General features: G+C 44.3%; 1 protein-coding gene, 2 long non-coding RNA genes and 1 pseudogene across 10 annotated transcripts; 3 read left to right on the top strand and 1 right to left on the bottom strand.

The window, feature by feature from the left end:
* Nucleotides 1-17,841: 17,841 nt before the first annotated feature.
* Nucleotides 17,842-20,732, top strand: LOC103347675 (uncharacterized). The gene is made up of 3 exons (XR_016230332.1): nucleotides 17,842-18,042; nucleotides 19,430-19,537; nucleotides 20,457-20,732. It is a non-coding gene; the product is annotated as an uncharacterized LOC103347675 (long non-coding RNA).
* Nucleotides 20,733-46,004: 25,272 nt separating this feature from the next.
* Nucleotides 46,005-89,454, bottom strand: PAPOLG (poly(A) polymerase gamma). Of its 3 annotated transcripts, none has more exons than XM_089326396.1 (22): nucleotides 89,276-89,454; nucleotides 85,719-85,880; nucleotides 82,874-82,940; nucleotides 79,862-79,943; nucleotides 79,517-79,626; nucleotides 77,153-77,206; nucleotides 74,832-74,943; nucleotides 71,167-71,256; nucleotides 64,606-64,744; nucleotides 63,914-63,986; nucleotides 63,079-63,199; nucleotides 62,668-62,752; nucleotides 61,955-62,008; nucleotides 57,635-57,754; nucleotides 56,747-56,856; nucleotides 54,907-55,028; nucleotides 54,043-54,212; nucleotides 53,827-53,915; nucleotides 53,528-53,748; nucleotides 52,948-53,013; nucleotides 52,703-52,759; nucleotides 46,005-50,007 (listed from the first exon to the last, which is right to left on the bottom strand). In XM_089326396.1, the coding sequence occupies exons 1-22, from the start codon at nucleotides 89,338-89,340 to the stop codon at nucleotides 49,909-49,911; spliced, it is 2,268 nt and encodes a 755-aa protein (XP_089182522.1). In that variant the 5' UTR covers nucleotides 89,341-89,454; the 3' UTR covers nucleotides 46,005-49,908. The 3 variants fall into 3 exon arrangements, with proteins under 3 accessions (XP_089182522.1, XP_002709901.1, XP_089182523.1); XM_002709855.6 differs by lacking the exon at nucleotides 89,276-89,454 and adding an exon at nucleotides 88,760-89,020; XM_089326397.1 differs by lacking the exons at nucleotides 71,167-71,256; nucleotides 89,276-89,454 and adding an exon at nucleotides 88,760-89,010.
* LOC108176392 (mitochondrial import receptor subunit TOM5 homolog pseudogene) lies at nucleotides 57,873-61,414 on the top strand (annotated as a pseudogene). The gene is made up of 2 exons (XR_016229676.1): nucleotides 57,873-57,900; nucleotides 58,526-61,414. The product of XR_016229676.1 is annotated as a mitochondrial import receptor subunit TOM5 homolog pseudogene (transcript).
* On the top strand, nucleotides 89,083-178,473 carry LOC149128093 (uncharacterized). 5 transcript variants are annotated; one of them, XR_016229352.1, is made up of 5 exons: nucleotides 89,083-89,294; nucleotides 115,404-115,500; nucleotides 144,828-144,933; nucleotides 146,995-147,071; nucleotides 177,962-178,473. It is a non-coding gene; the product is annotated as an uncharacterized LOC149128093 (long non-coding RNA). The 5 variants fall into 5 exon arrangements; XR_016229349.1 differs by lacking the exon at nucleotides 89,083-89,294 and adding an exon at nucleotides 114,422-114,476; XR_016229353.1 differs by lacking the exon at nucleotides 144,828-144,933 and having other exon boundaries at nucleotides 89,084-89,294.
* The last annotated feature ends 90,712 nt before the right edge of the window (nucleotides 178,474-269,185 follow it).

Below are 269,185 nucleotides of genomic sequence, written 5' to 3' on the forward strand. Positions count from 1 at the left end.
ACCCTCCTTGGTTGTTTTTTTAAGATTTATTTTATTTGTGTGAAAGGCAGAGTTACTGAGAGAGAGAGAGAGCGAGAGAGAGAGAGAGAGAGAGATCGAGAACCAGTGGAGGGAAGATCTCTTTCTCTCTATATTGCAACGGCTGGGGCTGAGCCAGCCTGAAATCAGGAGTCAAGGACTTCCTCTGGGTCTCCCACATGGGTGCAGGGGCCCAAAGACATGGCCATCTTCTGCCACTTTCCCAGGCACATTAGCAAGGAGCTGGATCAGAAGTGGAGTAGACCAGGCTTGAACTGGCACCCATATGGGATGCTGGTATTGCAGGCAGTGGCTTAACTTGCAATGACACAATGCCAGCTCCAGCATCTTCCTTATTATATGCTTCTTAGGAAGTGATGTTACTGATAACCTCCAAATCTAGCCTTGTTCTTATCCTAGGGAGTACCTGCAATCCTGGAGCACAGGGAGTGCACCTGGATCATTCCCACAGCTCTAGTCAGACACTTCTTTTTGTGGTTTTGAGGTTCTCAGCTATTACATGCTTTCATTTAAAAATATGAGTATGTCACTTACCCTGAGGAAAAAAGGCTAGAAGTCATTCTATACTGGAATGAATGGTGCTTAGCTATTTTGGACATTTGGGCACTTCATAATATTTCTGAGATTCTAGAAAATGGGCTAATTTTTGTTTGCTTCCATTCTAAAAACTTAAAAAAGATAGAACATATAAAGATCCTATTACTAACCCACTGCTGAAAGAAAAAAATGGTAAAGCTCACAATATGGATGCCACCCCTGGTTGCAGCATCAGTCTGGGACATCTCAGCAAAGTTTGGGGGTTTAATGGATTGTCCGATACGTACTTAAAGGGCAGCTGGCAAAGTCAGGCCAAGCCTGAGTTGAACTTTCTTGAGGGAAAGGGAAGGTTCTTGGAAGCAGAGATGCTTCTCACTTGCTGTGAGGCGGTTGTATATGTTGTATGAGCAGTAGGAGCATAGAGTTTTCTCGAGAACTTCCTCTTTATTCGCTTCATCTCCAGCTGAGCAGTTTTTATGTTCAGAGAAGTGCTGTGCGTCACAGAATCACAAAACATCACAATGGAAGAAGTCTCACTTCCTCTCATTTAGTGGATGATGGAACCGAGGCTCCACACGGTGGAAGGACTGGCCCAAGATCACTCTTTCAGTGGTCCCACCGACGTGCCAGGCCCTGAGTCCTAGACAGGAACAACGCAGACATGCTTTGTCTTCTGAGAGAGCATCGAGTCTCATGGAGGAGGCAGAAAATGAGCACACACACACAGATAATGGTTCTAAGCGTTCACCCAGGACGAGTGCTGGAGCCCCAGGAGGGCACAGCCAAGGCTGGGAGCTGGGGCAGAGTGAAAAGACTGGCCTGGGGACATGGGGCCTGAGGGGCATTCTGGGCAGGTGGAACCCTGTTCGCTGGTCTCAGTGGAGGGGAGCAGAGTGGTTTCAGGGAATGGAGAGAAGGTCGGTGTGTTCGGGGTGCTTTGTGTGAAGCCCATTTAGTTCTTGCTAAGGTGAGCAGGAGTTAGCTCTCGCAGGACTTCAAGCCATGGTGAGCATTTGGACTTCAACCTAAGAACACATGAGATCCCAAAAAGCTTCTAAGGAGGAGAGTATCATGATCAGCTTTTATTTTAAAACACGTAAAAGGCTTTGGACACTGAGTGAAGAATAGTCTAGAAAGTGGGGCAGAAGTCAGGTAAGATCATTTGTCCAAGACTGCTACTATGGGCCACGCAGGAGCTGGTTGGAGCCGTGATGATGGAGAGGACTGGATGGATCAATGACCAGTACAGACAAAACCTACAGATTTGAAAATCCAAGTATGTAAGGGTGGGGGAGGGACTAGGATCCTGGATTGAAACAGGGAACAGTGGGATTGACCTATGTCTGGCAGTAGAAAGACAAAGATTTTGAATGTGGCATGGGTAGGTCCAATCTGAGCACTTGTGAAATGACGCAATGACTTCCTAAATTGGAGTATGAATCTGAGAGTGGTAATTTGGGTTTAAGTGGACCAGTGAATAATGCCCCCCACCTTCTGAATTCAGAGCCAACTGAGAGAGAGATACTGCTCCTAGCAGTCAAAGTCTCAACTTTTTAATGAGCTATACCGGATTGTAGAAGGCAACGACAGCTGTAGAAAAAAAAATGGGCTTTTAAATATCTTCCCTCTAAATGTCACCTTTTAGTCTCCACCTATAAAACAAAGCTTGGCCCAGTGACATCGCATGGCCTAGAAGAGATGACTTGGTGCTTGCTGCAGGGGAACCAATCCAGAGAGTGAGGGGGAGGGGAGAAGAGGGAGGCTTGCAAGCTGCATGTGAGTCACCCCTGTGGGAAGGGCTATGCTCCAACAGGAAACAGATGGTGCCCTCAAAGCGGTAGTTGAAGAGAGTTTAGCAAACGGATGATTTGCAGAGGTGTGGCCAAGGTTAAAGGTACTGATGAGGGATGCAGATGCTCCCAGGAACTGGATACTGGGAAGTTCTGGTAGGGACAAGGACAGGAAGCTGTTGCCAGCACTCAGTGAGAGCTGAAGCCAAGGTGGAAGTGCTGCCCGACAGGATCAAGGTGGCAGAAAGAAGCCAGTGTCAAAACTGGAGCCCTCAGGGCCCAGAGAGGGAGGGTGCACTATTCTTCCTACCTGCTGAACTCCCTCCCACCCTCCAGACCCACCGGAAGCCAAAGGGGTGAGATGACCAGGAAGTGTGGGCTGTCGCAAGTGGCCCACCCAGGCACAGAGCCAGACAGAGAAGGGTGGAGGAGGGACCAGCAGAAAGTAACCAGCCTGGGTAGTGAGGACTAGAGAGAGGGCAGGAGTCTACGGCCATCACACCCTGAACACGCCCACTCTCGTCTGATCTTGGAGGATAAGCAGGCTTGGGCCTGGTTAGTGTTCAGATGGGAGAGAGGGCAGGAGTGGTCCTGCTGTCCTGACTGTGAGCTTCCCTGAGGTGAGGACTGGACACCTGTGGTTCTGCTTCTGCCTTCGTGAGGCTCACCTCTGCCTCCCCCTCCACACGCTCACTGTACCATCTGCTGTTCTTTGAGTACCTACTTCAATCACTGCTGGGTAGTTTAGCCTTTGCACCCAAGAAGGCTTGAAATGAGAGCAAAATAGTTTTTTTTTAATATTTATTTTATTTTATTTGAAAGGCAGAGGGAGAGAGAGAGAGAGAGAGAGAGAGAGAGAGAGAATATCTTCCATTTGGTTCCCTCCCCAAATGGCCACAGTGGCCAGGCTGGTCCAGACTGAAGCCAGCATCTAGGAGCTTCATCTGGGTCTCCCATATGGATGGCAGGGGCCCAAGCACTTTGGTCATCGTCTGCTGCTTTCCCAGGCCATTAATAGGAAGCTGGATTGGAAGTGGAACAGCCAGGACTTGAACCAGTGCCCACATGGGATGCCAGCACTGTCGGCAGTAGCTTAACACATTATGCCACAACACCAGCCCCAAAACAGTCCTTTAATTACATTATCAATGCTTTCTGCACCCTGGGCTGAAAACTCATCACTGTCCTGTTTCTTCATCTATTACCCCAGCTACATTGTCTGATAGGCTCACCAGAAGATATATAATGGGATAAGATGATAATAGGAACATATGACAATATGATGTTTGACAAGAACAGTAAAACTGACATATCCTAAATAACCTTTTTCCATTATAGTATTTTACTGATTCTAAAATATGCATTTTTTTAAAAATATTTAATTATTTGAGAAGTAGAGCAACAGAGAAAGGAAATGAAAGAGAGATTTTCCATCCATTGTTTTACTCTGCCAATAGCACAACAGTCATATCTGGGCAAAGTCAAGCCAGGAACCAGGAACTCCATCTAGGTTTCCCCGTGCATAGTAAGGACTCACGTACTTGAGCCATTTATCTGCTTGTTTCTCAGGCACGTTAGCAGAAGGATGGGTTGGCACCAAAACATCTGGGTCTCAAATGAGGCACTCTCATATGGGATTCAGGTGTTCCAGTCTGTGGCTTAACTTGCTGCGTGACAAGACCCACTCTAAGATGTGCATTTTCTGCCTTGATGCTTTAACTGCTCTGAAACTGGGATTTGGATTACAATCTCATCAACCAGGCTGCAGGTATAAAAGAGTTGTTGTTGCCTGGACATGTGCATCAAAATTTGTAGACAGGCATTTAGCCTAGAGGTTAAGATGCTGGTTAAGGGGCTGGCACTCTGGCATAGCTGGTAAAGCTACCGCCTGCAGTGCCAGCATCCCATATGGGTGCCGGTTCAAGTCTCAGATGCTCCACATCTGATCCAGCTCTCTGCTGTCGCCTGGGAAAGCAGTAGAAGATGGCTCAAGTCCTTGGGCCCTTGCACCCACATAGGAGACCCAGAAGAAGCTCCTGGCTCCTGGCTTTAGATCGGCGCAGCTCTGGCCCTTGTGGCCAATTGGGGAGTGAACCAACAGATGGAAGACCTCTCTCTCTCTCTCTGCCTTTGTCTCTCTGTAACTCTACCTTTAAAATAAAGAAATAAATCTTTTTTTTTTAAAGATACTGATTAAAACACCCACATCCCACATCAGAGTGACTAGTTTTGATTCCCACCTTCAGCTCTTGACACCAGCTTCCTGCAAATGCAGACCCTGGGAGACAGCAGTGATGACTCACGTGGTTGGGGCCCTGCTACTCACTGATTGACTTCTTGGCTCTGGGCTTCAGCCGTGTCCGGACCATTGTGGGCATCTGAGGAGTGAACCAATGGATGGGAGTGTTCTCCGTTTCTCCCTCTCTCAAATAAATACAATTGTAAAGACTTATTCTGGGAAACCTTGCAGAATGGGTATGAACAATGTGGAAGAAAACCATACAGACAGAACAAAAAACTTTTCTTATAAAATGCTGTGTTGGGCAGCGCCGCAGCTCACTAGGCTAATCCTTCACCTGCGGCGCCGGCAACCCAGGTTCTAGTCCCGGTCGGGGTGCCAGATTCTGTCTCTGTTGCTCCTCTTCCAGTCCAGCTCTCTGCTGTGGCCCGGGAAGGCAGTGGAGGATGGCCCAGGTCCTTGGGCCCTGCACCCTCATGGGAGACCAGGAAAAGCACCTGGCTCCTGGCTTTGGATTGGCGCAGCACGCCAACTGCAACGCATCAGCCATAGGGGCCACTTGGGGGGTGAACCAACGGAAAAAGGAAGACCTTTCTGTCTCTCTCTCTCACTGTCTAACTCTGCCTGTCAAAAAAATAATAATAATAAAATGCTGTGTCACTAGTGTTTTTAATAACACAAAGGAGACACTAGCTAAGATGCATCTAGGCCATTCTGAGCTAACAAGTGATTAGTCTTGGAGACAGAATGTTGGTAAGAAGCAGCAGGAGCTGGAAGAGCAGGAGGAGTAGAATGGGGAGTGACAGTTATGGGCACCAGGTGTTTTGCTTTGTTTGGGTGGTAGAAATGTTCTAGAATAAGTAATGGTGATATTTGCACACTTGTTGAATACGCTAGAAACCATTGAACTGCACACTTTAAATGGGTGAATTTTAGGGTATGTGAATTATGTCAGTTTTTACAAAGTGATTCAAAACATGAAGAGAAACTAGGTAATGGGTTCACAAGAACTCTGTACTATTTTTGTATTTTATTGTACATTTAAAATTATTTCAAAATGAGAAACTTAATAATGTCTTTGGAATAGCATTCAAAATTGAGATACAGAAAAGTCTAATTCAGCATATATTATAAATACGTAAGAACTAGCTCTTAAAAGCATAAAATGATATTCAATAAAATTATTTTCCAACTTTGAAAACAAAGGATGATTCAGAATATTTGGATGCTGAGTATAAAGAACTTCTAAGAATACTTTGCTATTTACTTATCTTTTCCCTTTCAAGTATGTAGATGATAAAAATCTGCCTTGAAATTAAGTTTAAACAGCTTAACTAAGTGCAACATAAATATTTTAAGTGACAAAAAAGCATTTTGTCAAAGTTTTGTTGGCAGTATTTGCCCCTTCTTTTTGGTGTGTTAGATGTTATGAAATGCAGTATTACATTCCCAAGGGGAAATACCTCCCAAACCAAATCTCATTTCCCTTATAAGGTTAAGGCCACACACATTAAAGGCCACAGGTATCTCCTGCACAAACCCACATTCTCTTCAGCCTCAGTCCAGGGGTCTCACCCAATGCCTGAAACAGTGGGTGCCCTCAGTGACCACAGCCAGAACCTCCTGAATGTTCCGTGTTTAGAATCCAATGGGTTAACAGGACATAGAAGATTATCCCAGTGCTGGTCCCACACCCAGGAAACTAAGAACACATGGGCACATCTGCTGGCTCCATCGGCAGTTAGACCAGTTCTATCAGCCCTGATTCTAGATAGTGAGCCACAGAAAGCTCAATACCTTTGTAAGCTTGACTTACACAAAGAAGGAATATATGGATGGTGCATTGGCTAGCTGGGGGGGGGGGGGGGGAGTCCACAGAGAAGACCTGCCAACCCAGCTTTGGGTAGTGTGACCTCGGAGCTGGGCCGGTGAGGACCTTGTTGCCGGCTGCTGAGCTCTGGACCCTGTCATAGAATTCTCTTTTGGCTTCATCTGTGCATCACTGAGTCCTGATTGCAAGTCCAGGGCAGATGCGTCTCATTAGCTAAGCCTTGATCATGTGGCTGTAAGGGATGCTGGGAAAGTAAGTGACATCTGCCGCTTCTAGAAAGGGAGAGAGACTCTGCTTCCCATCAAGACTCTTAAAGGGGAGGAAAACGTTCACCTGATGGACAGCCAAAAACCATGTGATTGTCTACTTCTCAAGTTGAAATAAAGTCCTTGGAGCCCTGGAAAACACACCCTGCGCTGGCGGCTGACAATGCCCGCAGAGGCCAGCAGGATTGAGAGGAGGGTAGGCAGAGAAAAAATAAGAGAAAATCTTGCAGACAGCAGCCTCAGAATTTGTCAATTTTCTGTTGTTCTTGACCTGTGAACTTTATACTGTGTTAGGAGAAATCTGTTAGAGGTTAATTATGGCCTAAGTTTATATCTGGAAATTGAAACCTTCCTGGCCTCTTGCAAAAATTTAGAAATTTTCAGTGATGCTCCAGAACCAACTTTCTTCCCTATTCTGCATATTTAAAACCCCTTATTTTCTATTTTCCCTGGGTGTTTGTTTTCTGTTGCTATAACTGGATACCACAGATTGGAAAATTGATACATACAAGACTGTGTTTCTTACAGTTCTGAACGTGGGGAAAACCAAAGCCAAGCAGCCACACTGGCAAGCACCCCCTTTGCTGGTGGGGACTCTGTCCAGGGCATCACATGGTGAGAGTGCAAGCTGGCCACAAACAGCACCTTTTATTTTATTTTTTGAAGATTTATTTGGACCCAGCACTGTGGCGTAGCAGGTAAAGCCTCCACCTCTAGTGCTGGCATCCCATATGGGCACCGGTTTGAGTCCTGGCTGCTCCACTTTCGATCTAGCTCTCTGCTAGTGTGCCTGGGAAAGCAGCGGAAGATGGCCCAAGTGCATTGGCCCCTGCACCTATGTGGGAAGAAGCTCCAGGTTCTGGGCTTCCAATGGGCCCAGCACCAGCTGTTGAGGCCATTTGGGGAGTGAACCAGCAGATGGAGGACCTCTGTCTTCTTCTCCCTCTGTAATCTCTGCCTTTCAAATAAACAAATAAATCTTGTGTTTTTTTCTTAAAGGTGAAATGGCTTTTCTTTATTTTCTTAAATATTTATTTATTTATTTGAAAGTCAGTTACACAGAGAGAGGAGAGGCAGAGAGAGAGAGAGAGAGAGAGAGAGAGAGAGAGAGAGGTCTTCCATCCTCTGGTTCACTCCCCAATTGGCCACAACGGCCAGAACTGCACCTATCTGAAGCCAGGAGCCAGGAGATTCCTCCGGGTCTCCCACGTGGGTGCAGGGGCCCAAGGACTTGGTCCATCCTCCACTGCTTTCCCAGGACACAGCAGAGAGCTGGATCAGAAGAGGAGCAGCCGGGACTAAAAACCAGCACCCATATGGGATGCCGGTGCTTCAGACCAGGGCATTAACCTGCTGCGCCACAGTTCCGGCCTCTTTTTATTTTTTTAAAGATTTATTTGTTTATTTGAAAGGCAGAGTTAGCGAGAGAGAGAGACAGAAGGGGAAACAGAGAGAGATCTTCCATCCACTGGATCAATTCCCAAATGACTACAATTGCTCAGGCTGGGCCAGGCGGAAGCCAGGAGCCAGGAGCTTCATCCGAGTCTTCATCTGATGGTCTGGAAGAGCTGGATTGGAAGTGGAGGAGCTGGAACTAGAACCAGTGCCCATATGGGATGCCGGCACTTCAGGCCAGGGTGTTACCCCACAGCGCCACAGCGCCAGCCCTAAGACATTGGTTTTTCAAATATACTCCTTACATCCTGTCTTGTGGGGGCCACACAGTAAGCAACATGAAAGTCTGAAGTTTGGATTTTGCCAAAACCATAGCTCAAACAAATCTTGTCCTCTTTTCTCCTTCCAGGATGGTGGTGGTGTCCTGGTGTCACTACCGCTTTCCCACTAGGTTCATCCACCACTCCTTCCCTAAAGTCCCCTCTGAAAGTTTCCTGGGTATGTTCCTGGGTATGTTTTTGCCTCCCCATGCATCCTAACCGAGCCACCTTGAAACCCTGGCCATGCTAGAAGCATCCTCTGCTCATCCTCCCTGACCCCCGCCATCAGGTCTGGCCACAGTTGTATGACTAACTGGTATAACTGCCACCATCTTTAAAAGGTGATTCCCCAATTACACTTGTTGTTGACTCCTTATCTGACCTTTGAAGAGGGCACTTCTCATGAGCTTCCTGGAACTGCACTCCCTGGCTGGGGGTGGGGAGGTTGTGTAGATTATTCCAGTCTGTTCTCTGAAATTTCTCCTCCCTCTATGACTGTTCATTTGGACCTCAGGCACCCTTTCTGGTCCAGTAATAACCAAAACAAATGGGTTTCTAGTATCTTCTTTGAGAATGGTTAGACCCAAGAATGTCTCCTATGTTTTTCTCCTTTCATATTGGACTAGCCTCGACACCAGGATCAACCCTCTCTCTTAAGGAAATTCTCTCTGCATGGCAGTGGTGGGAAGGCCCAGTACTAGCCAATCAGCTGGGACCTCAAGATATGTCTCTCACTGAACCCCAGGCTTCCCCTGAGCCTCCCCCCTACCCGACCTCATTAGCAGCTGGATCTAGTTCTCTTTCTTCAGCTGCTCTCATTCTGACTTCAAAGTCAAAGTGTCTAAACAATCCAGCTCTTCCTTGATTCCTCAAGATGGTATGCTCCTGGCACAGGCCTTCTCCTATTCTTGGTCTTTGGTTTTACTGCCATCTATAAAATCAAGGTCCTTGTTCTTCTATCTGGTCATTGATAAGAAGCCACCATCTTCTGTGGCTGAACCCCAAATCTGAGTCACTGATCAAAACCACAGCCTGGCTTAAGAAACAAATCCAGGGGCCGGCGCTGTGACGTAGCGGGTAAAGCCTCTATCTCTAGTGCTGGCATCCCATATGGGTGCCGGTTCGAGTCCCAGCTACTCCTCTTCCAATCCAGCTCTCTGCTATGGCCTGGGAAAGCAGTAGAAGATGGCCCAAGTCCTTGGACCCCTGCTCCCATGTGGGATACCCAGAAGAAGCTCCTGGCTCCTGGCTTTGGATTGGCACAGCTCCGGCCATTGTGGCCAACTGGGGAGTGAACCAGCGAATGGAAGACCTCTCTCTCTGCCTCTCCTTCTCTCTCTGTGTAACTCTAACTTTCAAGTAAATAAATAAATCTTTAAAAAGAAAAAAATCCAGAGACTTTGATCCATGCAGTGAGGCTTAAGAATGATTCTGTATGGAATCAAAAAGTTAATTCCATCAAGGTCTTGCCACTAAAAACTGGATTCAATTCAATATAACAGAATGAGGAAGAGAATTTGAGGCAGGTGATTTAATGCACCTAAGGCTAGAACCTTACATGCTAACATACCCTAACCCTGTGCTTCCAAATTGGTCCTCAGACCAACAGCACAAGCATCACCTGGGAACTTGTCAGAAATGCAAATTCATATGGCTTACTCCGGACCTACTGAACCAGGGAGTGGGAGACTAAGAAAATATTTTAATAAGTATCCTGGTTGATTTTTACACGTGTTAGAATATGAGAACCACTCCTCCAACTTATATTGAGCTTAGTTTCCTTTGTCCTATTCATGTCTGAGAAAGATGGTAGGAACAGCAAAAAGTTATCCCACCCACAAAAACCTAAAGAAATTTGTTTATGGAAGATCTGCATGTTTTTCTTAAAGATTTATTTATTTATTTGAAAGGAAGAGTGTCAGAGAGAGAGAGATCTTCCATTTGCTGGTTCATCCCCCAACTGCCCACAACAGCCAGGACTGAATGAAGGTGAAGCCAGGAGCTAAGAACTCCATCAGGTTCTTCCATGTGGGTTGCAGGAACTCAAGTAGTTGGGCCATCATCTGATCCCTCCCAAGCACATTAGCAGAAAGTTGGTTCAAAAGCTGAGCAGCCAGGACTCAAATAAGGCACTTCAAGACAGAATACCAATCAGCTACTTAGCTCATTGCACCACAATGCCCGCCATGCTTGCATGTTTTAAATGATCAGTCAACTTATCAAAGCCCCATGTTGGGTACACCTGTTCAGATCTATCAGTTGCAAAGGTCTACACAGCTAGTATATACTGTGGTTGCAAAGGTATGGATTTTTTGAGGCCCTATGATGCTCATTAAACTGCTGTGTCCTAGAGAAGTCAAAGCCCTAGAGGCCCTGTGCTCACTAAAGTACAGACATCTCCAGTCCAGCTGCTCCTGCAGCATCCCTCTGAGTATAACTCAAGTCTCTGAAGTCCTGTCCTTGTGCCTGTTCCTTAGACTTTTCTGGTTTGGTGGGTCACGTGTAGGACTTGGGGATGCAAGAGAGGCACAAGTTATCACCCTCCACTGAGTTAGAACCAAGTGAGTAGTAGAATTAGGCCACAGCTAAGGATTAATATCCCAGTTTTATTGCTGATAACTTTGAATTGGAAAAGGTAACTGGGAATCTGGAGCCACCATTGGACTTCCTAGTGCCTTCTCCTTGAACTGAATCTCCCCCACCCCAGCTGCGGGTCTCTCTGGTACTCCAGGACTGTTCTCCCTGGGGTGGATGTAAGGATAAAGGACCAAAGTCCTCCACAGTTGCAGCAGTAGTGTTTGAGTCATTGAAAGAGCCAAGGATGGAAAGAGAAGAAGGACAAGAAACTCAAATGATGCTCACATTTAAGCATGGTTTCAAGGAGGAATCCCCAGCCAAAGAAACTGAGAAGAGACCACAGAGTAGGAGAAGGTACCCCAGGAGTGGGTGGTATGACAGAGGCCAGGGGAAGAGCATTTTAAGGAGAGAGTGATCAGCAGGTTCAGAGTTTCCTGAGTGGGCCAGTAAAATGAGGAACCAAACCGGTCCCAGGATGTGGCCACATGGAGGGCAGGAAGGGGAACTGAGTTTTCAGGTCATCACTGGAGGGAGACATGTTGTCCAGAGGGAGGATGAGGGAAGCTAAAGGTTGTTTGAGAGGCGATGGGGAAGGACAATTGAAAGTACTCCTAGGGGCCGTAATGGGGGTGGTAGGCCCCAGGGCACGTTCCTGGCTAGGTGCCTTGGGTGCAGGATGCTGTTGCTTGGTCTAGAGCACCTTTCTCTAATTTGCACAAAGATATAGCGTGAGCTAACAGCAGTCCTGAATGGAAGGATTCTGGCCCACAAAAGAGGGAATGAAGGATAGTAGGTACATAGTCACCTGCAAAGCAGAGCTCCTGGCTTCAACTAGAGGTAGCTACAAACCCCCTTAGGGCAGAAGCAACAAAGGTACTTCTTCACTTGCAGAGCTTACCTGTGCTTTAGGCAATATCTAATTATTTTATTTTATTTTAAAGATATTGGGTATTTTTAAATGTTTTGTTTATTTGAAAGTCAGAGTTACACAGAGAGATAAGGAGAAGCAGAAAGAGAGAGGTCCTCCATCCACTGGTTCATTCCCCAGTTGGCTGCAAGGGCCGGAGTTGCAATCATCTGAAGCCAAGAGCCAGGAGCTTCCTCCGGGTCTCCCACGCGATGCAGGGACCCAAGGATGCGGGCCATCTTCCACTGCTTTCCCAGACTATAGCAGAGAGCTGGATTGGAAGTGGAGCAGCCGGGACCCAAACTGGTACCCATATGGGATGCTGGCACTGCAGGCAGTGGCCTTACCCACTACACCACAGCATCAGCCCAAATCTCTAATTACTTTAGCACCAACTGACCTGAAATTGAAATTCTAACCTGGTAAGATGACCAGGATCCAGTGATCCTAACCCTCCCCTAGATGGAGACAACCCCTCAGTTCCCTAGGAACCCCCACTTCACACGAGGCCACTGCCAGGGTAGCAGAGCTGCTCTGAATCTCAGGGTGGTGTCTCCCTGGAGCAATTGGTGTTCTCTCTCCTATCACAGATTCTTGGATCTCACATCCTCTAAGAGCTGGTTTTCAGATGCAGTTTTTGTAATCAAGGGTTTAAGCCTTTTTTTTTTTTTAGAATATCTTACTCTTTTTTTTTTTCAATTAAATAACATCCAGCTATGATAGCATAGCTGACTATCAGGGACTTCTTAATGATAAGCTTCCCTCTACCTCCCAACCTTTCAAATGAGTAAATCATCACACTGGGTGAGTACCTGCCTCATGTACCTTTGTGGTGGGAGAACTGGCTGACAATTCTGATATCATTACTGCATATAAATGAGCAAAGCCAGCTGCCCTGTCCGTCAGACACCGCGGCAGTCAGGACCGCTCAGTCCTCTCCCTCCTTTGATGGGATAGCTGATGTTTACACTGGCTCTACTGCATTTCTTCTTAAGACAAGCCACTGAGGGCGCTGGTGTTTGGGCGTAGCAGGTAAAGTTGTGTCTGTTACACCAGCATCCCATGTGGGCACTGCTTTGAGTCCTGGCTGCCCCACATCCAGTCCAACTCCCTGCTAATACACTTGGGAAAGCAGCAGAAGATGGCCCAAGTGCCTGGGCCCTGGCACCCACTTGGGAGATTGAGAAGAAGCTCCTTGTTGCTGGCTTCAGCCTGGTCCACCCTGGCCATTGCAGCCATTTAGGGAGTAATTCCTTGGATAGAAGATCTCTCTCTGTCTCTATTCTCTCTCTGTCTCTTTGTCTCTCTCTCTCTCTTTGTAACTCTGCCTTTCAAATAAATAAAATCAATCTGAACAACAAAAAAGACACACCAGTGGATGATGGATACACAACTAGATGGTGGACACACCATTGGATGATGGATGTTTTTAATAGCAAGGCTGTGATACAAGCTACAAGAAGCACCACCTGTGATACAACCCAGCAGGAAATGAGATGAACCTGGAGGGGCAAGTCCAGTTCTTCTGGGCCATGGAACCATCCTTCAGTTGCCATCCTCTGTCTTCCTTCGCTTTCCTTTGCCTCTCCCCAGCCTCCATCCACACTCCTTTCTGGGTTCTCATTAAGGGGTATAAGGACTAGAAAGAGATTACTGAGCCAGGCATGGTTAGTCTTTGTTAAGAAGAACTTTCAGAAATAAAGGGGAAAACCAAAACTATTTTCCCCTTCAAATATGTTGTGTTTCTCTCAGGCCAAAGAACCCTTGGGGATTTCCCCCAGGACCTCTTTTCACCAGGGATCTTTGTTTTGTTTTTCATTTGTGAGTAGGGACCAATTCATTCATTAAACCAACATTTACTGAGCTTGTATTGTAAGCAAGCACTGCTCCAGGTGCTGGGGAAAAGGCAGTGAATTCAATGACAAAAAGCCTGCTGCCATACCTCATTCATTCTACAGGGAAAACAAGCAGAAAATGAGGTCATGATAGCATGTGCATGTATGTGTGTGTGTGAAGAGTGGTGGGGAGCAAAGAAAGGAGGGTACAGTATAAAGCACAGTGGTCAGGGAAAGTCTCACGAGAAGTTGACCTTTAAATAAGACCTGAAGAAAGAAGGAAAAAGGCCCAAAGTTATCAGGGAGAAGATTCTCAGAGGACAGCAAACTGCAAAGCCTGGAGGCAGGAGCATGCCTGGCAATTTAGGGATCAATACACAGGCCAGTGTAACTGAGTTAAGAACAGGATGAGCATGGGGAGAGTAGACGAAGGTCAAGTCACAAAGGTGTAGGTGGGCAAGTGGCTAGCTGGGAACCATCGAGGGTTGTTGTTAGGACTTTGATTCACTCTGAACATGATTGAAAGCCACTGTATGATTTAGGCAAAGGAGTGGAATGATCTGATTTGCATCGCGATACAATCACTTGGGCTGCTGGGTTGAGAATAAGCTGTGAAACAAGGGTGAGTCCAATTAAGAGACTATTGCCAACAATGCAAAGAAGATAACAAAGGGTTTTAGGCGATGGTGAAGAGTGGTGAGATTTGGGCATCTTTTGAAAAGAGTGAAAAAGACTTGCTAATAGATTCTTTGTGGGGTATGAGAAGAAAAGGATTCAAATGGAACATCAAAGTCAGTCACATCAAAGATGACTGTGAGCAACTAGAAAAGGAGAGTTGCTGTGAACTGATTAGGGCCTTAAGGAGTCTAGGTTTGGGGAAAGATCAGAAATTCAGTTATGGGAATTTATGTTCTAGATGTCCTTAGCTGTCCCAGAGGGAAGGCAGAGCGAGTAGTGAGATATGTAAGACAGGACCTCAGTGGGGAGGGCAGGCTGGAGATAAACTTTTGGGGGTCTCCAGTGAATACATTGTATTTAAAGCCAAGGGATGATGAGAGTTTTGAGGACATAATTGTAGATGGAAAAGAGAAGTCCAAGGCATGGGTTCTGTAACAGTCTATTGTTTATGGCTAAGGAGAAAAGGAAAAATAAGCAAAAAGACACAGGCGCAAGCCAGAGAGATAGGAGAACTAGGAGAGTGTGGAGTCTCTCTTGGAAGGCGAGGAAAGAAGACATAGCAAGAAGGAGGGAGCACCGTGCTCTGGCTGCTCATAGAGCTGGCAAGACAAGGAATGAGGATCAGCTGTTGCCAATGGGGTGGCGAGGCTGAAAGTCTCATCGAAAAGGTTTACAAGTGAGTGAAGAGGAAGAATTGAAGTCAAGGATTACAGTTCTTTGAAAGCCACTGGTTGTAACTGGAAGGGAGAAATGGGACTCAAATTAGAGGAGGAAGTGGGGTTGAGGGAATTTTTTTAAGATAGAAATAACTGACTTGGTAGGCTGATGGGAAAGATCTCGTAGAGAAGGAAACATGGAAGATGCTGACCTAATGGACTCCTCTGGCTTAGTAAGAATATCTGCATTGCACTGAATGCTTAACATGCATTAGATTTGGTCCCAGATAATTCCTTCAGACATGAGATGCAGCTTAGCATTCCATTTTACTGATGAGGAACTTGAGACTCAGAGAAGTCGAGTCCTTTGCCCACGGCCACCTAGCAAGGGTATGGAAGAAGAGCTAATCCTCTGCCTGCGGCGCCGGCACACCGGGTTCTAGTCCCGGTTGGGGCACCGGATTCTGTCCCGGTTGCCCCTCTTCCAGGCCAGCTCTCTGCTGTGGCCAGGGAGTGCAGTGGAGGATGGCCCAAGTGCTTGGCCCCTGCACCCCATAGGAGACCAGGATAAGCACCTGGCTCCTGCCTTTGGATCAGCGCCATGCGCCGGCCATAGCACGCCAGCTGCAGCGGCCATTAGAGGGTGAACCCACGGCAAAGGAAGACCTTTCTCTCTGTCTCTCTCTCACTGTCCACTCTGCCTGTCCAAAAAAAAAAAAAAAAAGAGAGAGAACATAATGAAACTCTGGGGCTGGAAATAAACATCTGGCTCCGCAGGTGCCTCTTGAAATGCTGGCATTGTGTGCGGCAGGTTGAGTCACTGCTTGTGATACCAGCATCCCATATTGGGGTGCCTCTGCTTCAGATCCAGCTTCTTGCTAATGTGTACCCTGGAAGGTACCAGAAGGTGGTGGCCCAAGTCCTTAAACCCCTGCCACCCATGTGGGAAGCCCATATTGACTTGGCTCCTGGCTTCAGCCTGGACCAGTCATGACTGTTGTGGGCATTTGGGAGTGCACCAGCAGATGGCACATCTCTGTGTCTTTCTTTCTCTTTCAGTGTGTGTCTGCCTTTCAAATAAACAAAATACAACCCTAGAGTATGGGGCGGGTGCTGTGGCATAGTAGGTTAAGCCTCCAGTGCCAGCAGCCCATATGGGTACCAGTTTGAGTCCAGCTGCTCCAGTTCCAATCCAGCTCACTGTTGATGGCCTGGGAAAGCATGGGAAGATGGCCCAAGTGCTTCAGCCCCTGCAGCCACATGGGAGTCCTGGAAGAAGCTCCCATCTTCAGCCTGGCCCAGCCCCAGCCGTTGCAGCCATTTGAGGAGTAAACCAATGGACAGAAAATCCCTCTCTCCTTCTCTCTTTATCTCTGCCTTGCAAATAAATAAATAAATCTTTTTTTTTTTTTTTTTTTTTTTTTGGCAGGCAGAGTGGACAGTGAGAGAGAGACAGGATTAGCCTATTGAGCCTCGGTGCTGGCCTATAAATAAATCTTAAAACAAAACAAAATCCTAGGGTATTAGAATTCAGGACAGGGTTTACCCTTGGAGAAGATGGATATAGGGGAAGGCATCAGAAAGGCTCCCTTCTGGTTTATTTCACTTACCATAATACTGTAAAGATTCATCCATGTTGTAGCATGTTTCAGAATTTTGTTCCGGCCAGCACCGCGGCTCACTAGGCTAATCCTCCACCTTGCGGTGCCGGCACACCGGGTTCTAGTCCCGGTCGGGGCGCCGGATTCTTTCCCGGTTGCCCCTCTTCCAGGCCAGCTCTCTGCTATGGCCAGGGAGTGCAGTGGAGGATGGCCCAGGTGCTTGGGCCCTGCACCCCATGGGAGACCAGGATAAGTACCTGGCTCCTGCCATCGGATCAGCGTGATGCGCCGGCTGCAGCGCGCCAGCCATGGCGGCCATTGGAGGGTGAACCAACGGCAAAGGAAGACCTTTCTCTCTGTCTCTCTCTCTCACTATCCACTCTGCCTGTCAAAAAAAAAAATTTTTTTTCGTTTCTTTTAAAGGTGACTAACATCCCATTATAAAAGTATCCTATGTTGTTTTACAGTTTTTCTGTTGATAAGAAAAAATATTGCTGTTTAAATAGGAAAATATCTTTATCTAAATGCAATAAAATTATTAACCTCCCGTAAAAGGGCTCCTTTGTTGCTAGTAACTGTGTGTATCTTTATCTCAATAATTATGCAAGTATGGGGGGAAGACAACATTTTGTGATAATTCTGTGGGCTGCACACATGGTTTGTGCACTGTTTTTAGCTATGTGTTTTACTTCCATTAAAACACAAAATCCCTGGGGGTTGGCGTTGTAGGTTAAAGCCCCAGCCTCCTGTATGGGTGCTAGTTCGAGTACCGGCTGCTCCATTTCTGATCCAGCTCTCTGCTATGGCCTGGGAAAACAGTAGAAGATGGCTCAGGTCCTTGGGCCCCTGCACTCGCATGGGAGACCCGGAAGAAGCTCCTGGCTCCTGGCTTCAGATCAGCGCAGCTCTGGCTGTTGCAGCCAATTGGGGAGTGAACCAGCGGAATGAAGACCCCTCTCTCTCTAGCTCTACCTCTTTCTCTAATGCTGTCTTTCAAATAAATAAAAATAAATCTTTAAAAAAAAAAAAAAAACCAACAAAACTCCTGCCTAGTCCCCACCCCAGACCAATGGAACTGGAATCTCTGGGTGGGGCCTTGGCATGAGCCTGTGTAGGAGCGTGGCCAGGGTTGAGAATACAGCCCTCCTCCTTTGGTGGTGCTGCGCCTCCAGGAGGGAAGAGCTGCAGCTGAGGCTACTGGATGTGCTTCTCCGGGAGCGGAGGGAAGCTTGAGGCCTTGTGCTGACGGCAGGTGGCCGGCAGCAGGACTGGCCGCCCCAGCACAGCCGGGAGGGGGAGCGCATGCTTCTCACCAGGGCCAGTGACTGAAGCCCAGCTCCCTTAACAAGCAGTTCCTGGATTTCGTTTCAGGTTCAGTATTCAGAACAATCACTGCAGTGTTTCATTGTTTTCACTTGCCTGGCCCTTTGTGGAGGTTTTGTCTCTTCATTGGTATTTTTGTGTTTTACAGTAATGGCCCAGTTGTCTTTAATTCTTTTCTGTTTTCCTTTTAATACAGTGTTTTAGTTCATACATTATCCAAGCACATCTGATGACTGTGCCATATCTGCAGGTGGTTTGGGCTGGCTTTCTAGCTCTTGTCATACCTGTGACAGACAAGCAGATTCTAAATGCTTGCCACTCTAGTCTCAGTGTTACCCCTTGAAGAAAGAGATAAACACTGAGAAGCTTCAGTGTCTCTTGATCATTCTTTTTTAAGGTTTATTTATTTATTTGAAAGTCAGAGTTATATATAGAGAGATTTTTTCATCCGCTGGTTCACTCCCTAGATGGCCCAAGTGGCTAGGGCTAGGCAGGGCAGAAGCCAGGAACTAGAAGCCATGAGCTTCTTCCAGTCTGCTACAAAGGTGGCAGGGATTCAAACACCCTAGCCAAATTCCACTGCTTTCCCCAGGCCATTAGCAGGGATAGGAAGCAGCCCAGATTCAAACCAGTGCCCGTATGAGATGCTGGCGTTGAAGGCAGTGGCTTTACCTGCTCCATCACAATGCTGGCCCCTTGATTATTATTCTGATTTCATAAACAGAAGTGGAAGATGGCCCAAGTGCTTGGGCCCCGCACCCATGTGGAAGACCTGGAAGAAGCTGCTGGTTTCTGGCTTCTGATCAGCTCTGCTCCAGCCATTGAGGTCATTTAGGGGGTGAACCCATGGATGGAAGATCTTTGTCTCTCCCTCTATCTATAACTCTTCCTCTCAAATAAATAGTCTTTTTTAAAAAAGTGAGCATTTCCTCGAGATAAAAAAATTAAATGAATTAGATAATTTAATTTATTTCAAAGAGAGACCTTTCATCTGCCAAATGCCCACAAGAGCTGGGGCTGGGCCAGGTTGAAGTCAGGAACTCAGAACTCAACCCAGATCTTCCATGTTGGTGGCAGGGACAAAAAACTACTTGTGCTATCACCTGCTGCCTCTCAGAGTGCACGTTAGCAGGAAGCTGGAATGGAGATAGGGGCGTGGGCTCAAATGCAGGCACTTTTATGTGAGATGAAGACTACCTAAGCTGCAGCTTAATTATTGTAACCAAATGTCCACCCACTTTATAGATTTTGATATAAGAGACTTGAAACACAATGCATAAATATCTTTCTAGATGTAAAAATGCTGTTCACACAGCCATTATTATTTCTGAAAGAAAATCTGCATATAAATATGTATACTTATTGTTTATTGTGACTATCATTGGATTATGAATGATGTAAAGATTTTCATTTTTGTTTGCATTTTTTGCTCCAGTGGAAAAAGCGCAGAAAATATAAAATACGGGCCTCATGTGGCCTTCGAACCACCTGCCCAACGCTTTCTGGCCTGCATGCTCTCCACATGGCTGGCTCCCACTGCTCGGTATGAATCCGGATTTCTCTTTCTTCCTTAGACAGGGCCCTCATTCTCCTATGCATTTCTCCCACTAAGTAAAAAGCTTGAAAACTTAAAAAAAAATACAGGCCTCTTCCACATTGCAGCTAGGGTCTTCAGAGCAAAACAAGTACCTTCAGGGACCCGAAGTATCAGCCTCACCTGAGACTATGTTAGACCTGACTATTAGCCTAGGGACAGGCCCAGGAGTTGCTTTAAGGAGCCTCCCAGGTGATTCCATGCAGGCTGCAATTTGGAAACTACTGCTCTTAAAGAGCAGAATGAAACCAATTTGGCAAACACTTAAGAAATCCAATCTGGGTCCAGTGTTGTGGCGTAGCGGGTTAATGTCCTGGTCTGAAGCACCAGCATCCCATATGGGTGCCAGTTCTAGTCCCGGCTACTCCTCTTCCAATCCAGCTCTCTGCTATGGCCTGAGATAGCTGTACATGATGGCCCAAGTCCTTGGGCCTCTGCACCCACGTGGGAGACCCAGAAGAAGCTCCTGGCTTCAGATCGGCGCCACTCCGGCATCTGGGGAGTGAACCAGCTGATGGAAGACCTCTCTCTCTGTCTCTACCTCTCTCTTTAACTCTGTCTTTCAAATAAATAATCTTAAAAAAAAAAAAAAAAAGAAAGAAATGCAATCTGAGAATAGGTGTTTTGGTAAGATTGGATTTTGCCTGCTGTTCATCTAACCCCTACTCAAACCTGTACCAGGAGGTCTCAGGCTGGCTGGAGAGCCAAGACGTCTGCCCAGGCCAATGTCATCTGGGACGGGTCCCACCTTCCAGGTGCTGCTGGTGCGCGCTGGGCCTGACAAAGTGTTCTATATTCAGGTACTTCTGCGGTTGAGACAGATCATTGTTAGCACCTGCCCTCAAGTTCTTTCACTTGCTTCCTGCAGGCTCTGTGAAGCAGAACTTGAGCCTCTAGTGACTGCTTGTCCAGATCTAAAGGTGTTTCCTGAGAGACGATTCGGCCTTGCATGCAGGTACTTCTGCAGACCACAGCAGCGCCCCAGAGATGTGACTCCCTCTCCCTGCACGTACACAGGGCTGGCTCCTAAGCGACACATCAAATACCAGCTCTACTGCCCATGCCCGATACCAAGTGAGATAATGTGTGTTCAACCCTTACGTTGCTGCACAGAGAAAATGTCAATAAATGTTAGCTCTCCTTATCTTCATCATCTACGGTACATGGATCACTTCTCACTGAAGCACACAAGGTACCAGCTCAGCAGGCCCATCTTGCTTGTATCCGCTTGAATTTTGTACCCCCCCCCCACAACTTTCATGCAAAGATGACTGCTGGCATTCGTGAGAGTTGTTCTAAGCCAGTGGTTCTTAAAATGTGAGAGGGGAGTGCAGGGTGGGCAGTGTAAGTCTCCTGGGATCTTGTTAGAAATGCAAACTGCTGAGCCCCACCCCAGTACTACTACAGCAAAACCTCTGTGGGGGCCCAGCCATCTGCGTGCTCACCAGGCCTCCTGTTGATTCGGATGAACTGCTGTGTGCTTCAGCTGCTCCAGCTTGTTAGAGATGCAGACCCTCAGGCCTTGCCCGATGACCTGCAGTAGCATCCCCAGAACTCCGGGTACAGCGTTGGAAGAGCACTGCTCTAGTTCTCTCCCAGCTCAGGGCTAGAATGAGAGCACCGGAGAGGGCTACCCCTGGATCACCGCTGGGCTGGCCACTGAAAGGGCACATGAGGCCATCATGGAAGGGCAGAGACAGACACGTGGAAGGTCTCTCTGCACCTGTGGCCAAGAATCTTGTGCCCTCGGATGGAGTCCCCCCTCTCAATTTTCTTAGAGTTTAGAGAAGGCATCTCTCTCTCTCTCTCTCTCAAGGTGAAGGTGTGAAATTTGTACTTACATTGCCAGGACACCTACATTTTAGCCCAATTCTAACAAACAATCTTTATCTCTGTTCTCCCATATAGCTCTCCCTTCCTAAAGCAATCTTTGCGTTTTAGTTCTTGTTTTAGCAGTCTATCACGGCTGCATTTTTTCCCTTAGCCTCACATACCAAGCGATGATATGAGGAGTTGTAGGGGAGGAGAGGGATCTTTTCCCTGCCCACGCACTGCTGACTTCTTGGTGGCGACTTTCCTAACAGGACGCATTACCAAGAGCATGCACGTGGAACAGAAGCTACACAACACGCAGGAGCCCTAGTAAGGAAATGAAATCGTTAACTCAAACTGTTAGACTTGTGTGGCTTTTGCTTACCTTTATGAAGAACGAGCAGTGGTGGAGAAAGAGAATGGGGTGGAGGGGGATCTATGGGTGCTGAGCAGGGGAACCCGCGGCGAGCTTGTGGCCCTGGGTCTCCAGAACTAACAGCGTTCCTTTTCTCTGGGTGCATGGAGGGCATCTCTCGAAGGGGGCGCTCATGACCTGCTTCAGGGAGAAGGGCAGAGAGAAGGGAGTTTTCCTGCATCAGCCATTTTCTCAGATTCCTTCAGCTTCTAATATTCTGGATGCCAAGGGGCCATGTGTTTGCACTACGGCGTCCCGAGCCCAGCAGGGCTGCTAAGAAGTCAGGGTGGGAACTGTGACTCGGAGCACCTCTGCTGGCATGAAGCAAAGCCATCCCAAGGCTCTGCAAATCCCCTCTGCTGCACCAAGCTTTCCTGGCCTATCCCCAACAGCCGCTAATGACGATGCTCTGATAACACTGGTTTTTATCATTTCACAGCATACTGTGCTCTCTATATATATTTAAATATTAATTTGCAAGGCAGAATTACAAAGGGAGACACACATACACTTCACTTCTAAATGATCACAATGGCCACAGCTTGTCCAGGCCTAGGCCAGGAGTCTGGAACTCTTTTCAGGTCTAACATGTGGGTGGCAGGGCCCCAATTGATTGGACCGTCTTCCACTGCCTTCCCAGGGATGTTACAGGGAGCTAGATCGGAAGTGGAGCAAGTAAGTACTCTTATAGGATGCTGGCGTCTCAGGAGGCAGCTTAACCTGCTGTGCCGCATTGCAGGCCCCTGTGCCCTGTATTTTATGAGTTAATGTTTGTGAAGCACTTGGAACAGAGTAGGAACATGGTACTTACTCACACGCATATATTAGTACCATTGTCACTCTTATTGTTGTTAATACACATATATGCATGTGATACCAAGTGGGCTGTAAGCCTCTTTGGGGTGAGGAGAGGACCTTATCTATATCATTGGCTTCCCAAGTAATCCTGGTTGATGTTATGTTCATAACAGGTTCTTACACCTAGCATTAACAAGAGTAAGTATTACAGTGCTGAGAGGGAAAACAAGATGAACTGCTGTTATTTGGAGCACTGGGTCTCAGTCCTCTCCAAAAAGAGAAATTGTTTTGCCAACAAGAGCAACACATCCCTTAGCCTCAGTTCCAGAAGGCACTAGAAAAAAAAAAAAAAAAAAAAAGGAAGTGAGGGATAAATGTCACCAAAGTTCTCAGTGAAACTGAGCTCAGAAGAAACTCTGACCAAAACCAAAATGGAACCAACTGAAAATGTTAATGGTCATTTTTAGTAAGTCACAAGAATTTGAAGAAAGGCTATTTTAATAAGTAGAATGATTTCATTTTCCATATAGCCTGGGGAATTAAGATCGAGACAGTTTCTCTGACATACTCTCTGGTCAAATTGGTACCTCTTTTGCAGAAAGCATCATGGTTTCACCTTCAGTAATTTGTGGGGGAAAAGAATCAAAAGGGTCTCTTGAGTAGTTGTTTACAAGAGAAAACCACAGTGGACTGGATGTCCTTTGTGGAGGAATCCAATATGGTTTTCTGGGGAAAAAAGATTCAGGCAAGAGATGAAAATGGAGCCAAGAATCAGGTTTGCATGGTGTTTAGAAGTAGGTTCTCGGTGAAACCAACAAAGGCTGAGATTCGGGGCCCTCCCTCAGTTCAGGCTCTTCTAAAGTGCCCAGGGGCCCTGACAGTGTCGTGTGCCTAGTTTTGCGTTAGTGTTCATGGCTGGCACTTCCTGAGTTGTACGCATTTCAGCCTCTGTAAAACTGGAAGCGCTCCTGGTGAAGCAATGATTTCTGTAGCTCTTGCTTTTGCAGATTTAATTTTCTTTTTTCTTTTTCTTTTGCCTTTGCCAGATGAGGTGGGGCTACAGCTGGGTGATTGGGTAATTAGGAAGAGGGCCTTGGAGACCTGCTGGGGGAGGGGCAGACAGTCCTGGCTGGGCTGAATGGTGAATGGCAGACACCAGTATGTTTCTCATCAAGGGTTATCATTGTCTTTGGGGCAGTGATTTGCAATCAGGGGCAATTTACCCCTCGGGACATTTGGCACTCAACATCTTTGATTGGCACATCTGGGGGAGGCGGTGGGGCTGCCATTGGCACCTAGTCGGTAGAAGTCAGGGATGCTGCTAACTGCCCTGGGATATGTAAGTCCTGGGCTCCAGGGTTCTCCGACTGCAGGTCAGCTGATGGCTCATGTTGTCAAGATGGGACAACCAACCAAAGGGGGAAGGTAGCTACTCAGAGGCATTTTTTTGTAGTTGTGTCTCCCTCGTAAACCACTGTTAGCATATATCAGTTCTTCCTTCTTTAGGATCCCTCCAACACACGCAGACAAAGTCTGTTAAGTCCATGGCTCTCCTAAAACACTGGTGAAACGTGGTCTGGCGCTGATGTGTGAGAAACACAGAGACCCTAGATTCACAACACTGGTGTGGCACTGGGTTGTGCAAACCCCATCAAAAGACCAACTTCCCTAAAACTAAAACAACCAGCTACTTCCTTCAACAATGCAGTGCTCCTGTGACATCCATGGAAATGCTGGTCCCACTCGCAGGCTGCTGAGCCCCTACTGGCCCGGGTCCCAGAGTTACCAATGGGCCACCCTGAATTCCTGCCCCCTGACTCTAGCTGGCCTTGCACTCTCTGCTGACCTTCCTTCTAGGCACCTTCCGGTGGCGTTGCTCTCATTGTCCTGAAGTGGCTCACTTCCCCCCAGGCCCTAATCCATTCTCTCCATGCTTTCCTCTGTAGCAGCCCTGGCCTCCTGCTGTTCTGGGGCGAGTAATAATAATCGCAGGTGTTAGCGATGGTGCAGCAGCCACGGGGCAGGCTGCAACATGTGACAGCAACGCTTCAGCTGCCAGGTGAGTTGCTTGTTTTGCAGATGAGGAAACCGGGGTTTGAAGAGGCCTCTAACTTCCTCCGGGTCAGAGTGCATGTATTTGGTGCCAGGATTGTCTGATTCCAATAGGAACTTCAGATACGTCTCTCCTTTGCCCCTGAAAATATGCTTTTTAACTTGGTCCCTGGATCTTAGGGAAAGAAAAATTCTTTTAATTGAAAGTTGACTCCGCCACCTCAACCCTGTCTCATGCTGCACTTTACTGCATCCTCTCCCTCCCCCAACTCTCTTTTTTAAGATTTATTTACTTACTTGAAAGTCAGAGTTACACAGAGAGAAAAGGAGAGGCAGAGAGAGAGGTCTTCCATCCACTATTTCACTCTCCAGTTAGCTGCAACTGCCTGAGCTGCACCAATCTGAAGCCAGGAGCAAGGAGCTTCTTCCAGGTCTCCCACGTGGGTGCAGAGGCCCAAGGACTTGGGCCATCTTCTACTGCTTTCCCAGGCCATAGCAGACAGCTGGATGGGAAGTGCAGCAGCAGGGACTAGAACTTGCACCCATACGGGATGCTGGCACGGGTGGCGGCAGCTTTACCTGCTACGCTACAGCGCCAGCCTCCTCTCTCATGTTTGCCAGGCTCCCCTCCCCCCACACATTTGTTCCTTCCACCTGGTTCACTAACGCCGCTGCCTCATCTGCTTCCTCCCGTTCTGTGTCAGCTGGTCAAAATGAACACTGCCTCAGGGGCCGGCGTTGTGGCATAGAGGTGAAGCCACTGCCTGCAATGCTGCATCCCATGTAGGTGCCCTTTCATGTCCTGGCTGTCCCTCTTCCCATCCAACTCTCTGCTAATGCACCTGGGAAAGCAATGGAAGAAGTGCTTGAACCCCCACCCCTACGTGAGAGACCTGGAAGAAGCTCCCAGTTCCTGGCTTCAGCCTGGCTCAGGCCCAACCATTGTGGCCATCTAGAGAGTGAACCAGTGGATGGAAGATCTCTCTCTCTCTCCCTCTCTCTCTCTAACTCTGACTTTCAAATAAATAGATGTTAAAAAAAAAAAGGCAGACCACCTGAGTTTGGCCATCTCTTTTGTTCCTTCACCTGTCCAGTCATCTCCATGACTAAGGTCCAGCTAGCTCCCTCCTTGTTGTCTGCCTTGGGACCTCGCTACTCTGGAGAGATACCAGGTCTACTTCCTACCTTGGGTTTCTCAGGCCTGGGCACTGGTGATGACCTCACATTCCAAACAAGGCAAGAACCAGGCTTCTTGCAGGAGGCCAGGCAGACGGCTGAAGCAGGGCTCCCAGGGGAATTCCTCTAGGCTGGAACTGTGTTGAGCAGAGTGACGACACACTGCTGGCATATTTAGAGCAGTGATTACCAAATGGAAATACCCTATTTCACCAGGGACTGCTCTCCGAAGTCACTGGCTTCATCTCTAAATGTCATTCACCTCTTCACAGTAACTGAGGCTCTGAGAAACAGAAGCACATGACCACATGCTAGGGGATTCAATTCCTGTTTTTCCTTCCTGTTTGTCCTCTGCCAAAATGCAAAAAGAAATACTTAAGAGAAACTTCTTGGTATTGTTATCCTGATAGATTTTGCTGTGATATGTGTGGATATAAACTTACATGAGACAATAAGTAGTTTTTGAGCTCTTGGCATTCAATGCCATCAACATTTTTTTTTAAGATTTATTTTATTTATTTGAAAGATGGAGTTACATAGAGAGGTAGAGTCAGAGGTCTTCCATCCGCTGGTTCACTCTCCAATTGGCCACAATGGCCAGAGCTGAGCCGATCCGAAGCCAGGAGCCAGGAGCTTCTTCCAGGTCTCCCACGTGGGTGCAGGGGCCCAAGGACTTGGGCCATCTTCTACTGCTTTCCCAGGCCATGGCAGAGAGGCAACCGGGTCTTGGGCCGATAGCCATATGAGATGCCAGCGCTTCAGGCCAGGGCTTTAACCCACTGCACCACAGCGCTGGCCCCTAAAAGGCAACAAAGATCTGGGCCCTGAATCTATAGTTGATTTCAAAGGTCCCTTCTGTAGGTATTTCCTGCAGCTGGTGTCAGTAAGCTATGTCTCATATTCATCCGTCTATCAATTTACTGGAGCAAATATTAACAAAACTGAGTGATCCCTAGGCAAGATAGCCATGGTGCCTGTCCTCAGGGAGTGCAGTTTAATGTGGCTCCTGTGACTCCTTGTGATCGGTGCTGGAGAGGAGAAATGTAGGTGTGATCAGGAACGTTTATGCAGACACCCACTGCGGACTTGGGGCTGGCTAGTCAGGGCAGTTTCCAGGAGAAACTCCCATCCGGGGTGGAACCTGGGTGTGGCAGGGGAGAATGGAGGGGAGAGGTTGTGGGGAGGTGTCCCAACATGGGAGAATGGCATTTTAGAAGAGGGAGGGAGAGAGCCCATGCTGCGGCTCAATAGGCTAATCCTCCGCCTTGCGGCGCCAGTACACCGGGTTCTAGTCCCAGTCGGGGCTCCGGATTCTGTCCCGGTTGCCCCTCTTCCAGGCCAGCCCTCTGCTGTGGCCCGGGAGTGCAGTGGAGGATGACCCAGGTCCTTGGGCCCTGCACCCCATGGGAGACCAGGAGAAGCACCTGGCTCCTGGCTTCAGATCAGCAGCGCGACACGCCAGCTGCAGCAGCCATTGGAGGGTGAACCAATGGCAAAAGGAAGACCTTTCTCTCTGTCTCTCTCTCTCACTGTCCTCTCTGCCTGTCAAAAATTAAAAAAAAATAAATAAAAAAAAAAAAAGAAGAGGGAGGGAGAGACAGAGAGGAGAGAGCCTTAAGGGACTAAAGTGTTCATTCTCAATGGACAAGAGCAATTCTCATCCTCATCTCAGCAAGCGCTTCAAGTACGTAAGGTGGGTGCTGTTATTATTTCTATTTGCACGTGTGGGAACTGCAGCACAGAGAGCTTAAGCAACTTGCGCGAGATCACCAAGCTAGTACATAGCAGATCCCAAGTCAGCTGAAAGTCTGCGCCCTCACCTGGCACAATACTGCCACCCATGCTGCCTTGCAGACAGTTTTCAGAGCCCCCCTCTAGCCTTGGTTTGGAGGCCCCAGGAGAAAAGGACAGATCGAAGCAGTGGTTTTGTGTTCCTCAGTGGCAAGTCTGAGTACAAACGTCAGCCGGGAAGAGTCAGGGAGGGTCAGCCCTGCCTCACCTGCTGTCTTCCATCAGTCAGGTCAGGGCAAAGTCACCGCCCTTCCAAAGGAAATTTTCGCTGAAACAAGGGAGGGGTGCCCATATGGGATGCCAGCTCTTCAGGCCAGGGCATTAACTGCTGTGCCACAGCACCGGCCCCAAGTGTCAATTGTTAAATCAACAACAGGAGTCACTGAGCACTTGCTCCCCATGTAGGATCTCTGTTCTTATTGTGTTGTACTATGAGAATTATTGGTAAAACTAGTCTTCAAACATTACTTTATACTTTGTGTGTCTGTTGAAATCTTTACTTAGTATATGCTAAGTTGATCTTCTGTATATAAAGCTAATTAAAAATGAATCTTAATGAAGAATGGGGTGGGAGAGGGAGTAGGAGATGGGATGGTTTGCGGGTGGGAGGGTGGTTATGAGGGGAAGAACTGCTGTAATCTGAAAGTTGCACTTTCAAAATTTATATTTATTAAATAAATTTAAAAAAACAAAACAAAACAAAACAAAATTAAGTGAGCAAGTAAAAAAAAAAAAGAAAAAGAAAGAAAGCTGGTCTGCAGAAGGGCCTGACAAGCACGCCAAGCCAGCATGCTAAGATGGATTTTTAGTTCCAATTTCCCAGTTCAAGGGAATCCTTTTGAAAGGATTCTGAGGTTTTTATGCTCCTGTGGTGGCCTGGGTTCTTAGGGTCCACTGGTTAGATTCCCCTTCTTCGGCACGTGCCCAGGTGGCATGATATCTGTTTTGGGTTCCATCTGTGCACGTGTGCTCATGTCCTAAGGAAGCAGGGATTTAGGGGCCCATGTGGTGGCCATAGCATGTTAAGCTGCTTCCTACAATGTTGGCATTTCATGTGGACACTAGTTCGTGTCTGAACTGTTCTACTTCCTATCCAGCTCTCTGCTAATGTGCAGGGGAAAGTAGTGAAAGATGGCCCAAGAACTTGGGCCCTTGTGCCCAGTGAGAGACCTAGAGGAAGCTCCTGGCTCCTGGCTTTGGCCTGGCCCAGCCCTGGCTGTTGTGGCCATCTGGGGAGTGAGTTAGAAGATGGAAGTGTTCCCTCTTTCTCTCTCTCTCTCTCCCTTTCTCCCTTTCTCCCTTTCTCTCTTTCTCTCTGTAACTCTGCCTTTCAAATAAATAATAAAAAATAAATTTAAAAAAGAAAAGGCAGGGACTTAAAAATACAATCAGATCAATTGTTAATGCTTAAGATGGCAGGGGTGCTGGTGTGGCACAGTGTGTTAATCTGCTGCAGGTGACACCAGTATCCCATTATCTGAGCACTGGTTCGAGCAGCTGCTCTGCTTCGGATCCAGCTCCCTGCTCACGCGCCTAGAAAAGCAGTAGAAGATGGCCAGGTACTTGGGCTCCTGCATCAGATGAAAGACCTGGATGGAGTTTCAGGCTCCTGGCTTTAGCCTGACCCAGCCTTGGCCATTGTGGCCATTTGGGGGTTGAACCAGCAAAAGGAAGATCGATCTCTCTCTCTCTCTCTCTCTGTCACTCTGCCTGTCAAATAAATAAATTAATCTCTTTAAAAAATAAGATGGAGTTTCTTTCAGGAAAAGAATAGGAAAACATACAGGACTTTTTAGTAAAGGAGCAGTGTGCCATTAGCTTCCTGGCACAGGTACAAATGACATTTGTGATTCTGGTCCCGTTTCCTACCACCCAACTCTTGGGTCTGATTGCGCACAGACTGTCTCAGGCATCCCTGGGATCCAGCAGAGACCCTTGACTCTAGAGGCTGGCATTTGCGTTGATGCACCTGTGAAAGGGAGCCCAGAAAGCTTACACAGCTAGATCTTCACTTCATGATGCGATTTCTGGTAACTTCTGTATATCCTGCTGAACTCAGCTCAGGTCAGCCCTGGGACACCTCCTCTCATTCCCCAAGACTGGGGACGTGACACTTTAGTGAGGGAGATCTACCGCACCTGTCCTCTCAGGCTGTTCTACTCACCCTGTTGGCTGTGAGTGGTGACATATTCCCTCCTCTAGCCCTGGCCTCTGGCAGAATTTGGCACAGAATAGGTGCTCAAGAAATATCTGAAGCCAAGAGCCAGGAGCTTCTACCAGGTCTCCCATGTGTGTGGCAGGGGCCCAAGCATTTAGGCCATCTTCTTCTGGCGCTTTCCCAAGGATATTTGCAGGGAGCTGGATCAGAAGTGGAGCAGCCAGGACTCGAACCGGTGTCCATATGTGATGCTGGCATTGCAGGTAGTGGCTTTACCTAGTATACCACAATGCCAGTCCCCTGTACTTCAAATTCTTTAGGTTCATGTAGTAGGTACAGGGGCCAAGAAGCTAATGAAGCCAGTGAGTATCTTCTGCTGAAACTCGTGAGCAGTGTGTCTCAGAGTGCAGTGTCAGGACAACCTGCACTGGAATTCCCTGGGGGCTTACACAGATTCCAAGTCATGTCCCCACCCAGTAGAGTAGGTCTCTGGATGGGACCCTGAAATCCACATCTTAGTAGCCACCCCTGGCCAGATTATCTTAAAAAAAAAGCATTTGTTGACTGATTGACTTGAGAGGCAGAGAAACAGAGAGTGAACTCCCCTCTGCTGGTTCACTTTGCAAATGCCATAGTGGCCCTGAGCTGGGGCTGAAGCCAGGCACTGGGAACCCAATCCAGGTCTCTCATGTGGATGACAGGGACCCAACAACTTGAGCCATCACCACTGCCTCCCAAAGTCTGCATTAGTGGGAAGCTGGGGTCAGGAACCAGGGCCAGGAATGGAACCCAGGCCTTCCCAAATCTTAAATAGCTACCAACCAGTAGGATAAACACCTATCCTGGATTTTTTTTAAAGGAGCCTTCGATGATCTGTTTAAAATTTTAAGATATAGTTTATACAGTTAAGAATTTATAAGTTTTAAATGTATAGCTAGAATTTTTATTTAAGTATATGCATTTCTTCTTAATCACACACCTGCATAACAATGCCTCAAACCAAGATAGAGAAGGAAATTTCCTCTTAAGTCTTCCCAGTGCATACTATTCTGTCCACGGGTGAATTCTACTTGTTCTTGAACTTTGTAGATGTGGAACCACACAGTGTGTTGTCTTCCCCATCTGTTCTCTTTCCCCTACATTGTGCTTTTGCAATTCATTCCTGTCACTCCAGGCAGTAGACAGTCCCTTTCATTGTGCTAACACTGAGTGTATGACTATCCCCTCGTCTATTTACCTACTCCCTTGTTGAAGGCCATTTATATTACTTACAGCTGTTGGCTGCTATGAATAAAGCTGCTATGAATTCTATCGTAATAGTCTTTTTTGGTGGTCGGGTACATTTGTTTCTTTTGAGTAAGTACTCAGGATTGAAAATGCTTCAGTCTTAAGGTGTGAGAAGTGGGTGAGGGTTCACCTATAACCATGGGCAGCAATTGCAGTGTTAAGGTGCAGGCATTTGGCCAGCAGTTAAGATACCTGCATCCTATATTGGAGTACTTGGGTTTGATTCCAAGATCCGGTTCCTGACTCCAGCTTCCTGCTAATGCAGACCCTGGTAGGCAGCAATGATGGCTCACGTGCTTGGGTCCCTGGCTCCCACTTGGGAAGCCTAGATTGAGTTTCTAGCTACCGGCTAGAGCCATGGCCCAGTTCTGGCAATTATAGGCTTCTGGGGAGTAAACCAGAGGATGAGTGGTCCCTTGCTGTCTCTCCCTGTCTCTCTCTGCCCCTCAAATAAATGCTAAAGAAAAAGAAAAGAAATGCAGTGTTGGGGTAGGATGTCAACAATCGGCACCTCAGAGGAAGGAAGAGCAGGGATCTCAGCTGTGGGCCTCACTCATAGACTCTCAGTTGGTGATGTTGCCCCCAAGGGTGAAAAATCACTTCTTGAAAGGTGTGTGTATGTGTGTGCACACGCACAAATGTGGAAAACCTTAACTATTACAGTGGTGTGCGGCCTTCAGATATGCTGACATACAGTATGAGGGGAAGAGAGATGATTAGGACAAAGGCATCTGATAAGACTCCCTAGGAGTATGCATTAGCCCATTTTTTTCATGACTATAATGAAATGCACGAGGTTGGGTACTTATAAGGAAAAGAAGTTTATTTAGCTCAGAGTTTTGGAGACTGGAAGTCCACACAGCCTAGCCCCAGCTCTGGCGAGTGCTGCCTTAGCTATGTCACCTCACGGTGGCTGACATCACCATGGCGGGAGTGCATACAAGACAGAGAGATCACATAGCCAGACAGGAAACCAGAGGGGGAAGGGGACCAGTGCCCTCCCACTAGGACCTGACTCTTGAAGGCCCCGCCACCCCTCACCTGGCACCCTGGTGGCCCGGCCTCCAGCACACAGACATGTGGTGGTCACATGCAAGTCATATCCACACCACAGCTGCACCATAATGAAAGCAGCTTGACCAACCTTGCTCTAGGGAGAACTGGACTTTCTCAACACTCCAAAAGCTGGACTCTCAAGGGGTGATCTCATTATTTTTTGGTCAAGAAGAATAAATCAAGAATATTAAGCAATGCTCTCCAGAGATTCCCCGGGGAAAACCAAACAGCTGAATTCCTGCATGTGTGCTTTGGCTGGGGTGGGGGCTTCTGCGCACGAGGCCCCGAATGCCCAGGTAAACAACCAGAGCCCACAGAGATCTTGCAGTCAGCACAGGGAGCAGCCAGCCCAGGACTTGGAGGCGTGTCTTTCATTTGCACCTTCTGCTGAGGGAGGAAGTGATGCGTGTCTCCATCGCCCTGCTGGGCGTCACTGGAGATGTGATCTTGCCTAGAGGAAGCCCAGGAACCACAACGAAGCCACCACAGTGAAGGCTCCCTCAGCGCTGTGCGCCCATCACGCTCCTGTAACTCATGTGTGATGTTTCCACGCCAGCAGCCTTCCCCTGTAAGCCAGTGGAAAGAAAGTAAAAACACTGGAAAGAATGATTGCGCCAAGGGAAAGCAGACACCGTGAATCGACACGCCCAGGCCCTGGACCCCAGGCAGGACTGAAACCCCTCAGTTCTCCTTCGGCCGCCTCTCTGCCATGCAGGCTCTGAGGGCCATACACCCCTGCTGTGGTTTGTGATCAGCTGTGAGAAGGGCCACGCCCAGGCCCTCCCTGTGTCGGCCCTGAGGTCCACTCACCAGCTGGGTGGTACGGTGGCCAAACCCACTTATAACGAGGGTGGCTTTGACAAGTTCCATACCCATTCTTTTTTTTTTTTTTTAAGATGTATTTATTTATTTGAAAGAGTTACACAGAGAGAGGAGAGGCAGAGAGAGAGAGAGAGAGAGAAAGAGAGAGAGGTCTTCCATCCAATGGTTCACTCCTCAGTTGGCCGCAATGGCTGGAGCTGCGCTGATGTGAAGTCAGGAGCCAGGAGACTCCTCGGTGCAGGGGTCCAAGGATTTGGGCCATCTTCCACTGCTTTGCCAGGCCACAGCAGAGAGCTGGATCAGAAGTGGAGCAGCTGGGTCTCGAACTGGCGCTCATATGGGATGCTGGCACTAAAAGGCCAGTACGTTAAGCTGCTGCGCCACAGCACTGGTCCCTCATACCCATTCTTTACCTGTCTGTGCCTCAGTCTCCTCATCTGCAGAATAGGGGTGAGTGCAGTGGTGCCTTCCTTGTAGGGTTGCTATGAGGATAAAATTAGTGAATAAATGCAAAATGCTCAGAACAGAACTAGATGAGTGTTGGCTTCTATTATTACAAATGACAAGCGGGACACACCCTCAGCTGTTCCCACACTAGGCGAGGTACAACCTGCTAATTTCGTATTCAGCTGAAAGGTAGGATTTCAGTCCTTTGGCCTGTTCCTCTCTGAACTTCAGGCAGGGATACTGCTGCCCCCTGGGGGCAGTCATGTCTTGCGTGACTCACTTTACTCTCCCTCTTAGCAGCCGAGACCCAGAAGGGGGAGGGGCGGAGAAGCACTGTCCCTGGGGTGGGGTGGGGGTAGGCTGTGTGGTTGGGAGGAAATTTTGATTGAGCCCCTGATGACTCATGAGGCCCTGCACATCTGGCTCAGCAGGGTGAGGTCACAGAACAGGCAGGGAGCCCAAGCTCACGTCTGCCTGGCCAAGAACTGGAGCTGTTGAAACAGGCTGACTGCGGATCCTGCATGTCTCACTCTTCTCTTCCAGGGAATTTTACTAAGAGGGACGAGCTGGGGTCCTGCACACATAGGTGGGATCAGCTCATCTGGTTGGTGGTGTGGCTGCCAAGGACCCAGTTTCTTTGTTTCGTGTCCAGTTTCCCAAAGATTTGCCAACCTCTCAGGAAAGCCATTGAATGACCGACTGTGGGCGTTACAGGCTGATGCCTCAGGAGCATTTGGCGAGGGAAGAGAGCGAGGTGCACAGAGGGGGAAGTGGGATGCTGATGCTGTCTCCACAAAGGCTTCCGTCAGTGCTACGGGAGCTCTGGGGCCTGGCTGGCCTTTTTTTATTTAAGATGTATTATTTTAAGATAATTGAAAATGAATCTTGATGTGAATGGAATGGGGGAGGGAGCGGGAGATGGGAGGGGTGTGAGTGGGAGGGAAATTATGGGGGGGAAGCCATTGCAATCCATTAACTGTACTTTGAAAATTTATATTTACTAAATAAAAAATTAAAAGAAAAAAAGATTTATTTTATTGACTTGAAAAACAGCTAAAGAGTGAAGCAGAGCAGCTGGCACTGTGGCTCACTTGGTTAATCCTCCGCCTGCGGCGCTGGCATCCCATATGGGCGCCGGGTTCTAGTCCCGGTTACTCCTCTTCCAGTCCAGCTCTCTGCTGTGGCCCGCAACGGCCAGAGCTACGCCGATCTGAAGCCAGGAGCTTCTTCTGGGTCTCCTAGGCGGGTGCAGGGGCCTAAGGACTTGGGCCATCTTCTACTGCTCTTACAAGCCACAGCAGAGTGCTAGATCAGAAGAGGAGCAGCTGGGACTAGAGCCAGTGTCTATATGGGATGCCGGCGCTTCAGGCCAGGGCTTTAACCGGCTGCGCCACAGCACCAGCCCCCTGGCTGGCCTTTTGAAACCAGAGGGAAGGCAGGCTTGCTGCTGCTGCCTTGACCTTTGGGGGCAGGCCACCCTGGGAGGGGGCAGGCCACCCTGGGAAGGGACAGCGGCCTTGGGTGCAGCCTGGAGAGGATGCAGCTGCAGGCACTGGCTGTGGCTCCCATAGCAGGAGAGGCCCCGGGCACTGGCCTCAGCACCCACCACGCTGTGCAGAGGCTCCAGCCCTACTTTAACACCTGTTTAAATCCTTCCCACCCTCTGAGTGTGCAGAGCATATTCATGTAGGGTGCAGGTTGTGGAGTGAGACAGACTTGTGTTCAAATCCCGCTTGTGTAACTCAGCTGACAGAAGGTACAGAGTATCCGTATTTCATTGAGGGTACAGTGGGTAAAACAGATTAAAACCCTGCATGCGGACTTAGATTCATTAGAAAAGAAATATATAGTACACAGTGGCTCATGCATCTAACAGGAGACTTGCACACTCATTATTAGACTTTTGAAAATTAAGGTAGGGGTTGTGGTACAGCAGGTTAAGCCATTGCTCGGGACAAACATCTCATAGCAGAGCACCCGATTTGGATCCTAGCTACTCTCATTTTGATCCAGATTCCTGCTAATGTACACCCTGGGAGGCAGCAGGCGATGGCTCAAGTACTTGGGTCCCTGCCACCCATGTAGAAGACCCAGATTTGAGTTCTTGGCTCCTGGCTCCAGCCTGACCCAGCCCTGGGGGTTGCAGGTATTTGAGGAGTGAACCAGAGGATGGAAGATCTTTTGCTTTCACTCTCACTCTGCCCTTCAAATAAATAAATAAACTGAAAAAAAAATTATGTAGGGCACGTGGAGGAGGGGGGAGGAGTGGTGGGAATGCCTCCCTGAGCGCAGCGCAGAGCAGAGACCTGTGGCAGGGCCGAGAGTAAGGAGGAGGGGGTTTCGGGTGCAGGGACAGCTGGTGCCAGGGCCGTGGGCGGGTGGGAGGAGTGTGTGCTGCAAGTGTTCAAGGCACATGAGGAGCAAGAGAGGGAGATGACAGAAGGAGTTTCTGGAGCAGAAAATAAAACCAACGAGGTATGCGTGAAACGTCCCGAACAGGTGACCTGTAGACAGGAAGCAGGCTGCCAGGGCTTGGGGGTGAAGCTGGGGGGAGATGGGGCAGTAATGATGATTTGGGACACAGAGCTTCTTTCTGAAATGATGAAAATGTTCCAAAACTCAGGGTGCTGACAGCTCCACAGCTCTCTGGATAAGACATGCAATTATACGCTTTAAATGAACGAACTGTAGGGTGTGTGAATTCTGTCTTCACAAGGCTGTTTAAAACAATTAAAGGGATGACTGATGCGGGGCCAGACCAGGCAGGGCCTAGTGCTGAACTGTGAGGATTCATGCTTTCACTCCGAGATGGGCGCTACCAAGTGGTTCAAAGCAGAAGAGTGGAATGGTTGGATTTACATTGAACAGAATCTCTCTGGCGCTGTGTTGAGAATAGGCTGAAGGGTGGGGAGAGCGTGAATGGATGCAGGGAGATAGGAAGGAGCATATTGCTACAATCCGGTGAGACGGGATGGGGGCTCCTAGCAGGTGCTGGAAGTGGAGAGTAGGTGGTTGAATTTAGATGCCCTTTGATGGTGAGCTGGCAGGAAGTATCAAGACGGTGACAGGGTGTGTGAAAGAGAGGAGTCGAGGTTTTTTCAGTTCTAATGGGTGGAGTGGAGTTGCCATTTACCAGAATGGAGACAACTGTGGGAGCAACATATTTTGGGTTGCAATAGAGGAAGTTTGTTTAAAATTTTTAATTAATTTGCTTCAGGGCCAGAGAGAGATGTTAATCTCATCTGTTGGTTCCCTCTCCAAATGTCTGCAATGACTGGGGCTGGGCCAGGCCACAGCTGGGAGCTGGGAACTCAATGCGGGTGTCTCATGTGGGTGGCAGGAACCCAACTACTTGGGCCATCACCAGTGCCTCACAGGGTCTGCATTAGCAAGAGCTGGAGTCAGGATCTGAACCGGAAATTGAACTCAGGCTTTCATGATGTGGGATGTGGGCATCTTAATCACAAGGCTAAAGATCCACTCCCTGAAGTTTTGGCTTCGGTTAAAGATACCACATAGTCAGTTGGGAATTGTGTCTAGGGTACAACTCCGGGCTGGAGACAAAATTTGGGAGTCATCAGCATATTCATGGAATTCAGTCTTGAGATTGGATTTAGTCTCGAGACTCCTCTGAAATGGAGAGTATAGACACAAGTCATGGCTGAGTAGCTCTGGCCCTTTGAGAATAGACCATGTGCTCAGTGGATAGCTCTCTCCACTGTGGTTTTTTTTTTTTTTTTTTTTTTTTGTCTTAGAATTCCTCAGGCATTTAGGCCGGCGCCGCGGCTCACTAGGCTAATCCTCCGCCTTGCAGCGCCAGCATACCGGGTTCTAGTCCCGGTCGGGGCGCTGGATTCTGTCCAGGTTGCCCCTCTTCCAAGCCAGCTCTCTGCTGTGGCCAGGGAGTGCAGTGGAGGATGGCCCAAATCCTTGGGCCCCGCACCCCATGGGAGACCAGGATAAGTTCCTGGCTCCTGCCATCGGATCAGCGCAGCGCGCAGGCTGCGGTGGCCATTGGAGGGTGAACCAACGGCAAAAGGAAGACCTTTCTCTCTGTCTCTCTCTCTGTCCACTCTGCCTGTCAAAAAAAAAAAAAAAATTAAAAGAAAAAAAACCAAAATAATTCCTCAGGCATTTATTATTTGCTCGGCTCACACTGGATCTTAGCATTTTCAGCCTTATTATTTAAGCACTTGATCAAGTTGAGTACTGAGAGCTGAGTGCTAACTAGGAGCCAGTGACTCCCCTGGGAACATCAGCTACCAAACGATCTTGGTCCCCACTCCCTAGATCTTGGTCCCCACTCTTAAGAGTGCACCCTCCAAAGGATAAAACAGAAAACTTCACCTGCTTAATGGTCGTACATGGCAAACTACAAGACCAGAACAGGTAACATTGGGCTGGAGTTGGGGAGACATTATTTCAGACTGGGGATACTTGGGAGGACTCAGCAAGGAAGCGGAAGGTGAGCTCAGGCTGGAGAGTTGAAAGGGATATGTTGTGGAAAGATGAGGGCAGAGGGAGAGAGCTGGTAGAGAGGACAACCCAGGCAGATGTGATAAGAACAGAGCCTTGGGGCTGAAACATGGTGTTTGTGGTGATGGGAAGAAAGAACTCAGACTGGCTTGCATTGGCCTGGGAGGGTTAGGGAGGGTATTCCATTTTAGAGCTGACACCCCAGGCATACCCAGCTCATCTGATTACCCAGAACATCTCTCCTGGCATCTCTTCCCCACTGTACCAACTCATCAGCTCCATTGAGACCCCATTTTCTGCCCATCCAACATTAACTGCCCTCCGCTTGCTCCCCTCCTGTGGTTCCATCTCTTGCCAGCATCCTCAGCTGATTTGCTTCTTTGGCTTTCTGTCCAATTATCTGCTAAACTCCTAATCCGGGATCATTCCAATAGGCTCTCTCCACTTTTATATTTCAGGATTTCAAGATAATTGGATAACAGTCCATTGGTTCCATATTGCAGTCACTTCAGCCTTGTTGTCACCTGTCTCAATGGGGCCCTTAAGAGTACTTACTAGTCCCTACGTATTCTGAGCCAGCTTAATTTCCCATCTTCTACTGCGGCCATGCCAACTCCTTGTTCCTCTTAACTTGCTCTCAGCACAGAAAGTGGAAGGCTTCAGGCTCATGCTCCCTCAGATGTTGGCTTTCCCTGCATGCAAACTTGTCTACTTATTAGTCACCGATTGCTTCATAACACTAAACTACCCCCAAATTTAGTGGCTTACAACAACAAGCACTTGGTCTTACAGTTTGTGGACTCTGAGTGTGGCTTAGTTGGGTGCCTCTCCTTCAGGGTCTCTCCTAAGTTTGCAAACAAGCTAGTGGCTGGAGACACAGGCATCTTGAGGCGTGACTGGGGCTGAAGGATTCCTTTCTAAGGTCATTCACAAGGGCCTTTACAAAGGGCTGGTTTCCATCATGACAGCTGACTTGGCCCAGGGTGAGCAACCCAGAAAGAACGAGACCAGAGCGCCCAAGATGGAAGCCAGCATGTTTTTACAGCCTAATATCAGAAATAACCTGCCATTAGTATTCTGTTCGTTAGAAGTGAGCCAGTAAGCGTAGCCCCCAATCAAAGGGAGATTGCGCAAGGGCCTGGATCCCGGGAGGCAGAGATCGCGGCCTCCCACAGCTTCTCCCCTCCTCTCCGAAGTCCTGCTCCTTTCCAGGACTGGTTCCCCTACAGGTGCAGATGCTCCTGAGTTCCGGATCTGACTCTGTAGTCTTGGTCATCATCTCATTGGTTCCCTCCCTCAATAAGGTACATCCAGAAGTCTCCAAGTTCAGAATAAACCTTCTCTGCACCTTGATCTATGACCCTTGCTCTCTGCTCCCCTTCCCTGCTACTCTTCTTGAGAACGTGACCTTTATTCCCTGCAGTCACTTCCACCTCACAGCTCTGCTCTGCTAAGGTCATCGATGACCTTCTAAATGCCAGGCCACATGGCTACCTTTCTATCTTTGTTGACCTCTGCAGCATCGAATGCCATTAACCCTCTTCAGCTTCTCTTGCCTTGCTGACTTCACCTTTTCAGCCTCCTCCTCTTTCACTAACCCCTAAATCTGAGCTCGCCCGCATTCCTTGGCTGCACTCCCTCCCCACCTCCAGGACTCCTAGCATCTCTGTTCTGATCGCTTGCAGTTGCACTGTGAATCTGTCTCCCAGTGCTGATGTGAAGGAAACCACACACATCTTTGATTTTTTGTCAGGGTCTCAAGCCCGAGGCTGGCCCCTGACCAGCAGGGGCAGTACAGGCACTCCCCAACAAGGCGAACGGGAGAGGTAAGGTCGACGGGTGAAGAACACACCACAAGTACCCCCGAGTTCTGTTGAAGCAGGAACCACTTTATTGAGGAAGCGTACAGGCGTATAAGGCTTACAAAAGACATGCGCAGTAGGGGAGCCAATCAGCGAAAAGGTCATGCAGGCATGGGTGGACCACGTACAGGGGCATCGTAAGCAAAGTATAGGAATCACGCACTGTCCGTGTGTCCAGAGTGAAGGGAAACAGCAAAACAACAACAACAACAACAACAACAACAGCACTGGTGGCAGTTTGGCAGTGAACTAAAGCCAACCTATCCCTGCCGGTGGTCTGATCTTACGTAGCTTAACTGCAGCAGCCGCAGACACACCCCTCAAACATCCGCCAGGCGCCATATTGTAATGGAGATTTTAGGCAATGCCCAACAATTTTTTTATTTAATCATCTTTAAGCTGACACTGAGCCCCCATTCTGCTGAGCTGGCAGAAATGTCATCTCAGTAGTTGTTCAGTGTTGCCCCTTCCACTCAAGGAGGTGCCAACCTCAGCTCCTGGGGGTCCTTGCTGGGGAAAGCCACTGGTCTCTGGTTCACACTGCTGAGAAAGAAGCTCCTTTAAGTTCCATGGCCTTGCTGCTTAGAGAATAAGAACCTTTGATAAGGTGAGTGTTCCTGGGGCGGGCGGCCAGCCTTCGCAACTGCAATGACCAGCTGCCCTCTTTGAGGACATGGGGAGCTACAGACCCCGGTTTTCCAGGACCTGCTGACATTTCCTTTCTCCTGTTCCTGGGGAAATCCCTTCTCTGTTTCCTCTTGCAGCTTTCGCAGCTCCCACCCCAGGAACACCAGGCATGGACAACCAGTGTGGTTTCATCCTGCAGAAACATCTCAGGCAAGGAACCACCACAGGCCTGGCTACCTGCTTGGGATGCAGAGTGAAGGGAAACAGCAAAACAACAACAACAACAACAGCACTGGTGGCAGTTTGGCAGTGAGTTTCAATCCACAGCTCTCTCCTCCCGCGCAAGTTTGTATGAGACACGGAGATCAACACATTTGCACTGTGGCGCTAGGCCTGGTCCAAACAGGCTCGCTATGAAGCCCAGCCCGGCCCCTAGACCCAGAGGCCCCAGGAGGCACAGGACTGGACCTGTCCCGGGGAGAGCCCCAGGAGCGTGGCTGCGCATGCTCAGCTCCTGCCCAAACAGACCCAGCAGGTGGGATGCTGGCAGAGCAGATCAGGGGAGGTTCCTCCGGCCAGAGCCCCTCTGGCTGGGTAGAGAGCCCGCTGGCCCCCAGCAGATACTGATGAGAATGCGTCCGCCTCACTGCGACCTGCGGCCCCTCCAGCAGCTGGTGTTCTCAGAGGTGGCTGGTGACCATTCAGCGAGCCTGCCCAGCGCAGGGGGTGGGCCTTGGCCTCCACTCTCCCCGTAATTAAGTCGCTCAGCAGATCCCATCCTTTGCTCGCCCCCAGAGGCTCTCGAAACCAGTACCTTTGGGTTACCTAGGTTTCCTCTGCCCCCATCTCTTAGCGGGACAGTAGCAGAAGCCTCCTCACCATCTCGGTGCCTCTGCCTCTGCCTCTCCCATCGTGGCAAGTGGGGCTGCCTGTAATTCCAGCTTCTTCCTACACCTTTCCCCCAAGTGCAGCCGCTTTCACACAGCAAGCGGCAGCAGACTGTTTCCAGATCCTTCTGTCTGGGCGCGTGTGGTTTCCTCTGTCCTGCGTGCCACCCTGCCACCTCCCACTCCTCACTGTCCTACCACATTCAGCCAACACCCTCCTCAGCCAAGGGAGAATGAAAGGATCCCTCTACGGGACTCCCAACAGGGCTGCATCGTCCAGGTGTTTGTCAGCCAACTCGCCACCAGTGGACAAGTTGGTTTCTTGTTTGTGCCCTGAGGACCTACCTCAATTCCCAGGGGGCAGCCAGGGGCGCCATAAACATGTATGGAGTGATTGGCCAGATGCGCACACATCCCCGTTAGTCCCAATGACAAACTGATCTCAGGCTCCGGTCCGCCCTTCCTCCCTCCCTGCGCCCTTCACCTGGTGACCTTGTGCGGCTCGTTGGTTGCAGAGCTCACAGGGAATTTAATGGTGCTTTCCCTCGGGTGTGCTCGGTCGGAGGCCGGCAAAGCAGAGGACTCTGCAGGCAGTGAGTGGGCCCTGTTGGGGAGCGACTGCTTTGTACAACCTCAAGGCCCCTGCAAATCAGGCTCAATCGCCTTCACTTCCTGTGCTCAGGGAGATTAGATACTGCCTAATCAACACCGATTTTTCTTTCTTTTCTTAATATTTGAAACTACCAAGTACCAGATGCCATCCTGGTGGGTGGCTTTCAGAAATCCCCTTTTCTGGCGTTTGACTTTTTTTGGTGAGTTTTAAGAAACCAGTGTATTTGGAAAGAACCTGTACTTAGAAGTTCTTTGAAACGCTGTGAAGTCTTGGCAGGATGTGACTTGGGATCTGGGTTAGACTGTCACATCTCACCCCCAGGAGAGGTGGGCGTGGGTGCGTGGGTGTGGCTCTAGCTCACAACCTCCTCCACCGCTGTCCAGTTGCGGTTGACTGGAAGCCAGGATGCCTGTTTCCCTCTGCAGAGCGTGGACTGCACGTGGGTGGGTGCCTGCTCCGCCAGCCACTCTGTCTTGGGCTGGCAAAGATGGGCTGGATAAGCTGTCTCTTCTCAGCCTAACCTGTTGTCATTCTAAGCGGACTGAAGTGACATTCTCTAAGAACTCAGTGAGTCCTACACATTTTCTCCTGTGAAACAGTCTGCTCTGAGACGCTTGCTTGCAGCAGGGCTTGGTGGCAGGGCAACGGCCTGTATCTCCACTCTGTCACCCACTGCTGCCGGGCAGACAGGCAGTGGCCTTCTTCCCTGGTTCTTGGGATCCATGTTCAGGAGAAGGGGACCGCCCATTGTGACCAAGCATCATACAGAGTGGTGCAGGCATGACTTCCACTATCCCGTGTAACTCAAAATGCCAAAGCTACTTGTTCAGCTCTGCTCTTCATGAGGAACTTTTGGTTTGTCTCTTTTAACCCATCTAGCAACTCTTTGTGGTGGGTTCTCTTACTGTCATCACCAGTTTTCAGAAGAGAACACTGGAGCACAGAGAGGTGACGTAGCTGCTGCTGCCTGCACAGGTAGCGTGTGAGTGCCCAGCTGGGATGGGATCCTAGGCAGTCAGATGGCAGAGCTCCTTTCATGAACTAGCTTCTTTCATGAACTAGACCTTGATATTCACATTTCAAGATTTGTGACCTGGAACCCAAAGAGTTTAAGCAACTTATCCAAGGTCCCACAAGTGGTAAGAACTGTGGCTGAGTTAGCTCCCTCGTCTATCTGTTTCAGTCTATGACATTCTCTGGCCCTCCATACAGGTAGATAGTGGGTATATGAGCTTAAAATTCAGAAAGCTCTACAAGGCTTATTTAAAAAGAGAGAGAGAGAGAGAGAGAGAGAGAGAGAGAGAGAAACAACCACTTCCTACCTTTCTCTTCCTCATTCTTGTTTTTTTTTTTTTTTTTTTTTTTTTTTTTTTTTTTTTTTTTTTAAAGATGTATTTATTTGAAAGGCAGAGTAACAGAGAGAGAGGGAGATACAGAGATATCTTCCAGTGGTTCATTCCCTAAATGGTTGTGATGGCTGGGGCTAGACTGCTCTGAAGCCAGGAGTTTGGAACTCCATCTGGGTCTCCTTATGTGGGTTCAGGGGCCCAAGGACTTGGGCCATCTTCTACTGCTTTCCCAGGCCACAGCAGACAGCTGGATCAGAAGCAGAGCAGTCAGGACTAACCGGAGCTCCCATAGGGGATTCCAGCATTGCAAGTGTTGGCTTAACCCACCACGCCACGATAGTCTTCCCTTATTCATTCTTGATTTCTGCTCCCTAGAGACAACCGTTTTCAACATTTTGAGACTTTTTTCCTACTATTTAGCCATGTATTTCTAAATAAAATGCTTATACGAGTCTAGTTTTTTTGGTTTTAGGTATTTTCTACTTAGTACCATTGAAGATGCAGAGTTAACTTATGTACTGTGCTCTTCACTCCCACATCCTTCTCAGAATAGTGATAATTTTTAGCAGTTTTAATATTCTTCATTTACATTATGGAGACTATATGAGTATTCACAGCTGAGATAGGTGATGTACTTTAGTTTTACTTCTTTTTAAAAAAGTTATTTATTTGAAGGGCATAGGGACAAAGAGATCTTCTATCCACTGGTTCACTTCCCAAATACCTACATAATAGCCAGAGCTGGGCCACATCAAAAATGGGAGTCCAGAACTCTGTCTGAGTTCCCCATGTCAGTGAAAGGGACCCAAATGCGTGGGCAATTATCTGCTACCTCCCAAGGTGTGAATTAGCAGAAAGCTGGATTAGAAGCAGAGATAGGACTTGAACCCAGTCACTCCAGTATGGAATAGGGGTGTCCTAGTCAGCAGGTTTTTTTTTTTTTTTTTTTTGGTTTGCTTGTTTTATTAAAGATGTATTTATTTATTTGAGAGGTAGTTACAGACAGAGAGAGGGAGAGTTAGAAGCAAAGATGGGACTTGAACCCAGTCACTCCAGTATGGAATAGGGGTGTCCTAGTCAGCAGGTTTTTTTTTTTTTTTTTTTTTTTTTGGTTTGCTTGTTTTATTAAAGATGTATTTATTTATTTGAGAGGTAGTTACAGACAGAGAGAGGGAGAGTCAGAGAGAAAAGTCTTCCATCTGCTGGTTCATTCCCCAAATAGCCACAAGGGCCAGAGCTGGACTGATCCAAAACCAGGAGCCAGGTGCTGCTTTTGGGTCTCCCACACAGGTGCAGGGGCCCACGCACTTGGGCCATCTTCCACTGCTTTCCCAGGCCATAGCAGAGAGCTGGATCGGAGGAGGAGCAGCCGAGACTTGAACTGGTGCTCATATGGGATGTTGGTGCCACAGGCAGTTACCCAGTACGCTGCAGCATGAGCCCCTGCTCAGCTTCTTAAGTGTTATGTCAAATGTCTGCCCCACTGTTTTTAGTTCTTTGATTTTTCTGAAATTAATGTGTCATTAAGAAAATTTACTTGGTTATGCTCAAGCTCTTTGATGGAAGTGTTAATATCTTCTCACTGTGTTCAAGCATGTTAGGTAAGCCTTCGTTCTTTTTCTTTCTTGGCAATATTCCTCCTGAATCCCATTGTCTTTCAGCTCCAACCTGGTCTGAGGGCTAAGAAATGCCATCTGCCTGTCTGCATCCTGTTGGGAGAGCCCTCGCTGACCTTTTGGGTATAATCATGGCATAGCTTCCTCTGAGGTTTCAAGGGCAAGTGTTTCAGATGGGAGAGAACAATGTTGTTCACATAGATGGTAAAAGCTTTGCTGCCTACAATGCTGTCATCCCAAACAGGTACTCCACTTCTGACCTAGCTCCCTGCTAATGTGCTTGGGAAAGCAACGGAAGATGGCCCAAGTACTTGGGCTCCTGAAACCCACAGGTGAGACCTAAAGAAGTTCCTGGTTCTTGGCTTCTGGCTTCGGCCTTGCCCAGCCACACCTGTTGCCATTTGGAAGGTGAATCAGTGGATGGAAAATCTGTTTATCCTTCTCTCTTGCTGTAACTGCCTTTCAAATAGCCTTCCTTTCTTTTCTTTCTCCTTCCCTTCCCTTGGCTTTCCTTCTTTTTTCTCTCCCCTCCCTCCCTCCCTCCCTCTCTGGTTATCCACAGATGCATCAATACCTAGTCTTTGTAATTAGCTTAATGTCAAACGTGTGGCTTCCTAATAATCATACTGATGCAGACACAGCTTTCACTGTGAATTCAGTACTAGGATGTGGATTGGCTACTGCTCATTGATACAAGAAGTAAAATCATGTAACAAGACCTGTAATAACGTGCACCCAAGGCTTGATTGCTAAGTGCTCTGTGTCCAGCCAATAGTACAGAGCTCTGGTTGCCAGGCTGACCACTGGAGTGACAGAATTTCCCCAATACTTGTCACAGATGCCTCCAGTGATTTTCATGAAAGTGACTGGATCACCTACAAGGACCGAAATCTGGCACTTCTTCAAGCTTATAGGGGTTAATTCTTCATTAACCGTAAAAACTTGTGCTAGTGCTTGCTAGTAGGTTGATTAAAAAATGTATGTAAATAGTTAGCAAGTGATTCTGTATGCAGCAAAGTGAGTCTGAGCTTTGCCTTATTAAGTGGTTGGTGGATACCAGTATCTCCAAAAGGAGTCCAAGTGGTAAATGACCAAACTGGCTGTCAGCTTGATAAATAAGACTTCTGGTACTTTTGAGTTATTCCCAAATAACATCACTCAATCATCACCTATTCATCAAAGCAAGTTTATTTGAGTACTTATTGCAGACAAATAATGAGGCTCATGTGTACAACTAAGAATTAGACAATCCAAATGAAAGGCAGGAAAAATATGAACTACACAAATGGCTACCTAGAAAGGAACGGCAGCTGCATTCTCTTTACATAATACTGTGGAGTGATGTAGCACCATTTACATCAACATACCCTACGTTGTTCATAAGGTAATTTTGAGTATTTGCTAAAATGCAGCAACAGCTTAAAAATTATAGCCAGCTTAATAATTATTTGTTCAACTAACTTCAAATATAAAGTTATATCAGAAAATTATTTCAGAAAAAATAGGGAATGTGGGAAGGATGTGAATTTGCAGAATTCTTTTAAAAAATCCTAAGGAAATAGTTACCATTATTGAGACTGATTTTCTTCCATCATCTGCACTTAAATTCCAGGCTTTGGACAATTTAATAGATAGATGTTTAAACACACATGCTTTTTTAGTCAAAGCTCTTCTATTTACTGGTCTGTTCAGGACTGGACTACAAAAATGGAGGTGGAAGTAAGAACTTAATGTTTTGAAATCAAAGGATTGGAATCTTTAATGATTGTTTTCTGCCATTTTTTTTTTTTTTATTTGACAGGCAAAGTTAGCGAGAGACAGAATGTTTTCTGCCATTTCTAATGATCAGACTTTGATCAATCTCAAGTTGAAATTTGTTGAACTGAAATTTAATACTGTTAATAAACCTAAGTTAACATGAAGACATTTGTAAATCCGATACTGAGCACTTTGTAAATGTTGATGAAACCACATTTCACCTTAAGTAAATAGACACTTCCAAATGTTGTTTCTCAGAGACCTCCACAGTATACTTATAGACATACAGCACAACATCAAATGGAGAAAATTCTAAATATTTCAGGATTATTCCAACCCAGTAGTTTCCCCCTTTTAAGGTCATGAATCACTTTGAGAAGCTAATGAAAACTATGAACTCCCCACCCTACCCCTGAAAACTGCATATAAATAAAAATTTCTATATACAAATTACAAAGGTTTCCCTAAGGGATCATGACTCCCAAGTTAAGAATTCCTATTTCAAAGCTGTAGGACATAGTGAAAAATAAATTCAGTCCATTTTGACATAGCCCATTTCCACTTAATTGCTGCTATAATCAAATAAGCATTTGAATAATGCTACTAAATTGCTGCCTTAAGACAAAGTTACTCTTAATTTAAGCATCAACATACTTTTAAAATTCATCTGTGCCAATTTTTACAATTCTAATCCAGGCACCTTCTATCTCAAATTGGTTAGGTGCCTAAAAGTTTAAATAGCAGAGAACTGTTTTCCTTTGATATATTCTCCAGAGCTAGTCACTAAAAAGTGAGTAATTAAAATTTAACACCCTTGTGAACATGAACATGTTTCTGTGTACTGAAGAACAGGCTGTCTTTATAAAATGTATTTCTGGCTATAGGTTCATACTTAAAAACGAACACATGTACTTAGTGCTGCAGAATATAACATACAATCCCAGACCATTACCTCTCCTTAACTTACTTGGAATTAGTACAATGGAGATCTCCTACTATGGTAATGAAATGTATTGAAAATTCTTCGTGCTGGTCAAGATAGAAAACACTTCAACTCTGACCAAACTCATCATCTCAAAAGCATCCAATGAAGTCCTCAGTTAGTTATTAAACAGGTTGAATAATGCTATCTTTGAAGATTCTAATATTGAGACATTGACCACGTCTTAATCTTATGTTGGATGGATCTTGAATTCAAAATAAATGATCGTACTAAGGTACAAGATTAGGCTTATTGCTTTCTTGTTAAAGAAAACTCTATTAGTCACTTCCAAAGAATCTGTTTATATAACAAGGCAAATCAAAGGCAAACATAGATTATGGAGAATTCTTAAAGAGACTTGAAGGTTGATTTAAAAGTAGGGGATATTAAATGCAGAAACGCACACAAATGAAGTACATAAAATTTAATCAAATCCCTTACTAAAAATTTTTTCCAAGTTTGAATTCAGGTGACAATTTTAAGTCCTTTCATAGTTTTTCACTTTTGTTCTAATAGAGTATTTGCAGAATGAATGTCAAAATATGTGAATAAAGAAAGGGGTAAGCTATGCTTTACCAAGGAAGTTACAACTTGGTTATGTATTTCATTCTTCTGCTAAAAAGTGAATCATGGAACAATCATTTTTCCTTGCTCTTCTTTTCTTAAGGAGTTTTTTCATGTTTTCCTTTGTACAAATTAAACATTAGAGTTGGCATTTTAGAGACTCAGTGGTCCTAGAATAGGAGTAAGGAAGAATATTGTTCTCTGACAACCATAATTCAAAAATTTCAACTCAATGTATTTCTCCACTAGCTAGATGGTGTCTTGTAATTCTATAAAATATACAACCAGGTATTTTCCTGCACTATTCAATACACCATTTTTTTTTCTAATGGACCTACTGAATGCTGAATGAAAGCTGGAAGAGGTAATATATACTGACATTCCTGGTGCAAACTATACATTTTCATCTTAAATATAATAATTCAAGCATAATCCATATTAAAAAAATTAGACTAAAGAGAGACAGTAAAGGTTTTAAAGGTTTCTCTTTGAAAAGATGGTATCTTACAGTACATACAAAAATACTCTGAAAATACATACGACTTCATTTACAAAACACTGAATCAACATATTACAAGAATTACATGGTTATGGATTTTAATAAACTGAGCATGCATTCATGAAACTTAAAAAATATTAAGAAATGCATTGAAAAAAGCAGTGTAAAAAAAGACAACACATATAGTCAAATAAAAATTACAAAGGTCCTGAGCCAATTAATGGTTGGTAACAATGTCACTCAAAAATGCCTTTAAGTTTCAATAAAATCCACTACTTATTCTGCATGCCTAGTCTGTGAAGAAACTGTTTGAAGTTGTGGGGTAAATTATGGTCTGGAATTATCATGCCAAATTAATGTTACACCTCAAAAGTACAAGTTTGCCATACTTAAAGGTATCTTATTGATGTTGGAATGCACTGTTCCTCAGGAAAGGAACCAGTCAACTAACAAGAATGGCATGAGACAGGATATGTAACAATTTCACCATTCATATACTGACTTTCAGTATCCTGGTTATATTTTGATTTTTAGTAAAGATGCATTTCAAAGGCCTCCATGGGAGGCAAAACAGAGAATTTATGGTGCCCAACTCTTATTTAATCACTGGACTAATCCTCCCTGGTAACTATGCAACATTTGGACAGAAAGGCACAAAAAAATAATAATAAAAGTTTAAATAGTCTATGTGTCAATCTGGAAAAAATAATTTAAATCAACAGAACAGACAGTACATCTACAAAACCGAGGAAAGCAGAAAAAATATCTCACATTCATTTATCTCGGGTTTCACAAAGTGGCTTCAATGCAAAAGTAAATTTGTTAACATTTGGAAAATTACAAGACAATTTTTTTTGTTTGTTTTCATTTTTTTCTTAAGCTCTATACAATGATTACAGACATAAGACTTAAAAAAAAATAGTTCGGGACTTGTTTTATCAGTATCCAAGTGGCCAAGAACTGGTTCCCATAACAGAGAAACAAGCATTGAAAGTTAAGGCAGTAAAACCTCCAAATGCAAAGCCGTAATACTGTAGATGACAATTTGATAGCAGGTGATCCTCAGAGAAGTGTACGTAGCAATCAGTGAGAGAATGCTACAGCATCTGCAGGTCAAAGTGTGAGAGTTCAAAAACCACTTCAAGGTCGACAAGGCTGATGACTGTAACTTTCACCTTATTTTATGTATGACAGCCACTTCTATTCTGAAAAGAGTGGCTCTGTCTATGCCACTAAATGATCGCATGTTCACTTTAGTGAGGAGGCACTGCTTTTACCGATTAAGTGTCAGTCGGATGGAATTTTTGATGACACGGATGTTATTTGCTGGAACTGGAGATGATGAATCTGGAAGTTCTTTACTAGGTAGTCTCTATTGGAAAGAAACAAACAAAAAAGGAAAAGCATATAAATATTATAAAGGCTCAGCTAAGTAAGTCAGTCATAAAACTACAAATTTTTCTACAAATCCCTTAAACTACTAAACACTCAAATGTGTGCTCAATGTTTCCTACTGGTGTTCATAGGTATTTCTTGCTTTTTTTTAACTGTCTAAGGTGAAAAGCAGAATAGAGGAACAGAGTAAATTAGAAAAGTATGTATGAGAATGGCAGCAAGCATGTTTAGGAAAGAGGACCCTGTTAAATCAACAGTCACTTCTGAACTGAGAAATGCATAAAGAACAGTCTTCCTTAAAGTCAGGATGGTACTGAGAATTAGGAAGTGCCTGGCGAATAAACTTGGGTGAGAGGTGAAAAACGAGTGTTTTATGAAGGAAAATTTGATATCCCAGAGTTCTATTCCTCAATTTGTTTCAAGGAGAACACTATAACCTAACTATGATATGTAAGCTTTCAGGAAAACTAAACTTTGTTATCAGGGTATACAACTTCGATGAAAGTGACATTCAGGGACATCTGTGTAAGGGATTCTGAGGATACTAAAATTATTATATAATGAAGGTTAAGATCTCTGAAACTGAGAAACAAAGGACCCCTAAAATACAGGCTTTTATGTAATGGAAACAAGAGAAGACTAGCAAGAGTTAATCCATTCTCCTCTTACATTACCTTATACCCTAGTCACACCCATTTAAAAGATAATGAAAAATTTTACAAATACAGAAAATAAAACGATAGGCAACGAACACTCAAATGTCTTAACTCAGCCTGACACTTAAAATTTTGCCACATTTGGCTTACAAACTTACTCTTCATACTGAATTATTTTAAAACTCAAGATATGTCATTTCACTCTTATAATTCAGTATCATCCCAAAATTTTACTCTCCCATTACTACACATAATAAAATTATATACCCATACCATTTATAACTTAGTATTTTAATGTTAGATGAAAGATTCTATAATAAATAATTGCTTTTGAAGACATTATTTTGCTTTCAAATGGCCAATACATCCTGGGGAACCTTGCAGAGTAACAATCAACAGCAATGAAAATCACTATTTCTTAATGTAAGGAGTGAAAACAAGAAGTCATTTTGTTTATTATAAACTCCAAGAAGAATTTTCTCTCATTTAGACATGGTTGATTTTTTTTAGCACTTGATTAGCTTACTATGTTTAATATTATTTTATATTTTTAGTTTCAACTTTAATTCTTTAAAGAACAAATTTTAAAATTAGGTTTAGGGATTCTTTAGCTCATATTTTAAGGGGGCCGGCACTGTGGCATAGAGGGTAAAGCCGCCACCGGCAGTGCCAGCATCCCATATGGCCACCGGTTCAAGTCCCAGCTGATCCAATTCCAATCCAGCTCTCTGCTGTGGCCTGGGAAACAGAAGATGGCCCAAGTCCTCGGGCCCCTGCACCTGTGTGGGAGACTGGGAAGAAGCTCCTGGCTTCGGAATGGTGCAGCTTCAGCTGTTGCGGCCAATTGGGGAGTAAACCAGCAGATGGAAGACCTCTCTCCCTCTCTCTCTAACTCTTTCAAATAAATAAATAAATCTTTAACAAAAAAAAGGTGCTGACTATATACAATATTACATTGGTTTTTCTAAAATATTAATCACCAAATCTAAATTTGACAGTAAGCAGTGGTGTACAACAAAAGCTACACTGTCATCTGTTGAGCACCCAACTGTTTCTTTGTTTTTGTTTTTGTTTTGACAGGCAGAGTGGACAGTGAGAGAGAGAGAGAGAGACAGAGAGAAAGGTCTTCCTTTGCCGTTGGTTCACCCTCCAATGGCCACTGTGGCTGGCGCACTGTGGCCAGCGCACCGCGCTGATCCGACGGCAGGAGCCAGGTGCTTATCCTGGTCTCCCATGGGGTGCAGGGCCCAAGGACTTGGGCCATCCTCCACTGCACTCCCGGGCCACAGCAGAGAGCTGGCCTGGAAGAGGGGCAACCGGGACAGAATCCGGTGCCCTAACCAGGACTAGAACCCGGTGTGCCAGCGCCGCAAGGCGGAGGATTAGCCTACTGAGCCACGGCACCGGCCCCAACTGTTTCTTTAAAGATAGGCGCCATGGCTCACTTGGCTAATCCTCCGCCTGCAGTGCCAGCACCCCGGGTTCTAGTCCTGGTTGGGGTGCTGGATTCTGTCCCGGTTGCCTGTCCCGGTTGCTCCTCTTCTAGTCCAGCTCTCTGCTGTGGCCAGGGAGTGCAGTGGAGGATGGCCCAAGTGCTTGGGCCCTGCACCTGCATGGGAGACCAGGAGGAAGCGCCTGGCTCCTGGCTTCCAGTCAGTGCAGCATGCCGGCCGTAGCAGCCACTTGGGGGGTGAACCAATGGAAAAGGAAGACCTTTCTCTCTCTCTCTCACTGTCTAACTCTGCCTGTCAAGTAAAATAAATAAATAAAAGACAAAGGGTGAACATAATCTAAACAATCTTCTTAAACAACTACCTCACGTCTAGCCTCTTGAGATACACACATTCAGGACTTTACTCTGTTTGCTATTTAAACACCCAATCCCCATTATATTGCTGGTCTTTGAGTACAGGGACAAAATCTTACCCTTCCCCAAAGCTAGAATATTAAGCTTTTGTACCTGTAGATCACCTGTGAGTTCTACCAATGTATCTCATCTAGGAATAAGACTATTACCTTTTTACGTGATGTATCAATAGTTGGAATAGGCATAGATTCTCCTCCAATGGCATCCTAAAAACAGAATTACATACAAGTGAAAACTTTCTTTCCTATATACAAACATGTATTCCTACCTGAAATAAAAGGTAACTACAACATGACAGTAGATCTAATCTGACCGGCTTTCTAACACTGTCTTTTTCCTGGCACACAGATCTTTTAAAAGTAAGAATTCTGAAGCACATTATTAAAATAGTTACCAATGATTTTCTTTTTCTCTCTTCAGCAGCACGGGAGTCCTTAAATGCTGATTCAAGTCGAATAAACTAAAATACAAACATTAATATGAATTGTTATTATGCACTTGCTAAAACCTTACAATCTATATAAACCAGGAGGCTAGTTAATCATCAAAAACTTAAACATGGATTGGTGAGGGAAGATTTTAAATTAGATTGAATTCAAATGCCACCCTTAATTTTTAGCTTGAGTGATCTTTTGGTTAAATCAATTTGGTTTCTAGCTAAAATAGTTTTACTACCACCTACTGGAAGCAGAGGAGATTAACACACCATACAACACACACACAAAAATATCATCATTTAGTTACCAGGAGGGTCTTTTGAAATTAAGGAGAAACTCAAACCAAATATTCAATTTTCAGACATATCAGTAATTTGAATTTAGGGTGAAGAATATATTCTTTTAACGTCTGAAACATAGTCAATTCTTGCCACAACACTAACACAGCAATGGAGAACTGTGAGTTTTCTTAGTATTAACTTTAAAAACAACAACAAAAAATCAACTACTTAATCACCACCAGAGTTATAGTTTTACCTTTTCTATGTCTTTCAACCTCTTAGAAGTTCCATCTATGGATGGTGAATGAGATCTTTTGGGTGTAACATTCTTAGTTATATTTGACATTCCATTTAGATGTGGTTGTCCCTGGGCAGGGTTGTGAGGTGTTGTAATTCGAGGAATGACATTTCGTCCTACCACAGTAGGAATGGTACACACAGCCGGGGATGATGCTGTTTTTACTGTAGAGTCAACTTCTGAAAAGGACAAAAAATATTTTAATGAATAAATACTTAAATGGTAGTATCATTAATAACAGAAGTTTAGATACCTACTTGCACCAATGACTGGAATAGAAAGTCCTTGAGCTGGTGGAACACTCAGTGGCTTCTCCACAATTACAGCAGCAGGCTCAACACTATTCCTAAGAAAATTATTAAATTATCATTAAGTGATTGAAATTACTTCAAGTATTTCTAAATAAGGAACTGACTAGTAACTGGTAAAGTAAAATCTTTTTAACAATTAAAAGATATTTTTGAAATACAGACCTTTCTGTTTCTCCTGCAGGAGGACTATCCAGTTTAGAAGGCTTGTTTGTAGATACCGGGGAATTAAAAGGTGTCCCATTATCAGTGTCTCTGGAGCTATCCAGACAATTGCTATCTAGAGATGATCTTTTGGATTGAAGTCCACTTCGACTGACGTCAGAGAGACTTTGCTGAAAAGGGGGAAGGCTTTTAGGATTTCAAAAAGCAAATGAGAATATAAAGACTAGCTTTAATTCTGAAGAATATAAACAATCTATTTCTTGTGATAACCAAAGGTCAGATTTTAGTCCTAGATTGAACTATTTTTTTAACAAGGTTTAGAACTCTAAAAATGCACATTTGGGCCCAGGACTGAGAGGAACTATATACTGGAGAGTTAAGATTACAAGCTTGGGCTCTCCCTCTCTCTCTTCTCTCTCATTCCCCTCTCTCCTCTCTCTCTCTTTTTCCTTCCTCGCCCCTTCCCTCCCGCCTGCTGGGTTTTCCCCAATAAACTCTTTCCCTTAAAAAAAAAAAAAAAAAAAAAGATTACAAGCTTGGGGCCGGCGTTGTGGCACAGTGGGTTAAGCTGCCATCTGTAGTGCCAACATTCCATATGGGCACCAATTCAAGTCCCCACTGCTCCTCTCTGATCCAGCTCCCTGCTAAGCAGCAGAAGATGGCCCAAATACTTGGGCCCTTGTACCTATGTGGGGAGACTCAGATAAAGCTCCTGGCTTCTGGCTTGGGTCTCACCCAGCCCCGGCCACTGCAGCCATTTGAGAGTGAACTAGCAGATGGAAGGTATCTCCCCCTCTGTCTCTCTTCTCTCTGTAACTCTGCTTTTCAAATAAATAAAATAAACCTTAAAGATTACAAGCTCACCTTTTTCTTTTTTTGAAGAATCTCTGCTGGAAGGTAGTGATGAAGCTGCTTTTTCTTTACATGAGTTGCTTCAATTTTCATTCCTTCCTTCAGCATGTTTATGTTGTTTGCCTGTCTGTACACTGTAACAACGTTAATACATTAAATGGGAAACTTCTTTCTGAAACAAGGGCTGTTTTCTTTTTCTGAAATGCATATACTTTCACTTAGCATCTCTCCAACACACACACACACACACACACACACACACCTCTTACAGAACAAAATTTCTAAAACATTTCCACCACATCGTAATCCTATTAAAACAAAACTATAGTATTTCCATGTCTCTCTTCTGTGATTTTCTTATAATTAAGCCTTATTATCAAAATAAATTTATGGGAAAAAGGTTTCATTCAAATCTTATTTTATGCTATTTTCCCAAAGGCAATCTCTCCTCATAATTACTTGATGAAGTTTAAGCCAATTCTTGTATCAAATTATCTAAGATGCAATTCAAGCTCTCCCTCCTCCAAGAAGCTTCTTTTACTATGGTAGCTCACCTAATTCACAGGAGAGCAGATTTCAGAAACTATCTACAAGTACACTCTGATTTACAGGTAGTGAAATGAAGTTCAGTAGTTCTGAACACCTTGCTGGGATCAGAACACACACAGCCTAAAGTTCCCATTCTAATGCTTTCACACCTTATTAAAATAAAACACCCAGTTTTATTAATTATCACAGAAATTACTTAATATGCTTTAATTGTGAATACCCAATTTTAAGTCCACGAAAGACAGGGATAGGAGGCTTATTTTGCAAAGCAACTACTATGAAATGTGGTAAATTATTTAATCTCTCAATTGAGTCCCTAAGTTTCTTTGGAAAAGAATACTTTATAAATCTGTAATAAACAAAACATCCCAACTCCTCCTAGAAAAATTTGAACCCAAAATAGAATAGGAAAATTTGTATGTTTTCAATTCAAACATATTGTTCATAAAATAATTACACCAGGAGTGCTTGCTCAAGTCACAAGTTCTCTGGCTTCATCCCAAGAGAGATTTATTGGTTCTAGGGTAAAGCACAGGAATCTGCATTTTTATAATAAATGTGACAGTTAAAAATTCAGAAAACTCAGAAGAGCCAAACCAAGAATTCTTACAGCACATATGTATAATATTCTAGATTATTAAGGCAACCTCACATTTACAGCAGATACATGAAGATATTTCAGAGATGTGTTGTTAAGGTCTTAGATGTGAAAGGCACTGTTTTCACTGATCCTTCTAAAACATATTCAGCAAGTCTGTAACTACTAACATACCACATAAAAAACAAACATCAAGTCATCTTTATAACTGTGATGATAAACCATTGGCTGTGAACAATCACCTGTAGAATTTTAGTTTTATTTTTGTTTTACAACAGAATACAATCACACAGGACAAATTTCAAAGGGTTGAGAAGTTTTCAGGAAGTCTCCTTATCCCTGATCTAAGCACACTGATTCTCTGACCTAGAAACTACCACCTTCATCAATTTTTTTAAACCTTTTAATCCTTCCAGAGATGTTCTATGTATTTTTCAGCAAACATGTCCACATTTTTGTTTATATAAATGGTAGCACTCTATACACACTGTTCTGCAATTCCTCCCCATCACCCCACTTAATAGGACTTGGAACTGCTTCAACATGTTTCTTTTTTTTAATAGCAGCAGAGATTCCTACAATATGGATGCACCATATTCATTTAACCAACTGCAGACTTCAAAAAATCGTCAGCCAGATCCTAGGAGATGATACTGAGTTACAGCCAAGGTTGAGAACCACAGCTCTACAATGACAAAGTCTTACCTGTATCAGTAAATGACTGTATATCATATGTCAAGTCTATGTTAACACTTTCTGCATTTTCTACTCTCCGAAAAATTATTCCGAGGAACCACATTGACACGTAATTGTTGCTATAAAGTAAAATTTAAGAATTTCCATTAATTGTTTTTACAATTTTACAGACACTATTTGGTAACTAAAAGTTGGTCTCTATGCCCCTACCTCATACACACAGACTTCAGTGGTTTGGCCAAATTCTTAAAACTGACATCCAGAAGACTGGCAAGGTACTCAACATTGTTCTAAAGAGGATTAGGTAGCTTTGAAAATGACTTATTGAATATACACTTAAAGATGCTTCAAATATTGCTCTGGAATTTTTGTTGTGGCTTGTGAGCTACAAAGTAGTGTGTACTGGGGCCGGCATCGTGGCAAAGTTGGATAAGCTACCAACTGTTGATGCTAGCATTCCAGAAGAGTCAATTCAAGCCCCAGCTGCTCTACTTCTGATCCAGCTCCTTACTAATGTTCTTGGGAAAGCAGAAGAAGATGGCCCAGGTGCTTGGGTCCCTGCCACCCATGTGTGAGACTCAAATGGAGTGCCAGGCTCCTGGCTTCACAGTGCCCCAGCACCATCCACTGCAATCATTTAAGGAGTGAACCAGCAGATGAGTTCTGTATCTCCCTCTAACTCTGTTGTTCAAATAAATAAATAAATCTTAAAAAATAAATACAAAGTAGTATGTACTTAATTTTAAAAGCATGGCCACTCATACTTAAACTCAAATATGTAACACATCACCCGCCCCCCCCATCAACGCCTGTTAAAAACAATTTCATAACTGATCTGAACAATATGCGGATTCACATTATTTAGGAAGTGTAACTCTAAAAAAACAATTAACTTACTCTTTATGATGTTCCTTATTTCCTGGGAATGACTGGGGATTTACATGGGCAAGAGTAATAAATTCATTCCGTTCCAAGTTTCCAACAAGTACACGGATTTTTGATTCTACTAATCCAACCCTAAAATGAATGACAAGATTTTTCTTACAACAATATTAAGTTTGGAAACTACACTCATGTAAACTAAGCAGCCTATTAGCTATGCAGCTTAAACATCATTTAAAAAATTTAGTTCAATATGATAGAGACTTTAAAAATACTATCAAGTAAATGACAACTTCAGTGATTTTTTTTTTAAAGAAATGGTCTATTTAATATTTAATGCATTCTTTTTTTTTTTTTTTTATTTTTTGACAGGCAGAGTGGACAGTGAGAGAGAGAGACAGAGAGAAAGGTCTTCCTTTTTCTGTTGGTTCACCCTCCAATGGCCGCCGTGGCCAGCGCGCTGCGGCTGGCGCCACCGCGCTTATCCGATGGCAGGAGCCAGGAGCCAGGTGCTTTTCCTGGTCTCCCATGGGGTGCAGGGCCCAAGCACTCAGGCCATCCTCCACTGCACTCCCTGGCCACAGCAGAGAGCTGGCCTGGAAGAGGGGCAACCGGGACAGAATCTGGCGCCTTGACCGGGACTAGAACCTGGTGTGCCGGCGCCGCAAGGCGAAGGATTAGCCTAGTGAGCTGCGGCGCCGGCCTTTAATGCATTCTTGAAGATGAAATAGCCATGACTGGAGCATGAACAAAAACTATTGTTTAATCTGATCCTGATTCTTCTTCTATTTTTGGATCTTATGTCTAAGTGGAAATGAGGGGGCACAGACAGGAAGTGGGGTTGGGCTGAGTGCTAGGTGGCCACTGAGAACTGGAGACCACAGCACTAAGGCTAGAAGCCGTGAGGCACAGTGGCACTAGAGGGTCTAGTACCGAAGCTGCACTCAGAGGAGATGAAACTGCAGATGCACAAGGATGTGATATCTTCTATAGGGAATTTACTCATCTACGTGGCCCTGCTGTGAGTCATTCCTTTTATCTTAAAGAAATTGGATAGCATATGAAGATTGGGCATCACACTTGGATAAATGAGATGAAGAACCTGGTTATAGTTTCTACTCCTTTCTGCAAATGAATAGGCCCAGAAAGGTATTAGACTCTAATAGAAGAGAAATAAAAATTTTGCTAGTTAAGTTTGGCTCTAGTAATAGACCTTCATAGCTAAAATACAAAACTATTTAGGAAATATGAAGAGACTTGTGGTTACAGTGAGCCCTTCGGCCTGTGACAGACAGCCTCCATGAATGCTGCTGTAAATGTAAAGAATATCTGTCTTCTAGCAAATATAAACTATAAGGGAATAATATCTGAAATGGCCTTGTCTTGTCGATCATTTCTGTTTACCTGTTTATTTCTGCCTCGAGTATATTTGTGAAGAGCCTTTTGCAATTAGTTATGTTTTATGGAAGTCATAATATGCCCACAGTGATATTTAAGCACAAGACCATTAATCTTTATTTTTAATAAATGTACCAATTTAAAAAATTATTTTAAAAATGTGTATATTCCCTAAGGTTAAGATATATTTAAATTATGCAAACAAAAATGCTAACATTGGCACATAAATTCTGAATCAAACATGCTCTGATTTTCACAAAACACTAGCCCTTCCATTTAAAAAATAATTCACAGGCTGGCATTGTGGCATAGTGGGCTAAGCCTCTGCCTGCAATGCCAGCATCCCATATAGGCCTTGGTTTGTGTCCTGATTGCTCCACTTCTCATCCAGCTCCCTGCTAATGGCCTGGGAAGGAAGCAGAGAATGGCCCAAGTGCTTGGGCCCCTGCCACCCCCGTGGGAAATCCAGATGAAGCTCCTGCTCCTAGCTTTGGCCTGGCTGTTGCAGCCTTCTGGAGAGTAAACCAGAGAATTAAAGATCTATTGATCTCTCTCTTTCAAATAAATTATTTTGAAAAATTCACTATCATTAGGATGATAACAGTATTCTGCAGCTTCGTTTTCACTTAAGAAATGTTGACTAATGTTAGTCCTATTACCTTACTGGTGACTTCTGTGAATTAGAAATAACTAAGAATTAAAAAAAAATTTTTTTCAAATGCTGACAAAGGCTTACACATTATAATTGTGTTTCATGGGAGCTGGCGCTGTGGAGTAGCAGGTTAAGCTGCTATCTGCAGCACAGTGCCAGCCTGGCTGCCAATCCAGCTCCCTGCTAATGCACCTGAGAAAGCAGCAGAAGATGGCCCAAGTGCTAGGGCCCCTGCACCCACATGGGGAGACCTGGAAGAAGGTCCCAGCTTCGGATCAGCCCAGCTCCGGCTGTTGTGGCCATTTGGGGAGTGAGCCAGCAGATGGAAGATCTCTTTCTCTGTCTCTCCCTCTCTGTAACTCTGCCTTTCAAATAAAATTAAAAAAAAAAAAAAAAATTGCGTTTCACTAGTAGATACATGAAACTTTTTGATTTATTCCAGTTATCTAAATGGGAGGTTTAGGGGCTGGCACTGTGGCATAGCGGGTAAAGCCGCTGCCTACAGTGCAAGCATCCCGTATGGACGCTGGTTCAAGTCCCTGCTGTTCCACTTTCAATCCAGCTCTCTGCTATGGCCTGGGAAGGCAGTGGAAGATGGCCCAAGTCCTTGGGCCCCTGAACCCCCAAGGGAGACCTGGAAGAAGCTCATGGCTCTTGGCTTCAGATCAGCCCAGCTCCGGCCGATGTGGCCAATTGGGGAGTGAACCAGCAGATGGAAGACCTCTCTTTCTCTCTGCCTCTCCTTCTCTCTCTGTGTAACTCTAACTTTCAAATAAATAAATAAAGGAGGTTTAAAAACTTTTTCTGTCAAGTTTGGCAAATATTTTAGTTCTCTGAGCCACAGTTTCTGTTGCAACCATTCAATTCTGCTATGAAGCATGGAAGCAGCCACTGTCATATGTGAATGAAGAAAGGCTGTTTTTTTTTTTTTTTTGACAGGCAGTTAGACAGTGAGAGAGAGAGAGAGAGAGAGAGAGAGAGACAGAGAGAAAGGTCTTCCTTCCGTTGGTTCACCCCCCAAAATGGCCATATGGCCAGCGCGCTATGCCGATCCAAAGCCAGGAGCCAGGTGCTTCTTCCTGGTCTCCCATGCGGGTGCAGGCACCTAAGCACTTGAGCCATCCTCCACTGCCTTCCCGGGCCACAGCAGAGAGCTGCACTGGAAAAGGAGCCATGGGGACAGAATCCGGCGCCCCAACTGGGACTACAACGCGGAGTACCGGTGCCACAGGCGGAGGATTAGCCAAATGAGCTGCGGCACCAGCCAAGAAAGGCTGTTTTAACAAATGTTATAAAATATAAATAGCAGATTGAATTTGCCCTAGACAATAGCTCCCTGACCCTCGATCTATAAAAATACACTGTTTCAATGAAAGGATTATTTACAAGGTCCCTTTAATTACCAACAAAATAAGCATTAAAGCCTTAAAGCAGGGTCTGGTTTTATGGTACAGCAGGTTAAACTGCTGCCTGTAGCACCTACATCCCATATGGGCACTGATTCAAGATCCAGCTGCTCTGCTTCCGACCCAGCTCCCTGCTAGTGTACATGAAAAAACAGCAGAAAATGATTCCAAGTCCTTCGGCCCCTCACCCGGAAGAAGCTCCAGGCTCTTGGCTTTGGATTGGCTCAGCTCCAGTTGTTGTAGCCATTTGGGGAATGAACCAGTAGATGGAAGATATCTCTCTATCTCTGCCTTTCCCTCTAACTTTGCCTTTCACATAAAATATAAATAAATGAAAAACCTTGAAGCAACAGTAAGACATTACTGTGTTTATGCCTAATGGGAGTCTGGGATGTGATAATACTGGAGGCAGAGATGAATTTAGATGGAATAGAAAGATTACACTGCTCCTTGACCAAAAATATATCCTATCTATTTACAGAAACTTAAAGCTCTGAAGCCACTCAACCACCCTCTTCTAAAATAAAAGGATATATAAAATGTCTTTTTCTTTAAGTTTTGATGGAGGAAAACATTACAGTAAGGAAATTAAGAAGAATCTGGATATCAAAATCGTCCAAATTATGTCAAAATTTTTGCTTACATCTCATCCTGAAAAGCAACAAAAAGCAAAATCTGTACATATATCTTTATATCACTCCTGACGCTGGAATATTAACTTGAAGGCATTTCTTAAACAAGCTTGTTCCATGGTTATGTATATTAGTTACCAATTTCATAATTCTGAAAATCAAGCACTTACCATTTTATAAATGGCAAAGCACCATATAAATATACTAGTATATATTGTAGGTAAACAAATTGAAATCTAAGTCTTACCACTCTAGATGGTTTTCTTCTGTTGATGCACTGGCAGTCAACACTATATAATGTCTATGAAGAATTTCCAGCAACAATCAGAAAGAAAAAAAAGGCAGACATATTGTTAGGGTCTGCTTTTCCATCATTTCTTTTTCTCTCTCCTTTCTAATGAACAAAAGAGTTAAATATGCAAACAACCTATGAAAACTACAACATTCTCTGACTTTGACAAAATTAATTCTATACCTGCAATTTAAAATCAATTCACTTGGGGCAGGCATTTGGCTCAGAAGTCAAGATGCTGGTTAACAATCCTGCATCCCAAATTGGAATGTCTGGGTTTGATATAGGGCTCCTGACTTGTCTCCAGCTAATGTGGACCCCAGGAAAGGCTGGGTCTTTTCTATCCACATCAGGAACCTCAACTGAGGTCCTGGCTCTTGGTCCAGTTTGGTGTTACCATTGGGGAGTGAAACTATCAATGGGTGTTTTCTCTACCTTTTTCTCTCTGCCTCTCAAAATATATTAAATAAGACCAAAATAATCCACTTAAAAATCATCAATACTGCATTAGATAATACTAAAGAAATCCTGTTATCACTTAGATTTATGTTAACCTATTCTCTACCTTACTTAAATATACAGGTGAGCTGTCACCTATATTATTTAACATTCTTCTTAAAGAAAAACTAAAACACTCAACACACATACAAAATGCAAAATTTCAATACCTATATTTTTGAAAGAAATTTGGTGGTTCAAGTAGTTTGGACCAATCTGATTTCCCCTGAAGAATTTCATCTGTGACTGCAAGACCTAAAAAAAGAAGGCAGTGATTTTGAAAACTACCAGCTGTTCTATCACCTGACCCCCAAACAACTAACCTTATCAAATTTCTTGAGTAATAAAATGTAAATAAATTATGCCTTTTCTCAGAACATAAAAAGTAAGTTCAATCAGACTGGGCTGGCTTCATTTTTGGCCTTAATATTACATACTTTAGAAAACTACTGAAAAAATATTCATATGCAGACAAATCTTTAGGAAGAATAGGTGTTATAACTCTAACTGCAATAGAGAATAAAACTTTCAACCAAAACCATGTGGGAATATGAAAAGGGCAATAAGGCCAATATGTTTACCTTGTTTAAATTCTTCTACCATTACTGTTCGAGTTGATGTGGACACATTATACGTAGAATTCTGTTGTGGGTAGGCAGGGGTGATTATGGGCATGAGATGATACCTATCTGATGGATTTACCTGTGAAATTAGAAGCAGAATAATTGATCTATTCTCCTATTTCAGTTGTCCTCACTTCATTTCCCCACAAGTCTGAAGAATATGAAATATAAATTTAATACTACATTTCCTTAATTCTTACAAGTTCATCTCCCCCCACCTGCATTTCTTTCTGAAGTTGGAATGTGTCTGATAGTCAAAATCAAAGGAAACTCTGAACAAGTTTATTTTTCCTCAGAACAGCTACTAACGTTATCTGGTCCAATAATTCTCAATCCTTTTTCTGCATCTACTCAATAGATGACTTCCTGTTGGTTGCCCAGAGGAATGCATACTTACTCTAAAAGCAAATTAAAATGCAAGGAACATGGGAATTATGCTATCTTGAAACCATGAACCTGCTTTAAACTGCATGCAAAGTAAATCTTTTTTATACTTTAATACACTATTATTAGTAACTAATTACTTGTGAGGCAGTTTTCCACAATGGATTATGACACTGTGGTTGACATATCCACTCATCTAGTCCTACACGGGTGATTTTTCACAACATAACATTTGGATCAGCATTAGAGGTTTAAATCATTTGCACAAAAACCACAGCAGAGAACAAAAAGACTACAGTTATACAGAAGGAAGATAAGCAGAAACAAGAGGAATTATCTTTAACTAGACTGTAATCTAAAGAAACATTTTTCTAAAATATTCAATGACATTCCATTATAAATCACATACCCGGGGATCCCAGACAGGCAAATTCAAGTTGCTTTCTTCTGGCTGCTTCAACAGCACAGGATTTGGCCATTCCCTAACATGAAGAAGGCAAATTAACTCACGTAAGATCTCACTTCAGGTATCAAGAAATACCAAAATCATTAGATTGTTCTAATCTTCATATAAGCAGATGTTCTAGATATTTGGTATTAAAAAATGTGTATATAGGAAAAGACTGCTTATTTTAAAGCAGTGATCTTAGAAAGGGCAAACATTACTTTGTCCATTAGCTGCTAATTAATTTACATCTGATTCTTTCCCTTCCTTCTCATTTGTTTTCATGGACTTAATTCTGATGTTTTAATAAAAGCATCAGCTAATATTTACTGAAAATACTAACAGAATAATGCATCACCTATCATTAGTATCTTGTTTAACAGATAAGCAGAGATTAACAGTCTCACATTGCTAGTAATTTGCAGAGCCAAATCTATCATAACCACTTTTCCAAACTAAAGGCCCACATTCATAGAACCCCGGCAGAAAGTTGCCATCTGGATGTCCCACTATTGCCTCAAATGTAGTGTTCTTACACTTTTAACGTAAGGAATGTAAAACAGAAAAAGTGTATGCATGGCTCTTACATTTTCAAGTAAATTTATATATATGCAGCAAGTTAGTAAATAGTCAAAAGTATGCATATGAATACTTACCACTTAGAAAAAACTAAAAAGAACTTATGAACTAAAGTAGAAGCTGCTGCATTTGGATATAACTGGCAAGTTCTTGCAACCAGCATAGCCCAGGAGACACCACCAAGGAATCCAAGCATGTTGGAATAAATACCACGCCCTAGACAATTAAAATATTTGTTAATTATTATTAAGATCTTCTTACTATCCTTGACATTCAATCGAATGACTGTAATCTTAAGACTGCTTCTGGGGCCTGTGCTGTGGTGCAGTGGGTTAAATCCCCAGCCTGTAGTGCCAGCATCCCATATGGGAGCCAGTTCAAATCCTATCTCTCCTCTTCTGATCCAGCTTTTTGCCTGGGAAAGCAGTAGGAGATGGACCAAGTGCTTGGGACCCTGCACCCGCATGGGAGACCTGGAGAAAGCTCCTGCTTCGGATCAGCATAGTTCTGGCCATTGTGGTCATTTGGGGAGTGAACCAATGGAATGGAGGATCTCTCTCTCTCTCTCTCTGGCTCTACCTCTCTCTCTGTGACTCTTTTCAAATAAATAAATATTAAAAAAAAAAAAAAAAAGACTGCTGCTTCGAATTTTTCCCCTATGGACATTAAAATTGGTAAGGAAACCTTCACATTAGGCCCACAGTCTATGAGTAAACCATAAGTTCTCATCTTACTCCCTCTACTTTATACTCTATAAAATACCTCAGAGTTCCAACTGCCCAACTAGGCCCTTATTGACATTCCTTCTCTTTGAATATTTAGGGTTGACAGAAAGATATCTGGAGAGTCTAAAAATAAAGAGGAATAAATATTTCATTAGTAATCATATTCATGAATAGTATTTTACTTTAAAAGTATTTATTTGAGAGACAGAGCTCCTATCTGCTGGTTCACTCCCCAAAAGCTTGCAATGGTTGAGGCACTGAAGCCAGAACGTAATGCAAGTATCCCACATGGATGGCAGGAATCCAACTTACTTGAGTCATTACCCCTGCCTCCCAGGGTCTGCAATGGCGGGAAGCTGAAATCAGCAGGTGAAGTTGGAATTAAACCCAGGCATTCTGATGTGAGTATCCTAACTGATGTCTTAACTGCTAGGCCAACTGCTCACTCCACAAGTAGAATTCTGAAATCAAGTATAAGCTTGAGGACTAACTTCAGTATTTCACAGAAAATGGACACTTCTTCAAAGTAGATCACTGATATTAACTCATTTCTTATATGACAATATGACTTTTTTATAGCAATCTGTAAAATATTATTACCATATTTTATCAAACCTAGGATATCTTCAACTATATAATGCAGCATGATTTTATGGCCCACTAAGCAAACGAGAGAAAAACATACAAAGTATCAATTTCAGACATTAAATATGAAAACCATGCCTCTAAGAATTGACAAAGCATGATATTTAATCTGTAAGAAAAGACAAACTGGGTTATCCCTTCACTGCAAAATATTTTAACTTGACTACACAAGATACTCCAGCCCAAGGACAAATTCTACTTGCTTAAGGTTTTTTTAGACTTTCACTGTCCCACACAGTAGTCATAAACTACTTGTGGCTAATTGTTTCTAACAGTTTGTTTACATAATCACATATAGTATGATCCATCCATGTAAAGTACATTATTCAATGAATTTTAGTACATTGTGTTGTACGACCACTGTCATAACCACTTCTAGAACATTTTCACCACCTCAAAAAGCAAACTTTTACAGTCATACCTCTCATCTTTCCCCACAGTCCTACCAGATATAAGCAACCATTAACTTACTTTCTAACTCTACAGATTTACCTGTTACGGACATTTCATATAAATGAAATCATATAATATGTGGTCTTCTATGACTGACTTCTTTTAATTAACATAATGATTTCAAGGTTCATATATGTTGTAACATATGTATGTATTTCCTTTTATTGCCAAGTAATATTTGACAGTATGGATAGATCATTTGTTGACTGATTCACAGTTCATGGGCATGTGGCTGTTTCCACTTTTTGGCTATATCATGAATAATGGTGCTGTGAACATTTGTGTTTTTATGTGAACATATGTTTTCACTTCTTTTGGGCACTATTTAATTTTAAATATACTGAAATGAAAACTTAAAAATTCAGTTCCTTAGCTGCACATTTCAAGTGCCAAAGAGCCACATGGTTACTGTATTCGGCAGTAAAGACATAAAACATTTCTGTAATCACAGAAAGTTTCATCAGATTGCTATTTTAGAGTATGTAAAACCTGGTGCCACAAGTACAGCACAACTTATATGTATAGTCATGTGCCACCTAACAGTGTTGTGGTCAATGGCTGAGTGCATATATGATGATGATACTACAAGATTATAATAACGGAGCTGAAAAGTTCCTATTGCCTTGTGGATGAAAAGCTGAAGAGACAAGGGAAAAGGAAACTGCAGGGGAAGAAAAGTCACAAAGAATGGTTTGGCAGACACCTTTGCAGACCTCAACAAGTTTGTTGAAAAGTTTGAAAACAGGAGGCTGGCGATGTGGTGTAGGCTAAGCCTCTGCCTGTGGTGCTGGCATCCGACATGGATGGGATTCATATGCTGCTCCTCTTCTGATCCAGCTCAGGGCTTATGGCTTGGGAAAGCAGTGGAAGATGACCCAAATGCTTGGGCCCCTGCACTCACTTGGGAGACCTAGTGGATGCTCCTGGCTTCAGATCAGCCCAGCTCCGGCTGTCGTGGTCAACTGGGGAGTGAACCAGCAGATGGAAAACCTTTCTGTCTCCCCCACTCTTTAATTCTGCCTTTCAAATAAGTAAAATAAATTTTAAAGAAAAAAAAGTTTGAAAACAAGGATCCCAATACTTCAAAGTTGTCATTAACAGAGAAGAATGTAGGGCCGGCGCCGCAGCTCACTAGGCTAATCTTCCGCCTGCGGCGCCGGCAGACAGGTTTCTAGTCCCGGTTGGGGCGCCGGATTCTGTCCTGGTTGCTCCTCTTCCAGTGCAGCTCTCTGCTGTGGCCCAGGAAGGCCTTGGAGGATGCCCCAAGTGCTTGGGCCCTTTACCCGCATGGGAGAGCAGTGTGCCGGCCTTAGTGGCCATTTGGGGTGAACCAACTGAAGGAAGACCTTTCTCTCTCTCTCCCTTACTAACTCTGCCTGTCCAAAAAAACAAAACAAAACAAAAACAAAACAGAGTTTATAGTGCATTTATCTGCTTACAAGCTAACCGATGATGAAAAAAGAGGTTGCATCATAGCATAGTGGGTTAAGCTGCTGCTTGTAATGCTGGCATTCCATATGGGTGCCAATTGGAGTCCTGACTGTTTCACTTCCAATTCAGCTTGAAGCTAATGGCTTGAGAAAACCAGTGGAAGATGGCCCAAGTGTATGAGTCCCTGCCACCCATGGGGGAGAGCTGGAAGAGGCTTGAGGCTCCTGGCTTTGGCCTGGCCCACCTCCAGTCATTGCAGCCATCAGGGGAGTAAACTAGCTGATGGAAGATCTCTTTATCTTTTACTCTGTCTCTGTGTAATGCTGACTTTTGAATAAACAAATCCTTAGAGGGGAAAAAATCTAACCAACATGGACATCTTTCTGAAAACAGTAATACTTCAAGAGCCTCAAGCAAGTCTTTCAGGGATCCAGAAGGCAGCACTGCAATCACAGGAGACAACAGCTACATGTGTGTTTTTGTCCTTGAAGACTTTCTAGCAGGCATGTGAAGGGTGATAATGATACTGATCTTGTGCAAACCTAAGTTAAAGTATTTCTTAGTTTTTAGCAAAAAGAATTTAAAAAAATTAAAAATAGATGAAATCTTGTAGAATAAGGATATGAAGAAAATAATTCTTGTACAGCTGTATGTTTAAGCTAAGTATTATTGATAAAGTAAAAAAGTTGAAAAAGTTAACACTGATAAAGTAAAAAAGTTTCTGTAAGTTAAGGTTATTGTGTCATTCAAGAAAAAAAAACTTTTTGGGGCTGAAGTTGTGGCACAGCAGGTAGAGCGCTGCAACACTGGCATCCCATAAGGGCACTGGTTCATGTCCTGGCTGCTCCACTTCCAATCCAGCTCCCTGTTAACGTGCCAAGGAAAAGTGGCAGAAGATGGCCCAGTACTCGTGCCCCTGCCACCCACTTGGGAGACCAGGATGAAGCTCCCAGCTGGCTATTGTAGCCATTTGGGAAGTGAACCAGTGGATGGAATAGCTCTCTGTTTCTCCTCATCTCTCTTTATGACTCTGACTTTCAAATAAATCAATCTTTAGTAATAAAAAAAGAAAAAAACTTTAAAATAAATTTTGCATAACTTTATAGTGTTAATAAAATCTATAAGTAGTGTATAGTGATGTCCTAGGCCTCCACACTCAATCTATTTTTTTTTTTTTATTTTTATTTTTTGACAGGCAGAGTGGACAGTGAGAGAGAGAGACAGACAGAAAGGTCTTCCTTTGCCGTTGGTTCACCCTCCAATGGCTGCCGCGGCTGGCACGCTACGGCCGGCGCACCGCGCTGATCCGATGGTAGGAGCCAGGTACTTATCCTGGTCTCCCATGGGGTGCAGGGCCCAAGGACTTGGGCTATCCTCCACTGTACTTCCCTGGCCACAGCAGAGAGCTGGCCTGGAAGAGGGGCAACCGGGACAGAATCTGGCACCTTGACCGGGACTAGAACCTGGTGTGCCGGTGCCGCAAGGCGGAGGATTAGCCTAGTGAGCCGTGGCACCGGCCCACACTCAATCTTAATTGACTCACCCACAGCAGCGTCCAGTCCTGCAAGCTATTTCAAGTAAGGGCCCTACATAGATGTGTCATTTTTAGTTTTTACACATTATCTTTATTGTATCTTTGCTATGTTTAGCTATTTTTAGATAAACAAGTAATTACCACTGTGCTACAACTGCCTACAGTATTCACTTTAGTAAAATGCTATATGGGTTTGTAGCCTATGAGCAATAGGCTACACCATATAGCCTAGGTGTGTAGAAGGCTATACCATGTAGAACTGTATGATGTTCACACAATAACGAAATCACCTAAGGACACATTTCTCAGTGCATATCTTCATTGTTATGTAACACATGACTGTAGCTACAGATAACATAGAATGTGTTATGCTAGCTCAGGATTAGGTCCTTTTTTTTTTGACAGGCAGAGTTAGACAGTAAGGGAGAAAGACAGAGAGAAAGGTCTTCCTTTCATTGATTCACCCCCTCCAAATAGCCGCTAAGGCCAGCGCACTGTGCCGATCCAAAGCCAGGAGCCAGGTGCTTCTTCCTGGTCTCCCATGCACTTGGGCCAAGCTTGGGTCTCCAAGCACTTGGGCCATCCTCCACTGCCTTCCCGGGCCACAGCAGAGAGCTGGACTGGAAGAGGAGCCCCGGGGACAGAATCCGGCGCCCCAATAGGGACTAGAACCTGGAGTGCCGGCGCCGCAGGCGGAGGATTAGCCTAGTGAGCTGCGGCGCCGACCCAAGGATTAGGTACTTTTATGAACCATATATATTAAAAAATATAGTTCTAGGTTTTATCAGGAAAATGTTGAAAGATAAAAACAAGTTAAAACCATCACTACAGGCTCTTTATTTAATAAGTTAATTGAATCCTTATGAATCAGACTCTTGGGGTTAGTGTTGTGGCTCAACGGTTGAAGCTGCTGCCTTGGATGGGAGCATCTCATAAGGACACCTGTTTGAGTCCTGGCTGCTCCATCCACTTCCAATCCAGTTCCCTGGTAATGATCTGGGAAGGCAGAGGAAGATGAACTAAGTGTTTGGGTCCCTGCACCTATGTGAGAGACCCAGAGGAAGCTCTTGGTTTTGACCCAGACATTGTGGCCATTTGGGTAGCGAGCCAGTGGATGGAAGATCTCTATCTCTCCCTCTAACTCTGCCTTTTGGATGGATGAATGGATGTATCTTACAAAAAGAAAAAAAAAATCAGGCTCTTTGCTGTTAGTAGAGATACAAAGATAAACAAGATGGTCTTTCCCACAGGGAGCTCAAAAACAAATGAAGTTTCATTCTTCAAGTTCTGACCTTTTTTTTCTTTTTAAGACTTATTTATTTGAAACGTGGAGTTACAAAGGGAGAGGCAGAGAGAGAGAGAGAGAGAGAGAGAGAGAGAGAAAGGTCTTCCATCAACTGGTTAACTCCCCAAATGGCCACAACGTCCAGAGTTGTGCCAATCCAAAGCCATGAGCTCCTTCCAGGTCCTTGCACGTAGATACAGGGGCCCAAGGACTTGGGCCATCTTCTACAGCTTTCCCAGGCCATAGCAGAGAGCTGGATTGGAAGTAGAGCAGCATGGACTCGAATCAGCGCCCACATGAGATGCTGGCACTGCAGGCGACAGCTTTACTCACTATGCCACAGTGCTGGTCCCAAGTTCTGACTTATTTAAACTGCTATCCTGAAACCCTAGATGGAAAGCTTTCAGTTTTCACTCAAGGGAGGAGGGAGAGTCACACATCGGGAAACCATAACCAACGCACCTGAAAAGCTAAGAGCTATTCCAAAGTTTATTGGCCTTAGATAGAATCAATAACTCTGAGTTAAAATTTTATAACGCAAACATAAATGACTTCAGATACTTACTTTTTGCCCATAATTTGACTGCTCTTAAGGTGAGTCTAAAAGTTTCTTTATTTGGCACTAAATGCAAAATTTCATCAGTAACTCTACATCCTGTGAAAGACAAAAGTATTGATTTTTTACTATGCAACAAAATCCAGCTAATTCAAATACCCTTATTTTCAGACTTCCAAATGTTAAAAGTATGAAAGTTAGTAACATATTGGGGTCTATTTTCTATAACTATTTGAAATTCAGCACTTAGGAGAAATTACTTTGCTTTCGAAGGAATAAAAAGTACAGGATACTGCAATCTAAAATTAAAATAAAAGTGAGTTTGGCTGGTGCCGTGGCTCACTAGGCTAATCCTCTACCTGTAGCGCTGGTACCTCAGGTTCTAGTCCTGGTTGTGGTGCTGGATCCTGTCCCTGTGGCTCCTCTTCCAGTCCAGCTCTCTGCTGTGGCCCGGGAAGGCAGTGGAGGATGGCCCAAGTGCTTGGAGACCCAAGCTTGGCCCAAGTGCATGGGAGACCAGGAGGAAGCACCTGGCTCCTGGCTTTGGATTGGCGCAGTGCGCCAGCCATGGCAGCCGTTTGGGGGGTGAACCAACGGAAAAAGGAAGACCTTTCTTTCTCTCTCTCTCTCTCACTGTCTAACTCTGCCTGTCAAAAAAAAAAAAAAAAAAAAAAAAAAGAGAGAGAGAGAAAGTGACTGACAGAAAAACCATGGTGATTCACAACTGGGTATTCACAGACACTTTGTTAAAAGTGAACAAAGTAGGGGCTGGCGCTGCGGTGCAGTGGGTTAACGTCCTGGCCTGAAGCGCCGGCACCCCATATGGCCTCCAGTTTGAGACCCGGCTGCTCCACTTCCAATGCAGCTCTCTGCTTTGGCCTGGGAAAGCAGTAGAAGATGGCCCAAGTCCTTAGGCCCCTGTACCCATGTGGGAGACCCAGAAGAAGCTCTTGGCTCCTGGCTTCGGATGGGTGCAGCTCCAGCTGCTGCGACCCATTGGGGAGTGAACCATCAGATGGAAGACCTCTCTCTCTCTCTCCTCTCTGTGTAACTCTTTCAAATAAATAAATAAATAAATCTTTTTTTAAAAATGAACAAAATAAGCCCCTCATTTCAAGGCAAACATTTGACAAAATTTGCTACCAGTAATAAAATTAAAGCTTTCAAATTAAATTAGAATTTTGGACAACTTACATAAACTTGACACCTTTCTAACACATAAAATTTTTCTGATGAGACTGTGATAATATTAATGGATATGACTCAAAGTTTTATAGTGATGTGTGTTAACATTTGGAAGATTGAAATAGCTTTGTGAATCATCATTTTCTAATAGTTATTTTCCAATCATTATTTTCTAATAGTCCAAGTTATCTTAGCACAATAATCATACATGGGTAAAACATCCATGCAAACAAGACAAACCAATGGATTTTAAGTTAAAAATTCACTGATAAGAGTTTTAGATTCTATATTCAAATTAACCTTTAAAAAACTATCACTTGGGGGCTGGTGCTGTGGCATCGTGGGCTAAGCCTCTGCTTGCAGCGCCCGCATCCCATATGGGCATTGGTTCCTATCCCAGCTGCTCCTCTTATCCAGCTCTCTGCTGTGGCCTGGGAAAGCAGTGAAAGATGGCCCGTAATCCTTGGGCCCCTGCACTCGTGTGGGAGATCCAGAAGAAGCTGCTGTCTCCTGGCTTTGGATTGGCCCAGCTACAGCCATTGTGGCCATTTGGGGAGTGAACCAGTGGATAGAAGATCTTTCTGTCTGACTCTCCCTCTCTCTCTGTAACTCTACCTCTCAAATAAATAAAAAAAACTTAAAAAAATTAAAAAAACAACAACAACAACTATCAGTTGGGAGTGAGAGCTTAGTATAGATATTAAGACATTCACATCCTTCTCATAGGAGTGCCTGGGTTCACTTCCTGGCTCTCGTTCCTGACTCTGGCTTCCCACCAACACGAACTGTGGGGAGAAGCCACCCACATGGGAGATATGGATCATGTTCCCAGTTCCTGGCTCCAGTCCTCGCCAAGTGAACCAGCAATTGGGAGTTCTCTCACATCTCTCTGCCTCTCAAAACAAAAAAACTGAGAGCTGGCATTGTGGCTCAGTAGGCTGAGCCACCACTTGCCACACTGGCAACCCTTATGGGCACAAGTCCCAATCCTGGCTGCTCCACTTCTGATCTAGTTCCCTGCTGATGTGCCTGGGAAGGTGGCTGAAGATGACCCAGAGTGCTTGGGCCCTGACACCTAAGTGAGAGATGAGGATGGAGTTCCTGGTTCCAGGCTTTGACCTAGCCCAGCCCTGGCTGTTGCAGCCATTTGGGGAGTGAATCAATGAATACAAAATCTCTCTCTCTCTCTCATTCTGCTTTTCAAATAAATAAAACAATTAAAAAAAAACCTATCACTTTTATCACGAATATGCTAAGTGAAAGAAGCCAGACACAAAAGACTGCATATTATGATTCCATTTATATGAAATGTCTTGAAAAGGTCAATCTATGGAGATGGAAAATAGTGGCTTCCTGGGACTGGGGGTTGGAAGAGAAAATATAAATGGGCATGAGGGATCTTTTGAAGGTGATCACAAGTTCTAAAATTAATAGTGCTTAACTGTGCAAATATATAAAGTAGTTACCTATCCGTACCTCTGAAAAGGATGAATTTGTTATATAATTATTATTCCACAATAAACTCATTAGCAAGAAAATTTGTCACTGGTCAAATTTTGTTGATTCAAACAATAACCACAGAGGCCAGAGTTGCTGCACAGTAGGTTAAAGCCCTGGCCTGCAGCACTGGCATCCCATATGGGCAGCAGTTTGAGTCACGACTGTTACACTTCCAATCTAGCTCCCTGCTAATGTGCCTGGGAAAACAGGAGAGGATGGCCCAAGTGCCTGGGCCCCTGCACCCACATGGGAGAAGTGGAAGAAGCTCTGGGCTCCTGACTTTGAATCAGCTCCAGCCATTGTGACCATATGGGGAGTGAACCAGCAGATGGAAGCCCTCTTTCTCTCTCTGGCTCTACCTCTCTCTCTGATTCTGTCTTTAAATAAATAAAATAAAAATTAAAAAAAAAATAACCACAAATGTCTGGTATTATAATACTCTTTCCCTTCCCAACTACAATATCTCTAAGAGGCTGGATTTTCCTACTATAAGTTAACCAAAACAAATTATTACAACAGGTTGAGTGTAGAAGCAGATATGACAATCTGGCTATCTTCTAGTAAGTTAAACTAAAGAAATTTGCAAAAAAGTACAAAAAAAGTGCCATTCTTCACACATAAGAATTTGCTTATGTTGATTTATAAATGATTTATTATTATTGTCATTTCTAATTGACTGATATTTTTCAAATGTGTTTTATTTCTATAATACAGTAAATATCAACAGACATAATCTATATAAATTTAAGAGCTTTGGGATTCTCAGTAACTATGAAATCTAAAGATGTTGTGAGACCAGTAAGTTTGCAAATCACTATTATAAACAAACTTTAAAATAAATCTGTGTTTTTTTAGGATACTTAAATGTAGTCAAATTTACTGTATAAAGAAAATTACAAAGCCATTTTTGAGTTAGTTCAAACCCTAGAAAAGTTCATTAATCTATTTGTTTTCAAGCAGAGATCTAAAATTTGTTTCTAGAAGCTTACCATTTAGGCTGCGAATACACCTTATGTCAAGGCTTCTCAGGCGAGAGTCATCTCTTAGATCTAAATTATCTGATATGGTTTGTATTGCCAGTCTTGCAAAGACTAGATCAATCTTTGGAAAGAGGCAAAAAAAAGAGAAATATTACATTTCCTCCTTTCTAATCCATCCTCCCTCACCCTCAAAAATGTAAAAATTCTAATTATTAGTTTGGGAAGTTCTACCAAAACTTCAAAAAGTCTATGTAGGCAATCTCACATGCAAATCATTGAAAGTTTAAGGTAATTAAAATTTCAAGGAAAACATTTTAATTTTAGCATATATGCTGAAAAAATAAAAAACCAAAACCAAGACATCAAGATCTCTTTAGTGGATTTCTAGATGAAGATGGGAGATTCAGCACACACTTACATTCACTCCTTCTTGAATTCCCACTATTATGTCAGGAAAATTTTGCTTTGCATTTTTGCTCAGTTTTAATTTGATGTTAAAGGCATAACCCATTAAGAATAATGAGAGGGGCTGGCGCTGTGGCGTAGAGGGTAAAGCCGCTGCCTGTAGCAGGCATCCCATATGGGCAGCTGTTCAAGTCCCAGCTGTTCTACTTCCAATCCAGCTCTCCTATGGCCTGGGATAGCAGCAGAAGATGGCCTAAGTCCTTGGGCCCCCGCACCCACGCGGGAAACCCAGAAGAAGCTCTTGGCTCCTGGCTTTGGATTGGCACAGCTCTGGCTGTTGTGGCCTACTGGGGAGTGAACCAGCGGATGGAAACCCCCCCCACTTCTCTCTGTATAACTCTTTCAAATAAATAAATAAATAAATCTTTTTAAAAAAATGAGAATAACAGAACACAAGAGCAAAAGCTATGAAAGCTAGAAAGCAGATGGACAAGCCTTAACAGATCCAACAGATGTTAGAAAGCAGATAAATAATGTTATACCTAGGAAATAAAGGAGGCCATAAATACGTATATAACCACAACAAAAATATGAAGACGTGGGAAGAGATTAAAAAAAAAAAAAAAGGCAGCTCTGATACATATGAATGTTAGGCTTCCAGAAAAAAAAGAGAAAATAAAGGCAGAAAATCTAATCGAATTCAATATATGTTCCATGAAGCTAGGAACAAATGTTTCCAAATTCAAAGAGGATCACTGAGTACCACTACACTGATTGAAAAAACAGATATTAAAAGAATACTCTCATGAATTTTACAACTATGAAGGCAAAAAAAAAAAAAAATCATGTAAGTTTCCCAAGGGAGACAAAAATCAGTCTTTTCTTTTTCTGTTGGTTCACCCCCCAAGTGGTTGCTATGGCTGGCGTGCTGCGCCGATCCAAAGCCAGGAGCCAGTGCGGGTGCAGGGCCCAAGCACTTGGGCCATCCTCCACTGCCTTCCTGGGTCACAGCAGAGAGCTGGACTGGAAGAGGAGCAACAGAGACAGAATCTGGCACCCCGACAGGGACTAGAACCCGGGTTGCTGGCACCGCAGGCGAAGGATTAGCCTAGTGAACCATGGCGCTGGCTCAAACTCAGTCTTAAATACAAAGAATGAGGAGAACATTATTTCTCAAAGGCAGCAAAGAAGGGAGAGGACAGTAAAAGATCTTCAAAATTTTGAGAAAAATTCTCTTAAAACCTAGACTATTACACTTGGCTAAATTATCAAATGTAAGAATAGAATAAAGACACTGTTAAAGCAAGACATTGAAAAATGTACTCTTTCTCAAGAAGCTAGTGAATGAACTCCACTAAAATGAGAGTAAAAAAACTTGAGAGAAGCAAAAGGAAATTCCAGGATGGCATTAAAGGAAGATGCCCAGGTGACAGCTGTATACCAGTCATGGAGTTCAGATTTTTGCAACATGATAATGACATAATACCTGATCAATCTAAATTTACTTAAGAGAGTTAGACAAGAAGAGATTGGGTTTGAGCTGGTCATAAGTATACAAAAACAAGCAAACAAAACTCTGGAAGAAACTCTATTATACTTAGGGATAAGCTTTGAGTACTGTTTCTAAGATCTTAATAATGTAAACACTGAATATTGTTCCAACCAAAATTAAAGTAACACAATTATTTTAAAGAGATTATAGGAATGAAAGGGTGAACAAAAATAAAAGTCACGGGGATAGGAATAGAGGTTAGTTCATTTTCCATGCTGAGGAAGTCAACAGAAATAGAAAACACTAGTATTTAATTCTTTAAAATATGTGCCTATGTTGTCTAATACAAAAAGAAGCCAAAAAAACTTTCTTCTAACAAAAAATTCTTAGGTTAAATAGTTCAAATGAAAGAAAACAATATTTAAATACTTACTTCAATACCATCAAATTCAAATTTTATAACAGGTACAAAGGCATCTTCTACAGCCTACAAAAAAGAAAAAACAACTGTTAACACAAGTGTAATTCTTTTCTATTTTTTTATGATTTTATTATTGTGGCCAGTGCTGTGGCACAGTGCACTAAAGTCCTGGCCTGCAGTACCAGCATCCCAAAGGGGACCAGGTTCAAGTCCTGGCTGCTCCACTTCCAATCCAGCTCCTTGGTAATGGTGCCTAGGAAGGCAGCTGAGCACTGCCCCAGTCCCCCGAAGAAGTTCCTGGCTTTGAATCAGCTTAGCTTCAGCTGTTGAAGCCATTTGGGGAGTGAACCAGCAGATGGTTCTCTCTCTACCTCTCTCTCTAACTCTGCTTTTCAAATAAAGTAAATAATAAATCTTAAAAAAAAAAAAAAAAAAAAAAAGGTTTTACTCATTTGAGAAGTTTAAGTTACAGACAGAAACATCTTCCATCTGCTGGTTCATTCCCCAAATGGCCACAACAGCTGGAGCTGAGCCGACTGGAAGCCAGAAGCTTCTTCTGGGTCTACAACATGGGTGGGAGGGGCTCAAGCACTTGGGTCATCTTCCACTGCTTTCTCAGGCCATAAGTAGAGGGCCAGATAGGAGGAAGAGCTGCTGGGATATAAACCAGTGCCCAGGCAGAGGCTGGGCCAGGAACCAGAAGTTTCTTCTGGTTCTCCCACATGGGTCCAGGGTCCCAAGCACTTAGGCCATCCTCTGCTGCTTTCCCAGGCTATAGCAGAGAGCTGGATCAGAAGTGGAGCAGCTGGGACCCAAACCGGCACCCATGACATGCCGGTACTGCAAGTGGTTGTTTTACCCACTACACCACAGCACCGGTCCCAAATTTTTATTTATTTATAGGAAAGTCAGAAAGAGAGAGAGTGCACAAGCGAACAAATCTTCCATGCAGGCGTTCACTCCCCAAATGGCCATGACAGCAAGGGATGGGCCAGGCCGAAGCCAGGACCCAGGAGCTTCATTCAGGTCTCCCACATGGGTGCAGGGGCCCAAGCATTTAGGCTATCCTCTGCTGCCTTCCAAGGCACCTCAGCAGGAGCTGGACTGGAAACAGAGCAGTCAGAACTTGAACCAGTGTCATATGGGATGCCAGTCTACGCAGATGGAGGCTTAACCTGCTATGCCACAGTGCCAGCCCCTTGGTTAAATATTTATTTAGTTAGTTGAAACAGTTACAGATAGACACAGATGGAGACAGGGATCTTCCATGTTTCCCTAAATGGCCGCAATATCCTGGGCTGGGCCAGGCCAAAGCCAGGAAGCTGGAATTCTCTCCCTCTCTCTTGCTGTAACTTTTTCCAAATAAATAAATTTTACAAAATTACTAACTGGGGGCTGGCGCAGCGGCTCACTTGGCTAATCCTCCGCCTGCCGCGCCAGCACCCTGGGATCTAGTCCCGGTTGGGACACGGGATTCTGTCCCAGTTGCCCCTCTTCCAGTCCAGCTCTCTGCTGTGACCTGGGAATACAGTGGAGGATGGCCCAGGTGCTTGGGCCCTGCACCTGCAAGGGAGACAAGGAAGAAAACACCTGGCTCCTGGCTTCAGATCGGCGCAGCGCCCGCCGTAGCAGCCATTTGGGGGGTGAACCAACGGAAGGGAGGTCCTTTCTCTCTGTCTAAAAATCTGCCTGACCAAAAAAAAAAAAAAAAAAAAAAAAAATTAGTAACTGGGGCAGATGTTGTAGAGGAGGTTAAGCTGCTGCCTGTGATGCCAGAATCTTATATGGGTACTAATTCGAATCCTGGCTGCTCCACTTCTGATCCAGCTCCTTGCTATGGCTGGGAAAGCAGCAGAGGAGGGCCCAAGTGATTGGGCCACTGCACCCATGTGGGAGACTGTGAAGAAACTCCTGGCTTCTGCCCCAGCTCTGGCAGTTGGAGCCATCTGGGGAGTGAACCAGCATATGCAAGACTTCTCTCTCTGTAACTCTGGCTTTCAAATAAATTACTAACTGAACTTCACACATAGTAGCACCCATAATTTGACGCACATCAATCCTTTATCAGACATTATAGTAAATGGCTTATGTAAATTATCTCAGTTCTGATGAAAACCTTAGAAAAAGGTTGTGTCTCTGTTTTACAGATGAGAAAACTGAAACTCATAAATAACAGGTAACTTGACTAAGGTCTAAGAGCTGACGTGGTAGATTCTGGATATAACTCAAATCTCTATAAAGTCCATATTTCTTAATTTTTATGCATTATTTTAACAAGACACAGCAACTTTCTAAGAAATATTTTAATAATCATAAGCCTTGCTTTTCCAGGTATTTGCTACTATGACTAAATATTAAATGCTGGAGGATACTTACTCTTAAGTTTCTAATGCCATCTTGATGTTTCAGTTTTTCAAAAAAAGACTGAAAAAAATCAGATCTCTCTACATGTCTTGGAGCTACACAAAGTGCATCAATATCAGCTCCTGCAAATCAAAGTATTTCTTATCAGAAGAGTATATTATGTATTATATTGTTAAAGAAGAAAAAATAAACATACAAGCATGTATACAGAAGAAAGTATGAAGATGAATATAAGAAAATGTTAATAATGGTTAGCTATGAGTACCAGGAATTGTGTTCTTCAGTCTTTTCTAGTTATGAACAAGTAAGACTTTACTACTGAAAGTTTCTATCACCAGAACATAAAAAAGAAGTTACCTTTGGTGTGTACTCCAAGCCTATAGGATCCAAATGTGAAAATTTTACCACCAACAGTAGCCACAACTGAAGGTGGGAGATTCTAGAATAAAGCAAAAGTATTCAAGATATTTAGCATAAAAAACATCTAAATACTTCTGCCATTTAGTCGACCACATGATACATAGTACATTAATCAACCATATTAACAGGAAATTTGTAAAAGCACTTCAGGTTGCAAGTTGAAGCAAAGAGGATATTCTCAGAGACTCAGAGAAGACAAACAAAGTTGATGACCACTACACAAGCCTATATCTCTATTTTAAGAAAAAGATTTTGTATTACCTGACTCTACTTGACTCCAATTGTCTGTGTTTGGCTTCAACACACTCAAATCTCCAAAGTATGATCCTATGTACTGGTCTTCCTTTCTGAAGGAATTTAATCTCTTTCTATTTATCTGTCAATGTCCCTTGCTCATCCTTTCTGGATATTTTTCAAAGTTCATTTGAAGTTCTACATCTTCTATAAAGCCTTCCCTGATTATCCTCATTCTTTAATAAGTTCTTTTTCCTCTGTGCTCCTCAACCATTATAATCTTGAAATTCATTTATACTATTTTACTGAACTTTTTTTTTTTTAAGACAGGCAGAGTGGACAGTGAGAGAGAGAGACAGAGAGAAAGGTCTTCCTTTGCCGTTGGTTCACCCTCCAACGGCCGCCGTGGCCAGCACAGCGCGCTGATCCGATGGCAGAAGCCAGGTACTTATCCTGGTCTCCCATGGGGTGCAGGGCCCAAGTACCTGGGCCATCCTCCACTGCACTCCCGGGCCACAGCAGAGAGCTGGCCTGGAAGAGGGGCAACCGGGACAGAATCCAGCGCCCGGACTGGGACTAGAACCTGGTGTGCCGGCACCGCAAGGCAGAGGATTAGCCTAGTGAGCCGTGGTGCCAGCCCTTTACTGAACTTTTTTGTATGTAAATTATCTCTTCACCAATATTTAAATCTCTCAAAAATGAGAAATGCATCTACTAGTTTTCAGTATTTCCATAATGCCAAGTACAAATACCTGCAGCTTAACTAGAAAAATATCTGTATTTTTATGTATATTATGCTACATGCTGTTTAATGCATATTAAGGATTCAAGAGTATCACAATTTTATAGCTAGAAAGGAGTCACTAAATTTATTGATGACTAACATGAATCAAAAGGATACAGAAGCCCAGGGCCTTAAAAAGTTTATTGGTTTGCCTTTCTGCTTTTAAAAATATGATCCTTGTATGATTTGAGAATGATATACAAAATCCAGGGTATAATGCTTTTTCCCACAGCTATCCTATTGAACCAAAATGCCTAGAACTGGGGTTCAAAATTATTTAAAATTTATCCCAATTGTGTATAGAATACTCCAATGATTTTTTAAAAAGATTTATTTATTTATTTGAAAGGCAGAGTTACAGAGGCAGAGAGGCAGAGAGAGAGAGAGAGAGAGAGGTCTTCCATCTGCTGGTTCACTCCCCAAATGGCTGCTCGGCAGGAGCTGGGCTGACTGAAGCCAGGAGCCTGGAGCTTCTTCCATGTCTCCCATGGGGGTGTAGGGGCCCAAGCACTTGCGCCATCCTCCACTGCTTTCCCAAGCACATTAGCAGGGAGCTGGATCAGAAGTGGAGCAGCTGGGACTTGACTGGCGTCCATACAGGATGCCGGCACTGCAGGCCAGGGCTTTAACCCACTGCACCAGCTCTTCCAGTGATTTTTAATCTAACTCCAACCCTTATTATTTTTCAAACTAAAATATACAAAAAAGCATAGTGGACAGAGAAAATGACCAATTACCTAATCTATTCAATGGAAGATGTTAAAACAGACTGAATTTTCTGATTTATTGTAACTAGCTTTCACCTGCTCAAAATCTGACTTATCCAACAACCTCAGCTATCAATAACCCTGCTGAAAGCTCAGATTAGCCAGATAGGCTTCTGGCAGCAGAAATAAGTAGCATAAAGACCATGTTAAACTCAGTGACTGTAGTCTTAGGAGACTCATAACCTTATTAAATCCACTGTTTAAAAGAACCAATTCCATACATTCATCCTGGATATAAAAAAAAAGTTGTAACAGAATTCTCTAATAGGTGATTATATAATTTCTAAAGTCATGCAAATTAAAATGTAATCAATTTCAAAGGAAAAACAGTTAAGCTGCAGGAGGGGCAAGAAGTTGCACTGTCACAGGAGTAGATGTTTAGCACAGTGGTTAGGACACCACATTCCATATTGAAGGGCCTGAGTTTTTCCAGCTCTAGCTCCTGACTTCAGCTTACCACCAATGCAGACCTTACAAGGCAAGTGGTGAAAGCTCAAGTAATTGGGTTTCTGCTATCTATGTGGGAAATCTGTACTTCAATACCAGCTCATGGTTCTAGTCCCAGTTAGACTTAACTGTTGCAGGCATCTGGGGAGAAAACCACTGGATGGGTGCTTTATTTTTCCCCATCTCTCTGCCTCTCAAATCAATAAACAATTTTAAAATTTTTTGGAAGTTGTGTATTTGCAAACTCCTATGTCTCAAGGGCCCAGCAGTTATGGAAATAAGGGAATCTCACCTGAGAAACAGAAACAACAGGCAAATGGTAGTCATAATATCAGAGAGAACAGGAAATGGTGAGGGCCACAGCACTGGGGGACAGGAGCCTAATCCCACTCAAGCTTTTTTCTGCTGTGCACAAGAGCAGGCTCATTGCCACCAGATTTTATACTTCATAAGAAGTCTGAAATCTGGCTTGTAACAAAAGTAAAACCTTGTGAGATTCAAATTTTGGCTCACTTCATATGGATTGAATAAGAAATTTATATGGACTTGCAACTATATCCTCTACTAAGAAATTGAACTGTCTAAACCTATTCATTTCCAAGTACACCAGAGGTGACATTTTAACGAATTTTAGATAATTCTCAACTCCTGCATCTTAATGCCAGTACAAATGACAAGAATACAGCGAACAAAGAATTCCATGTAGTTTAGTTTTACCTTACTCTCACTGACGTCAGAAATCCATTCCTTTACTAAATTATTCAATTTGCCAAGAACAACCAGCCTGTAATAAAACATAAACACTTTAGATTAAAAGCATATACACACATAAACTGTATTAAAGAAATAAACAGACATTAACTTTATACTGGTGCTAGGGTAAAAGCATATTACACATGTATTAATGCTACCATGTATTGCTACATGGCATTTTTTTGGGGGGGAGGAGGGGAATCCTAGATTCCTAAGAGAGCCAAAAAAGATGTTAAGCATGGGGGCCAGTGCTATGGTATAGCAGGTAAAGCCACCGCCTGCAGTGCCAGCATCCCACATGGGCACTGGTTCAAGTCCTGGCTGCTCATTTCTCATCCATTTCTCTGCTATGGCCTAGGAAAGCAGCAGAAGATGGCCCAAGTCCTTGGGCCCCTGCAACCACATGAGAGACCCGGAAGAAGCTTCTGGCTCTGGCTTCAGATCGGTCCAGCTCTGGCTGCTGTGGCCATTTGGGGAGTGAACCAGCAGATACAAGACTTCACTCTTTTCTCTGCCTCTGTCTCTGTAACTCTTCCTTTCAAATAAATAAATCTTAAAAAAGTTAAACATGTTAGTATTTTGGTCTTTGAGCTATTTTCAAAATTCAAAAAGCCTAATAAAAATAACAGTCACCTTCCAGGAGGTTGCAGAGGCAAACTGAATTATCAACTTTCTTGGCCTTACCATAGAATTCAATCAATTCAGTGTGGTAATAAAGGCTGGCATTCTCTGATTTATATTAATCATAGGTCTTTAGATAATCAAAAATGGGTGAATTATTGGCTAATATTTGTGAAATACTACTTAATAAAAGCAGTTTGATATTACTAAAACAAGTATGCAATTGATGGCTTAAAAAAATCCATATTTAAAAATAAGAGTGGGGCTGGTGCTGCGGTATAGCGGGTAAGGCCACTGCCTGCAGTGCTGGCACCCCATATGGGCACTGGTTTGAGTCCCGGCTGCTCCACTTCCCACAGGCTCTCTGCTATGGCTTGGGAAAGCAATAGAAGATGGCGCAAGTGCTTGGCCCCCTGCACCTGTGTGGGAGACCCAGAAGAAGCACCTGGCTCCTGGTTTTGGAATTGCCCAGCTTTGGCCACTGTGGCCATTTGGGGAATGAACCAGCAGATGGAAGATCTCTCTTTCTCTCTGCCTCTGCCTCTCTGTAACTCTGCCTTTCAAATAAATAAATCTTTTTAAAAAATAAAAGAAAAAGAAAAAAATAGCGTTTAGGCATCTCAAAGATTTATATATATAAAACTGAACTGATCTCTCCAAACTTGCTTCTCCTTCATTCTTTCCCAGCTAATAGAACTCTACCCTTCAAGGTGAGGGAACTGAAAATTTTGGCATTATACACTGTTTCTTTCTCATATTAGGATCATTAAACTCTCAGAGGTGGGTGTTTGGCACAGTGATTAAGATGTTGCTTAGGGATATAAAGATAATTGAAAATGAATCTTGATGTGAATGGAATGGGAGAGGGAGCGGGAGATGGGAGGGGTGCAAGTGGGAGGGAAGTTATGGGGGGGAAGCCATTGTAATCCATAAACTGTACTTTGGAAATTTATATTTACTAAATAAGAGTTAAAAAAAAAAGAAAAAAAAAGATGTTGCTTAGGGGGCTGAGGTTGTGGCACAGTTAATTAAATCACAGCCTGCTACACTTGCATCCCATGAATGCCAGTTGAATTCCGCTTCTTATCCAGCTCCCTGCTAATGTTCCTGGAAAAGCAGTGGAAAACAGCCTGAGTACTTGGGCTCCTGCCACTGATGTGGGGAAGATTTCCTGGCTCCTAGCTGCAGTATGGCCCCGCCTGGGCCATTGCAGCCATTTGGGGAGTGAACCAGCAGATGAAGGATCTTTCAAAAAAAAAAAAAAAAAAAAAAAAAAAAGATCTCCCTCTCTTTAACTCTGCCTTTCAAATAATTAAAGATACCACTTAGGATGTCTGCATGCTATACTTGAGTGCCTATATCTGAGTTCTAGCTCTGCTTCTGATTCCAGCTTCCAGCTTCCTGCTACTGAGTACCCTGGAAGGCAGTGGTGATGGCTTGGGAGGTAAGGTCCTTGCCACACACATGAGACCTAGATGGAGTTTTGGGCTTGGACTGGCTGTTACAGGCACTTGGGAACATGAACCAGCAGATGAAGAACCTCCTTAAATAAAGAATAACACTCAAGAAATATCAGACAAAAAAAAAAAACCCTTCCAGATAAAATATATCCAGAATTCTAATACTTATCACTTCCACTGATGTCCCGCAGGTTCTAGCCACCATCATTCTCTCCTGGGGTTTTTAATTAGACTCTACTTTTGTCCTTGTGCCCTTGTTTCAGACTACTCTCAATAAAGAAGCCAGAGTGACTGTGCTAAAACATGAGTCAGATCAAGTAAATCTTCTATTTAAAACTAATACTTTCCCATTTCACTTGGAGTAAATCAAAACCTTTATAATGCTTAGTAAGGTCCCAAGTGTCCTTGCCTTCCAAGCTCCTTCCCATCTCACTTTCTTTAAGCCCAAATTTCCATTTACCTACTCTTCTTCCGATACCATAGTATCTTGCTATACGATCCTCAAACATACCAGGTGTGCTTCCACTCAGGCTTTCTGCTTTCTGTTTACCCATCTAAAATATAAGTGCCAAGAAGGCCAAGATTTTTCTGCCTTTTGTCATTCCTATATCCTTTGGTGGCAGGGATAGTGAGTACTCAATATATGCTTGTAGAATTAAAGATTAAATAAACATTAAATTATACCAAATGTTTAAATTAAAAAATTTTTGCGATTTTTAATGACATACCTGTGATTTAATTCTTCCTCATCTTCAAACACTCCAAATGGTTTCATGGCATCAATTAATTTCTGTGTATAAATATGATCAATTTCTTTAGGACATGCCAAACTAATTGGAGAGGTAATTCCATAGTGCTTTTGTTGGCGCTGGCTGTCCAGCATGGTGTTCCTGTTCAAGAAAAATGAAAGAGCAGAGAAAGTTCTAAGTGTCACATCATACTGATAACTGAGTATCTCTTGGGTTAATTTAGCAACCATAATTTACTTTAATTCACTTCATTTACCTTTACTCATTTGAGTTAATTTAGCCGCCTTAAAAATTGACTTAGTACTAACGGGGCAGGCACTATTTTTGAAAAGGAAAACTGAGTATTTTGTGTTTGTGAAAGGCTATTTGTACTGCCTCTAGTTTTCAGGGTTAGGATGCCTTTTCAAGCTAAAAGCAGCATGTGTTGGCAACTGTACCAACACCACTCAGTTCAAATGCAGAGAGTCTGAATGGGATCCGTGCCAGGGCCACCTCCACTACACCCTGCAGACATAAGTCAAGTACTATCTAGAGTTTAGAATCTTTGAAAAGCACCAAATGCTTGAAAGAAAGCTCTTGTAAAAACAATAGTCTCCCTACCCCAAGACACAAAAACATCCATTAGAAAGGTTGAAGTAATAAGGCTTTTAAAAAGAAATAACAACTAGTTGTCCTTGGGAAACCTATATTAATACTCATTGCTTGAATCAGAGTTTATAGTCCTAACTGTTCCGTGACTCACATTGAATAATTAACAATTCTTTACACTAAATGGCAACCTTTTATAGGAATACAACACAAGCCACCCTCCAAAGACACTAGCCAACAGCAAATTAGTCTTGAATGAAGTGCACCTAATTTCTGGTATTTTTGGTTTACAAAGACAATAATTTTAAAGCAAATTTTGGGACTAACAGTAATTGATAAAACTTTTTATTTTGCTACGAAAGAAAGTAAAAACAAGCACACAGATAAGCCAACCAACTCTACTATCCTCACCATGCTTTCATGAAGGGCCATTAATACCAACAGTAAGAATGTAATCTCAAAAGGCAGTCTTTTAAGTTTGAACAAATTGGTCCTGTGAAAAATTAGACACACAAAAATATAACAGTGATTACTTAGTTGTTTTTGGATTTTAACTTGCGAAAACACCAGCTTATCACTACTAAGCTCAGGGAGTCAAGATGCTTGTTAACTAAAGATTTCACTCAGGAGTTGGGTAGGAAGAGTCTCAACGGAAGATAAAATTGCCTCTATGACTCCTAAAAGGACTCAAAGAAAAAAGAGAAATGTCAATACCAGTTGCTTTAACTTCTCTTCATTATTTATTTTGCTTCAGAACTAATACAACTTCAATTCATCATTTCAAACTATACTTATTAAAGATCTGATTTAAAAAAATTTCAACTTTTTTATCTCTAAGAGAACTGCAGGAGTGTTCTGGTATTGTGTGCTTGTTTGTATGTATATGATAAATGGATGGGACAGATCGATTCTTTACATATGATCATTCTATCAATCTCAACAATAATCCTGGGAGGTAATCACTGAGTAAGTGCCATTTTAAAGGTATGTACCTAAGGTTCAAAGAGGAAGAACCAGAATCTAACTCCAAATCTTTCTACCATGCCATTCTCCCTTCTCACCTTCATAACTACTTCAGTTCTGGCACTATGATCCTAGATGTCAGTTTCTTACCTGCATGCTGAAAAATTAGGATACCTAGGTTCTTACTGGCTCTAAAATTCCAAACCAAGGATTCTGAAGTTCCCTTATCTAGGCAAGAAAAGAAGTAAACTACTAAACCTCACTTTTCCTTCAACCCATCAATGTCACAAGCAAACACCCCAAAGAAACTCTAGTACAAGTGTACAAGATGTGTAAAAAATATGCACTGCTACACTGTAACACTGCACACTTAGAAATAACCTCAGTCAATCACTAAGAGCAAAAGACTACATTAGGATGTACCCCTACAGTGGAATACAATGAAATAGTTAATATGAATTAGAACTAACAGTATTAACAAAATATTAACATGAAAGAAGCTCGAGATACCATGTTGCTCTACAGAATCAAGTTGCAGGATGACAAGTATGATACTAGTTATATAAAGTTTAAAACCAAGTAAAATAATGCCAATTTTTAAGAACACATGGGTATTCAGTAATAGCATAAAAAATGCAGCAACAATAAACACCAAATTCAGAATTGTGGGTATCTCTGGGGAGGGAAATGAATGGGACCAGAGAAGGTAGGACTCCTTCAGATGCTTTTTTAAAAAAAAAATACATAGCTATGTGTACACACTCATATTTATCCATAATGTTATGCTTTTGAGAGAATGGGTGGTGGCTACACAAATGACGTTTCTATTCTCTGCATGTCTGTATATTTAAATTATTTCATTATAAACCAAAATTTTAAGAAGCTACAGCAAAACCTGCCAAGCACGAAAACTACTTCTGACTTATCAAAGTGTGAGGAGCTACGTCCAGATCGACAGATACCGGGGGTGGGGGGATGGGGGGCTGGGGAGACCCGGGGGTGCGGGCGGCTCAAAGACCTTCGCTTTTTCTAGAGAAAGCCCTGCGCCGGGAGAGGTCATTCACTCCGGAGGACCAGGAGACAGCCGGTCGCAAGCGGGGAGCGAGGCAGGGGGATGGTATTTGCGCCAATGCAGACAGGAGCAGACAGTCTCAGACGGTGCAGGGGGCAGGAGAGTGACCGACAATTTCTCCTCAGACACACGCCTCTCAGTCCGCAGCCTAGTCCGCGGGCGTCCTCACAGGCGCGACAGCCGGGGGCACAGGCTCCTGGAGCCCGGGCAGGGGCGGCCAGGTGAGCCGCTGAGGGTAGGGGAGGTGCCCTTGCAGCCGCCGGCCGGGAGTCCGGCCGGGGACCCCCGCGTGAGCAGCGCGCCGGAGGAGCGGCAGGAGCGGAGAGCTAGCCCTGGGCTGACCACCTCAGCTCACCCCTCTCCACCTCGCCCCCAACCGCCGTCCCCCACCACTTACGCAGACATTTCTTTCATCGCTTCCTGCGTCTCCCTCTCCCGCGAGTGTCTTTCGCTCTGAAGTCTAGTTCTAGCTCTTCCTTCTCCCCTTGTCCACTTTCCTCCCGTCGCTTCTTGCTCGCTTGCTCGCTCACTTTCTCACTTACTACGGCCGAGGCATCCAACCGAGTAGTGAAAACACCACAAAACCGGCTCTATTTATGACAATACAGCGCGGCCGACGCCAATATGGCGCCCCTTCCCAGCCTGCCTCTCGCCCGCCACGGCCCCGCCCCTGGGAGGCCTGGGCCCGCCCTCGACCACACCCCCTCGGCTTTCGGGTCCCCGGTGGCTCTGGCGGCCCCGCCCATAGGGTTGAGGGCTCTCACGCTCCGAACGCCGGTGCGTGGAAGCGAGTGGTCTTCTTTGTCCGTGGACTGTCTAACCAGGCAAACCGCTTGGAAGATAATTTGGAACTATGTTTTCCTTGTTTCTCGAATGAAATCACATAACATGTTCTTTAAAAAAAAAAACAAACCAGCGGTCTTCCTTAGCAGGTACTATTTTAACTCTTCCCGCGTCGGTGGTTGACATGAGCGTCATCAATGCAGCGGCTGAGGAGATTTTAGTCAGGAGAGAGTCACACCTAGGATCGTGCGGCTGTAATACAGTTATGCCGGGGAAAAGCGGGCTTGTGAGTCGGAGGCTGTTGACTTCGCTTTTTAAGTGCCACCCCCTGATTGATGACGTCTTGGCGTTTAGCTTCGAGAGGTTCAAAGTAATTGCTAGCACTTTGCGATAGGATAAATCCAAGACGGAACAAAAATCTTACACTTTCAAATAGTTCAGACTGTGTTCCGTGTGAATGCAACGATGAAAATGGGAAATAGTGATCAATTTAAAACGGTTAAAGGGTGGAAGTAATTTCAGCTATTCACTAAATCATCTCAAAGGTTGACCTGAGCTGCTTGCTCTTGGGATGAGAGTGCTTTACTGAATGTTTTATTCATTCATCCAGAATATTTACTGAAAACCTGATTTGTGTCGGGCATTGCTAGGCGCCAGTGAAGGTGCATAAAACCTGAGGAATTCTTTGACCTTAGGAAGTTCAGAGTTAAGTGAGAGCAATCACATATTAGTGATGTTCTTCTATTGGAAACTTAAACGCCTACTCCATGTCAGGTGCTAGAGGTATTTAACTCTTGCCCTCCAGAGTTCGCTGTCTAGTGGAGGGGGTGTATGCACAGAAAATTAAGGTATGGGCTGTGACACAGATTGGGCCAGGGTGTTAAGGAAGCCCTAGAGAAGACCACCTAAACTTGAGGCCTCAAAAGCACCCGCTTAGAACAGGAGATGTGGCCTAAATTAGCAAGATTTGAGAGTAGGGGTTAGGTGCAGGTGGTAGGGAGAAGGTAAAACCCAATTCCAGACAGCAGAGTGGTAGCTAACGTGGGATTTTCTGCTACAAGATAGACTCAAATTTGAGTTCTAGTTTGGCTACTTTCTAGTTTGGTGACATCAAAAACAAAACAGAGAAAAAATCTTAGGCTTAGAAAAGCATTTTCCTCATCTATAAATGAGAATAATAGGATTGTAAGAAAATCAAATGAAAAAACATAATCCAGCAGCTGAAAAGATTTTGTCAGGAGGGAGCCATACTCAGGAATGTGTGACCTTAACCCAATTATGACAGCACTTCAAAAAGATCATGGAAAATGGAATTAAAAGGTTAAGTTTATTTTGGTGCAAAAATATTGAAAGCTATGCATGCTTTTTTCATAGTATGCAGTTTCCATAAACTTTTTGAACTACCCTAGTATGTATAGTCAATATGGATCTCAAGTTAAAAATTCAGTCATATAAGGAAGACACTTTATTTTCAAAAATGTAATTTTTGAGTTAACTGTTACTCTTCGAAGCTAACAGATAGTCGGGTTGTCCTGGCCCCCCCAAATGCCAGCCTTTTTTGTGATGGTGCCAAGGCCCCACGGGAGGGAGGGTAGAGTGTGTGTATCCAGTCCTGGGGCACCTGTACCTGTCTGCCCCACAGCTTAGGGAATTATAGTTTCTTCAAGGTCCCAGGTGCTAAATATGTGGTCCCCAAAGTTTTATGTTAATGATTAATGGATTAAAGGTGGAGACTTGATCCAGTTATGGTGTCTAAGCGGTAACCCCAGTGGGAGGTCTTTAGGGCACTGGGGGCATGCCCTTGGGAAGGCAGTTCTCCCAAGAGGGCTGGTTATCTAAGTGAGTTGAGTCCAGCTAGCTGCTCTCTCACCATGTGATCACTCCTCTACTGCTCCACCATCCTCCTGCCTCACCAGAGAGCCCAATCAATGGAACCCACCTGGTCTTGGACTGGGAACTACAAAACTCAAGTCAAAATGAACCTTTTCCTTTCTAAGTTAGCTTCTCTTAGCTATTTTAGTTGCAGTGACAGAAAACTAAGACAAAGGATTAGCCTTGTCTCAGACACAGAAGCCAGAAACAGTTACAGTCTGATCCTGTTATCTGCACAGTGTAGAGCACTTAGCACAGTGCCAGGCACACTACGATGCAATCAACTTAACTCTTATTTACATGGATTACCATAACTCTTATCTCTTTATTTTTATTTTTATGTGTTTATTTTTGAAATATTTCTTTCTTATTTTCTCTATACACTCATACAATGCCTTGTTTACTATTCTCTGCTGCAGCAGTTTGGAAGGGAAATGAACTCTGTTTTTAATTCTACTAATTCAGGAAAATCTTAAGGTGTTTCAAAGACTGCTTTAAACTTACACCAGATTGTCAAAGTCAGTATCACAGCAATATGTATTTATTTCCTGTATGTAATTTGTACAGTGGCTCTGTTTTGATTGCTTTTCTTCCTATTTTTCTCTTTGTTAATATACCTGTAATTTAATGCCAGTCCCTAAACCTTGTTTCAGTAAGGATATTTTCAGTTTTTTATTTACGGTATACATTGTTGTATTTGTTAAACTAAAATTTTCCAAATTACAAAAATAACCCATACTTGTAAAAAAGAGCAGACATCTGTCCTTTCCTTCCATCCCTCCCTCCAGTTTTACTTCCCAGGGGAATCATTGTTAACAGCTGTGTATCTAGCCTTCCAGAATTTTCTCAATATGTCCCAAACCGCATATAAACACATACCAGAGGTTTTTTTCTTATTTTTAATTTTGAAAAAAAAAAATGTGATCATACTATATGCCTAATGTCCTGGCTCCTTACCTTTAAAAATGTATTTATTTAGTAAAAGATTTATCTATTTATTTGAAAGACAGTTACAGAGAGACAAGGGGAGAGAGAAAGAGAGAGAGAGAGAGAGAGAGAGAGAGAGATCTTCCATCTGTTGGTTAACTTCCCAAATGGCCAAAATGGCCAGGGTGTGGGCTGGGCAGAAGCCAGGAGCCCAGATCTTCTTCTGAATCTCCCACGTGGGTACAGGGGCTCAAGCACTTGGGCCATCTTCTGCTGCTTTCCCAGGAGAAATAGCAAGGAGCTGGATTGGAAGTGGAGCAGCTGGGTCTCCAACCTGCACCATATGGGATGTCAATATCACAGGCATCCCTATGCCACAACACCGGCCCCGGCCCCTTACTGTTTTTTTTTTTTTTTTTTTTTGACAGGCAGATTTAGACAGTGCGAGAGAGAGAAAGAGAGAGAGAAAGGTCTTCCTTTTCCGTTAGTTCACCCCCGAAATGGCCGCTACGGCCGGTGTGCTGTGGCCGGTGTGCTGTGGCCGGTGTGCTGCGCCAATCCAAAGCCAGGAGCCAGGTGCTTCTGCCTGGTCTCCCGTGCGGGTTCAGGGCCCAAGCATTTGGGCCATCCTCCACTGCCCTCCCGGGCCACAGCAGAGAGCTGGACTGGAAGAGGAGCAACCGGGACAGAATCTGGTGCCCCAACCGGGACTAGAACCCTGGGGTGCCAGCGCTGCAGGCGGAGGATTAGCCAAGTGAGCCGCGGTGCTGGCCAACCGGCCCCTTACTTGTAAAGATTTTGACACACATATTTAAGGACACTTTCCTACACAGTCATAATTAATACACTAATTCCTCTAGTTAATCCCAAAATATCATTTGCACCAAGTTCGTTCATAGCAGGAGCCAATCAAAAACCATAAAATTGCATTTAGTTGTTGTGTCTCTGAAATGTATTTAAAAAAAAAATGCTGGGGCTGGGTGTTGTGGCTCAGCAGGTTAAGCCATGGTCTGCAGTGCCAGCATCCCATAAGGTGGCCAGTTCCAGTCCTGACTGTTCCACTTCCCATATAGCTCTCTGCTAATGGCCTGGGAAAGCAACAGAACATGGCCCAAGTGCTTGGACCCCTGCACTTACAGATGAAGCTCTAGGCTCCTGGCTTTTGACTGGCCCAGCTCCAGTTGTCAGAGCCATTTTGGGGGTGAACTAGCAGATGGAAGGTCTCTCTCTCTCTCCCTCCTCTCCCCCCAAACTCTGCCTTTCAAATAAATAATCTTTAAAAAAAAAAAAAACTTTTGGGTCTGGCGCCATGGTGCAGTAGGTTAATCCTCCGCCTGAGGCACCGACATCCCATAAGGGCGCCAGTTCTAGTCCCGGCTGCTCCTCTTCCAATCTAGCTCTCTGCTGTGGCCTGGGAAAGCAGTAGAAGATGGCCCAAGTGCTTGGACCCCTGCACCCACATGGGAGACCCGGAAGAAGCACCCGGCTCCTGGCTTCGGATTGGCATAGCTCTGGTTGTTGCGGCCATCTGAGGAGTGAACCAATGGATGGAAGACCTTTATCTCTGTCTCTCTCTCTCACTGTCTGAAACTCTACCTCTCAAATAAATAAATAAAATCTTAAAAAAAAAACTTTTATTTTTAAGAGCAGTTTTAGGTCCACAGCAAAATTAATAGGAAGGTACAGAGATTTTTTTCCATATACCACCTGCTTTCACACATGCATAGTCTCCTCCAATATCAATATCCTGAAGTGCATTTTTTGTCTACAACATTCTGGCAAGATTTTAAAAAACATTTTATTTATTCATTTATTTTTACTTGAAAGGCAGAGACAGAGAGAATGAGAGACAGATATTTTCCTTCCTCTGGTTCACCCAAGTATGCTTAGCAGGAAACTAGAATCAGAAGGAGAACCAGAACTCACACCTAGGCACTTTGATAGGGGATGCGGGTATCTCAAGCAGAATCCTAACTGCTGTGCCAAACACCTGCCCCAAGCCTAGATTTTTTTTTTTCTATGACACTGACTTGGAGACAACAGGCTAATTTTTATTTGGGATGTCCCAACTTGTAGACTCTTCTGGTTGTGTTTTTGTTGTTTCATTTAACAATAATCTTGGTATTTTCTATTATTAGAAGTTGGAACTAAAGGCTTGATTAGATTCAGGCTACACACTGCATCACACCAGGAGGCACATAATGAAGCTCTGGTTATCCTATTATTAACAGTATTATAATTGATCATTGGGTCTTTGTGGTAGCAGTCATATTGAAACTAAACGGTAATTTGTATGGTGAGAACTCTGGCACCAACTGGTGTTGCCTGCATATTGTGCCTGCTGGGGGCTAGGCACAATAAGTATGAGTAATGGGATGTGAGTATAAGTATGAGGAGTGGTGTCCAAATTTAGATCATCTCTGGATGAGTTTCTGCCCCTATGAGAAAGGACTGGAACGTATTTATTTACTTATTTGCGTGTATCTCATACTTAAAACATTAGGAACATAGTAATTCTTCCCACCATACCCACCCTCCCATCTACTCCCCACCCCTCTTCTTCTTCCCTCTCCTGTGCTGTGTCCTATTTTAAAGGATTGGAACTGCTAAGGGCCCCTGAGATCCTCACGTACTGGATAGATGGCTCTCCCAGATAACTATTCTTAAGAGCTGGCACTTAAAGTTAGCCATGCTGCTTCTAAGTAGTCCCTTTGTTTGCCTTCTGGCATGACTGCTTTCTCATAATTTTATTCTAAGAAGGAGTCAGCTGAAGATGGGCATGTGCCTGCCTGGAATATATCCAGCACCTGGCCTCAGCATCCCTGTCTCTGGGATGCTAGGAGAATCTAGCACCAAATCAGTTTCTCTTGCTGACCCTTGGCTTGTATGTTTCCCCATTAAACCTGTTTCTTATCCCAAACTGAATTCATCCTATACTCTGTTTCACAACAGATAGCACCCATGAAGGGACTCCCTACTCATTCTGAATAACAAAAATAAAACCCATGGTTGAATTTGTAATCACCATTGGGAGCCATCCATGTTCTACTTTTAAATTAATTTATAAAGGATAGATGTTTATTTGGCTCATAGTTGTGAAGGCTGGGAAGCCCAAGAGCATGGTGCCAGCATCTGCTTGGCATTAGGTGAGGGCCTTTCTGCTGCATCACAACATGGTGGAGGGCGCTGTGTGGAGAGACAGAACAAGCCCACATCTAGCCTTGCTCAGTTGATTTGAAACACATAGGAACTGAGTTAGAGGTTGTCAGAAATTTAGATTCCCAATCAGATTTTATCAGCATGACATCAGAGTCAGATGAAATAAAGAAGAAATAAGCTGGCAGTAATGACATTTAAGAAATGCAGTGACATGATATGCAATTGTAGTGGAGGAGCAGGAGCAGGAGCAGGGTGGGGTGGAGTCACACCTGAAGCTATATCTCTAAATGTGGATGTTATGGCTGGGCAAAGTAGCCAATTCTTTAGGGTTTTATGTGAGGTTGGCTAATTTGTACCTCTTTGAGACCTCAGCCCCTCACTGAGGGTGCCAGAAGAGGGAGGGGCACCCAAGTGTTGCAATTCCTAAAAGGCTTCTCAACCCAGTTTTCCTTTAGCCCGGGACAGAGTGGCTTCTATTTCTCCATATTATGGATGTCAGAGGGACTCTTATAGCATTTCTTGTTTATACTTATAATTTTTTTTGGTCTCCTTTTAGAGGAAAAATTAACTTCCATGGTTTTGTTTTGTTTTGTGCTACCCAGTTCATTGAGCATTGAGTTTTAGTACAAATTCCTCAGTGTTTCTAAGATGAAATTTCCATTGCTGATTCAGATACAGTTGGCCCTTTGAATTCCTGGATTCTGCATCCGTGGATTCGAACAAATGCAACTGAAAATATTGCACATGTGCAGACTTTTTCTTCTTGTCATTTCCCCCATACAATGTAGTGAAACCGCTATTTACATAGCGTTTACATTGTATTCAGTATTAGAAGTGACCTAGACATGATATGAAATATATACTGGAGAATGTGCCTAGATTGGCTGCAAATATGACACCGTTCTATAGAAGGGCTTGAACATTCTCAGATTTTGGCATCCTTGGGAAGTAGGAGGTGGCGGGGGTGGGGGATTGCCTGGAATCAATCCCCCAAGGGTACTGAGGGACAACTGTATTTTGTTTATGCGATTAGTTTCTTTAAAAAAAATGAAAAAAATACACATAAAAACACAAAAAATGTAAAAAAGGAGGCAAGCCTGTATGTAAAACAGTATATAAAGTCTTGGACATGCTTTAAACAATTCCAGAACCCATTGATTAGGTGAGTTTGCCCTTGAGAACGACTCCAATTTCAAGTTTCTGGATTTTCGTGGTTTCTACTTGTGGGGTGAAGCTCCGTGGGTCCCAGAGTACTTTCTCACATTTTAAAACCTGCTAACTTCAATGGAAGAGTTTTTGTATGCTTACATGCCGCAAACCAAGCAAGGTAGCAATCAACAGCTTTCCTGGGAGGCGTCTTAACCGCCTGAAGTTGGGGATCTCAGCATCCCCTCCCAACTGTGTGTTCTCCACACATTCAGAAGGGCAGAAAAAGCCTTTAGACCAATTTAAAAACTTTTCCCCAGAACTCAGGGGATTAACTTGGAAACTCAGCAGACAGGGAGGTAGGTTTTCTGCTTCCCTCCAAATTGAAGCCAAGATTAATTACGGTATTCACCTGTTCCTGAAACAGGCTGGGTAATGGCTCCTGGCTGTGAGCTCCTCCGAGCAGCAGTGGTGCCACAGTTCTTAGGAACTCAGTTGCTTTGATCAACTCATTCTCTCTCAGCAGGTCCAAACGGTAGCCACAGGACACAAGTGCTTAGTTTACAATCATGTTAATTTTGCTTTTTGTTTGTCTTTAGCAGTTGGAGATTAATGAGTAAAAAGGGTGTTTAAATTTTCAACCAGCCTTCTTCTAATCACTTGACCGCACTGTCGCTGGCAGTCCTATTACTTTGATTTCCTGAATCAATCAGGTATACAGGTTCTTTGTCCAATATAGATTATGGTGCAGTGCAGGAAAAGACAGTCCTACCAGGAATTACTGCTACTGCTCTGGATTCCACGAAAGGCTGTTGTGAAAATACTTTAGCACCTTTGTAAGACTTCTCATAGGAGATTTCCTTGCCGGTTGCATTTCTGGCATTTAGAATAAATCAGACATTGCCAAAGCATTTTCCATTTTACACAGCATTTGCTATGCCCATATTTCATAGCTAGAAAATCAAATTAATGTATGTCTGTTGGAATGGTGAAAATTAATTCAGGATTTGGAGCAAATTCTTGAGGAGCTAAGTTTGTTGCTACTCCAACTCCTGACTCTGTCTTGTGAATTGAGGAAAACAAGCTCCAGTCCATTGCAGGGTCTCTTCAGTGTGTGTTTCCTGGTCTGTACATTGACAACTCAGCCTGAGTGGTCCTCTCTCAAAGGGGCTTCATATCAAGAAATTCCTGATGGGCCTAATACTTTGTAAATGAGATTTTGCACAAAAAATGAAACTGAGTGCATTGTTCCTGGTATTAAGGGTCCAGAGTATCTTTGCTCTAAGGTAGTGAGGATCTGTTTAAAGCGCACACTTCCTGCCTTCACATCTTCAAATATTCTTTATATCCTTGGGATGATACTCCCGACAAATTGACAGGTGCCTCTGGCCATTGTGAGTCCCTTGGAGAGGAGTGACTTCTTCGTTTAGCATCGCACGACTAGTTTCTGACACAGTTCTGGGGGCAGAAGCCTTCACTGAGATGTTTGAGACACTTGGGAAAGAGCTTCATCTTGGAACATTGTAAGGAAGGTACATTCAGGGGTTGTCCAGTTGTCCCAAGCATGTGGTGGCATTTCTCTAGCCTTAGTGATGTGCACACTCATTTCTCAAGCCCACTGGGCTTCTTCCTCACTCTCCAAAACTCTCAGGAGGGTGTCTGAGAGACTGATCCTGAGGACAAACTTGACTCCAGTGTGTGGCTATGCAAGAAGGGGATTGAAGTAAAAACTGGCCTCTGTCCGTGGGGTCAGAGACAAAAAAGGAGCTAGGGACCTCGTGCAGACAGGTTAGAGCTGGATGTAATAGCAGAGATGGTGTCTGAGCTGGCTGCAGCGCTTGTGGGGGGCATTTTCTAAAGATGGCCACAGCAGTAGAGTATAGCTCCTTTCACGTGTGCTCCTTATGGTGTGAGTTAATATTCTTTCATTGGGAGTCAAGTCTGTTTTCCCAACCTTGGAATTTGAGTAGGATTTGTAACTGCCTCAACCAAAAGAGTATGATGGAATGATGCTATGGGACTTCTAAGCCTAGGTCATAAAGAGGGCGGTACAGCTTTGTCCTACCTCTCCCTTTCAGCACAGCTTGTTTGAGCGGCATTAGAAGGAGTCCAGCTACCCTGAAGCCACCCTGCTGGAGATACCACATGAGTTAGAGATTTTTCTTTTAAAAGATTATTTATTTATTTGAAAGGCAGAGTTACAGAAAAGGAGAAGGATAGAGAGAAGAAGAAGGGGGGGGGACGGAGGGGGAGGAGAGGGAGGGGAAGGGGGGGAGAGGGGAGGGGGAGGAGAGGGAAGGGAAGGAGGAGGGGGAGGAAAAAGAAAGGGAGCGAGCGAGCGAGACAGAGAGAGAATGAATCTTTTATTTGCTGGTTCATTCCTCAAATGCCCAACAGCCTAGGTGAGGTCAAGCTGAAACTGGGAGCCAGGAACTCCATCTGGGTCTCCCATGTGGATGGTAGGGTTGCAAGTACTCAGGCCATCATCCATTGCCTCCCAGGTGCATTAGCAGGAAGCTGGATCAAAAGCATGGAGTAGCCAGGACTAGAAATAGACACTCTGATATGGGATGTGGTTGCCCCAAGTGGAGGCTTAACTTGCTGATCCACAATACCCACCCCCAGTTTGGGGAATGGATATTTTTGAGGAGACCCAGTTGTTATAGTTTCCAGCTATTGGAGTCTCCACAGGCATGTAAAATGAAGAAGCCGTTGAGATAAGCCAACCCAACCATCTAAGAGACCTTGAGCCAAACTGCCCAGCTGAGGTTCTTGAATTCTTAGCATAGAAACCATGAGAGGTGAAGAAAATTATTGTTATTATTATATGCCACTAATTTTTGGAGTGATTTGTCACATAGTCTCTAGTTTCTGGAAAAGGCAAAAAGGAAGTGGAAACACTTAACTAAAATTGACCTTAACCTGGACCATTAAACCAAATTATAGTTAGGTTTTAAAAAATCATTTTGGAATAACTGTGTTTAGCCTTAAAAGCAAGGACCTAGCAAAGACCACAGCAATTGTATATGACTAGGTTGGGTTTATTTCAGAAATGTAAGGTTGGTTTAACATTAAAATGTTAATCAATATAATTAAATATATGTACAGAAAAAGGGAAAATAATATCAATTTAATAAAAGCAGAAAAGCCATTACACATATATGTATAAAAGTATGCATGTATCTCTATAATTGAAAAATGAAAGTCTAGGACCAACTAATAGGAAAAGATCTCTAATCTGATAAATGGTCCTACAAAAAATTTATAGCAAATATTACACTAAGAAGTAAAATATAAAAATCTTTCCCCCTGAAGTTGGAAACAAGGAAAAGATATCCACTTTCACCATATCTAATATTGTTCTAGCAAGTACAAGAGGCAAGAAAACAAAATAAAATGTATAGTCTTAAAATAGAGGAAAAATAGTCATTCTATGGAAATAACATAGTTTATCTCAAAAATTAAAAATAATCTGCAGAAAAATTATTAGAGTGAAAAGATTTTTAAATGAATCAAAACATTAAAAATTACAGAGAAATTGTAATCTAATAAAGTTATAAGATATCAGGTTAATGTACTTTATCAACTGATTTTCTATATATTCCCAATAATCAGAAAATGGAAACCCCTATGACACATCAAGTAGGGTATATAGATTACAGTTGAGAAACCTGGAAGACAGTACCTTAATCAAATTATCAAAATTAATATTACCAGTGAAGGGGAAAATTGACATTATGTACTTGTGAGTATGCACCAAGAAAGACATAAGGTCATGTCTATGTTTTTTTCTTGCTCCAAATGCATACTCAATTTAATTATGAGAAGATATAAGATAAAGCTTTATCGAGCCTATTATACAAAATAAGTAGCCTCTATTTTATATTTCTTTTTTTTTTAAACTTTTATATTTTTTTCATTTTTTTTATTTTTTTTATTTTTGACAGGCAGAGTGGACAGTGAGAGAGAGAGACAGAGAGAGAAAGGTCTTCCTTTGCCATTGGTTCACCCTCCGCCGCTGCAGCCGGCGCACCGCGCTGATCCGATGGCAGGAGCCAGGATCCAGGTGCTTTTCCTGGTCTCCCATGGGGTGCAGGGCCCAAGCACCTGGGCCATCCTCCACTGCACTCCCTGGCCATAGCAGAGAGCTGGCCTGGAAGAGGGGCAACCGGGACAGAATCCGGCGCCCCAACCGGGACTAGAACCCGGTGTGCCGGCGCCGCAAGGTGGAGGATTAGCCTATTGAGCCACGGCGCCGGCTATTTTATATTTCTTTAAAAATATTTATTTATTTGAAAGGCAGAGTTACACACATACAGAGAGAGAGAGAGAGAAAGAGAGAGAGATCTATCTGCTGGTTCACTCCCCAGATGGCTGTAACAGCCAAGGTTGGGCCAGGCTGAAGCCAGGAGCCAGGAGCTTCATCCTGATCTCCCATGTTGGTGCAGGGGTCCAAACACTTGGGCCATTTTCCATTGCTTCCCCAGGCACATCAGCAGAGAGCTGGATCAGAAATGGAGTAGCCAGAACTTGAACTGACACCTGTATGTGATGCTGGCTCTGTAGGCGGTAGCTTAATCTGCTGTGCCACAGTGTCAGCCCCTGGCCTGTATTCTTAAAAATATTATCAAAACAAGTGGCAGCCATTGTGGCACAGTGGGTTAAGCAGCTGTTTAGGATTCCCACATCCCATATTGGAATGCTTGGGACTTAGTCCCAGCTCCTCTGCTTCCAATCTAGCTTCCTGCTAATGCACCTGGGAAGGCAGCAGATGATGGCTCAAGTAGTTGGGTTCCTGCTGCACGCAGGAAACCTAGATTGAGTTCCTGGCTCCAGACTGAGTTCTCAGCTCCAGACTTTGGATGTGCCCCGCTCTGGCTATTGCCAGCATTTGGGGAATGAACCAATGGATCAAAGATCTCTTTCTGTCTTTCCCTCTTTCTGCTACTCGGCTTTCAAATGAATAAATACCTTTAAAAAATGTCAAAACAAAAACTGGAGAGCTATTCTGGAATAAAGACTAAAGAGAAATGATGTGGTATAATATGAAACATATTTGTTATTTGTCCTGTTTCTGCCATAGAGCTTCTAAAACCCTAGAATCTCCCAAGTGATAGAACTATGCTGATGAGGTGACAGGGTGGAGCCCTAGATAGCCTCAGGACAGATCCAGTCACCTGAGAGACCAATAAAGAGTTAGGGTTGGAACTTTCAGCCCTTCTCCCGGACCTTTGGGAAAGCGGGGAGCTGGGAATCAAGCTCTGTAAATATTCTAGAACAAGAAGATTTGATGAGCTTCTGAGCTATGAGCATGTGACAACAATGCTGGGAGGTGGCAGGCACAGAGAGGTGGTTCCTCTCCTCCCTGACTCTAGTTCGATTTTTCTTTGGTATCCTTTAAAATAGCCTTTATGAGGAGCTGGTGTTGTGGCTTAGGGGGTAAAGCTGCGGCCTGCAGTGCCGGCATCCTATATGGGTACCAGTTTGAGACCCGGCTGCTCCATTTCAGATCCAGCTCTCTGCTATGGTCTAGGAAGGCAGTGGAGGATGGCCCAAGTCCTTGGGCCCCTGCACCTGCATGGGAGACCTGGAGGAAGCTCCCGGCTCCTGGCTTTGGATTGGTGCAGCTCTGGCCATTTTAGCTGTCTGGAGAGTGAACCAGTGGATGGAAGACCTCTCTCTCTCTCTCTCTCTCTCTCTGCCTCTGCCTCTGTAACTCTGACTTTCAAGTAAACAAATAAAAAAAAATCTTTAAAAAAATATCCTTCATGATGACCTGGCAAGTGTTAGCAAGTTTTCCCTGAGACCTGAGAACCATCCTAGTGAATTAACTGGACCTAAGGAGGGAATTGAAGGAATGTTGGCTTGTAGCCATTTGGACAGAAGTACTGGTGGCCTGAACCTGTGATTTGCAACAGAAGTGAGTGTCGTCTTGTGGGACTGAGCCCTCAACCAATGGGGTCTGACATAATCTCCAGGAAGATAGCATCTTAATTGAATTGAATTATAGGACACCGCACTAGAGAATCCACTGAAGGAAAGAGTGCTTGATGGGAGAAATTTCTACACATTTTGGTGACCAGGGGTCATAGAATTATCCTGTTTATTCTGAGTTCTGGGAGAAAAAAATTCTTTTTCCTGTTTTACATGACAACTAAATGTAATATGTGATTCTAGATTGGATCCTGAACCAAATCCACAATCAAATAAAACTAAAACAGAAAGAAAATAAAACACACTTCTTTTTTTCTTTTGATACAAGGGGCAGTAGTAGTTAGATATTTGATGAAATGTGAATAGGTTGTACAGATTAGATAATAGTACTGTATCAAGTATTTTGATGTTGATTTCCTGATTTTATTAGGTGTACCATTGTTATATAGGGGGATGTCATTGTCTTTTCAAAATATACATTGAAGTATTTAGAGGTAAAGTGTTACTGGTTTTTCGTTACTGTAAAGTAGCTGAGAGGCGCTTGTTGGAAAGGAAAAGCTCTATTTTGAAAGTGTAGAAGTTCCTAATTCAAGATCTGGTGGCCTCATTAGTCCAGGGTCTGGAGGGGGCTGGCAGTGGCAGAGTTTGTGCAAAGGAATGATCACAGGGTGAGTCAGGGAGCAGAGAAAGGGACACAGGAAGCACACTCAGCTTCTGTAACCAACCCTCTCACAAGAACTACTTTGGGAGGGCAAGTCCCCAGTGACCTGAAGGCAGTCTACCCAGGCCTACCTCTCAAGTGTTGTAATTAGATCAAGTCTCCATCTTAATCCATCAAATGTTAACCTAAGACAGAGGTTTGAACAGCTCCATGAGTTTGGGGAGCCAAGTCCTGTTCACTCCCTAAAAAGTGGCACCATGTCTGTAGCTTACTTTCAACTCTAAATAGAGGGAAACACCATGTTCATGGACTGGAATACAGTTCTCCTCCAATGGATCTATACTTGTATATTTAATACAGCCCCAGTAAAAATTTTAGCAAGCTTTCTGTTTGCTTGTTTGGGTGGGTTTTTACAAACTGATTAAAATAGTTATATGGGAATGAAAAGGGCCAAAAATAGTCAAGACGGTCCTGAAAAAGAGCAAAACAGGACTTGCTACTGGGTATCAAAACTTACTATAAGCCTATACTTAAGGATAGATAAATAGACCATTGGACAGAATAGAGTGCCCAGAAACATATACAGACTTGCAGACACCTGATTTATGACGAATGTGATACTTCAGGTTGGATGGGAATCTTCAGTAAATATAGCTGATTGGATTGTCCTTATGGGTTGAGGGAGATGATATCTGAACTCTATGTAGTATGTCTAATAGAAAACTAGATTCTAGAAAATTGTGTATTAATTGTAAGAAGGTACTAAAGGTAACATAGGAAACTGAGACAGAGAAAAATAGAGAGAGAGAGAGAGAGAGAGAGAGAGAGAGAGAGATCTTCCATCTACTGGTTCACTCCTCAGATGGCTACAGTGGCTGAGGCTGGGCCAGTCCAAAGCCAGGAGTCAGGTGCCAGGAACTTCTTCTGTGTTTCCCATGTGAGTGGAGGGGCCTAAACACTTGGGTCATCTTCTGCTGTTTTTTCCAGGCCAATAGCAGGGAGCTGGATTGGAAATGGATCATCTGGGACACTGTGCCATAATGCTGGCCCCTGAAAACTACTTCTTAAAAAACAATATAGAGCAGGCACTGTGGTGCATTAGGTTAAACTGCCACTCAGGATGCCCATATCCCATTATCAGAGTGCCAGACTTGAGTCCTGGCTGCTCTACTTCCTATCTAGCTCCCTGCTAATGTACCTGGGAAAGCAGTGGAAGATGGCCCAAGTCTTTGGGCCCCTGCCCCCATGTGGGAGATGTAGGTGAAGTTCTTGGATCCTGGCTTCAGCCTGGACTAGCCCCAGCCACTGCAGCTATTTGGGGAATGTATCAGGGGATGGAAGATCTCTTTCTGTATCTCCCTCCCTCTCTCTGAAACTCTGCCTTTCAAATTAAAAAAAAAATAGAAATCATCTTCATGACCATGATGAAGACTTTTTCTTAAAAAATGTATAAAATACACCAACCAGGAAGGAAAATCTTGATAAATTAGACTGAACTAACATTAATAATGTCTAGTTATCAAATGACACTGTTAAGAAGTGAAAGGTGTGCCTCAGGATTTATATCGAGAACATATAAAGAGCTCTTTCAAGTTAGCAAGACAAATGAAGGTAAGCTATTTTAAAAAAGGGACTAAAGAGTTGAGCAGACTTCACAAAATGACTACTAATACTATATGTGAAAACAATACTCAAACTCAGTAATCAAGATAATTAAAATAATAATAAAAGACACTCTACACACCTGCCAGGAGACTAAAATTATAAGGACTGACAGTACTACTATTGATGAACATGTGGAGCTAAAGGAACTTTCATATATCCATAGTAAGGAGGCAAAATGGTTTCAACCACTTTGGAAAACTGTTTGGCAGTAAACCCAATTGAACAAACACACTAAAACCCAGCAGTTTCATTCCTAAATATATGCCCTGCAGAAATATGTACACATATATACCCAAAGACATATACAGAAACACTATTCATTTTAGCCCCAAACTGGATAAATAAGCTGTGGTATATTCATACAGTTGAACAGTAGGCAGTAAAAATGAAGTGCAACCATAGTCAATCATGTGGATGAATTTCCCAAACATAAAACCGAGCAAGATACAGAAGGACCCAGGCTGTACGAGTTCATTTACACACAGGAAAAACCATAAGCTTTTTCACATGTTTTGATTTAAAATAAGAAAAATGCACAAATAGCAAATGTACAAAATTCCTACTTAGGAAAACACTCATAATGACCATCCCTAGATCAAGATAGGGGAAATTTTATCATCCCAGCAGGTCTACCCCTTCCAAGATAATAACTCCAATCATTCATCACTATTCAGACCTGTTTTAACCTTGAATTAAGTTTTATGTTGATTCTTATTTCTTGACTTGATTGTTGGATACTTAGATTTGGTCACCTTTTTATTATTCATCAACATATATTCAACTTAATATGTATGTATTTAGAATTTGTATACTTTTCTGTATTTATTTTATATACAGTAAAACTTAAAGTAATGATTCTTTGAGCCCCTCAACTTAGCACAGAGACTGTAGAATTTTATTCAGGCATATCTAAGGACTAGCATCTTCTATTTCTGCTACTAAAAACATATGTCATGACTTAATGACTTATTTTATGAATGTCTACTTAAAGAAAGACTCATGCTAAAACAGGAAGAGGAATAACATGCAGAAACTACTATATTATAAAATGATTGTTTTTTGTGAGGAGAGGTGGTGAATATATGAACTGTTTTCTCCTTCAGCTCCTAGTCTTCTGAAGAATAACCTGAAAGATATTGTGAAGAGGTGGAGAAGTGGGCTTCCCAATGGCCACACGAAGTGTCTTGTTTGGACCCAGGGTCTACCTGAATGCTGACTCTGGGTCAGCCCCGTTTAGATTAAGACACAGTCCCAAGATGGTCTTCAGCATTCAAGTCTGACACTAACACCCCAATGCAGAATCTCTTGTTCTGTCTAGTGCTGTTCTTTGTCATGAATTTATTAATTTCATGCTGGAGCTATATATAATTCTGTCAGCTGCTTGCAAGAAGAATGGATATCGATATTATCGCCAACTGTGAAGTTTTATAAAGGAACTGGCTTTTATTTTTACTTCTTCTATCTCCTTATGATGCTCAACTTTCCTATTCAGATAATATTGGGTCGGCTTTGGTGAGTGGATAAAGCCACCGCCTGCAGTGCTGCTATCCCATATGGGCGCCGGTTCTAGTCCTGGCTGCTCCACTTCTGATCCAGCTCTCTGCTATGGCCTGGGAAAACAGTAGAAGATGGCCCAAGTCCTCAGGCCCCTGTAACCACATGGGAGACCCAGAAGAAGTTCCTAGCTCCTGGCTTCAGATCGGCCCAGCTCTGGCCATTGCAGTCCCTTGGGGAGTGAACCAGTGGATGGAAGCTCTCTGTCTCTGTCTGTCTCTCTGCCTCTGCCTTTCAAATGAATAAATAAATAAACAATTCGAACCAAAAAAATCCTTCTTCTCAACAGTCGAGATAAGGATGTTCAAATATTCCACTTAATACACTAAAATGAAATAAATCCATTTAAAAAAAGATAATATTGGGCTATGATGATGACTATTGTTCAAGAATATTATTTTTATCTTAATTAATTCTAATTTGATCTCCAATTCATAAAGTTACCTTAAAATGAGTTGAGATGACTCTAAAAAAATAATTACTTTTTGGAAACAGTTTGGACACTGTGTTTCTACTAATATCAAGTAGGATTTTATGTTTGAAAAATTAGAAGCAGTTAATTGCACTCGAATCATGACTCTCCTGAGGAAAGTACTTTGCAGACTATAATTATTAGTAATGCTTTGTAAATGAAAAAGCAAGCATTGAAGAAATTAAGTGTTCTGTGTAAAATTAGAGCCAGGAATGAATGAAACTAAGAATTTCTGTTCTTATTCTTGTACCAAACCATTTGACCACGGGCAACTTTTAGTGTTTAGCCAAGAATAAAGGAATTTGTCAAGATAACCTTAATAAATTAATATAGAATATTAAACGCAAACTTCTTTCACATTAAACTTACTGAAATTGTATTTAATGTGTGAAACTGAATATTCTCAGGCTCAACTGGTCTCCAGACACCTAAGATAGAAACCTGAGAGTCATTTGTCCAAAATTTCTTATTGATTTATTTTCATTTTTACTTGAAAGGCAGAGAGATGGGGGGGGGGGTAGGTGGAGAGAATCTTCCATCCACTGGTTTATTCTCTCTCTCTCTCTCTCTCTTTTTTTTTTTTTTTTTTTTGACAGGCAGAGTGGATAGTGAGAGAGAGAGACAAAGAGAAAGGTCTTCCGTTTTGCCGCTGGTTCACCCTCCAATGGCCGCCACGGCTGGCGCGCTGCGGCCGGTGCACTACACTGATCTGAAGCCAGGAGTCAGGTGCTTCTCCTGGTCTCCCATGGGGTGCAGGGCCCAAGCACTTGGGCCATCCTCCACCGCACTCCCTGGCCACAGCAGAGAGCTGGCCTGGAAGAGGGGCAACCGGGACAGAATCTGGCGCCCTGACCGGGACTAGAACCTGGTGTGCCGGCACCGCTAGGTGGAGGATTAGCCTATTGAGCTGCGGCGCCGGCCATGGTTTACTCTCAAACCATCAACAACAGCCAGGGTCTGCCTGTTACTTTTTTATTTTCTTATTTTTTTTAAAGATTTATTTTTTTATTTGAAAGGCAGAGTTACACAGAGGTAGAGGCATATGCAGAAGCAGAAGCAGAAGCAGAAGCAGAGGGAAAGAGGTCTTCTATACAGTGCTTCACTGCCCAAATGGCAGCAATGTCCAGAGCTGTGCCAATCAGGAGCCCGGAGCTTCTTTCAGGTCTCCCACATGGGTGCCGGGACCCGAGGACTTGGGCCATCTGCTGCTGCTTTCCCAAGCACATTGGCAGGGAGCTGGATTGGAAGTGGAACAGCTGGTACTTAAACCAGTGCCCATATGGGATACCCATGCTGCAGGTGGCAGCTTTTCCCGCTAAGCCATAACGCTGACCCCACTTTTTTCTTTTCTTGAAATAATTTCAAGTTTATAAGAAAAATTGCAAAAATTAATGCAAAGAATGACTTTTCCTTGAGGATTTGAGCACAAATTATTCAAATCTTATTCCTGAGATGAATTTCAGTGTACAGATGTATCACAACTTACTGAACCTTTCAGCTGTTGAGAGACAGCTGGTTTGTCTTTAGATTTTTGCAGTTCTGAGTAGAGCTGCTACAACATTGTGTACAAGTTTTTGTGTGGACATTAGTTTTTTGTTTTGTTTTTTTCTGAGATGAAAGTCTAGGAGGGCAGTTGTGGTGGCTCAAATGGTAATTGCATATTGTTTCTAGGAAGCTGCCAAACTGTTTTCTAGAGTATTATATCATTTTACATTTCAACCAGCAATGTATGAATAATCTAGTTTCTCCACAGCTTCACCAATATTTGGTTGGTGTTTTTATATTTTATTTTGGCCATTTTTATGAATGTGTAGTGACATTCCACTGTGGAGTTTTAAAATTTTTGATTAATTTATTTATTTTCATTTTATTTGAAAGGCAAAGTGACAGAGACAGAGTGAGAGAGAGACACATAGACAGAGATCTTCCATCTGTTGATTCGCTCCCCAAATTCCCACAACAGCTGGGGCTGAGTGAACTTGAGCCCTGAACTCAAGCTGGGTCTTCCATATGGGAGATAGGGATCTAAATACTTGAGCCATCATCTCTTTCCTGTGTGCACAGTAATGGGAGCTGGAATTGAAAGTGGAGCTGAGACTTGAACATTGGCACTTTGATGTAGGATGGAGGTGTCTTCCCACTACACCATTCTTTTATCCCCACACCTCCTCCTCCTTTTTAAAAAATGTTTATTTATTTGAGAGGCAGACGAAGAGAGGGAAAGACAGAGAGGTCTTCCATCTGCTGGTACACTCCCAAATGGCCCCAATGGCCGGAGTCGGGCCAATCCAAGGTCAGGAGCCAGAGCTTCTTCCCGGTGTCCTGTGTGGATGAAGGGGCCCAAGCACTTGGGCCATCTTCCACTGCTCTCACAGGCCATTAGCAAGGAGCTGGATTAGAAGTGGAGCAGACAGGACTTGAACCGGCGCCCATATGGAGTGCTAGCACCACAGGTTAAGCATAAGCCTACTACGCTACAGCACCAGCCCTTGCCATTCTTTTACTTTTAGCCTCCCTATGTCATTGTATTTGAAATGAGTTTCTTGTAGTTACCACATCATGACAGTGTGTGTGTTTTTTTATTATTTATTTTATTATTTTTGACAGGCAGAGTTAGACAGTGAGAGAGAGAGACAGAGAGAAAGGTCTTCCTTTTCTGTTGGTTCACCCCCCAAATGGCCGCTATGGCCGGCGCTGTGCCGATCTGAAGCCAGGAGCCAGGCGCTTCTGGTCTCCCATGCGGGTGCAGGGCCCAAGCACCTGGGCCATCCTCCACTGCCTTCCGGGGCCACAGCAGAGAGCTGGACTGGAAGAGGAGCAACCGTAAAAGAATCTGGCGCCCCGACCGGGACTAGAACCCGGTGTGCCAGCGCCGAAGGTGGAGGATTAGCCTAGTGAGTGGCGGCGCCAGCCGTGTGTATGTTTTTTTTAAATCTACTCTGCCAACCTCTTTTTCTTAGTTACATATTTAAATAATTTACATTTAAGGTAATTATTGACATGTTTTGACTTTTATGAGTTATTTTCTACTTGTTTTCTCTATTTCTAACCTGTCTATTTCTCTTTTACTGGAATGTTTTAAAAGATTTTTTTCTTGGTTTATTTATAGTATTTTGGGGTATGTAACTTTGCATAGACTTCTTATTGGTTGCTCTAGGTACTCTAATATCAGGTACTTCAAAAAGTTCATGGAAATGTGTGTTATGAAAGAAGTGTACATAGCCGGCGCCGTGGCTCACTAGGCTAATCCTCCGCCTTGCGGCGCCGGCACACCGGGTTCTAGTCCCGGTCGGGGCGCTGGATTCTGTCCCAGTTGCCCCTCTTCCAGGCCAGCTGTCTGCTGTGGCCAGGGAGTGCAGTGGAGGATGGCTCAAGTGCTTGGGCCCTGCACCCCATGGGAGACCAGGAGAAGTACCTGGCTCCTGCCATCGGATCAGCGTGGTGTGCTGGCCGCGGCAGCCATTGGAGGCTGAACCAACGGCAAAAAGGAAGACCTTTCTCGTTGTCTCTCTCTCTCACTGTCCACTCTGCCTGCCAAAAAAAAAAAAAAAAAAAAAAAAAGAAGAAGAAGTGTACATAGATTTCAGGTTTTTTGCACCAGAATAAACTCTAATTTTAATTCCATTTTCCATAAACTTTTTTGAAATACCCTCCTGTAGTTGCATCACTTACCATGATAGTATTGATATATTAATATTTTTGTAATAGCAACTGACTGCTATGAACACAAATCTTGTACTCTTGGCTTGACTTGAGAACTTGTGATAATGGCATTTCACCAAAACAGTCCCACAGTCTGAAGCTTTGTGCAGAAATAGATTCAAGATTATTGCCTTTCCAAATACTTTGTGCATCTATATTGAGTATTCCCTACCTGTGTCACACAATCACTTGGAAAAAATAAATTTCCTGAAACTTGGGTCCAGGAATGCAGTAAGGAAGGAATGTAATTGGCTTACAATAATCAAATAGTATTAACAGTATAACTAGTACTCAAACAGTACTTTATACTTTCTGTTTCTGTGTGGGTACAAACTGTTGAAATCTTTACTTAGTATATGCTAAATTGATCTTCTGTATATAAAGATAATTGAAAATGAATCTTGGTGTGAATGGGATGGGAGAGGGAGTGGGAGATGGATGGTTGCAGGTGGGAGGGAGGTTATGGGGGGAAAAAGCCATTATAATCCAAAAGTTGTACTTTGAAAATTTATATTTATAAAATAAAAGTTAAAAAAAGAAAAAAAAATCAAATAGTATTTGAATTTCCATCTGGCTTTTGATTGCCAGTGTATTTCCTGGAATAGAAAGACAGGCAGATCTCTACAGTAGGTATCTCAGTAGAAAGGCAATACCTGAACTCACAAGGCACATCAATTTGGTTCTTTTTTTTTTTTTTTAAGGGAAAGGGTTTATTGGGAACAACCTACAGAACGGAGTGAAGGGGCAGCGAAGGAAAAAGGGAGAAAGAGAGTATAAGAGAGAGAAACAGAGAGAAGAGGAGCTAGCAAGGAGAGAAGATAGAGCAGAACAGAGGAGAGAGGAGAGCAGAACCAAGAGACCAGAGGAGGAGGCTAGAGAGAGGAACCGAGAGAGAGCTGGAGAGAAGGGGCAAGAGAGAGCACGTGTTCAGGAACAGGCCCTTTTAAAACTTTGCCTAAGGGCGGGCAGGGAAGCAGGAGCAGCCAATCCCATTAGGATGAGGGTGGAGCCTGGCTCAGGTAGCTGGGCCATGCGGCCAACGGCTCCAGTTTCCTAACATTCTCCCCTTTTGTTTTTTATAAAGCAGGAGTTGTATGGGATTACATTAGTCCCAAAAGTCCAAGAGGGGTAGAGGGACGATGATCTGTCTTTAGAGCTACTTCCTGCTGACATGGGGCGATGATGTACTCTTCGCTGGCATGGGGCGATGTCTCAAGCCGCTGTCTCCTGTGTGGGGAGCCGAGTACATCCCTGTAGCAGCATTTGGTTGACTGCCTGGTTGCTGAAGGCCTTCATTTGTTCCATTATAGCCTGCTGTAAACACTTAGACACTGTAGTATAGAAGACAGGGTGAGAATAGTAACCAATGAGCCTAAGAGTAGCATAAACGGTAATGAGAGGATTTTATAGAGGAGAGGAAATGGTGGTGGTGGGGGTGTCTCTGGACCCTTGTGGGGACAGTTTGATGGATGTAGCTTAAAGCTGATTCCAGCCAAGACTGGGAGAAAGGCCACTAACTTTTGCAGATAGTGGGGGTTGTCTGTAGAGAAATTTTGAACAATCATACAACATTAAGTGGGGAAGAGGACCATCAGTACACACAGGTTGGGAGTAGAGCCATTGGTGGTAGAGTAGAGGCTATGATTACAAAGGAATGAGGCTCAAATGGGCTAGATACAGAGGACAGAGTTGTTATTAGAGAAGCTAAGAAAGGTGCTGTCTAAGCTACAAATAAGTTTTCTGATTGAGAGGCAAATAGAACCTGATGGAAGGGGCTTGATAATAATCAGGTGGGCTTTGAGGCATTGTAAATTATGAGGCCCAGACTTATCTATCTCTTCATAGGGTACATCCTACAGGAGGTGTGAACCTCCTTGAGGAAGGCACCCTGTTGACTTCCATTACCTAGCTGGCCTGGGAGGAGAGCTGGCCAGGTAAAGGCAAGTGGCAACTCCAACAGGAAATATACAGCTCTGCTTACAATGTTACTGACCCTACTTGGCCATTTCCTCAGTTGCAGTGGTCACTTTGAAAGCTGGGCAGAGTGAAGGGCTTTTCAGCTTAGAGCCAATAAGATCTGTGGCTCTGACCTGGGCGTCCTTCAACTCCAGGGCAGGTCCATTTCCAGTGATCCAACTCTTGGCTGGCAGAGCTGCCGGGGCTCTCCACAAGCTGAGCTCTGCTGAAGCCCAGGCTTGCCACATTGAAAGCCACTGCAGTGGACTGGCCTGTTGGGTCTCCTTGAGGGCAGATCACTGTACAGAACTACATTTAATAGACTGCCACCCATTGCTTCTGATGCCTAGCTTTCTTTTCCTCCTGGTTTTTGTTAAAGCAGACCAGAGGATGCAAGTCAAGGGGGTGCTCAAGTCTCATCTCTAATCTTCAGTGGCCTAAACTAGAAGTCTGTAGTCACAGGCATGTTCTGTAGTAGTTTATGTTGAGGCAGACAATGCCCATGAGGAAACCTATATTCTTACTTTAAAACTTTCTTTCCCTTTGTTCTGAAAGGGAGGTCTTTCCTGTTTACTGTTCACTTCGCTGATGGCGAAGTAAATCTAGCTATGAAATTATAATTTAAGCTCTTATTTTGGCTATGCTATTACAGAAAAATGTGTTAGCCATCTCATTTATAAGATCTAAAATCAAATTTTGAACCTTGGAGATTTCTTTATAATAGAAATAGTTTCCTACCTCGAAGAGAATAGAGAAATGAGAGAACAAGTTGGGCTTAGAATAGAGAAATGGGGGAGCAAGTCCCAGATCACTTACTGATAACAGCAATATCACATGAAAACTTAGAAAGCAGTTTTAACCATTAGATAACAACTTAAGAAAACATTTACCAGAATGTCCAATGCCTTCCATAAATATTATAATACATATATTTGGAAACATCTCTTAAATATCTAACATGATGTAGCTTGTTTAACCAGCAAATTTAAGCACAAGCTGGTTATTTCTTTATTAGGTTCTAGCAGATGAAGCACGTTCTATATAAGCAACTATTGACCTGTTACTAAGCCCTGCTGCTACTTTGCTATTGTTTTCTGTGAAGTACATTATTAAGGATTTCTTTCGTTCGGTGCCTTTAAAACATGGTAATAACTACTATTCCATCTTATTAGAACTTTTTAAAAAAGATGTATTTATTTGTTATTTGAAAGGTGGAGTTGCATAGAAACATTTAGAGAGAGAGAGAGAGAGAGAAAGTGAGAGAGAGAGAGAGAGGTCCTCCATCTGCCAGTCCACTCCTCAAACAGCCACAATGGACAGAGCTGGTCCAATCGGAAGCCAGAAGCCAGGAGCTTCTTCCGGGTTCCCCACATGGGTGCAGGGGCCCAAGCACCTGGGCCATCTTCTTCTGCTTTCTCTGGCCATAGCAGAGAGCTGGATTGGAAGTGAAGCAGCCAGGACCTGAACTGGTGCTCAAACAGGATGGTGGCACCGCAGGCAGTGGCTTCAGCCACTATATGACAGCACCAGCCCTCTGAACATTAGAACTCCCAAGTCTTCTATACGTTCAGTAGCTTGCTTTTAGCTGAAGAATGATGAGAGGGGCTCATCATCATTTATCCCACAGCCAGTAATCCTGGTATAACAGAGCCTTCAAGATCTGGTCACTGTTTCTTGGCACCTCTATCTGCTTTGAGCCTTACATGCCAACAACATTGAATTGCTTGTGATCTCCTACATGCTGTGCTGTGTGACTTGCCTCTGTGCCTTTGCTTAAGCTGCAGCATGTGTGTAGCATGCCACTTTCTATGTCTCTCTAACTCCATTCACCTTTTGTCTCAGAATTACATTCTCCAGGATGTTCCCTGACACTCCTTTTTTCCTCCTTTGAGGCCGTGTCAGGAGTCCCCACTCTTGGCTCCCAAATTCCTGGTGTGTTGTTCTATTCTTACACTTATTAATTGTATTTTAATCATCAAGGGGGCACCTTGAACTGATTTAACTTATGTTTCTGCCACGCTGGAGGGTTAGGGATGAAATAGAAATTGAGTTATAGAAAGGTAAAAAAAGTAGTAGTTTCTGCATACTTGAGAGTTTTGAGACTGAAATTTGAACCTACCAATCTTGCTAATCTTGGCCCTTGGTATGGGGAGTCCAGCTTTATCCAGGGGTTAGGTTTGAAGGCGAAGAGCACGTGTATTCATCCAATAGAATGTTAGGATATAAATGGCATTGCCAAATGGAGGTATCTGAGGAGAGCTTCCTCAGGGACTCTTTATGAAGGTGAGTATGTAACCAAGCTACCAGGGCTTGTTGTAGCGGGTTCTGTGCCCACTTGAGGCTTGCAGACACCATGGGAGGGACCCAGAATCAGAGAAATCTATGTGGATGAGGCCATCTTACAGATGACTTTGAAGTGACCCTGGTAGGAAATAAGCGACCTGACCTTGTTCTCCTGCCAGCAGCCCCCGCTTTGGCAATAGCCAACTGAAAGCCAGGGGGCAAAGCAGCCTGGTGATGCAATGCTAGGTACAGAGCATGGTGGGGAAGGTGGAGAGAGGACCGGGTGGGGAAGGTGGAGAGAGGACCGGGAGGGCACTTGGAAGGCACTGAGAACAACAGATAACCCAAGGTACCCTTGAAAACCCCCAAACCAACCCCTTTCTCCTCCTACCCTTGGGCTTGAGATTTCACACATGAAGCTTTTAAATAAATGACTTATCATAAAGTGTTGGGAAATACAATCTTTTCTTGAGCTCCTTTATGTCTGAGTAGGCTGCTCTCCCTCAGCCACTAACCCATGGCTTTTCCGCTGAATGCTGGGGAATTTCATAATGTAGATGATTAGCAAAATATCAGACATCACAAAGTGCCTCATGGGGCCAGGCAGGTGCATTCAGTTGTAGGCAGCCAGTGGGTGATCTCTGACTCGCCCTCCAAATGCTGTCCGTTTTCATCAGCTTTCAGTTAATATGCATGATGAGCAACCACAGTGTTGGCTAATCGCATCTAGCAGCGGGGTGGGATTGAGATACAGCAGTCTCTTCTATGCCCTTCAGAAAGACAGACGCCCCTAGTAACTGTGAGCACAAGGCTGGGAGCACTTCACAGGCCTACTGTGTGCAAGCATTGTTCCGAGTCCTCCACCTGAACCAGCTTCTTTAATCTCCTCCAGGAGGTAGGAATTATATTATGATTGTTGTTTTGCAGGTGAGAAAAGGAGGCACAGAGAGGCCAAAGAGAAATCAGGTGATTTGGGTGTCTTTTTGGCAGTGCATTCTGGGAGGAGCTGTTGTGCTTGCAAGAGGTAAGGGGATTATATGTTATATTTCGAAACTTCTTTGAATTTAACCTGGTTTTAAAAGTGATTTGAGGTGTCTAGAATGTTGCATCTTTGAAATAACGTTCCAAGTTGTATCATTAAGGAAATGAATAAATTTGGAAAGTAATAAAGCTTACCCTTAAATGGGCCAGATATTTGAGTGGCTACGTTCGTGGCTGCATTAACTTTCTGATGCAGGAAATCATAGCAGCCTTCCCTACATTTGTCTGGACAGCAGCATGAGCCTCTTGGGGCCTGTGGCCTCCCAGGAGTTCCATATGCATTTTGCATTCCAGGCATATTCCCATGGAATAGACAAATGCTGGGGAGAGGTAGGCTCTGTAGAAAGTTCTCCCTCCCTGGCTACCGTCAACTGTCTTTCAAAGTAACTGAGTACACAAGTGTCTCATTTCTTCTTTTTTCTTTTATTTATGTATTTATTTATTTGAAAGAGAGGGAGAGAGGGAGAGAGGGAGAAAGGGAGAGAGAGAGATATCTCTTTGATCTGCTGATTCACTCCCCAAATGCCTGCAAAGCCAGGCTGGACTAGGCTGAGGCCAGGAGCCAGGAACTCCAACCACATGGGTGACAGGACCACAAGTACTTGAGCCGTGATCTACTGCCTCCCAGCATGCATTAGCAGGAGGCTGGATCAGAAGTGGTGGTGGGACTCCATTCCAGACACTCTGATATGGGATATGGGCATCCCATGTGGCTTAACCTGTCAGCGCCAAACGCCCACCTTCCCTCTGTGGCTACTTTAATTCATTTCCTGCAGTACCTTTGTGTTGGACAACTCACAAGTGTTCTACTTTAACTATGGGTATTTAATAATATTCAAGATATGTCAGTGTAAGGCAGGCCATTATAAAACATATTGAATAAGAATAATGACAAAGGATATCTTGCCTTGATTCTGATCTTAGGGGAAACCATTTATTCATTCAGCATGAAGAATATTGTTAGCTTTAGGTCTGATATGTTAGGGCTTATGTCTCCCACATAAATTTTTGTTTGCTCTTTGTTCTCTGTGATTTTTTTTTAATTTGTTTACTTTTTACTGCCTTCCTGTGGCTCACTTTGACATTTTTTATGATTCCATTTTGATTTATATAGATTTTTTGTGTGTGTGCCTGTTTGTATAATTTTTAGTGCCCATTTGGGTATTACATAACATATATAAAATCTATCTCCATATTCTGATTCCTTTATTGTACCAGTTTGAGTGAAGCATAGAAACATAATACTTCCTCTTATATCCCTTTATCCTCATGCTTAAGACAATTATGTAACTGTCTTAAATATGTATTTTATATTCATTTAGAAATACAACAGTGTTAATTTTTGCTTCAACCATCAAATTTAATTTAAAAGACTTAAAAGGAAAAGGGAATCTTACTCTGTACCCATATATTTGTGTATCTGTGTTCTTTCTTCCTTCCTGATATCCCAGGCTTGCTGTACATTGTTATTTCCTTTCTATTTAGAGAACTTCCTTTATCCCTTCTTTTTTCTTTTTGAGATAAAATTAGTTATTTACTAGAAAGGCTCATAAAAAGGAATGAAGCAAACTCCAAATCTCTACCACTTTGTCAGTTGTGTTACTGGATTTTCTAGGCATATAAGAAACCTTTTATTTAATGAGTACAAATTTCATAAGTATAACTTTAGGAATATAGTGATTCTTCCCACCGTACCCACCCTCCCACCCCACCTCCTCCTCCCTCTCCCATTCCTAGTCCCATTCTCCATTAAGATTCATTTTCAATTAACTTTATACAAAGAAGACCAACTCTATACTAAGTAAAGATTTCAATAGTTTGCATACACACATAAACACAAACTGTTTGAGAACAAGTTTTACAGTTAATTCTCATAACACAACTCATTTAGGACAGGGTCCTGCATGGGAAGTAAGTGCACAGTGACTCCTGTTGTTAATTTAACAATTAACACTCTTATGTATGACCTAATTGATCACCTAAGGCTTTTGACATGAGTTGACAAGGCTATGGAAGCCTTTTGAATCCACAATCTCTATCAGTATCTAGACAAGGCTATAAGCATAGTGGAAGTTCTCTCCTCCCTTCAGAGAAAAGTACGTCCTTCTTTGATGGCCACTTCTTTCCGCTGGGGTCTCACTCACAGAGATCCTTCATGTAGGACATTTCTTTTTTTTTTTGACACAGAGTCTTGGCTTTCCATGCCTAAAATGCTATCATGGGCTTTTCAGCCAGACCAGAATGCCTTAAGGGCTGATTCTGAGATCAGAGTGCTATTTAAAGTGATTGTCATTCCATGAGTTTGATGTGTGGACTGCTTCCCATTTTGGAACATTCTCTTCTTTTTGATTCTACCTATTATTATTACCAGACACTTGATCTTATTTATATGATCCCTTGAACACTTACTCCTATCTATATGATCACTTTAATTGCATTTTTACCACCCAGCTTATTGGGATTTGGGGTCCCATGGCAAGTTTTTTTTTTTTTTTTTTTTTTTGACAGGCAGAGTGGACAGTGAGAGAGAGAAACAGAGAGAAAGGTCTTCCTTTGCCATTGGTTCACCCTCCAGTGGCTGCTGCAGCAGGTGCATCACGCTGATCCAAAGGCAGGAGCCAGGTGCTTCTCCTGGTCTCCCATGCGGGGGCAGGGCCCAAGCACTTGGGCCATCCTCCACTGCCTTCCCGGGCCACAGCAGAGAGCTGGCCTGGAAGAGGGGCAACCGGGACAGAATCCAGCACCCTGACCGGGACTAGAACCTGGTGTGCCGGTGCCGCTAGGTGGAGGATTAGCCTATTGAGCCGTGGCACCGGCCAAGTTTTTTTTTTTTTTTTTTTTTTTAAAGATCTATTTATTTTACTTGAAAGTCACAGTTACACAGAGAGAGGAGAGGCAGAGAGGTAGGGGGAGAGAGAGAGAGGTCTTCCATCTGCTGGTTTACTCCACAAATGGCTGCAACAGCTGGAGCTGTGCCACTCTGAAGCCAGGAGCCAAGAACTTCTAGGGTTTCCACGTGGGTACAGGGGCCCAAGGACTTGGGTCATCTTCTACTGATTTCCCAGGGCATAGCAGAGAACTGGCTCAGAAGTGGAGCATTCAGGTCTTGAACTGGCACCCATATGGGATGTCGGCACTGCAGGTGGCAGCTTTACCTGCTGTGCCACAGTGCCAGCCCCATGGCAAGTTTTTAAACTGTACCCTTAGAAGTAAGTCCATAGGAATGTGTTAAGAATTATACAGCTTTACAGTTACAAACCTCGTCCTTCCTCTCTTATTCCCACTCTTATTTTTTATTGAGATCTATTTTTCAGTTGATTTTATACACATATAATTAACTCTGTTAAGAATTCAACAGATAGTATGAAGAAGAAAAAAGAAAATTTCCTCGACAGTCAAGACTAAGGTTGTTCAAGTCATTGCTTTTCAAAGTGTTAGTTTCACTTCTACAGATTTCCTTTCAGGTGTTCTGATGGTTATCACAGATAAGAGAGAACATATGATATTTGTTCCTTTGGGACTGGCTTATTACACTAAGTATGATGTTTTCCAGATTCATCCATTTTTTCAGCATCATGTTTTCTAGATCTGAGAAGAATGTCTTTGGTATTTTGATTGGTATCACATTGAATCTGTAAATTGTTTTTCGAAGAATAGACATTTTGATGATACTGATTCTTCCAATCCATGAACATGGAAGATTTTTCCATTTTTTGTGTCTTCTATTTCTTTCTTTAATGTTTTGTTATTCTCATTATAGAGATCTTGGTTAAATTTATTTCAAGGTTTTTGATATTTTTTTGTAGCTATTGTGAATGGGACTGATCTCAGAAGTTCTTTCTCAGCTGTAGCATTGTCTTTGTATACAAAGGCTGTTGATTTTTGTGTATTGATTTTATATCCTGCTACTTTACCAAACTCTTCTATAAGTTCCAATAATCTCTTCCTATATATAAAATCATGTCATCTGCAAATAGGGATAATTTGACTTCCTCTTTCCCAATTTGAATCCTTTTGATTTATTTTTCTTGCCTAATGGCTCTGGCTAAAACTTTCAGGACTATGTTGAATAGCAGTGGTGAAAGTGAACATATTTGTCTGTTTCTGGATCTCAGTAGTAATGCTTCCAGCTTTTTCCCATTCAATAGGATGCTGGCTGTGGGTTTGTCATAAATTGCCTTGATTGTGTGAGGAATGTTCCTTCTATATCTAATTTGCTTAGAGTTTTCATCATGAAAGAGTGTTATATTTTATCAAATGCTTTCTCCGCATCTATTGAAATAATTAATGTTTTTTGTTTTTCAATTTGTTAATGTGATGTATCACATTGATTGATTTGCAAATGTTGAACCATCCATGTATACCAGGGATAAATCCCAGTTGGTCTGGGTGAATGATCTTTCTGATGTATTGTTGGATTTGATTGGCCAGAATTTTGTTGAGGATTCTGCACCTATGTTCTTCAGGGAAATTGGTCTGTAGTTCTCTTTCTCTGTTGTGTCTTTTCTGGGTTTAGGAATTAAGGTGATGCTGGCTTCATAGAAAGAATTTGGGAGGATTCCCACCCTTTCAATTGTTTGGAATAACTTGGGAAGATTTGGAGTTAGTTCTTTAAATATCTGGTAGAATTCATCAGTGAAGCCATCCGATCATGGGCTTTTCTTTGTTGGGAGGGTCTTTATTACAGATTCAATTTTCTTGGTAATGGGTCTGTTTTTCTGCCAAAAGCCTCAGGTGATCATGTCAAAAACCTCAGGTGAAGTTCTTTTCTGGTCATGTCTATTAGGAAGTATATGTGCTTCCTATAATTGGATGTCCCTTTCTTTCTCCAGATTGAGAAAAATTTCTGTTATTACTTCACTAAAAAGGCCTTCTAATCCTTTCTCTCTTTCTACCCCTTCAAGAATTTCTACAAGCCATTATGTTGGGTCATTTGATAGTATCCTGTAGATTACCAACAGTGTTTTTTAGTTTTCTAATTTCTTCTTGTGTTTGGTCTGACTATATAATTTCCTGTGCTTTGCCTTCTAAGTCAGATATTCCTTCTTCTGCTTCACCAATTCTTTTGTTAAGGCTTTCCACTGCATTTTTTATTTGTTCTAGTGAATTATTCATTTCCAAGATCTCATTTTGGTTTCTCTTTAAGATCTCAATTTCATGGAAGAAATTTTCTTTCATGTCACGTATGGATTTCATTAGTTTGTGTTTTTGCTTCTGATTATTTCTGAGTTTTTTTTTTTTTTTTTTGACAGGCAGAGTGGACAGTGAGAGAGAGAGAGAGAGAGAAAGGTCTTCCTTTGCCATTGGTTCACCCTCCAATGGCCGCTGCAGCCGGCATGCTGCGGCCGGTGCACCGCACTGATCTGATGGCAGGAGCCAGGTACTTCTCCTGGTCTCCCATGGGGTAAAGGGCCCAACACTTGAGCCATCCTCCACTGCACTCCCTGGCCACAGCAGAGAGCTGGCCTGGAAGAGGGGCAACCGGGAAAGAATCCGGTGCCCCGACCAGGACTAGAACCCGGTGTGCCGGCACCGCAAGGCGGAGGATTAGCCTAGTGAGCCGCGGCGCCGACCTCTGAGTTTTTTGATCAGTTTTTTGAATTCCATTTCTGTCATTTCTTCAACTTCATCATCTTCACAATCTAGTATTGAAGTGTTGTGTACATTTGCAGATGTCATGTTGTCTTCCTTATTCTTGTTTCTTGAATTGGTGCATTTGTTATTCCACATTTATGGAGATACTTGTTGATTTCTTCATTTTTTCCTGCTGTGGTGGCTTTTATCTTTTTTTTTTAAAAGGATTTTATTTATTTATTTGAGAGGTAGAGTTATAGACAGTGAGAGGGAGAGACAGAGAGAAAGGTCTTCCATCCATTGGCCCACTCCCCAAATGACCACAACGGCCAGAGCTACACCGATCCAAAGCCAGGAGCTAGGAGCTTCCTCCTGGTCTCCCATGGAGGTGTAGGGCCCAAGCACTTGGGCCCTCTTCTACTGCTTTCCCAGGACATAGCAGAGAGCTGGATTGGAAGAGGGGCAGCTGGGACTAGAATCAGTGCCCATTTTTATGCTGGCGGAGGGTTAACCTACTGTGCCACGGTGCAGGTCCCAGCTTTTATCTTTGGATTGAGTCTGTGTGGATTAGTGCAGTGTCTGATATCAGGGAATATCTAGAGGCATGTGGTGGGTGTGACCAGGGAGCTCTGTTCAGTTCAGTGCTTCAGGGTGAAGGGTGTGGTGACACCCAGGTTTGGCATGGTAAATCTTTTTTTTTTTTTTTTTTCCAGAGGGGAGATTTGTTCTTGTCAGTTAGTGTAGACTCAGCTGACCTCTCCTTGAAGGAGAGCAGAGCCTGGGAACTAGCCCCATTGGGTATATTATTCATCTGCCCAGTGCCTGGACACCAGCCCCTGTGAATATACTATTCGTCCTCTCTGCCACAAGCACCACACAAAGAATCTATGCTGTGCTCAATGTAAGTTCAGATTTCCCAGCTATGTCCCTCACCAGGTAACCAGGGAGCCTTGATTGTGAGAAGCCTCCCACAGTGACTGCCCAAAGTCCCAGCCACATCCCGAGTCCTCCCATGCAGCCTCAGTGTTTTCATAGTACCAGCACACAAGACTCCCACAGTCATGAGCACCCAGCTCCCTGTCTGCTCTCCCCACCAGACTCAGGAGTCTCCGCTTGGCTGGTTGCTGGGTGCAGACACAAGCTGGCGTAGCTGTTACGTATGTCCAAAATGGTGCCTGCTCTCTATCGGCTTGTTACAGGACACTGTTGCAGGGTGATCAAGGAGAGAGAAAACATGCCCCCCCCCCCACATTTGCTTTCTCCTCTAGTTTGGCAGGTACACTATCCCCCACGGGGCCCCAAGCCAGATTCCCTCTGGGCTCTTCCTGCAGTTTTTTCGCCAGTGTCTTGGGCTGCTGCAGTCTGGTCTCACCTCACTCTCCAATGCTCATGTGGAGGCTCTTGGCTGCTGGGGTCCTGAGTTGTATGGGTCCTCACCCTCCATGTAGGTCCACTGTGTCCCTCCAATTTGCATAGAGTTTCCTCTGCTGTTTTCTCCCTAACTCTTCCCTGAGTCTGCAGTTTTTGCACTTTTTAAAAACTATCTTCTTAGACTAGAGCAGCAAGCTCCCTCCCTACTCCACCATCTTAATCCAATCTCCCCTTTATCCCTTCTTTCAAGGTAGGTCTGTTGGCAACAGATTCTTTAGTTTCCTTTTGTCTGAGAATGTATTGATTTCCCCTTATTTTGAGGATATTTTCACTGGGTTTAGTTTTTATTTTGCCAGTTCTTTCCCTTCAGTATTTGAAAAAAATACTCTATTGTTTTCATTTGTTCTTCATGTTTTCTGATGTTAATCTATGGTCATTCTCATTGTTTTCTCCTATATCAGGAAGGTGTCATTTTTCTCTGATTGCTTTGGAGTTTTTTTTTTTTTTCTTTGTCATTAGTTTTCTGAAGTTTGGCTTAATTATAAGGTAAGGTGTGAGCATGGATTGTTTTGGATTTATGTTACGTAGGGGTTTACTCAGATTATTGAATCTGTAGGTTTGGGTCTACTGACAAATCTGGTGATCTTTCAGCTTTTTTTTTTAAGATTTATTTTATTTATTTGAAAGAGAAAGTGAGAGAGAGATAGGTATATTCCATACACTGGTTCACTCCAAATGACTGCAATGGCCAGGGCTGGGCCAGGCAGAATCCAGGAGCCTGGAAACCCATCTAGGTCTCCCACATGGGTGGCAGGCTGCCCAAGCACTTGGGCTATCTTCTGCTTTTCCCAGGTCATCAACAGGGAGCAGACTTGGAAATGGAGCAGCTGGGATATGAACTGTTGTCCATATGGGATGATGGCATTATGGGCGGTGGCTTCACCCACTATGCCATGATGCCAGTCCCTGAGATTTGGTTAATTTTTTTTTCTATTCAATGATTCTTTGCACTAACCACTCCATTCTGTTTATTTTGTTGGAGGTTTGTATTTTCAAAGGATCAACTTTTGTGTTTATTGATCCTTCCTGTTATTTCTCTCCCCAATCCCATAAATGTTTACTTTTAGATTTATCCTTATTATGCTTTTTGTGATCATTCTGTTGCTATTTTCAACTTGTTAACTTGGGAATTAGGTCACTAATGTTTACCTTTTCTTCTTTAATAACGTAGCTACTTAGCACTACAAATTTCTGTTAGGCAGCTGCATCTCACTTTTGCCATGTTTTATTCATTATTACTCAGTTTTAAGTATTTTTTAATTTTTGTTATAATTTCTTCTTTAACCAATGAATTGTTTTAAGAAAGTTCACAATTTCCAAATATTAGGGAACATCTATCTTTTTCCAAATAAATTTTAGTTTAATTGCATCGTATGCAAAGATTGCTGTCTGTGATGGAGACCCATTCTTTTCAGTTTGTTGAGACTTGCTAGATATTTGGCTCAGCAGGTCTCAAAGTATAGTCTATAGATCTCCAGGAATTCCCAGGAGCTTTTTGGGGGATATATGAAGTAAAAACTCTTTTTATAACAATACTGGGATATTATTTGCCTTTTTCACTGTGTTACTACTATTTGCACTGATGGTGCCAAAGCAGAGCTGGCAAAACTGCAAATGCCCCAACATGGATTCAGCAGTGGATACTGGACTTTTGTCCTTGCATTCTTCATTGCCACATACTTGCAGGAAAAGAGAAGCCAGTTTCACTTAAGACTGTCCTTGATGAAGTGGTAGAAAACATCATTTTAATAAACCTTGAACCTTGAGAACACATCTTTTAAATATTTTACTTGACTAATGGAAAGTACGCCTAAGATATTGTTGTACATATTGAAGTATGATGGTTGTCCTGTGGAAAAGCACTTGTGTGTTTGAGCTGAGAGCAGAATCAATTCCTCCTGCCCCATGGAACAGGGGCACCAGGTAGCTGGAGAGAAACAATTACTAGGTAAATTTTAAGTCCACTGTGAGTCCCTAGGGTGGGTGGAATGAAGAGATCAAGGTCAGGAGGATGGACAGACTACCCACAAGGTTGCTGAAGGCCCAGACAGGGCAAGAACCCAAGGTCTTCCATCCTGGCCTGACCAGTAGAGGAGTAGGATGGCACAAATCTTAATGATTTGCCAGTGGTGCTGGAAGCTGGGTGGATGCCAACCTGCTTGTGACCCTGGAACTCTTGGAGAAGCAGCACCTTCCTTGAAGACAGATGCAGAGGAATCAGGCCTCCTACAAGAGCACCAGCTTGTGGTGGCGGCAGGAGCAGAGAGCTGATCTGCTGAGTGTATTACTGTGAGAGAAGTGGACCAGGGGATCAACGGACAGCGACCTGGGGACTTTCCATGGGACTGGCTGGCTGAAATCTTCCCCACTGTGTTCTCAACAATGAGGCTCAGACTCTTAATGCTTAAAACAATGAGGGACAGTTACAGATAGATCAAGAAAGATCTTGGACTTTCCAGATGACAATGTGTCCATCTGTAAAACAGTCTGTCCCATGGGGCTATGAATTCTCCAACATAATTTTGTTTTGTTTTGTTTTGTTTTGTTTTGTTTTAAAAGAAGGTGGATGGATGCAGGTCAGGGAAGCTGAGTGGAGGGTTGGGCTGCAGGGCTTAAAAAATTTTGACTCTTCTTTGGATTTGAGAGGATAGTATTTGGCTATGTCCCCCTCTAGTGGCCATTATGCTGAATTAACCAGAATAACAAATATTTCACAAATGTATTCAAAATCTCAAAACCTAGACTACAGTTTGTGACATTTACAGAATATGCTGAATTCTGTTGCTGGTCAACTAGCCATAATAACCAAGGAGGCATCTTGGCATTTACTGTTTAAATCACACTAATGGTTCTTCTAGAACTGAGATCGGTGCATCAGGAAGATACCACTGAGTGGCAGCCTTATGTACCAGGCAGGTACCATCTGGGGACGGAGGACAGGATGAATTAGATCCCCATCTTCATGGTGCTTACATGCTAGCATGGGGACCAGGCCATCAATAACAAGTGAGTGAGTGCTATACAGGGGGACAAGCAGAGTATATGTGGCACCAGGGACTCAGGAGGTGGCTTACTTTGGATGGAGTTGTCAGGACAGCTGCCTGAAGAAGTGATATTTAGATGAGAAGAGGCAGAAGAATGTTCCAGGCAGGGGAAACAAGAAGTGCAAAGGCCCTGTGATGAGGAGCAGCTTGCCTTGCCTTGGGAGCTGACAGAAGACTGACATTGTTAGGAAAAAATGAGCAAGTGACCTAGGTCTAGGTGTGACTGGAAGGTGTGGCAGAGGCCACATTCTGCCACCTGTAGGCAATGAGAAATCTCAAGAGCCATGGGAATTCCATTCATGACAGCTTTCATCCTATAGCAGCACATCGTATTAAAACTCTCTTTTTAAATTTTATGTCCTCATGCTTTGCTTTTAAAAAAATGGAATAAATATTTGAAAACTCAAATTTAATTTTAATATTTACTGATTGGATCAGTTGGCTCACCAGACCATAGATACACTTCTTTGGTACTAACCATTGTTTCTGTACTGGCATTTGGTAGTGAATTTAAACAGGATATTGAATTGGAAACAGCAGGTTCTTTGTTGAAAAACATTTCCACTTACATAGGACATTGTTGCCTTGAAGTGAACATCACACATTCAGGGCACTGACCTTTTTTTTAAAAAAGAGGATTTACAGAGAAATTTCTTTTTTCCTGAAGATAGCTTCCATATTTGAGCTACTTCTTCCAAAAAGAAGATTTACCAGAAGTAGCCAAGCTCCCCCAAAAATATAATTCTTCTGCAATGTGAAGACTTAACATTATTTTGATGTATTTCAGAAGGGAGTTAAAGATGTAAAGCTCAATGTGCTCAGCCTTTTTTTGATCAAAATACTTCTTGTTTAAAAATTATTTTTTATTTGAGGGGAAGAGAAAGAGAGAGGCAGACAGATAAAGATCTCCCATCCACTGGCTCACTCCCTAAACGCCTGCAAAAGTTGGGGTGGGGCCAGGAGCTGGAAACTCAATGCAGATCTTCCATGTGGGTGGCAGGGACCCAACTACTTGAGCCATCACTGTCATCCCCAAGGTGTGTATTTACAGAAAGTTGGAGTCAGGAGCTGGAGTGGGGGCTTTTAACCCAGACACCACAATGTGGAACACAGGCATCTTAACTGCCAGGCTAAATGCCTGCTCTCTATCTAAATAGTTCTTACTTTATTTTATTTTATTTTATTTTTTTTGACAGGCAGAGTGGACAGTGAGAGAGAGAGACAGAGAGAAAGGTCTTCCTTTTGCTGCTGGTTCACCCTCCAATGGCCGCCATGGCTGATGCGCTGCGGCCGGCGCACCATGCTAATCCGAAGCCAGGAGCCAGGTGCTTATCCTGGTCTCCCGTGGGGTGCAGGGCCCAAGCACTTGGGCCATCCTCCACTGCCTTCCCGGGTCACAGCAGAGAGCTGGCCTGGAAGAGGGGCAACTGGGACAGAATCCGGTGCCCTGACCGGGACTAGAACCCGGTGTGCTGGCGCCGCAAGGTGGAGGATTAGCCTATTGAGCTGTGACGCCGGGCAGTTCTTACTTTAGAAGAAGAGGTATGAGAAATAAGGAAAATGAATGCTAGACCAAGGCAACTTGGTTAAGTTAATGAAAGGAAAGAGCTCAGTGTGACTTCATGGTTGGCAGATGGTGTGCAAAGAGCCAGTGGGTCCATGGTGCTGGGCCGTGTGTAGGCCCACTGAGCGGCTGTGCCAAGGGGATGGCTTCCCTACCTTTTTCATAAGCACCTAGGTGCTGGGTGGTCTGGTCTGACAAGATGAGATGAAACCTCATAGCATCAGATAATGCAAGATATATGAAGATGCTCATTTTCTAGTTATAAAGTACAATACTAGACTCTGGTTCAAAATGGGCAGCCATAAGGATGGTGCTTGGTGAAAAGGAGAAGGGTGGAGGAGGAAAAGAAACATCAGTGGGATTGCCTATGGTACAGCATGAGGAGAAGAATATTAGGCTTGTCTACTATCACTGTGACCCCGAATGCTTCCTCTGTCTATAGTGAGTGGAAGCAATACATTCACCACTGGGGATCTTTGAGTTTTAACTGTTCTAACCAGGGTTAACATTTTTTAAAAAAAGATTTATTTATTTATTTGAAAGGAAGAATTGCAGAGAGAGAGAGGAAGACACACACACACACACACACACACACATACATACACATACATACACATACATACACACACACTCAGATCTGCCATCTGCTGATTCATCCTCCAAATGTCTGTAACAGCCAGGGCTGGGCCAGGCTAAAGCTAGGAGTCAGGAGCCTCTTCCAGGTCTCTCACATGGGTAGCAGGGGCCCAAGCATCTGGGCCATCTTTTGTTGCTTTTTGCAGGCCATTAGCAGGGAGCTGGATTGGAAGAGGAGCAGCCAGGACCCAAACTGGTATCCATATAGGATGCCAGTGTCTCAGGTGATGGCTTAACCTGCTATGCTGCAACACCAATCCCCTGGATTAACATTTTAAAAATTAAATCATGGGGCCTGAGCTGTGGCGCAGCGGGTTAAAACCCTGGCCTGAAGCACCGGCAGCCCATATGGGTACTGATTCTAGTCCCAGCTGTTCCTCTTCTGATCCAGCTCTCTGCTATGGCCTGGGAAAGCAGTAGAAGATGGCCTAAGTCCTTGGGCCCCTGTACCCACGTGGGAGACCTGGAAGAAGCTCCTGGCTCCAGCCTTCAGATTGGTGCAGCTCCGGCCGTTGCGGCCATCTGGGGAGTGAACCAGTGGATGGAAGACCTCTCTCTCTGTCTTGATCTCTCTCTGTAACTCTTTCAAATAAATAAAATAAATCTTTTTAAAAGGTTAACATTAAAATTAAATCATATTCTAAAAAAGTTAGTATAAGTACAGTTTGGAACATTGGGACCATCTATATGGCTCTCTTACAACTGAGCATTGCCACATGACTTGAAATCTTCCATCCGATGGTTCACTCTCTAATTGCCCGTAACAGCCAGAGCTGCGCAGATCTGAAGCCAGGAGCTTCTTCCAGGTCTCCCACATGGGTGCAGGGGCCCAAGGACATGGGCCATCTTCTGTTGCTATCCCAGGCCATAGCAGAGAGCTGGATTGTAAGTGGAGCAGCTGGGTTTCGAACTGGTGCCCATATGGGATGCCAGCACTTCAGGCCAGGGTGTTAACCAGCTGAGCCACAGCCCCGGCCCCTAAAAATGAATCTTAATGAAGAATGAGATGGGAGAGGGAGTAGGAGATGGGATGGTTTGCATGTGGGAGGGTGGTTATGAGGGGAAAAACTGCTATAATCCAAAAGATGTACTTTCAAAATTTATATTTATTAAATAATAGTTATAAAAAAAGTGCATGCTTAAAATACACAAAAAAATTTGCTACTCATTCCACGTGGTCTGTTGCAGTGAACTCATGGCCATGTTTCTTTTCTTTTTTTAAAGATTTATTTATTTATTTGAAAGGCAGGGTTACAGAGAGGTAGAGGCAGAGAGAGAGCGAGAGTGAGGTCTTCTATCCAGTAGTTCACCCCCCAAGTGGCCACAACAGTCAGAGCTGCACCAATCCAAAGCCAGGAGCCAGGAGTTTCTTCCAGGTCTCCCACATGGGTGCAGGGATCCAAGGACTTGGGCCATCTTCTACTGCTTTCCCAGGCCATAGCAGAGAGCTGGATCAGAAGTGGGGCAGCCGGGACTTGAACCAGCGCCCAAATGGGATGCTGGCACTGCTGGCGGCTTTACCTGCTGTGCCACAGCACCAGCCCCATGCTCCACTTCTGATCCAGCTCCCTGCTAAGGGCCTGAGAAAAGCAACAGGAGATGGCCCAACATTTTTTTAAAAATTTTATTAGTTTATTTATTTATTTGAAAGAGTTAGAGAAGGAGAGGCAAAGAGAAAAATCTTCCATCTGCTGGTTCACTACTCAAATGACTGCAACTGCTGGAGCTGGGCCCACCCGAAGCCAGGAGCCAGGAGCTCTTCTGGTTCTCTCACATGGGTGCAGGGGCTCAAGTTCTTGGGTCCTGTCCCATTGCTTCCCCAGGTTCGTTAATAGAGAGCTGGATTGGAAGCAGAGCAGCTGGGACTCAAATCGACGCCCATATGGGATGCTTGCACTGCAGGTGGTGGCTTTACCCACTACGCCACAGTACTGGCCTCCGGGTTAAAGCCTTAATTGTGATCCTTACTTGGGTATATTGAGTAAGTCTCAATGGCTTTAAGCCTTAGTGTCTTCAATTGTGAAATGGAGTAAATAGTGGTTCCTCAGTGCACAGTGCCTGATACATGGTTATTAATATTTTCTATTCCTATATAATTGAGAAATGTCTCAATGTATGCAGTAGCATTTTGAGAATTATTGAGAGTTATAGAGTTATTAACAATTATGATCCTTACCACAGGTCTTATTTTGGTTCTCTCCACTAAGTGTATTATTTCCAGAGTCCTGAGTTAAAGAATCCCTCAAGGAACTATGACTGTATGATGCATGGTGATCTCTGATGGACTGAACACCTCATCCAGAGAGGAGCTGTCTTTGCTCCTTGGTGCTGATTATATAACTGATGATGTGTGCAGATATGTGCAGGTCTCATAGGGGCTAGTTCTCCTAGGACATTCCACGTATCTTATATGCATAAATCTATTTATATGCTATAAATCTTAGGTGTCCTAGTGAATGAAGTCCTTTGACAGAATGGTAACAAGAGCAAAGGACATGGAACACATGAGAACCAATACATCAGGTTTCTTTTCTTTATACTGTTGCTTAGGGATGATTCTAGAAAGAGAAACCCTATGTATTAGAGTATGCCAGAAAACAGAATCAGTAGGATATATCTATATCTATATACATATATCTGTGTATCTCTATTGATATGATATATACACATATGTATTTGCAGAAAGAAATTTATTGTTAGAGATTGACTCATTTGATGATGAGAACAGAAGTACCTCATGGATACACCCAGAGCTGGTGTTTTCCCAGCTGTCTGAGCATCCCTTCAAGCCACTGCCGAGAATTGACCATCACACCAAATGAGTTCCCTTTTCCTTTAACTTGAAGTGTTCTGTGACATGCAAAACTATAAACATCGAAGGTAAATCTATTTAAAGAAATAGAAGCAAAGGGTACTTAAAGAAACAGAAGCAAAGGATAAATATTTCTCTCTCCACATGCAAATAAAAGAAATATGACTTTAGGAATTTTAAGCATTTTGAATGTCTGCTTTTTAAAAATAGGTAATAGATGATATGGTACGACATTCAAAATACACAAAGGGCATACCTTCTTCTACTTTCCTGGTCATCCCACTACTTCCTGTTTTCTGTACATTCACTATACCCAGTTTTCTTAATTGCCCTAGATATTACACGAGGATGTATGTCTACATATATACATGTGTGTATGCACATAAACACTCAGATTTGTTACAGGGATTTGATCTTTTGTAATTGTGCAAGTTGGCTATACTATACTGTCAGGTTTTTGTCTTTGTTTCTGATGCTGGAACTTGCAGTCTACAGGTCAGGGAGTTGAGAAGGGAATGTGGATATCAAATAGGAGGGAGCAAGCTGGAATCCTGGACATGTGCTGAAATCCATGAGGACAGACTGGACCCTTTGTTAATTCTCACTTTTTGACATCATGGTTTGTATTCTTTTTTTTTTGACAGGCAGAGTGGACAGTGAGAGAGAGATACAGAGAGAAAGGTCCTCCTTTTGCTGCTGGTTCACCCTCCAATGGCCACTGCAGCCAGCGCGCTGTGGTCGGCACACCGCGCTGATCCGATGACAGGAGCCAGGTGCTTATCCTGGTCTCCCATGGGGTGCAGGGCCCAAGCACCTGGGCCATCCTCCACTGCACTCCCTGGCCACAGCAGAGAGCTGGCCTGGAAGAGGGGCAACCGGGAAAGAATCCGGCGCCCCGACCTGGACTAGAACCCGGTGTGCCGGTGCCGCTAGGTGGAGGATTAGCCTAGTGAGCCACAGCGCCGGCCCATCATGGTTTGTATTCTTGCAGAGGAAACTGATACCCTTCACAGAGCTAAACAGACCACACATCTGAGACCAACACTGAGAAACTGAAGGAGAATCCAGGGGGAGGCAAGGTGGTGTAGGCTCCATGCCATGGACATGAGCAGACAATGAACAGTGATATGCATGAACTACCAAAGTGCCTACTTCCACCTTTGAAATATAAAAATAAAAATAGTTTCTGTTTCACTTCTGCCTTCTAAATCTCATGCAAAAATATTTCTTGAGTTGAGGCCCACCCTAACTGGAAGTGTCACCAGTTGAGGCCTCCCTTAACTGGAAGCATACAGAGAAAGGAATTCTGGTAAATATAGTTTGAGATAGTCAAAGTTGACATAGTCTAGACATACTACACATATGTACCATTTTTATCTTTTTACACAAGTGCTGCCATACTCCTTTTTGCCTTGCTTAGAGGTCCTAACATATCATCATGTATTTGTCATTTTTAAAAAAGATTTATTTATGTGAAAGGTAGATTAACAAAGAAAGAGGGAGAGACAGAGAGAGAGAGAGAGAGAGATCTTCCATCTGCTGGTTCACTCCCCAAATGCATGCAGCAGCCAGATCTGGGCTAGGCTAAAGCCAGGAGCCAGGAACTCCATCCTGGTCTCTCTCATGGATGGCAGAGACTGAAGCACTTAAGCCATCTTCTACTTACTTCTCAGGAGCATTAACAGGGACTTTGATCAGAAGTGGAGCAGCCAGGACATGAACCAGGGCTTTGATAAAGGATGCTGGTGTTGCAAGTAGTGGCTTAATGCACTGCACCACAACACTGGCCCCTGTGTCATTCTCTTTAATGACTAAATAATATTCCATGGTGTTTAAGTTGTTCCAAACTTTGCTGTTTCAAATGGTGTTGCCACAAATGGTCTTCTGCACATATCATTTTGTACATGTACAAATCTGTGTATGGTAAGTTCCTAGAAGTTTAGTTTCTCAGCCAAAGGGTATCTGCATTTAAAATTATGATAGACCGGGGTAGCATTTAGTAGTTCCATATTGGAGGGCTTGGTCTTGAGACCTGATTCTGCTTTTGATTCCAGGTTTTTGCTAATGTGTACCTTGGGAGGCAGTAGGCCATGATTCAGGTACTTGGGTCCCTGCTACCCATGTGGGAGACTCAGATTAAGCCCCAACTGTGGTGGGCATTTGGAGAATGAACTAGTGAATAGAATTCCTCTGTCTCTCCGCCTTTCAAATAAAATTTAAAAATTTTAAAAAGCTTATATATTGCATAATTGCTCTTTATAGAAGTTCTACCTATTTCCTCTCCTGTTGAAAAAGCAATAGGAGAGTGCCTGTTTTCAAATATTCCTATAATAAGGGTCATTATTGAATCTGTTTATCTTTGCAAACTTTATAGATTAAAAACTATTTTAGCATGGCAATATGATTATAATTTGCATTTGTATTATGTATGGTTTGATCCCTTGAGAATACTTCTGGAAAGGGAAAGAAATTTCAATTGAGATTGGATTCACTGTTGCTTTAATGAACTATCTTTAAAATACTGGACTTCTTATTCCAAAACATATTTGTTGTTAAGTAACTTCTCACTGGTAACAAATTACAGTATTTGGATCAGAAATAGTATCCAACTTACTGTATGGCTTCATCAGTTTAGTGGAAAGCAAAAGACTAAAATTCATACTAGTAGTTGCTAAGCCTACCTATTTCCTAGCTTACAGCAGAAACCTAATATACATAGAGTGACATGAAAATGATGGCTTATAAATATCTGACCTAAGGTAATTATGCATCTTTTGAAAAAAATCTTTGATGGTTATTAGTCTGAAAAACAAAGCAAAGATACAGGATACAAATTTCTTTCCTATCCTATTTTTTGATGATCATTAATAGCAAAATATTAAGTATATCTACATTTTAGGAATTCTGTATAGATCAAATTTAACCCAAGTTTGTGAGTTAGTAGCAAAAGTCTATTACTTTTAGAGATGGCTGGAGTCTACCATGTTTTTATTTCTTTCTTTCTTAGAAAAAGGTGAACACTTTGAATGGACAATAGTTGATTCTTTAAAAAAATTGTATGATATTGGTAGATATGGCTGGAATAATATTATTGGTTCATTTAATAATATTTGGATACTATTTATTGTATTATTTTCTAGTTAATATTACTTGGTGGAAATTTTTAGTGTTTCATCTTTTTAAAAAACATTTATTTATTTGAAAGAATTATAGAGAGGTAGAAGCAGAGATGGTAGGGGAGGGCAGGGAAAGAGATCAATCAATCTTCCATCTGTTGGTTTGCTCCCCAGTTGGCTACAACGTCCAGGGATGGGCCAGGCCAGAGCTAGGAGCTAGGACCTTCATCTGGGTCTCTCATGTGGGTGCAGGAGTCTAAGCACTTGGGCCATCTTCCACTGCTTTCTCAGGGAAAATAATTAACATGGAGCGGGATCAGAAATGGAGCAATTGGGACTTAAACCGGCACCCTTATGGGATGCAGACACTGCAGGCAGTGGCTTAACCTCCTAGACCACAGTGCTGGCCCCAGTATCTCATCTTTCGTTCTAGAAGAACTGTCTTTTCCTGGAAGAACTCTGGTCTATTTGAGAATAATAAGTCCAGCTCTCTCCTAGGAATGCTCATTTAAAAAATATAAGTATATAGCCAGTCCACATTACTGGTGTGTATAGTGGTATTAGATCCATTAAAAACCTTCAGAAAATACTGTTTACTTGTCTGTGTGAAGTTGTCCTCTGGTAAGTAAGGGGGATGTTTTATTATAGCAAGTTATCAGAAACAGGTACAAAGGTTCATCAACGAGTTCATGGAAAATTGGGTTAAAAGAGAATATGTATTTTCCATGAATTTTGAAGACCCCTCATGTGTGTGAGGGGAAGGCAGAGAGAAAGGTTAAGAAGCACCTCGAGATTTCATATCACCTGCATTTCATATCAGAGTGCCTGGGTTTGAGTCTTGTCTCTGTTCCTAATTCCACCTTCCTGCTTATGCACATATGGAAGGCAGCAAGTAATAGCCCACCCATGGTCCCTGCCATCTACGTGGGAGACCCAGATTGAGTTCTGGGTTCCTGGTTTTGGCTTGGCCCAGCCCTGACTGTTGTAGACTGAGAGATCTCTCTCCATCTCTCCACTTGTCAAATAAAATCAGACACACACACACACACACACATATACACACACTTAGCCACCATACATAACAGTCTATTTTGCCTGTGAAATCACATTCCCCTGGGACTGGGGGTGGAGGTTGGTCCTCATCCTAACAATGACCCCCTTCTTGTTAGAAGAGTAAAGAATTGTGCAGGGCTGGGGATTTCACCCTACTTTCACGCTAAGAAGTTACCTGTCACATGTCCTGGATGTGGAAGAAGACAAGAGTCTCCTGGGCCGGAAACAAAGACACTCACTACCTTATGGCACCGAAGACAGCATGATCCCATGTTCTCCCCATCCCCCTTGTCCCCTTAGTTCCGCAGGGACGGTGTGAGACGGGTCCAAGTAAATGTTGTATACACAATGAGCGACCATGAATGGAGGAAACCACTAATATTGCAAAGGAGTTGTCTGCAAACCTGCTCAAATTTTGCCTTGGAGAGAAACATTATCTTTAATCTTGGATAGCAAATACATTAGTTCTCTGTCCTGGAGGGAAACACCATCCCTATCTTCTAAGATGATTCACTTGATCAGATAACGGAATAAATAAAAGCTATTGCAAGACATGCAGAAACACAGGGATGCATGAGGAATTGTTTGCTTACAGAACTAGGAGTGTCTTCCTGACCCTTTATTGGGTCTCAATTCCTATTTCCTCTTCTGCATTATGTTTTCTTTCTTTATTTTTATTTTTATTTATTTTTTTATTTTTGACAGGCAGAGTGACAGTGAGAAAGAGAGAGAGAGAGAAAGGTCTTCCTTTTTGCCGTTGGTTCATCCTCCAATGGCTGCCGCGGCCGGCGCATCGCGCTGATCCGAAGCGAGGAGCAAGGTGCTTCTCCTGGTCTCCCATGGGGTGCAGGGTCCAAGCACTTGGGCCATCCTCCACTGCACTCCCTGGCCACAGCAGAGAGCTGGCCTGGAAGAGGGGCAACCGGGAAAGAATCCGGCGCCCCGACTGGCACTAGAACCCAGTGTGCCGGCGCTGCAAGGTGGAGGATTAGCCTATTGAGCCGTGGCACCGGCCCATTATGTTTTCTATATACAGACATAGTTCCCCATCCAAGTATCATCTTCTGCTTGTAGGTAGTTCTTATATGTATGTGTGTGTGTATGTGTGTGTGTGTGTGATTAGAAATAAATACTGGATTATAAGCACAGGATATGGAGAACTATAAAACTCTCTGCATATATCCTGGGTTGATGAATAAAATAAGGGCAAAAATCTTGCACTCGGGACTTGACCTCTTAGAGAAGCCTCAGATGCCCATGAGTCTTCTTGGCTTGTTAAGGAACATGGAGTAGGTGAGACAAGGACTCTCTGGCACCTAATATGTCGATGAGGGCAGATGTTTTAATTAACTTAGAAAATTGTGTGCCACACGAGTGGCACTTTTTGATACTCAGTGATGAGCTTAAGAACCTCAAAGATATTCAGGAAGGTTAAAGGCCTTGCAGGAAAAAGGGACTTTTCAGGGACAGCATTATGGTGTCCATAAGAATACACATCACACATGCCAACCTTGAAATAGCTGACCTCTGCCTAAGGGTGCAAAACAGACTTTCTTGGAGTTCTCAGTAAATCCCTGAGGTAAGAGAGCACACTGAACATGGTGAATATTTAAAGAAAGGATTTCTTCGGAGCTTCTGCCAATAAAATATTCTCTAAGTCAAAGAGTACCCTCACCTCTCAGCTTCTTAATAATGGAAGTGCAGGTCAAGGTAGCAGGCTTTGGGCATCCTTGATGTTAGGAGAAGACTGACCAGCACTTGTGTCTCCTCTAGGAAAGTATTCTTTTCTCTTTAAAAAATTAATTTCCCTCCATCCTTATGAGGAAACTATAATTTTTAAAAATCTACACTTTAGAAATACTCACCCTGCCAAGCCATAAAGAAGTGGCAACTGTTTCTTACAGAAGCACATTCTTACAGCTGAGTTAGAAACATGGAAAGAATTTTTTCTTTGTTTTTGTAGTAAGAAAAACATGATTGACGATATGATGTAAAAATATAAGAAGAAGGCATTAGAAAGGAGAAATAGGTCATAACATGTTGCCTGAGTGTGGCAGTTACTCTTTCCAATTGATTATTGCATATTGGTCCTTGTTTAAATATGTACAATATTTTTGGCATAGTTGTAAGAGATGTTTATAGCAAGTATCAACTCCATATATGTGGATATGATGCTAGTTTTTTTTTATTTTTTATTTTTTTTGACAGGCAGAGTGGACAGTGAGAGAGAGAGACAGAGAGAAAGGTCTTCCTTTGCCGTTGGTTCACCCTCCAATGGCTGCCACGGCCGGCGTGCTGCAGTGGGCGCACCGCACTGATCTGATGGCAGGAGCCAGGTACTTATCCTGGTCTCCTATGGGGTGCAGGGCCCAAGGACTTGGGCCATCCTCCACTGCACTCCTGGGCCACAGCAGAGAGCTGGCCTGGAAGAGGGGCAACTGGGACAGAATCTGGCGCCCTGACCGGGACTAGAACCCGGTGTGCCGGCACCGCAAGGCGGAGGATTAGCCTAGTGAGCCGCGGCGCCGGTGATGCTAGGTTTTTAAGGGGTGGGATTTTTTCCTGAAAAATAATCATATGCTGCTAGTACATTTTAAAAGCCACATTTTAACTGTCATCTTATTTTACTAGAGGGAGTACTTTTTCTTCTGGCAATTAACACAAACCAGTTGCTTTTTGAGGGCTTCCCAGTTTTGGTAGAGAAACTCCATTATCTTTTTAAAAATTATGATATTATATATAAACATGTATTCAGTTAATCTAAAAGCCCTATCAGACTATGAAAGTCTAAATTAAGAATAAAAGGAGCTAAGGTCATAACCCTATTTCTTGATGCTTGAAACTGTGATCTGATCTGTAAGATAAGAGAGAGAGAGAGAGAATGAACTTCCATCCACTGATTCATACCCCAAGTGCCCACAATAGCTAGGGCTGGCCAGGCTGAAGCCAGGTGCCAGGAACTCCACCCAGGTCTCTCACATTGGTGCTAGGGACCCAAGTATATGGGCCTTCATCTGCTTTCTCCCAGATGCATTAACAGGAAGCTGAATTAGAATCAGGGGAAGGACTCAGTCCCAGGCACTCTGACATAGTATGTAAGCATCCAAAGTGGCAGCTTCACCTGCTGTGCCACAGTGCTGCCCCTAATTTTAATTTACCATAAACTTTTTGGAGTCCCCTTGTAACATAAATTTTACTACTTTTTTTTTTAAAGATTTGTTTATTTGAAAGGTGGAGGTACAGAGAGGGAGAAGCAGAGGCAGAGAGAAGTCTTCCATCTGCTGGTTCACTCTTCAAATGGCCTCAATGGCCAGGGCTAAGCTAGACTGAAGCTAGGAACCAGGAGCTTCATCCAGGACTCCCACATAAGTGCATGGGTCCAAGCACTTGGGCCATCCTCTGCTGTCTTCCCAGGAGCATTAGCAGGGAGCTGGATGGGAAGTGGAGCAATCAGGACTCAAACTGGTGCCCATATTGGATGCCGGGGCCACAGGCTGTGGCTTTACCCACTAAGCCACAACACTAGCCCCTAATTTGTGTTTTTTAAATAGAGGATTTCCATATATATCTCATTGAACAGAATATTGTCACATGGTATCTTCTTACCTTAAGGAGATGAGGTGGGATTGAGAAAAATGAGTCTCTGTAGTAGAGGAAGGCAAGAAAACATGGACTAGAGAAAGATGGTGAGTGGATCTACCTGCAGGGTAGTGTTATACATCCTAGAAGATGAATACGGAACTGAGATTTCATATTCCCACAACAAGGGATGTGTGAAGAATTGATTCTTGCTGGTAACTATAATGTTGATATTCTTTAAATCCAAATTCAGTACTGTCCTTTTTTTCCTGAGTCTGGTTTTGATTTTTTTTTCCCCTGTGTGTAACTTAAGTGAACTGCCTCTTCTGTTTCTGTGGCAATTTAGATAAATCTGCTTTGATAGGTAATTACCCATGGTTTGGTATTTATAAAATAGTGTTTCCAACAGAAGGGGGGCACTCAACTGTAGATAAAGATAATTAAATGATAATTAAAATTGGGTGGCTCAGTGATGACAATACAAATGGAGAAGGGGCATGGTGGCATCTTGTAAAAGAAATAATTTCTGTTGGAATATTCTGAACTAAACGTGGCTAGTTCTGTTTAAAGATTGCTTGTCAAAGATTGTTCAATATTTGCTGTTTGACTTATCTAAAAGTATTCATTTATCACCATAAATTAATAGGAGTAGGATCTAGCCATTGCATTTGTAGACACTAGACATTCAGGAAGACAGAATCATTCTTATCTTTGATACAACTTTTATTTATATATTGTTAAATATTTTATTTATGTGAAAGACAAACAGAGAAGGAGAGAAGGAGAGAAGGAGAGAAGGAGAGAGAGAGAGAGAGAGAGAGAGAGAGAGAGAGAGAGAGAGAGAAACACATACCGATTCTCTGTTTTACTCCCCAAATGCCTGCAATAACCAGGACTGGATCAGGACTAAGCCAGGAGCCTGAAACACAATCTAAGTCTCCCATGTGGGTGCCAGAGATCCAGGTGCTTAAACCATCACCTGGGGTGATGTGCCTAGTGTGCCTCCCATGGTGCACATTAATAGGAAACTGGAATCAGAAGTGGAGCTGGGACTTCAAACTCTGGTACTCCATCTGATATGGGATATAGTGTCCCAAGCAGTGTCTTAACTGCTGTACCAAACACTTTGCTCCTGCTATCCTGTTTCTTTGTCATTCCAAGCAGAAGGGATGGCACATCTCTTACCTTTAAGAGTATGACCAAAAATTATACCTCACTTTCCCAGAATTTAGACATATAGTCAGACCTAACTGCAAAGGAGTCTGAGAGTTTTTATTCTGGGTGGCTATGTGTCCAGCTAAAAATTAGGGGTACTATTATTTAAAAAGAAGAGAATAGATTTTGAGATATGGTGAACAGCCTTTGCTACAATAAAACCATTGCTATTGAGAAAACAGAACAATTACTTGAAAGCAGATTTGAAGCCAGAGATCTTGGGTTTGCTCAAAAACAAATCCCTCCTATGATCTTAACATATTAGTAATCCATGATTCTTTGTAGGTTTGAGTGATTTTTTTAGTGTGTGGCCAGAGATAGCTATTGTCCTGCATTAACCACCCTCCTGAGCAAGACAGGCTGCCAGAGAATTACACTGTCATAGGAGACACACATAGAACAAGGGTTTCCCTTGATTGTACTAATGCAGACTTGATCATTTTCTACAGCTACTAATTGTTTCCTGTGAAGAGCATGGCAGCCATGTTCTTCTCCTGTAAACTTTATCTACAGCTACTGACTTTTGGGATCTGATGCACAGAAAAGCAGTCAATAGAAAAATTAAGATGCGACCATGGGGATGTGGAAAATGCCATGGGAAAAGGAGTCCGTGGGTTGATTGGAGAGGAAAAGTTAATACTGGGCTTCTGAGTGGTCCATGAAGACAGAGATGGATGTTAGAGTGGGAGGGAATCGAGAGAGGGGAAGCAAATGGGTTACAGGCCACAGGAAATATGTTCCCCTCTCGCTAGTGAAAGAGAGATAGGTCTGGAGAACCCATCCATCTCACATCTTGGATCGAGGCAAGCGTATATCCAAGTTGGGCAGAGACTCCTAACCTAACAGAATGATGGGAAGTAGAGGCGATGCTGGTGAATTACAGGGAGAACAGTGGGAACGATGTGTCTCAGCACAGAGGAAAGAGACATGGAGAGCCTTGGCATATGCAGTCTTCATAATGCTCCATCATTCTTCAACCCCACTCTGCCTCAACCTCACCTCACTTGCTCATTTCTCTACAGGCTCCACACCTTGGACAATTTGGATGCTGTAGTTCAGTCCTAAAGTCATATCCTTGCATAATGTTCAGTTCGCCTCCCCCTCCCTCTTTCCACATTTCCCTAGCAAAAGCTAAACTCTCATTAACCCAACATTCCTCCCACCCACACCTGCACCTGAGAGATGGGCTGGTGAGATGCCCATAACTGGTGGGGAATCTCAAGAGCCTGTAGCCCTGCCCAACTAGCCTGCAGGTTGCCCTGGTCAACTCATTCTCTTTTGTATCTTTCCCTTTCCCTGTGATAACAAACTTTAAACATCCCTATCTCCTTCTCAGTCTTACTTGTTGGCCTTCCTCTACCCCCTTTTTCTTTCATTGAAGAAATAAAAGCAATCAGAAGAGAATAACCTTGAAAACTTCAAACATCCATGCATGGGTAGTCCTGTATCCTGTGCCTTCCTGATAGTTGTGATGAATGTCCCATTCTTGCTTCCATCACAGGCAGTGGTTCTACACAGTCCATCTCTTGTTGCTTGCTCAAAGCCTTGCTCCTGAAATTATCCCTTTTTCATTATTTTCCCTTTCTACTGGGTCATTCCCATCAGCATGCAAACATGTGGATAAAATTTCCCAGTTAGGAAATGTGCCCTTGACCCCACATTCTCCTCCAGCAGCAGCTCCATTTCTCTGCTCCCTTGAATAGCAACACCCCAGGAAATGGGTGTCTTGAAATGCCACACTGAGTAGAACTTTTCCCATGGTCCTAGTACTGACAACTGGGGCCAAAGATGAGGACAAAGAGGAATGTATTAACTGTCTCTGTTTCCGTGACCATCACTTCACTGTTCTAATAAATTCTTAGCCCATATTAAAAAAAAAAAAAAAAAAAAAGGAGAGGCTCACACTAGTTCACTAGTTGAGTTTTTATCCAAGTGGCGAGGGCTGTGACTCCCCGCCACTCCTCGAACAAGTGAGGGGATTCCAGAGGTTCCTTGTGACAAGTGGAGGAGGCCGGCATCCATTCTCCAGTTGTGCCTGTCCCCCTCTGCCTGTTTTAGTGGGTAGGGAGATAAGGTAGGGAGAGGAGGTATCAAGAGGGAGAGGGGACTGCAGTGAGTAGCCTGTTCTTGCCTGTTGGATTGTTAGTTTTCTGTTTCAAAGAACCAGGGGAAGGTTTTGAGCCCCTCCATCAGAGCTGCAGCAGGTGGAGGGAGGAGTGGAGCTCAGAGCATGGAGGAGGTCCATGGCAAAGGTAGATTTCCCACCTCAGCTGACAGTGGGAGCCTGGGAAAGAACATACCCTTCCTGGTCCACACTCCAAGTTCCTGAGCTGGTGGAATGAGTAGGAAGTGTGTGGAAACGAGTAGGAAATCACTGATGAAGGGTGAGTGTTTAACCTGGCAGTTAAGATGCTGTTAAGATACTCACATCCTGGCCGGCGTCGTGGCTCAATAGGCTAATCCTCCGCCTGCAGCGTCAGCACCCTGGGTTTTAGTCCCGGTCAGGGTGCCGGATTCTGTCCTGGTTGCTCCTCTTCCTGTCCAGCTCTTTGCTGTTGCCAGAGAGTGCAGTAGAGGATGGCCCAAGTCCTTGGGCCCTGCACCCGCATGGGAGAGCAGGAGAAGCACCTGGCTGGCACCTGGCTTCGAATCAGCGTGGTGTGCCAGCCGCAGCGGCTATTGGGGGGCAGCGGCCATTGGGGGGTGAACCAATGGAAAAGGAAGACCTTTCTGTCTGTCTGTCTCTCTCTCACTGTCCACTCTGCCTGTCAAAAAAAAAAAAAAGATACTCACATCCCATATTGGAGTACATGGATTCAATACCCATTTGCAGTTTCTACTTCCTGCTAATGTGGACCCTGGGAGCAGTGGTGATGACTCAAGTGTTTGGGTCCTTGCCACCCATGTGGGAGACCTGGATTGAGTTCCTAGCTCTTGACTTTGACCTGGTCTAGGCTTGGCTGTTGTGGGCATTTGGGAAGTAAACCTGCAGATGGGATCTCTGTCTCTCTGCCTCTTGAATAAATTAAAAACAAATTTTCAAGGAAAATGGGCATAGATTGAATAATAGATTATTAAAGACAATATATATATAAATTATTAATGAGACTTGTTTTAAATTGGATAGACTTAGTACCCAGAAAATTATGAAATCTGATCAATATTTCACTAACCAGAAAATTCAACTGTAATGTGATTGAAAGCAGCATTTGAAGAAAATTAAAACTCTCTGCTATTTCTATCTTACAGGGTTCAGAGTTCTCAATAAACCAATTGCATCTATGTCTCTCATCTCTTGTTCTCTTAGCCTTTATTTATTTATTTATTATAAATTTACTTATTTGAGACAGAGACAGGGAGAGAGAGGGAGATGGAGGGAAGGAGAGAAAGAGAGAGAGAGAGATGGAAGGAAGGAAAGAAAGAGAGAGATAGGGAGGGAGGGAGGGAGGGAGAGAGAGAGAGAGAGAGATGTTCAGCAGGTTTAGGTTAGGCTGAAGCCAGGAGACTGGCACTCTAACCAAGTCTCTCATGTAAGTGGCAGGGACCCAACCATTTGAGCCATTACCTGCTGCCTCCCAGGGTTCATATTAGCAGGAAGCTGGGTCAGAAATGGATCTAGGACTTGAACTATGCATTCTAGTATAGAACATGCCATCCCAAGTGGCATCTGAACCACCATGCCAGATGCTTACCCCATATTTATTTTTAGATTAAAATTTGTTTTATCAAAATATTACATGCAAATAATTTTTATCATGTAGATAGTTATAAATATGTAAATTTTAAAAAATAAAAAATCTACAAGGCATATAATGTAAAACATACCCAACTTCTTCCCACCAGAAGCAACTACTTTCAATTTTTAAACTTTATCTCCATTTTTTTCTAAATAATGTTTGTATTCTGCTACTTCTTGAGCTTTTAGTGTTATTTATTATTGTTGACTGCCATAATAGTCTTTTTACCCTCTTTCTCTTCCCACCATCTTCCCAGTATCTTTCTATTACAATTTTGGTTAAATATGTAGTCACTGTTATTATGACAAGAAAATAGTCATAATTGGGGGCTGGCGCCATGGCGCAGTAAGCTAATCCTCCGCTTGTGGTGCTGGCATCTGGCTGTTCCTCTTCCAATCCAGTTCTCTGCTATGGCCTGGGAAAGCAGTAGAAGATGGCCCAAGTGCTTGGGCCCCTGCACCCACGTGGGAGACCGGGAAGAAGCACCTGGCTCCTGGCTTTGGATCAGCACAGCTCTAGCCATTGCAGCCATTTGGGGAGTGAACCAACAGACAGAAGACCTTTCTCTCTGTCCCTCTCATTGTCTGTAACTCTAGCTCTCAAATAAATAAATAAAATCTTTTTTAAAAAAGTCATAATTGAGGCTCTTAATGTATTATTGTATTTCCTTTATTTTATATTTTGTTTCTTTGAAGTTATTTCCTCCTCTGCTTAGTTTTTCCACTGTGTGTTAACAATGTATCCATCCCCAAATTATAAATTAGTTAGTATGTTTCTTTTTACTTCTGTTTCTTAGAGACCTCCTTCTTGCTATCCTCCATCTTCAGGCTCCAATCTGAGCTTGTGGCTCTTCTCACCTTCTGCAGAGGTGTCATCCTGAGACACTCCTTTACTGCTCCCCTAGAAATTCCCTTCACCACTCTCCTATGTTGGGTCCCCTGTACCTTGGGTCCAAATTTAACTTGTTTCTTGGTTACCCTCTTGTTTTGATGGAGTGCATCCTCCAGTACCTTTCTCAGGAAGAATGCATAGGTGGTAAATGGAGACTCTGTAGATTGGAAATAATCCTTTACTTTAACTCAGTTCAAGTTCCAGGGGGTCATTCTAGGTTTTGTTTGGGTGGTGGATGGGCAATCACTCAGCTGTGTCATTGTGGAGTAATGGGTGGCTGAATATTTCTTCTCCTTTTTTTTCTTTTTTTCAAGATTTATTTATTTATTTGAAAGAGTTCCAGAGAGAGAGAGGGGGAGAGACAGAGATCTTCTATATGCTGGTTCACTCCCCACATGACTGCCATGGCCAGGGGTAGGCTAGGCTGAAATCAGGAGCCAGGAGCTTCATCTGGGTCTACCATGTGGATGGCAAGGGTCCATGTTCCACTCCTTTTCCCAGAGCATTAGCAGGGAGCTGGATCAGAAGTGGTGCAGATGGGACACGTACTGGCACCCAAAAGGGATGCTGGCACTGTAGGCAGTGGCTTTACCTGCTCTGACACAGCACTGTCAAGTCTGTCTTCTCATGAAGATTTTTCACTTTTTATTGCTTTCAGTGTCTTCCAGCAACCTCGCTTTCACAAGTATCTGGTACCTTCAACTCCTGAGTCATTGGAAGTTCTTTGGTGTGAATTTGATCATTTTTGTTCCTCCGTACAGTAGGTAGGTCCATAGCACTCAGTTTTCCTTAGGCTGTTAACTCCGTGACCACTCATGCATCTACTCTCCTATAGACAGAAATTCTAAAATTTTATTGACATCTCTCATACTCTTATGACCTCTCCTATTCCATAGGTTTGTACGTTCACAACCCTTGATTGTCATTTCCACAAGATTCATGTGGGAATACAGATATTTAGTCTTCAATTTTCAGTGCAGAGGTCTCTGTCCACCCAGCCCATTCCAGGTAGACCTTTATTCCCTGTCAGTTTGCTGATACTGTTCTTATCAAGGTCAAAAAACCTTCCTAATCTGTTGGTTAATTTTCAAGCTTTATCTTATTTGGAGTCTCCATAGGATTTGATGAAGTTAGTCACTTTATCACTCCTGAAGCATACTCTCCTGTCTCACCTGCAACCTCTCAGTCCTACTTTCTGGCTTCTCTTTCTCATCTCTCAATGTGGCCATGCCCTTAGGCTTAGTCCCTTATCTTTCTTTCCCATGACCACTTATTTTCTCTTAGGTGATATGCAGTGTGGCTTTAAATACATCTATATGCTATATTTTCCAAATATATATCTTTAGCTCCAATCTCTGTAATACCCAGGAGCTCTATACTTGCATAAGTCCATCTTTCTCACATTTCTGTTGAGAAGTCCAATAGGTATATCAAGTGAAACTAATTGCTTGTTTTTATATTAAAAAAAAAAAACAGAGGAAGAGTGACCACCTAGGGAGTACAGAGGGACAATATGAAGGGACACTCTGAAGGGGTGAGCATTTGACACAGTGGTTAGGATACCACTTGGGATACCTGCATCCCACATCAGAATGCCTGTTCAAGTCCCAGCTCTGCTTCAGTTTTCAGCTTCTTGCTAGCATGCACTCAGGGAGGCAGCCAGTGGTGGCTCAGATTCTTGGGTGCCTACCACCCATAGGGGAGATTTGGATCAAGTTCCTGGCTCCTGGCTTTGGCATGGCCCAGCCCCAGCTGTTCAGGCATTTGGAGAGTGAACTGGCAGATGGAAGACACATTCTCATTCTCATTCTCTCTCTCATTCTCTCTCTCATTTTCTTTGTCTTTCAAATAGAGTGAAGGAAGAATGTGTGTGGCATGGGGAGGACATGCCAGTCAGGAAAGATTCCACAAAACTGACTTTTAAAAAAGTGTATATATGAACAGTTCTTAGTGACTGTACTAGTCTGTTCTGTGTTGCTATAACAAAGTGAGGTCGGGTGCTGTATGCAGAAGAGAGGTATATTTAGCTCACAGTTCAGGAGGTCCAACTTCACAGTGCTGCAGTCCTGGCAAGGGCCTCCCTGGCAGCATCACAACATGGCAGAGAGAAGAAAGGGAACTGGCCTTGTGCAGAGAGGGCTCAGTGTGTGGGGAGCCTTGAAACAACCCTCTCTCCTGAGTACTAACTCTCTCTGCCAAGGGCAGGGCACCCTGTGGTCCAGTTATCCTTTCCTTGGCCCCACCTCTTCAAGTCCCACCACCTCTCAACTATGCACTGAACACCAAACTTCCAGCCATGAACCTTTGTGGGGTGCACTGAAGCCACACCCACCCCCTGGCAGTGACTCATCATCTCTTGGCTTTAGAAATGCTCTTCTTGGCTTCACACTGGGAATGAGACTAGGTAGTGATTGGCTCTAGTCACTTCTAGTCAGCACTGGAGGACTTGAACCCTGGGGGAGCTCAGTCGGACCCCAGCTGTGGGAAGGGGGATTTCTAGCATGCTCCTATTTGGGGATCATTTTCTGTGCTTGGGAGGCAGTCAGAATTTCTGTGGGATCTTGCATTGAGGGGAGCTGTCAGGAACCCATATCCTTGGCCATCCTCATGAAGGCATCTGGGAGAGTCACTCAGCCACTGAGCACCCAGTCAGCCATGATAGAGAGTAAGGCTGTCGTGTACAAACTGTGTGCTGTGTGCTACCTCTATTACTGCAGAAACTGCCGATTGCCCCAGAATGGCCTGTCCTGCTGTTACTCCAGGCGTAACCTGGAGTTGGTGTAACCATTGATTATGCACATATTATCTTCTGGGTGTTGTTCTAGAAACCATGGTTTTAGGGGTGAAAAAGACCAAGTCATTGCTCTCATGGAGCTTACATTCAGGTGGAGGAGAGAGCTAGGTAAGCAACCAAGTACACATGTGGATATGATGATCAGATATCAGAGTCACGTGTTGGTCACCCAGCTCTGGGAGTTCTGGGAACCCTTCAGGAGGTCATGGAGGTCAAAACTATTTTCACAAAAATATTTTTTTGTCACTCTTGTTGTTTCTCACGTGCACAGTGGTGTTTTCTGAAAGCTCTATTGCATGTGGTGATGCCATTACTCTGGTGGGTGGGTGGTGGATATGTGTGCCTTTTAATTTCCAATACAGTAAGTGTTGGTGGATGTGACCCACATACACAAAAGCTCTTTGGAGTCTTTAATTATATCTAAGAGTGTAAAGGGGTCCTAGACCAAATGTTTGAGAATTACTATAATCAACAGAGACTGGGGTGGTGGGAAGTTTATATGTTACAGGATCTGTGGGGGGAAAAACTCCAATGTTGTTTACTTGGGGGGGCCTGGGGACACTGGGGTGAATGTTGGCTCTCAGGACAGGAGTCATGATCATTACTCCAGGGCAGCACAAGGCTCGGGCTTGAGAAGAACTCCAGGGATGTTAGGGATCTATTTGGTATTTTACCTTGCATGGAGCTGTGAGCTGTTCTCAGGGCCCTGCCACCCAAAGGAGGTATCTTCCTATTCTTTAAACTTCTGGAGGACCCTTCTGGGGGTCTCCCATCCTACCCTGACTCTTCCAAACACAGGACATTAGGAGCCTCGGAACTGAGAGTCCAGACCATCTATGACACCCCTCGGTGCCCAGCCCTACCTCTTGCAAGCCAGTGTCCAGCATTGAAAGGTTATGAGTTGGTGTCTCCTGGCAGGATCCGGGGAGGCACAAGGCAAGGCACCCAGCAAGGTGGGTTATCCACAAGCAAGCTTCTGAGGCTCATGGTGGTGTTTGCTGGGCCTTTCAGCAAATTGTGCCCCTGGTGGAGCTGCTGACCCTGGTGGAGCCAGACAGTCTGTTAACCACCTTTCACTGGGAACCCACCAGCACTGTGCACTGGTAGGCGATCCAGGTGTGGATGAAGCAGTTCTGGATAGTGGAAGGCTAAGCTATCTATCAAATCTTGTCTCTCTGCTAACATCTGGGAAAGCCAGGTGACACCTACACACTGAAGGCCCTGGCAGCAGCCCAATTAAAGGTTGCAGCTTCTCTTTAGTTAGTTTCTGACCTTGGAGTTTGAGAGTGCAGAAACTGGGCTTTGCTTCTGGCCAAACTGCATGATTGTTTCAAGGTCTCTGCCTCTGCAAATGAACAGAGATGAACATGCATAGATGTGTGTCACCCATTGTATTAGGTCACTTTTGAAAGGAACTAGATTAATCAATCCCTGTGCAATGACTGATCACTGAGCACTCATAGGCAGAAGAAACCTGTCCCCTCAAAATCCCTGAGCATACCAATGGATAAAGGCTTAAGTGGGCTTTCTGCCAGCGAATTGCATTTGATAGTTGCGTGGGTGCAGCCTATGGCAGGAATCCACACAGCTCACAGGAGATCTGTGGGGCCCTGGGGTGTTGCAGTGTCACTCTGTCTGGGTAAGTGACAGCCAGGCTGTGGGATTTGGTGATTATTTTTGGTTTGGTTTGTTTCTAGCTCAGAAGAAAGCCTATATATAACATTGAGAGAAGCATAACTTCCAGATTGTCAAGGTTGGTGCTAACAGTGAATGATATACTAATATATGTTACACGGAGCCGCAAGCTTGCAAGAGCGATGCACATGCACTAGATGAAAGGATAAATCTTCTGTTGTGTAATGGGGAAAGAAAGCTGGCAATGTAAATGCAGTCTTAATATTTTTTTTTCCAGCATTGCATGTGTAATTAGGCATTCAGTGACTTCCTCATCGAAGGAAATTTGACTTTAATGGGAGCTGTGTAGCTAACTATCAAAGGAGTCTTTTGAAAATGCAGGGGTGAGGATAGGAAGGTATTAACTGTAAAGATATATTATATTCTTGGCCTTCAAACAAAACAAAACACCACCACCACAGCCAGTCTGTTGGTACATTAGCTACGTAGATAGAGGTGAGACCCTTGAAATATGAGCCCTTGGAAATTAAGCCAGAAACAGAATGGTCAGATACTTTTCTCTTTAAAAAAAATTTATTTATTTGAAAGGCAGAGTTATAGACAGAGAAGAGGGAGAGGGAGAGAGAGAGGGAGGGAGGGAGGGAGGGAGGGAGTCAGGGAGGGAGGGAGGGAGGGAGGGAGTGCTTCCATCTGTTGGTTCATTCCCCAAATGGCCGCATCAACCAGGGCCAGGCCAGGTTGAAGCCAGGAGCTATGTCTCCCATGTGGGTGGCAGGGGCCCAAATACCTGGCCCATCTTCTGCTTTCTCAGGTGCATTAGCGGGGAACCGGATCAGAAGTGGGGCAGCTGGGTCTCAAACTGGTGCCCATATGGAATGCTGGCATCCCAGGCAGCAGCTTAAGCTGCCGTGCCACAACACTGGGCCCAATCAGATACCTTTCATCCTTTAATGTGTGTTAGGTTTTGATCATTTAAGGTTCTACTCCCACTCCCCAAAGGGCTCTGTTTAATGAATGTTGTTTCATTGGTGTCTGGAAATGGCACAGTTTATGGTAGAGTCTCAATATGTTTTGGGAAGTTAAGGCATAACCTTGGGTAAATCAAAAATTGACTGCTAAGAAGAGAAAGTTTAAAGTGCAGAGTTAAACCAAAGCTGCTCCAATAGAGTCACTCCCCATCCACTTACCCCTACTGCCAAACTTCTAAGACCAACTGCAGGCAACAGTGAGGAGCAGTAACAGGCAGCACCCACAAGAATACCAGGTTCCACAGAACCAAGGATGTTTGCTGGGAATCAGTGTAGGAAGGGTTAAGAAATTAAAGGCATGGGGTGGTGCTGTGGTGCAGGCATCAGTTCTAGTCCTGGCTGCTCCTCTTCCAATCCAGTTCTCTGCTAAGGCCTGGGAAAGCAGTAGAAGATGGCCCAAGTCCTTGGGCCCCTGTACCTGTGTAGGAGACCTGGAAGAGGCTCCTGGCTCCTGGCTTCAGTTCAGTCCAGCTCTGGGTGTTGCAGCCATTTGGGGATTGAACCAGTGGATGGAAGACCTTTCTCTCTGTCTCTCCTTCTCACTTCTGTAACTCTACCTCTCAAATAAATAAATAAAATCTTTTAAAAAATAAAAAAAGAAATTAAAGACAGAAGCTGGGATGTCAGAGGCTATGGACGAGTCTCAAAGGCAGCCACCCCCTTTCTGAGCACAGCTCTTCCTGTGGCTCCTCAGCAGGGCAACCTTCCGAGGGCAATGACTTTGATAGTGATGCCGAGCCACTCCCCAGCCCGGCTGCTGCATAAATGGCCAGGATCCCTACAGTTTCAACACACGAACTTAGCTGTCTTTTAGGGAAAGGAATTCTTTTCAACCCATAGTGATTTTTAAAAAATTGTTTTGGAAGAAAGTAGACCGACGGTTCCTTTCCTGACATTTTACAGTAAATATTTTGAGCTGTCAAAAGGGGGCATCCTTGCTTTTCCAGAAAAAAGTACTAACAATATGGGTTTGCTCTTTAGAGCAGCAGTGGTGGGAGTGGTAGGTGGCAGGCAGCAGAGGTCTTAGTGACTCTAAAAAGAAGAGGTGTGCTACTAAGGCTACACCTGGGGGTGTGGACCCTGTAGGTCTATAACCTGCTGCTCAAAGTGCAATCGGTCGTGGGCAGGCAGCACTAGCTTCACCTGAGAACCTGCTACAAGCATGGGCCCAACCCAGGCCTGCTGGCTTAGAATCAGCATTTACAAGGTCCCAGGTGGTCCATGAGCAGCTTCAAGTTTGACAAGCGCAGCTTCATAGATATACTCCCCAAACTTCCCAGGGCTGGGGCTGGGGTCGCTAGAACCCCCTGGGCTGCTGGGTAGAACAGCTAACTGGGCTTCCAGTCCTGGCCTGCTGACCCAGAATTTTGAGTAGAGAGGCCTGGCAATCTGTATATTCTAGCAAGTGCTCTGGAGGAGGCTGGTCACGAGTGGAGAGTGAGGAACGCTGTAAGATACTTTTATCTTGTGGAAGGCAATATACAGAGATCTTAAAAAAGAAACCACTTTCTTAAGGTCACCTCTTTATTTTGCCACCCTTACTCTTAAAAAGAGAACGCTCCAGATTGGGAGCAGGGAAGCAGAGGGGGCGCAGGAGCCAGTGGTCTCCTGAGGACTCTATGGGAACCGGGGTGGGTGCTGCCAGCAGAGGGCAGCAAAGGACGCCCTGCTGCGGGACCTGCTGCCTGTGTGGTGTGGAAGCCAAGATGGGGAGACTGTGGATGTGGCCTCCCGCTACTTGCTAGTGGTGGGCCTCAGGTCTGGTTGGACCAACGCTCTGTGGTGGAGTTGAAGGGGTCACAGTAGACTCCGGCCAAATCTGAATGGGAGCCAGGTGAGATCCCAGCCAGTGCTGTCCTGTAGAAATGGCATGCAAATCACACCAGTGAAGTTTTCTAGAAACTACACTTTTCAAAAAGGAGATGAGTAAAATTAATTTTATATTTTATTTAGCTAAATATATTCAATTTTAGTATGTGTGCTGCCGAAGTGAGCATGCTTCTTATTCAAAATAAGAGAATTTTATCATGTGAGCATTATTAATGGGCTGGTTTGCTTTTTTGGGGGTGTGTGTTTGCTATTTAAACTCTTGTGTGTAGTTTCTGCTGGCTGCACATCTCAGTTTGGATTAACCACATGTCAAGTGCTCAGTGGCTACTTGTGGGCTAGTGGCTACTGTATTGGCTGGCTCAGGTCTGAGGACAAATGATAGGACTGCGGGAAGAAGGATCAGGACCAGAAACAGGGAAAGATTTACATCTGGCCCCGGGGCAGATTGTGGGGTCTCCAGACAGGAAAAAATATTCACTAAGGGGCTCCATTTCAGTTCATTGTTGAGCATCTACTATGTGCCAGGAGCTGGGCTGGAGGCTGGAGATACATAAGTCATCAAACACAGTCTCTGATGGACCAGGGGCCAGAGTACCTGGGAGACAGCCTGCAAACAGAACCTTACAAACCCACTGCACAGGTTTATGGGGCAAGCTCTGGGGGGACCCTGAGATAAATTCTTTGTCTTGCTCAGGGGGAGGGGCTCTGAATGACAGCGAAGTCAGAGATTTTTTTTTTCCTTCGTATAATCATTTCCAGGTTTACTCAGAAGTTGTTAGAAGCATTTGTTTTGTCTGGAGAAAGATAGTCTGACTGAGGTGATTAAGTTGGCTTTAAGGCTCCCTGAAAGGAAAAAGCAAACACATCAGCAGCTAATTTTCACACTGGAACCCCTTCTGGGGCATCCCCTTGACCTTCTACCAAAGGTTAGACCCACCACATTCAAGGTCTCTTATGCCTTTGCTGTGCTGTTCTAGGTTAATGCTATTTTGGGAGAGCGGTTCTTCACTTCAGCGTGAATTTCCTCATCTTTTGGCACAAATTAAGTGAAATCCTCAGTGCATTTTTTTTTCTTAGATGGATGGAAGCTAAAAGAGAATGGAAGGCCTCCAGCTGTTTGAGGCTTCGTCCTCAACGACAATCAAAATTCTCCATCTTTTCTTGTTCTTGGCACTTTCTGATTGAAATAAGATTCCAGCATTTATCTGCACCTGCAATTTTGACAAGAAAGGAAAATTTAAAAGACGAGTGAAAGAATTCTCTGAGGGAAGTCAATGAGTCGACAGTAGTCAGACGCCTGTGAATCTCTTTTTGCATTCCTCCGTCAATTAAGCTGCAGTCACATATTGGAGAGCAGAACTTAAGTCTGTGAGTAGAAATGCAAAAATGTGTGTCGATCAGTAGCTGGAACCTTCCTCTGGAGCGAATATTACTTGGATGATCCATTTGGCATTGAAATGGAAAGGATTTTGAGTCAAAGAGGCCACTTTAAATTATAGATTTGAGTTTAGTTGAAGGTCAAACTTATCTTGCATGAATAAAATCTTCAGAGATTTTGGAATATACTCAGAAAATGCAGACTATCTTGAACACATAAGCATTTCCTTTAGGGGATAAAAGCAGTTGGATATTATTGCCCTCTGCATAATTATCAACTGTATTAGCATAGGAGATACTAAAACGGAAAGTAGAGTATCAATTTGATGAACACCTTGATTCTCAATGGCTCCCACTATGAGCGTTGACAGAAGGTTACCAGGAGATCTGGGAAAATCGTAAATAAAAGTTGGTAGTAGCTGGAATTTCATTTTGACTCAACAGATGGCAAACCTGACCCAGGAAGAGGAGGAGAATTATTTAGCTAATCCCACAAATATTCCACCAGCTCCAGGAATTTGGGAATCATTTGTGGGCTCATAATGCTGATTTGGTTATCTGAATGCCTGTCTAACTTGACTCAAAGCTTCCTGGCAGCCAGGATGAAAAGGGAAATGTAGTGAGTTGTAAACTCATCATTTGAGGGGGAGATGGGGATGTTCACAAGCAAGAGTCTACATATGAAGAACATTTGATTCATGGCTGTGCTATTATTTTCCAAAGCTACTGGTTCACATTACAGATTAATGATTAGTATTTAGGGAAGTATAAACGTACTTCAGAGGTTTTCAAACTTGTTCATATGAATTAGCTTCTTGCTCAGTTCCTCCCCCTAATGCTAATCTAAAGCCTATGTTTTTTCTCCATGGCTTGCTGTGTTAATTGGATTACAGAGATAATCCCCTCCCATATAAAAAAGTAATCTCTGCAGGTTTTGGACTCTACATTCTGCTGCATTTTGCAGGATTATCTCTCAAAGGCAACAGATTAGAAGCATTGGTTGGTGCAAAAAAACCTGCAGTTGGTGCTGTAATCCCTGCCAGTGAAGACAGGGCTGGGCGCGTGGTTTCAGGATCCTAAAGAATGGAAGATCACTAGGTTGGCAGGCTGAACACTGAGTCCTACTCTCAGCACACTAATTCGAAGTGTACTTTATGGTGCTATTTCTCTGGGACTCCTGTGAAAAATGAGGAGAGAGGGCAAGATGAACATTTCTCAAAATTCAGTCCAAGGAAAACTATTCTTTAAAATGTTAATAGATAATATTCCATAAATGAAGACCTGGAGATGGAGTATGTCTGGGGAAATCTACAGACCATACTCTCTTTTTTGAGAGTCCTGGTGCTTGTTAGCATATACCAGGCTCAGAAAAGTCTTATTTTTTCACCCCAAAGAAATATTTTATTTAAGGAATACAGTCTTCATGCATTTCCCAAGTATAACTTTAGGAATATAGTGATTCTTCCCACTATACCCACCCTCCCGACCACACTCCCACCCCTTCTGCTCCTCCCTCTCCCATTCCCAGTCCATTCTCCACTAGGATCCATTCTCGATTAACTTTATACACAGAAGACAAACTATATACTGAGTAAAGAGTTCAACAATTTGCACAGTAAAAAAACCCAAAAACCAAAAAAAACAAAACAAAAAAATAAACTGTTTCTCATCAGTTGAGACAAGGGCTGTTCAAAATCATTGCATTCTGAAGTTAATTTCACTTTTTTTTTTTTAAAGAAACTTAATTAACAAAGCACCCAAGAATGATACATCTTTTGGGAGCACTGGGACATAGTTACAATACAACTCTTTGAGGACAGAGGTCCTGCATGGGAAGTTAGTGCACAGAAACTCTTGTTGTTTATTTAGCAATTAACACTCTTATGTATGATGTCAGTGATCACCTGAGGCTTTTGATATGTGCTGCCAAGGCTATGGAAGTTTTTTGAATCCACAATCTCCATCAGTATTTAGACAAGGCCATAAGCAAAGTGGAAGTTCTCTTCTCCCCTCCCTTCAGAGAAAAGTACCTCCTTTTTTTTTTTTTTTTTTTTTTTTTTTAATGGCAGAGTGGACAGTGAGCAGTGAGAGAGAGAGAGACAGAGAGAAAGGTCCTCCTTTTGCCGTTGGTTCACCCTCCAATGGCCGCTGCGGCCGGCGCGCTGCAGCTGGCACACTGTGCTGATCTGAAGGCAGGAACCAGGTGCTTCTCCTGGCCTCCCATGGGGTGCAGGGCCCAAGCACTTGGGCCATCCTCCACTGTACTCCCGGGCCATAGCAGAGAGCTGGCCTGGAAGAGGGGCAACCGGGACAGAATCCGGCGCCCCGACTGGGACTAGAACCCGGTGTGCCGGCACCGCAAGGTGGAGGATTAGCCAATTGAGCTGTGGTGCCGGCCAGCACCTCCTTCTCTGATGACCATTTCTTTCCACTGGGTCTCACCCACCGATATCTTTCATCTAGGACATTTTTTGTCACAATGTCTTGGCTTTCCATGCCTGAAATGCTCTCATGGGCTTTTCAGCCAGACCAGAATGCCTTTAGGACTGATTCTGAGGTCAGAAGAACCTGAGTTTTCAAATTCATTTTGGTGAGGGAACTACCCCCCACCCTTGCCTTTTTTTTCCTAAAGAAAACTTATAGAGGTGGGTGTGTGGTGTAGTGTTTAAATTGCCTACATTTCATATTGGAATGCCTATATTTGAGTCCTGGCTCCTCCACTTCTAATTCCAGCTTCCTGTTGATGAGCATCCTGGGAAACTGCAGGTGATGATTCAAGTACTTGGGTCCCTGCCACCCTCATAGGTGACTTGGATTAAGTTCCAAACCCAGCTGTCAAGGTCATGTAGGGAGTAAACCAGCAGATGGAAGAGTTCTCTCTATCTCTGCCTCTCAAATAAATAAAAATAAATAAAAAATAAATTTTTAAAAAGAAAGTATTAACTTCTGGACTATGGTAAATATTGAACTAAATCAAGAGTTCTCAAACTTTTTGCTCTCATGACTCTTAAATTTTATTAAAGACTCCAAAAAGCTTTTAGTTTTGTAAATTATATTAGAAATAAAAAATGATACATTAAAACATTAATTAGGGGTCAGTGCTGTGGTATAGTAGGTACAGCCATTGCCATATGGGTGCCAGTTCGAGTTCTGGCTGCTCCCCTTCTGATCCAACTCTCTGCTTTGGCCTGGGAAAGCAGTAGAAGATGGCCCAAGTGCTTAGGTTCCTGCACCTGCATGGGAGACCCGGAAGAAGCTCCTGGCTCTTTGCTTTGGATTGACCAAGCTCTGGCTGTTGTGGCCATCTGGGGAGTGAACCAACAGATGGAAAAACTTCTGTCTCTCTGCCTCTGCCTCTCTGTAATTCTGCCTTTCAAATATAAATAAATAAATAAATCTTTTAAAAAAACATTAATTTAAAACAACAATGACAAATATGTATAAATATCTTTTTCCAAGTAGTAACTTTTGTTTCTAAAAAATATTTTATTTGAAAGTTAGAAATACAGCAAGAGAGGGAGAGAGAGAGAGAGAGAGAGAAAGAAAAGAGATATTTCATCTGCTGGTTCATTCCCCAAATGGCTGCAATGACCAGGGCTGGGGCAGGTTGAAGCCAGGAGGTGGGAGTTTCATCTGGGCCTCCCATGTGGGTGCAGGGACCCAAGGAATTGTGTCATCTTCCTCTGCTTTCCCAGGCCATTAGCAGTGAGCTGGATTGGAAGTGGAGCAGCCAGGACTCAAACTGGTACCTATATGGGATGCCCGCAGTGCAGATGGTAGCTTAACCTGCTGCACCACACTGTCGGCCCCTTAGTTTATTTTTTAAGATTTATTTATTTATTTATTTATTTTAGAGAGTTAGAGAGGGTGAGGCAGAGGTCTTCCATCCAGTGGTTCACTCCCCAAAAGACCACAATGGCTGGGGCTGGGCTGAAGCCAGGAGTCAGAACTTCTTCTGGATCTCCCACATGGGTACATGGGCCCACATCCTTGGGCCATGCTCCGCTGCTTTCCCAGACACATTAGCAGGGAGCCCAATGGGAAGTGGAGCAGCTGGGATATAGCCCATATGGGATGCTGGTGTCACAGGCGGTGGCTTAACCCGCTACGCTATAGCACCAGCCCCCCATTATGTTTTCTAAAATAAAAACTATTGAGAAGAATTGCATCACATTATATGTCTGCAAATATTTTTTAATACCTGGTTTTGTAGAAGGCAGATTTCTATATCTGTTTCTACATTGAACCTGATGTGATATGCTGTGTTGTTGAAGTATATGAAGAAAATCCAACTTTACAGAGCTAAAATGCAAAAGGGAGGAGAATTCTGTTGACCTTTTCGTATAATTATGGATATTCTTTGATACTGCACCAAAATTCAACAAGGTTACACAACATGAAATGATATCAATGATCTTTTCAGACTCTGTTCTATTAAAATCCATCATCCTGTCTTATACTTTGAATGGATCTTTCACTCATGCATGATTTTATAACTTCATGTGTTTGTTATTTGGAATATATTAGTTTATTAAGTTACCTAGATTTTCCAGTTGTTGACATGTTCCGTAACACAACTTGAAGTATACAGCACCAACTATACAATATCAGAATAATCACATTTGTTCAAATTACCACTAATCTCATCCAAAAAAGGCTTGGGGAGAGTATTGGGAAATTGTCAAGCTCACTGTGGCAGATAAAAAATTTCAAAATTTTATTTGAAAACTTGAATGTTATCATTGGCAACAAATATTGTCATCTGTTTTCCTTAAAGTAGTAGGCCCACTTAGGTCCTCTGGAGAAAATGTCTGTCTCAGACTCAGGTCTGATGGACTGTTTGTCCGTTGTACTTGCAAATCAAAATGACCTTGCATGAAAGATCCGCCTGGTTCAGTTTGCAGCTCTGCAACACACAGGTGCTCTTGCTCAGGGTCCTCGCTGGTGGACAGGGATGTGCTCTACATGTACTTCCCATTGTGTCCCACACAATTTTAACTCAAGGTTGAAACTTAATAAAATTCACAGTTCTTGCTGCTTCATCAAGGACGTTCTTAAGGGGTACTGGCCTTTTTTCTTTTTAACTGCTGCTGTACAGTGGTGAAGGATACAGTGACCTTTGGCACTACTGCCTCGATTCAAACCACGATACCAGTAGAGTTGTCCACTGTTGCTTTCATATCAGTAGTGTAAAAGCCATTGCAGTGAAGAAGGAAAGTCTTAGTATTTGAAATAGCTGTGACCTCCCAGAAGCCCCCTAAAAAGGTCTTGGGGACCCCCAGGGTTCTGAGGACTGCATTTGAGAATCACTGGACCTTCAGCTTGAAGGTTCTGCTCACTATTAAGCATTCAAGAAGGAGAAAAGTAGAGCTTCCTTTGCATGTGCCACCCGCTCCCTCTTCACATGCATTTTTACGCAGTTGTCTAAGCCTAGGATTTAGTCTGTGATCCTGGAACAAAATGAAACAAAGCCCAGTATTTAAGAGCATGAACTTTGGAGCCAAAATGCTTGAGTTTGAGTTCTGAATATAGCTCTTCTTAGCTGTGTGACACTGGGGCAAGTTGGTTATCCTCTCAATGCTTTATTTTTCTCATCGCTAAAATGGGTTCAGTAGAGGTCTTTATTTTATAGATGGTTGTGAGGATTTGGTTGTGAGGATTTGGTAATCACACAAAGTGATTAGTACAGTGCCTAAGACATAACCATCCTCAACAGATACTACTTTGTGTTATGATTACTGAACCATGGGAGCCTCCCCCGGTTTCATAAGAGTTTAATACTAAGACTGGCTGCCCCTGCCCTGAGAACTGGTGATGCTCCGTGAGGGCTGGTGGTCAGTGGTCTCAGCAGCATCAGGGCCATCCCATCCTTTTGCATCCGAGCCAGCCTAGGGCTGAGAGCTTCTGCCAGTTTCCTTCTACCCAGAAGAACCTTCGCAAGATGAGAGACCATCTTGTGTTACAAAACTGGCTCTTTAAGGTGGCCTGGCACATCTGTCATTTTAGTTTTCAGGCTATACCTGTCATTCTCTTCAGGTGCAGAAGAGAATGTTGAAATAAAGCCCAGAGCCTGTAGTCTCTTATTAACACATTATGGTTCTGTTGGGATCAGTTAGGACTACAAGAGCCACTGATCTCTCTTGTGAACACTGATAGTTGGCTACCTAGTCAGGGACTTCCTTGTGTCTGCTGATAAGAGCATTAGAAAATATTTTCTGCTGTCAGAAATAATTTTAGAAATTTTCCACATTTCATTTCCAACAATCCCATAAGATGAAAAATGCCTCATCTTTTTTAAAAAAATTCTTTCCATCAGTTCCTCTTCCTATCTACACAACCATAACTCCATGCGCATGTCTTTGAGATACCTTTTAGCAAGTCATCTTCAATCACAAGAAACACCATTTTCTTAATTCCAGCCATTGTTTCTAGAGGAAAAACACATGTATTGTTTACAAAGTGATTTCAATTCCAGAAATATTAAAGCATAAAATAACTTGACCTTTAGAGCTAAGGTTATATAGGGTCAGCGGGGGAGACTAAAAGCTAAGGCTGGACCAGCCTGAAGCCAGGGGCTCAGAATTCAATCTGGATCTCCCAAATGGTGTCCAGAACCCAAGTACTCGAGCCTGCATCTGCTGCCTTCCCAGGCACATTGGCAGGAAGCTGAATTGGAAGTGTAGGACTCCAACCCAGGGACTCTGAAATGGGATCTTAACCACTGCACCAAGTGCCCAAACCTGAAAGCGTTCATATGTTAATCAGTTCCATTAACACATGTAAAAACGGGGGCATGTATCTATAGCATCTAAAATACTCAATAAAAAGACAAATAACCCACTTAAAAATTATCTGAATGGACATTTCTCCAAAGAAGATACATAAATGGCCAACAAACATGTGAAAAGATGCTCAACATTAGATGATGGAAATCAAAACCATGAGGTACACCTCATATTCAGTAGGATGGCTATAATCAGCAAGTCAGACAATAGCAAATGTTGGCAAGGATGTGAAGAAATTGGGATGCTCATACTTTGCTAGTAGGAATGTAAAGTGGTGTGGCTATTTTGGAAAATAATCTGGGAGTTCCTCAAGAAGTTAAACATAAAGTTATCATTTGACCATTCGTACACGTATGTATGTAGCCAAGATGAATGAAAACATTCCACACAAAAACTTGAATACAAATGTTGGTAGCAACATTACTTATAACAGCCAAAACCAAAAAGGTAGAAACAACCTAAAAGTCCATCAGCTGATGAATGAGTCACCAAAAAATTTGTGGTATAACTGTACAATGGACTACTACTCAGCCAAAAAAGGAGTAATGTGCTGCTAATTCATGCCACAACATAGATGAGCCTGGAAAACATGTTAAGTGAAAGATACCAGTCACTAAGACCACATATTAAATGATTACATTTATATGAATGTCCAGAATGGGCAAAAATGTGGAAATAGAAAGTGGAGTGGGGGCCGGCGCCACAGTTTACTAGGCTAATCCTCCGCCTGCGGTGCCGGCACCCCAGGTTCTAATCCTGGCTGGGGCACCGGATTCTGTCCCGGTTGCTCCTCTTCCAGTCCAGCTCTCTGCTGTGGCCTGGGAAGGCAGTAGAGGATGGCCCAAGTGCTTGGGCCCAGCACCGTGTGGGAGACCAGGAGGAAGCACCTGGCTCCTGGCTTCAGATCAGCGCAGCGCACTGGCCGTAGGGCCATTTCGGGGGTGAATCAATGGAAGGAAGACCTTTCTCTCTGTCTCTGTCTCTCTCTCTCACTAACTCTGCCTGTCAGAAAAACAATTAAATAAATAAAATAAAATTTAAAAAGGTGGAGTGGGGCTGGTGCTGTGGTGTAGTGGGTAAAAGTTGCTGCCTGCAGCGCCAGCATCCCATATGGGCACCGGTTCAAGACCTGGCTGCTCTACTTCTGACCCAGCTTTCCGCTATGCCCTGGGAAAACAGCGGAAGATGGCACAGGTTCTTGGGACCCTGCTTCTGTGTGGGAGACTCAGAAGAAGCTCCTGGCTCCTGGCTTCGGATCAGCCCAGCTTCAGCCATTGCAGCCACTTAGGGGGTGAAACAGTGGATGGAAGACCTCTCTCTCTCTCTCTCTCTCTCTCTCTCTCTCTCTCTCTGCCACACTGCAACTCTGCCTTTCAAGTAAGTAAATGTATCTAAAAATAAATAAATAAAGTGGAGTAATAGTTAGAGCTGCAGTAGGGAGTATATGGGAGGATTAGGGGATGATGGGTATAGGGTACAGGGTTTCCTTTTGAGGTGATGAAATGTTCTAAAACTCATTGTGGTGATCGCATAGCTCTGAGTATAGTGAAAAGGATTGAGTTGTACATTTTAAATAGGTACATTGCATGGTATGTAAATTATATCTCAACAAAGCTGTTAATAAAAGAAAGGACTATGACCAATGAAAACTTGGCCATTGGTAGTTTTTAGAGAAGAGTGGGATGAGGCATTTTCTTCTTTGAGAAAAATTATCTTCTGTGGGCTAATAAGGTTCAAGAGCTTCCCTGTACTCTGCCTCTATCTCACCAAGAAGTCTCCAGAGTATTAATTTGCCATGACACAGGGAGAGGGTGGAGCTTGAGCTGGGAGACTAGAACTTTCTGGCTTCTAGAAGGAGAGAATCTATGTAAAAAGAATAAACTGGTATTCTGTTTGTATTTTAGTCTCTTGTGAGTTTAGTTAGCTGGAGTTTACCATTTAAAGTCTTAGCATCTCTGGATTTGTTGATCACGTTCATTTTCAATACTGCAAGGTACAAGTTCTGGTACCAAACAATGATCTATTTGTCAAAGGCAGTCCATACTGTGAGGTCTCCTGAAGCCCAGCAGCTGACTTTCCCATGCCCTTTCTGCTCACATGTCTTTCTAACTACAACCAATGTGGCATCATGATACATGTATTGACATTGATCTTCAGTATCCGAGCAAGAATCTGGCCAGTTCCACTGACCAACCATCTGGTCTTTAAGTGAGACCCTTAATTACTATTGATGGATCTGACATTCTCACTATGGGTCTGTGGTCATTTATTTGGCTGCTTTGACTTGGGTGGGTGAAAAATGCACTCAGAAATGGAATAGTGTTGACCCTGCTGGGAGACTCATTGGCCTAGAACTTGTTACTCAGGCAATTCGGTGCATGTCTCCTCTGCTCTCTGCCCTGCCTTTTCAGCTGTGAGAGCATGAAGCAACAGGAACAGGGAGGCATAGTCTCCAAGGCCAGCGATGGAGAATGGGGTGGGTACACCATCCAGGAAGTGAGTGACATGTGGGCGAGGGAGACTGAAAGGCACATTTGGAGACTGTGACATCTCCTTGGTGTTTTGCATTTATTCGACAAATCCTTGCTGAGTTCCAGACTAGGTGGTGCTAGAGAGCAAACAAGACAAACCAATCGCTGCCTTCAAAGATCTGAAATATGGGGGAAGTGACTATAGTCACTAATCTGCTGATAGGGATGCCTAACTGATTGCATAACTGGACATGTGGTCATTGGTACAAAATATTGAAGCCAGAATGCTACCAGAAGGTATAGGTGTGGGAAGGGTGAGCAGGACACAGATAATGATAAAAATTTGTGTGCTTCAACACTGAGGGTGAGCATCTGGCACAAGCTTGAATTAGCAGAGTACAGAAGTGAGATTTGCATATTGATTTGGACATGCATATTGCATAATCACTGTTCCTTTCTGCAACTTTTCACCTTGCTTTCCTTTCCCAACACCCATCTCAACATGCCCTCGAACAGTCCCATATTTTAGGGACCCTGTAGTAATCACCCAGTGTGTTAAGAGTGTTTTACGGGTACCACACAAAGGAGACAAAATTTGACTTTGAAGAAAAGATGGAACCTGGGGCAATGGCCTCAAAGGCTAAGAGGGAAGAGTTACAAGCAGAAGATTTGGGGACAGCAGGTGAGTGGAAAGGGAGAACCTGGGAAGGGGAGGAGTGGGTCAGAGGTGTAGCAACAAGGGGCAGAGGGGCCTGGCAGAGAGCTCTTTGCCAGCAGAAGGCTTTGCTACATGATGAATGGGGTCTGCACGGCATTCTTCTATTTCCATTTCACCAGACTCTGTTGTTGTTTACACTTTAAAATATTATGAGGTACAGCAGAGAAAGAGAAATGGTATGAAATGCAGCAGAAGTTTGACAGTAGCAAATATAACTAGGTGGTGAAATGAAAACAAGACGATAAGAATAGATTAGGATATTAAGAAAAACAAGGTATTTCTTAAAAAAAAAGAGGAATTTAAAGATGAATTTTACTGCAGAGCTGGGAATTGGAAGCAGGTACAAGAAAACCATGACTGTTCATGGGGGCAGGTCTGAAGTTCGAACAGTTTGGGGAGGGAGATTTCTAGAGGAAAGACTATGAAATTATGGACATAAGAATAGAATGAGGCCTTGGAAGAGGCCTTGGTGGTGGTGGGCCCTGAAGCTTCAGCTGTGAGGGTTGCACAGAAGGTTCTGTTGTCGCAGCGAGTTAAAGCCCTGTCCTGAAGTGCTGGCATCCCATATGGGCGCTAGTTCGAGTCCTGGCTGCTCCACTTCTGATCCAGCTCTCTGCTATGGCTTGGGAAAGCAGTAGAAGATGGCCCAAATTCTTGGGCCCCTAAACCTGCATGGGAGACCCAGAAGAAGCTCCTGGCTCCTGGCTTTGGATCAGCTCAGCTCTGACCATTGTTGTCATTTGGGGAGTGAACCAGAGGTTGGAAGACCTCTCTCTTTCTCTCTGTGGCTCTACCTCTCTCTATAACTCTTTCAAATAAATAAAATAAATCTTAAAAAACCAAAATGCTTGTTATCACTTTGCCCATTGGAATTTTGCAGGGACAATATTCAGATGGCCAGTTATTTTCTCTAAGGCATTGTGCTCTCCAATGGGGGCTGTGTCTGTCACCTGCAGGGGCTCTGCTGTGATCTTGTGGGCTGACTTGTGCTTCTCCCCACCACAAATGCACAGAGAAGTTCCTGTGGTTAGTGTGTCTCCCTGCTCCCTGTCCAGTCCAGTGGTCTCTCTCTCTCTCTCTTTTTTTTTGACAGGCAGAGTTAGACAGTGAGAGAGAGAGAAAGGTCTTTCTTCCGTTGCTTCATCCCCTAAATGGCTGCTGCACCAATCCGAAGCCAGGAGCCAGATGCTTCCTCCTGGTCTCCCATGCAGGTGCAGGGCCCAAGCACTTGGGCCATCCTCCACTGCCTTCCTGGGCCACAGCAGAGAGCTGGACTGGAAGAGGAGCAACCGGGACAGAATCCGGCGCCCTGACCGAGATTAGAACCCCGGGGTGCTAGCGCCGCAGCTGAGGGTTAGCCTAGTGAGCCACGGCGCTGGCTCTCTCTCTCTCTCTCTCTTTTTTTTTTTTAAGGTTTATTTTATTTATTTGAAAGAGTCACAGAGAGAGGTTGAGACAGAGAGAGAGGTCTTCCATCCACTAGTTTGCTCCCTAGATGGCCGCAATGACCAGAGATGCGCGGACCCGAAGCTGGGAGCCAGGAGCTTCTTCCGGGCCTCCCACATGGGTGCAGGAGCCCAAGGACCTGGGCCACCTTCTACTGCTATTCTTGGCCATAGCAGAGAGCTGGATCGGAAGAAGAGAAGCCAGGACTATAACTGGTGCCCATATGAGATGCTGGTGCTTCAGGCCAGGGCTTTAACCTGTGGCGCCACGGTGCTGGCCCCCAGTCCAGTGTTCTTAACAATAGAGCCAGGTTATTAAAACAACTGAGCAGAAACAGTAATGAATATTACTTACAATTGTATTTAAATTGGTGACACACAATTTCATCACGAGTAAAGGACTGTGAATGCTAATGTTTGATTAGGGACCATTCTTACTGGCTCTTAATTCTATTGCTGCTTAAGTAAAGTGTTTCGTTCATTCATTCATTTGCTTATACATCCATTCCTTTAAAAACTGCTAACCATACACTGTAGCATTCATTGAGCAACTTTATGCCATTTAAGTCAAATACAGTAAAACCTCGTTGGTGACGATTCTGGTTTGTTAAATAACTTTTACTGTTCTCACACTCAGTGTCAATCACTCACATACCTCACTTTCATTGAGAATATCAGCTGCTGTTTCTGCCAACGACTGGACCTGTGTGGGAGCCCAGGAACACCAGCCCCTCGATATTCTCCAGGGACTTTCCTGTCTTCAGTCTGGGAACTCCACCAAAGTGCTCTCCGGGGAGTGTTGTGCAGCTGAGGACAAGGGGAGCAAGGCTGAGCTGTGCTGAGACATCAGAGTGCCTAGCAGGTCGCCGTGGTGTGGGGGTGGAGGATTTCATAATTGTGTCAGAGCAGGACAATGAGTTGAGACTTAAGAGCGTTTTGGCAGAAGGACAAAGAGAGCTCAAACAGGGAGATGTATCGAAGTATTGGAGGGGAAAGGCTAAAGACCACCAAGCTAAGCAGAAACAAGTCCATTTCGCCCCTACCTTAAAGTTGATGTGATGAAGCCCCGTGGAGCGCTGTGATTTTGGGGTGGCTCTGAATTCACATCTTGGAAACCTGTCTCCTGAAGTCATGTGATTGTTTGGAGGTGGGGCCTGTGGGAGGTAACCAGGTTTAGGCAAGGTCTCCAGGGTGCTCGGTGTTAGTGGCTTTGTGTGTGAGAAGAGGAAGAGACCTGAGCCAGCACACAAGCTGTGTGTCCCCACAGGATGCACTCTGCCCCTCACAATGCAGCAAGGAGGCCTCCCCAGATGCCAAGCAGATGCCAGAGCCATGCTCTTGGGCTTCCTTGCTTCCAGAACTGTAAGAAATACATTTCTTTTCTATATAAATTACTTGTTCTCAGGTAGTCTATTATAGCAACAGAAAATGGTCTAAGACAATGAGTGTGTTGGTTTTCCATCGCTGCATAACACATTCCCACATACTCTGTGGCTTAATCGATATCTATTTTTTTAAAAGATTTATTTATTTGAGAGGTAGAGTTACAGAGAAGGAGATACAGAGAGAAAGATCTTCCATCTGCTGCTTCCCTCCTCAAATGGCCACAATGGCCAGAATTGGGCCATTCCAAAGCCAGGGTCCAGGAGCTTCCTCCAGGTCTCCCATGCGGGTGTGGGGACCCAAGCACTTGGGCCATCTTCCGCTGCTTTCCCATGCATAGCAGAGAGCTGGATCAGAAGAGGAGCTGCGGGGACATGAAAGACTGCCTATATGGGATGCAGCGCCACAGGTGGAGGCGGAGCCTTCAGTGCCACAGTGCTGGTCCCACTACTTGTTTTCTTGCAGTTCCCCATAGGTCAGAGGTCTGAGCACAGTAAACTGGGGTGTCTGTCTGTTCAGGATCTCCAACAAAATTGGAATCCAGTTGTCAACAGGGCTGTGTTTTAGGTGGATCTCTGTTCTTTTTCATGCCATTCAAGTTATTGGTAGGATTTGTTTCCTGTGATAATAGAACTGAACCTTGTTTTCTTGCTGGCTAATGGCAGGGGTTGCTCCTAGCTCTTAAGGCTGCCCTCAGGTCATAGCTACATGGCCTCTTTTTGCAGTGTGGCTGGTCACTTTCTACCAGGCCCACAGGAATCTGTGTTGCTGCTGCTTGTATCTTTTAAGGGGTTACCTAATTAGGCCCACCTCAGTCAACTGACCAGGGACAATTAATTACATATGGAAAATCTCTTGTGCCATATTCCTCTACATAATCACAGAACGAGGAATCCCATCATGTTCATAGGTGCTGTAAGCACCCAAGGGGAGAGTGTTACCCAGGGCCTGTATGCCAGGGGTTGGAAGTCTTCAAGGCCACCTTAGAATTCTGCCTGCCACAGTGAGATAGACCAGAATAACTAGTGAAAGCATTTTTATTGTGGGCTTATAGTTACTTAGGTTTAAACAGGAATGTGGTAAATACAATACACACTGGGGCAAATGTCTGGTTATAACAATTACAACTCTCGAATTAGCAGAAGAAAAGTCTTCAGAAACCGTATTATTGGGCTAACCCCTTGGTTAAAGTCCCCGGTTGAGGGAACAGTACAGGAGGGGTAGTTCAGCAGAGGTCAAGTGGGGACAGCATTCTGGTTTCTTTCCTTCCTTTCCTTCTTTAGATTAAATTTTTTTGATTAATTTGATTTTCTTATATGGAGAGAGAGAATGAGGATGAGAGAGAGATGGATTTCCCATCTGCTGGTTCACTCTGCAAATACCTGCATCAGCTGGGACTGGGCCAGGCTGCAACCAAAAGCTGGGAAGTCAGCCTGAGTCTCCTATGTTGGAGGCAGGAACCTAACTACTTGAGCCATCATCATCTGCTGCTTCCCAGGGTGTGCCTTAGTGGTAAGCTGGATTTGGGGAGTAGAACCAGAGTTTGAACCCAGGCACTGCAGTATGGAATGTGGGCATCTTAAGAAATGTCATATCACTAAGACCAAGTGCCCACTCCCAGCATTCCAATTCTTTCGGGTGGGGTTGAGTGAACCAATTTTCTAAGCCTGGTAGGTCAGTGCTGAGTGACCACTAAGGTTAAAGATTCTGGAAATGCCCATGCCTCCTGAGAGAGGGACTTCAGGGCATGTGCTCCTGGCAACAGCTGGTCAGGGTGGTGTGTGGTTTCTGGGGCTGTGCAGGTGTGTGTTGTGTGTGGAGGAAAGGTGGGGTGGTGGAAGGTGGGGCAAAAGTTCAGTTTAACCTTCCATACTTAAAGTAGGGGTGTCGACATTTAACCTCCACATTCACTCTTGACAGACATTCAAGATGTACAGTCACACATCGCATGATAATGATCTGGTCAGTGCTCAAGTACGTACATGAAAGAGGTCTCAAACTAGCATAATGGAGCTGGGTAATTCCTATTGCCTAGTACTTTGTGCCTTTTCTCTGTTTGAATATGCTTAAGCACACAAATGCATACCATTGTGTTACAGCCGCCCACAGCCTTCAGTACAGTAACATGATGTACAGGTTTGTAGCTTAGGAGCAATAGGCTGAACTATAGAGTGTAGGTGTGTAGTGGGCTATACCATCTGGGTGTGTGTAAGAATACCCTGTGGTGTTCGCACAATGACAAAATTGCTCAGTGATGCATTTATCAGATTGTATCCCTGTCAAGTGATGCTTGCCTGTGTGTGAAAATGCAGTTGATATGGGAGGCTCCATTCCAGGCCTGCTGTGCCCTCTCTTACCCACCAGAATGTCTCGTGGATGGGTCAGTGGTACACCACGGTGGAAGCCTCATTAATTCTCATTTTACATGGGCCTGTGTTGTTCCCCACAGACTTCAGGCTGCTAAGTGATCAACGTTCCTTCAGTGGTAAAAATAAAGGGACAGCAGGAAGCAGAGGGATGTGAGGATGGTTCTGGTTCTGAAGAGACACCCTGGTCAGACTGACTCTGGCAGTGGAGGTGGTGAGGGGGGTGGAGAAGGAATTCTTGTCATCATGGGACTTGATTCTACACATCTGGGTCTAGAGACTTGGTGTATTAGTCAGCTTTCCATCATTACAATGAAATACCTGAGAGAAGCTAACTTTATGAAGAGAAGAGGCTTATTTAGCTCACAGCTGTGGAGATTCAAGTCTAGGATCAGGCAGCCCGTTTGACTGGGTGACTGCTGAGGGTGGCAGATGTCAGTGGTAAAGCATGTATAGAGCAAGGATTACCTGATAAGCCCGAAAGCAGAGATGGAGGCTGGGCCCAAGCTCAGGCTTTTATAACAACCCCTTTTGCAAGAACTTCCTTCAGAGAGCACAGCCCACACTGACCTAAAGACTTCCCACTAGGCCCCACCTCTAATTACCATAACTGGATTGTTTCCACCCTTCCAGTACCATAAACTTATGACTTTGGGGTTTAACCTCCTGTGTGAGTTCAGGAGCCAAATTGTATTCAAACTATAATGCCTGGGCTCTGAGGTAAACACATTTTGAGGCTCTTGCTGCTGAAACTTCTGTCCCTGGGGCCCCGTCTTGTGCTATAGCTTGAATAGGTTAAACCCATGTTTGCAAAGCTGAGGGACAGACTTCCATTTGCACCTATTGAAAACTGTCAGCATCAGACAGAGGGCTTGTGAGAACCAAAAATCAGTGAAACTCAGAAACACCAGAGTCTGCATGAACTTACCCAATCCAGTGCCTGGAAACTTACAGAAGAGTGAAGCGTACAGATGCCTCATGGGTAGGAATAAAACCTCTGAGCTTTGTGGATGCTGGGGAGGGCTCTGGGCTCACTTGTTAGTGATGTGAAGCAATGTCTCATGCCCTCTTTGCTGGGGTATAAGATTTAAATAAATGCCTCAGTTGAGAGACAGCTTGCTCAGCTCCTGGGCTTCTGGGTCACTCATGAAGAGGGCTGTGAGACTGGTGGGCCTTGAGGGTCAACTGTTTTCTTTGCATAGAAGCCTGGGCTGAAAAATTAGAAGGGGTCTAGCTCTACGCCTGCCCACTAGAGCCCTTCTATCTGCCGGAGACCACTCTGAGTGATTTATGTAAGCATGGTTAGCCTTTTTTTTTTCCAATGGGGAAGCTAAGGCATAGAGAGGTCAACTGTCTGAGGCCACTAGAATAATAAGTGGCACAACTGGGATTTGAACCAGGCCAGGGTGGGGTCAGAGTCCTTGTGTTTAGAGCCCAGGCTCTTCTGACCTCCTGCAGTGCTGGGCTGCATTACCCACCAGGAACGGAGCACCCGCAGAATCCACAGTATTTTTCAAGACCCGTGATACCCACAAGATGAGTAAAAAATGTCTGGCTCACAAAGGTCAGCAATGGGGAGCATGGGGGTGTGGGGTGGTGATGATGGGGCTAAGGAGGCATCCCTTTCTCCCTCCTCTGCACATTGCCTGCAGGATGACTGGTCGTGAAGTCACCAAAATGCCACTTTCCACTTCAGGCCCGATCGGTATTGCAGCGCCAGATGGCTGTCCTTAGGGTTCACTGCAGCTGAGCATAAATATAAAACCCTCCGTTTCTAACGGGGTCCGATGATGCCCAGGTGTGTGGTTCCAGAGCAATTCTGCCTCGAGTAAATCAGCAGGTCCATGTTCAAAGACACATGTTAATTTATTGCAGCAAGGTTTTATGTCTTCGTCAGTCATTAGCAAAATTTTGTACCAGAAATTCTTTCCTCTTTAATCTTGGTGGGATTGGCATTACACATAACTTGACTATTAAGACAAGACTATCTTGCAGATAGGGAGGTCATTAATCGAAAGGGTTTGTGCAGTGTGAAATGCAAATGTTCGGTGACAGGTATGCTGGGATTCCCTAAAGCCTCTTACTTGGCCATAAAGGGATCCAAGGAGAGGTTTGATGATTTTGTTAACACAAATAAGAAGCCCTTTGGCAGTTCTGAGCTCTGTGCAGCTCCAATGCCTTTACCATTTGTTCAGATAAACTTTGCAGCCCCTGGAGGGTCTGCCTACCAACAGCTTCTCTCCCTCCATGTTCCCAATGACAGACCTGGGCTTTGGGTCTGCCTTCACAGAAGGTGATGGTAAAGCAAAGAAATTGAACCCCCCCCCCCCCCGTTGCTCTGCAGGCCTCTGTGGCCAGTTCTTTCTCAGAGACTCCATCTCTGTCTTGGGGGGCACACCTGGATGTTGCCATACACACCTCCTGGGTTGATTTGTCATTAGTGAGTTCTGAGAGATGAGCGACATTGACACATCAGCCACCCTTGCAACAAGCCAGGAGTTAGAAGGCTCTGATTGTAACTCAGCTTTTCCTCAGTTTTCCTAACTGGGACTAATGATTGCTGAAGTCTTACCAGCTTTCAGTGCTGTAACCTCGTACCCTCTGCCCCACAAGGTGCCAATCCAGAGGCCCTCAATGTAGACTCTCATAATTAGCTCACTCTAGGCAGTGTGCTTTGCCTCCTAATTCCTGTTACACAGACAGATGCAGTAGAGAGAGTACCTGGTCAAAGGGTGGGTTCTGGGATACGAGTTCCTAGTTCAAATTCTGACTCTTAGAGGCCTTGGGCAAACTTTATAAACTGTGTTTCATCTGAAAATGAACATGACAATAGTAGTACCAACCTCATAGAAAACTTGTAAGAATGAAATAAGTTAATGTGCATAAGATACTCCACACCATTCTTAGTCTACATGAAACACTAAATACTGGCTGTATTATTAATTTCATTATTCTTAATATCTTGGAAAAGCTATGAGTTCAACTTTATGTTACAAGTTTAATAAGCAAAACACTTTCCCACTACAAAGCAATTATCTTTTTAAAAAAAAAAAGATTAATTTTATTTATTATAAAGGCAGAGTTACAGAGAGAGAGGGAGAGATAGTGAGAGAGAAAGAGAAGGAGAGAGACGTCTTCCATCCATTTTTGCACTTCCCAAATGGCCAGAATGGCCAGGGCTGGGCCAATCCAAAGCCAGGAGCCAGGAGCTCCTTCCAGGTCTCCCATGCGGGTGTAGAGGCCCAAGTACTTGGGCCATCTTCTGCTTTCCCAGGCATAGCAGAGAGCTGGTGGAGCAGCCCATGCTGGCACTGCAGGCAGCGGCTTTACCCATGACACCACAGCGCTGGCCTAAACAATTAGCTTTAAAAAAAAAAAAATACAGACCTGGGCTTTGGGTCTACTGTTTGACTCCCCAAATGGCCACAACAGCCAGGACAGGGCCAGGCCAAAGCCAAGAGCCCAAAACTCCATCCAGGTCTCCCAGGTGAGTGGCAGGGGCCCAAGTACTTGAGCTATCTGCTGCTGCTTTCCCAGGCACATTAGTAGAGAGCTGGATTGGAAGTGGGGCAGGCAGACTCCAATTGGCACTCCAATATGGGATGCTGGTATCTCAAGCAGCAGCTTAACCTGCTTTGCCCACAACCCTGGCTCCTGGTTTTTATTTATGTAGAAATGTGGTAAAGCCCCATTGCCTCCACAGCCCAAGTTTTTACTGAGGGTTTGCAGCTTACTTATGAGGGTCAAGGTGAAGACAGAACTCCTTTGGTTTCCGCAGCAGGCCTTCCAGGGCTGTCGCATGGTCCCTTCCTGCCTTTCTGGTTCCACAGATCCTCCTCTTCTCTCACCTTCCACCCTCAGAAGCATGACCGTGTGCTGCTCTCTGGTCTACTTGTCCTAAATCGCAGCGAGGATTGTAGATATTTCATGAGTTTGTGGCAGCGAGGGATCTGCATCTCCTTCTCCCTCACCTTTTTCTCACTTTATTCCTTGGCTTCCCTCCTTTTCCTCCTCAGGGAGCCTTTCTGGTTCCTCTCTCCATCTTCTTCTCCTCATCCCCATGCCCCCATGGTCTCAGTTTTGTGCCTTGCAAAAAACGTCCCATCCCTCCGAACCCTTCAGGAAAACTAGCAACTCAAAATGTTTTGGAAAAAATTCATTATCTTTAATGGATTTATTTACCAGCCTGGACCAGGAGGGACCTGAGTTCCCTAGAAATCTAAATTAATGAGTGCCCTATCATGGGGGTGGCGGAGGAGAGGCAGGGAGGCCAACCAAACTGAGACAGAATTTTTTTGTGGGCTTTGCAGTGAAGGATGAGAATCTTAAACAGAAAACCTAAACAACTGTCTAGCCAAGAAAAAAGGATTGAAAGCGTTCCCAAGAACTCAGGACTGTTTGGAATCCATTCTGAATGAAGTGGAAATATTTGGATGAGTGAAATGGCAGCTCCTTTTTAATTGGCCTCTGGTTGATCAGGGACCACTATCCACCAGCATGAGAGGGTTGTCAGGAAAATCAGCTTATAGAGCATTTCACTAAGAGACTCCTAATTTCGTCTGTTCCTTCCACAAAACTTATTGTACTCATTTTGGCTCTCAAATGAAAGAGCAACTGGTGAGTACCTTTGGGGCCTCGAAAGAAGATTCAGAGAGGTTTTTTGGTCTACTAGAAAGCAGAGGGGGTGGTTCTTTCCTTCAGCTGTAGAGAAGTCTGTTAGAAAGTCTCTACATAGAGCCGGAATCACTTTCCCCTTTGATTCAATCACCCAAATCCTTAGGCTGATGGAACACCACTTTAGACTGTGCACTGTGAATAATTAAAACGCAGAAACGTGTGCAGTCACCTGATGCAGCCCCCAGGGGAAATGTAATGCAGAGAATGCCTGAGCTCCTTGCTGATGGCCAGGGGTTTGAAAACTGCATCCCTAGTCCCAGCCTAGTCCTCTAAGCCACAGCCCCACCCTTCAGAATAGCCCCATCTAGGCATTTGCTGGCCTGGACAAACTCCACAGAGTGAACCCTGAAGTTGGAGCAGCCTCTCCTCGCCAGATGGTGTGTTTCAAGACTGTACCTCCAGTTGTCAAGTTGCCAGGCATGGCAGATGGCATTCTCCCCAGGCAGCTGTGTATGAGTGTCTTGGGGCTGCCATAGCATGTCCCCACTAACTTGGTGGCTGAAAACAGAAATATGTTCTCGCAGTTCTGGGGCCAGAAGTCTGAAAGCAGGGTGTTTGCAGGGCCATCCTCCCTCCACAGGCTCTAGAAGAGGCTTCTTTCATACCTCCTTCAGCTTCTGGCAGCTCCTGGCTTTCCTTGGCTTGTGGCAGCATCACTCCAATCTCTGCCCGAGTGCGCCACGGACTCCTTCCCTGTGTCAGTGTCCTCTGTCTTCGTGCCAAATCTTTTTAGAAAGACCCCAATCATCGGACTTGGGGCCTGCTCTAATCCAGTGTGATTTCATCTTAGCTACGCTTGCAAAAGAGCATCTTTCTAAATCAAGTCAATATTCTGAGATCCTGGGCCTGGGTAGACATGCATTTGGGGAGAGAGAGAGGATACTACTCACCCACTGCAGGCCACGATAATCTTTCCTATCCCACATGTCCTTCTACAACGTTCTCACTCTCCTATTAATTGCTGAAGTCTGTGCCCTTTCTCCTTGAACTGGGTGGGCCTTTGTGGTAGCTTCGAAGCACAAAATATGGTGGACAAGGTATTGTATGACTTTCAAGGTTAGGTCGGAGAAGACAAGGAATTTCTGGCTGCCTCTGCCTCTTGCTGTGCTTCCCTCAGAAGGCAGCTGTTATGCTGGGAGGAGACCCAGGCACCCAGAGGTGGCCACATGGACAGGAACTGAGGGCTTCCACCCCTCAGCACCAGCTGAATTTCCATCAATGGCCAACACCAAGGTGTCAACCATGTGGGTGAGCCGTCTGGAAAAGGACTCTCTAGCCTCAGTAACTGCCCCAGCTGAGGATGCAAGGAACCCAGTTGAGCCTTCCCTGTGGAGCCCTGCCCAAGTTGCATGTTTATAAGCAAAACAGTGATTGTTATTTTAAGCCTGTAGGTTTTGAGGAGTGGGGTTTAATGCTTCAGTAGATATTCCTGGAATATGGAGACTGCAACCTTTGGGGCATCATAAATCCTCTTTTCTTAGTCCCCCCCTTTCTGCCTCTAAGCAGACACCTAGACAGGTGCCTAATATTTTCACTGTGATTGAGTCACTAGCATCTTAGCTGGCTTCTAGATGTTGGTCCCCTTCCTCTGTTCCACCCAGTGATCTCTCCAGCATGCTTTGGTCTTGCCATGAGGCTGCCTACAATTCAGGCCTGGCTCGCCACTGCTTAGGGGATTTTCTCCCCCATGTTCCTTAACTGAGAGTAAAGACTACTTTAATCTGGCCTCAGTTTACTTTGTTACCCTGTCTCCTATATCCTTTATCTTTATATCTATCTCCTATTTATATCTATCTCCTATATCTTTATCCTTCCTATAAAGAGCCTATGCATTCAGTAAACCAGACTATTTACTGCTTCAAACACACCTTGTGCTGGATCTTGTGCCTTGGTACCTTTGTTTACCTTTGCAACCTTCCTAATATTTTCTGAGCCTGTTTTGTCCAGCAGTGGACAGAAAACTGGAACACCCCCTCTTCTGCATCTTCTTCCTTTGTCTAACTGAATTTTACCCATTTGCTGAGGCTCAACTCCAAACTATACTTCCTCCATGAAGCCTCCTCAGGTATTTTAGCCAAAAAATTGTCTTTGTTTTCCTCTGCTGCCTTCTATCTTCTCTAATCAAAATGACCTGTGGCTCTGTGACCACGCCTCTTAGCCTTTGTGCATATTGTATATTCTTCCTTCACTTTTTTCTAACTGGCACGTTTCCATTAACCTTCATACCTCTGTTCAGATACATTTATTTTTCAGAAATGCTTTGTCACTCTCTGGGTTTGGCTTAGACCCAGACCTGGGATATGTCCCATGGCTGTCTCTGTGGCCCTGGGAAGGAATGGACTCTATCCTTTACTGTTCTGCCCCACATCCCTAGCCCATAGAGAGCACTCCATAAATGTTTGAGTGACTGAATGTTGAATACATGAGGAGCACACTAGAAGGATCTGATGCCTTTGACATGGTTGGATATAGGAAAGTGATTTGGAAATGTGGCTTTGCTTAACCAGTAAATGTTTGTGGCTATATTTCAGGTTGCTTGAATTGGTTTTTGAGTTGAGCTCCAAGTAAAGGAACTTTGTACATGGTCCGAAGGGAATTACCTGAAGGGAATATGTTCCAAGTTCCCCAGTGGTGCCTGCAACCCATGTAGTACAAGATTCTGTGTGGACTATGTTTTTTTTCTTACATATATGTACCTATGATAAAGTTTACCTTATGGTCAGGCACAGTAAATAATAAAATAGAATAATTATAATGAAATACTGTGATAAAATTACTTGAATATGGTCTTTCTCTCAAAATATCTCATTGTGCTGTACTGTATTTTTAGATCACCATAACTGAAACAGTGCAGAGCAAAACCAGAGTTAAGGGAGACTACTATATATCCCTCTTCATTGGCCTCCAAGTATATTTTGCTAACGAAGAAGCATTTTAACCAGAAGACATTGGGTTTAGCAGTTTGCTAATTGTTCTTTGTATGAAAGTTTTACCTATTCAACCAAATTCATGAAACTTCACAGGCTTTTCTTTTTCTTTTCTGCTTTGTGATTTTGATACACACTGAAATTTGAAAACTGCTACTCTCAAAAATAGTACAAAACCAATTTGGACGACACTTAGAAGGTCCAAGCTGGGAGTAGGTGTTTTGTTTTGTGAAATTTGAAGTTTGGTTGTTGCCCGTCAGTCATCATGTCCAAATCAGACCTATATCAGCAGCTCTCAACACTGGCAAGAAAGCTTTGATTCTGTGTTTTGATATTTTTAAATTGACAAATAAAAATTGCTTCTATTTGTTGCATACAACATGTTGTTTTGAAATACAGTATGTATATATTGTGGATTGACTAAATTGAGCTAATTAGCATATGTATTGCCTCACATACTTACTTTTTGTGGTGAGAATATTTAAAATCTACTCTCAGCAATCTTCAAGAATACAGCAAGTTGTTACTAAATACAGTCATCATATTGTAGAATTGCATATCCTATTTCTTTTGATTGTCCCACAGCCCCTGTTCTGTTTGGGGAACATATATGTAAGCCCTTCAATATTTTTTCAGCAGATTTTTGTGGGAAGACATAAGTAAGCCCCCAAATCCTCAACAGTTTCCTTTGAAGATCCCCACTTTTATGTGTGTGTGTGTGTATACATACATACATATACATATATACATATATATATATATATAAAGCTTCTTCTTAGCTTTGAATAGGTAAGAATCTCTTAGACTTGGACTATGGGAAGAAGTGACTTTTAAAGAGAATTGCATTCTGGGAGGCATTCCCAATCTCACGCTCTTTAACTTGTCTTTGCTTCTGGGGATAGGATTGTGTTTCATGGGATGTCATTGTACATTCTAGGGTTTAATCATTGAAGACCCACCACCACCAGTGTCTCAGGGGACCAAGAAGGCATTACTGCAGGAGAGAAGTAGGTGCTTAGAAAAATCCAGGTTCAAGCTCGAGTCAGATAACCCCTCCTAGGCTCTAATGTTAAATCTGTGACTCTTGAGAACATTTGCTAAGGGAATCCACATCCCTTTATTTTGTATTTTCTTACTCTATATTATGACTCTAGGGAAAAAATACCATGACTAGTTCTTGAGATGTTGGTACCTATAGTATCTGGAGTTAATGTGACTTGCAGCTTTATTCAGGAACAATTCTGCTGTAAAAGAAACGAGACGTCTGAGCAGGATTCTTTTGAGTGTCTCTGGCGTGCAAAGAGGCGATGGGGATCTTTGTGTGTACGTGTGGGAAAGTGAGGGGTGATGATAAACAGTGTGTTACCTCTCCTTTAAGAGCACGTCCTTTTATTTCTGACACTTAAAAAAGACACTGTCAAAAAGATGTTTTACTGATTTGACTTTCTGTGCAGGAGAACGTGCAACAGTTACCTAGTAAGTGGTTTTATAGGGAGTTTCACCCACACGTTATAATAAACTGAGCCCGAAGATAACATATCTTTTGTGCTTTTACAGTGCTAGGATGATAACTGTGAAAAATTATCTAGTGGAGGTTAGCAAACTGTACCTGTGGTCTTTTTCTCATGACCTCTGTATGATAAAGTTTACTATCTGGGAGCATGATGCATTGTCAAATAATAGGTTTGCTTGTCTGGCCAACAAGAAGTAATTGAGGAGTGTTATAGTTTTACAATCGTGTTTCAATGACTCTGCTGCTTTTGAGTTGTTAGACCTGAACAAAATGGGTCAATGCTGAGAGAATAAAGTTTTTTCTCTTTCTCCTCCTCCCCTATCTCCCACCTTCTTCCATTTGAGAATCTTTATGGGAGATTTTTGAAAGGTAGAGTATAAGCCTTGACTTATATGGTTTTCTGCCTAGGCTTCCAGGGCTTTAAGTTTGGGGCTGAAGTGGGAGATTTGATTTTAGCTTAATGACTGAGAACAAATTTGGACTTGACTTACCCACAAAAGTTCCTTGAGTGCTATTACACTCTTTCTGTCCTAGGGGAAAAATTGGCTTACAGGCTTATTTTGGTTTAAAGATTTTTTGGACAACAGATACCTGTCTTTAAGGGACAATTTCCCTTGTGCATTCACAAGACCTATTGGGAGCTGATCAGAGCTGAATGTTCTAGGAAAGATAGGAAATGAAAGAATGCTCCATCTTGCTATATTCCATTTTCTTTGGGAGCAGGTCTTGTCTAGCATTTTGGAAAGTATGTTTAATGTAACTCTGGTTTTGTGAAATATTTTGTGATGAAGTGAGTCTGGGGACATTGCCCATCTCATATAAACCCTTCTTTTCATGCTTCAGGGTGAACATTAGCATATTCCAGGCTTGGAGAAGTCCAACAATAGAGAAACGCTGAACACTGGTGCTTCCCAATTAGGACCACAGAACCCCACCCAGCCCCAACAACACCCTGCAGAGCTGGTGTGCTGCATGATGTATCTGGAGGGAATTTTGAAAAACTGAACTTCTGGTGGTTTATAAACAGGAGTATAGCCATCATTATTTTCAAAAAGAAACCATCGGGGCCAGTGCTGTGGCACAGCAGGTTAATGCCCTGGCCTGCAGTGCTGACATCCCATATGGTTTGAGACCCGGTTGCTCCACTTCCAATCCAACTCTCTGCTATGGCCTGGGATAGCAGTAGAAGATGGCCCAAGTCCTTGGGCCCCTGCACTCACTTGGGAGACCTGGAAGAAGCTCCTGGCTCCTGGCTTTGGATCAATGCAGCTCTGGCTGTTGTGGCCAATTGGGGAGTAAACCATCAGATGGAAGACCTCTCTCTCTTTCTCTGCCTCTCCTTTCTCTGTGTAACTCTGACTTTCAAATAAATAAATCTTTTAAAAATAAACCTTCAAGAATTTCTTAGCAACTTCTTTCTCAACATGCACTCATATTCAATTGTCTTTGAAATAATAATTATTTTTTAAAAGACATTGTATTTATTTGAAAAGCAGAGTGACAGAGAGGGAGAGACAGAGAGAGAAAGAGGTATTTTATCTGCTGGTTCATTTTCCAAATGGCTACAATGGTCAGGGTTGGGCCAGGCAGAAGCCAGGAACCAGGAACTTCATCCAGGTTTCCCTTGTGGGTGCAGGGGCCCAGGCATTTAGGCCATCCTTAGCTACTTGCCCAGACACATCAGCAGAGAGCTGGATTGGAACTGGGGTAGCCAGGACTCAACAAGGCACTCTGATACAGGAAGCTGGCATTGCAGGTGGTAGCTAAACTTGTACCACAGTGCTGACCCCCAGAAATATTTTTTTAAAATAAGACCATTAACACTTGAGATCTTCCCCATGTATAGAGTTAGTTCACCATTAGAGGGGCCGAGGAGCTTTTATGGAAAATATATAAGATAAATAAGCAGGATTCATGTTTTTGCCCAAATATTTGATGCATGTATTTATGTTTGCTGGTGGTGGAATTTACTAAAAATGAATGGGACTGCTGGGACTGGAAGAGAATCCACTCTAAAGAACAAAAATGTGGGATGTGATTGGCCAAATTCAGCATTAAAACTTTGGTATCCAAAGGGGACGATGGTTCTACTCTGGTATGCTGACTGCTATCCAGATACAGCACCATCCCTACAGAAAGGAAAGCTGTGCAGAACATTCAAGGAAACCTAACACTGTTTTGGGACTTCTCCACCCCCAAGAGATACTGACAGAGGGGAAGACAGTAATTAGCCCAGCATCCGGTAACACTGATGAGGCCCCGGGGAGTGTAATTCAGTAGCTAAGAAGTGGGCAGCAATAGTGACGTGGGTAGTGACCAGGTGAGCAGTGGGAGCTTGAGGACATGTGAGAAGCATGGGAGCATTGTGGGTACCACAACCTTCTCTTGCCAGGGGGCAGAAATTTTGAAAGCACTTCTTGGGCTTAATAGAAGCTAATACCACTCTAATAACAAGACTTGATTGTACCCTCCAGGTAAAGTCTATGGACATCCTTCTCATTACTCATGTTGCTACACTCCTGGCCAATCCAGTCCAATGCTGCAAATAGATGAGGCAGGCCCTTCAGGAAGTGCAGCTGGGCCATCACATTAGGTCCAGTAGGAGGGTTATATTGGTTATCCCTTGCTGTGTAATAAATAACCGCAAATCTTAGCGGCTTAAAACAATCAAACATTATCATCTCACTCAGTAGGTCAGGAATATAGGCCAGCTTAGTGGGGTGATTCATTCTGAGTCTCTCACGAGGTCAAAGTGAAGACGTCACCAGGAGGCTTGTCCAGGGCTGGAGGAACCACTTCCAAGATGGTACACTCGCATGACTGTGTGCAGAATCCCCAGTTCCTCACTGGCTGTTGGCAGGAGGCCTCAGTTCCTTACCACGTGGATAGAGCTGCCTGAATTTCTTTTCAACATGGCATCTGGCTTTCCACAAAAAGATTAATCCAAGGGAAAAACAAAGAAAAGGCCCCAGTAACTTTTACAACTAAACTTTGGAAGTCAAACACCTGCTTTGTTATATTCTTAATATAACAAATATATATATATATAACAAATATATATATTGCATTCTCATATATATAACATATTCTTATATATATTCTCATATATAACATATAACATTCTCATATATATAACAAAAATATATATACAAATATATATACTAATATATTCTTAAAACCTCATCGTTAACTCCAAAGCCTACTCCAGGGAAGGGGAATTAAACTCTACCTTTTGAAAAGAAATCAAAAGTGTTAGAGAAATTGTGGACATACATTAACACTGAAGTTAGTGGGTTACCAAGAGTGTCAGGGAGAAGATGAGAGAAGGACTTTATTTTGGAGAAAGGTGTGGATGAATTCACTGGTCTACCTGGAGGTGAAATGTAGTGTGAGTCATGGAAAATCTTTTTTATGTATTTGGAAATAAAAAGATGGCCTCTAGACAGGATTGCTTATTACACTGGATGAAATTAAAAATAGCTTAAACGTTTGGGAGGAGAGGGGAGATGATTAGTTCTCAGGATATACTAAATGTCCTCACACAAGAAGGGAGTCAGCTATTGGGAAGGGCTGCTTTGGAAAGCATATGCTGTGTCAAACTCTGCCAGCAGATGCAGAGTCTGCTGCTAAAGTTAGCTCCCTGAGAACAGGGCTGGATGGGCTGCCATCACAGATGTCTCTGGAAACAGCACCAAGACAAATATAATTCCTGCCACTGGAAAGCAAGCCCCACGCAAGAGCCTTCTCACCCTGGTGCAGGGGTTAAGGAGAAGTGTGAAGGCAGATTTAGGTCCCCAAATGCTGACTCTTCTGTGATTCTTGAGAATAACAGATGATTCTGAAGCCACAAGGTGATTCTGGTATTTTGTGTTTCTAAATTTGGGAATGCCTCATAAGGTGATTTTTTGTTTTCCTTGAAGAGGAATCCATGCTATGTAAAATTCAAGGCCTGATTGGAAGGCGTTTGAAACATGTATTTTGAGATTTATAGCCTGAAATGTGAGAGGTAGAGCGATGAGATAAGTGTTCGAAATGCCTTAGACAGTAGAAAAAAAGTCAGAAAACTATGACAATGGGAAATGATTTCTTAGGGCAGGAACCAAATGCTCTTCCCAAACAAGAAGGGGCCAGCACTATAGCATAGCAGGTAAAGCCACCGCCTGTGGTCCCAGCATCCCTTATGGGCACTGGTTCTAGTTCCAGCTCTCCACTTCCCATCCAGCTCTCTGCTAATGGCCTGGGAAAAGCAGTGGAAGATGGCCCAAGTCCTTGGGCCCCTGCACCTGCATGGGAGACTGGGAAGAAGCTCCTGGCTCCTGGCTTTGGATCAGCACAGCTCCGGCTGTTGCAGCCATCTGGGGAGTGAACCAGCAGATGGAAGACACACACACACACTCTCTCCCTCTTTCTTTCTGTACTTCTGCCTCTCTTTAACTGTGCCTTTCAAAAAATAAATAAATCTTTTTTTTTTTTAAAAAAAGCGGGGAACCCAGTTTCATGGCAGATGACACATACAAGGGTACTTCAAAAAGCTCATGGAAAAGTAGGATCCAAAGGTAGTTTATTTAGATGCACCAAAGTTTTGAAATCCAAGTGCAGTTTTTTCATAATATGCCTTTTCCAAGAACTTTTTGAAAACCCCTAGTAAATGCTGACCATGTGCTGAGCTATACAATACATCATGGGGCAGGATTTCCCAAAGTGGGGCTCACAGAATTTAGTCCAAGGGATGCCTCCTGAAGAAGAATTCTAGGATGAATCACTTTGGGGAATGACACTGCATGATGCCCATCTTCAAAAGTTATGGCCACACCAGCATTTTAATGGCTTTTTGAATCTCTGAAATGAAGAAACATGTGTAGCTTTGTTTAGTTTCTTTGTTCCTGAGTAAATGACCATGGGATTTCCCCCTAACTGTTACTGATCACCAGCTGCTAGTTCTTTCCCTTCAGAATGTCAGTTCCACAAAGGCAGGTCTTTGGTCTAGTTTATTCATGATTGTAGTCCCACATCCCAGAACAGTGGCTGAAACTAGATGTGAAAATGTTGTGAAGTGATGAAGCTAAAGCCCTCAGTTGCACAGGACCCTTCCAAAGTCATGTACATAGTTTGTTTTTAAATAAATAAATAATACATTAGAGAGAGAGAGAGAGAGAGAGAGAGAGAGAAACACGCTTATTTATCTGCTGGTTCACTCCCCAGATATCTGCAGCAGCTGTGGTTGGGCCAGGGCTGGAGCTAGGAACTGAGAATGCAATCTAGATCTCCCATGTAGGTGGCAGGGACCCAACTGCTTGAGTCATCACCTGTAGCTTCCTAGAGTGTACATTAGCAGGAATTCGGAGCTAGAGCTGGATGTCAAACCCAGGCACACATGGTCTCCCTAACCAGCATCTTAATGGTTAATACTCATCCCAACCTACCCTGCCCCTATAATTTGGAATCCACAAGTCTTTTACTTCAAGATCTTTAGAGTTACATAAACTTCAGGACCTACAAGACCTGGATCCACCCTCTGCTGGAGCACACTAGATCCTCAAGTAATTATTATTAAAGAAATAAATGGATTCTGTAAAACTCTTTTTTTAACAAAAGACTTATTTTAAAGGCAGAGCTACAGAGAGGCAGAGGCAGAGAAAGAGAGAGACAGAAACAGAGAGAGAGATTGGTCTTCCATCTGCTGGTTTGCTCCCCAAATGGCTGCAATGGCCCAAACTGAGCTGATCTGAATCCAGGAGCCAGGAGCTTCTTCCAGGTCTCCCACGTGGGTGCAGGAGCCATCTTCCACTGCTTTTCCAGGCCACACAGAGAGCTGGATTGGAAATGGAGCATCTGGGTCTCGAACCGGCACCCATATGGGATGGTGGCACTGCAGACATCGGCCTCACCTGCTACGCCACAGCGCCAGCCCCTCTGTAAAACTCTTGTTCCTTGGAATACACATTGGGAAACACCATCCTAGAGACAGGTGACTCCAGCCAGAAGGTCACAGAGGTTAATGTTCATATTAGATTGAGAAGGTATGAAAGAGGAATAAAATCTCATCTGGGAAAGAAAATAACTGTGAAATGTTAGAGTTGGAAATAAAGTCCAATTGATTTATGATTGACTATTTGGGCTTAATAGTGTCTGGTGTTCTCACCAGTTAGGATTTATCTGATAAAATGTGAGAGGATTTCATTATGAGGGTTTAGAGGGCAAACAAAAATCTCGGGGCACTCTTCAATCATCTTACCTGGTCACAAAGTTGCCTGAGAAGAAAGTTGGGTGTCCGGGAACAGAAACCCTCCACATCTGGAATGGGATCCCCTTGGTTGTGGCGAGCTGGATTCTGACCATGGAGGATAATGAACAAGGAGCTCCAGGAGCCCAGCAGCTGTGTAGTTCTGACCCTTCCCACCGGTTTCCCCTCTTTCAGTCCTAAATGCGAATTTGACCCTTAAGTAACGAGGCAGATTTTTAATAGTCCCACCAGCCCTCACACATCCAGATGAGCACTGTCTTTTAAAGACGGCGCTTAGGGGAGCAGCACACGGGCTCCGATACAGCTGTTACTAATAAAAATGTTTGTGGCCCTCTTTTGGAATTGCCTTTTGTGTCAATTATGAGGCGCGTGAGACAAATCCATCCCCTTGGCCATATGTTGTTTTTGACCAAAAATGGTCTTTACTCAGCTTATCCTGCAAAATGGCCCAGCATACTGAGCTAGTTGGATTTTGGAATCACTTTAGGCTTCCTACCGAATTTCAAATCCACCATCAAAGACAAACATTTGCCATACTGAGAGTGTTCCAACATATATGCCGTGTGACCTGTGAGAAACTCCCTGAGAGAAGACTAAAACCCTTCTGAGCAAGGGCATCATCTCCACAGAGAACATGGAGGCTTCCAAGAGGACTGTCTGCAAGGGGGCAGTCTGTGCCTTCACTTGTCAAGGGCTCTGATTCTGAATCCTGGCTGCCTGTCACAATCACCTGGCAAGCCCGAGAGACTCTCTGTGCTCAGAGTCTCCCCAGAGGTTCACATTCAGCTGGCTTGGGGTGGGGCCCAGGCACTGATGTGTGTGTGTGTGTGATTTTAATGTGCAGCCAAGATTAACCTCTATGTTAAACAGTTTTATTAACTTCAGTCACAGTTGTTTCTGTTTAATTTTTCTGTTGAGATAAAAACCTGTTGTGACTAGGCCAAGAAACACCACTGAAGGTTAATCAAACACAGATGGGGCAAATGTTTTTGAGGGGGTACTGAATTGTTATTAGCATAATCTGGTACTGAGTGCGTGAACACCAGGGGGCAGACTCTGATACTTACCAGTAAGTGCAAAGAAATTAGCTTTCAAGGGAAAACATCCTAGGAAATAGAAGGGAAGATGATCATAGGTTTTGTTTGGGATCAGCTCACCCTTTGTATTAGTCAGCTTTCTTTCACTATAATGAAATACCTAAGATGAGCTATTTGTGAAGTAAAGGGAGATCTATTTAGTCACAAGTTTGGAGGTTCGAAGTCCCAACCACATGGCACAGGCTTTGGCTGTGGCAAGGGACTTAAGGGTGGTGGCTGGTGGAATGTGTACAGAAGGAGGATTACATGGAAAGCCAGGAGCTAGAGAGAGGGGCTGGGCCCAAACTCAGGCTTTTATAAAAACCATCTCCAGAGAGCTACTTTCTGAGGGAATGGCCCTGGTCACCCAAGCACCTCTCACCAGGCCTCACCTCTGAAACACCATATGGGTATAGTTTCCCCCCCTTAGTACCATGAACTTATGACTTTGGGTCTTAAAGTCCCACATGATTTTGGGGACCAAGTCACATTTAAACTGTAGCACCTTCTCAAGTGCCTCATTGCATAACAGCCTTCCAAATACCATGATGTCTTCAAAGGTGCCAGCAATGAAACTGCCAGTGTTAACTATAGAAGAGGGATTGGTAGAGAAAGAAAAGTTGCTGATGTACTGTGAATACCATGGTGTGCCAGGCACTGTACTGGGATGTATCCACTAGTCCATTATCTCGTTTGATCCCATGGTAACCCTATAAAACAGCATATCACTTCCTTTTTATGGATGAGGAAGCTGAGGCCCAGAGAGGCACAGTCATTCACATAGTATCACACAGCTAGGAAGTGTTAATAGTAGCATTTCAAATCCTGGTGTTTTTGATTCCTGAGTTCATGTTTGCTCTTTATGTATGCAACCTCCCGGAGGAAGAATTGTGTTTGGTGTGTTAATTTTTGTTTTTTTGTCATCTCAGACTAGATTAAATAAATAAGTGGTTTGATGCTATTCTTGTCATTCTTATAAGTGAAGTGCACTTCATTTGTAGCTGTACCACCTTCTATGCATGTGGAGGTTCAGAGTCTGTTCCCAAATACCAGCTGTGAGGTACAGGAACATGAGCTCTGGGCTCTACATCTGTGTGGAATGGTCCATTCGCTGCCTGTTTTTCCAGTGAGAATGAAAGCTCTTCAGGGGCAGGTCCTGTCTCACTTTTCTAGTGCTGGTATGTCACGGAGGCTCAAAAGTATTGATTGAATTCCCCAGTTGCAGAACAAATGCACGAGTGCATACATGAAAGGCCTGAGGTCTACATTCCGCTCTTGGATCTGACACTTGTTAGCCGCCTCACCTTGTCCAAGCCCTGCCTCCTCTCTGGATGCAGCTTCCTTGTCAGTAAGTTGAAGTGATGATTCTAGGTGATCTAAGATTCCTTTCAAACCCGGCACTCCCAGAAGTCAGCTGTCACCTACTCACTGGCTGGATGAATGTGGGCAGACCTCGGAGGTTTGCCTCTTGTATTAGAACTCTGGGAATACGGGAGAATGGTGGAGACCCCCCAGAGCCTGATGTGACTGTTAGGCAGCACCCCACACCCCTGCTGATGGGATGCAGGCCAGGAAGCCAACAAGGAACAGGAAGCAGCAGGAGAAGAACTGGGAAGCATACTCACAACTTTGAGTCCTTGTTGCTTTATCTTGTAAAATAAAAAATAGAGGGTAGGGCTCTAGAGGGTGAACTCTTTTTATGAATTAAATATGGCGATGGAGTCTCACCATGCTCTGGAAGAGAGGTGATTGTGTGGGGAGCAACTCGGACTAGACTAAGTTACTGGAATTAAGACTTATTCTATGCATCTGCTCTCCCACAATATGGTGCTGGGAGAGGAGTAAACAGCTTCTACGTAGCTGCCTCTCGCCAACTTGAGTGATGACCTGCAGGAGCTGATCCTGCTCTTGATTGGAGGAGAGCAGCGTGCTCACTGTCACTGGCTTAAAATAATTCTATTCCCCAAGTTCTCTGTGCATTCTCCAGCCTTTAGAAAGCAGAGCATGCAATGCAGGCTGTGTCTCCATCGTGCTTCAGGAATGTGGAAATATGCACTGATTGCTGATGCATGCTTTCGACAGTTAATTGGAAAGACTAGTTCTTATGGAATCTCTGATTTTGTCTCCAGAAGCACCCAAAGTCACTTTACTCCTCATCCTGGTAACCAGCATAGTCACAAGAGCATACGGAGCATGGCTCTGGGTCATAAAGGAGGAACCTCCCAGGGTGATCCTCAGAAACCCAGACTGAATAGAATCAAGAGGACATGTTGGGTATAGTTTCCACAGGTGGAGAAGGAGCATAATAATATAGAACTGGCTGAGCCCAGTCCTACTGTTGTGGCCATTTGGGAAATGAACCAGTGGATGGAAGATCTCTCTCTCTCTCTCTCTCTCTCTCTCCCTCTCCCTCTCCCCCCGCCCCCCTCCGTCTCCTCCTCTCCATAACACTGCCTTTGAAATAAATAAAAAATAAATATTAAAAAAAAGAAAGAAAGAAAGTCTCTATCAGCAGAGTGGTCTATGCCCTGTCCCCGAGAGAGTCTGGAAGACCTGCATTTTGGCGGAGCTGTGAGCTTCTATCCTCATCTTCCGTGTCCCATGCCTTATCCCCGAGGTTAGCCTTCTGTTTCCACTCCTGGTTTGTCCCCTAGTCCCAAGCCAGCTTAGGATGTGCCCCCAAACTCCAGCCCGTCTGGTCTGGTGCTCTGAAGGCCCCTCTTGCCTGCAGTGGTCCTAGTCCATCAGACGCCGACGAGTGGAAAGTATCTTTGAGAGAGACTGTCATGTAGGGACTCAGAGTACAAACCCAAAGCCACGGTGGCTCCAGCATGTACTGTTGCCCTTGAAGAAGTTTCTTGACCTCTCTCTCCCTAAAGTTTCCTCATCCATAACATGGAGACAATAACAGTCCTCTCTGTTAAAGTTATTGTGAGAGGTAAAGTAATGAATAGCTGTAAAGGACTTAGAACATGCTGGGCACATTGTCAGAAACCAATAACTGTTAACTAATATTGCTACACATTGAATGAATGAAGGTTGTGTCAGTTGTAGTGGAACCAAGCACTGAATCAGGGAAACCAGTTTTATGGTTTTTATTTTTTAAGATTTATATATTTATTTGAAAGGCAGAGTTATAGAGAGGAGGTTAGAGAGAGAGGTCTTCCATCCACTGGTTTACTCCCTAAATGGCTGCAACATCCAGAGGTGAGCTGATCTGAAGCCAGGGGCCAGGAGATTCTTCCCAGTCTCCTACATGGGTGCAGGGACCCAAGGACTTCGGCCGTCTTCCACTGCTTTCTCAGGCCATAGCACAGAGCTGGATGGGAAGTGGAGCAGCCGGGACTAGAACTGGTGCCCATGTGAGATGCCGGCACTGCGGGCAGCAGCTTTACCTACACCACAGTGCCAGCCCCGATAGAGACTTTCCTAGCCCCACTTCCAGCCATCATCTCATTGGCAGAGGGCTTGGGGTGGAGCTTGCTAATTGAAGGTCTTTGTAAGGTCAGTTTGCCACACTGGGATGGGCAGGCAAAGAGACTTTCCTGGAGCATATTTGCCACTGATGGTCTTTCCAGAAGTACTGACCTGCCTTGCCTTCCCAGCCCTCTGGAAGTCATGTCATTCATCCACATCTGGGAGAAGCGGCAGTGAAAACTTCAATGTTGCTCCTTTCCCTGCAGCTAGCTTCATGTCAGGAGTGGAAGATTCCAGAGGTTAGAGTCCTTCCTAGGAGCCAGCAGTGCTGGTTGCACTAGACACTGTGTTTGTTCCTCTAGATCTCTGTCTACCTTTGCTACGTTGCTGCGTGCCCTGGGAGGCCAACCTTTACAGACTCCTTTGTGTCTTGGTGGGCCAACAGGAGGTGCCAGCAGGAGGTTGGAAGGTGGGAGGGGAGAGAGCCTTGGTTCTGCCAGGGGTGGCAACCCTCTGTGACTTCAGCTTTGCATAGCCTCTCATGTAGGGACTCCAGCTGTCACTGGATTTCCGAAACGTGATGTCCCCCCTGGCAAACTTGAGGCTGAGAGATGGGAAAGCTGTTGCCCCCTCTTTGTAGTCCCTGGGGCCCCCACGTGCCCAGCCACACCTCTTTAAGTAGTTACTGCATTAAACTCTTCAGTCGAACCCTTCCAGGCAGGTGCCGATTCCTGCCTGTTATCTTCATCCTTGCCCCTTCGACTGTGGGCCATCTCACCTCTGGATCTGAGCCCCAATCTGCTAACGCTGCTTGCTCTGCCCTGGGGACGCTGCCACACTCCTGCTCCGGGACTTCTCTCCTCTGCCCTGCCACACACTTCAGCCTGCCCCTCTTCCTGCAACGGTCTGTCTGGCCTCCAGGCTGTCCACTTCACCAGCATTCTGCTCCACATCCTCCACTCTGCTGTCACGCCTCATGAAGGATAAAGTAGGTCTCTTAGGCACCTGCTAGGTGGCGGCTCTGTGCTGCATGTGTTCATACCCGTGACCTTATTTAATCCTGAGTTATCTGATGAAGTTAGTGTTATACTAAGAGATGAAAACCCAAGTTTTTGTCTCTTCTGCCTAACCAGCAAATTTCCCTCCTTTTCTGCTAGTAGCACCCTGAGATTCCTGTGGGAACCACTCCTCTCCCCACTCCCAGCCCTGGCCCCACCCAGCTCTGGGCCAAAGACATTGTGATTGGCTCCAAGGTGTATGGGTTACCTGTGCTAGACCAATCAGGCTCCACTCTGGGCCTTTGGTTGGGATTATCAGAATAGGAACTCTCCTTGTGGGGTTGCTATACTGGGAGACTATGAATCCTGCTGGTGAGCTGGCTTCCACCTGATAAGAGAAGCTGCCTTGGAATGATGCCAGTTCCAGAGGGAAGCAGAGTCAAAGATGGGGTCATAGCTGTGTTCTTGAAGCTGGTCGACCCCTTACACTCTGGGTCAGTGGGGCCAGTAAGTTCCCTTTTCACTGTAAGTTGAGCTGAGTTTCTGTTGTTTGCCACCAGAAGAGTCCTGAATGATATGGTGTTTAAGTAACTTGCTCACTGTCCCTATTCTGATAACTTGAAGAGCTGAGAGCTGAACCCAGGTTTGCCCAAAGAACCTTAGAGCTAAGTCCTCCAAGGCCTCTGAGGAGCCCAGTGGCTGTGAGAGCCACACGTAGTTAACATTCCTCCCAGGTGGCTGCCTTTAGGGCTTGAAGGAGGATGTATGAAACAGGCTGTTCCTTGTCTAGATGTGAACTTCCTGCTTCTTAATTGTAGGGCAATCATTATCCTGTCCAGCTTGAGTGACCTCACTGGGAGCTTCACTGTCTTCCTCAAAGGAACTTGAGTGTGTTTGTTTGTTTATAAAGAGGGAGAGTTAAAGCCAGAGAGAAGGAGAGACAGAGAGAAATGTGTTCCATCCACTGGTTCACTCCCCAAATGGCTGCATTAGCTGGGCTGGGCCAGGCTGAAGCCAAGAGCCAAGAGCTTCTTCCTAGTCTCGCACATGGATGCAGGGTCCCAAACACCTGGGTCTTCTTCCTCTGTTTTCCCAGTCCATTGGCAGAGAGCTGGATTGGATAAGGGGCAGCTGGACACAAACGATGCTCGTGCTGCAGGCAGAGGCTTAGCCCACCATGCCACAGCACTGGCTCCAGAACTTGAGTCCTTAATATACAGTTCCCTTTCTTCCTTAGTACAGAACCATTGGCCTTTAGCTGGTTATGTGACTATCCAGAGTGAAGACCATATTCTTTGGTCTTTCCTGCAGTGTGGTAAGGCTATGTGCTAAATTCTAAACAATGGACTATAAGCGTAGGAGATATTACAACACCAATGTTGTACATCTTCCCGAAATCCCTACTTTATGTTGGTCAGAAGATGGATAATGGCTGGACTTGAGCAGTCGTCTTGGGCCATGAGGTAGAAGCTCCAGAGTAGAGTGTTTGGCCCCTGGAACCAGCATGGGAGACCTGGAAGAAGCTCCTGGCTCCTGGCCTCAGCCTGGCCCAGTCTTGGCCATTGTGGCCATCTGGGGAGTAAACCAGCAGATGCAAGATCTCTCTCCCTTTCTCTCTATCTCTCCCTATTTCTCTGTGGCTATTTCAAATAAATCAACCTTTAAAAACAAAAACAAACAAACAAAAACCTCTAAGTGTCTTAGGATGGCTGAAGCAGCAGGATAGAAGGACCTTGGGTCCCTGATGATCATTAAGTTGCCGTATAAACCCTAAACCATCTACATTTATGTGGGAAAAAGAACCTTCTCTTTTGTTTACGCCTCTATTCGGTGTTGCCGTTATTGCCACTGGCACCTGAAGCTTTTTTCTAGGAATCGGATCCTGTGGAAGGCAGTGGCCTTGAACTGCTTTGGAAGCAGAACAACAGATGCCCTCTGAGTAAGGCCTGGGGACTAAGTGCATCAGAGAGGCTGACCAGATGTGGGTTTGAGTGATGCTGAAGATTTACACGGATCTATCCTGGAGGGTTTTGTATCTGTGGCATGTGTTCATCTTCCTCCATGTGACCGACTTCTGGCTCCGCAGAACCTGAACTCAGCTCTAGCACAGACTGATATTGTAGTCTTGATTTTTCAAGGGCATGACCCAGAGACACCACAGGACATCTCAGCAGGGAGAGTCTGGTCTTGTGCCCGATACATCTTTTTTTCTCTCTGTCTGACTCCTACTCACCTGTTGGGTCTCCCTAAATCTGGTCTCCTCCGGGAAGCTTCCCTCCTGTCAGAGATCAGTTCGTGACTATCTCCCCTTACATCTTCAGAACCCACCCCATTTGTTTCCCTTGTCTCAGCTGGGTATTGTAGAATAAACCTTGGCCTTGGAACCAGAAGACCTGGTTTGACCTCTAACCTACTGTAAGACTTTAACCTAGTAGATAATAGCACTTGCTCCATCTGGTTAACAAGAGGATTAAATAAGGTAAAATGTGTCAAATTGCTTTGCTGATGATGAAGTGTGATAAAATTGAATATATTATGACTACTAGTAACACAGCCTTAGTTCCCAAGGGATGTGTTTTCTTTCGGTTTTAATGTGGTACTGACTGATGAGCCCCACCTCGGACTCAATGACTTGCTATTGTAGATTGTCCTTTAATTGTCCTATGTGCCAACATTTATTGTTTCAAGTGGATTGGCAGGGCCTACAAGGCAAGGACCATATTTTATAAAAGCACCTAGGACAGGGCTATGTATGTGGAACACGTGTTAAGGGGAAAAGGGTGAATAGATGGGGTCAGTCTAACTATTCAACAAAAAGCAATTTGTCTTTAGTAAATATAGCATTGTCTTGGGCATAGCTCTTTGGTATATGGTTGCATGGAGTTGATTGGACTTGGAGAGGCAGACTCACATTAATCATTCTCACAAGAGACTGATGTACAGCCACCAGATGTCAGCTTCTTAACTGAGCGTGGGGAACTGTTTTCTGATTGCTGCAATGCTCACACTCCCAGCTTCACTCCTGTGGGTACCTCCATGCCTGGGAAACCACATTTGTCTTGAGAAGGTTGCATGGTGAGCCTGGAACCCTGGCATGAAAAAGTAGACCATTAAGAAGAGTGCATTCACCGTTGCCCACCATGCGTCTTGAGTCACTCCTGCTTCACAACAGAAAGTGCTTCTCTGGGGAACACAAGGTTCACATCCCCGCCTTGGTCACGTCCCCGCCTTGGTCACATCCCCGCCTTGGTGCCTCCGCTGATGAGTGGACAAGACCCACTTCCCAGCCCCCACAATTCTCTGTGTCAGGTTTCTCCTGCAGGGTTCCAGGTCAAGTGATTTGCTGCCTGCTTACTAAACTGCATTCACATCCCACCTGCCCCCTCACATTGTACTCTGATCCAGTCACCTCAGTTGCTGCCGCTTTTGTCCGTCTGTCTGCCCTGTGTTATTTAGAGCAAAGTTGGAATTTGTAGCACTCATCCTGCGTGTGCCGAGAACCTGACTTCTGTGTGGTTCATTTGCTCTCCTTGGGGATCCGGGCGGCTTTCTGAGGGTGCCAGGGTGGCTCCTGATTTCACTGGGGTTTAAGGCTCCCAAACTTCCCAGTGTCTTGCCTTTCTCCCATAGGAGGGTAATCACATCAGCGTGTGATTATTATATTTTGAACTGGTTTAACACTTGTAGAGGAATCTGTAATTTAAGTTCTCAAGGACACTTCCCTGTTGCCCCTTCTGGAAGCAGGGACTGTGGGTCACCTGTGCATTGAATAAATGAGTAATGTTTGTGGTGTTGACCACCCAACCCTGGCCTGCATCTCGTGTCCTTCCCAGCTGGGGCTGACTTGTTGATTTTTATTGCCACCTGTTTTCAGCCCACCTGAAATGGATCATCTGAAAACACACTGGCTGAGCACCAGGCCCTGTGCCATAATCCGAGGCAGTTAAAAGGCACTTTCTCTCCTGCTGAGAAATTAACACCTTCTCCTTTGTCCCAACTTTCTGGGATCATTTCCAATAGGTCCTGGCTGGGAGTTAATTAAATCTGTGTTGACACATACTCAATTTCAAGTGGCTTTGCACATACAGGAAACCTGTTGAGATTTTCCCTTTTGGACCCAAAACCACCGATCCATCTCTTTGCTCGTTTTTAGAATAAGTTTTCCACTTGCCAGGAAAGGATGGAATGTAAAGTGGAAAATTTATGGGATTCTTTACCTAAGAAAATCACGGTCTGCCACTTTCCCATAAAGCTTTCTAAATTTCAAGACCTGTCTTCTGCATGAAACTTCATATTTTCTGCTCAAACGACTGGATTTTGTGATTACAGGAAGCTCTCAGAGGTAGGGCAGAAGGAAATAACAAGGAGGGTCAGAATTCTCAATCAGCAGCAGCTGTTTCAAGAACACAGTGCTCAAAAACAGAGTCAGAAGATCTAAATGTAGGTCAAGCAATTTTTAATTTCCATTGGATATTGCATATGCACAGCCGGGAGCTTTTTTTTCCCTCTCTCTCTCTCTTTTTCATCAAGAGTTAGAGATTTGGTGGGGGTGGGTGGGTTCAGTTGGAAGGGAGGAATAACTACTAACGTTCTAAAACTAGGGTTGACAGCAATCAACTGTGTATTTGAAAATAAGTGGAGAGGATTTTGAATGCTCTGAACACAGTGGAAGATTAATGTTTCTGGCGATAGATATGCCAGTTACCCTGCTTTGGTTATCATACACTGTATACGTGTGTTAAATATCACATTGTACCCCCTAAATTTGTAGAAGTATTGGATCAATGAAAAATTTTTAAAAATTAAGAAGAAGTAGAGATTTGGGTGATTTACAGGAAGCAATCAGCAGCATCAAGACCTTTCTGGTTGATCCCAAGAGCACAGGTCCATAGGTCAGCCTCATTGGATGCTTTGTGCTTATTTTCCTTATTTTGGCGACCAGAGTGCTGGTCCTGAACATCTGGGGACAGCACCCCTCCCTTGCTGTGTGGCTGTGGTATTGGAAACTCCCACTTATGCTGGTCACCACATAGCTGGGCCCACCAGTGATGGCCGTGGGACCAAAGACCAGGCAGCGGTGGGCTGTGTTTGTTTAGTCTGCATGGTATTTTGATTTTTATTTCTTTATCTTTTTACGGAGCCAGCTTCTAAACATTAGAATGTTCGTACAAAAAGCAGGGTTTTGTGTTTTTCTGGAGAACTGCAGTGCTTTGGCCACACTACTGAGAACAGTGGGCTGTGGGTGAGCAGGGCTGCCCTGTTAGATGGGGCATGAGGTCTAGTGTGGCAGCTCCCATATGGCTGACTGCATTCCCGCCAGTACAAGAATTCACGCTGTGCCATCAAGAGATGGCCTGCACAACTGGCCGGTGTGTGACACAGGCTCTGCTTGCCCCCGGGGGAACAGAAAATGTGTAAGTTGTTCTCATTTATGTCCAAGCCCAGAATGAGTGGGGCTGGAGAACTGGCCTCCGGAAAGTGAGTCAAGGGGTGGGGTTTATTTGTTACTTTCAGTGCGGGAGGTGGAGAAGGAAGATAAAAGTCTAGAGTGAGGTTGTAGCAAGAAGGCCTGGCTCTGAGGCTCTAGAGGAGGTAGAACCAGAAGGGAGGTTGACACCTGTGCCAAGAGGACTTTGAAAAAGTGCTGGCTTGTCTGGAATCACACCCAGAGAGGGTCGTGGCCGTGGGACGTCGTGCACAAGCGCCTTCTCCCTGGAGCCTGTGCTCCCTCCAGGACACAGCCCCGGGCAGGGGCCCTGCTTCTTTGGTCTCTGGATGTCCCAATGCCCATGCAGTGCCTGGTCTGTATCAGGGCTCCACTAAAGGTCATGACACAAGACTGAATGAAGCACCTGTGTACATATGTATACATGTTTGAATGTGGGAAGGGGCTGGTTAGGGGAGTAGGCATGAACAGAGAGATGGAGAAAAGCAGAAGAGTGTCTTGTGGGTGTGCAGTACTTGCCAAGGACCACAGGGCTTTGTCTTCAGATGACAATGGCTCATTTAGAAATATTTCCCCTCCCTTCCCAGAGACAAGGAGTAGTGATGGGTAGTGGATTGCATTCTTGCCCCCAAGGCCCACACGTCCACAGCGACAGCTTTGAGTAATGAAGGCTGGGGTGAGGGCCTCATTTAGTGAATCATTGGATACTCACCAACCTTCCTCTGACATCCATTTTCTTTAGGTCTGTCCTGGTTTCTAACTTATGTACACTCAGTGCATCACGTGGCACACATAGGGAACAGAAAGGCAGTGCGACACAGTGATAAGAACAAGAAATCAAATAGACCTGGATCCGAGCCTCTGTCCCCTCCCCCTCAGCTGGGAGACATTAGGCTAGCTGCTTGTCTTTCTGAGTTTTGGTTTCTTTGCCGAAAATGGGACTAGTGGCTTATTTACCTCTTCAGGTTTATAAAGAGTAAACAGTGCCTGGTATTTGGTTAGTGCCCACCAAAGGTACTGTTCTTATTGTGAAGTTCAAAGTCAAACAAACTTGTCAATTTGTCACTTTCCTCCATCAATGGTCTCTTGATACTGTGGTCTGCAATGGCCAGGAAGTAGTTGGCCTCCATGTTTTCAGACGAAATGCACTGCTTGGTTCCTCAATACTGAAATTACTTTCTGGGTTTTAGGGTGCGGACACACAGTGGCCACCCCCGGGGCTATGGCAGAACAGACTACTGTTTGAGTGCTGTGACCCTCTTTATTTTGGAGTAAGGAGCTGGCTGTGGTCCCTGCTGTGTCAAACCCAGTCTCAGATCACTTACCCTTGTTAACAATGCCATCTGCCTCAGTCTTCTCTGCAGAAATCCTCCCTGACTCCTGTCAGGTGTCCCGGGAGCTTCCTGACCACACGACTCAAACTGAACCATGCTGGCTGCCCACATCACAGTGGGAGGGGTTGGCTCCAAACCTCACACCAATTTTCCCCTCCTCCTCCTCTGGAAACCCAAACCTTCTCCCAAGTGAGGACCCATAGTCACTTTGGACCTGAACTTGAGAAAATTCCTTGCAATCCAACATGCAAAACTGAAGACTCTGGCTTCCTTCTCCCATCTCGACTCCCTCCCTCCCCTTTGCAGTGGTAGCAAGGGAAGATAAAGTACAGCATTAGCCCTTGTTCCTACAGCCCAGCTCCTCAGATGAGCGTGTCAGGCTGGATACTGTAGCTAAACATAAATGAACGGTTATTAATGATGGTCATAATGTTTGCTAGCAGTTCGCTGGCTGGGATTCTAGGATTTTTTTTTCCACTGTGTTTTGAAGGGTTAGGTTATTTAAACTTACCATCAAATAGAATCAAATCAAAGTGAGCTAATTTTTCTTAAACACTAATCATTTTAAGGCTATTGAACTAAATATAGAGGCAGTTCATTAAATCATTAAAACAGCCTGCAATAATGCTCACAAAGTCATTATGGAGCTATTCCCTAGCCAGAGAGGTAGTGTTGCCTTAAGCACAGTTTAATCAAATTAGATGGTGGGCTATGTCATGGGGTTTCTCCTATTGATATTCATTAAAAATACATGATTTATCACTAATCTCTGTGAGGTAGATCCCACTCTTCCAAATGAATTTTGTAAATGTCAAGGGGAAGAAAACAGAATGGCGTATTGTTATAATAATTTAAGAGTGGTGTGATCACATTTACATTTTATATACTATGCAATTTAGGAACAGATAATAGCTTTAACAAGGCTAAACTTTTTTCCTTAGTTAAAGTTAGAACAGAAAGGCTGAACCCTGGGGATTAGCCATTATATTTTCTTGCAGAACGGGCCCCCACATTTGGATGATCTTTTAGTAGAATGTCAGCTCATCCTATTGTTCAGCTAATGCTTCCCCAAGATTCCTTGCCGAGTGGATTTCTATGTAAATTCATGCTGTTTTGTTGGATTAAAATGCGATTCCCAGTTTCAGTTTCAGATCCTGTCTTGATTTGGTACTTGGTGGGGGTGGGTACAGTGGTTTTCTGGCCCTCCGACCCCTCCCACAGTGTCCACCCTTGACCTTCACCCTCCATCACTCCTCTGGGCCTTCACATCTGCCCTCCCACCCCCCACCCCCCACCCTGAGGAAATCTGCCCAGCTCCTTCCTGGTGGTGGACTGTAGAGGGCTGATAACAGCTCAAGTATCACCCCACCCAGAGGTATTTGCATTTTAACAGGGATCAAAGCTGAAACTAAAGGGATTATGTCCTAATAGTAGAATTTTGAGCATCAGCCAGTGGGTAAAAGAGGATTTTCTGCTGCCACAGGGGCCTCCCCTCTGGCCTTGAAGGGAGAGGAGGGCCTAGCTGGGAGGGCAAGTCCAGGCTACCATAGGGTGGACAGAAATGCCCTTGGCCAAGCTCTGCCTCTTCCTTTTCCTCTTCATGTTTGTTCTTTTCTTCTAAACTGTGAAATGAGCTTTTTCTGTTTCAAGAATTCCCTTCTAAAGTAGGTGTCTTTCTGGGGGGTATGCTTTGAAATACTGATATTCTGATTTGTCCTCTAAACACTTTTTTTCCTCCCCAAAGTGGAGATCAGCGTTTGAGACTGAAATTCACAGTTTCATTTAAAACTCTCTGTCTTGCCTTTATAGTACCCCTGAAGGAAGAAAGACACTTACAAAAGGTACTGTACCTTTTCGATATGAAAATGTGCCCGTTCTTAGCAAGACACATGAGCTGTCTCTGAACGCTCAAGTTGCTTATCAGAAGCCTTTCAGGATATGACTTACAGCCAGAGTGGTCGGAATGGGCAGACAGAGGGACTCGATCCCTACATGATAGGAAGGCTTTTAGCATCTTGGCCATTTCACCTGATCTAAAAAAGAAACACTGCCTAAATGAAATCCTACTTTATTTTACTCTGCTATACCGCAGAAGAATGGCATGCCCACCCTTTCCTGCTGGGAGATCTCTAACTTAACTCTTGGCTCAGTGGGAAGCTCTCAGAATGCAAGATACAATAGGGACTGGCCATTAGCCACCAAATCTCCTGCCCGTGAAGTAATGGAGATGTGAACGGAGCAGGACTGGATTATTGGCAGGAACTGACTTCTCAAAATAAAAAACATGGGTCGCAGCAAAGCCTCTTGCTAAGTAGCTAACTGTCTAATTCAGCTGGGATATTGTTTCAAAATCCATTTCATCTTTGATAATTTGATGAAAGGAAGCCCTGTGCTGGTGGTTTCTCTCGTGTAAAGCTGCACACACCTAAGGGCAGGGCACATTTATTTTCATGATGAATAACCATGAGTTTGGTGGCTTCCTGGGAAAGTGCTAGATCTATATTTAAAACTATACTGCCTCCTCCCCTTCTTCATTCATCAGGTAAACACCTTGATTACTTGCCTTCCAAGACTGTGCTCAGCAGAACTTATGTTCTTCATTGACACTCTGCAAACATTATTCTTGCATATTTGTGACTGGAGAAGCCAGAAAGTCACAGGGTGACTGATGTCCGGTGGCCAGTATTGGATGTGCATTGTTAACTCACAGCTCTCCTCACAGGTGGATGGATATCGGGAGGACGGGAGAATAAACGGACTGAAGAGGATTCTTGTCCCTTCGGCTCCTCTGGGCTCCTCAGATCTCACCAAGAGTCACAGGGACAGCCTTACTTACTGCCTCTGAAGACCAGTGCCCTGATTTTCACAATCTTACTAAAGCTTTCTTAGATTAAGATGTAGGGGTCATGGACCAGAATGAACAGTTTGCTCTGGTTTGTCCCTGATCTGTCCTGGCTGGTTTTAGCACTGAAAGTACTTGGGGATACCCCTGGGGCCAGGGCAAACTGGGATGAATGGGGACCTTGAGAATTGTACTGCCCTTGTCTGCCTTTACCCCACTGAAATGACCTGTATGAGCTGAGTCGCTTGCACTTTAAACATCCTAGGGTAGGGGGTAGGCGTTTGGTACAGCAGTAAAGATGCCACTTGGGATGCCCACATCCCATATCAAAGTGCCTAGGTTTTGGTCCTGCCTCTGCTCTGATCCAGCTTCCTGCTAAAGCACACCCAGAGCTAAAGGTAAAGGCCCAAGTACTTGGACCCCTGCTGGGAAATCTTGGTAGACTTCTGGGCTCTAGCTTAGGCTTGGCCCAGCCCTGGCTGTTGCAGGTATTTGAGAAGTGAATCAGTGGATGGAAGATCTTTGTCTTTGTCTTTTCTCTCTGTTTCCTTGCTTTTGAAATAAATAAAATAGATAAAATTCAAATAAATATATGAGGATATTCCAAAATTTGTGGGAAAATGGAATTAATAGGTAGGTTTACTTTGGAATTTTTTTGAAATCCATGCATAGTTTTTTTAATAAAACTTTTTGAAGATCATTCATATGCATGGATTTCAAAAATTTTTTGCATAAAAACTTTTTGAAGTATTTTCATATATATAATATATAAAAAGTACATATATGCATATACATGTATTTTATATATAATCTCTAGACTGAGAATATCTTTTTAAAAAGCATTCCACTATTACCTTTGGTAAGTTGAAAAATTTGAATAGATTTCCATACTATTCATAAAAATGATTTCTTATTTCTATAATCCTCTTTTTTAAAAGATTTATTTATTTATTTGAAAGAGTTACAGAGAGAGAAGGAAAGACAGAGAGAGAGGTTTTCCATCCACTGGTTTACTCCTCAATTGGCCACAATGGTCAGAACTGCACTGATCCGAAACCAGGCGCCAGGAGCTTCTTCTGGGTCTCCTACATGGGTGCAGGGGCCCAAGGACTTGGCCATCTTCTACTGCTTTCCCAGGCCATCAGCAGAGAGCTGGATTGGAAGTGGAGCATCTGGGTCTCAAATGGGGCGCCCATTTGGGATGCTGGCACTGCAGGCAGTGGCTTTACCTGCTACTCCACAGCGCTGGCCCCCTTCTATAATCCTCTTAATAGTGAAAAAATATATTCAGTTATATTCCTATGTAATTCTCTACATTGGAGTAATAATGCCATTTGTTTAAGATTTATTTATTTGAAAGGCAGAGTGATAGAGAGAGAGGGATTCTCCATCTGCTGTTCACTCCCCAAATGGCTGCAGCAGCCAGAACTGAACCAGGCCAAAGCCAGGAGCCCAGAACACCATCCAGGTTTCCTGTGTGGGTGGCAGGGACCCACACTCTAGTAATCTTCTGCTGCCTTCCCAGGTGCATTAACAGGGAGCTGAATCAGAAGTGGAGCAGCTGGGACTCAAACTGGTATTCCTGTATGGGCTACTCAAGCAGTGACTTAACCCACTGCACCATAGCGCCAGCCCCAACAGCCCCATTTGAAAGGAAAGAAAACTACAAGTCAACACAAGTCAGCTTCCTTTCTGTGCCGTTGTCCTGTCCTTGGGACGGTGGAGAGCCTCCTTGCCTCATTCTCAGATGAGAAGTGTCTTCACTCTGCACTCTCAGGGCACTAACTCCACAGCCAGGGTTCCAAACATGCCAGGTTGACCCCATTCCAAGGGTGCAATTCAGAAACTTTAAATAGCCTTAAAAAAAATCCCACCCTAAGGAAAACCTAAGCTTTCTCCATACTAAGCTTCAGCATTTTGGTAACTTCAAATGGGTTTTACCCAACAACCAAAAGAATTATTGGAATCCTCTCAATTTTAAATGATGCTGCAGTCATCTGAGAGGCCAGAGACAGTGCAAAGCACTTAGGGTGTGCATGTCTGCGTGGGAGCATGTGCACAAGTCTTCTAATGGCAACTCACCTTTTCACTGCCCGGTCTCAGTACACCAGAGGAACAGCTACGGTCAATTATATCACTGTTAAAAAGTCCATCTCTTCATTGACACAATAGACTCCTTCAATATATAATAGTGCCATTAACCTTATGTGGTCACCAGTCAGCCCCTCCCCACTATGTCTCTCAGAGTGTGAGCTCCCTGGGATGTAATTAATCTTAGACTCCTCTTTTTTCGCTTTGCTCCCCAACTAAGATTCACATGTGAAGTCTCATCCAAAGCCCTCATTCCAGCCTCATCATGGGCTTTTGCACTACAGTTTTCTGTTCAGTTTGGTGTGTGCCCAGGTCCTGCAGGGAGAAGAGACATACATGTTATTAGCAAGAGTGTCAAGCACTGGGCTGTGTACAGGTGGCAGCTTAATAAGTACTCTTGGGTGACAGAATTGAGTTGTCAGGCCCTCTATTCTCCTGGCTATTAATCCTTTTCTGTCATGCAATAAAAGACAAAATGAGAAAACCGGGGTGGGGGGGGGAGGGACGACAAAAAAGCTCTTCAAGCCTGGCCTTCAACTGATGATGAAGAGAATGTTTCAAAAGGAATGAGTGAGATTGTAGCCATTAGCATGGAACAGATGACCACTGGATCCCAACTCTGGGCATGGTCTCAGAAGGCTAGTTTTTAAGCATAAAGGCAGCAAGGGATTTCCTTTCCAAAATATAGCTTCTCCTCCTCTTCCTTCCTTGTAATAACTGGTGTTCATACCCCTCCAGGACATCGGAGGTCCAGCTATCTTCCAATGCTTATTGCCTAGGTGTAGCACAATGCCTAGCACATGGTGGGTGCTCAACACACATTTGTTGCATGAAAGACTATCATAAGCTCCGTCAAAAAAGAGAAGGGAGCAAGAGCAATATCTATTGTTTAACTATTTCTGCAATCCTACATTTAATAATGTGAGATAGTAGTCTTAATTATAATAGGTAATAGAAATTGTATCCATCTGAAGGATGTTTAATAAAATCTTGGCTGTTGGATGGGCACAGTAACCACCGTTCACACTTACTCATCCACTCTGATTAAGCCTTGAAGTATTTTCTTCTGAACAAGCACAAGTACTACACAGAGTCTGGGAAGTGGAGATGGATCATGATAGCATTTGATCTATAACTCAGATACTTATAGATGGAGCCTGCATGGTAAATGTTTCTTGAATGCCATGGCATAAGGCAAGACAGGCTGGTGAGTGCTCCTAAGACCCGATTTGATGAGGCAGGTAGGAAATACTCAGCCAGGTAAATGCAGTTTCCTGGAATGAGGCACAAATCCAAGATTCTTGCCCATGTCTACCAAAAATTAAGGCTGTTTTGCTGCATTTGGGCTATCTTTATTACCTGTGAGCTGCTTTGATTTCCAGACCAGAATCAATGTATAATAGAAAGAGCCCTCACCAGAGGCATCTGCACTTGTTCCATTGGGCAGGAGGTAGCAGGGCCTCCAGGGACAATGGCATGCCACCAGCAGCACAAAGATGTCTTGCTTCTGTTCCAGGCCAGAGTCCTTTGATAACATAACCCATAGTGCTGCATCTCATGGTGTCTGCTTTCCTCAGAGGCATAGGATGCAGGGAAGAGAAGATGTGAAGTTGTAAAATCAAGGTGGAAAGAGGAATTAAATCTAACTTGAATAACAGAGGAAAGGAGAACTCAACCCAGAGAGTTCATCTTCTAGAAACTAGAAAGAGGCACAGAAATTAAAGTTGAACCAACACAGATAAGACCAAGGTGGAACTGACATTCTGAATTGCATCTTTTCCTATCACCAACTCCCTGTGCAGGTTGAAAAGGCAACCACCAGGGTTGAGGCTGGGTAACAGCTGCCTACAAAAAGTGTCATTTCTCTCTTCCAACTAATGAGACAACAATGGCAGCGGATACCCACAGGCACATAGCAGAGGTATCATGGCATCCTTAGGAGGACATCAGACTGTGGCTGCTTTAAGTTTCCCTCTCAAAAGAGAAGCCAAGATACAAGAGAGAACTGCATGCATACCTTTCTAAAAAGTCTCACAAGTTTCTCTCATCCTTTTGAGAACAAATGCAAGAAATCAGAGAACCGATGTACACCATAGTCTGAGTTCTCTGATGGATGAACCATGTTTCTTGATTGTCATATGTGAGTCAGTGACTTTTCATGGGCATTTGGAGAGAATTTTTATACCAAGTGGGCTTCTCACCATTCATAGAAAGAAAAATTTTGAAAGCCTGAATTATGTATTTTTACCTGGTGAACACTCCTAGACTGTTGAGAATGAATTTCCTTGTGTCCTTAATTCAAAAGGTTGGATACAATTTATCAGTGTGATGGAACTCCATTAAGGCATGTGGAAAAGATCAGTCTTAAGCAAACAGAAACATTTTTTGTAACCATTAAACATCTTAGTTCATAAATCTTTTTTTCCTCCTGCCCCTCAACCCCGACTGAGAATAAATGCAATAAGGTCCCTGATTGGAACTTTGACGCTGAAAACCAATGCTTATACTACATCCGTTCCCTATTATATTTCCTTTCTTCTTTTCCAAAGACATTCTCTCAAAGATAGGAGCAGAATGCTTCATCTGTTGAAATAGACTCTTGTTTGCTCTCCAAGATTGGTCACTGAGAGTAATTAAAATACACTAATTTAGAAAAGAACACATATAAGAGCTATTTTTTAAAACGCAATGTACCTAAAATACAAATTTGGTTTTTCTACCTAGGAAAATAAAAACAAATGTCAGCACAAGCAGGAAAGTTAGATCCCATTTTTGTAAAGTGAATAATTACAAAATGAGGGAATGATCTGCACTAAAAGAGGGGCAGTAGTGCATGCCTAGGTGCATGGTAGCCTGGGTGCTTTCTTATTTATCCTTTCCTTGTCTTCTCTTTCTCTAGTGAATTTGAGTTGCTCTTGTAATAAAAATAAAGCAGCTTGGGTGGGGACAGCATTGTGACACAGTGGGTTAAGCCACCATTAGCAACACCAGCATATCATATCAGAGTACCATCTCAAGTCTAAGCACCTCTGCTTCTGATCCAGCTTCCTGCTAATGTGCCTGGAGGGACAGCAGATGATGGCCCAAGTGCTTGGGCTCCTGTCACCCACATGGAAGACCCAAATGAAGTTCCAGGCTCATGGCTTTGGCCTGACCCAGTCCTAGCTGTTGCAGTCATTTGGGGGAGTGAACCATTGGATGGAGGATCTCTCTCTCGCTCTCTGTGTGTGTGTGTGTGTGTGTGTGTGTGTGTGCTGCTCTACTATTCAAGCAGACAAAAATAAACATTTTAAAAAGAAAGAAAGAAATAAGGACTTCAAAAATTAGCAAGTAACAGTCCCAAGCGCTGTGTACTTGCTGTGCATGTTTTATTAGTTTACCTTCTGAAGTTCTCTTGGTACAGTCGCCATTCCCTCTGCCTTCTTTTCCAGTCATAGCTTCCTGGGTGGTTTCAATGCTCAAATGCTTCTTGGGAAGACAAGAAGGAAGGGCCCTAGAAACATTGATGGAGAGGCTGGCTGAGGCAGCAGAGCTCACATTCAGCCTAGAATTCATTTTGGTGGTGTTGACATAAAACAAACAAACAAACGAACAAACAAAAAAAACTAAATCCTGTCACTCTTTCAAAACTTAACTTAGCCTAGTCCCTCTTTTCTTTCCTTTTTCTCATCTCGCTTTCCTCCTTTCCTTTAGTTTTTCTTTAATAAACTTGGAGCTTGCTTGGGATAGGGGCCTTCTATTAGCTTGCTGTTATTGTGCAAAGTAGATGAGCCCTCTTTGTTGAATAAAGGCTCAGAGATGCTAAGTGATTCACCCAAGGCCACACAGTGGGTTAGCAGCAAGATCAAGCCTAGAATTCAGGCTAAGTCAAGCTCACTGGCTGCAGGAAACCAAAAGGAATGTTGGTGCCTGGGGCAGGAGAGCTGCGTGTTAGCAGACAGACAAGGACAAGGGCAGTGCAGCACTTGTCACCTGGCTAGGGATTGGGATCATAGGGCTGAAGGCAGGAAGCCGGTTGATATATTTCAGGACATGTTTGTTGAAGCTCTATTAAAACCATGGCTCCTTCATGGCAAAATGTATTTTCACTGACATTTTCAACTTCTCACAAGTAAGATGTGCATAGTTTTATAGTGCAGACATACCTAGCAATGTACTTTTGTGAAGGCCATTCATGATAAACTTATTGAGAAAAGGCAAGAAAGAAATTCATGTATGTAGAAATCACAGTGAAACTGTTCCATGAAAAGCTCCCACGAAACTAAGCACCTCACCTGAAAGCATCAAGAGTACAGATGAGAGATTTCTCTCCACTGAAATGTCCACCCCATGAGACGGCTGTGTGACCCCCAGACGCAGGAGCTGAGAGGGAAAATCATTTTGTGGTGTAAAAGTATTCTGAGTAATTGCCTTCTTTGGCAATGGAAGAATTTCATTTTCCCCTTTGACACACAGAGAAGGACTTGTTTTCAGAGAAGACACCGGAGTTAATCGGCCCACAATAATGGTTACCTGTGACCAAAGACACAGCCCCAGGAGTTGGGGCTCCATTCCCTTCAAATGTTGATAAAGTCTGAATCTTCAGGGTGGTGTGGTGTATTCTATTTCTGTAACTCCCTTTGATAGAAGCATCCTATAATTTTTACCCACTTCTTGCCGTTGCTGCTGATGGTGATTCGCATCTCCACTAGAACCATGCTGGGTGGAATTGACCCTTTGCAAGCATTCCTCCATGATATGATGAATAGGAAAATAGAGGGGTGGAAAAAGAAGCAAGCAAGGCAGCAAAGGGGGAGGTAAGAGATACCACTGGTATGACAGAGCTGAGAGGAATTGGATTGTCTCAACAGTTTGACCCTCATATGCCTTTGCACCCACATTCAATTTGTTTTATTAAAGACACCTTGCTTGAAAGTCTCCACGAACCTACAGAGTTTGGTTGAGAGACGAAATATTGCAGTCATGCCAATAATTTGAATTTCCTTCAAACAAATCCGTTTTAAATGCTTACTTTGCATCTGATAAGGTATGGAAAACATTAATTTTTCTAGAAATTAAAATTGTAGTCACAGGGAACAAGCCTTTAGCTTCATGGCTAAGATGCCTACAACACACATCAGAGTACCTGACTCCAGCTTCTTGCTAATGTAGACCCTGAGAGGCAGTGATGGCTCAAGTAGTTGGTCCCTGCCTCTCGTGTGGGAGACCTGGGTTGAGTTACTGGCTCCCAACTTCACTCCTGTCCAGCTGTTGAAAACATTTGGTGAGTGGACCAGTGGGTAGGAGCTGTCTTTATCTCTCAAATAAATAAAAATTAAAAAGAGAAAAAGGAAAAAGAAAAATTGTGGTCATAGGCCATTTTCTTATTAATTCATTTCTCTAGGCTGAAGCAATTTCCAAGTTTGGGAAGAAATTCAGCGTGGTGTTTTCAACCTTTCTGTTATCTTTTCTGTTTTATAATGATTTTTCTAAACTTGACCCTTTTCTAGAGGAAAGAATGTGAAACTTTGGGTAAAATACAGCGTTTGTTCCTGAGAGTAACACCATGCCTTGTATGATGTAGTTTCCAAATTTCACTAACCTCACGGGGCTGTTTCTGTGGGTGTGCAGCTTGCTCGTGAATGGTGCAGAAAGACTTACTGCTGTGAGGGCAACTTCAATAAGGAGTGTCATTGTTCATTCATTTGCTCAAAATGTTTTATTTTGAAATGATTATGGCCTCACAAGTGTTTACAAGAATAGTAAAGTCCCATTGACTCTTCACTCAGTCTCCCCTAAAGGTGACATCTTATATGGCTGTGTATAACATCAGAGCCAGGAGGCAAACATTGTTATATTTCTGTTCACTGGACTTAGAGCTTATTCCCTGTCTACCATGTTTTAGACCTACACGCATCTGAATATGTGTGTATGGATGTTCTTTGCCATTCTATTCCATGTCTAGATTTATGTAACCACCACCATGATCAACACAGACCTGTCCCATCACCACAAAACAACTGCCACAGAGCACCAGCAATGTCTTTTACAACTTCCAATCCAGGAACAGAACTGTAGTCATCGCTAGGGAGGCCTTAACAAAGTTGCACAAACTGGGTGCCTTAAGCAATAGAAGCTTATTGTCTCCAAGATGAAGGTGTCAGCAGAGTGGGTTCCTTCTGAGGACTGGGAAGGAGAAATCTTTTGCACTGCTCTACAAATTTCCTGTGGCCTGCCAGCAGTCCTTGACCTTCCTTGGCTTGTGGATGTATCTCTCCTATCTGCTTGCATCCTCACATGGCATCTCTTACTGTTATCTAGTTACCCTTTTTAAAATTCTTATTCGGCCGGCGCCGTGGCTCACTAGGCTAATCCTCCGCCTTGCGGCACCGGCACACCAGGTTCTAGTCCCGGTCGGGGCACCGGATTCTGTCCCGGTTGCCCCTCTTCCAGGCCAGCTCTCTGCTGTGGCCCAGGAGTGCAGTGGAGGATGGCCCAAGTGCTTGGGCCCTGCACCCCATGGGAGACCAGGATAAGTACCTGGCTCCTGCCATTGGATCAGTGCGTGCCGCAGCGCGCCGGCTGTGGCGGCCATTGGAGAGTGAACCAATGGCAAAAGGAAGACCTTTCTCTCTGTCTCTCTCTCTCACTATCCACTCTGCCTGACCAAAAAAAAAAAAAAAAAAAAAAAAGAATCTTATTCATTTTGTCCATTTGAAAGGTACACACACACACACACACACACACACACTCTTTAATCTGCTAGTTTACTCCCAAAATGCCTTTAATGACTCAGATTGGGCCAAGCCAATGCTAGGGGCGCTGAATTCAATTCGGGTCTCCAATTTGGGAGGCAGGGATCCAACTACTTAAGTCACCACTTTTGTCTCCCAGAGTGTGTATTAACAAGAAGCTTGATTGGAAGTAGATCCAATCAAACCCTGGGGCAGGCGTCTCAAGTGGGACCTACCCCTTGCATCAAACACCCACCCCTAAATTTTCCCTTTTTATAAGGATTCTTGTCACATTGTTATAGGACCTACCCTGATGATTTCATTTTAATTTGATTTCTTGAAGATGGCGGTAACATTCTGAGGTACTGGGAGTTAGGACTCTATATAAATTTGGGGGGGGGCACATAATTCAGCCCATAACAAGGACAAATTTATATTGCTTCAAGTCATGTTGACCCCTGGGTGAAATCTGAAGTAGCTGACTCATAGACTGGTATCCTGTGCTGCTGCCTGGGAGGTCTGGTTTGAGTATCTCAGTGAAAGGATTCTCTGAGATCTAATGAAATTTCACACCTATGTAAATAAGTAGACTACAGAGGAAATTATTTATGTACAAGTATCTGAGAGTCAGTAATCTATAGAAATTTTCTATACTGAATCACTGGTTCTCACCAAGTGTTAGGCAATTGGAAGTCATTTCTGTACTGTGTGTTTCTTCAACACTATTTTTTAAAAAAGAGGGCTCTCTCAACAATAAGTAAACAAACAATTTAATTGGTAAGTGAGCCAGTGCTTGAATAGATATTTCTTCAGAGAAGATACATATAGGGGCCGGCACTGTGGCATAGTGGGTAAAGCCACCGCATGCAGTGCCAGTATTCCTTGTGGGTACTGGTTCAAGTCCTGGATGCTCCACTTTCCAATCCAGCTCTCTGCTATAGCCTGGGAAAGCAGTAGAAGATGACCCAAGTCCTTGGGCCCCTGCATCCCTGTGGGAGACCTGGAGGAAGCTTCTGGCTCCTGGCTTCGGATCAGTGCAGCTCTGGCCATTGCAGCCATCTGGGGAGTGAACCAGCAGATGGAAGACCTCTCTCTCTCTCTCTGCCTCTCCTTCTATGTCTGTGTAACTCTTTCAAAATAAATAAATTTTTAAAAAAATACATACATTCTATGAGTCTGCTGTGTATCCTGCTTCCCGTGATGGATCGTTCTCTCCCTTTTTGATTCTATCAGTTAGTATTAGCAGACACTAGTCTTGTTTGTGTGATCCCTTTGACTCTTAGACCTATCAGTGTGATCAATTGTGAACTGAAATTGATCACTTGGACTAGTGAGATGGCACAGCAGACTCATAGAATGGCAGATGTCCTAAATAGCACTCTGGCCTCAGAATCAGCCCTTAAGGCATTCAGATATGGCTGAAGAGCCCATGAGAGTATTTTAGGCATGGAAAGCCAAGACACTCTGGAAAAAAAAAAAAAAGACCTAAATGAAAGATTGCTGCGAGAGATCCCAGCGGAAAGAACGGGGCCATCAAAGAAGGAGGAACCTTTCTCTGAAGGGAGGAGAGAACTTCCACTTTGACTATGACCCTGTCAGAATAAGATCAAAGTCGGTGAACTCAAAAGGCTTCCATAGCCTTGGCAACTCATGACTAGAGCCTAGGGAGATTACTGATGCCATAAACAAGAGTGTCAAATTGTTGTCAACAACAGGAGTCACTGTGTACTTACTTCTCATGTGGGATCTGTCCTTAATGTGTTGTCCAATGAGAAGTAATGCTATAACTAGTACTGAAATAGTATTTTACACTTTGTGTTTCTGTGTGGGTGCAAACTGATGAAATATTTACTTAATATATACTAAATCGATCTTCTGTATATAAAGAGAATTGAAAATGAATCTTGATGTGAATGGAATGGGAGAGGGAGCGGGAGATGGGAGGGGTGCGAGTGGGAGGGAAATTATGGGGGGGGAAGCCATTGTAATCCATAGACTGTACTTTGGAAATTTATATTTACTAAATAAAAAAATACATACAAAGATACAAACATGTGTCAATAAGCACATGAAAAGATGCCCAACATCATTGGTTATTAGAAAAATGCAAGGCAAAAATCACAAAAAGATACTATTTCACACCTACTAGGATGGCCGTAATAATATTAAGAAAAAAAAAAAGGAAAATTGTGTGGGTACTGTGGTGCAGTGGGTTAAGCTGCTACTTGGAATGTCTATATCCCATATCAGAGTCCCAACTACTCTGCTTCCAGTCCAGCTTCCTGCTAATATGCCTGGGAAAGAGCAGATGATGACTTAAGTGACTGAGTTCCTATTACACACTTGGAAGACCCAGATGGAGTTACTAGCTCCTGGCTTTGGCCTGGCCCAGCCCTGGCTACTGTGGCCATTTGGTTAATGAACCAGCATTTGGAAGATCTCTCTAACACTCATTCTCTCACTCTGCCTTTCAAATAAATAAATAAATAAACAATAAGTGACTACTTTTTAAAAATTAGGAAAATATCAGGTGTTGATGAGGGTGCAGAAAAACTGGAACCCTTGTATACTACTGGTAGGAATATAAAATGGTAGTCACTGTGGAAGACAGGTAGTTCTTCAAAAAGTTAAACACAACTACACTATTACCCAACAGTTCTACCCCTAGGTATCTATGTAACCCAAAGAATTAAAGTAGGGACTCAAAAAAAGATACTGTACACCAATGTTCATAGCAGTATTCTTCATAATAGCCAAAAAGTGGAAATAACCTATGTATCCATAAAGAGATGAAGAAAAAAAGTGGTAAAATACACATGATGGAATATTCTTCAGGCATAAAATGGAATGAAATTCTGATATATACTACAGCACAGACAGACCTTAAAATAATCATGCTTAGTGAAATAAGCCAGATACAGAAGGACAGATATATGTGGTTCCACTTATATGAGACACCTAGAAGAGGCAGATTCATGGACACTGAAAGTAGAATAGAGGTTACCAGGGGCTGGGGGGAAGAAAAGTGAAGTCATTGTTTGATTGGTGCAGAATTTATGTTGGAGATGATGGAAATGCATTAGATATAGATAGTAATGATGGACACACAGCCTTGTGAATGTGTTTTTATTTTCAAGATTTTATTTATTTGAGAGGTAGAGTTATAGACAGAGAGAGGGAAAGACTGAGAGAGAGGTCTTCCATTTGCTGGTTCACTCCCCAAATGGCCACAATTGCCGGAGCTGGGCTGATCCGAAGCCAGGAGCCAGGAGCTTCTTCTGGGTTTCCCACACAGGTATAGGGGCCCAAGCACTTAGGCCATCTTCTACTGCTTTCCCAGGCCACAGCAGAGAGCTGGATTAGAAGAAGAGCAGCTGGGAAATGAACTTGTGCCCTCATGGGATTCCAGCACTGCAGGTAGAGGCTGAGCCTTCTACTCCACAATGCTGGCCCCATGAATATAATTAATAGAGTTAAATTATACACTTGCAAATGGTTAGCATAATAAATATTATGTTGTGTATATTTTACCACAATGAAAAGATGTGATAAGTCCATTAAAAAAAGGAAAGCACTATTTGGGGAGAAACAGAGCTCAAGAGCTCACCAGTTACTGCCATGTTGGTTAATGAACAGTCTCTTTGAAGTCCTATTTAGATATGGCTTCTCTCCTAGACTCCATGTCACTCACTTATTGAAACTCAATATAATAAACATTTATTAAGTATCTATGGTGTACAAGGCACTGACTTGGTGTATAATTAGTTCACTGAAGGACTAGTGGGGGTGCAGAAACCTTTTTCTTGCCAAGGGCAATTTGGATATTTATAACATCCTTCACCAGCCACAAAAAATTATCAACTTAAAAATTAGCCTGCTATGGATTTATTGGATTTAGAGTCCCTCCTGTAATTATTTTGGCAGGGCTAGACCATATAAGGTCCACAGGCTGTTTATTCCCTACCCTTAGGCAAGGGGAAGAGGGAAGGAAGGAAAATACTAGCAAGGAACCATGGAAAGATTCCACTTCAGGGAATCACATAAGTTTTGAGAAGGGATTAGTCTTCAATGGTGGATAAGATTCCACCAGACAGAGGAAGGCAGGGAGAATATTCTAGGATATTCTAGAAGGCACGAAAATGCAAAGTGTATCTGGGAAACAGCAAATAGTGTGACTCTTGATTAGCATGTATGGAGGGAAGAGGAGGAGTTGAGGCTATGCAGTGGGGTTGGTGGCCACTGTGGAAAACAGAACCTTGAATTGGGGCTATTGTATATCCTTCGCTAGCCAGCCACGAAGAGGATGTGATCGGAGCTGCAGTGCTGCTGGAGTTTACAAAAGGAATAGTTCAGGGTGTCAAGGGAGAGAGATCACTGCGATGGTTCACGCAAGGGTTTCAAACGGTTGGTGGCAGCAGATATACAGTAGCTCAGAGCCATGTGAGAAGTGTTCTCCCAGGGTGGAGGATTAAGTCAAAGAATTAGGAGATTCTAGAGAAGAGGGCATGTGAGGAGAGAATGTAGAGAGTCTGATTTTCCACAGATAGGCTTCAAGGGGCCTCATAAACTGGAAACACCACAGACTCATTCTTGTAAGTATTACCAAGGCCTTCAACATTGCCTGGAAAGCTTATTTAGTTTCTCTACTTGGTTCTCCCTCCCTTTCTCCACAGGAGATATTTCAAGCCTTCTTGGCTTTCCTCAGACTTCCTCTTGTCCCGTCATCTTCCTTCTCACTCTCAGCCTCCAACTTTGCCAAGAATCACTGAAATTATCAAGTCAGAATTCCTTTAGCTTCCTGCATCCTGGCTCCAAACTGGCCTGCTAACTCCTCCCTCCTATTGGCCCAAGCACCTTGCAATGGACTGAATGTATATGTCCCTCCCAAATTCCTATGTTGAAACCTAACACCAGATTGATGATTTAGGCGGTGGGGCCTTTGGGAGATCACAGTGGTGGGGCCCTCATTAATTGGACTAGGGCCCTTATGGATGAGACCCTGGAGGGCTGCCTCGTCCCTTCCACCACGCAAAGAGCATGAAGGTGAACCACAAGCACTGAATCTGCTGACATTTTGGTTGTCAACTTCCCTGACTCTGGAACTGTGAGAGACGTTTCTGTTGCTTACAAGCTATCCAGTTCATGGTGCTTTATTATAGCCATTCCAATGGACCAGACACACCTGAACTTTACCCACTTCCCCCGGAGCATGGAATGCTCAATGGTCCCCTCATTTTCCTGTAACACCAGCCTTGCCTCTCTCCTGCCTCCTCCCTAGAGCTATTTTTAAATGCTGGGATCTCTTTTTCACAGCAGCTCTCTGCTGGCCGCCTGTCCTTTGCAGACACTGCTTCCTCTTGCTCCCCACCCCAGGCAATCTTGTTGAAAGGACAGTTTGTGCTGGCAGTGTGTGCTCACTGCGAGTGACTCGCACCCTACTTCTTTGCCTCCTGCCCACTCCTCACGCTGTCATCTGGCTTCCTCTTCCGTCCCTCCCCAGAGACTACCAACATCATCACCAACTTCCTTGGAGCTGTCAGAATGAACATCAACTCATTCTATTCTTACTTGACTGTCCTTGAGGTTTTTAAAAAGCAATTCTTTTTAAAATTTATTTTATTTTATTGTTAGCTTGATTTCTTGCAAGAAAGTCAGAGAGATACAGAGATCTTCCATCCAATGGTTCAGTTCCCAAATGCCTTAAATCGCCAGGTCTGGGCCAGGCTGAAACCAGATGCTAGTGACTCAGTACAGGTCTCTCACATGGGTAGCAGGGACTCAATTATCCAAGCTTTCACTTGCTGCCTCCCAGGAAGCCAGAATGGAGAGCAGAGTAGAAACTTGAACCCAGGCACCTCCCATGGGATGCAGATGTCCCAAGCAGAGACCTAACTGCTGCACCAAACACTCACCCATAAACAGATTTTTTGAGCTATAATTCACATACCATACAATATACCCATCTCAATTGCACAATTCCTGTATTCACATTTTATTATATTCGGAGTTGTACCACTATCACCAAAATCACTTTTTTTTTCTAGTGGTTTATGCATTTTTTTGTTGTGGTGGTAAAATACGAAATTCATAAAATTTACCATCTAGCAGATTCCATTTTGCGCAGCTATAACAGGATGGCATAGACTAGGTAGTTTATGATGAACAGAAATGGATTGACTCATGGTTCTGGAGACTAGGAAGTCCAAGACCAAGGGGCCCACATGTGGTGAGAACCCTTTTGTGTGTCATCCCATTGTGGAAGGACAAAGAGGAAGGGAGGGTGCGGGGAGTGAGGGGAGAGTTGGAGAGGGAAAGAAAGACAAAGTCGTCCTTTGGTAAGGTACCCACTCTCTCACTAATAAACCCATTCCTGAAATAATGGTGCTAGTCTATTTGTGAGGAGAGTATCCCCATGATATTCCTAAATATCTTCCACCAAGCCCCACCTCCCTACACTGCCATATTGGGGATCAAGTTCCAACACACACACTTTGGAGGACACATTAAGCCATAGTGCCATCTTGGCCATTTTTATGTGAACAGTTGATGGCATTAAGTACATTCTCATTATGGTGACTCCATCACACCATCTATCTCAGAATTCTTTTCCTTTTGCAAAACTGAAAGTCCATAACTGTGAAACACTAATTCTTCATGTCTCCTTTCCTGCAACCCTTGGCAACCACCATTTTACTTTCTGTCTGTATGGATTTTACTACTCTAGGTACCTCATGTGGGTGGAATCATGTCCTTTTAATGACTAGCTTATTTTGCTTAGCATAGGTTCATTCTGTTGCAGGATATATCAGAATTTCCTTCTTTTTTTAAGGACAACTAATATTTCATTGTATGTTTACCATATTTTGTTTATCAGTTCATCCATTGGTGGACAGTTGGTGCTTTCTACCATTTGGCTATTTTCCCTATGAACATCAGTGTACAAGTATCTCTTTAAGTCAAAGCTTTCAATTCTTTTGTGTATATACCTAGAAGTAGAATTGCAGGATCATATGATAATTCTATTTTTAATTTTTTTAGGAACTGCTATACTGTTTCCCGTAGCAGCTGCACCATTTCACATTCCCACCATCACTATACATCAGTATATGTATTCCATTTTTCCACATTCTTGCCAATATTTGTTATTTTCTGCTTTTTTTTTTTTTAACTTGCCCTTCCCGGTGGGTGTGAGGTGGTATGTAATTGTGATTTTGATTTGCATTTCCCTTACAATGTTTTCCTGTGCTGATTGGACATTTGTGTATCTTCTTTGGAGAAATAATTCAAGTCCTTTGCCTATTTATTTTTGAATTGTTTGTTTTGTTGTTGAGTTGTAGTAGTTCTTTATGGCCTTAATAATCGCAATTTTAGAATGTTTTTATTGCTCTAAAAAGAAAACACACATCCCTTTATTGTCGCCCTTAATCCTCCCTCTCCTACCCTCAAGTTTTTGACACTCGTGGCCCCAAGACTTTCTTGCAGCACTTTCTTGCCTTGGCTTTCCAGGAAACACTTCTGGTTTCTTCCCATTTCTTCAGCTGTGCCTTTGCTCCATCTCCTCTGCCTTCCGTTGATCTCTGGCATTCTTCAGGATTCCATCCTTGACCTACTTCTCACTCCATGATCTCGTCTATCTTCATGATTTCCATAACCCTTAAATCTCTGTTACCACTTCTGAGTGCTAAAGACCACTTCCAGTCTGTCACAGTCCTGAGTTCATTATCTTCTTTCCATTTCCACTGCCACTCTCTGATTCTCAACCACTACTATCCATTATCTCTTGCCTGGGTTACCCACAGCCTCCAAACTCTTTATTTATTTATTTATTTTTAAGATTGGGCCAACTTCCACTGCTTTCCCAGACCATAGCACAGAGCGGGACTGGAAGAGGAGCAGCTGGGACTAGAACCAGTGTCCATATGAGATGCCAGCTGTGCAGGCGGAGGATTAACCTACTGTGCCATGGCGCTGGTCCCACCTCCAAACTCTTCTACCTCCAGGCTTGCCTCCTTCAAATACCTGTAGTTTCCAGGGAGATTTTCTACAAAGTGCATCTGATAATGGCATCCCACTCCAAGCCATGGGTTCCCATATCCTTCAGTGTGCAACTCTTCTGCAGGATCACTACACAGGCTGATCCTCCTCCCTGAATGCTCTTCTACACCCCTCCACTGCCAGATTGACTCGCCCCTCCTGTATCTGCTTAGACCTGACTTCCTCCAGAAGGTTTTACCCTACTTCCTATGGCTGGGGGCAGCCCATGTCAGCTGTCCCCAAGTGCCCTGTTGCTCTGCTCACACCCTGATTGCCATTCATCTTTCTGTATCTCCCACCAGAATGCAAGATCCATATGTGCTTGCCTGGCACACACTGGATTGTCCATATATATTTTCTGCATGAATCTTTGATGTCTTTTTTCTAGTATAAATTGGGACTATTGATCTGGAACTTGATAGAGACCAGGTTGGAGATTTAAATGAAAAAATTGAGAACTAACCACATGTGGAAGACAGTTGAAGCACTGGATAAGAGCCTTATTATTATTGTCAATTGCAAAGAATTCTCATGTCTGTCTTCAAAATGAGTGTGGTGTAAGCCAGAGTCACTAATGACTATTTCAGCAGTTGCAGATGCTCTGGCTTCTGATTCAACTTGCACAGAGTTGCTCAGGGACTTCCATTCCAGGCTGCTGCATGTGCCGCAATACCACATCTGCCTGTTGCCCTGTCTGTCTGTCTGTCATAAGGACTCTCTGGTTTGGGAAGGGATGGGGTAACTCTCTAGTGGAATACTATGTGAATGCCTTGGATTACATGAGCAGGAAACAGTAAAAGCTTTGGTTCCAGATTATTTCAAAATTACATATGGGTGAACTCCTCAAATAGAGTCAGGGACCAGATAGACTTGGGACATAAGAATGACTGAGTATAATTTCCAGGAAAGAGAATTTCCAACAAGTATGATAAAACTTTATTGAGTACTCCCTGGGTCTGTTTAGTCCGCATGACTTACTCAGGCCACACAACAACCCTCAGAGGTAGGTGGCATGAGGGCCACTTTTACTGAGTGTTGGAGAAGTTCTGCACTTTGCTTGAAGTCACTTGGCTTATAAGCAGTAGGGCCAGACTTTAAACCCAGACTGGTCCAACTCAGATCCCAGGCTCACACACCCTGCAGTGAGTGTCTGCAAAGCCGTGCCCTGAAGCCAAGACTGGCTGCCTGGTGTCTGAAAGAGGCCTGTGTAAAACCTTACAGTGACAAAAACCTGGCAAATATACATGCTCCTAAATCATGGCATGCTTCTACTCTCATCACTGCTTTTTATCTTGCCACGAGTCAGGAGTGTGTGAGGACAGGGCCACTATCCCCATTTTAGAGATGAAGGGACTGAGACACGGGCAGGTTAAGTGACTTGGCCACTGTCTCACAGGGAGGCACTGGCACAGCTGATATTAGAACCGGGGTCTTCTGGCTTTTAGTTAAAAAGCTTTTTTCCATTACAACACAACCTCCTGGCCTTCAGCTCTCAGACTGCGATGGAACAGCAGCATATGAATTAACTGAGGTTACTATATTATCTCCTCAACTGATGGCTTCCCATTAAAAAAAAAAAGGAGGAACAGCAAAAATCTACCAGTGGAACATGTGCAAAATACATTTTCACAAGGTCATTCCTACCCAGAGCTGTTTTAAAAAATTATTATTCTCCATTTGGGCTTTTGGTCCATGATCCCATGGCACATGCAGTTAAATTGCAGTTTTAAATTTAAACAAACAATGTTTCAGAATTGATTTCTGGTTAATAGGCTAGATTTGAGAAGGGGTTTGGAAGATGTCTTTTTATAAAGGAGCTGAGCCGTTGGCTGAGGAACGGAGGTCAGGAATGTAAAGATGCTGGTTTGGATGAGAACAACCCAAGGAGCTACTACCTCAGCGGTTGGGTTTGGAGGCTCTGTGTGATAGATAGCACCGTGGGCACCGGGTGCTGGCAGTGCCTCTCCCACAGTACCCATGTGCATGGTGAGTTGCATTTGGTTATCCATTACCATAGAGAATATGAACACTTTACATGCTTATTGTGATTTATGGTTGGGTTTAGGAAAAACTAAAGTTTGTGGAAAGTGTGGCGTCTGTGACATAGATGTATATATTGGATTTTAAATGAACAGACATTGATTAGGGTCTTACTCTGTTCAATATGAGGTGCCAGGTTTTCACCTGGAGTTTTTTTTTTTTTTTTTTTAAGATTTATTTATTTGAAAGTCATAGTTACAGAGAGAGGTAGAGACACACAGAGAGAGGTCTTCCATCTGCTGGTTCACTGCCCAAATGGCTGTGATGACCAGAGCTGAGCCAATCTGAAGCCAAGAGCCAAGAGCTTCTTCCAGGTCTTCCACATGGGTGCAGGGGCCCAAGGGCTTAGGCCATCTTCTGCTTAGGCACATCAGCAAGGAGCTAGATTGGAAGTGGGGCATCCTGGACTTGAACTGGTGACCAGGGCTTTAACCCACTGTGCCACAGCACTGGCCCCCAACCTGGGATTTTGATGTTAGGTGGGTCTGTGAGCTTTCAGGGGTGTAAGAGCTGCCCTGTGGCAGCCCTGTCCTGGCTCCTTCCCTCTGCTCTTTGGGGAGCCAGAGTTCTCACTTCATCCATAACGGTGCTAGGGGATTCCCAGGTTCTGAGTCTCCCAGCCATGTTGGAGGGGGAAGCCCCACCCACCTTTCAGCTTTGTTCCCAGGCCAAAGAAATGAGAAAAAGTCTTTCTATTTTGAGAAAAGTAATTTATTGTGGACTCATGTTTTCTCCCACACTTGGGCAGGTGAGATAATCTTAATGCAGTTTTATCAGCCTTAACTCTTGAATTCTTGGCTGCTAAACTTAAAAAAACTCCAAGAAGCACAAGCCCCAAATTTCCATACCAAAAAGCAATGGGCTCTTATTGGAAACTTTTATCTCTTTTGTGGTGGCGCTTGTCTCATATTCTGTAACAGAATGGTGAGAAAATCAGCTATATGAGGAGAAAATACTGCGAAGACAGACATTTAAAACTAACTCACTGATAACAATGAAGCAATGCACGCATGCTCTTTTTATCCTTTTACATTAGCAGTTAGGTTGAGAAGGGAAAATGTCTTACAAACCATCTTTCACATCTTACACAGGAAGATTCAAACTGAGCTTGCGATGTATGGGTTTGGAACTCTGTTTTCAGTTCTTGCCTAGGCTCTTAAATACCTCTCCAGATGGATTAAGATACAAAACAAGGACAATTCAGAGGCGCCTCTGAGAAAGTGGAACACAAACCAAGGTTCATCTCCAGCCAGAAACACTCGGGCGCTTGCGTGTGGTGGGAGCTTTTCTGCAGGCTCCGAAGGTCACAGGGATATTACGGGAAGTCTGCAGTTACAATTTCACGTCCGTGCTTATGTGCTCAATGATAAATCACATTTATCTCTCCAAACATTTCTGCCACTTGTTATCATTTTTCAATTATTTTCACTCGGTTCCAGGGGGGCTTTCACTGGAATAATTTGTCTCCTACATCTCCTGGTTTTTATTTGCCCCCAGTGAGAAGAGCAGGAAGTACACAGCAGGTCTTGGAAAAGAACTTGGCCATTCCCCATGAAACCCTGAGCAGTGCTTAACCCCTGTCCCCACAAGAGATTTTTTTTTAACCTGATGAGAGAGAAGGGCCACAAATGGAAAGAATCAAAGGATAGGAATAGGAGTTCAAAAACCTTGGGACTTTCCTGAAGAAAGAGTTTGTAAGTGGGGAATAATTAGAGGTGGCCAAACTATGATTTAAAAATGTACAAGGACTAACTTAAAATTTATATTTATAATTTTATAGGTTCACAGCATTTAATTTCTATTTAAAAATATTTATATGAAACTCTTTCCTTTATCCTGATGTGTGACTATCACTATTGTCACACTTAATATGTGACAGATTAGCCAACTCCCTTGAAAGTGGCAAAATAAGGATAAAAATAGGACCTCCGGGGGGCTGTGGTGAGAATTAAAATATATAGAATGCTTAGCATAGGGCCTGGCATGGTGTAAAGTGTTCAACAGTTGTTTATAATCATTATCATTACTATTACTTCTAAATACATGTCCGTATTTATTTTTCACACAATTGACATCAAATTATAACATACTCTTTTGCCACCTACTTTAAAAAAATAGCTTTCAGACAGATTTCATTGTTGATAATTATAAATCTATGCTTTAAAAAAGAAAGTGGGAGCCGGTGCTGTGGCGCAGAGGGTTAAAGTCCCAACCGGCAGTTTCCGCATCCCATATGGCTGCTGATTTGAGTCCTGGCTGTCCCACTTCTGATCCAGTTCTCTGCTAATGCACCTGGGAAAACAGCAGAGGATGGCCCAAGTCCTTGGACCCCTGGACCCCTGTGTGAGACCCGGAAGAAACTCCTGGCTCCTGGCTTCAGTTCGGCTCAGCTCTAGCCATTGTGGCCATTTGGGGAGTGAACCAGTGAATGGAAGACCCCCCCCACCCCGCCACCCCGTAACTCTGTCAAATAAATAAAGGAAATCTTAAAGAGAAAAAGAATCACAATGAAAAACATAAATATTCATAAGTAGTTTTTTTTAAAAAAGTGAATATCACTAGTTATTTTTTGTACTCAACCAGTCTTGCAAATAATGCCACAAATTCACTAGGTTGTTCTCTAGATTCCTATAACATGATTTAATATTGTCCAAGAGAGCAAAATAAGCAACATCCAAGCTCTGTGAGCCCACTTGGCAGGCACACCCCCAGCCAACAGAGCTCTTTGGTCTACACGAGTGCCTGGTTGACTTATGTACTCAAGGGCAGGCCTCAGAGCCCCCTGGAAGCCCAGTGGTATCCTAGGATAGGAAGGTGGTGAGATGACTTCTCAAGGAAAATGAAACTTTCGTTATTGTTTGGGGACCTGAAGCATGGCTCAGGCCCTCTCTCCAAATGTAAGCTCTCTCCAAGTTGTAGAACAAAATAATCTGGAATCCAGAGGGCCTTGCAGCCTGAACTGTCTTCAATACTGATTTTGATCTGAAAGGAGGGAGCCTAGGGTGAGGGAAAAGGGACTGGACTCGTGCCCTATGCTAGCTACCTTCCGTCCTGGGTTAACTAGCACTCCCCAAAGTTAGTTATGTCTAGTCATGTCCACCTAGAGCCTGTGAATTGACCTTATTTGAAAATAAGATTTTTGCATATGTAATCAAGTTTAGATGAGGGCATGCCAGGTTAGATTGGACCCTATATGTAATATAGGGTATTGGTGTCTTTATAACAAGAGGGACATCTGGACACAGACATACACGGAGAAGACATGCAAGGAGAAGGCCATGAGACAGTGGAGGCAGAAAGTGGAGTTATGCTCTCAAGGCAAGAGTTGCCAATGATGATTGACAACCACAAGAAGCTAGGAAGGAGGCACTGAACAGATAATTCTTCTGAGCCCCTGAGAGGGAACTGGCCCTGCAGATACCTTGATTTTGGGCCCCTGGCCTCCAGCATCTTTAGAGGATGGATCTCTTTTGGCTTATGGCTCTAAGTTTGTGTTAGGTGTTACAGCAGCCCTGGGAAATGGATACACTGTCTTATGAATACACACATGTCAAAATGGAAATATGCAAATGCTAAAGCAGTGAAAGACGGCCCAGGTCCGTAGGCCCCTGCACCCATGTGGGAGATCTAGAAGAAGCTCCTGGCTCCTGGCTCCTGGCTTTGGATCAGCTGGGCTCCAGCTGTTGCGGCCATTTGGGGAATAAACCAATGGATGGAAGACCTTTCTCTCTCTCTCTCTCTCTGTAGCTCTGCCTCTTGAATAAATAAATCTTTTTTCCAAAAAACCCACTTTTTTTAAGAATTATTTTTTTATTTGAAAAACAGAGTTACAGAGAGAAGTAGAACCAGAGAAAGAGGTCTTCCATTCTACTGGTACACTCCCCAAATGTGACTGCAATGGCCAGAGCTGAGCTGATCTGAAACCAGGAGCCAGGAGCTTCTTCCAGGTCCCCCATGTGGGTGCAGGGGCCCAAGGACTTGGGCCATCCTCTACTGCTTTCCCAGGCCATAGCAGAGAGCTGGATAGGAAGAGGAGCAGCTGGGACATGAAATGGCGCACAATGAGATGCCGGCACTTCAGGCTGGGGCTTTAACCCACTGCACCACAGCGCCAGCCCCCTCCCCCATCAAGAAAAACCCACTATTTAAAAAAAAATTTTTGTTGAATGAGTTACTCAATAAATCACTTGATTATATGTAGATGTTTAAATATTATGCTAAATAAGGGAATAACTGATGTATTTACCCAAACTACATCATCTATTTAGACATAAATGTATAATCTTTGTAACAGGAACTATGTTTGAAAAGCAGACTGGGCCAGGCCCAGTGCTTTATTATTTATGTGCATTGTGTGTACTCACACCATTCTGCAAGGCAGATACCTCTGTTTCACAGATAATGCACAAGAGGCTCAGAGAGGTTAAGTCACTTATCCTGAGTCCCAGAGCCCACAAATCTGCTCTAAGACAGCATGCTCTCCCACCATGTCAGATGTTATACAAGTGATTTACTGTGTTTCTTAGACACCTGCTAAGCTCCTCATCTACCAGGCTCTGATACTGACCTGCTGTCCACATCTGTGACTGCTATAAAGTGGCTGCTGTGGGTGGGTTCATAGGAGGAGGATGGGCGGGGTAAGAGGTCACCAGGAGCTGCAGCAACCACAGTGTCTTCGCCCTTTGCCACAGAAGTCCTGGGAGCTTTCAGAATGGGTATGTCTCAGGGTTCTCAGCATACCCAAGCCCTACCGTACTTTCCTGACAGATGGTAGTATCCCATGCATCTTCTTTTGCAAGTCCCTTAGATAGATGGGCACACAAGCGGTGCTGCTTCCCCTCTCAGTCAGTCATTGGGTTGAGCCCAGTCACTTACATTATTTACCCACAGTACCCTCTCTTGAAGACCTACCTAGGGCCAGGTCTAATGGCCAAGTGCCTTAGAATGTCCCTGAAGGTTGACTCCAGCTGACTTTAAGCAAACTCAGTGACTTGACTCTGCTGGTGGCATGTTCCCAGGACCCCTGTGTTCCAGCCATTCACTCTCCAATTCTGAATTCCCTCTGGGTCCTGCTTCCAATGCCCAGAACCTGGGTGTATATTACATACCATTTCATAAGAATACTTCAGGGGCCAGCACCTATGATGTTGGCATCCCATATGAGCACCAGTTTAAGTCCTGGCTGTTATACTTCTGATACAGCTCCCTGCTAATGTGCCTGGGAAAAGTGCTTGGCACCTATACATGCATTGGGGACCAAGTGGAGCAGCCAGAACGTGAACCAGGGCCCATGTGGGATGCTGGCACTGCAGGTGACAGCTTTACCTGCTGCAGCACAATGCCAGCCCCAATAACTAAAATCTTAAAAGAAAGAAAGGAAGAAAGAAAGAAAGAGAGAGAGAGAAAGGGAAGGAAGGAGGGAGGGAATACTTTAACCAGTTCAGACTCTTCCCAACTAGTAAGAGTATTCACACCTCTGCCATGATCAAATTGATTGTGTTGTAGGAGAAACTAAGTATTTTTCCCACATGAATTCCAGTGCTATAATGACTTGAACTTGAAGATCATTAACTGTATTAGTTTCTAGGGCTGCGATGACAAAGTATCCCAAAGTGGGTGGTTTAAACAATGGGAATATGTTCCCGTGCAGTTCTGGAGGCTGCAAGTTCAAAACAGGTATAGGCAGGGTTGGTTCCTTCTCAGGACTGTGAGGAAGGGATCTATCCCAGGCCTGCCTCCCTGGCTTGTAGAAGCCATCTTCTCTATGCCTCTTCTCTGTGTCCTGCCTCTCCGTGTGTCTGTATCTGTATATCTGCGTCCAAGTCTTGAGTCCTACTTAGGAGCTTCAGTCACAATGTGTTAGGACCCTCCCTAGTGACCTCCCTTTCACTTGATTACCCATGGAAGGACCTTACTGCTAAATAAGGTCATATCCTCAGGTACTAGGGCTTATCCTTTTGGGGGATGCAGTTGAACCTGTAACAGTCACCGAGCTGCGCGGAGTGCCTGAACTCTGGCCAGACTGTCTGAGTTCCCCTCCTGGCTCTGCTCTTCACTCACTTGGTAACTATAGGCCAGTTATCGCAGCTCGCTGGGCCTCGTTTCCTCATTGTCAATGGGGACAGTAATATTAGAACCTCCCTTTTGCTGTGGTTGTGTGAGGAGTGTATGTGACAGCACTTGACATGTGCAGGGTTCATAGCTAGAAGCACCAATGTGTTGATATCATCGTTATTATTATTATTATTATAAAGGAAGAGTCTGAGGAAAAAGACACAAGTATGATGATATTGGACCAAACAGATGCATATTGAACTGCTGTGTGACAGTTTCTTAAGAGAGTAGAACCTACAGGGAGTCCTGGAGTTTTCCTTGTCCCAACCCCCTCACTGCTGTGTTTCCAGAAGACTCAAAGGAATGTTCGCTCTTGCTTCCCTGTAGGTTTGACCTGTGTGCCCTAGTTTTAGCAAACCTGATCTACATTTGGGTTTTGGGCTGCTATTGGCTATCTCAAAGAACTAACAGAAACCACACCAAAATCAATGGATCTTTTGGAAAAAAAGGTTTTAGTGAGTGTGTGCGTGTGTGTGCCCCCTTCCTTCTCCAGAAAATGGCAGCGTGCCCTGCGATGAAATTAGAAGAGAGTTTTCTGCATTCTAGCACCACAATGCACTCACTCCGCATTCCACCCCTCCGTTTCTTTACACTATATATAAACAGACAACACTTTAGATACTAGGAAATGATGTGACCTAGAAAGTGAGATGACAGATAAATGAGGGAAGGATCTCCAGGAACACAGTCTTGTCGAGCTGGATCTTGTCAGAGCAGATTTTCTGTGACCATAATAAAGGGCTTTTAACACGAGCTGGGTTGCCTCATTTCCGAAGAGTAGAGGCTACAGAGATTCTTAAAAAGGAAAAATAAATATTGCTCTAATTGGAGCCAGAGGTGAGGCAGGGTGGGACAATGAGCGAGCAAAAACTATTTATGTTGGAAGAAGGGAAGCGTTAGAAACGATTTAGCTCAGAAATTCGGGAAGATGAAGGGCTTGGTGAAAACCAAAGTAGGCCTCTTGTTTGAGAAGAAAGGAGAGGGTCCAGGAATGAAGGGGAAGAATCAAATTACAGGGCAGCAAATACAAGCTGAATGAAAAGAGAAACCACTGCTTTCTGTAGGTTTTGAGGCTGGGAAATTCAGTGTTAGGATAGGGGATGCTGGTCTAGTCTCCAAAGCTTTGGGAAGTTTTCATGCTAATGAATTATTTTCATTAGTGGAGATTAGATAATAGTTATCTGAGCAGAGGTGTTGGCATATCTTAAAAGATGATCATAAACAATAAATAGTGTCCCTAACCAGATTGGAAATTTCTAGAGTTGACCCAGTGTCTTACATTTTTCTTTTGTCAGTCTCCATTAGTGCTTGACACATTGATCATGGCTACCTTTTTTTTTTTCCTTTCTATTTTTTTCATTTCTATTTCTTGGGGCAGGCATTTGGTGCAGTGGTTAAGATGCTGGCGTCCTGTATCAGAGTGCCTGGGTTTGACTCCTGGCTTCATTCCTGACTCTGGCTTCCTGCCGCTGCCAACCCTGGGAGGAAGCAGGCGATGATTCAATGGTCCCTCTTGCCACCCATGTGGGAGACCTGGATTGAGTTCTCGGCTCTTGGGTATTTTGGGAGTGAACCAGCAGATGGGAGTGCTCTCTTCTCCCTCTCCCCTGACCCCCCTCATTGTCTCTGTCTCTCTGCCTCTCTAGTTGGAACAGATCAACCTCCTTTTACACTTGGGGATACCGAGGCTCACAGACCAAAATGACTTACTCATTGAAAAGCAGAACTACAATTCAAACCTACTCTAAATGAACACAGTATCTCAGTATGTTTCATAAGACTCAGAGAACCTGAGACATGAAGTGGAAATTAGAAAATATACAATATGACCCCCTTTCCTCCTGTTTTACAATGGAAGAGACCAGGGTCAGAGTTGAGAAGGAATCTGTACAAAGTTCCATGGGAAGTGTCAAAGCAGACAATCATTGCTAAATAAATGAATTCATCAATTTGTGGAATTTCTGTGACAGTTAGAAGAAAGGGATTTTTGTATTCTGCACAATTGTAAGTAGCCTCTGTAGTATCTGGATATTCTTACACTACTCATGTTTTAAACAATCTATACCTAGGCAAATAAATAGAAGAAATTAACCTCCTCTGCTCTTGGCAATATTTAACAATAGCTTCGAGAAAATAAAACTGTCTCTACTAGTCTGTTTACCAGAACTCAATTTATAGCAAGATTTCTCTTTGAAGTAAAACTAGATTAATGATGGTAATTTTGAAACAAAAAAAGTCTGATAGAAACTTTTAAAATGTTTAACACCTTGAATCTCATTCAACAAACTCTGGGTCAGCACTGACTCTGTATACCATACTTAGTGTCAGGGACACTAAGTTGAATAGAGGGGAGTTTATGTCTTCAATAGTCTTAAAGCTTAGAGAAGAGACCAATACACCAGGGAGAAAAATCATCACAGTGTCTGAAAAGTGTTCTCAGAGAAGATGCACAAAGAATCTAACCCAGTAGAGCTTCTTAGGGAAGCTGTCAAATGAATACATAAATATAATTCACACTTAGAAAATCTCTTGTTTATGTTCATACTTGGAACATCTATTGTTTATAAGTAAGTGCTCCAGAAGTTCTTCAGATGTACTTATATTTTTCTTCTCTTATTCCTTGTGAATATAACTCTATCTTGCTTATGGAATTGGCTAACTCTTACAGTATAACAAATTATCTCAAAATGCAATGATTTAAAGCAACAGCATTTATCTCGCAGTTTCTGTGGGTCAGGAATCTGCTAGCTGGGTCCTCTGTGCTCTCATAAGACTGCAAAGATAGTTGCAGGGGCTGTAGTTAGCTTTATTCTTTCTTTTTTAAAGATTTATTTTTTAAAAAAATTTAAGAGGCAGAGTTAGAGAGAAGAGGAAAGTCAGAAAGAGAGAGGGAGAGAGAGAATATTCCACCCTCTGTTCACTTCCCAAATGGCTGCAACAGCTGGGGCTGGCCCAGGCCAAAGCCAGGAGCCAGGAGTTTCATTCAGGTCTCCCACCTGGGTGCAGGGGCCCAAGCGCTTGGGCCGTCTCCCACTGCCTTCCCAGGTGCATTAGCAGGGAGTTGGATTGGAAGTGGATCAGCCGAGTCTCAAACTGGTGCCCATATGGGTGCAGGTGGAGGCCCAACCTGCTACACCACAGTGCAGATCCATTAGTTTTATTCCTAATTGGGGTGGATTTTCTTACAATCTCACTCCAGTTCTTGTTGGCAGAATTTGGTTGTTTGCAAGCTGTTGACCAGAGGCCTCCTTTGATTCTTTGCCATGGGGCTTTCCATAGGGCAAATCAGAACACAGCAGCTGACTTCCCTTGGAGTGAGTGAGCAAAAGAGTGAGACAAAGATTGTAGACTTTTTATTTTTATTTTTATTTTATTTTATTTTATTTTATTTTAACAGGCAGAGTGGATAGTGAGAGAGAGACAGAGAGAAAGGTCTTCTTTTTGCCGTTGGTTCACCCTCCAATGGCCACCACGGTTGGCGTGCTGCGGCCGGCGCACCGCGCTGATCCGAAGGCAGGAGCCAGGTGCTTCTCCTGGTCGCCCATGGGGTGCAGGGCCCAAGCATTTGGGCCATCCTCCACTGCACTCCTGGGCCATAGCAGAGAGCTGGCCTGGAAGAGGGGCAACCGGGACGGAATCTGGCACCCCGACAGGGACTAGAACCCGGTGTGCCAGGGCCGCTAGGTGGAGGATTAGCCTATTGAGCCGCAGTGCTGGCCAGATTGTAGACTTTTATGACCTGATTTTAGAAGTGGTAGCTCATAACCTTTGCCACATGCTATTGGTTGGAAGCATGTTACTGGGTTCATCTACTCTCAAGGGGAGGAGATGACACAAAGGCATCAATATCAGGAGGTGTTGGTTGGGGGCCATTTTAGAAACCTGTCATTCTGTTTATCCTACATATTTGCCCTCTTAATGAGTAATATCCACAACAGTATCTTCCCACTGGCTTATACCAGAAATACAACCTCATGCCCACCTCAGCTAACCCATTGCCTTGCCTGCCTGGTCATTTCCATTCCACTTTCTCCATTTTTCTCCAAGCTGTGCAGCTGGGGGGGCCCGTTCTCTCCATTCCTAAAGCAAAAGCATCAGTTTTCTTTCTGGCTGTAGTCTGGTGCCCTTCAGGCTCTTCTCTGCACAGAGCTGGTGCCATCCTCCCAGGTGTGAATCTGAGTGGTCTAGTCCTGTTTACAGCCGCTCAGCAAGTCTCTGTGGTCTTCAGGGTGATGCTGGAGAGGAAGCCCTCCGTGATGCAGTCCCACGTCCCCGAGCATCGCTGTACTCCAGCTCCCCAGAATGATTGGCAGCCTCCAGACTGGCCTTCTATTCCTCCTTGGAACAGCAGTGCCCTCTTCTTCCTCTGAATGATGCTTACTCAGCATTCTGCTAAGAAGACATGCTCTCTGAGCTCCCTAAGGAAGGTTGGGGCCCCTCCCTGCATTCCCAAAGACCCTGGCCTAACTTCCTTAGTGCATTTGCCACACTGGACTGCCTGATTTGCCCTCATCCATCTCCTAGCCCACTGAAATCAGGAGCTGGGGCTGTTAAGTCATTCTGTTAGGTGCCTGCTAACTAGTAGTTGAGTGAATGGTGATGGGAACCCCAGGAAACTTTGTTTCTCGATTCTTTCAGCTTCTTTTAGACCTGATATCAGGAACAGCTGTATAATTCGTAGTCCTGGTGCAAAATGGAAATGTGAGCCCCATGGTCATAAAGCAGGACAGCAGCTGTTTCCTCTCTTCTTCTGGTGGTTTTGATTTGCTATTTAATATTTGCCCCTTTGAGCATAGGGGTACTTGCAGGGAGAGTGCAGACCCACAGGTACCTGGAGGTATGTACCCTATCTTCTTGCTGCCTGCACCTCCCACTACTGGGGGGACCATGGTTTCTGGGTTTAAGGTATGACGTCAGGAGGTAAAGAACCCATTTTAGGGTCCAGGCATTTGGTGCAGTGGCTCAGTCACTGTGCAGGATGCCTGCCTCCCATGATAAGAGTGGCTGGTTTGAGTCCTAGCTCTGCTCCCAAGACAGCTTCCTTTTTTTCTTTTTTAAGATTTATTTTATTTATTTGAAAGACTGAGTTACAGAGAGAGGTAGAGACAGAGAGAGAGGTCTTCCATCCGCTGGTTTACTCCCCAAATGGCTGCAATGGTCAGGGCTGCACCAATCTGAAGCCAGGAGCCAGGAGCTTCTTCTGCATCTCCCACATGGGTACAGGGGCCCAAGGACTTGGGCCATCTTCTACTGCTTTCCCAGGCCATAGCAGAGAACTGGATCAGAAGTGGAGCAGCCAGGACTAGAACTAGTGCCCATATGGGATGCCAGCGCTTCAGGCTAGGGCTTTAACCCACTGTGCCACAGTGCCGACCCCACCAGCTTCCTGGGAAAGCAGCAGATGATGGCCCAAGTCCTTGGGCCCCTGCCACCCATGTGGAACACCAGATGGAGTTCCTGGTTCTTGGCTTTGACGTTGCCCAGTCCTGGTTATTGCAACATCTGGAGAGTGAACTAGCACATGGAAGATCTCTTTCTCTCTCTGTGTGGTCTCTCTTCTGCATTTCAAGTAAATAAATAAATCTTAAGGAGTACAGTAAATATATAAACCAGCAACATGGTCATTAATTATTATTATCAAATATTATGTGGTATACCTAATTGTATCTTAATTGCATATTTCATACAACTGTCGGTACGGCAGGTTTGTTGACACCAGCATCACCACAAGCACATGAGTAGTGCAGTGCACCACCGTGTCACCAGGTTGTGGGAGGTACAGCCCATGCCTGGGTGATCTGCTGTTGGCTGAAACGTCCTTATTCCATGCATGACCACACTGTGGAATTTCTTCCTATGGAATTCAGATCACTGCCACTTGTTTTGTATTTGCATGCACAGCCTCAGTAGGATCAGATTTTGGGAACTTCCTAAGCCAGAGCTGCAGTGCTTGGGAGGAAGTAGCAATAGATTTTCAGGGAATAATGGGCACAACCTGCAGTTTTCCTGAGACAGTGCTCCCACCACACCCTAGGGCATGTCCAGGAAGCCAAGGAGGGCTATGCACCACATGTATTAGTTATTAGCGGACTTGATTCTCAGGGTAAAATAAGAAAGACTAAGGTGGAGTAAAGCAGAAAACTGTATTCCTTCTGAGAGCCATCTTCCATGAATTTCTGGCTTTCCTCCGCGTGTCTAAGCTAATCCCTCTATCCAGGGCGCTGGACCCCATCCCTGCTGCTTTCTCAGTAACCCATTCTCCCCAGGTTGCCCTGTTTCTCCAACTTCACCCTCCCCACTGTTTCCTCTCGACACTCAAGTCTCCCAGAACCTTCCCTGCACCCTGTGTCTCCCTGTAGCTGGCCCTGAATTTCCTCTCTTCTTCTCCCCAGCTGACGACTTGGAAGAGTTTTCCAGCCTCCTCTTCCCTCTTCACCTCACCCACAGCCAGCCTGCAGTGTGACTCCCCACCCCTGCTTGCTGGGCTCTTGAACTTGCCCTCTCCTGGCTTCTCAGCAACGTGCTCATCGCTGATTTCTGGGAGCCCCTTGCGGAGCTCCCTGGGCTCCTGCTCTGGAGGACCCAGTTATTCTCCCCTCAGTGAAAGTCCTCTCCCCTGGCCTGGGCATGGCATGCTTCAGTCTGTTCTTCCTCTTCTGCTTCCTTCGCCCTTTCTACCCCGTTTGCAATCACCTTTCCTCAGCCTCTGTCCTAGAACATGATATCCCCAGGCCTAAATTTTCTTACTCTTGGAGCCAACAGTCTGAGTCCTGGTTCCATTTGGGCCCTAATTTTCTTAGCGATCTTGTGAATTTACTCAAACCCTCTGAGTTTCAGTTTCTGCATCTCTACAGATGGTTTTTCAACCTTGGTACTATTTGCCTTTTGAGTCAGATAAGTCTTTGTTGTGAGAGGCAGTGCAGTGCACTGGAAGGTGTTTGATAGCATTCTTGGCCTCTACCTGCTGAATGCCAGCAGCACCTCCCAGCTGTGGCAACCAAAACTATCTCTAGACTTTACCAATACTGCCTTGGGGGCAAAATTCCCCAGCTGAGAACTGCTCTAAAATGAGAAGTTGGCCGAGGCCACCTGTCTTCATTTACCAGGTTGTCATAACAAAGGACCATAAAGGACTTCAACCACACGAATTGTCTGTCTCACTGTTGTGGAGCCTCCTGTCCAAGATCCAGGTGTCAGTAGGCTTGGTTCTTTCTGAGGAGTCTGAGGGTAAATCCACTGGGTGCTCTCTCCTAGTGTCAGGGCATCTGCTGGTAATCTTTGGAGTCCCTTGGCTGATCTCTGACTTGTGCTCACGCAGTGCTCTCCTGTGCACTTCCCTCTGTATAAGGACACCAAATCGGACTGGGGCCCACTCTGCTTAACTGATTACATTTGCAATGATGTGATTTCCAAACCAGGTCCCTTTCTGAGATACTGGGGGTTAGGACTTGAAGTTTTGGAAGATACCATTCAACCCCTCACGTCATCTCTTGTCCCTTGTAAGTGTTGATATTATAATTCTAATAAAAGGAGAGAGGCTATTGGTCTTTGTGGGTCCCATGTTGATTCAGATTCTTTCTCCTGTGTTTCTTCATGGGCCAAACACATCTGTGGACACTTCTCTTGGGGCAGTCTATTCCTTTGCTCTTCAGATACATTTCAGAGCAATGATGAGGAAGTGAGAATTTTGACTGCAGCTAGTTTATGTTGTCTGGCAGGTAGGACTTGACAAAGTTCTCAGAGAATGTGGTGAGCCACGCTCACAGGCTCTTCTCCTGTTCTTGTTACTATGGACACACATTATGGAATTATTAATATGAATGAGTCTGCAAAGTTAAGGAAATTATGTTCTTTTGGAATTACTCAACAACCACCCTGTCAAAAAGGACATGGCGTGCTCTGCTTAGCCTGTCCACAGATTGTTACCAGAATAGAATGGTGAGCTATTTGGTCGAAGCATCCACATTTGGCAGCTCATGATAGGCATTTACATTTTTTCTCCTTACCTCTGCTTGTCTGCGAGGATCACCCTAGGAGTGAGCCCAGGAAGCATTGACAAAACACAATGGGGATGGAGGGGAGTGCCTGATACCTCTCAGGCCATCCTAAGTCTCAGACAGGTGGAAAGGAGATACTGTAGGAGAAAGCGCAGCATCCCCAAACCACCAGGCCTTTGGAAGTGATCCTTAGTGTGCAGCAGCAGCAGTTCCGGCTCAGATGTCAAAGGTATCCAGACCAGAGATCCACAACTGCATCTTGGGGGCCTGGTTCTTTGTGAACACGGGAGCTCCTAAAATAGAGCAGTAGCTCTTCCTCCCTCCTCCCCCACCATCTGCTCAACTTTCTGTCTATTTTGCAAATAGTAAGTGTTTTGAAGGACTTTGAGCTGTGAGGGTGAGCTCATAGCCTTGTCCTGCAGGCTGGAAGACAAAATACTTCTGCTGTTACATTCCAAAGGATGCAGCTGAGCCATTACTTGAGTAGGTTGTCAGAAATCTTCTCTCTCAGTAAGCACCCAGTCCTCAGCTCTCCACCCTCCACTGCCTTTTCATAAACCTGAATACAAGTAACGTTCCAGGAGAGTCCCTGTCAGGTGTCCCAAAGGGTGGCCCACACACCAGGTGCTGGCACCATTCAGAAAGGCAGGCATCATGTGGAGGCTTCAAAGTTCCTGAGAACATCAGGGAGGAGATAGTGGTGCGGGTGTGGGTGTATTAATTTTTATTCCAGGCTCTTGGCTCACACAAAGGTAAGCATTCTAAGTGCAGATACATATAAGATGCTCAAAGTGATAATAAAATTTATTCAAAAGGTGAGAAAGTGAACACACAAACACACCACATGAGCATAGGTTGCTCCACACAGAGAAACACCTGTTATGAATGGGCCAGAGGATTGCCCAAAGGGAGGAAGGGTGGAGAATGAGAGAGAGGGCACCTGTGCAGTATTCCAGCCATGGTCCATGATGACAGAGCGCCCCTCCCCCTTTAGGAGGTAGGGGGCAGTACCTCTACAGGCGTGAAGCCCCCTGGGAATCATGGCAGCTCCACAAGTTCCACGTGGAGCTCAGTGTCACTATTCCCCCCCCCCCCCCTTTTAGGTCCTGGATGAAGCAGGTGCATTCCAGAAAGGGGGATTTTAATTGACATTGACAAATAAGAGGACAGTATTACGTATATGGGCTTGTGACTTCCAGCTCAGCAGACCTATCTGGCTGCCTGCCTATTTATCCCACATCAGTAGGACTTGTGAAATCTTGCAGGTGACTGAAATGAGAAATAGCAACAGGGCTCTGTTCATTCTAAGGTAGAGAGGAGAATGAAACCCAAATGGATGGAAAAGCCCATCACTGGGCCCTTGGCAGTTCCTGGAATCCCGTGGTCTTCTCCACTCCCTATTGACTGGTACCAGGCTTCCCCTCACAGTTACATGATCTAAATGGCCCCTCAGAAACCAAGGCCCACAAAGGCCACTGGCTCAGAGCTTAGTAGCTAGTTAGTAACACAGCTCAGCCTAGAACATTGTCTGAATCCGAGTTCTTGGACATGACTTAAGAAGAAAAGAGGGACAAGAGAAAAGAAAGAACTACATGGAAGCCTGTGGTAGAGAGGGCCTCCAACAATGATTTCTGTCACTACCTCTACTCCTGCTTATGATAAACATGAACCAGAACCTACTGCCCATGTTCCCAGGCCTGTGCTCGGCACTAACCCCAGGTGTGTAAACTATCACTGGAAAGGTGAAAAGATTGGTTGAACCAGTTAGAGAACAACATAAGAAATAGTCAAGCAATGGTATTTATTATGCACCTACTGTATGCAAGCCCCCCTTCTGGCTCCCACAGTACAGAGTGAACCAGACAGAGTGCCAGCCTTCAAAGACCTTCCATGCTGGAGAGGTGGAATGTTCCAGAAACACACAATTAGTATTGAATCAGTAAGATGATTTCTGGTACAGAGAAGTCCTGTGGAAAAGACAAGCTGGGCAGTGTGGCAGAGGCTGACTGGGTGAGTGGGGGTGGTGGACAGGGTCTGTCTGTGGAGGTGACATTTGAATTGGGGTCTGAACAGTGAGAGGAGTGAGCCATGTGAGAATCTAGGGAAAGGGCATTCCAAGCAAGGGGAACAGCTGGTGCTGAGGCTCTTGTGTGGACACGAGTGTCACAGAGTACGTGCACAGAGAGACAGGAAATGTGAGGCCCAGGGAGCATCAGGAGCAAAATAGGTAGGGCCTTGTAGGACTTTGGGTTTGTATTTTGACTGTAATGAGAAGCTATTGAAGGTTTTCAGTAGGGGAAGGCAGAGTTCTGATTTGAGCTCTAGGAAGGTTCTGAAACAACCGTGTGGAGGCTGGAGAGCTGTGAATGGAGCAAGAGGGGAATGTGGGAGCGCAGTCGAGAGGCTGCTGCTATCTGTTGGGTGAGAGACGGTGGTGGCTGGAACCAGGGTTAGCAGCAGAGGGGGTGGGAAGCAGTCAGAATGACCGCCTGGTATGGAGATAGAGCTCACAACACTGGTTAGCAAATTAGATTGTGGGACCCTGCCATTTACTGACAGGGGAGTCCTGTGGAGAGTAGCTTGAGGAAAGGCCATGGAACAATTCTGTTTAGGTCACACAATCTTTGAGATGACTTTTAGACATTTATGTCAGAGTTCAGCCAGAGAAGCAGAACCATTAGAATATATGCATATACACACACATATGTACACCCTGCAGAAGCCGGGATCCTTGTCATACAACAAAACACATACACTGACCCAGGATTCAGAGACTCAGAAAGAGGACCCAGGTGAGAAGCAGGAGGCCCAGCTGCAGGAAGAGAAGGCCCAGCTATTTTCCTGCCACCTTCCAGAACCTCCCAAGAATCTCCTTGGCAGTCCATGTTCACTGAAGTATGTGAGTAGAGGAATTTGGGAAATGTGGCTCAGTTTAGCCATGTTGACACATCCTGAATCCCTCCAACGTGCTTGTGGAGCTGTTGAGTGAGTGGTAGGAAACATGAGTCTAGGACCCCCTGGAAGAAGTCCAGGCTGCAGGTAGCACTTGGCAGTCATGGTAAAGCCACGGTTCATGAAGCCACAGGACTGGATATGGTCATCTCCAGAGAGCATATGGGCAGAGTATGAGAGGAACCAGAGACAGAACCAAGAGCTATTTCACCACTCAGAGGCATGTGAGAGCCGGTGGGATCAGTGCAGTGTGAAGAAGCCAGAGAGGAGAGTGGGGCAGACTGGACCAGTGTGCATCTCAGAGGTCTGGGAAAGAGGTGAGGAGGAAGTGGTCAAAGACCTCAAATGCCTCCGGGAGTCAGGAGCATGAAGACCAGGACAGCACGACTCTGGTCATCCACACACCTGAGGATGTCATCCACGGGGAAATGCAGCTCCGAGAAAAGGGATCCAGGCTGACCGCATGTGGGAGGGGTCAGTCCACACTGATCCCTGAGTTATGGGGGGAAGACCTCAGAGACAAGTTGATATTTGAGAAGGGCCGTGAAGTTCAGGTGGAGTTGGAGTGTCTGCGATGAACCATGGGATCTGCAGGGGCTTGTTCAGCTCTCAACATTTTCAAGAGCCACTTAAAAGTCACAAATCCCTAACCATTTCCCAACAACCCACACAGAGACCTCTCAGCCTCCTATGCACATCTAAGAATAGCCCACTTGGCTGCCGTTGGCCTGAAATTCAGCCCACTTGGCTGCAGCTGGCCTGAAATTCTCGCATTTTCCGTTAAAACAGTTGGCCACTCTTTTCAGGCTGATCCTCTCTTCTCCAAATGAGAAGAGGTGCTGCTGCTCATTGGAAGCATTCTCTCTTATTTGCTGTTGGCAGAGGGACAGATCAGAACCTGGACAGTCGGGCACAGAGTTTGCTGAGGGCAGTCACGTTGGTTTTCTGCCTGTGGGAGGACTTTGATTTCAGTCGCTCGAGAGCAGGCAAAAGCAGGATTAAAAGACTTTTTAAAAACTTTCAGTTTATTTAACTTCCAAGTCATTCCGATGTCTCCCAGAGAGCTTTTCAAACAAAAGGCATCCTCACTTATCAATGGTGAAACACCAAGAACTATGAAGGAAGTCATTTCTGCCCAACCCCAAGACCTGCATGAGATAGACGAAGGTGGAGCCAGCCTCTTCTTACTGGAAATAAAGCAGGTGGATTCATTTTAGCAGGGGAATTGAGCAGACTTTTAACTTCTGCTTAAAAATATTGATTCTTAAAGGATTTATAGACTGGCTGTTTGGTGATCAAATAGATTGTTCAGTTCTAGGTCAGATCTGTGCTTTTCTATCCTGAGTTGCTAGAGGAGGGGGTTCTTCATGATTATTGCTGCTCAAAACGGGGTCACATTGTGAGTCTCCTAGGCCCTTGGTGAATTTGCGTTCATGAGCCTTTTCTTCCATAAAAAAAAAAAATAATGAAAGTTCTACTTCACAAGTATGTTGGTATAAAGAGGAGTATGTTAACATTATATACTAACACATTTTCTTTGACCTAAAATTCACTTTTTTTTCTTCTGAAAAGAAATGGAAACACTTTTTATGGGCTCCTGGGTTAGTTTCCTAATGCCGTTACAGCATAGGGCCTTAACTTAGTGGCTTCACACAACACCAATTTATGACCCTACGATTTTGGCAGTCAGAAGTCCAACATCAGCCTGAGCTGGTTGAACAAGGTGTCGGCAGGGCGAATTTCTGCTGGAGGCGCAAGGGCGGGTCACGGACCTTCCCTGCCTTGCTCACCCTGGCCGGCTGCACTTCTGGGCCTCAGGAGGCTGCCCACATTCTTTTGCTTGTGTCTCCTCCTTCCGTCCTCAGACCTCTCTCTCTCTGACTCTGAACTCTGCTCTGGTGTTGCACCTCCATCTCTCTTCCCTTCTGCCTCTTTCTTATAAAGACCCTGGTGGGATTATCTGGGGCCTATCCAGTTAATCCAGGTTAATCATCCCATCTCCAAACCTTTAATCTAATCACCATGCAAAATACTTTTGACTCTACCATGTCCAGAGATTCTGTGATTTGGAATGTAGACATCGGTGGTGCTTGCAGGAAGCATTAGTCTGACTACCACTATCCCTAAATGTATTGTGGGGTTTGGGCACTGTGCCTGCTATGACTAATGGGTGGGTCCGTGCAGACCAAGGTGTCAGTCCGGGAAGTGTTTGCACCAGAATGTAAAACGCAGTGCTTCTTTCATCGAGAAAGTCTTACCGTGAGAAAACTGCACATAGCAACACGGTTATTTTCATCTGGGACAAGCTTCTGAGCTCCTAGAAGACCGGTGGCGAACCGCGAATGGATTGGCAGACCTGCAGCGAGTGCTGCCTTTAGAGAGCTACAGGCCTCTCTGCGCGATTGTAACTGCTCTTTATGCCATTTTGGCCTATTCTTGGGTGCTCCTGTGAGCTTACCGTATCTTCTCCAAAGTCAACCTTCGCGGTACTAATTCAGCACGTCCAGGAGCAGACCTGCTCTTTGGCCACTGCTGGACCCTGGGAATGGGGTCCCAGCGTGGGGTCTCACTGAGCAATAGGGCAGGGAGATGGTTTGGATGGGTGAGTCCATGCCAATGAACTGAACTGAAACTTTAGGTGTCTCAGGGTCTACCACAAAATTATCAGTTAGTCCACAAAGGTCTTTAGAGAGAGCAAACGAAATGAAACTCTAAACAAAAGCCTTCCTTGGAGGAAGTCTGCTACCAAGGGCAGACTCCTAGTCTCCTGGTTAGAGGCTCTCAGTGTGGTGGCGCCAACGCCGGGACCTTTGCAGTTGCTTTGCCTCCCGGGGTCTTTCCGCGCATGCCTGGAAAGTGATTCGAGGTGGCGGTGGGGACTGGCGTGGGGTGGGGAGGCGGGGAGGAGGCGCTGTGCGGCGGCGGCTGCGCGGCCTAATGAACCCAGAGTTTTCTTCTCACTTCACGCGTCCCTCTCCATCTGACGTGGCAGGTGTGCTGAGGAGGAACGGTGTGTGAATCGATTCGGAGAGGATCAGCGACACGGCAGCGAGCCGGGGCCAAGCCCCGAGCCATTGATCGCCTGCGAATCAATTTGCACACCGTTCCCTCTTAGGTCACCTGCCATTTCAGACAGGGAAGGGAACAGTGAAGTGAGAAGAAAATCACACCAGGAAGTCTGGGGACCCTCTCTCAAGAACGTGGGGGTCAGCCTTCTCCAGCCTTTGGAAGGGCCAGTGCTCCCCAGCCGGGGACCTTCCCTGCCTCGCTCACCCTGGCCGCGGAGGGAGGGGAGGCTGAAGGCTGTAACGAAACGGGGCCACTCTGAAAATCTATCAGCCTTGAGCTCACCTCTGGGGTTTGGGCTGCCACAGTCATATCCTAAGAGCTATTTCAGAAAACCCAAATTGCCAACAGTAATAATCTCGCCACCACGGGACCGGTTTCCGTTTGTGCCTCTCAATACACTTCACAATTAATTCTCACCAACCTCCGCCTCCCCCGAGCCAGGAGCCCAAAGGGAGCCTAAGGCAAACCTTGGAAGCTTCATGAATCCCCCATGGAGAGTGCAGAGGGCTTCCCCACTGGGGAGCTGGGGCAGAGGCCAGCATCTTCCTCAAGGAGCCATTGCCAATCATCTTTTTGGAGAGGTGAGGAGGGACGGTGGTGTCTGGGGTGGTGAGGAACCAGCGGTTATCAGGCTCCTAACATGGTCGATAAGTCTTTGTGGAGGTAAGAGGCAACTGATCATCCACCAAGGCCAAAGACCTGGCCACGTGTGGTTGCCAAGGACACCGCCCACCCAAAGTATGCTGTGGACATGCGCTGGGGTGATGGGGTGAGTTGGGCCATTGCCACCCTTGTTGGTCACGGGGGTCCCAGCCTGACAGCAGATGGTGCCCTGCCTGCTAGTGCTCAGCACAGTCAGACGCTGAGTGGGTTCCTCAGTGAATGAGCATCATAGTGCAATCTGCTGCAGGCGACTCTGCCCCTCCCCCACGTGGACGTTCAGGTGATCCATGGAGTTGGGCTTCCTTGTCCCTGGGCTCCACGTTCATAGATTTAACCAACTGTAATGGGAAATATTTGAGAAAATGCTTGTGTCTGTATTGAACACTTTTTCCCCTTGGCCATTGTTTCCTGAACAATACAGCATCACAACTATGTATTGACATGACATTTGCATTGCATTAGGTATGCTAAATAATCTAGACAGGATTTAAAATAGACAGGAGGATGAGCCTGGGTTATATGCAAAATCCCCATTTTCTGGAAGGGACTTGCCTGTCTATGGAGTTTGGTAATATGAGGGCATCCTGCAACCAATCCCCCCACAGCTACCTGCGAACAGTTGTACATGCCTGTCGCCTGGACAGCTTCTCTCAGGAAGTGGGCTCCTTACTGTTGCTAGTTCCTACCCCATCAGAAGCAGGGGCCTTGGTAATCAAGGCAGGTCTGAGAGAGACCTCATGGAGGGCTAGAGACCATGGGAGCACGGATGCATCTACCCTGAGTTCTAAGGAAAAAAGAGAAAAGCCGACAAACCCACCTCATGTCACGCAGTTCTTGGATACACCTGTGCTTCCCTCTCTTGCTGGGAAGGAAATGCTGGACAGGTTCTCACTGCCCCGCCCACCTCTCTTACCTGTGATGCAGAGATTCCTCAGCAATCCAGGGCAAGGGCTGGGGTCAGGTCCCATGGTTTTGGGACTTGTGTCTGGGGTATGGCCGCAAAACAGTGAAGACTGTTACTGAAGAAGCCCCCATTCACCTGATGCCTGAGTCAGACTTTGCTCCAGGCTGGTGGGCGAAGCAGGGTCCCTGAGTGCTTGCCATACACATGTGCCTCTGAGCACTAGTGTGTACACACACACACACTCTCCTCTTCTCAGCCCAAGGCCTTGCCTTCCCAGCCCCCATTGCACTCCTTGCTGCAGGACTCCGGCTGTGCTAACTTAGCTTGCAGGTTAAATCTTCGTGATCAGGAGAGACTTTCAGGTAGGTCCTGGGGCCTCGGCTTGCACCAGCTCAATGGGATGCTGAAATTCCTGCCTCATCATTTTCTGTGACCCGCAGAGCACCTCCGGGGTAGGGACAAGTGCAGAGTTCAGTGATTGCAGTGTCAGGCACCCGTGCAGGCTGGTGGCGGGGTCCCTGCCTGGAGGAGCTCCACTGATCCAGTGCATTTGGCCTTGAATGAATGCTCCTGGGGCCATGCATAACCAGGCCCATCTTACAAAGCCAGCTCTGCGAATATGTCACAGATTCTAGGCTCTGGCAAGAGGCTTGAATGTAACTAATTCTAACTTGCTCAAGTGGTCTTATAGGTTAAATTGGTTGGAATGCTTTGGAGCTGCTGGAAGACAGGGCTCGGTGGTTAGGAGGGGAGGCTGGCTTAGAAGGAGATGGAGCATCATTTCTGAGAGCTTCTGCTATAGTTTTGGTTTTTAAAATAAGCCAGACGGTAAATGCTTCTTTTGCTTATCTTCTCTGGGTAAGCATTTTCTGGAACAAAAACTATACCCAGAGCAGTTTGGTCAACAAAGTGAGGACACAAACATATTTTCCACCCTCTCTAAGACTGCAAGAGCCTTGCATGCTAAACAGGGTGATTTGAGCTAGAAAAACCTCTATTCGACCGACATGGTAGGAAGTACGGTCTCATTCCGTCTCTGTAACTGGTCAGCTTATTGGTGGACTCAGGATCCCTGGGGCATGGGCCCCACATGTTTATTTACCTGTTCTTGGTTCCAGCCACAGCTCCACACGATGCACACCGCGGGAACATTTTACTGAAGATATATTTCAATTACGCAACACTTTCCTTTTGAGCAGGTAATACACATAACAGTGCAAAAAGTCAAAAGGACCAGGAGACAGCCTCCTGCCCTTTGGTCCTCCTGGGCTTAGGTCCCCGGTGCAGGAGCAGTAAGCAGTTTCTTTTGTGATGTCTCAAAGATGTTCCCTGTGTAGGCAAGCGGCTATATTAATACATATTATTGATCATTGCTATATGGTTGTTTTTATTCGTTATCCGTAGACAGATATGTCGACTTTTTCTACTGGCGTTGCTCAGTTGCCTTGATCAGAGTGGGCTGTGTCTCTGCATAACACACAGCACACCTAACAGCATGCATCGTAAGCAAAGCGGTCGCGGCTGCGTTGACACCAGGGTCCCCGCGAAGATCCAGAGCCCAGCTCGGCGGTTCGCCGCGCGTTGCCTCGGGGGCCGCAGTGCCGGGCTCGGGCCGCACGATGGCGCCCGCTTCCTGCGGACCCGGCGCGCCGCGGCAGCGTAGACAAAGGCGGGCGCCGAGCCTCCCCAGCGGGGCGGTGGAGGCGGCGGGCGCCCCGGGTGGCCGCGGCCGCCCCTGCGCGCCGAGCTGGGCAGCTGCCGCGGGAGCCTTTGTCCTGCGCTGCCCGCCCTCGTGCTGGGAGACAAGGGGAGAGAACGCTGGGTCCAGGCGGCGGCAGCCGGGCTCTCCTACTCCAAAGCCCGGCTCGCGCGCGCTTGGCTTGAGAACAAGAGGCTGGCAGCCCCACAGTGGGAAGGGCCCCAGACGCCTGCCCAGGAAGCTTCCCTCCCTTGCCACCCCTTGGCAAAGATTTTGCTCCAGGATCCCGGCCTGTGGGGACTTCTCGGTACGGAAAGGCTCTGTCCTGTCCAGCAGTCCCGTAGAACTTTCTGTGATGATGGGATTGTGTTGTGTGCTCCGTGGCCCAGAGGGTAGCCGCGGCCCGCCTGAAATGGGGCCTAAGGACAGACTTCTTCATTGTATTTCATTGTAATGAACTTGCCTGTAAGTAGCTACAAAACTGCTAAGTGGCTAAGTGGCTATATATAGTATGGAACCCCCAAGCCTTAAGGGCTCAAGTTGACCTGGGCAGTTGAACATGTAGTTAAGTTGGTAGCAGTAAAATTTTATAAAGATTCACTGAAACATGGAGCATGTGCCTGTTGCAACTGGTGGTGGTGTCAGCTGTCTCTACTTTTGGCCCTTGGAGGAGAGGAGTAGGGGTGCCCCATGTGGGCTAAGGTAGCCTGGGAGAGGAGGAGATGACTTCTTAGAAGGTCTGGCTATCCCTGCAAATGGGACTGCCTGGCTTTTCCGTCTGTCTTTAGAGAAAGGTTGGCACATGATCATCGGCATCTGTCCAGTGGCCAAGTATGCACATGCCACGTGCTGGGTTTCTTGGGACAAGATAATCAGACCCAGAAACAGTGTTGTTTGTATTTGACCTTCTGTGTGCTAGGGAGCTGCGGGGATGAGGGCCTGTGTCTGCATCAGCTCTGAGCCAGGCTGGGGTTACCTCCCTGCCATTTCCTCTAGACATGTGATAAGGGTTAAACCAAGGCACTATCACTGTGTGTCAGAGGGCAGATTGTGGTGGGATAGACACAGTTGTGGGTAGGAGACCCAAAGCTTAGCGGTGTTTTTGTATGGATCAGAACGTCTCGGGTGGCAAGCTGGCTTCCCATCATCTGAGCAGAAGTTGAGAGGGAAGCTCACAAAATACCTGCAGCAGTGACCGACAGATTGCCCAGTGACATGTCTCCTCCAGGACTGTAAACTGACCAACCACTTCCAATACTTCTATTGGGAATACACATGTATGCTGTCTGTAGGTTCCTTAGTCTAGTGTCACTCAGTTCCCAGTATGCAACACCACTGTATGGTTGTTCTCTGGAGTCTGTGGTGGACACTCCCTTTTGATTCTGCACTACGTTTTCTGGCTGGTACAGTGGTAGAAGTCAGTGGTGGGAAAGGGGCAAAGAGGGACCAGGAAATCTTGTATGATCCTTGCAGATTCAGCATACCCTTTTGCTTCCTCTTTAGTATCCAGAAATAGACCTGTGAAGGCTGACATCTTGTTTGAGCTAAAGCTGACGGAGGCCACAGTAGGCATTCAATAAATATTTGGTGAGTTTTAAGTGAGAAGGGAAAGTGGGCCATGATTCCATCTGCAAGCTGTCTTTGCGGGCTGTCCACCCCTTTGTGTTTCTTCCCTGGAGATGTTCCCGATCACAAATAAAGAACAAGGGGGAAAATAGTTAAGCACACCTAGAGCTGCGTCCAAACAAAAGAGGAAAGAGACTAAACAAACCCAAGGTTTTCTATTTCTCCCTGAGCCAAGTAATCCCTTTGATTACATCTAATACCTGCCAAAACCCAGATGGTGTGCCCACCCATCTCCCGTGTGATAATGCCACATTGTGAAATCTACCCATTAATATTAATTGTCAGCTAGAGGATCCGTCTGAACTACTAAAGCTTGAGATTGCCTTGAGAAAGCAGGCCCTGCTTTAGCAGGGATTTTAAGATAATTCTCATTCTTTCATTCTGTATCTCACATATGTAGAATGTTAAATAATAGCCCGAGAATGCTTTGCTAATTTCAGCACATGCCTGCCTCTTACAATCCAGGTCTTAAGCCACTGTTCATTTGGGGTCTACACCTGCTGACCAAAATATTACCTTAAACTGCTGTGGGCTTGCCAGTGACATGCAGGCACACACTGTGCACCATACAGAGAGAATTTTAACTCCCTGGGAGCTGTTTGAATTGAATGCGCCCTAGCTCGCGACGCGCTCTCAACTATTTCCTTTTTCTTTTTCTCCATCTCAGTAATTGACTTGGTAATCCTTGAAAAGTATTACAAAATCTCAGTTTTTTTTTTTTTCTTCAAGTATTGTGTGGGCCTGCTAGAGACAGGACAGTGAAAGGCCTGGGAAGAGAACTTGAGGTCCATGTTAAGATGCCGGGCGCTGGGCCACAGACTCTGCTGTGGTGCGGCTCCTGGCTGGTCATCCCGTCCGTGAGGTAGAGGTGGACTGTGGTCCTAAACAAGCCTAGTTCAACCCCGCCGCTGAGCTGCGCCTCCAGACTCTGCAGAGAAAATGTCTCAGCCTCGCCATTGCTTCTGTGTTCCCTGAACTTTTTTTTTTTTTTTCAAAGCCACAAAATTTTAGAATCCACTTACTCCTGAACTGGAGATGAAAGTTTAGTAGGTATGAGATTGAGTTTGTCCTACGGAGTCTCCCCCTTTTATTGTCAGGGGTTTAGGCACAATCGCCTTTTGACAGTCCCTCTAAGAGCCAACACCTTAAACTTGATGAGTAAATGCAGAATCCAGCCTACATGCTGTCTTTGTTTTTGCCAGGAGTACACAGGGCTGGTAAAATGAAGTCAAGATTCTGTGTTCCTTGTTCAAGGATATGGCGCTTTGTCATCTTGAACTTGATGTCCAGCTGTGGCCAGAGCTGCAGCCCTGCTGGATGACTGACTGACTGGGGCGGAGGGACACTGTGCAAATGAAAACGAAATACTGTGTTCTTTTGGGGACATAATTGACTGTTTACTTCAAAGTCTTGACAGTTAGTTTATTAGCAAATATTAATTTTGATTTAAAAAAATCAGAAGACCTTGCTGGTGCAGCATGTTTAAATAGACACTGAGATAATTTTAAAAACACCTATTGGTATGTAAAGCAAGCTTCCTCATGAAAAGAAGCAACTGCACAAGAGGCAGAAGCCAGTTTATACAGCTAAATATTTTGATTATTTAATTTATTCCCATTATTTTACAAAGTGCAGAAAAAAAGCAATGGAAATGCAATTTTGCTCCCACTCCTGGTCAGCTTTGCAATTCTGTTTTCTATGAGTGCTGCTTTTGGAAAGAGGTGAGGAATGAGACACTAAATGGCTGGCTATAGAGGGAGAGGTAGATGCTCTTAGCCACATAGCCTTCTGGGTGTGTAGGGTGGGTCCAGGTGAGTGTGACGGGTGGGTGTGCCCCGTAAGAGCTGTGGAATGGTAGCGCACCTGCACTTCTGTCCTGCCCATGGGTCTTTGCTAATTATTTTTCTTGACCTCCATCAAGGACAGTGGCAGAGCAGAGGCATATATGGGGGGGACCTGGTACCCCCTTTCCTTGCCTCCCCTCTCACTGGAAAGTTGCTTTAGAATGCCAAAGGTGGAGACGTGTTACTCTAAGGGCACTCAGCAGGCAGAAGTTAGTGCTTTTAAACTGAAGGTGAATCATGTGTCTTCTTTCTGCTTCCAGCACTTCTGTTCAACCACTAAAAAGACCAAAAGTCACTTTTAAACACACCCATTTTAGGTACAAATAAGAGTGAGAGGTGCACTGGATCATTTTGTAAAGCAGAATCCCTCTGGGACTTTCTGTTTGATGAGTGTATGTTTTTCGGTGATCCCAAATCAGGTTATTGTGTTCAAAGGAGTTCGCTTGAAGAATGAGACCTTACCATTCCAAGTCAAGCTCTGAGCAAATTTTTCATGACTGGTGGAGAGACCTTGGAAAAATGTACTTCATTATAACAGGGCAGCACTGTGCAGACATGCCAGGGTGCTGTTTACACTGCCTCATTCTTATCAGTTAGAAGAAACAACAAAAATATTAAAGAGCAAACAAGCCAAAATCAGAAAAGAGATGAAAGTGGGCTTAATTGAAAAAAAGAGACTGCATGTGAAAATACTGTAGAAATGGCAAAATATCACTGCACATAAGGTCATCTTTCCATTATCATAATTATCTCCAAGCCTTAAAAGATAGCACAGCTCCAGTAAAACCATTTCCTAGTGTGCTGGAGCTGTCTGATGTTTCGTGTATTTCTGTATTTAAGTTGCTGGGTAGTGAGCTGCCCTAAACCTCCACATGAGCCGGTTTCTGCCTTCCCTTCAATCTGTGTTACCTCCAGGGAAACTGCAGAAACCTACAACGTGTCCAGTGTTCCTCAGGCGCTCTCTGTTTGTCGAAGTCAGACTAGAATCACAGGTAGCTCCAACTAAACACTCGTTTTCAAAGAATAGTGTAACTTTGGAGATGATAAGATCAATTTGAAAAACAGTGTGGGGCGATACAAGGGTACTTCAAAAAGTTTATGAAAAATGAAATTAAAGATAGTTTATTTTGGTGCAAGAAAATGAACTCCATGCATACAAAGAGGCTTCAAAACATTAATGCAAAGTGTGTCATGAAAAACTACATATGGGTTTCAAGCAGTTTTCATATCCACATAAATGTATTGTTTGATTCTATTTTCCCATGAACTTTTGGAACTGCCCTCATGTACAGTACCAGAGTTGGTGTGATTCCTGAGTCCATGGGTGTCATTTAAGCACCCTCCCCCCAGGCTAGATTGCTTCAACCTATGGGGGTTACCTACTTTGAGGCAAGACTAACCCATGGAGCCAGTGCTGTGGCCTAGTGTACTAGGCCTTTGCCTGCGGCACCAACATCCCATATAGGTGCCAGTTCAAGTCCCAGCTGCTCCACTTTTGATCCAGTTCCCTGCTGATGGCCTGGGAAAGCAGTGGAGGATGGTCCAAGTGTTTAGGTCCCTGCACCCACATGGGGGACCCAGAGGAGGCTCCTGGCTCCTGACTCCGGCAGTTGGAGAGTGAACCAGTGGATGGAAGACCTCTCTTTCCATGTCTCTCTCTCTCTCTGTCTGTAACTCTGCCTTTCAAATAAATATTTAAACAACAACAGCAACAACAAAAGACTAACCCTTGCTCACATCCACCTACTGCCCTGAAGCCAGAATCCAAGTAGCAAAAGTCAGTGTGCCTGGAGGTCTTGAGTCTTGAACCGGGTTCTTTGCACTTCCCAGTAAGGTTGAAGAAGAACTCAGACACTCTGAGATGACAGCCTAGGGGCTCCAGGGGCTCACCCCTCCAGCTCTGAGCTGCTGCTACCTTCTTATAAACACAGATGGAAAGGAATCTCTTTGGTGTCTAATCTGTAGTATCTGAAACCAAGTTCCCCTTTGTATGAATAAATGGGGGAGTAAAAACTTTGAAAATAACCTACTTCCTCTCAAATCAGAAAAACAAACAGACATGAAGCAGACGTCTAGATTTCATTGCCTAGGACCTTGAACATTTTAATTGGCTAGCAGAAAGTTATTTAAAAATAACGGGCAGGGCAAAATAAATGTGTACTTTGATAGCCTGTTAGCAATTCCTTCTACTTATCACAAGCAGAACATTTTCTAATTTTCCCTTTGATTGTAAATAGGAATCTAGTTTATTAAGCAGAAACATAGATTATTAATACATAAACCACTTGATGCCTGTAAAGCACTTTGAGGGTGAAAAGCCCCTACTAAATGGTAAATATTATTATTTTTATTACAAGCTAACGGGAGGAAACTAAGCTAATGAATGCTTACAGAGCTGGGAAGTAGTCATCAGACTGAAATTGCCACATACAGTAAACTATTAAACTTGTTTCGTAGATGGAGATGCGTTTACATTTTCAGTTGATACTTTTTAATTTTTGCCAAGGATGAAAAGCGACAGCGCTTATGGGTCTGTAATTTAAGTAAAAATAACTCAAGGGAATAATCAGTTTTTACATTTAACTAGAAGTTGCCTAAAAAGATAAAACATTTTTTGAAAGTATGGCTAAGAAAAACAGAAAAAGAAAAGACCAAGATGAGTTTTCTGAGTTAAACCTTCACTGAGAATATAGCTATTTATAAGTTTCACTTCCCTTGAATAATATCACATTCATACACCAATCTGCATTAAAATGATACTCTAACCAGATAAAGAGGCTCCTGACACTTTACGACTGGGCTGACAGCTTTCTTATGCTGGAACTCTTTGGCACTTGGCCTTGACACTATGGTATGTATGAATGAAATCTTTTTCTGATATTTGAAGTAGGTAACAATACAAAAATAATACCAAGTCATAATGGAATAATTAAGAATGGAAGTAAGGATTTAAGTCTAATTTCCTATCATTTTAAAAAGACCATAAGTATTCAATTCTTGTTAAGGAAAACATACTGCATATTTCCACGTATTGTGAAATTTGCTATTACTCATGTGAATTATATAAATGGAATCCATACTTTTTTCTCATTTTTATTGAGTGATTTTATTTAAACCCAAATAATTCAAGAGAGAAATAGGTAACAATGGTAAACAGAATGATAGGAATGACTTTGTTTAAATCTCACATAAATGTGTACATTTTCATTAAATCATAAAATATCTGAGGAATGCATGAGTTTACCTGTGATTTGCCTCATTAGGAATGTCAAAACAGTCTTCCTGCTCAAGACAAGTTGGTTCTGATCTGGGATCACAGCTAAGGTGTGCTGAGAAGAAAACATTTAAGGTCAATTTTCCTGTCCCCCCTCTCCCACCGTCCTCCCCCTCTGACATACATATGCATTCCAGGCATTTAGAAATGACACTCTTATGCTCCATGTCCAAGGCTAGGAAACAAAGTCTCCTCCTGTTCGACAAGATTCAGCCTGCAGTGGTTTTAGCAGCCAAGATACAAGATTTTTAAATTAGGGCCCTCAGAATGGAATATTAGCAGATCCGTATGAAAACAATGCTGGCAGCCCTTATGATGATGCAGGGTAATTTTCTAATTAGCAGAAGGCTATTTGAAATGCAGCATAGTGTCCCATTTTTCATACTGTTATTTTCTACTGGATAGAACTAGAGAAATAAAACAAAAGCCATGAAATCTCATAGTTAAAGTTCTGTAAGTTGATCTATCCAATGTGTAAAGACAGCATCTGTCTCTAAAGGGTTAAAAGTTAGCTCTGTTGCCCCAGATATGTGAGGCTACCCACCAGCTCATTATCTAACCAGTTAACAAATCACAATTGCTACCCTTCAGGAATTTTATTTTAGATCATTTTTTTAAAAATGTAGAATGGTATGTTTTTATTTATTTATTTTTGACAGGCAGAGTGGACAATGAGAGAGAGAGAGAGAGAGAGAGAGAGAAAGGTCTTCCTTTGCCATTGGTTCACCCTCCAATGGCCGCCTCAGCTGGCGTGCTGCGGCTCGCACACCTCACTGATCCGATGGCAGGAGCCAGGTACTTATCCTGGTCTCCCATGCGGGTGCAGGGCCCAAGCACTTGGGCCATCCTCCACTGCACTCCCTGGCCACAGCAGAGAGCTGGCCTGGAAGAGGGGCAACCGGGACAGAATCCGGCGCCCCGACTGGGACTAGAACCCGGTGTGCCAGCGCCGCAAGGCGGAGGATCAGCCTAGTGAGCCGCGGCACCAGCTGGAATGGTATGTTTTGTTTGTCCATTTTAAAAAGATTTATTTATGTATTTGAAAGGCAGAGTTGCAGATAGAGAGGGAGAGTCAGAGAAAAAGGTCTTCTATTCACTGTTTCACTCCCCAAATGGCCACAACCTCCTGAGCTGAGCCAATCTGAAGCCAGGACCCAGGAACTTCTTCATCTCCCACATGGGTGCGGGGCCAAAGCACTTGGGCCATTTTCTACTGCTTTACTAGCCATTAGCAGAGAGCTGGATTGGAAGAGGAGCTGTCAGGACACAAACTGGCGTCCATATGGGATGCCAGTGCTGCAGGTGGCAGCTTTACCCTCTATGCTATGGCATTGGCCTCCTTGTTTTCTTTTCTTAAGATTTTATTTATTTATTTGAGAGGTAGAGTTACAGACAGTGAGAGAAAGAGACAGAGAGAAAGGTCTTCCATCCACTGATTCACTCACCAAATGGCTGCAATGGCAAGAGCTGGGCTGATCCAAAGCCAGGAACCAGGAGCTTCCTCTGGGTCTCCCATGCAGATGCAGGGGCCCACGCACTTGGGCCGTTTTCCACTGCTTTCCCAGGCCATAGCAGGAGCTGGATCAGAAGTGGAGCAGGGGGGACTAGAACCTGCACCCACATGGAATGCCAGTACTGCAGGCAGATTAACCTACTGCGCCACAGTGCCGGCCCCATGTTTTCTTAATATCTATTTTGGGTTTGGTGAAGAACTGTGTATATAGTGGATACTGAATAAAGGTGATTATACACTAGAGTTAGAAGGCTTAGGTATCTTCAAGGGTTTGTTCTTTGAGGAATAAAGAGAGAAGAAAGGTTTCCTTCATGAATTTGGATCTTCTCTTTTGGCAAATTGGGTTAAGGGAAGGGGTGAGGGTTGGAGGTAAAAACTTTTGGGACCCACCCAGAGAAGGAAGAGTTAGGTTCTTAAGCATGAAAATTCCAAATAGAGAAGCATTTGAAGGGCTGACTTGATATGTGAAGATTCCGAAAGCCAGCCACCCTGTGATGTAAATAGGAATCACTGTCAGAAGCATCATCTTCCATCATGAAGGGGAAAGCAATGAATATTCCATCCCTGGTAAGGTCCAAGTCACTTCATTTGCACATGGACCACTTTTTCTGCAGATTGGCAAACAGAAAAATAGGTTGAATGGCAGAACACAACTTGCTTCAAGCCATCCTCCCAACTGTCTTCAGGTTTCATTTTTTAAAGAGCATATGATCCACCTCCCCTGTTCAAAAACCTCAAATGATTTTCCATGGCCTACAGAATCAGGCAAGATTGTGAGCATGAGATTAAGAATGTCAATCTCCCTCTTCAGACATCTTCCTGTCATCCCATTCTGAGCTTTAGTGACACCAGGCAGCTTGTAGCCCCCAAGTCCCCAAACCTGGTGCTGTCACCAGTCTTGTCTCAGGCCAGCACTTCCCCTTGAGTGCTCTTCTCAGTTCCCATCCAGTCCAGCGCTGCCCGTCCTTTCGTCCTTTCCCGGCAGCTTACTGCCCATCCTCCCGTCTGACTTGTGTTGTGACGAGGTGTATCTGAGTCCCCGCCCTGGGTTTACAGACCCTTCTGTTGCTGCAGAGAGAGAGAGAGAGAGGTCTTCCATCTGCTGGCTCACTCCCCAGATGGCCAGAGCTGTACCAATCTGAAGCCAGGAGCCAGGAGCTTCTTCCAGGTCTCCCACATGGGTGCAGGGACCCAAGGACTTGGGCCACCTTCTGCTTCTCTCTCAGGCCGGGACTTGAAGCAGTGCCCATATGGGTTGTAGACACTGCAGGCGGCAACTTTACCTGCTATGCCGCAGCATCACCTCCCCACCTCCCAACCTTGGCTTTAAAAAAATTGTATTTGGCCGGTGCCTCAGCTCACTAGGCTAATCCTCTGCCTGCGGCGCTGGCACCCCGGGTTCTAGTCCTGGTTGGGGCGCCAGTTCTGTCCTGGTTGCTCCTTTTCCAGTCCAGCTCTCTGTTGTGGCCCAGGAAGGCAGTGGAGGATGGCCCAAGTGCTTGGACCCTGCACCCGCATGGGAGACCAGGAGGAAGCACCTGGCTCCTGGCTTCGGGTCGGCGCAGCACGCCGGCCGTAGCGGCCATTTGGGGGGTGAACCAATGGAAAGAAGACCTTCCTCTCTGTCTCTCTCTCTCTCACTAACTCTGCCTGTCAAATAAATAAATAAATAAATTGTATTTACTTATTTTCATTTTATTTGAAGGTTGTGGGTAGCAGAGAGAGATAGACAGATCGATTGATCTTCCATCTTCTAGTTTACTCCCCAAATGCCCACGACAGCTAGGGTTGAGCCATGTCAAAACTAGGAGCCTGGAACTCCATCCAGATCTCCTACATGGATAGCAGGGATCCAAGTACTTGAGCCATCATCACTTGCTACCTCCTAGGTTATGCATTAGCAGTAAGCTGGAGGTGGCGGCAGAACCAGGACTCAGATCCAGGTGCTCCAGTATGGGATATGGGCATCCCAAACGGCGTCAACTCCTGCACCAAACACCTGCCTCAAGTTTTAGCTTTTTGATCATAGTACCAGTATCCCTTTACTCAATAAATCAAGAAGTCATTAAGTCAAGGTACTGCTCCACTTTCCAGCACAGTCAGGCTTTTAAAAAAGAAAAGAAGGGGGCCAGTGCTGTGGCACAGCAGTTTGCACTGCCACCTGCGGCACCGGCCTCCCATATGGGCGCAGGCTTGGTTTGAGTCCCTGTTGCTTCACTTCTGACCCAGCTTCCTGCTAATGTGCCTGGAAAAGCAGCAGAAGTTGGCCCAAGTTCTTGGGCCCCTGCTAACCACATGGGAGACCCATAAGAAGCTCCTGGACCCTGGCTTTGACGTGGTGTAACCCTCGTCTTTGCCGCCATTTGGGGAGTGAACCAGCAGATGGAAAAGTGCGCACTGTCTCTCTCTTTTCTTCTCACTGTGTAACTTAGTATTTAAGAAAACAAGAAAGACAAAAATGCATCTTATTATTCTGTGATTAATAGAATTAGATTTCTTCATTCTTAGAATGATTGAAAATCATTTGGTTTATCTCCCATGTCCAAGCCTGGAATGTAGTTTAAAAAGAAGTACAATTGACTCTCTATTGGATCTCCTATTAGACTCCTTACACTGCTGGCTTATCATCTTTATTGTGTGATGCCAGTGATTTGGTGCACTCTAGATAAATTTTCAGTGTTTCTGTTGGAGGAATAGTAAATGCCACTGGATCTTGATACCAGGCCATCAGCCGCTGCTTACCCTAGCCATGTGTGGTAGACCCATCTACCTACTTTCTTTCCCATAAAAGATAAAGCAAAATGGTTAATTAGAATTTTTTTTTATATCTTTGGATACTGTGTGTCTGTTAGTGGGTTCTGCGTTTTCCTCCAAGTCTGGTTCATAGAGATATTTTTTCTTTCTTTTTAATCTCCAGAGTATACTCTGAGTGTTCTTTCAGGTTTCTGACAGAGTTGACATACAGGATGAAGTTAGGGTTATTGCATGATACAGCCTACATTATTATATCAACCCAGGGGCTTATAGTGTGAATAGACAGCACTAAACAGATTTGCACAATACACAGGAAATGTACTAGGATCTGAATCTTTTGATAGCACATATGTAAGTAATTAAGAAAAAAATAATTGCACGTTTGAGAAGGTGGACTCACCAAGCAGTTGTTGCACTATAAAAATGCATTACATATAATCAGTTTCTTTTTTTAATTATTCAGGAATATTGTTTATGTTATCATGAAAAAAAAAGAGGTGAGAAAATATATTCGGCAATTTTTGGTTTTTCCTCCATTTGAGCAGATGGCAATTCGTAGTTCAAAATTTGTAACTCAAATTATTTCACATTTTTATTAATCAGTACAATATGTTTTTAAAACAACAAACTGCACTTAGAAATATCAGTCTAAGTTCCCCAATTTGCCTATCCCCATCAGAGAGCAGTTTGGGGATGAGAGATTTTGCTAGCAATATTGGGAAACAGGGCCTTCCAGCTCAGAATTTCAGTAGTAATTATTTTTATTCTAGTGTTCAAAGTATCGCATCTGAGGGAGGGGGCAGTTGAAAATAGTACAGAAAATTGCAATGGGGAGCTGTAAAATGCTGGGAGAAACTGTTTCAAGATGTTTGCTTTTTTTGGTAGAACAAAAAGTGCATTTTGTTAGAGACAAATATTTTTGTGATAAAAAATGTTTGATGTGAAGTGTAGATTGGACTTTTAATATAAAAAAGAAATGTTAAGCCATGCTATTTTAGGAAGGTTTGGCGTCTTAGAGTGAAAGCTGTTAGAACTGCATATATTGGAATGTTCTCACAACTGTTCTCCTCCTATGTCCCTCTCCAAACCTGTTAAATTACATGAGTGTAGAAAGAAGGGAGCTTTTTTATTATTATTAATTGACACTCATCTTTAGCTGGCATGTGCTGGCAGGTCTTTTCCAGACAAACCTCATACGGTATGAGGCAGAGCTTCAATCTGTAAGTTTGGGGAGTATTCTAAAGCTCTGTAATGTGGAAGCTAGGAAGTGTAATATTAAAGTGATAAACATCTTATATTCAGTGTAATTCGCAGTTTCTTTCATTCTTTTTACTATCTATAGATCTAAATCAAAACAAATTCCATAAAAGAGGGGGTTATTTTCAAGCACATTTTTCTTCAGAGCTCTTGAATATTTTATCATATCTATTTCTATACATATGCTATACATTTCTAGATCCCTGTTGAACAAAATCCAAGGTGATGATAAAAAAAAAAAAACAACAACCACCACCAACAAAAAAAACCCACACAAGACTATGACATTAGAATTCTAAGGGGATATAAAGTTAGCCCTTGTAAATGAAATAAACTTTGTCTTGGCAATTAAAGAAAGCACAGAGATATTAAGTCAAAGAACAATATGTCTGAACTATTAAATTGGTTTTTTTCAGGAGGTTATTAAAAATGTATTTCAAATTACCAGAGTGGCAGAAAAAATAACAAATAATAACTTAAAAGCAGTTCCATATTCCTAGGCTCCTGAGAAGGCATATTGGATTTCCTACAATGTGATTTCCAAGGAGAGTGGTGGTGAGCACCAAAGATCCGTGGTAGGACGTGTCAGCGGCTCAGCCCCTTCCTGAGGGGGGCACCTTTGAGCTGTTACTGGGGCAAGCTGTGAATGGGTGAGCGCCTCCACTGTCCCGGGGCGGTGGGAGCAAGTGGATTCTTCGGCAGTCCGTCCAGTGGCGCAGAACCCCGAGATGGAGAAAAGCTCTTCGCGAGGTCGAACAAAAATCAAACCCGGATCCCGGCGCTGCCCAGGAGCGAGTGGGGGCAGGAGGTGTACGCTGATGGTGCCAGGAGGCAGCCTCTGCTGTCTTGTGCGACAGCGCCGCAGACCTCAAATGGTTAATCCCCTCAGGCTGTCATATTGCATAAACAGATCCTCCTTTAATAAAATTAATTAGGTTCTGAGCTTTATAGGGTGATGCCCACTGACCCTTTACATGCCTATTGTTCCCAGATCCAAGGGAAAGCAAAAAAAGAGAGGCTGCCCAGTGGAAGAGAGAGAGAAAGAGACACCAAGTTGAAAGATTCGAAAGCCCAAGTAGGTGCCGAAAGAGGGGGTGGAGGAAGCTAGGTAGTGTTTGCTTCCGCACAGAACTTAAGAAAAACACACACACACACACACACACACAGAAAAACCAACAGCGCGGTGGTGGTGGGGTTTTGTTAATTTCGCTCTTTTGCACGCGCCACGGAATTCTGGCAGCGCGAGCTCCTGAGAGTCATCAGAGTAATTGCAGATCGCAGGGACTCACGGCTCCAGTTCAGAAAAGACCCGAGGCTCAGGGGCAGGGTGAGGTGGAGGGCAGCAGAGGTCCGCGAGAGGAGAGCCGGCACCTGCCGGCCCGCAGAGGTCCCCGCCACGTCCCTCCCTTCTCTTCGGGCTGCCCACCCAGCGCCACCCGGGCCATTTCGCGGCACACGTTGCTTCTGGTATTCTTTTTTAAGTTTGCTAAGGGCATTCCTCGAGGGTGGGAGCTGGGCCGGGGCCGGGACCGCCGACCCGAGGACCCTGGTCTTTCCCATTTTTTTCTTGATCACAAGGGGCTTGAAGTCTCCGTCCCGGGGACTACGTGAGCGCATCCCGGGCGCCTCTTGTCGTTGGAAGTCTGAGGCACGACAGCAAATACTGCCCGGTTTTGTTAGAAAAAAAAAATGTTTTAAAGGAGAAAGAAAAGGAAGAAAAAAAAAAAACCACCGTCAACCGGATGTTTCCAATTACAGGGGAACCAGGGAGCAGAAAGTTGGGGGTGGGGGTGGCTGGAGAAGACTGGGCATGGTTTGGAAGGGTGTAGGTTGAAGGTGGGAAGAGACAGGGCAGGGCAAAATGCAAGGAATGCGACTTGTGCGAGGAGCAGGGGAAAATAGGAAAATGAAGCAGAACTAGAAAAATGACAAAGTGTTGAGTGCTGATTTATTGCGGAAGCCTCTGGTCATTTCCATATATTGAAATGCGCCCAAGCGGCCAGTCAGTCAATTTCCTTGGAGCTGCAGCCGCCGCTGCCCACGGGCTGCCCACGTGACTCCCCCTCAGTCAGCCTCTTCACCACCCAGCCCCTGGTAGCAGAGGGAAGAGGGGGGTTGAAAGAGGGAGCGAGGCAGGGGAGGCATCTGTGCGCTCTCCTGGGTGACTTGGAGAAGGAGACGCCGGGGTGGGTCCCCGGGAGAGGAGGAGGAGAGCGCTGGGTTCCAAGCTGCAGCCCAGTGTCGCCTCCGTCGCTCTGTCTGGCATCTTTCCATCTGTCTCTCCCCACCCCCCGCCCCCACCTTACTCTCTTCTTAGCCTCTTTATCTCTCCCCTTTTCGTGATTAAGAAAGGGACAGAATACAGAGATAGAAAAACTGATCTGTCTACAGAGACATAATGGGGACATAATGGGGATGGGTGTGGAGATGTAGGGTATTCGTCAGATTTTATTTTGGTATCTTTGATACTATCCATTGCTTTGGTAGATTTTTCTTAAAGAAAGGCACACGTGAACACACACACACACACACACAAATCCTAGATAAAAGCCAGTGGGTTGTTAAAAATGAATTTGCAGCATTAGAGCTGTTAGCATCATTCAGCAAGCAGCAAGCTTGATAATTTCCAGGTGTTGGGGAAAGCCGTTGTCCAGGAGCTCTTACAGAGCTTATAAATCCCTGTTGGGAGGGAGAAAAAAATCTTTGGAGGTGAATGAAATATCAAATCACAAGACTCCTATGTAGATTTATGATTGCATAAGAGGCTTGATCATTTCCATATACTGAGATGTGCTGTCCTCCTGAGTCGGCCCAGCCCTTCCAGGAGACGAAGCGCTCCGTTCTGCCTTGATCAATGTTGACTATGAAGCAAGAAAGGGGGGGGGGAGTGGAAAGCAGGCTGGCACCAGATGGAGCGGGGTCTCGGGAAAGGTCAAGGTTAGCCCAGGCTGCTATTGAGTCGGTAGCAGCCTCACAGATAGATCTCTGCCTCGAAGGCACCCACTGGGGCTTCTCAAAATCAAATCTAATAGAAAAGGCAGTCACAGAATGAAATCGCTTCATCTGAATGCTAAAATTGTTATTAGGCTACATTAGAGAGATATCAGGCACGTGGTTACCAAAAAAGGGAGCATGCCCAGCAGTTTGTGTCTGAAAGAAAAGCTATGAATATGTTGATAACATCAGTAATGGGCAAGTAGAAGAGATGGATATATCTTTTCTTCATTTTTGTCAGAAGACCAGATTAACATATTAAATGAACATTTTATTTTTCCTTCTTTAGCAGAACTATACTTTGAATTGCTTAGAATCCTCTGGGGGAGAGGGGTGAAAAATCATTCAGTCCAGAAATAGGTGATTCCTTATTGATCTGGAAGTTGGACTCAAGGAATTTGGGAGTGTTGGTCCCCCCCCCCCCATTACCACCACCAGATGTGTGCCTTTGGACATTTATTCTTCGGGCATTACATTCAGGGGTTGACACTGCCTTGGAAATCGGTCTTCCTAGCTTTAGACCACTGGAAAGCTGTCAGAGGTCTTCCTCCTTTTCTCCCTCCCCCCCGCCTTGCTTTCTCCCTTTGCATTCTTTTTAGAGACAGAGTTGTTTCTGGAGAACACTTCATTTCACAGGCAAACCTCAGCCTAGCAGAGTGCCTGGGACCAGACGTATGTAACCTGTTAGGGTAGCCACACTAGCATTTTTCTGACAGTCTCTCCCCCAATTATCATAATGAAACCCATATTAGCTGTTTTTAACCTACAGCACCACCATATCTGAAAGAAGGATGTAGTCTTGTAAAATAAATGCGGGCTACACTAGATTAAACATGATGACTGCACTCCAAGGGTTAATAAATTTAGAATTAACAGATCATCCCAGCTTGATACAGCTACTATAGATGATTTAATATGCAGCCTAAGCAGGTTGACAGTCAGCTCACAGATGCAGATAAGATCAAACAGTCTCTTGATTCAATAGATTGAATGGTTGTACTGAGAGTCTGGAAGGTGAGTGACAGAACATATATGGTAGGGGTTCTGGGGAGAGGAGCCTCAGTGCCCAACTGCTGTTTTGTGCACTGATTTTTCTTTTTCTAACAGTTTGCCTTCCGTGGCAATAAAACCTGGAGTGGGTGTTTTAACAATTCCCCTCATCATAAGGGTGACGGGTGGTTGTTTAAGTTTTGAGTGATGAAGAGATGGATACTTTAATATCAAGATGTATTTCTAATTAGTTCTGCCTGGTAAATAGCATCCACCAGGCCCCTCTCCCTCTGTTTCCTCCTGGGCTCCCAGGTCAGAGCTCCACAAACAGGGAGCAGGATTCCTGGATCTCAGGTTCTATAGGTGATTTCCTCAGTCCTCTATTTCGCTCTAGCTGTGCAGATCTGAACATGGAAAGGAGGTGCAGAGACAGCTGAAATTCCAACCCCAGTACACAGCCACTGAGAAACGTCTACCCGGGGAGCGAGCTTGCCTTTCTGAAAGTGATGTTAAAAAATAGCAAAACTGGGGGGGCTTGCGACATTGGGGAAGATTGGGGAAAGTCCAACAGAAAAAGTTCAGAGTGTCTGCCATCAAGACTTGCTGGTGGCTCTGATCTAGAGTTCCTAAAAGTCTACCTGGCTGAAAATTTTTTTTCTTCTTGTCTTTTTTTTTTTTTTTGTAGGTTTAAGTTCCTTTTATCCATTTCAACTTCAGTATTTAACCAGAAGACAAAAAACCAATTTTGATAGAAGTGTGTGATTTGATGTGATAGACAAGTTTATAACAGCTTTTATGATCTGATCAAGAGCAAGGGTTCCTCCTAAACCCATTAGATTCTGCCATGTGAATATATATTCAGGCAATTAAAAATGCATATTATGTACTCAATAGACCGTCACGGGCCTGAATCATATCAAGTTATTCTGTCCTATCAGCTCCCTCCCACCCCAGTCTTAATATGAAAATCCGTGCTAGAGTGACTAAAGAGCTACGATAATCAGTCTCCCCATGTTCCTAACTTGGTTGTTTCATTTATTTATTGAATTTCATTTTATTTTGAATACCAAAATGTCCAGTCCACACTATGAACTAATGGCCCATAAAATTTCTCTTTAATAAATAAAGCCATTTAAAGCTGGGTAGTAGCTCTACACACTGTTAAGACGAACTTTTCCCTTTCTACTCAGATATCCTGGGGAGTAGCAGGATATTCTTCTAATTCAGAACTTATTATCATCAGGTAACCACTAGGAAATTCTGAAAACATCTTCTTCTTTAAAAGGCTGTTCCTCATCTTCTGAGGTGTATTTTTTTGAGAAAACTCTTTGTCTATGTAACCTGCATATTTAAAGGTTTGGAGATGAAGTCCAAGCGTTCCAGGAGGAAGGTGAGTAAAGTGGAATTGTGGCAGGCAGGAGGATTGCTGAACTCGGCCATGACTATTCCTGGAGCAGGGTAGCGGGCCTTAATTTCTCATATTAACCAGATCTCAATGCTCCCGAATTTTATTCTCCCTTTCTTGGACAACCTGTGATTGCAGCAGGGGGCACCACCAACATACGAATTACTCGGAGGTAGGCAGTGCCGCCTCTCCTGTTTCCTTACTACTTGGAGGCATAACCACTGAAAACAGTTATCTCTCAGAAATTTGCATATTTATGGTGCCTCCTGCAGGTTCTTGTGATTGCTTTACAGTCAGGAAAGGTAACAGAAAAATATATATCCTCCTTTAAAACATGAAAAAAGATCATATAGGAACAGTGACTTTAATGGGAGACTAATTCTTGCAAAGCCCATGGCATGACATTTGTTTCCTGAACATTTTTGCTTTGGTTTTGTTTTAGGATTTGAAGGGAATGTTTTGCAAGTTACAAGGCTACATCCCTGATTTCTTGAAAATAAATACAGGAAAATAGTTAGTATTTGAGGGGGCAAAAAATAATCAGCAGAGACTTCCTTATTCATTGAGTGACTGCCTCTACAGATCAGAAAATTCCTTTCAGGCAAGGAAAAGCCACCCAATCGATCATTTCAAAGCCTTGTTCCATGGCACATATATTTTGTTAGCCCTCATCATAAGCAATGAACAAATGTGCAGTGCACCTTTGGGTATAAAAGTTAATTAGGTCTCAGAAGAGAATAGTTTCATTTTTATTGGCTCTGAGTTCCAAGGATACCGTTGGTGCTCCTTTGCTTCCAGCCCTTTTTGACCTTCTTTGTGGAAACTACATGGTCCCGATGTTCGGCTTGTTTGGTTCTGGACGCCGGATTTCTGTTCCTCTGCTCGTTCTCCTGAAAAGCACTCTACTGAAGTCAGCATCATAATTGAAATTACACCCCCCCCCCCAAAATCTAATCTCATCTCTAACTCAGGCCCAAGATGCAGTTCTTGTACTGTTTTATCAAGGGGGGTTTAGTTTAGTGAGAGGTTTCCTGTACTTGTGAGATGGTGATACCTGAACGCAGGAATAGTCCAGAGAGATGGGGACTGATGCGTTAGTTCTGAGTCGTGCTGTGTCCCTGCATCTTCATCAGCACCTCATCCTTATTCTATCACAAGACTGTTGCACTTAGTGTCCTTTCCTCTTCAAAGGACAGTCTGCAGGGTTCACGGGATTTGTATCTGTACCCATCAGCAAGCATCCTTAGTGATCCTGGTATTCTGTAATGCACAGCCTTGTCTGTATCGCACCCTTTCTGTGGCGATGCCTATCAAAATCAAAAGGATAAAAATAATTTTGCCTGCAATTAGACTTTATGTAATAAAGACACCATGTAGTAAAAATAATACATGCTATCAATAATACATGGTGACATAAATGCCCAAACTGTGAGCAGAGGATTCTCTCATCATGTATTAGTCATCACAGCAGTATGCGAACGTGTATACTACCTTTCAGTGTAACATTAGGTGATATATCTGTTTGTTATTCTGGCTGGGGAAAATTCTCATTAAAATAATTGCTGCCATCATCTTAAATTTCAGAGCAAGTTAGTTTATTCACAACGTTTAGGCATTTGGTCTTATGCTAACATGTATATATGCTTCAGGATTAATATTTATTTCCTTGCTGCTCTCTCATCTCTAAAAAATGAGGAAAAGATATCAACTGAAACCAGGGGCTCTTTTACCCATTTTAACTCCCATTGTGAAAATCTTCCTTCTGGAATGTTTAAAAATCAGAAGTAACAAATCACAACTTTTTAGCATTGTCCTAATGGTATTAATTTTAGATATTTCTACAAACCAGATATCATATTGGTCTTACTGGAGGTAAAATATCTGAAAACACAAACCTGGACCCTTTGTCATGGGAATTTTAAGAAACTGAAACCCTTAAATGGGGGAATAAACAATCCATCTCAGAATTCTAAAGAGATTGCTAAAGCCAAAGTCACGTCAGTGTTAAAAAGAGTAGTTCCTTCTGGGTTTGAGGCTGCTTCTCAGTTTGATTTACTTATGCTAAAATAAGAGAAAAATTGAGTTACAAGTTCCTATTAAGGAGAGTTGACTTGTAAAACATATGTTTTAAAATGAGCGTGTTTAAAATTTCTAGAACGTTTAAATCAACACATGCAAAAGATAGGAAATCTTTAGCAAAACTTCTTTATGTGCCTAATGTCAAGCAATTAATGTATATGCTTTCCTTCTCAATTTACAGTCAGAAACTGGGTTTATTTTTAAAAATCCACAAATTTCATGTGTTCTACGAATAAGCTCTGAGTTCAAGATTCACTATTTGAGAGGATCGTGACTCCTTTCCCATTGTATTTGAAGAGCATAGACTGGTATGCCTCTTCCACCTGGAGCCAGGCCACAGAAATCACTGTTTGGGGATAGATGTGCACTGTGAGCTTTTCTTGTTTCAAAGGAGAACCAACCAGAACAGGCCTTGATATTTAAAAGAGGTAGTGTCTGGAGAATCAGGCTCCAGAATTAATCTCTCAGAGTTACTCTGGGGTACAATGCACTTGGAATTTGACTGTTTGAAAACTTTATTGCGTTTCAGAATCTGAGGATTGAAAACAATAAAAAGGAGATTTTACCAATGGTAGATAGGATTTAGAAGTTTCTGGAAACCTAAGAGGTTTACTTTGTAAGTCCTTATCCATGTATCAGACATTTTCCTAATGTCCTACTCTGTGCTGAGGGGAAACGGGATGCAAAAAACAGAGGCTGTGCCCCATAGGCACCACCATCTCAGGATGTGGGTAATGTGGCAGGTTTCATGACGTAAGTTGCTAAATGAAATATACACAGAAAGCAAAGCAATTGCTTCTGCCTGATGCTAATGGGCATGCAGTTTGTGTCAGATAGCAGGCAGGTGAGCCCTACTTCTTCACTTCTTAGAAGTGAAATAATATCATTTTCTATTATGTGAGTAGTTAATGCGTTAGTGAGCAGACATAAATACTTTTTTTTACCAACAGTAGAAACTGAAAATTCATTTGCAGAATTGATTCCTTGGTTCCACAAATGTAGTAACTGCCTACTATGTGTTAGGGAAATGAGACAATGTCATTTTAAGCATGATACATTCGTACATGCATGCTAGACTTTGTCTGGAAGAAGCCTATACATCAAATGGTAGTACCTAAAGCTCCTTTCTCAAAAGTAACTGTTAAGCTATTTGATAATATTACAAAAGCTGAGAAGATACTAGATGATCATAGATATCCATGATCAAATTACATTAGTTACCATTCTTACTTCTGGGAAACTAAGTTTTTTCTTCTGAAAAAAAAAAAAAAAGAAAAAAAATCTAGTGTGAGAAATGACCTGAGCTGTGTTGCCTCACCCAGACCCTGGTCAGAGGCTGAGAGCCCTTCAGCTCAGCCAGGGAAGCCTAGGCTCTTCAAGGCAAGGGGAGCAATGTGCGCCGGGGTGGCTTTTGGCATAAGTAACTCTGAACTTTACGTGATGTGCTCATAGATGTGTGTTTTGGTGCCTTAAACATAAAAAAAATCCAAAAGCAGGGACCATGTCTCATATTTTCTCAGTGTGCTGCTCCATAAAGAAAGAAGAAATAACAGTTCTTCGTTTTATAGGAATCTGGAGAGTTAGATAACTGACCTTGTACAAGGAGTTGCTTTAAAAAAGGAGGGAAAAAAAAGCAGGCAAATTACACATAAAAAAGAATAGAATAGAGAAATTTGCTTATTCATCACCAAGCTGCCAAAGAAAGATGAGAAAAGAGGAGGCATTTTCTATCAGAAAAGTTTCCCTTGCTGAATCTGACAGGAAGGGGGAAAAGAAAACCAACATAACTGATGATTTATCGGGGGAAAAAGGTGTTTTTAATCTCTGGAAAAGGGAGCAGAGTAGCCCCAGCTGTTAAGAGCCCTCTGGGCATGACTGGCATCCACCTGGCTGGTCGTGGGGCCAGCCATGGTGAGATTTAGGAGGTGCTGGCACAGAAGGAACTTGAGCTGGGTGACATGACTTGACCACTGATGCTCTTTTGTCACCCAGCTAATTCCAGAGGAGAACAGCTGAAGCTATTGTGATGTTAGAATTATCAAAGCCGGGCCGGCGCCGTGGCTCACTTGGTTAATCCTTCGCCTGTGGCATCGGCATCCCATATGGGCACCAGGTTCTAGTCCCGGTTGCTCCTCTTCCAGTCTAGCTCTCTGCTGTGCCCCTGGAGGGCAGTGGGGGATGGCCCAAGTGCCTGGGCCCCTGCACCCGCATGGGAGACTGGGAAGAAGCACCTGGTTCCTGGCTTCGGATCAGCGCAGCGCCAGCTGTGGCAGCCATTTGGGGAGTGAACCAGCAGAGAAAAGACCTTTGTCTCTCTCTCTCTCTCTCTCTCTCTCTCTCTCTCTCGCTGTCTGTAACTCTACCTGTCAAATAAATAAATAAATTAAAATATTTTAAAAATAAATAAATGGGAGCTGAGATTAAAAAAAAAAAAGAATTATCAAAGCCTTATGATACTTGGTGGTCTGATCCCAGTGAGGGAGAACAGAGAAAAGGAACTGCTCCTCTGGAAGTAAAAAGGTTTCTAAATGCAGATGCGGTTGCTGCACAGCTCAGGGTGCATCTGTGGAAGTCAGTGACCTTAGGGTCTGTCAACAACGCCCAGCCAAGGCCATATCTTGAGGCAGGGCATAGGGAGAGGGGTGTACTGCAAGGGGCTTCATGTATTTGGAAACTTCTCTTTAACTCGTCTTCCACTTGATTTTAAAGGAATGTTTTTTCTAAAGTGGCAGAAGTTGGAGAAGCAAGTGTTTGAGCTTCTTACCTTATTCTACCTTTCATCCTATTTCTACTGCCCTCTAGTGGTCATGTTAATTAGAGAACTCACCACCACCAGCACCACCTCCATCATCACCACCACCATTACCACTATCATCACCACCATCACCAGCACCATTCGTGTTTTCCTCGGGCACAGAATCAACATCAGCCACATCATCACTAATAAACATTAATTACATATTATGGTGGTGACGGACCAGGTTAATTGTACATATTCCAAAACTCTGGTCCAGGGGGTATTTGGCTTAACAGTTAAAACACAGCTTGGGACACCCTCATCCCACTATCAGAGTGCCTGGGTTTGAGTCCCGGCCTTGCTCCTCATTCCAGCTTCCTGCTAATGAAGAGGCGTATGTGACGGTTCAAGTGTTTGGGAGGCGTAGGTGATGGTTCAAGTACTTGGGTCCTTGCCAGCCATGTGGGAGACCTGAACTGAATTCTAGGCTTCTGGCTTTGGCTTGATCCAACCCTGGCTGCTGTGGACATGCAGGGAGTGAACTAGTAGATAGATCTCTGTCTATCTGTCTCTCTGTGTTTTTCTGCCTTTCAAATAAATAAATAAACAAAAATTATTAAAGGAAAAACCTCTGGCACATTAAATAATCCAAGGTAAATTCTTCATCCATTTGTCAACAATCAAAGCCGAGTAGAGCAATCTCTGACACTGTTGTACAAGTTCGGGGTAGTTTGGTACACACTGTACCATGCTAGCTGTCGTTTTCTTAGCATTCTAAGTGATGGGAGCACAGTACAGCTTTTATGAAGTAAGCTGTTAATACCAATTCTTTTATTTCAGCTTCACACTTGACAAACAAGATGTGGAAGATGTGAGGTGCTTTATTTCTCTGCCTTTATAAATTCATACTTTTCCATCAGAATGTAACACACTTGTGTGTATGAGGTTGCAACATTTCCTGGCATACAGTCTTGATTTTTAAATTGCTTCTTCCTCTGTGTGTGACTGTATGCATATACACACACACATATACACACACACCCCATATATACACACTCCAAGATAATAGAACAATAAAAACTTATAATAATAGTAAGGAGTACTTGTCTAAATAAAGGACTAACTGCCTATAAAATTTCCTTTTAGACAGTGAAGTCATAGCTAGAAGTTGGCAATACGACCATCTGAAACCACTAAAAATCATTTGTGCAGTGCTCTCTAGCAGAGAGAGGGAGCGCTCCCCAAAGCTTCCTCAGCTGAGTTATTCTGCCTTGTATAACACAACCTCACATCTGGACTGATAACTTGAATTCCACCCAGTGCCATTTAAATAGCCCAAGTTATAAACCTCTTAAACTTGGGGTTTATAATAGAAACACTGACAGACCCTTAACTATAGTGCCTCTATAGTAATGAAAGCACAACTATTTCATTATAGCAGTGTCTGGCAAGGCTGCTATAATTAAGAGTCTGTCAGCGTTTCCATTATAAACCCAAATTTTAAGAGGTTTTTAAACTCACATTGTTTTAAATCACATTGAGCTGAAACTGGCTGTACAAAATGTCAGACCAGATGTGTGTGTGTGTGTGTGTGTGTGTTGCTTTCCCTTTTATTTACCAAAAAAAAAAAAAAAAAAAAAAAAGGCAAATAGGTGAAGGTTGTTTTTAAGATTGGGAGAAACAAGTATTGAAAAAATTATTCCCTTGCTAAAAGCCCAAGATTCATGGTGGTGGGTGGGCATGCAGTGGGGGCACAGAGAATGAAGTTTGAGATATCTTTTATTTTTGATTGTGTTGATTGCATTTTTTTCTTGAGAAGTGCTCTCATTTAGGAAAGCAGGTTTATACATATGCAAAAAGCAAAGTTGAAAACGTGAATCATTTGATGCTGAGTTCTTGATATTGGCTTATTTGGAAGCTATCTGATGATGTAGGCTGCTGGGGACATGGAAATACCTTGCACTGTGTTGTTAATGGTTCAGCTGCTCTGCTATTTGGGATCATTTTTTTTGAGCTCACCATCCTTGGTGGGAACCAATTTTGGGTTTCAGTGCACTGTTAGAATTGGGTTTCCAGACCAAAGTGTTACTGGTTTCTAGGGCAATGGATAACATTTGGATGGTTATGTTGGTTTCATGTATATGAGGATAGGGTTTATTTATTCAAGGACCATTTATTGAGCATCTACTGTGTACTCAGCGTTGCACTGGGAAGTCTCTAATGCAGTACACTCATTGGGCAGGGAGCTCTGCCCAGCACCTATGTGTCTTTGATGTCAGTGTTAGGAAGCTAAATTAAGTATTTCACCCAGCAGTGTTCTAACCAGATTCCAGTCTCTTCAAAGGGGCCCCTTAAGCGGTGAGACTGCAGTTCCTCCCTCCCCATACATTATAGAGGCAGCACACAGCAGCTGGGGCTAGAGGCAGGCAGAGACTTGCTTAGAGCACATGCAGCCCTCCCTGCTGCCCTCCCTGCTGCCCTCCCTGCTGCCCTCCCTGCTGCCCGTCCTTCCTTCCTTCCTTCCTTCCTTCCTTCCTTCCTTCCTTCCTTCCTTCCTTCCTCCCTCCCTCCCTCCCTCCCTCCCTCCCTCCCTCCCTCCCTTCTTTCCTCTCTCCCTCCCTCTCTCTCTCCTTCCTTCCTCCATTCTCCTCTCCCTCCCTCCCTTTTTTCTTGCCTGCCTTTCTTTTGGATGGGTCCATCCAGGCATGGGAAGCAGCCAGCTAAAGGCCCAGGGAGCCTCTAAGGCATCACCCAGGAACCACCTTGCGGGAAGTTTGTGCCTTGCTGGCGGTATAGACTCTGTCCTCCAGGGGCCTCCCCAGGTGCCAGGCTCTGGGCCAGCACTGGGACTGGAGGAGGAAGCAGTCTGCCCCTTTCTTCCAGTACAGCCCCCTGCTTTTGAATTCACTTTCCATCCTCTTAACAACACCCCAGCACCCCTACTCTCAAGAACTTTAGATGCCAAGTGCAGACCTCAGTTTTATTTTTATGAAGCTCAGTCTCCATCCTTGATTTTCTGATTGCCGGTCAGGAAAAATTAAAAATAAGAAAGAAAAGAGAGGAAAAGGATGAAAAAGTAGAACTGATTGTGTTTTTAATCATTCATTCATTCATTTATTTATCTTTAAGTCTAGAACAGTATTTCCCCCTTAAGGCAGACAGTGAATATTTTATTTTAATCTGTAGTTTCCATCGAGACAGACCTTTTAACCCTTCCTTCTCCAGCTCAGCCAGGAGATCCCGGCTCCAGGGCTGGGGCTGCATTGAGTCTCCCTCTCGGAGCTGTTTGTTGACCACATTCACGTTCAGAGCCTGGAGCCAAAAGCACTTTACACCATAAAATAAAAGCACTGTCTTTTTTTCTAAAAGGTTACGTCTGGAGGCCACGCGGCTCATACTTCATACCGAAAACTACTGAAAGGACTATGAAATCCTCTATGATTTACACTCTCTCGCTGCATTAGGTATAGATCTACTCAACTCTAAAAATACGGTGGGTTTCTAACCGACGTGAATATATGTGCATTATTTCAGAAAGTCTGTTAGAAAACTTGTCAACACATTATAAAGCATAAACCAGGACTTGGCTATTAAGTACGGAGATCAGAGGCGCATTATATACAGCAGGAAGTCCTGGGGAGGCTCCTCAGCGGGTAAGATAAAGAGGCGAGGCGGGGAGGGCAGGGGGCGTCGGCTGGCCTGCAGCTTGCTCTCGGTGTGGTCACCAAAGCTTCGGGAAGGAGCCCCGAGCGTCCTCGCCCTTCCCCGTAGAAGCAGCCAAGGGTGCACAGCCCCCAAACGAAGTTAGCTGCATGGCCACAAAATCATTTCGACGTGGTCATAATTTATGACTTTCTAAAAGCCACTTCTGGAAAGGTAAATATACTTATTGTGTAGCCAAGTGTACGCGTTTCCAGTGACCTTTCACCCCGTCCACAAAACCACCTGCATCATTAATCAATACTTAGGTAATATTTTCAAATCTCCTAGAACAACACTTTTTAAGAAATTTTCTTTACACACACACACACACACACACACACAGATCTCCCCTCCCCCACGTGGGCTCTTCTGAGAGCATCCCGCGGCGATGAGGGAGGGGGCTTCCCGATGGGCAAGGGCGTGGGGACCAGGGAGGGTCCGTGCTCGAATGCCGATGCCCCGGGTTCCAGGTCTGGGTGAAATCTGGCTGGGGGAGGGGCAGGTGTGGAGGGCAGTTCCCATTCCACCCTGGGCATTTTATGATGGCGAAATTAAATATATGTTAATGCTGCTTCCCTCTGCATGGGCACCCAGGGAAAGCAGCTGCAAAACTGGCTTTTTAATGTATGTTTTAAGATGTGGTTTCGGAAGGAACCCCCCCTGGAATCTGAAACAAGTGCAGTAACATAGCAGACCTACTTGTAACTAAGTGCTTAATTTCCTATGATTTTTTTTAAAAAGAAAATCAATAAAATGTTGCCAGTTATTTATTGGAAATAACCACAGATAGCGGCCCTGATAGGGTGCCGGTTTTAGAGAGCACACAATTGTGTAATGAATTGTAATTCAGAAGACTGTTAAATGTGAACCACAGAACCTTTCAGAGGCAATAAAGTCATTACCTTTTACACTACAGGCAACCCTGAAAAGCTTTATACACGCCATTCTATATAAATCATGCGCATCTAGTATTTATTTCCACAACCCAAGTCGTCCACTTAGATTTCTTCCCCGTCCGTGGACGGCTGCGGATGGATGGGGACACTCCTGAAACCCGCAAAGCCCGGTTCCGAGAGGATCCGGCTCACTATTGTTACCTGCAGGAGCCTTGATTTCATTATTTATTCTCCAAGGCCTCCTCCCGGTCGCACTGTCTTCCTCCCTCTCCTCACCTTCCCTCAGAGCCCCCCCTCCACCCCCGCCGACCCGCCCCGCCCCTCCCCCGCGGGGACACTCATTCAGTTGGTGGCTCCCAGGCTGGTTGAACACGACAAAAACCAGACCGCGGTGGCGGAGCGCTGACCTGCTCCGAGGAACTCGATGAAAAGGGGAAATGGTGTCACGCACACGCTACAGCGCTCAACTGCAAGGGAATCTTCCTGGCTCCCAAACAGAATTTGAGCTTCTCACCCCCCCTTTAACGGGGCAGGGGGCTTGGGAGGGGGGAGACCATTACAACCACAACAGACCCATTTCCACGAACCCAGGCCAGCCCGCCCCTCTCCCGACGTTGAGCATCTAAGCCCTCCCTGCCTTGCTGAGGGGCCCGAAGCTGCGCCGAGCGAGCGAGCCAGCCACTCATTTTCGAATGGGTCTGAAACTTTGCTGAGACGACCCCGGCTAAACAGCCGCTGGCCGGCGGGGCTGGGCGGTGGGTGAGCGCGCGCACGCCCGGGGCCCTGGCTTAAAACAATGAGGCACCCCCCGCCCCGGGCGGGCGGATGAAATTTGCGGACACCGCGCCCCTTGGCCCGCGAAGGGGCCGTGCAGCCGCGAGAGGGGAGCGCGGCTCGGGCTCGCAGATCCACACTCACGCACGTCCACCTGCAGCGCGGCGACTGGCGGTCGGGCAGGCTCACCCAGCGCCCTGAGTGCAGCGCGCAGCCCCGGGTGCACGTCCGCCCCCCGCACCCGGCCCTTCCCGCTCGGGATGGCAGCGCAGTCTCCCCGGCGGCGGCGGCGGCGGCGGCGGCAGGGTGGCGCAGGCAGGCGGGGAGGCTGGGAGGCGGGAGCCGCCCGGGGACTTTGCAGGCACGTTTCTGAATAAACTTTCCAATCGCAGGGGGTGCTGTTGCTGTACATTTTACGTAAAACTGAAAGTATCCCACGCCAGAGTGAAGCCCGCTTTTTGACAGCGGCAGCGCGCGCGTGTGTGCTTGTGTGCATTAAAGAGACAGAGGTTTATTTCCAACAGGTCTTCCCCTAATTTCCAGGGAACCTGGACAGACAGGCGAGAGGGGGCTGCGGGCTGCGGGCTGT

The sequence above is a fragment of the Oryctolagus cuniculus genome, chromosome 2, assembly GCF_051225735.1.
Source record: "Oryctolagus cuniculus isolate XC-2025 breed Fujian yellow rabbit chromosome 2, ASM5122573v1, whole genome shotgun sequence".
NCBI classification, from domain to species: Eukaryota; Metazoa; Chordata; class Mammalia; order Lagomorpha; family Leporidae; genus Oryctolagus; species Oryctolagus cuniculus.

Excerpts from the sequence above, each read along its gene's own strand:
- PAPOLG (XM_089326396.1), bottom strand. The coding sequence starts at position 89,340 with ATGACGCTCATGTCAACCACCGACGCGGGAAGAGTTAAAATAGTACCT. Across the intron at positions 85,881-89,275 it reads CCTGCTAAGGAAGACCGCTG|GAACACCATGCTGGACAGCC; the intron begins GTTTGTTTTTTT and ends TTTCTTGAACAG. Across the intron at positions 62,009-62,667 it reads AATTTCTTTCAAAAATATAG|ACATTATATAGTGTTGACTG; the intron begins GTATTGAAATTT and ends AATTCTTCATAG.